At 48.6% G+C, this 237,868-nt stretch overlaps 7 protein-coding genes and 1 long non-coding RNA gene across 11 annotated transcripts; 6 read left to right on the forward strand and 2 right to left on the reverse strand.

Moving 5' to 3' along the window:
• Positions 1-3,467: 3,467 nt before the first annotated feature.
• On the forward strand, positions 3,468-6,481 carry LOC146021368 (uncharacterized). The gene is made up of 2 exons (XR_014450885.1): positions 3,468-4,105; positions 6,158-6,481. It is a non-coding gene; the product is annotated as an uncharacterized LOC146021368 (long non-coding RNA).
• Positions 6,482-10,442: 3,961 nt separating this feature from the next.
• Positions 10,443-36,069, reverse strand: LOC146019789 (up-regulator of cell proliferation-like). The gene is made up of 2 exons (XM_083152344.1): positions 35,766-36,069; positions 10,443-15,512 (listed from the first exon to the last, which is right to left on the reverse strand). The coding sequence occupies exon 2, from the start codon at positions 15,495-15,497 to the stop codon at positions 10,800-10,802; it is 4,698 nt and encodes a 1,565-aa protein (XP_083008470.1). The 5' UTR covers positions 15,498-15,512; positions 35,766-36,069; the 3' UTR covers positions 10,443-10,799.
• Positions 36,070-48,145: 12,076 nt separating this feature from the next.
• On the forward strand, positions 48,146-59,375 carry FUS (FUS RNA binding protein). Of its 3 annotated transcripts, none has more exons than XM_083152347.1 (15): positions 48,146-48,268; positions 50,567-50,591; positions 50,777-50,940; positions 51,743-51,893; positions 51,979-52,226; positions 52,327-52,501; positions 53,826-53,860; positions 54,940-54,978; positions 55,101-55,210; positions 55,481-55,610; positions 58,259-58,363; positions 58,533-58,665; positions 58,752-58,849; positions 58,929-59,079; positions 59,161-59,375. In XM_083152347.1, the coding sequence occupies exons 1-15, from the start codon at positions 48,256-48,258 to the stop codon at positions 59,198-59,200; spliced, it is 1,617 nt and encodes a 538-aa protein (XP_083008473.1). In that variant the 5' UTR covers positions 48,146-48,255; the 3' UTR covers positions 59,201-59,375. The 3 variants fall into 3 exon arrangements, with proteins under 3 accessions (XP_083008473.1, XP_083008475.1, XP_083008474.1); XM_083152349.1 differs by having other exon boundaries at positions 58,259-58,348; XM_083152348.1 differs by having other exon boundaries at positions 51,985-52,226.
• Positions 59,376-81,240: 21,865 nt separating this feature from the next.
• Positions 81,241-110,797, forward strand: LOC146019794 (prostasin-like). The gene is made up of 6 exons (XM_083152353.1): positions 81,241-81,902; positions 100,721-100,744; positions 101,784-101,928; positions 104,222-104,493; positions 107,817-107,983; positions 109,744-110,797. The coding sequence occupies exons 1-6, from the start codon at positions 81,863-81,865 to the stop codon at positions 110,071-110,073; spliced, it is 978 nt and encodes a 325-aa protein (XP_083008479.1). The 5' UTR covers positions 81,241-81,862; the 3' UTR covers positions 110,074-110,797.
• A 920-nt stretch (positions 110,798-111,717) lies between these two features.
• Positions 111,718-134,229, reverse strand: KAT8 (lysine acetyltransferase 8). The gene is made up of 11 exons (XM_083152352.1): positions 133,475-134,229; positions 122,353-122,605; positions 121,924-121,998; positions 121,651-121,826; positions 119,119-119,172; positions 118,870-119,034; positions 118,399-118,629; positions 118,216-118,309; positions 116,352-116,502; positions 116,097-116,251; positions 111,718-112,191 (listed from the first exon to the last, which is right to left on the reverse strand). Exons 2-11 carry the CDS (start codon positions 122,588-122,590, stop codon positions 112,127-112,129), a joined length of 1,404 nt encoding a protein of 467 aa, XP_083008478.1. The 5' UTR covers positions 122,591-122,605; positions 133,475-134,229; the 3' UTR covers positions 111,718-112,126.
• Positions 133,878-149,243, forward strand: LOC146019791 (nuclear factor 7, brain-like). The gene is made up of 9 exons (XM_083152350.1): positions 133,878-134,274; positions 139,404-139,478; positions 140,994-141,148; positions 144,975-145,436; positions 145,519-145,614; positions 145,752-145,985; positions 146,092-146,114; positions 146,200-146,330; positions 148,552-149,243. The coding sequence occupies exons 1-9, from the start codon at positions 133,935-133,937 to the stop codon at positions 149,088-149,090; spliced, it is 2,055 nt and encodes a 684-aa protein (XP_083008476.1). The 5' UTR covers positions 133,878-133,934; the 3' UTR covers positions 149,091-149,243.
• Positions 149,244-163,067: 13,824 nt separating this feature from the next.
• LOC146019792 (nuclear factor 7, brain-like) lies at positions 163,068-171,540 on the forward strand. Its single transcript, XM_083152351.1, has 9 exons — positions 163,068-163,388; positions 164,545-164,619; positions 166,768-166,916; positions 168,966-169,427; positions 169,518-169,613; positions 169,765-169,998; positions 170,113-170,135; positions 170,226-170,356; positions 170,771-171,540. Exons 1-9 carry the CDS (start codon positions 163,184-163,186, stop codon positions 171,307-171,309), a joined length of 1,914 nt encoding a protein of 637 aa, XP_083008477.1. The 5' UTR covers positions 163,068-163,183; the 3' UTR covers positions 171,310-171,540.
• Positions 171,541-180,652: 9,112 nt separating this feature from the next.
• On the forward strand, positions 180,653-195,906 carry BCKDK (branched chain keto acid dehydrogenase kinase). 2 transcript variants are annotated; one of them, XM_083152355.1, is made up of 14 exons: positions 180,653-180,810; positions 185,468-185,522; positions 185,831-185,869; positions 185,939-186,155; positions 186,584-186,652; positions 187,048-187,158; positions 187,282-187,329; positions 187,413-187,532; positions 189,271-189,369; positions 189,492-189,565; positions 191,654-191,782; positions 191,883-191,972; positions 193,551-193,712; positions 194,002-195,906. In XM_083152355.1, the coding sequence occupies exons 4-14, from the start codon at positions 185,964-185,966 to the stop codon at positions 194,144-194,146; spliced, it is 1,239 nt and encodes a 412-aa protein (XP_083008481.1). In that variant the 5' UTR covers positions 180,653-180,810; positions 185,468-185,522; positions 185,831-185,869; positions 185,939-185,963; the 3' UTR covers positions 194,147-195,906. The 2 variants fall into 2 exon arrangements, with proteins under 2 accessions (XP_083008481.1, XP_083008482.1); XM_083152356.1 differs by lacking the exon at positions 180,653-180,810 and adding an exon at positions 184,656-184,829.
• The last annotated feature ends 41,962 nt before the right edge of the window (positions 195,907-237,868 follow it).

Here is a 237,868-nt window from a genome sequence, read left to right on the forward strand (position 1 = left end):
GCACACCGAATGCACGCGAACAAAAAGGCAAGAAATATGCGGTGTCCATAAGAAAGTATTGCTTTGCGGACACCACTCGGTCATGCGCTAGGCAAACGGAACGCCTAATCAGGACGGACGCATCTCAACCAATGTCAGCTGAACACAATACAATCACCTAATTTACTCATTACTTGTTAATTACACGCTTCTCACTGCTTCAATTGGAACCATTGCAGCTTAAATGGACACATATATGCTGCACTTTTCACACACTTTTACACTGCAAATAATGAACACAACTTAATATTAATAATACAAATACACATGTCACTTCTACATGTATCAATTAAACCACACATTTGGGGGACAAAAATAACATTTATTCAATGAACTTATAAAATAAATTAGAAACGTCACAAAATAAAAGGTAGCATAGCAGGAATAAAAGTAAATAATATATAATAAATACATGAATTATAGACATACATAGCCACAGCAGAATCATTAGGAACACATCAGGTGGCTTCACAACAAGTATAGCACCAACACTTCAAGTACAGCACACAGTAATGCTAGCCGAAACAGGGCAACAGGGGAACCAAACATGACATTCGAAGCAAGGGCAAATGTGGGTACCCTCGGCACGGAATTGGACACAGGAAGCTGACACACACAGCTCAATGAAAGATTTGGGAACACATAATGGTGGAGATTAATGCGGACACAAGTTCATTTCCGGGCACGTTTGCCCCTGGCAGGCTCTTTGCCACGTGCAGCAGCTCTTCTGCCACGGCCACGGTCAGATGGTGACCCAGGTGGAGCACATGCTGGGGAGGGGGTGGATCGTCTTCCCCCTCTGGCAGCAGGGAGTGCTGATGGTGGGAATGCACCAGAAACGGCTGACAATAGGACCCTATTGCTGGCAACTAGCTTCACCATAAGCTCATTATGGTGGAGGAGGAGGAGGTCATTTTGCCGCAGGGCTTGATCAGCCAGCACCTGCAGGCTAGCTGCAATTGATTGCTGTGTGCCAGCCATAGCCTGCTGGGCCTCAGCAATAGCCTGCAGGCTCACAGCGATACTCTGCTGGCTGCTGACCAAACCCTGCAACACCTCCTCGGTCCTACGCACCCGCTCTGATGCCGACTCTCCCTGCTGCTGAATATTCCCAAGCACATGCCCCCATGTGGCCAATTCAGCCGCGGACATTGGCTGCTGCTGCTGCTGCATGGGCCTGCTACTGGGGCCAGGTGGCACAGACTCCTCAACCTCCTCAAGAGATTCTTGACCAAGCGGTGGGGATGCTGGTGAAAGAGAACATTACAATTACCACACATTCCATGCAAAATTAGAACCATCTACTTATGGCATGGCAAATATTTACCTTCAAGCAAAGAAGCCATTACTTCCGCTGGGGTCTCGCTGTCCATGGTGCTCACCCCCCGGACCTCCTCAACTGCAATGCAGCACTCGGCCATCTCTTCCAGGGGGGTGAGCTGCAGCTTTGATGGCATGGGGCCAGCCCCAGAGGTGTGGCTGTGTTCCCACCGCTGGGTCAATTTCTTCTTGAGGTTCGTTTTGAAGTCGTGCCACCTGCAATCAAAGTTTACATATTACTACATGTCACTCCTGCAGTTTGCTGTAGCACCCATTGCAATCTGCCACATAATACAACATGTGCCTCATGACACCAAGATTACATTATATTAAATGTTAACAGCAACCCTTAGAAGATACACTCACACTCACCCTACAATAACTATTAATTCAATGACATGGCAAACATGTCTGTGCCTCCAAGCAACTTGACCGCCCATTGACCAACTCCATCTAATATCTAATGTAAACATTACTGCTCTTGCACTGCTCAAATGTAACACACATGAACTTGCCTCTTCTTAACGTGCTCCGTCTCACGAACTTGTGGAGCCACCGCATTAATCTCCGCCGTTATGTCCTCCCAGATCTTCCATCTCCTTGTGTGTGTCAACTTGTCCTGTGGACACTCGATCCAATCCCGTGCCCGGGGCACCAGGATGGCAAGCTCCTGTGCTTCGAATGCCATGTTTCTGGTTGTTGGTTCCTCTGTTGCCCTATTTCGGCCACGACCACTGGCCCCGCCACTGCCACTGGCACCGCCACGGCCACCTGGCGCTGTACTTGAAGTGCTGGCCAGGCTACTCTGTTGGGAAGCCACCTGCTGTGTTCCCAATGATTTTGTTGAGGCTGAAGATGGGCCAGCTACCGATTGGGCCGATGTCGATGGCCCATCTGGCTGCTCTTCCCCCAATGGCTGGTCTGGGTTGAGGGGGACATAGGTGGTGTTGGACTCCATGCGGGCCAAGAGGTTCTGCACCACCTGTTCTTCCTCTGACTCTGAGCCAGCCATGTTTGCAACAACTTTTTGCCTTTCTAGCACAACTTTAAATACTATTTCTGTAATTGGCGTAAATCAGCTACAACCTGCGTTCCGTACGGCCGCGTTCCGTACGGCAGCGTCAACCGTGCGGCGCATAGGCCACGCCCCTTGCTGAGGAAAAATATTTTAAAAAAACCTGGCAAACTGAGTAAGTCTGATTTAGTAGGTAAATGCAGATTTGAACACCAATGACCAAATAAAACTGAGGTCACACATGAAATGTATATTTGAATGTACATCTGTACTGTGCACTTGTTTGGTATGTAGTACAACTGACAATACCCATTCCATATGTAAATCCAGTCCACCACTTAGGCACAAGTAATCAGTGCTAGCATCAAAATCACATGTGAAAGCTATCCAAATTCAGCCTTGATGCTAGCTTCTTTTCATTGCACCTCTCTAGTATGGCCCAGTAGAAGGTAAGTGTACACATGGCAGCATGGCCTAATATTGGGAAAAGGTCTGCCACTATTTGCTATGTTTCTGCTGCATAGCTTTCACTATAAAATAGCTGTTTAGTATGTTTAGTACCTTGTTGAGTTAGGTGTAAGTGGCTAGTGATGCAGACTATTTCACCTGTTGCTTATACCCATGTTTGGTGATTGTTATAGATTATATATAATGGGTTCCCATCTTATTTGACACTGTCTGTTTAGGATGGTCTGCTAAACTATGCAAAGGTACAGCAAGTGTGGGTGTGCGATGCATTGGGTTAGCCGTCTGTTCGGGCGCATACACGCTGTTAGTGTAAAAATGAACAATAAAGTTAATACCAAATATCACTCTGATCAACCAATGACAGCACATGATTGCGTGATTTGTGCCATTGCTAAGATGGCGGCCTATGGCAGAGCAGCACCCTTTTCAGCTGCGGAGCTGAGGACACTGGTCTCCGTTATGGAGACCAGGCTGGGGCGGGCGGGCCCATTCATCACCAACCGCCAGAAGCGGAATGCGTATGCGGTGGCCCGCCGGCGCATTTTCGCCCGCACACAGGTGCGGCGGACCATCGCTCAGCTGGAGCGGCGGTGGTCTGACCTGAGGCGTCGGCAGCCGGATTTGCTCCAGCAAATCAGGGGCAGTATTGCTAGATGTGAGTGTTTATACATTAAATGTCCATTTGTACCTGATTGCTTACATGACATTATTTAAGGCAATAAGGTCACCAGCTTGATCATGAGTTAAACATGGCATACAGTATATGTGTGCTACTTCCTGTTTGACACCCTGTAATGGCCATAAAATATGTTATTGGGGAGGATTAATGTTTGTGATGCTTGCAATGGGCCAAATGTCACAGCATACCTGCCATGTTACAGGCTGTGTTTTGTAAAGGCCACTAAAGAGCTGTTTGCCTGTACAAATATCTGTACTTATAACCTTTGCATTTATAGCTTGATAAGGCTTAATACAAATGACCACTAATTGGCACTTTTTTATTTTTCCCAAACACAGCACGTGATCGAGCAAGACAGGCCCGGGAGGAGGCAGAGGTGGGCCAGGAGGAGCTTGCCCAACCAAGGGCAGAGGAGGTGCTTCCTCAGGAAGGGATGGCGGAGGAGGTGCCACAGGAAGTAGAGGAGGAGGGGTGGGCTGTGGAGGCGCTGCCACCAGAGGAGGAGATGCCACCAGTGGAGGCCCCTGAGGATGAGGAAGAGGAGGAGGTTGAGGCCTGTGAGGTCGTCCAGGCGGCCGGAATTGGTATGTATACATAAGGATTAATTTATCCTTTTGTCAACTACTATTTGCTATGTAGCACTGGTGATTCAATTGTGTTTTTCAATACTATAAAGTGATAAAACAAAATGGGTACCAACAGACACACTTAGGGGTTAGATAGGGTGGGCAAACCATCCCTTTCATCCAGGACACATATTAATGACACAGGTTGTTGGGATGGCTTTCAGGTCGATTTTAAGTGCCACTGAACCTGTGTAGTTAATCAGTATCCTGGAAGAAAGGGATGACGTGCTCATGTAAGGGTTACATGTCCCTGCTGCAAGCGTACAATCTGCAGCCTCATATAGGGGAGTAAAGTTTACAGGTGATTACTTTAACAAAACTAGAATCAGTATGGCATAAATGGAGTATGGACAGGCGTGGATTAGACTGGAGTAACAAGTGGTCAGTGCCCCTGGGCCCTCCTGTAGCTAACCACCCCCTGCGGTCTGCATGTATGTTTGGCACCATAATTGTTTGTTGATTTTGTGTTTGTAATGATTTTGTGCATGGGAGTGGGTTAGTGCTGCAGCTTCACCTAACTGGCATTATGACAATGATTTCTGGAGCAGACCATCATCAGGCAAGCCATGCTTGATTGCACAAATGTACTGAGCATTCCTGAGAGTTGACTAAGTCACCTGCCACGCTCCATCATATAACAGACACTGAACTTTGTTTGCAGAATTTGGATTGGTAGCGCGTGACATGCTTCTCAGAGCTTAGTCATGGGTGGGTTTGGATTGAGAAGGAGCACTATGACTGTGAGGTGTTCTACAGAGTAAAGGGTAGAGGGGAAAAAACAGGCTTTCCATGTAGTATGTATGCATGTATGTATGTATAGCTGTATGTGTCATATATATAGTTATATAGGTGTCTATATATATATATATATATATATATATATATAACAAAGAAATTTTCCCAGTGCGCCCTATGAATAGGTGTCCACCACCAAACCAATAATGGAATACAATATTACTTCTGTAACAAAAAATATTTAATACAAATGGTTTAAAAGTTGTAATAAAACATCATTTTCATCTGTATATTCATTCCAGTCAGTAACAAAGAAACCCAACGCGTTTCGTCGACCCAGCGACTTCCTCAGGGGTTATTTAATCCAACAATGGCTCAGAGGTGTATATAGAGCCTTCAGGATTCTGACTTCAAATATGGCGGATGAGTCCTTATAAGGACTTATATCCTATATAATGTAGTGTGGATTTATCAATTTCCAGGTGGTGCCTTTTTATGCAAAAAAAAAGGATGAGGGGAAAGGATTCAAGATGAACCAAAATAGATCCACTGGTTCCTTACGTGACTTTAACACACCACCAAGCACTGGACCAAACTGCAGGTTTGGTCCAGTGCTTGGTGGTGTGTTAAAGTCACGTAAGGAACCAGTGGATCTATTTTGGTTCATCTTGAATCCTTTCCCCTCATCCTTTTTTTTTTGCATAAAAAGGCACCACCTGGAAATTGATAAATCCACACTACATTATATAGGATATAAGTCCTTATAAGGACTCATCCGCCATATTTGAAGTCAGAATCCTGAAGGCTCTATATACACCTCTGAGCCATTGTTGGATTAAATAACCCCTGAGGAAGTCGCTGGGTCGACGAAATGCGTTGGGTTTCTTTGTTACTGACTGGAATGAATATACAGATGAAAATGATGTTTTATTACAACTTTTAAACCATTTGTATTAAATATTTTTTGTTACAGAAGTAATATTGTATTCCATTATTGGTTTGGTGGTGGACACCTATTCATAGGGCGCACTGGGAAAATTTCTTTGTTCTATCTGTCCTTATCCCCTACTAACAGAGGGGACTTCCCTAGCTGCTGCCCATCCTTATCCATTAATCTACAGCGCATTGAAGGGGTACTTTTCTTGTTTATATATATATATATATATATATACACACACACACCTGTCACGGTGCAGGTTTAAAATTTAGGTATGACTATGTTAAATGTATGCATGAATATCATTATTAATTTTTCCATTTTTATTTGGTCCACAGATGAGCCAGCCCAAGCACAAGAGGGTCTCCGTGGGGCCCTCTTACGGATAAGAGGCCACTTGCGGCAGGTGCTTTTGGAAATCGACCAGCTAGTTGAGGGGGAGTTGTAATGTTTATTTATTTTTCAGTTTCTTAAAAAAAATGTATTGCAAATAAATTGTTAATTACAGTTCGAAGTTGTCTGTGTGTTTATTTAAAATGGGAAAGTATATGTGTAACTTGTTTAAAATCTTTTAAATAAGCAAAATGTAAATAGTGTATATAGATGTATGTTAGGGTCACATGCTGTAAGGGTTAATGTGTGTAATGAATGTACTAGGAATGTGGTTCAGTATATATTAGGATTTAAGGTGAGCTATTGTTCTATGGAGCCTCTCTTCCAGTGCAGGGAATCTTGTACATATTCATAGGGGAATTGCAGTAGACCTGGACAGCGTGATTGATTGCTATGCAAATAGTAGAAATTGAAGAATGGATTTTGTTTAGCAAAAAGTTACTTATTTCTGTTTATTTCTCGTTATTGCTGAATATTCTGTCTATTTCATTATTTGGTGCTTTTATTGTTGTAATATATATAGCGGTTTAGTGTTTTGCTTAAAATAAAGCAAATAACAAATGTACAAAATATTTATTTGTATGATGGAGGAGATAGGTCTGGGAAGGGGAGGAGTCAGGACTGGGAAGGGGAGGAGTCAGAACTGATGGGGGAGGGTCAAGATTAAACAGTAAACCCCCCCCTTCCCCCCTAGAAGAAAAGTTTAGATCCGCCAGTGCTACGGGCTCAAGATAGGTAAGTATCAGTATGTATGGGCTTTGGATGAATTAAAGTTTAATTTTCATTGTGTCAGTGTGTATTTATTTTACTATTTTTATTACTGTGGAACTACAAGTGCCAGCGGGCCCTTTAATGCCCCGCAGGCTGGGACTTGTGGTTCTCCAAGTCCCAGCTTGCGGGGGAGGCTTGCTGGGACTCATAGTTCCACAGTTTTAAACAATAGTTTTTCATCTATTTTTTTACACTTCAATCAGCCCGGTGGCCACCGCACAGGGCCACTGGGGACAGCAACAGGCTTTAGCCTGGTCAGGTAAGTCCTGGAGGGGAGGACCCCTTTATTGGGGGGGTCCCCACTCCCCCAGGGCCCCTGGTCAGGCTGACTGGTCAGTACTGTAAATGTTTTGGCTGCGGGACCTTATATCATAAGTGTCCCCCTGGCTGTGACATTACCCTGCTGGGTGCTTTGGCCTGGGGCTGGTTCTTAAAATACGGGGGACCCCTAGTCATTTTGTCCCCCGTATTTTGGGAACCAGCCCTGGACCTGGAGCTGGTTGTAAAAAATCAGGGAACCCCTATTTGTCGGGTTCCCATATTTTTTATTACCGGCCCCGGCTCTTTCAGCCTGGTGCTGGTTACAGCTGTGGGGGGGGACCCCACGCTGTTTTTTTATTCATTTATTTTTTTCTATTTTTTTGTTTACACTCTGCAGCCTGCACGGATCTGACTGATCCGTGCAGACTGCCGGAAAAATTTGTATTAGCGGCCGTAGATATGTGCCGCTAATACGAATCCCTACGACATCGGTGGGTTACAAAGCAGTCGTATATGACTGCTTTGTAAATTCCCCTCCGGAACACGACTTTGCATACGGCTGAAACAGCCGTATGCAGTTGTAGGAAGAATACTAATACGAATTTCTAGGGAATTCATATTAGTAAATTTCCCCCAAAATATCTATACACACACAGCATCTATACACACGGCATCTATATACACACATCTCCACACGGCATCTATACACACACGGCATCTATACACACAATCTATACACACACACACATCTATACAGACGGCATCTATACACACACGGCATCTATATACACACACGGCATCTCTACACACACGGCACCTATACACACACATCTATACACACACGGCATCTCTACACACATGGCATCTCTACACACATGGCATCTATACACACACGGCATCTCTACACACATGGCATCTCTACACACACGGCACCTATAGACACACATCTATACATATGGCATCTCTACACACACGGCATCTATACACACACGGCATCTATACACACGCTGCAATACTGCTTTGTAGCAAGAAAACTTGCAGCTGCCTTATGGCCGGAGGAGTTTCTCCATCAAGTCCTTGGATGGTCAGTCACAGACCTCGGGTGAGATTTAATAGGATGAGAGATTCAGAAAGTGAGAGATTTGGTAAGAAATCTCCAGTTTTTTTAAAGCGGCAATCATTTACACTGCAAAATCGAACTGGTTTTGTAGTGTAAATGATTGCCGCTTTAAAAAAACTATTAAATCTCACCCCTCGTATCTATATGATGTATAGATACAGAACTGGCCTATGCAGAATGATGCATTCAATTATTCAGAGTACAAAATCAATATTCTTAAAAAGCTTTCGCAACCAAAGACAGGTGCGATGGGGTGGGGGGCTGCTGATCTGACAATCATCCCCTTGGCTGCTCAGTCATGGATAAATCCCAGGCCTAAACCGCTACTCTCCCGGGAAAGTTTGGAGTTTACTGCTACTTTAAATCCTCGCAGCTTAAACCACCAAAAAGTTATGGTGGCACTCAGGTGCACTCCAAAAATTTTGAATTTCAGACATTGGACATTTAAAATATAAACAAGGTGTGCGTATATGGACACATACATTTTTGGTTTGGGGGTAAAAATTTTTAGGAACATTGTATTGTTAAAATCAACATTTTTTTATCATTAATAGTATTTATTGAGCAAAGTATCAATATAGGGGATACAGAAAAAAAACTAATCATTTATACATGATACAGATGGAAATCTAATCTTTAAGGCAATATTCATCCTATGGAGGTACAGTATTTCCAGGGGAATCACTTTTATTCAAACTAAGAGTGGGATGTGATAACGCACCAGTCAGCTCCTAACTGTCAAGTTACATACCAAGTTTGAAAAATGACCGTTATGAGCCGACTGCCTGGTGCATTATCACATTAGATTTAATCTTTTTCCTAGCTTAATACATCTGCAGAAGAGTGCCTTTGCTATCCGCGGTACATTCATGCTGGGAAAGCTACTTGAGGACAAGGGAGGAGGCCGAAGATCAATATGGAACATAGGCTGTCTCCATCTCAACGTGAAACGGAACCTTGAGAAAGGAGAGGAGCAGAGGCTGTTTCCAGCAGTGATTTACCACATAGCGATCTGCTCTGCTATAAAAAGAAATATACTAATATACACCTATGGGGAGACTGAGGCTAGGGAGAGCAGGTCCTTATACAGTAGTTCCAGCACTTTATTAAGAGAAAAAAAAAACATGGACACCATGACCTCCTACAGTTCCTCCTGATAAATTTAGACTGTGTTAACCTCATACTGGGTGGAATGTACTAAAGGGAAAATGCAGCTAAAAGACCATTTTAGAACTTTGGTTGCATTCACTGATTGCGTGGCCAGACCATGTTATCGGTAAGACTGACATGGATTTAGTGTGTTGCTAAATAAATGGAAGAATATGAAGTATGAACTGGAGAGGTCAGTGTAATCCCATCCAATCAGATTGTGCAACATCCAGATGTCATATCAATGAAATCCAGCTAGTAGGTTACGGAATGCCAGGTAGGGCACCATCTGTGACCGAGAAGAGTTTTTGAAGACCTATCTAGGTACTTGTGTATTATCACGGTGCCCATCGCATCGCAGACCATAAGGCATGCGATGGTATGCGATGCGATGTTCCACGATGTACCCCGATGTCATACAATGTTAATATTGTATGGCATTGTATATGGCATACAATGCCATACAATGCGATGCGATTATAAATTGTATAAGCACCCTAATGGGGGGCTTACAATGTTAAATGGATCCCCACGCCACCCCCCACTATCAACGTGAACCCGAAGCGTGGCGAACGCAGCGAGCGCGCGATGGGCGGCGGTACGCATCCTCCGACCTTTTCATACCCCCACTATCCACGTCCGCATGGAGTAGATTTTATATAGCCCGAAGCGTGGCGAGCGCAGCGCGCCCCGCGAGGGGACGTGGAATACATGTAAAGTAATAAGTGTCCCCTCGCGGGTCTCGCTGGGCTCGCCACGCTTCGGGAACGGTGGCTCGCTGCGCTCGCCACACTATATAAAATCAACTCCACGACGACGTGGATAGTGGGGGTATGAAAAGGTCGGAGGACGCGTACCGCCGCCCCTCGTGGGCTCGCTGCGCTCACCACGCTTCGGGTTCACGTTCATAGTGGGGGTGGCGTGGGGGTGTATTTAACATTGTAAGCACCCATTAGGGTGCTTAAAAGCACCCATTAGGGTGCTTATACAATTTAAAATCGTATAGGGGGCTTAAATCGCATCGGGTGTATGGCATTCGATGCGATGAAAAATCGTGCGACTTAATATCGGGGGCTCCGTGATAATACACAAGTACCCCTATCTAAATTGGGATAGGGAAAGTAAAGCCCATACAAAAAAATATACTTAATCCCATGTGGGTAGCAAGGAAATTAACATTAAGATCTTTAAGACTTGATAAATGAAATGTCTTAGCTCTCAGATCTCCTCAAAAAGTTTACATAAGTGTAGGTCAATCAGTATTTATATCTTCTGAAGTCCTGATACTACTTCATGTGGAACGATTCCCTAAGGCTTTCACGAGCCTGTTCTCTGGTGATTTTGTGCCAATCTTTTGGTAACTTTGCCGGATTGGCCTTGTATTCTCTTGCAAACTGATCATTAAACTCTTTGAAAATGAATTTCCAGTAATCGGAGGCGCTGATGCTGGTGTCCGGCTGAATCATCCAGTCTGGGTAAAATGTGCGATAATCTTTGTAGGGGTGAAATTTCCAATCTGTATCTGTGTTCCTGAATGAAGCTTCTGTGACAACATCTGTAGAACATAGTGAGGAACAAAGCACATTGGTGTCCACGTTTCTGTATCTGCCGAGACCCTGAGGGCGATGAACAGTAGCAAAGTGTTCTGTATGGTCGGCACACCCTGCCTCGCAGGGCACTTTACAGAATGGGCACTGCTTACCGCATCCGACCACCTTCTTAAACAATTCATCTTCTGGTTTCAGGGTCACTTCTGCAAGAACAGACGCAATGTCCGAATCTCCTATTTCTGACAGGATTTCATCTACAGTTTCAGAGAGGCAGGACTCAATGTCGGCAGAGAAGACGGTGACAGGTGAGGAATTATGGAAAATTATCACTTTTAATTCATCTTGTGAAATTACTAGATCCTTGTGCAACATCTCACAGAAGTTTTTTAGGAATCTTGACGTGTCTGTGCTTTCCAGTATCTGTGGATTCTGAAGGATTCCTCTTAGTTTCTTAATAATCGACAGCAGGATGTTGGTTTGTAAAGATTTAAGACCGTTGGATCTTTCATATTTCTCTTTAATAAGCTCCAAAATACATTTCTTGACAAAACGCTCATAGTTATTAATGTATTCTATATACTGATTGAACGAATGGTCATCCAACAATTTGCAGAGCACATACAACTGAAAGAAGGTACGACTCATATATTTCATGCTGTCTTCACTGCTCAGTATGTCATTCACTATCTCCTTTCCAAGGTGATTCTTCAGATACTCCAGAATTGCTGGCTTGAGGCACCGTTCGCAAAAGAGTTTTGCCCTGTTCATGCATTCATCCTTCTCCTGAAATTCACTTTTGAAAATAGAGCAATACTGATATTTTAAGGCTTCTAGACACAAGTAAGGGTCATGCATCTGGATAAAATGGTCATGCATCTTCTGAAACTTTGGGGCTGCTCCACCTAAAAGCAGAAGCTTCAGGTCCAACTCATACTCATCTGTGGTGTGAAGACGCATTACATCTTTCTGTCTTATTCTTTCATTGACCATATTTAGCAACTCTTGGCAAAATGTATCATGATAATTCTCCTCCTTTTTCACCTGTTGGTCTACGTAGCAAGAACTTTTATCTAGTAGAGTTTCAGCAATCTGCTTTGTCTTAAAGTTGTATTCCTCTTTGTAGAAATCTTTCACACCTGCTGCTTTATACCAGATTTGGTCTTGACATTTTCTGTACCATTGAAGATCAATATGCTCTTCTCGCACTGTAAAAGATACTTCTGCAAATTGAGAGATCTGCCTAATTCCAAGTAACCTCTGAGTTATAGCCCCTGACTTGTGGGTCATCTCTTTCCGCAGCTGCTGGAGCATTTGTTGGCCAATGTCTTGTCTTGTTATAGAGTGGACGTGAAAGCCTCTTACGGTGTCCTGCCACATGGCCTCAAATTCTGTTTCCAATGCTTCGTCATCAAGCTTGTGTGTTCTACTCTTGCATGAGTTAAGAAGCAAATTTACTTTTTCTTCTATTTTCAGAATAAAGTCATCCTTCAAGTTTTGTATTTCTCGCTTCATTTTCTGTGTACGAATGGCTTGATTACTCTTTCCTTTCCATTCCTCACTAAGCTCAGTCTTAAGATTTTTTATACTTTTGAAGAAATCGTCTTTGTATCTCTCTACCAGATGTGCATTTTCCAATTCGCATTCAAAATATGTGTTCAGTAAGTCCTGCATTTGTTTCCATTCTTTGTTGAGTATTTCTGACATAGAAAACATTATTGCTTCCAGAGTCAGTTTTTCTTCATGATCATTCTTGATTGAGGTTAAAGTCTCCATCATCCAGTTGTATATTTTTTTACGGAAGGTCCATTCCAGGTGAGAATATTTTACTGACACTTGGTCATAGGCATCAGCTACCAGGCTATTTCTAAAGCTGAATATAAATGTTTCATGCTTCACGGCATTCCATAAACTTTTAACCCACTCGAGGAAATCTGGTATATTCTGTGGCTTTTCCGGTTTCTTTTTCATGTACTCAAGTAAATATCTCTTCAGAGAAAGAATTCCTTCGCTGTACCCAGTGTTTATAGGAGACATGGGTGGGACTCCTTGCCAAAGGCCAGGAATGTACCATGTGTGGTCATTAAGATCATAATCCATGACATCGCTAAAGGACTCTATCCCCTCCAATTTCTCCATTTTTGCAGCAGCTTTTGTGATTTCATTCAGATTTTGGAGAAGTTTACTTCTGTCTCTTATACCCATGAAATGAGCAGACACATCGCTCACGTTCTGATGTACAAACTGACAGTTTAGTTTCTTTCCAATTTTTTTCATACGAAGAAATGCATGGATCACGATCTGTAAAATATCTTTCATTTCTGATGAGTTTTCCATGGATACGTTAATTATGGTGATGTCACTCAAACCGACCACTAGTGTGGCCAACTCATTGTCATGTTCATAATTGCCCTCCAGAGAAGCCAACTCTGGAGCTTTCAGCCCTTCTGTATCAATCACCAGAACAAAGTCACAGCCCAGCTCCTTCTGGAAGGTCTTCTCCACCTTAATGAGTGTCATGAAGGCTCCTCGTGTGCATCGTCCACTGGCCACCGGGAACTGTAGCCCAAACATGGTGTTCAGAAGGGTGGATTTCCCTGTACTCTGTACTCCAAGCACAGTTATTACTCTCATTCTACAGTGTCCTCCTGTCTTGGTGTCCAGCTCTGTCAGGACATCAGTTATCCACTGTATGGGGATGTTGGAGGCATCTCCATCAATCAGCTCCAATGGGAACCCATCCAGCAGAAAATCAGCTGCAATTGATGGAAGGTTACAGTATTTCCCTGACGGTTTTGTCTGACTGGGTGTGAGAACATTTGCCTCATGCATCTGCCCTAGTTCACGTAGGAAATGTTCAATACCAAGGGAACTATCTGACATCCTCTGATCTATTTGTTTTAATACAGTCACATTAGAGGAATATTTAATGTACTGAGTCTGTAACTCTTCTAAGTTTGATCGAGCAATGTCATCAAGAAATAGCTTCATCCACTTCAAGAAATAGAGTTTCTCTATATGACACAGATCAGTGAGTGCAGACAGAAATGTTTTCATGTCTCTTTGAAGACCTTCCTGACTCTGCTGCCGACGCAACTCCAAGATTTGTCTTTTCAGTTCTGACCTGTAAATTTCCCCATCGACGCCTCCTTGTTTCTTCATCCTACTAAGTTCTTTTTCATTGCTAGTAATTTTTTTCCAGATCTCCCCCTGTAAGGTCAGTGTTTCCTTCTTATACCACGCCACATCTGTTATTTTTTGGGTGATTTTTAGGGCAAGTCGCTTGGCCTTCTGGCACTCTTCCAAGTTCTCGTCTAAATGGATGCCAAGTTCATTAGCCACCATCTCAATTTGCACCAGTGTCACTGGTTTAGGAGAAATCTTAGAAACATTTTGCATTACATTTTGTATTTCCTTCACAATTTCAGCTTCATTCTTTCTTTGGTCTTTCACCAAGATATGGTTACTCTTCACGTTCAAAAATTTTGACAACATTTTTAATGACTCCTTTGTTTCTTTGCTGTCACGGTTAGCATTAGGTGGACAAATAATAAAATAGTAGTTTGAACTGTCTGGTACGGAACTTGCGAAGGAGCGGCACTGGTTCTCCTGGATGTTTTCAGCAAAAATAAAAACAGCTGAAGATACCCGTGTTAGAAAGCTAAACTGTATCTGGTTGGAATCCAGGTCTCCCCGTAGATTCATGACCGCAGTAGGCTCATGGAAAATATTAGATTGTTCACTCCCTCCAGGAAAGAACCAAGACATTTCCAGGAGACCTTCTGAGATGGTTCTTGAACGGTAACCACTCTCCATAGCCTGGTGCACAAAAAATTCATGGTGATTGTAAGTGGGGCTCAGGACTTTATTGAGTATTTTAGACTTTGATAAGCTGCAGTTGCCCAATCTCAAAAAGGAGAAGACAGGCATGGGAATATTCACCAAGCTTTCCTCTCTAAATCCTTTAGTACTTAGTAATGAAGGTGGCCTCCATTTCTTCACAATGTCCCTCATGGGCCAAAGCAAAAAAGTACACTGCCCACCACTGCCAGCAGGGAGCAGTAGAGGAACAGCAAATTGGCATGTAGACATTTTGGAAAAAATCACTTGTCGTAGAAAACTGTCTGAAGAATGCAGGACAGCACACAGAACATCTAGAGGGTGGACAGAACGTGAAGCAATGGTGGACAGTGCATCAAATGACTGGTAAAGATCATCTTCAGTGCTGAAGCCACATATGGCTTCTTTAGAGTCACAGAGAATTGTATTCCGGGCAGTTTCCTCAAGTGCAATCAGTTTTCTGAGGAAGTTCCATGGTAGTGAGGGCTGCAAGGGGGATCCATCCACATTCTCCTTTTTGATAGACAGGACATGTTCTAGCGTGAGCTTGCAACTGCTGTGCCCTGCCAACTGCAGCTCCGACAGTAGAGAATCCATTGGATTTCTTTTGGCCTAAAAAAAAAAATAGTATTAATAACAATAAGTCCCTTTTAACTTAATTGTTTCCTTACAGTTACAGTAAAAACAGCAGGTACGTATAAACAGACTACATAGGTGTGAAAGCTGAATCTGCTAAATAACAGGGGTCAACGAAAAGCCCCCAATACACAAATATGGAAAAATAGTTCAATGGTCTCCTGTGGACGGCTTTCTGAAAATGGGAACGCGGCACTAAGTAAATGTAAAAAAATGTATTGAAGCATATAACTAAATCTACAATTGGTTATGTGAATCAATTAACCAAATGAATATGGGTATATCAATTATTTATTAACCATTGCAAAATTGGAAGCAACAACAACCAAAACTGGGTAATAACAGAAAGACATAGAGGTAGGAGGGCCCTGATTATGGGGCAATAGGCATTGGTACACAAGGATAGGTGTTATCTATTGTACACTGGCCACGAGATTGCAGAGGCTCTAGGTGGGCTTTATAATAATAATAATATATTTATTGTCATCAAATGCCCACATAAAATATGAATAATTAATGAAAATACAAGTGTAAACAAAGCAGCATAGACAGGAACAAAAGGAAAAAGACAACATCAGAACACAGAACTCAGAACACAGAACTATACTTCATTACCACCAATACTCCCTCTAGTTATTTTAAGTGCGAATTGCCACTGGGAAGAAACTCTCCCTAAAATGTCTAGTTCTACTCAGAATTGAACGGGATCTCCTGTTTGATGGTAATAGGGAGAACAACTTTGCACTAGGATGCGTGGGTTCCCTCAAAATACTTTTCACTTTTGACAGGAGATGGTTTCCGTATACATACTGGATGCTTGGTAAAGCAACCCCAATTATTAGTTTGCTGTTGAAACAACTCTCTGAAGAGATTTACGCTCGGCGGCAGGGCACTTTCAATAATACAAGAGTAAAACTTCACCATTGTTCCCTTGCACATACCAGACTAACGTAATTTCCTCAAGAAAAACATACACTGATGAGCCTTCTTTATAACATTATCTGTGTGCATACTCCATGAAAGATCTTTTGACATATTTATGCCCAAAAATGTAAAAGACTCGACAACCTCAATTTGTTGTCCGTTAAGAACTAGCGGACAATACGTGACTTTAAATGACCACAATCATTTCCTTAGTTGTATCCACATTTAGGACCAGACAATTGTCTCTACTCCAAGACTCCAGTCTGGACACTTCCAACCTGTACTCGATTTCGTTGTTATCAGCAATAAGACCCACTGGGTGACATTCTATGCTATGCGCTAAATGCGCATGTTTAATTCGCACACCATATCGCCGCAAATCGCCTATTTTCAAATCGCATTTTTCAGCCTAAATGCGCATATTTAATGTGATGCGCATTGGAGGCTGAAAAGTGCGAATAGGGGCGATTTGCGGTGATGTGGTGCGCTGTTTTTAGTCCTGAAAATGTGCGATTTTCATGTGTGAAAATCGCACATTTGCAGGACAGCGCAAGGTGTAAAAAAAAGAACCGAGCGCGGGGTCCCCCGCCCGAGTGTAACCAGCCCCGGGCTCACTGAGCCGCTGCTGGTGACATAAAATCAGGGTCCCCGACAAATAGGGGTCCCCTTGATTTTATGAAACCAGCACCAGACTCAAGGTCCGGCGCTGGTTCCCAAAATACGGGGGACAAAGTGACTAGGGGTCCCCCGTATTTTAAGAACCAGCACCGGACACAACCAGCCAGCAGGGTAATGCCACAGCCAGGGGGAGACTTTTTATACAAGTCCCCCCGGCCAAAGCATTAACCCCCTGGCTGGTCAGCATGGGCAGGGGTCCTGGGGAAGTGGGGACCCCCCCAATGAAGGGGTCCCCCCCCTCCAGGACTTACCAGCCCATGCTGATAGTCCGGGGCTGTCCTCCATGCCCCTGGGCTGTGGGCATGGAGCTGATGCTTTGTGTAAAAAAAAGAATGTAAACTATTGTTTTACACTGGCGAACTATCAGTCCCAGCAAGCCTACCCCGCATGCTGGGACTTGGGGAACCACAAGTCCCAGCATGCGGGGCATTAAAGTGCCCGCTGGCACTTGTAGTTCTGCAGTGTAAAAAAATAGTGCACAAAATCACACTGACACCCTGTGAAATAAAACTTTAATACACACAAAACACACTGATACTTACCTACCTTGAGCCCGTAGGTCGGTCCCTGGATCCTGGATTCGTCCTCCGGGGCTCCAGGGCAGAAGAGTCCGGTTCCGGGGCCTTGGTCCTGGTTCCGGGGCTGGTCCTGGGGTTCCGGGGCTCCTGGCGTGAAGAATCCGGGGTCCGGGATCCGTGGTAGTCCAGAGGGGTACCTAAGGAGGAAAATCCTACTCACCTGCTCCCCGGCGGCGACCTCCGGTGACAGCGCTGCTCCCGAATGGTACCCGGCTTCAAGGAGTTGGTCCGGCGCTGAGATGTTTCCTCTTCGCCGTCTGTGAACAGAATGATTTCTCGGCCAATCAGGAGCCGAGAAAGTCGGCTCCTGATTGGCCAGAAATCATTCTGAATATAGACGCCGACGGAGTAACATCTCAGCGCATCCAGAGCATAAATGTTACTTCCTTGGCGTCTGTATTCAGAATGATTTCTGGCCAATCAGGAGCCGACTTTCTCGGCTCCTGATTGGCCGAGAAATCATTCTGTTCACAGACGGCGAAGAGGAAACATCTCAGCGCCGGACCAACTCCTTGAAGCTGGGTACCATTCGGGAGCAGCGCTGTCACCGGAGGTTGCCGCCGGGGAGCAGGTGAGTAGGATTTTCCTCCTTAGGTACCCCTCTGGACTACCACGGATCCCGGACCCCGGATTCTTCACGCCAGGAGCCCCGGAACCCCAGGACCAGCCCCGGAACCAGGACCAAGGCCCCGGAACCGGACTCTTCTGCCCTGGAGCCCCGGAGGACGAATCCAGGATCCAGGGACCGACCTACGGGCTCAAGGTAGGTAAGTATCAGTGTGTTTTGTGTGATGTAAGTTTTATTTCACAGGGTGTCAGTGTGATTTTGTGCACTATTTTTTACACTGCAGAACTACAAGTGCCAGCGGGCACTTTAATGCCCCGCATGCTGGGACTTGTGGTTCCCTAAGTCCCAGCATGCGGGGTAGGCTTGCTGGGACTGATAGTTCGCCAGTGTAAAACAATAGTTTACATTCTTTTTTTTACACAAAGCATCAGCTCCATGCCCACAGACCAGGGGCATGGAGGACAGCCCCGGACTATCAGCATGGGCTGGTAAGTCCTGGAGGGGGGGGACCCCTTCATTGGGGGGGTCCCCACTTCCCCAGGACCCCTGCCAATGCTGACCAGCCAGGGGGTTAATGCTTTGGCCGGGGGGACTTGTATAAAAAGTCTCCCCCCGGCTGTGGCATTACCCTGCTGGCTGGTTGTGTCCGGTGCTGGTTCTTAAAATACGGGGGACCCCTAGTCACTTTGTCCCCCGTATTTTGGGAACCAGCGCCGGACCTTGAGTCTGGTGCTGGTTTCATAAAATCAAGGGGACCCCTATTTGTCGGGGACCCTGATTTTATGTCACCAGCACCGGCTCAGTGAGCCCGGGGCTGGTTACACTCGGGCGGGGGACCCCGCGCTCGTTTTTTTTTTTATTTAACCATTTATTTTACTTTTTAAAGCAGAACCCTGCACAGAACATTGCGATCTGTGCAGGGTTCTGCCTAATTCGCCTAACAGACCTAGGTCTGAAATAAGTGCGATAATTAGTCACTTAAATAATGCGATGTGCAAATGCGCATAGCATTAAATAAGCGACTTGTATACTTTTCTGTGCGCAAACATCTGGATGCGATAAAAATGCGAATTAATCTCGCATTTTTATTCACCAGACCTTAACGCACAAAATATGCGATTTCAGCCCCTGTGCGCATCCCATTAAATCGGCGATTTAATGGGAAAATGCGATAGCGCCATTTTGTGGTCTAATTACCGCAAAATCGCGCTAATCGCAGAGCATAGAATGTCACCCAACATGACCAGATATTTGGTCTTTTATCCTAAAATCCTGTGGCCTATTTGACAATAAAATCAAGACTCCATCTACACATACGCTCGCTCAACCCAATGTTGGAAAGTTTACTAACAATGATGGAATTACCACGTTAAAGGCCGAACTATAGTCTACATATAAAATTCGAGCAAAAGAATCCTTTGATTTGAGGTTAATAAGAACTCGATGTAATAAAATGAGTGCTGCATCGTCTGTAGATCTATTTGCCTTATAGGCAAACTGAAAAAGGTCAAACCAGGTGGAATACATTTCTTAAAGCAATCTTTCAAATGCTTTCAAAATAAGGGTAATCAAAGCAATCGGGCGGTAGTCATTCTAGGTATATGCCCTACCTTTTGTTGGGACTGGGGTAAAAATGGTAGATTTAAAGCATTTGAGCGCACAACACATACTAAGGGACAAATTAAAAATAAAGGTAAAATTACAGCAAGCTGGGCTGCACACTCCTTTAATACTTTCCCTGGAATCCCGTCTCGGCCAGGTGCCTTCTCTAACTTATTCCTAGCAAAACACAGTCTAAAAGACTCCACTTCTAATTCTAGAGGCCCTAGGTTCTCTGAGTTTCCCACCGGGAGGGATTGTGACACAGATGGTCTGTCAAAGCGGTCATAGAAGTGTTTAAATTGTCCCTTATCGAGGAGTCACATTCATGATGGGAAGGGAATTTTTGTCCATTTTATAGTCGGTGACATTATGGATGCCTTTCCACAAACTTTTGTCATCATTTTCTTGGGAAAAATTGTTTTCTCATGTTACAGAATATGGGGGGGGGATGTTCTAACATCCGCACCCCAGCTCTGCCCCCTATCGCAGCCCATCGCATTCATAATTATCGCATATGCACTAACCTATGCGATAATTATGGCGAAGGACAGCTCTTGCGTTAAGAGCTGTCCTTTGCGATAGAGTCAGCGGGTCTCCCCTCCCTCCCTTACCTGGTGCTGCTGCGCCGGACTCTCCTCCTCCCTGCACCCGGAAGAGGATCAGTGCAGGGAGGAGGAGGACACAGGTCCGGGCAGCACAACTCTGTGCTGCCCGTATACAGGTGAGCGGGGAGGGGGGGGGGGGCGGTGGGGCATCGCCAGATTTTTCTGGTGATGCCCCCCGCCCTGGTAGCCCGGTGGGGGATGCTTAGTGCATCCCAAAATGCGGTAAAAACCCTGATAACGGGGTTTTTACAACATTTTTAGCTTAGAGAATCTCCCCCTATGCTTTTACAGCCCTAGCAATCCCTTTTTTTTATTTTAAACGAGCAGCCCTAAAGATGGTCACCCAGCAATGTTAGCCACAGTTCAGGAAGATGAAGAAAGAGATAAAATGTGGTTACGTGTGGACTGTATCAAGGGGATGCATTTAGATGGAATCTGATAAACTGCCTGAAGAGTTGAGTTTTCAGGAAAAACCTGAAGGATTGGAGAATAGAGAATAGAGTCTTATTGTGCATGGAAGGGTATTCCACAGAGTAACTGCAGCCTGAAGAAGGTTCTGCAATCCTGAACGGGAGCACTCTGGCCTTGCGTGTAAGTAAAAGTACTGGTAGGCCATCGAGGGACTGACAGAGTAGCTTTGCAGATGATGAGCGTCTAGGAAGATTAGCCTCGTAGCTGCATTCAGGATGGACTTGTATGGTGAGACTCTGTATTGGGGACAGTGGTGTAGCTAGGTGCCAAGGTGCCCGGAGCAAGGGCATGTTTCGACCCCCCCCATTTGTAGTAGGCGGGGTTCTTGCACAGCGAAAAGGGGGTGCGGCCTAACATTATACCACACACCGTAATGCCCATTGCTCATTTTAGCGAACTTTGCAATACCCATTACACATAAAGCCAAATGAAGTAATGCCAATTACACATAAGGCCACACATGGTGCCCATTACATACTATATAACAAACCGTAATGCCCATTACTTACTATATAACAAACCGTAATGCCAATTACACATTTGACACATAGGTAAGTGCCACTTACCTACATGCTCATTGCTAGGAACTTAATGCTCGATGCCAGGGGCTTAATGCTCGATTACAAGGGGGACTGAAATAGCTCGTTGCAAAGGGGGACTAAAATAGCTCATTGCCAAGGGGGACTAAAAAGCTTGTTGCCCAGTACGTATTACCAATTTTGATACTTATACGTTCTTTTTGACAGTCCTGTATAAACAAAGTCCTTTTGTATTGGTGACTGCTTGTGAAGTCGGGCTCGTTCTCCCGAGATCCCTTATTCAATGCTGTTGGGGATAACAGCCTTGAATAGGGCCCCACCGCCATTTCCCCAGTCGGGAATGGTGGCGGGAGATTGAATATCCCCCTTTATCTCTCTTCACATTATTTCCCCCCAAGGCTTAGTAAATAGACCCCTTAGACCAGTAACTTTATTGATACATTCATATTGATTGGATTTATTGGACTGCATAACTAATTGTATATTTTATCTACTAATTATATTATATTAATTTTTCTGTCTTCGTAAGGAACCAGCAAGTCCCAAAGTTGGTAAATGAAATGCACTTGAGATCACTATTCAATGACCGGCAGCTCCAAATATCCACATTAAAGGCACCTGGATTCATAGGTAATTGTGATCTGAGAAAACAAATAGGAGCGCTCCATAGTGCGTATATCAAAATAAAGAGTTTTTATCCACTGCGAGTGGTTTTTTTAAATATAATAAAAACTTTATTTTTATAAACACAAGGCCAAGTCGCCCTGTCATTGGCTACAGCAGAATAAAGTGAAGGTTCTGGAGTGGCCATCTCAGTCTCCTGACCTCAATATCATTGAGCCACTCTGGGGAGATCTCAAAAGTGCGGCTCATGCAACAGCCCAAGAGCTTACAGGAACTGGAGGCTTTTTGCCAAGAAGAATGGGCAGCTTTACCATCTGAGAAAATAAAGAGCCTCACCCACAACTACCACAAAAGACCTCAAGCTGTCATTGATGTTACAGAGGGTTCGTAAACTTTTGGTCAGGGTCATTCGGGTAGTTTCTGTTGTCATTATGATTTAAAAAGAGTAAACACAGTTGTTGGTCAATAACTGGCGTCACCCAACCACAGAAACGTTTGTGAGTTATCATTCATATTCTCTGACAAATGGCCAGAAAGTCACAGATTCTGCTAGGGTGTGTAAACGTATGGGCACATACATACATATATATATATATATATATATATATATATATATATATATATATAAAAAAAACAGAAAGTACCCAATACCGCGCCCTAATAGCCCAAAGCTGCACCCCTGAAGGTCCCCTGTTAGCTGGAACCCAGAACAGATAGAAATACAAAGAATCAGGGTGCGCTAAGGTAAATCATACAACTGGTAACGATTCAAAAGTACAAATATTTAATACAAACAGTGCCAAATAATGGCTAAAGCAGATATCCTACAAAGATACACTATGATATCATCATTAGTTTACAATCCGAGAAAAAGGGCCCAACGCGTTTCGTCACCAGCGTGACTTCATCAGGGGCGTTTTGATGTCTTGATTGAAAACAATGCAGAAAACACTTCTTGGAGCGATAAATGTTAGGGTATCCCCAACTAGCGGTATTTGTCAGAACGTCACAAATAAGAATAGTACAGATTCATATATATCGCAAAAACATTCAAAGAATATTGATGGAAATAGATATACAGTAGTAAATCTCCAGAAATTCTGTATCTCCACACCAAGTGAAGTGGTGTTAACATCAAGGGTCAACCAAACAAATAGTCCCAAATAGCCAAGGTGCTCACTCTAGTATATCCAAATGCTGAATATATATATATCTATATCTATTTAAAGACTGGCACTCGACCCGACTGTTCAGGGGTTACTTTGCATGGGAGCACAAATGTTTTGGTGTGTGCGCCCAGACAAAGACATAATAAAGTATAGATGAAAACCTCACCAGGATGTGACGTCACTAACGAAAATGGCGGGACCCGGCGCTGTCCCACTTCCTGCTGGGGGCTATTTAAACCAGGCCAGCATCACTCACTCAGTGTGCAACCACCACTGCTCCATGCTGGTTTGCATGCAGCACACTTATGGCTTTGTTGTTTTCCATGATACTCACCTGAAACGTAAGTTTACCCTTATATAATTTCTGCATCACTTTGAAGTACTTGAACATGTAGAGGCTCTGTTTGCTGTTTACATTGTTTTCTGTACTTAACTAGGCTCCTTGATAAAGGTCCATTGTTCACGGACCGAAACGTCGGAGTTTGGTGATGTTATCCTTTTGACCTGCTGGCTTATTTGAAAAATAAACTTTATTTATTTTTTACCAAAAACCTGACTGTTTTTGGATAAAGTGGCGAGTGCCTGTGTCTCTGTCTTAGAGAAACCACTTTCTATATATAGATATATATGTATAGAAGAAAGGGTTTTTGACTCTGAGTTGCGCTGGGTTGTGTGTGCAGCACCACCAAAATTCCTCCTGTTAGTGAGGAACGGTGTAGTAATCAGGGAAGTGGGGGGTGATTGGGGTGTGCTACCTAGTATAGAAACTGTACCTCCCAATAAAACATTACAATTTCAAAACAGAATACACATTTCTGAAATAGTGTTCTTGTATTTGAGGATGTTCCCAATGAATAAGCTCAGTCCATCTCTGGGTAAATAATGAAAGTTATGGTAGAACCTACCTTTGTTAACTTTCTTTCCTTGAAGTCCATGGGAACCACAGGGGACATCGGGGTTGTAGGTGGATCCAGGGGGTCCGAGGCACCAATCAGCGAAGCTTCTTAAGATTTCCCAGGATGCCCGGGCCCTCTCCCCTATAACCCCGCCTCCAGGCTCACACAGCTCAGTTTTGGTAACAAGCCGTAAGCAGGAAGCGGAGAAAAGAAGAGGACAGAGAGAACACATGTCCAAGTACACATACATACATACATATCACGGTACATGAACAAGACTATGGTCGTTAAAGGTCACAGTGCAGTATATCACACATAGGGAAACCTCAGGAACAAATTGAAGGGAGGGCGCCCTGTGGTTCCCATGGACTTCAAGGAAAGAAAGTTAACAAAGGTAGGTTCTACCATAACTTTCATTTTCCTTTTCAGGGTCCATGGGTCCCACAGGGGACATCGGGGATGTCACAAGCCGTATTTCAAGGGAGGGAATTTGCCTGAGGTGTCAGAAGTACCCGACGACCAAAGGAGGAATCCTGGGAGGCGAACGTGTCAAAAGCATAGAACTTAATGAAGGTATGAACAGATGACCACGTTGCAGTCTTGCACAGCTGTTCGGCCAAAGCACCTTGGCGTGTTGCCCATGATAGGTCAGCCGCTCTGGAATAGTGTGCTTTGGTGGAAGGAGGAAAAGGCAGATTATCCTGCCAATAAGCATCTTGAATAGCCATGCAGATCCAGCGAGCAATAGTCTGTTTGTTCGCTGGCCAACCCTTTTTGTGGAATTCATAAACCGCGAAAAGGGAATTAGATTTTCTGACCGTCTTAGTACGGTCAAAGTAGATGGTCAGAGCCCTGACCACATCCAATAAGCGTTCCTCTGCAGAGATATATTCCGTGTTAAATGCCGGAATCACCATCTCCTGATTGATGTGGAATCTGGAGACCAACTTTAGAAGGTGCGATGTTTTAGTCCACAACATCCCTATTGGGATGAAATATGAGGAGAGGAGCTTACATGAGAAAGCTGACATATCTTGCGGAAGCAATGACCAAGACGAATACTATCTTGTCTGTCAACCTTTTGAAATCCGCCGCTTGTAGCGGCTCGAAAGGAGGCTTGATTAAGGCCTGCAGTCCGAATGACAAATCCCACTGAGTTGTAGGGGGACCACATGGAGGTGAGAATGAATCACTCCCTGTAGGAGTGTACGTACCTCCGGCAAGAAGGTTAATTTCATCTGAACCCAGATGGATAAGGGTGAGACTTTGATTTTCAGAGACGGCAGTCTAAGTCCAATGTCCAGAACCTTTTGTAGGGATGCCAGAATTCTGGCCACCTTGAAAACCTTTGGAACAAACTTCCTAGCCGTACACCACATACAGTAGGTGTGCCATATTTGGTAATAAATTCTGAATGATACTGGCTTGCACGCCTGAATCATGCCTTTGGCTTATTTTGGAAGAAAAATTTTTACTTTACAGTAAAGTAGTTTCAAGCGCCACGCTATCAACGACAGGCGCTGACCAGGTCCTCGAGTATGAGACCACCCGAAAGGTTAAGAGGAAGGGTGGTTGGGAGGACATTTGTAGAAGGTCCACATACCAGTGCTGAGTGGTCCGGCTGGAGCTGTCAGGACGAGGTTCCCGCCTCCCTATTTGAATATCCTGATTACCCTGGGAATCATGGATTTTGGTGGGAAGACATACGGAAGATAATAATTCCTTGGACCTGCTAGGGCATCCATGAAGCTAGCTTGATGATCCCTGTACCCTGACCCGAATGTTGACACTTTTGTTGTGTCTGGACACCATTAAGTCCATTTCTGGTAGGTCCCATCGGTTTTTGAGGAGGGCGAATAACTCTGGATGGAGTGACCACTCCCCCCGATGGAAGTCGATTTAGGGATCTGTTTTCCAATTTAGAACTGCTGGGAAGATCGCAGACAGAGCCATAAGACACTGTTTCGCCCAGGCAGAGATCCTAGAGACTACTTGGAGAGCAGCAGTGCTGCGAGGGTATCCTTGGTCAAGTATGTACACCACAGCCGTGGCCTTGTCTACTCTGATCAGGACCGGGTTCTTCTGAAGAAAGTCCTGAGAGCGGATTATTAGGGCCTTGTAAGTTGCCCAAAGCTCCAACACGTTAATGAAGAGACGTGTTTTTGGATTGGCCCACATGCCCTGCAAGGCTCGGGAGTGAGCTAATGTCCCCCAGCCTTGAAGGGCGGCGATCGACCCTTCTTAGAACCAGAAGGGACGTTGACTTGTGGACCTGATATTGTCCATCCATTTTGCCAGAATGAGGTGTTGAGAGGGCAAAAATGAAACTGTGCCCACTCCACCATGTTCAAACATTGACATCATCAATTCCCAAGATTTTCATTGCGCCCAGTGGCTTTAGACTCTGGAAATCTGCAAAAAACACCCATATTTGGTGATGCAGAGAATTGTCCTTGTCCCTGAGAAGAGACATCCTACATGACTGAGTGTCCAGTGTAGCTCTCCAGATGCCACCTTTGTTGCGAGAGGAGCCAACCGAGATGTTGGAGTGTCCTGATTGTTATCTATAGGTGAGATAACAGCAATAATAGGGACTTGGCCACCAGTAGTAGGTCGTCTAAATATATAGAAAGACTCGGATACCCAGATGGTGAATGTTCAGCCATAAAAGCCATGAGTTTTGTGGCTAAGCCCAGTAGAATTAAAAATGGCTATTTTAAAAAGCAAACCTGAAATGTTTCTGGTATGCTGGCAGATTTGGGACATGCCAGTAAGCGTCCCGAATGCCCAGGGTGACTATTTATCCCCCGTTCCATGGGTAGGATTATTGCCCTTAAAGTTTCCATCCGAAACTTTGAACCCTGCTCCACCCTAAAGAGACTTCAGTTTTAGAAGTGGCCTGTAAGTTCCGTTTTAGAACCAGGACCAAAGACGAGTAGTAGCAGAGTCTTCTCTAGTGGTGAGGGATGACCCGAGACCGTGGCAGACCTTTTTATTTTAATAATTGTTCTGCTTAGTCTGTGTGAGGTAGACCCGTGCAAAGACCTTATCCCTGTGACACAACTTCCTTTACCCAGGCATGTATAGTCACTGGTGTTCCTACAGCACCTGGTGTTCCCATGTGGACTCCGATCCACTTAGTAACCAGGTCTAACACTGTTTTCCCGGATTGGACGAGATATGCCTTATCCAGTGTGGTATGGCTGCAGGTGAGGAAGACGAGAAGTCAGCCTCCCGCTTGGGGTTCCCCCTGTGGAGGGGCCGTTATGCAGGTGGTTGCCGGGATGGGCAGGAGCCTGTAGTGGCCCATGCTTGGGCTTGCCTTAATGGCATGATTGGTCCTAGAATAGGACTGATCTCGGGTTTTCCTTTTTGGGGTAAAGCCGTGGATAGACACGCAATATTGGCAGCTGTCAGAGAGGCCACAAACTTGTTAAGGCCTTTCCCCAAAATAATTTTTACCCTTAAAAAGGTAAAAGTTCCAAGGTCTACCAGGACTCCAGGTCCACTTTCCCTGTATTAGGCAAATGATACGGCTGGCATGAATGAAGCTGGTGGATGTCTGGGCAGCGACAGTGCCAGCCTGATATAGCTCCTATGTATATATATATATATATATATATATATGTATATACATATATAGATATAAATATCTATGTATATATGTATATAATGCTGCTTGTTTAATGTGAAGTACACATAACTTAGCATCCTCGGAGGAGTCTTCTAGGACCTGTATAAAGTGGCTTTAGCCATGTCAATAGAGGTCCTCCCCAGTGAATGGGGATATGGCCCTTAAGGAGTGCTTCAAACACCTTGGTAGGGTCTTTTAATATCAATCCTGAAGTGACCAACAGTATTGAAGGATACCTTAGAATAAACCAAGGGAGTAGGCGTGGTTCACAAACCTGACTAGCCCCTTAATCCCTCCTGATTACCATCAAGTGGTCTGAATGAGGGCAGTAGGGTTAGTTTCTGCTTTTATTAGAAACCATCTCTGGTTTTAGCAGTAGGTTCAGGCTTCACCAAGTCTGACATTAACACCTCACGGATTGCATGAGTGAGAGCTGCCGCATCAGTTGTCCCTGCTTCGAAGCAGGAGTGCTGTAGGCATAGCATCATCATATTGTCATTATGAATATTGATGACATTAACATTATTTTCCCCTTTTGTGATCTGTGTCAACCTGTGCTCCAGAAAGCAATTGTTAACAGAAACCTATTAGGTAGTGCAGCGTCAGGTAGCAGGTGTTGCCTAGCTACCGAAAACTGCTGCCAGATCCGCACAGAGGTAGACAGGGCCTCCCCCCAAGGTGGGGGAGGGGGGCTGGACTACAGAGGGGTCAAAGGCAATCCAATAGGTTGCCTAGTAACTGTTATTAGGCTGCCCAGGGAGGTTGAGGGAACCACTGTGGCAGAAGACTGGCCAGGGGGGGTAAAGTGAATAACATATAACCCGTCCTGGAAGACATCCTGTTAGACAGGCCTGCAGCACAGCTCTTGCAGGACAGGAGTTTTGTAAACTCTGTCTGGTTGTACCCCCGTTTGGATATAATGCAAACAATCCCAAAGTGGGGGGTTACAGTGCACAATAGGTATACACCACAGAGGGAACCTAGAGTGATATCACTGAGTGTATGTGACCCTAGAGGATTAAACCTCTGTCATCCTCTTCAGAAGATGAGAGAAATACAGTGGACAGTGCAGAAGTACTGACAGAAAGTGAAAGTAAAGGAACTAGCACATTGCAGTCACATACACAAGCATTTACATACAGCCATATTACAGCCTATAAATGCTATCACACCCTGTATCAACCGCTTGAACTCTAATGGAGTAAGGGGGATTTAGGGTGTCTGTGAAAGCAATCACTTAGTCAGTGAACGGTTTCACAGGGGAGACTGTGCCCTCTCTCTGGAAGACTACTGTGCCTGCGGAAATGGCGCTGGTCTGAGAGAAGGGGGGGCGGGCACAGGGTTAATGCAGCTAACTGAGCGGCTATCTCCGAGGAGAATGGCGCCAAAGCTGGGGGAGGGACTGCAGGCTACGCGCCAACTCCCCTTGCTGGTCTTCCCCCACCAGGTAAAAAGGAGCCTTGTAAAATGGATGTCCCCCACATCCTGGCCTGCGCTCCGGTCCCCGGTGGTCTAGTGGAGTCCCTGACTCGAGGGCCAGTGTCCACGCCAGCTGCTGCGGCTGTCTCCCACAGCGCGCAGCATGGCAGCGGTTTGTGCTCTCTAAGAGAGCCTTACCTTCTCCTGGACTCCGGCCACGCTGCCTGGAGGAGATCCCGCGGTGCTAGGCGCTGTCTCCCCTCCGCCGGGCTACCCCGCTTGACCGAGGTCGTGGGGGAATGTCGGCGCCGGCAGGAGTGATGCGGCTGCTCGCGCCGCCGTCAGATGATTGACGGCGGTGAGCAGCCTCAGCCGCAAAGCGGCTCAGCCGCTTAGGCGGCAGATTCAAAGTAAAAATAAGTAAAAATAAAAAAGAATATAGCAGCTTCTTATGGGATTACCTCAGTGAGGTAATCCCTGCTGATAAAAAGGTGCGTCTGCTTCCTGCAGGCACCAAACAAAAACTGAGCTGTGTGAGCCTGGAGGCGGGGTTATAGGGGAGAGGGCCCGGGCATCCTGGGAAATCTTAAGAAGCTTCGCTGATTGGTGCCTCGGACCCCCTGGATCCACCTACAACCCCGATGTCCCCTGTGGGACCCATGGACCCTGAAAAGGAAAGTTCTTTTATTGGTGAAGAAACCCGACGCGTTTCGTCTCTAAGACTTCATCAGGGGTAAGAACCAATGGGTGAGTGGATTTTGTGTGGCTGGTCCTATTTGAAGTTTCTGCTGATCACAGCTGATGCAAATAAAATAAATATCACCAAGTCCTTCTTGATGGGGCTCAATTAAATGGAAATTTCTGAGTTGAGAGTCTAGTGTAGGTTCTTACTAGGAACAATATCAGGACGCTCTCTCTGCAGTAACCTCCTCGCTCTGCATTCAAAATGAGAATATAAATATATATATATATATATATATATATATATAGATATATATGTGTGTGTGTGGTCTATGGTGCACAGTTAGCGCTTACACTCACTTCGTGTTATACCAATAAGGTGACTTTGTGGGAAGATTGTTGTTATTATAGGTGCTTGTGCATAGGAAATTGGTTGGTGTACAACGCCACCTTGTGGTTAAGTTAAAATGCACATAGTGATCACTATAAAATGATCACATAGTGAATTTCCTGCTATTTGCTGGTACGCAGAATATAAAATCATTAGAAGGATTGTTGTATTATCAATCGTTTGTATTTGAAAAAACATTGAAGGTGCAGAGGCGGCCATATATATATTACTTATAGGTTAGTTGGGTGCCCACTAAGCTATTTGCTTAGTTTTCCGCATCCGCTCGCGGGGCACGCTATGCTCGGCATGCTTCGGGCTCGGTGGCTCACTGCGCTAGCCACACTATATAAAATCAACTCCATGCCGACATGGATAGTGGGGGTATGAGCGTACTATAGTGGGTGCCATGAGGACTACCGGATTGGTGGTCACATGGTGGACCACTAATGGTCTAACGCGTCTAGTTAGATGCCTAAAAATAGTCGACAAGCTAAAGGTTGAATGGCCGCTGGCTGTTCCCCGATGCTGCCCCCTGCCAGTAGGACCGCCTCGCCGAAGTCTTGTTCTGCCCCGTCCAAACAAGCCTGAATCAGGCTGAAATGTGTTATAATTATTTTCTTTGCTAACTGCCGATTAATCGGAGCAATATCGATAACTAGCAAATGCTTCGAAAGCTAGATGTAGTTTCACTTGCTGCCAACAGATGGCAGTGTTTCGGTGACACACGGACACTAGACATATCTATAGGCATGGGTCTTCAAACTGTGGCCCTCCAGATGTTGTGAAACTACATGTCCCAGCATGCATTGCCACATTTTTCCTATAAGAGCATGCCAAAACTGTCAGGGCATGCTGGGACATGTAGTTCCACAACATCTGGAGGGCCACGGGTTGAAGACCCATGCTATAGAGGATGAGGCTGAAGCGAAAGAGAAAGACATACAATGTATTTATTTTCCAGCAGTTTGTTAACCTAGGTTTAAATTCCAATTTATTTCTGGTTCTTCTACCAACAATCCGACAGAGTGTTTACATTCTATAGTCTGAGGATTCTAAGGGGTTTAGCCAAAGGGAAGACTAGAAATGTAGTTTACCAGGAAGACTAGAAATGTAGTTTACCAGGAAGTCCTTCAAAATAAAATTCGCACGCACAGAAATACTTGAGATTCCGTAGCGAAGGGTGTGTGTTCCGCGAGCGTTTCACTAAAACATTCTAATTTTACTTTGGGCCTCATCCACAGGTGAGTGCTGAAAATTTCTACATATCACTCACCTAAACTGGCCTGACACTGCTGCACCATTGTTCCATAGCGCCCACACCAGGGACACAAAGGATATTAGGAAAAAAAGGGAATTTATTTGTAAATGAACAAAAATGTTGGTAAAATTTAACAGCAAAATGCTTAGTACAAAATATAATTAGATTGTTGTGCAGTAATCAGTAATAGAGATAATTATGTGTCACCATTGTGTCACCATTATCTGTGACGTTCCCGGTATTCCCATAGAGGTGACGGCGGATGCATATAATAATAGACAGCGTCATTTTTCAAAAGCAATCAACGATTATGACTTAGATGGTAACTCCATTGAAAATTACCCAATTTCAGTGGGTGAGGAAGGATTTTTCTCTCCTTCGTGAGGCTAAATAGTTTTTCCTAACTCCATTAATAAATCAATAATTCTAATAAACATTTGAACTGGATGACAAGTGCGGGAATCTGGCTCTCCCTATGCTGTAAATGGGACGAGGATAGGATGACCCAGGATAACCTACAGTGCACGGATGATAGGTCTAAGTGTCTAGGTCAATGTGTCAAGCTTTTGCCAATGTTGACTATTTGGTGTAAACTTATTGATTGACTACCTCTAGACTGTCGACCTTTTCATCCACACTGCCCCTTTTTCAGGGACTCATTCACACCGGCTATCCCGGATCAAATCGGCGGTGTGATGGGGGAAATAGATCACGCCAGTTTTCCCTGCCTGGGGTTTATTTCCAGCCACTCTTGGTCCAGGTTATAGGGACATGGAATGAAAGCTGTTAAGGAGCTGTTTAAGTGGCAAAACAGTAAATGCAGCATGGATGGTGTAATGGTTATCATTGCTCACAGCACTAAGGTCATGGGTTCGATTCCCACCATGGCCCTAACTGTGTGGAGTTTGTTTATTCTCCCCGTGCTTGCGTGGGTTTCCTTTGAGTATTCCGGTTTCCCCCCACAGTCCAAAAATATACTGGTAGGTTAATTGGCTCCCAACAAGATTACCCCTAAAATGTCTTTTTACATGTGGTAGGGAATATGGGGGGGGGGGGGGGTATTCACTCTGGAGAATTTTTAGCCAGGTGAAATGTCGTAAATTTTCGCCTGTTTTTGGGTGAATTCAATTCACCCTATTCCAACCGTGCTGATTTTTGGTGAAAATGGACTCAAAAATGGGTGAAAACACCCGTGATTGAATACTAATATCAAACAGAGAAATTTAGAACCACAAGTATAGTTAAAGCAGCTGTAAATGGGAGTGTGTAAAGCTCCCTGTATTGGTAAAAAGAAAAAAGGTAGAATACAGCGCTAGGATTGACTGAATAATATTTGTCCAATAAAATACATTTATTATACAGAGTAAAAAGAACAATTAACCATTGTCTACAGAGAATTCTCAAACATGAAATAAAAACAATCTGGATGGGTATTTGCTCCAATTGGGGGAATTATAGTAGCAGTTCCGTGCACCAATAAAGTTGAATAATTACCAAGTTATGGTCAGACGGTCTGTCTCCTATGTTTCCAAGATGGTTTTAGAAAAGTTCCGGAGAATTATCCAGCATTACGGATCCGGATTAACTCAGTGGAAGGCGAGATGTTGAGGGTGAGACGGTTTGATATATGGAATGAGGCTGTGGAATCCTTTGAATTTTTCCAGCTGGTCCGGGAAGTTGGATGGCAGGTAAAATAGGTAGCTGGAAACAAAGGATGGCTCTGGTGGCTCACTGGTGGCCCTAGTGATAGAATGATAGTCAGAACCTTTACATGTGGAAAAGTGTAGAATGGCATTATGTTTAATGGGCATCACAACGTATGGCATTGTGTTTTATGGGCATCACAACGTATGGCATTGTGTTTTATGGGCATCACAACGTATGGCATTGTGTTTTATGGGCATCACAACATATGGCATTGTGTTTTATGGGCATCACAACGTATGGCATTGTGTTTTATGGGCATTACTTTGTTGGCATGATGTGTAATGGCCATTACAGTGTGTGACATTATATTTAATTGGTATTACGGTGTGTGACATTATGTGTAATGGGCATTACTGTGTACATTTTTGGCTCGCCGACGGCGCGCAATGTCCCTATTTATACATCATTATCTATACTATACTATGGCTTAATCCATGTGGCATTATGGAAATTTTGTCTCATTCTTTTTGGCATCATGTGTAAGCGACAAGTATAATAGGGTCCACTATTTTGTTGCATAATGTGTAAAAGTGGTATATGGTGTGGTACACTACACTCAAGGACACGCCCCCTTTGGAATGCCCACGCCCCTTCGGCGCGCACACAACTCCATCCTTCACTTTTCACTCCACAGTGGGCCTGTGGATTTAAAATGTCAGGGCCTATGTCTAATCCCATTCCTTCCCCCTCTCTCTGCTCTCCTCCTCTCTATCTCGCTTCACTCTCTGAGAATGCACACTGGCACTACTAACACCGCTCACTCCCATCCCCCCTGTCATGGTGCCCCCCCTGTCATTTTCTCCTGGATCCGCCCCTGCTGCTGCGCAGACTCATCTCTGAACCACTGCAATGTGGGGCCACTGCCTATTTACTTGGGCAAGCTGTGAGTCTACGCCCGCTTCCCTGCCATCCACAGAACATGGATCCCCAGCTGGCTATGCAGATCTGCAGAGACAGCTAGACATGGATAACATGGCTACTTACAGCAAGGGCGGGCAATAAATTCTAATGCAAAATGTTTAAAGTTATGTCGACATGCTGAAAAGCTGTTGCCGGCTTTCTTGTGTTTACAGAGTCATCATCGACATCCATATTGCACCTGGGGCGGCTCCTCTCACCCTGTTACAGCATTGTGCGCTGGGATAATAATCTGATTTACTACTAATTTATTACCCGTTCTGGGTCATTTAGGCATTAACCATTGATGGTAATCAACCATCGATAGTTTGCCACTGATGATCATCGAAGGCAGATATTCAATGGTTCTCCGCCATCGATGTCAAAGTGCGGCCATGTTTTTTCTTTCTCCATTCTCTGGTGCATTTCTTATACACCACCCCCTCTTCCCTTGTTGGCATCCTGCCATAGGGCCTGATTCAGATGCGTGTGCAAACCAATGGTTTACGGATATCTCAGATGTTTTCTGCACTGCGCACGTCCTGCGTCATCAGATGCAGTGCTGACTAATCCTCTGCGGGTATTAAGTGGTGGGGTCGGGAAGTGTTTTGTGGGGGGCCAAGGGCAGTGATGGCATCTTCCAATGCAGATTTACCGAACCCTAGGCGTGAGCACCCCGGCCATCCTGCGTAAGCTGAGGCTGATTCAGGCGGCCGATGTTCACACAGCTGTGTTACGTCCGTTACTGAGTTAGATCCATAATCATTAATAATGCAAATCATCCCTGCATTCCATATAACCATTGAAGACCTTGACCATCGAGGCTGCATCATTTGACAGCTATTCCGATCTCTGGGAGTCAGTTGTGCAGTGTGGATATTTAAAGGATTGGCAAGTTGTAGCCATGTATGCGTTCGCACGATGCCATTCCTAGGCTGTTACATGTCCACCAAATCATCAGGGCCCATACGGCTGTAACATTTACCCCGAGGTGGTAGGACACATGGCGCAGGCTGTTACATTTACCCCGAGGCGGTAGGACACATGGCGCAGGCTGTTACATTTACCCCGAGGCGGTAGGACACATGGCGCAGGCTGTTACATTACCCCGAGGCGGTAGGACACATGGCGCAGGCTGTTACATTTACCCCGAGGCGGTAGGACACATGGCGCAGGCTGTTACATTTACCTCGAGGCGGTAGGACACATGGCGCAGGCTGTTACATTTACCCCGAGGCGGTAGGACACATGGCGCAGGCTGTTACATTACCCCGAGGCGGTAGGACACATGGCGCAGGCTGTTACATTTACCCCGAGGCAGTAGGACACATGGCGCAGGCTGTTACATTTACCCCGAGGCGGTAGGACACATGGCGCAGGCTGTTACATTACCCCGAGGCGGTAGGACACATGACGCAGGATGTTACATTTACCCCGAGGTGGCAGACACAGTCATATCCTGGAAACTGCTGAGACAGCTACAACTCAGACACTAGGGGAATATCAGGACACATCATACAATATTCCACAATGCCCCCCATTATCCTGTACCCCCCACAGGTCGGTGTCCCCATGTGGGGCTACGTACCTGAGGTCTCCAGCTCGCCGCTCATTCAGAAGGATCAGGGGAAATGTCGCTTCCTTCCCCAGACAAACGTCTCATAGAAATCACTGAGAATTTAACTTTCACTTTCATTTCTGTTTGGAGGAGTCGCTCCCCCTGCTGGCGGCTGCACATATCACACCCGGCATCTGTAGCAGGGGCTCTCACAGCTGGGAGGTTTTTACTAAGAATACGTTTTAGGGGCGAAGTTACAAATTGACTGAACAAAAATCTCATATTTATAAACAAATGTTGTGTCTTTGTCTCCTGATGGTGTATATTGGGCCTGATTCAGAGCTGATCACAAATGCTAAATCTTTCTCTAATAGACAAAACCATAGTGCGCTGCAGGTGGGGCAGATGTAAATGTGCAGAGAGAGTTAGATTTGGGTGGGGTGTGTTCAAACTGAAATCTTTATTGCAGTGTAAAAATAAAGCGGCCAGTATTTACCCTGCACAGAATCAAAATAACTCCCCCAAATGTAACTCTATCTGCACCTGTTACATCTGCCCCCCTGCAGTGCAGCATGGTTTTGTCCATTAGAGAACAAATTTGTCCTGCGATCAGGTCTGAATTAGGCCCATAGACACTGTATATAGACATTGCTGTGTCAGCGGTCATAATACCTAAATAAGCAGCAGGGTGGCAGAATCCAAAGGTTTGGTGGCGCTGTTGGCAGTGGGGAGGGGATGATGGTGTAAGAGAAGCACAGGAGGGAGGAGGGCCCTGCACGTGAGAGCGTACAGGTGATCCCTGTATACAGATGTATTTATAGTGACCCCTGGAACGGTCCATAACTGCTACAATCCTCCAATCTACCTATAAGAGTGGGCATGGAAGGGATACCCACAATGGCAGAGAACCTGGCAATGTATTTTTGTGTACCCACAGCAGTTAGTGATGTACGGGACGGTCTTGGCGGGGCCACATTCAGGTTTGTGGCATCCACTACCTTGCCAAAATGATGTACCGGCGATATTATTAAAGTAGTATAATGTTGAAACTATTAATAGTTTGTTACAGTATATAATGCTACCATCGATGTCTCAAGCTGTCATCGGCATCGATATCAACCATCGGCCATCCCTATTCATATACAGGTCGAGTATCCCGTATCCGAATATCCGTTATCCGAATTATTCCGAAATACGGACATTCCAGAAAGTGAAAAAAAAAAATTTTTTTGCTAAAAACTCACTAGGGACATTTGTAACAGCATCACTGGGGACATGATATGTAACTGGCACTATATATGTGCAAGACAATGATTGCTTGGCATTCAAATTCAGTGCTGAGATAGTACACACATTTTGTTTCACGTTTTTAAACCTTGTTTTTTGAACAATTAAAATATATTTGTGTGTATTTTATGTGGTAATAAAATATATTTGTGTGTATATTATGTGTTTATACAGCATAAATGCAAGATACTTCAAAATACATCATTGAAATATTAAAATATTCCGAAATACGGAATAATCCGTTATCCAAAATTCTCCTGGTCCCGAGCATTTTGGATACGGGATACTCAACCTGTAACAACTAAGTGACCTTCTCTTTCTCATCTGTTTGGAGGCAGAGCTCCCTCTGCTGGTGGCTTCACATATTACACCCTTGTACTGTTACCTATAGCAGTGGTTCTCAACCTTGGTCCACAAGTACCCCCAACAGTGCATGTTTTCCAGGTCTCAACACAGAATCAGAGGTGACATAATTAGCTCCACCTGTGGTCTTTAAAAATGTCAGTGAAAAATGAGAGCACCTGCCAGGTGACCTGGAAAACATGCACTGTTGGGGGTACTTGAGGACCAGGGTAGGGAACCACTGTGAATTAAGGCAATTTAGTGGAAGCCTTCATCCTCACTCAAAACTGGGGTTGCCAGGTTTGCTCGGTTTTTGGAATTGGCACAGTGTGGGCATGCCGTTATTTTGACAACATGTGCCACCTCCTTGCCCTCTAATTAACTAGGCCACAGGTTCTCAAAGTTGTTCCTCAGGACCCCACACAGTGCACGTTTTCCAGGTCTCCTCACAGAATCAATTGAAATAATCAGCTCCACCTGTGGATCTTTTACAATGTGTCAGTGAGTAATGAGTGCACCTGTTGGGTGACCGGGAAAATGTGAAATGTGTGGGGTCCTGAGGACCGAATTTGAGAAGCACTGCCCTAGACACTCTCTATATTCTGGGTGATCCATGGGCAGACTGGTACACTACCCCGAGGTGGCAGGATACATGGCGCCGGCTGTTACATTACCCCGAGGTGGCAGAACACATGGCGCAGGCTGGTGCATTACCCAGAGGTGGCAGGATACATGGCACAGGCTGGTACATTTACCCCGAGGTGGCAGGATACATGGCGCAGGCTGGCACATTTACCCCGAGGTGTCAGAACACATGGCGCTTGCTGTTACATTTTCCCCGAGGTGGCAGGACACATGGTGCAGGCTGTTACATTTTCCCCGAGGTGGTAGGACACATGGCGCAGGCTTGTACATTTACCCCGAGGTGGTAGGACACATGGCGCAGGCTGGTACATTTAACCCGAGGTGGCAGGATACATGGCGCAGGCTGTTACATTTTCCCCGAGGTGGTAGGACACATGGCGCAGGCTGTTACATTTAACCCGAGGTGGCGGGATACATGGCACAGGCTGGTACATTTACCCCGAGGTGGCAGGATACATGGCGCAGGCTGGCACATTTACCCCGAGGTGGCAGAACACATGGCGCAGGCTGGCACATTTTCCCCGAGGTGGCAGGACACATGGTGCAGGCTGTTACATTTTCCCCGAGGTGGTAGGACACATGGCGCAGGCTGGTACATTTACCCCGAGGTGGTAGGACACATGGCGCAGGCTGGTACATTTAACCCGAGGTGGCAGGATACATGGCGCAGGCTGTTACATTTTCCCCGAGGTGGTAGGACACATGGCGAGGTGGCAGGATACATGGCACAGGCTGGTACATTACCCCGAGGTGGCAGAATACATGACGCAGACTGGTACACTACCCCGAGGTGGCAGAATACATGGTGCAGGCTGTTACATTACCCCGAGGTGGCCGGATACATGGCGCAGGCTGGCACATTTACCCCGAGGTGGCAGAACACATGGCGCATGCTGTTACATTTACCCCGAGGTGGCAGGATACATGGCGCAGGCTGTTACATTTTCCCCGAGGTGGTAGGACACATGGCGCAGGCTGTTACATTTAACCCGAGGTGGCAGGATACATGGCGCAGGCTGTTACATTTAACCCGAGGTGGCAGGACACATGGCGCAGGCTGTTACATTTAACCCGAGGTGGCCGGATACATGGCGCAGGCTGTTACATTACCCCGAGGTGGCCGGATACATGTTGCAGGCTGGTACATTACCCCGAGGTGGCAGAACACATGGCGCAGACTGGTACACTACCCCGAGGTGGCAGAACACATGGCGCAGGCTGGTACATTTACCCCGAGGTGGCAGGATACATGGCGCAGACTGGTACACTACCCCGAGGTGGCAGAACACATGGCGCAGGCTGGTACATTTACCCCGAGGTGGCAGGACACATGGCGCAGGCTGTTACATTTAACCCGAGGTGGCAGGATACATGGCGCAGGCTGTTACATTACCCCGAGGTGGTAGGACACATGGCGCAGTCTGTTACATTTACCCCGAGGTGGCAGGATACATGGCGCAGGCTGTTACATTTACCACGAGGTGGCAGGATACATGGCGCAGGCTGTTACATTTACCCCGAGGTGGCAGGATACATGGCACAGGCTGGTACATTTACATACTGCTCCTGAGGAAGCTGGGAGGATAATCCCAGGGAAACGCGTTGAGCTACTTGGACATTCACTCCAATCATCACTACAAGGCCACCTATGGACCACGGACAACAGCTATCTATTTGTCCATTATAATCTCCAAACAATACTACATCCGGAAGAAATCATCTGAGGCAGCTAAGGACTCATCCCAGTCATCCAGGTATACCATCACCCTGTCAGAGGAATCCTAGTTCAATCTATGGACCCTGTGTTGGGACTTATTGGCCTCCTGAGAATCTGCTGCTATATTGGGAGACTATTGCATTGATGTCCAATTGGTAATATGCCTATATAGTACATATCTATGTAAGAGTTAATGAATGCCCATTCATTGTTAACTTGTGTTTTTATTTATATGGAATTCCATGAATTTAAAATGCAGCTATTTTTATTTTCATTATTAATAAATATATTGTAAAAGATACCGTTCTACCTAGGTTTTTTACAGCCTGCGCTGGTACATCTATATTGCTTCTGTTCCCACATCTTTGGGGCCTGGCAACCCCAGTACCAGCAGCAGATAGTAGCGCACCTATCAAACTTGTTACATTTCCGGGTCTACGTGCTAGACCCGGGAATTTGCCTGCAGTGAGAACGGGGTATAACTGTATTGTATTAGATGCAATTTATGACTTATGCTCTCAGTCACCCGCAATTGTTACTAATATCCTGGAGAGTCAGTACAGTTAGGAAGCGGTTTACTTACTGAACATCACTTTAATGGAGATTACCAGTAGGCGTAGAAATCTGTCACAAAGGAGAAACGTGATACCGCCGCCGCGGCTTCTGCGCTCGAAACAACTCATCAGCGGTTAGACCAGGGCTGGGCAACACCGGCCCTCCAGATGTTAATGAACTACACACCCCAGGATGCTTTGCATTAGTTTTTCTATGTGGCCATGCTGAAACTGATGCAAGGCATGCTGGGATGTGTAGTTCATCAACATCTGGAGGGCCGGTGTTGCCCAGCCCTGGGTTAGAGGAAACTGTGCCTAAGTCATTTCCACCCCTGTCTGTCTGCCCCCCCTCTTTAGAATGTAAGCTCTCACGAGCAGGGCCCTCTTACCTCATGTGCTTATCCTTTCTTACTTCAGTAGCAGGGCCGGTGCAAGGCACCGGAGCGCCCCAGGCGAGTCGGGGTGGGGGCGCCCCAGTGCCGGGGGGAGGGAGGGGGGGTGGTACCTGTGGAAAAAATGTGCGCCCCGGCGTCCCTGCAGTGCTGGGGCGGTCAGGGGTGTCCGTGCAGTAGGGGTACCTGCGGCGCCGTCATGTGTATAAAGCTGGCTGCGGCCGGTGGGGTCCCTGCAGTGAATAGAAAATAACTAGCGTTTCCTGCGCCGCCGCCGCGCATAGCGCTAGTTATTTTCTATTCACTGCAGGGACCCCGCCGGCCGCAGCCAGCTTTACACACATGACGGCGCCGCAGGTACCCCTACGGCACGGACACCCCTGACCGCCCCAGCACTGCAGGGACGCCGGGGCAGCAATTTTTTTACACAGTTCGCTGGGGGTGAGGGGCGAACTGCCGCCCTCCAGGTGCCGGCGGCGGCGCCCTAGGCAAATGCCTAGAGCTGCCTAGTGGTGGCGCCGGCCCTGTTCAGTAGTCTTCGACTGCACCATAGCTCGCTGTGTGCTGCCACCTGGTCACTGATGTTGCAGTAATCGGCTGATGTTCCTATAATCATTTACCCTGTACTTGTCCTGTATTGTCTGTAACTGTAAGTCACTGTTTTCCTGTTTGATTATGTGTACTCTGTAACTGGGCGCTGCGGAACCCTTGTGGCGCCATATAAATAAAGGATAATAATGATAACTTGCATGTGGATGCCCCAGGGGGTGCAATATGAGGTGCAGCCAGCAGAGGTCCTCTCACCAGCCAGGGATCTGCTGTTTAGTAAGAATATGGGTTGCCCAATATTGGGTTGACATGCACTGGGTCAACCATAGAAGGTGGACATGGCTTAAGTCGACACATGAAATAGGTCGACATGGCTAAGGTCGAAAGGTTGACACAAGCATTAGGACGAAAAGCCCCATGTGAAAAACCCCATGTAGACCTTTTGACTGTCAACCTAGCCATTGTCGAACTAATGCTTTTGTCGACGTTCTAACCCTGACGACCTTAGCCATGTCAACCTGTTTCATGTGTCGACCTTCAGTAGTGGACCCAATGTTGACCTTATATGTGTAGACCTAATGACAATATACCATTTAGTACATTGGTATGGGTCATAGGGCCAACAGTAAGAAGGTCGACAGTCAATAAGTCGGCCACTATAGGTCGACAGGCCATAGGCCGACACATAAAAAAGGTTGGAATATATTTGGAGACAGGGTAGGGATTGTCACGGTTGTGGTGCACCACAGAGAAATAACTGTTAGACTTTAAAATATACCTTTTATTAGGTTTATTTAAAACTGCGAAATATACAAACTAACATATAACATGAAACAGTGAGATACAGTGATGGTTAAACTTTACAGTCGGTTACAAACTTATGCTGAGTAAGGGTACACACTGCCTTAAAAGGGGGATGATTCTGGCAGCAGGACAGGAAAACACATATACCTGTCCCCCTATACTGCCGCAGAACCTCGCTATGAGCAAGTAAATACTCCAACAGCAGACTATTTATCAAGGAGGTTGGAATAGGTCAGGCTACCTGCATAAATACTCAACAGACGCTATACAACATATACCCGCGATAAATACTGTCCGTGTAACGGTGGAATAATAAGCAATCAATCAATCTTTATGATAGAGTGTGATGAGATAGTGCAATAAACATCTCTGTGACCAACGTGAGAGGGGACCCAATTGGGACATTATCCCCCCAAATAAAACCTCATATTACATCTACGGGGTAACCATCATTGGCTTACAAGTAGCAACCAGCAATACATCGAATGCATATATGCACAAAATGAATGTGCACTAATCCGCACACATTGAGAGAGCTGGACTTGCAATCCAATCCAGCCAACCAATTGGGATGTGTGGGATTAAATAAAACCATACATACTTGGGAGAATTGAGATTGGTGAAATCAATCCAATCTGGCTCCAAAAACGCACTTTAAGCCATACACACCAGGAGATTTGGACATTGATCCAACTTCAACTCACTATTCTCCACACCAAAGAATTTCTCCGATAAATCATTGATTGCTGCCATCCCTGGCACGGACATAGAGACACTATCGTAATTAATTAAAAAATCAGACACCCCAAGGCACTAACAACCATCACCCAGTTTATTTACCTAAATTCTTTAACCCGCTGATATCTGTTATAAAGGCTATATCAAGCCATCAGATACACGCAGGGCAGTACTAATAGGTGATATAAGGAGAGGTGATCCACACACAGGGAGGTATTGCATGTCAATACCGCACGTGCAGTTTTTAACCATCACTGTATCTCACTGTTTCATGTTATATGTTAGTTTGTATATTTCGCAGTTTTAAATAAACCTAATAAAAGGTATATTTTAAAGTCTAACAGTTATTTCTCTGTGGTGCACCACAACCGTGACAATCCCTACCCTGTCTCCAAATATATTCTGTCCAAATTATTGTCCGTGGTTGCACACCCCTGCACCCCTATTGTTATTCAACAATACTGCTACCTACAGGGGGCCTCTTTCAAATTATTCCATATCTCTGTGCCAAAGTCTTGTGCGATTGAACCCCCAAAAACCCTATCACATAAAAAATGTTGACATGCCATAGTCCCATTCCCCCTCCTCTCACCCAGGCAAACAACCAGTGCTGGCTCGTAGAGCAGCGTACCAGGCCCAGCAGCGGGCAGTCATCTGTACCCATTGTGACATCTGTTAGAGAAACAGGAGAGGAGCTATCAGTGGCGGAACTAGAAATGTTGCCGCCCCCATATTTTGGCAATTAGAAACAGGGCTGTTTCTTACCATTTTGGCTACCAGTGCGAACAGTAAATATGTGCCCCCCACCCCCCAAAAAAGGTTCAAAATATAGAATAAAAGTATTTGCACAAACCAATAGTGTGTCCATTCCAAAAATGGTGTGTGGCCTTGCTCAACACTGTAATGCTCATTACACTTTATGCCACATACCGTAATGCCCATTACACATTATTCCACACACCATAATGACTATTCATATTATGCGACACACACCGTAATGCCCCTCACACATTATGACACACACTGTAATGCTCCACCAGTGCCCCCTTCATTTCCCTTTACAATAAATGACCCCCCCCCCTTCCCCTGTCCGCACCCAAGTGTTACCCATCAGGGGGGAGACACCATGCCTGTACAACCTGCACTTACGGAGCTTCAGCTACAAGGCCTCCAGCAGCGCTCGGGCATTTGAAATTTCGCGACGACTCTTGAGCCAATCATCTCAGTCACATGGCCCCTGCACTATACCACTACACTAAATGCCACACTACATTCCTCAATATGCTACACAACATCCCCCTACACCCTGCACTATACCACTACACTACATTACACCCCACTTACTACTACACACTACATTTATTTCCCCCCCAATAATATTTAAACTTTTAAAACCGTCTCCCTCCATGGGCTTCCCCCCTTTCTCAACCCCCACATGCTCCAGCTGGGGGACAGCCGTTAGAACCCACTAGCTGCTGGCCTGCCTGACCTTTTATGAAACACTGTGGTGGTCCTGTGGGGTAGCACGGTCACTGACAGGTGCTGTGGGAGCCCTGCCTGTGTGCAGGCAACCACAGCAGACGGAAGAGCCGGAGGCGGGCCTGGGCAGCTGCAGGAGTGCTGGCGTTTCCTCAGTGTCTGGGAGGGAGGCAGGAAACAGGAAGTGGCCGCAGTCCAGCGCCAGGAGCCAGCCCCTCAGATGGCTGCTAGAAGCAGCATGTCCGTGTGTGAGCAGAAGTGGATGGCCCGGCGACGGAGCAGCGACACGGGCCGCACGGTCCGGCACTGATAGGATTGCGGGGGTGTGCGGCTGTGCACATTACAGTGTGCACGCCAATGCCCGTGGTGCACAGTCTGGAGGGAGAAGGCAGAGGGCAGCAGGTGCACAGCTACAGAGCCCGGTCTCTGCTGCATAAGCAGACGACAGTAGCTCCTACGCCTGCCACTTGCCGCAGCAGCATCCGGGACCCGGGGCCACGGCAGACCCCGCCGGCACTGACTCCCCCAAGCAGCCGCAGGGTCTGCCTCAGCGTAGCTACGCCACTGGGTGCTATTTGGGGGTGTAATAAATATTGGGGTGTTTCTGGACTCCACTGGGGGAGGGATGGGGATATGTGAGATATTCAGGGGATTATGGTAATGAGGTGTTTGTCTGCATAATAATAATTGTATTTATATAGCGCTCTTTCTCCAATAGGACTCAAGTCGCTTAACAGACAGAATGAATGTAATACAGTTCAGGAACAATAAAGGACAGAAAAGATTTTCATTAAACAATACTTAAGGGAATGAAGAAAATGCTTGAATAAACAGGAAAGTCTTGAGTCTGTTTTTGAAGCATTGTAGAGTGGTGGCCTCTTGAACTGTGCGGGGAAGTGAGTTCCATAAATTCGGAGCCGCGTGGCTAAAAGTTTGATCCGCAAATGAATTACGGGAGATCCTAGTTAATGCTAAAAGTCCTTCATGATGGTGGCTTGGGGTCTGTGGTCAGTATTAGTGGGGAATTATGGGAAATGTGGTTTGTCACAGCAGCTTAAAGGACTGGGGGCCAATAGATTAACAAGCATATTGAAACCAGCAGCTTCCACACAGGTGTAGTGATGTATAATCCTGTCTATGTGGTGTTGGCTCTGTTGTAGAGGTGCGCTCCGCTGCCGCACCTGTCTCCTTTGGGCAGCATCAGCCATGTAGGCTGTTTGGTCCCCTGCACTTGCCGTCCCCATGTGTAGTCGTTCCCAGCATCAGCGCGCCTTCTAGTCATGCTGCTTCTGGGGGGCCGAAGCATCACCTGATTTTCGGTAGCCTCCCAGCAAGGATGCTCTTAAATGTCCCTGTGCACATTTCTTCTGCGTGCAGCGTAAATACTGACTGCTTCTGCATGTAGCTCCTAAATGCTGGGCAGTGTTACAGAGCTGCCAGGCCAGCATTTGTGGGTGGTACCCGGATGTTTTCTGGGAGTGTCAGGGAAAACAAAGGCATGCCCAGGCATTTGAAGGGAAGGCATGTGACGTCAGCTCTGGCCCCGATCAGCCTGTTTCTATCTGTTGCTATGGGCAACACCCATCTTCAATAGAACTGCCATCTTATTAAATTGACCCCTCCTAGGGTGGGATGTATTAAAATACATCGCCGCCCTTCGCCGCCCGCCCTGTACTGTGGTGTGGGGGGGGTCTCCATCACCTTCTTGCCGCATCCTGCTCCCCTCACGCCGGGGACAGCTAAGCAGGCTGTCCCCGGCGCCTCCTCCTTCTTTCAGGAAGGTAAGCTGGAGGGAGGGGGAGAGGGGGGGTCGACAAGGCGGCGTGTTTGCGTCGGAGGCGGCGGGCGGCGAAAAGAAGATCATAGGCTTCTATAGGGTATCGCCACCCAAAGGTGGCGAAACCTTACAATGCGGTATCGGTGCTGCCGGGTTTTGATACATAGGAAAATGCGGTAAAACCAGGGTTTTACCGCATTTTCCGTTTAATACATCTCGCCCCTAGTCTTAGAAAGGTTTCTGGTGTCAGTATCAGTAGGAAGGGGAATCACAGATTGCAGCCACTTCCTGAGCCTATTCTGAGTACAATGACTGGGACAGCCCCACCCCTGGCAGCCATTGTTCCCCTGTAACATCACTATATGTGTGAGGCATATCCCCACCCTAACAGAAAGGACACTGGTTTACTGTAAACAAAGGGTGTGAACGCAGTCTGAGGGCTCTCGCAGCAATAACAGCTGTTACAGCACAGTTACCAGAGATCGTACCCAGATCACATTGCAAATACGATCATTGATAAACAGGCTCCTAAGGCTGCAATAATAAGCTGGGGTTCCAAGCTGCACTACTATTCACACCTGATCGCTGGGCTGCGTATCTTCGGAGTGTTTAGCAACCAGGTAAACGCTGCACGGCCAGAGGCAAACCCCATCCCTGTGCCCGAATGCGATCGCAGCCAGAGTAAGTCTAGGTTGACCCGAAGGCTGTGGGGAGATAACGTCAGCGTTCCTCCCTCCCAATGGCCAGGAGCCACCTACGTTTTCTAGGGTACTTCCAAAAATGCTGGCATTCCACCTGTCAATCAAGTTGTGAAAGGCCAACGGTGAAAATTAATCGCTAGCTTCCTTCCCACAATTGGCTCGCACATGCGCACTACGATCCGTGCATGTGCACGGTCATTCGATAATTGGCAGGGCTGCAAATTTTGCAAATGTTTCTGAATTGGGCCCCATATGGCATTAGAACAGGCTGCTGGGATAGGTAGAGCCCCCCCAGGGGTGGGGGGTTCTGTAGTATGTCCTGCACACTGCATCGCGGCGATACGTGGCGATGGCAGGATGTCTCTTAGAGCAGAGTAAGTAACAAGTTGCTACATCTCCCACCTGGTGCATAACCAAGCACCCCATAAGTAGCACGACAGATGCATCTATCCTGCAGCCTGTTTGGGTTCCCCATATGCCCATAGCACTGCGAGGCAGTGATCAGCACCATATAGGAAATATACCCAATGGTGGTCAGAGCTTACTAGGCAGTAACGTCTGTAAGAGAGTGATGGACACAGAGCAATGGGGTCAATTTACTAAAGCTTCTAAAAGGGAAGTGCCCATAGCAACCAGTCACCCTAGACAATGTCAACCCAATGGCGGACATAAACACACCAGCTGCTATATGTTGGGGGTGGTTATTATTATTATTGATACTTCCTCATCTTTGCGGCCACCGCTTACGCTACAGAATTTATGTAGCATACGGCGAGCCGCGAGGGTTATTTTCGGGGTCCACGCCACCATCCATTACCTTTAGTAAAGGTGTGGCGAGCAAAGCGAGCCACGGAGTCCAAAGCGTGGCAAGCGGAGCGAGCCCGTGAGGGGACAATGGCGATTCACGAAGCAGCTACCATAACTGGCATAAGTGGTGGTCGCAGAGATGAGGAAGTATATATTATATTATTATTATTATTATTATTATTATTATTATTATTATTATTATGATGATACTGGACAGTAGTTGGTTGGAACAATGACAAGATGGCTGCCCGGTAGTCATGGTACCCAGAACGAAGAGAACCCCCAGCCCGGACAGGAGGATTGTGCTGACAGAACATGAATGCAGGAAGCTGTGTGTAGTAGTAATAATATATAATAATGGGATATAAATATAATATAATATTTGCTATAGGGATATAATGTGCCATAGAAACCGTTATATAAGCCATGGACTGTACCATATGGTCACACCCCTACTATGCTTATATAATGATATAGGATGCTGGGACACCCGGCTATACCAGCCCCGGTAATAACACCCCCCACCCATATAGCGTGTGACCCGCCCAGCCCGGCTTAGTATCACCCCCTCCCCCCGCCCAGCGCTCCCGCTCCCCCCCTCGCCGCGGCCGGCAGGATGGTACGTCCTGAGTGCATATAGAAGGCTGCGGCGGCGCCGCCCCGGCCAGTGCATACTGCAGCGCGGACTGTGAGGTTGTCGGAGTCTGAGTCACTGAGATCGGGACAATATGGCAGCGAACGGTAAGAACTAGGGCGGTTTGTGCGGCTGTGCACGGTTGTTATCACCCCGGGCTCTCCTCTACGTACCGTGCCCGGGAATAGGGGGTTCCTTTGTCCTCTCTGCGCATTGCGGCACGGCGGCCATTTTGTGGTGCAGGGCGGCGCCATTTCGCGGGGTGGATGGTGGGGGCCCGGTGCGGGTGTTACCGGGCAGATATGGGGGACCCTGGGGTTATTGTTACCATGGGAACCTTTTATATAATCTAGCACAATCTCTCCCGGTACATCATACAATGTACCAGTCCCCGAGCCGGAGGGTTAGTACATGGTGGGGTGTATAATCTTCCCCGGGGCTACCCCTCTATGGGGTGTATAATCTTCCCCGGGCCTACCCCTCGTGGGGTGTATAATCCTCCCCGGGGCTACCTCTGGTGGGATGTATAATCCTCCCTGGGGGCTACCCCTTTATGGGGTGTATCATCCTCCCTGGGGGCTACCCTTCTGTGGGGTGTATAACCCTCCCTGGGGGCTACCCCTCTATGGGGTGTATAATCCTCCCTGGGGGCTACCCCTCTATGGGGTGTGTAATCCTCCCCCGGGGGGCTACCCCTCTATGGGGTGTGTAATCCTCCCCCGGGGGCTACCCCTCTATGGGGTGTGTAATCCTCCCTCCTACCCCTCTATGGGGTGTATCATCCTCCCCGGGGGCTACCCCTCTATGGGGTGTATCATCCTCCCCCGGGGGCTACCCCTCTATGGGGTGTGTAATCCTCCCTCCTACCCCTCTATGGGGTGTATCATCCTCCCCGGGGGCTACCCCTCTATGGGGTGTATCATCCTCCCCGGGGGCTACCCCTCTATGGGGTGTATCATCCTCCCCCGGGGGCTACCCCTCTATGGAGTGTGTAATCTTCCTCGGGGCTACCCCTTGTGGGGTGTGTAATCCTCCCCGGGGCTACCTCTGGTGGGATGTATAATCCTCCCCTCGTGTGGTGTATAATCTTCCCCGGGGCTACCCCTCGTGGGGTGTGTAATCCTCCCCGGGGCTACCTCTGGTGGGATGTATAATCCTCCCCTCGTGTGGTGTATAATCTTCCCCGGGGCTACCCCTCGTGGGGTGTTTAATCCTCCCTGGGGGCTACCCCTCGTGTGGTGTATAATCCTCCCTGGGGGCTACCCCTCGTGTGGTGTATAATCCTCCCTGGGGGCTACCCCTCTATGGGGTGTATCATCCTCCCCCGGGGGCTACCCCTCTATGGGGTGTATCATCCTCCCCCGGGGGCTACCCCTCTATGGGGTGTATCATCCTCCCCCGGGGGCTACCCCTCGTGTGGTGTATAACCCTCCCCTGGGGGCTACCCCTCTATGGGGTGTATCATCTTCCCCTGGGGGCTACCCCTCTATGGGGTGTATCATCCTCCCCCGGGGGCTACCCCTCGTGTGGTGTATAATCCTCCCTGGGGGCTACCCCTCGTGTGGTGTATAACCCTCCCCTGGGGTCTACCCCTCTATGGGGTGTATCATCTTCCCCCGGGGGCTACACCTCTATGGGGTGTATCATCTTCCCCCGGGGGCTACACCTCTATGGGGTGTATAATCCTCCCCCGGGGCTACCCCTTTATGGGGTGTATAATCCTACCCCTTTATGGGGTGTATAATCTTCCTCGGGGCTACCCCTCGTGGGGTGTGTAATCTTCCTTCCTGGGGTTACCCCTCATGTGGTATAGAATCCCCCTCCTGCCCATCCATCATGCACCAGCTGTATTGTGTACTATTGTTACCTGGGCTCTGTAGATGTTGCTGTAATGTTCAGTTCTGTGATCCTATATCTTGTGTGCAACGTGTATGGTGCTGCCAACAGAGGTAATACTACATGTGGTATATAATCCTCCCTCCTGCCCCAAATACTGTACACTTCCCAGGAGTAATGGCGTGTGCTATGTAATCCATCATGGGGTATATATGATCCGTCCCCTAATCCGGGGCTAATCTGTTATTTGGTGTATATAATCCCCCCACCTGGGTTGGTCGGGTAATGCATCATGGGATATATCATCCTCCTGACCAGGAGTAAGGCATCACTACATATACATAGTGCCTCCTACTCAGGGGTAAACCATTATATAACCCACCCCTCTACTCCTTAATGCAGATATCGGCCAGTGTGTACCCAGCTTAGAACTCAGTAATTGTATTCCACCCACTGACTGTGTACTTGGGGGTTTATACAGTGGCACTTGCAGGAACTGCCAATGCCGCTAATGGGTAATCACCTGCCCGCTGGTGGCTTCACAAACTGATGTGTCTTCTTTCTTGCAGATTACACACCACAAGCCAGCCAAGGGTAAGTACCATCTGTGTATATGGGGGGGGGGGGGGGGGGTGTGCGTGTCTGCCAGGGAAGGGATGTGAGTAGAAGTTGTGGTTCAGTATTGTGGGGGTGGTGTTAGTTCAGGGGATGTGTGTGCGGTAGTACTTTTTCCTATGTTCTCCATCTTACCCCTGCCCCTGTTGATTCTTTGCCTTCAGGTATGGGGCGTACCCTTCCCAGCCAGCACAGAGCTTTTCCCAGCAGGGCGGCCAGTCCTACGGCCAGCAGGGGGGCTACAGCGGATATGGCCAGTCTGCCGGCGGCTCCTCTTCCTACGGTCAGAGCGGAGGATACGGGTCATCCTATGGACAGGATCAGAGCTGTAAGTAGTGACGATGCAGAGTGCGGCCCCTTAAGCTGGGTACACATATATACAATCGTCGGGCCGTTCTTCCAATCTGGGGGCAAACGGCCGTTCGATTGTATAGGTGTGTACGCTGTCCCAATTGCTGCTGTGCGACCGATAAACGGCCAAAAACGCTCTTGGCCGTCCACGGTCGGTCGGTCGAAGGTTCTTTGCTGCTTAATATTTCATCCGACAGGACGGCTCCATATCGGAACAAAAGTGAAGTGTGTATGCACGTTCGATCGATATGCTTGACAGTTTGACAAAGCACGGTGGTATGCTGCATTATGAGAGACCCTGTAACCCTTTGCCTGCTGTTTTAACTAATGTGTTTTTAATGCCTCACTGCTCAACACTTTAGACGCATCACTTTAAGACATTAATCAATGTTGAAGTTTTAATAGAGTGGGCTGGAAGCTCTTTTCAGGGCACCATAACACACTATTAAAACTTCAACATTGATTAATGTCTTAAAGTGATGCGTCTAAAGTGTTGAGCAGTGAGGCATTAAAAACACATTAGTTAAAACAGCAGGCAAAGGGTTACAGGGTCTCTCATATACTTCTTCTTGCGATTGTTTGGACGGGAGTACATCGGACGTCGCAAGTAAAAATTGTACATATGTGTACGCGCAGATCGGTCGTATATTTTGGACGGCCGAACGTGTATTCGGTCGATCGAACGGTCGCAAGAAAAAGGAAATTGTACATATGTGTACCCAGCTTAACTGGCGCTGGTCTGTCTTAGTGCAGTTAGTGATGGTCTCTGTGTTCTACAGCTGGATACAGCTCCCAGTCAGCACCTCAGAGCTACGGCTCCAGCAACTACAGCAGTTCACAGGCCCCATACAGCGGAGGGCAGCAGTCATCCCAGTCATCTTATTCCAGCTACAGCCAGCAGCAGCCGCCAGCCAGCAGCAATACAGGAAGGTGGGTTCCAGTGACCACGGGCATAGTCACATTGTTCTGTCTCTGACAATTGGATGGTCTCCTAATTGGTCTCTTTGTTTGCCAGCTACAGCAGCAGCTCTCAGCCCTCATCCTACCAGTCAGAGCAGCAGGGCAGCGGCTACGGACAGCAGAGCAGTGGGGGCTATGGCAGCCAACAGAGCAGCTACGGAAGCCAGTCCAGCTACAGCGGGCAGCAGAGCCAAGGTGGTTATGGTGGTTCTCAGTCCAGTACCTACGGGCAGCAGTCCAGCTACAGTTCTCCTCAGGGGGGATATGGCCAGCAGCAGCCGTCCCAGTACAGCAGCGGAAGCGGTAGGTCACCGCGTGTCCGTGTTGTACTGCATGTTCTTGTCTTGTGTTCCCTTCGGTACAAGGACAGATAAATATTCTGGTGCCTTTGTCTTCCCCGCAGCTGGCAGCTACAATCAGGACTCCCCTTCCGTAGGTGGAGGCAGCAGCTATGGTGCCTCTGATCAGGGCAGCTACGGTGGGCCAGACAGTCGGGGCAGAGGACGTGGATCGTTCGGTGGCCGCGGAGGCTTTGACAGAGGCGGCAGAGGGACCCGTGGAGCGAGAGGCGGCATGGGGTAGGTATCTGACTTTGGTGTGTGTATGTGAGAGCGTGAGTGTGACCCGGAGGGATGGTACTGTATAATCCACAAGCCTCCCACTTACATTGGCTGCAATCTGACACCCCTATAAAGGAATGTGGTGTCATGTGACCAGATAGGGCGTCTGCATTAGGTGTTTAGTGTCCTAGAGGTTTGCAACAAAGGTTCTGTGTAAATCATAAGCACCCCGATCTGCGGGACCTATAGGCAGGATGTGTTACAGTAATACGTGTAATATAATATATCGGTCTGTAATGGTGTACAACACAAACCTTTCCAATCGGATGATAAAAATGGTTATTGAGTAATCAGAGGTGACAAGGTGACACATGCAATAATCCTGTGCAACACGAGTACAGAAATCAGATGTGTACAATACGTAGGTCTATATAATACGGTACTTAGTATATATGTAACTTATATTCTGATAAGAGGTTTAACCATTACAATGTTTCATATTACGGAGTTAATGTTCAAAGGTATAAGATGTTCTCAAAACCAAACTGGGCTAAGAGTTTGACCGTATCTGAATTAATAGTTGTATTAGGAACAAAATATCTTGGTTCTGATAATTCTCTGCCAATAAGTTACCACGAGAGGGTTCTGTCCTTCCACAAAGGCTAAGGTTGTTAGGTGTCTGTGTGACGATGTGTGTATACTGCGTTCTGTATTGTGTTGGGAGCGGGGGTTGGGGTAGGGAAAGCATGCAGGATGAGGTGAGTATGGAAGTAGGCTGCCGCAGGGATAGGAATACAACTGACAAATCATGTTTGCTGTGTTGCTCTGCTTTGTGTTAACAAACTCTGCATTTTATGTGCTACAGGTTTTCAAGGTGTCGTCAGCTTTCACTCTAGCTTTATCTGCACAATCTTAGACATAAGTTTAGCGTTATACAGACAGACTGATGTGCACTCATCTTAAGCAATGGTGCTTGGTTACACTGCTCACAAATACATGTAAACCTTTGGTACAGCAATGAAATCTCATAGAAAAAAAAATAATGGTATCTGCACTGCTGTGAGATAAGTGGTTAATCAGCCTCCAGGAGGCAAATCGCAAACTTGTATTAAGTGTCCTTTAACAATGCCGCAAAGTGGCAGAAAGTGAAACGGAGGCTCCTTAACAATGCCGCAAAGTGGCAGAAAGTGAAACGGAGGCTCCATATAGCATCGAGATGGCCAGTGTGGTAGTAGTAACAGTAACTTGCGCACCTAGGCACTGTGTGTATCACGGAATAGGATCTTCTGTAGTCTCGGAGTCTCAAAACAAAAGCTTCAATTTCTCCTAATTGTCTTCTCAGCGGTGGTGAGCGGGGATCATTCGGTAAATTCCTTGGTAAGTGAAGAGTTGCAAATCTCCAACACCAATTGTACTGTTCATTTTATTTGCGGCCATTCATACCCAGGATGGGGAGGGGGTCCTGTGTGGGCGTGAGGATGGCTACATTCCACTGTCGCTGCCCGTGCACTTTTATTTCTGTGTTCAGTCTTTGTTTTGGTCAAGTAAACACATTTTTTACAATGCAACCGCTGGTTTGGGTGAAGCTGCTGGGGACTCTGGTTTAATATTTGGGCAGAAGGAAATGGTATATGCATGTCGGTGGTAATCAAAGCTCAAACCGGTAATAAAAGAAAAAAAAGTCCTGACAAAAGGTGTAAGATAAAAGTAGTAATATCTGAAACTAATGAAAGGTTTATATGGTAAACAAAAGATGACATTAGGTGGTAATACTGTCACTGGGTAGTTAACTTCACAAAAACTGGTTCAAGATGAATTAAAAACAATGGTTCCGGAACTTCAATGATATCAGGTGTCATTCAAACCCCGATGTGGGTCTACTGTGTGAATATTTGGCTAGACAGTGCGTAATAGGCACCAAGTACGGTCATGGTATATTATTACAAATGTCGTAGTGTGCAGTAGGGTACAACACTTTTGGTATGGTTGCCTATATATTAAGGTTGGTTGACCGCTCCTGGAAATGGCTTAGTCTGGGCCTATAGGCAGGAACACAATTACCAATAAATTACTGAAACGTCTGTAAGTACTCAGTAGTGGAAACGTCTGTAGCCCAGGCTGTAAGTACTCAGTAGTGGAAACGTCTGTAGCCCAGGCTGTAAGTACTCAGTAGTGGAAACGTCTGTAGCCCAGGCTGTAAGTACTCAGTAGTGAAACGTCTGTTGCCCAGGCTGTAAATACCCAGTAGTGAAACGTCTGTTGCCCAGGTTGTAAATACTCAGTAGTGAAATGTCTGTTGCCCAGGCTGTAAGTACAGTAGTGAAACGTCTGTTGCCCAGGCTGTAAGCACTCAGTGTGAAAATGAACATAGGTGGTTGTGTATATATGGAGGGGTTGTGTGCGTTACTGTGTTTCCAATGTCACATGCCTGATATGGCTGTCTCTCCTCTTCCCAGGAGGACCACGTGAAGGCGGCCCACCCAGACATGACATGGGTAAGTGCGTGCTGGCTCCACCCTCTACCTGATGTGTTGCCGGTCACTAAGACCCTGTGTGGTGGCCCCAGTCTCTAAGACCTGTTGTGTTCCCGCTCACTAAGATGCTAATTCTATTCCAGCCGAACAGCAGGACAACTCTGACAACAACACAATCTTCGTCCAAGGCCTGGGTGAAAACGTCACAGTGGAGGCAGTCGCTGAATACTTCAAGCAGATTGGAATCATAAAGGTCAGTGTGCATGTTCTCCTGGCAATGTAACTTGTAGTCTGATCTAGTGAGTGAAGCGCCGTGTGTTGCACTTGACACTAACACATGGATCTCAACAATTTGATGCTGAAGTTATGTAATTGGCCTTTCCTGCTGTAGCGACTGCTTGTTCTGCCAGCGGGCACTGCCATCTAATATCCTGTATGATGCTATGAGGACTGGTAAAGCACCTGCTTCTCACTGGGCAGCCTGAGGTCTCAGCTGAATCTCACAATATATTTATTCCAACAGACTAACAAAAAGACCGGCCAGCCAATGATCAACCTGTACACGGACCGGGAGACTGGCAAGCTGAAGGGAGAAGCTACCGTTTCCTTCGATGACCCTCCATCAGCCAAGGCTGCTATTGATTGGTTTGATGGTGAGTACCTCTGCATAGGTGCAACCCTCTCTCCTCGTGTGCTTTTCTTAGAATAGATCTCTGCCACTGTTATATTTGCGTCGGTGTCCGCTGCTGCAACGGTCTTTTTTTATTTACCATGTACTTGTTCTACTTTGCACTTGTACTGTAAATCACAATCTTTCTAGTATTCTTTGCTCATTTGTGTTAGGCGCTGCGGAACCCTTGTGGCGCCATGTAAATAAACAATTATCTTTGCAATTATTTAGTGGCTAGGTGCAGCGGTCACTTAATGGCTAGGTGCAGCTGTCTATGCGGTCACTTAGTGGCTAGGTGCAGCAGTCTTGGGAGTAACTTAGCTAGGTGCAGCTGTCATCTGTGGGGTCACCTAGTGCCTAGGTGCAGCTGTCTGTGCATTCACTTAGTGGCTAGGTGCAGCTTTCTTTTTGGCAGTAACTTAGCTAGGTGCAGCTGTCATCTCTGCGGTCACTTGGTGCCCAGGTGCAGCTGTCTTCTGTGCGGTCACTTGGTGCCCAGGTGCAGCTGTCATCTGGGCGGTCACTTGGTGCCCAGGTGCAGCTGTCATCTGTGCGGTCACTTTGTGCCCAGGTGCAGCTGTCTTCTGGGAGGTCACTTGGTGCCCAGGTGCAGCTGTCTTCTGGGAGGTCACTTGGTGCCCAGGTGCAGCTGTCTTCTGGGAGGTCACTTGGTGCCCAGGTGCAGCTGTCTTCTGGGAGGTCACTTGGTGCCCAGGTGCAGCTGTCTTCTTGGCGGTCACTTGGTGCCCAGGTGCAGCTGTCTTCTGGGCGGTCACTTGGTGCCCAGGTGCAGCTGTCTTCTGGGAGGTCACTTTGTGCCTAGGTGCAGCTGTCTTCTGGGCGGTCACTTGGTGCCCAGGTGCAGCTGTCTTCTGGGAGGTCACTTTGTGCCTAGGTGCAGCTGTCTTCTGGGCGGTCACTTGGTGCCCAGGTGCAGCTGTCTTCTGGGAGGTCACTTTGTGCCTAGGTGCAGCTGTCTTCTGGGCGGTCACTTGGTGCCCAGGTGCAGCTGTCTTCTGGGCGGTCACTTGGTGCCCAGGTGCAGCTGTCTTCTGGGCGGTCACTTGGTGCCCAGGTGCAGCTGTCTTTGATGCCAGTGGTTTTCTATATCTCAGATTATATAGTATGCTGGAGTTTCTAACTTTAAAATAGGAAATATGCTTACCTGCTTTTCTTGTGGTCAGTTATGTGGTGACACTTATGTATACACTGATAAGATTGAAAGACCTACAGAGTGCGACTAGAAATAAGTTCCTTAAAACTATCACACAATATATATAGTATCACATGCCAATGATATGCCCATTTACACCGTGCATGTTTTGCAGGTCTCACAGTATTATTTATTATTTATTTACAGTGTCTTATACAGCGCAGCAGATTCCGTTACAGCGTCTTATACAGCGCAGCAGATTCCGTTACAGCGTCTTATATAGCGCGGCAGATTCCGTTAGTGTCTTATATAGCGCAGCAGATTCCGTTACAGCGTCTTATATAGCGCAGCAGATTCCGTTACAGTGTCTTATATAGCGCAGCAGATTCCGTTACAGTGTCTTATATAGCGCAGCAGATTCCGTTAGTGTCTTATATAGCGCAGCAGATTCCGTTGCGCTTTACAATAGTAGACAGTGATAAAACAAACTGGGTAACAGACAGACTTGGAGGTTAGAGGGCCCTACTGCAAGCTTACAATCTATAGGGACATAGAAGGAAAACACAAGGACAGGCACCAGTAATAACCTAGCAGTCCCACCAAGTTACAAGTCCAGAAGGAAAGCTATAGAATACATAAGTGCCTCAGAGGGTAATGTGTGCGGTATATATATATGATATGGTTGCCTGAAGAGGTGAGTTTTCATGAAACACATGAAGGTTTGGAGGCTAGTGGAGAGTATTACTGTGCATGGGCGGGCATTCCATAGGATAGTGAATGGGAGCTAGTGATCCGTTCAGAAGAGACACAGATCTTGTGCAGAGCGCAGTGGTCGAGATGGGAGATATTTTGTGATAAGTAGAGAGATATATGCTGGTGCAGTAAAATAATTAGCTCCACCTGTGGAACTTTTAAAACGTGTCAATGAGAATGCACCTAGCGGGTAACCTGGAAACGGTCCTGAAGACCGAGATTGAGAACCCCTGACGTAGAGTATAGTAGCAGATGAGCTAACTTCAGTCTGCTATGCATTTGATAGGCTGAATGTTCAGCCACCTGTGGTTCCTGATTAGTTCCCCATCATCAGTTCTATGCTTCTGTCACTGACAGCTTGATGAGCTGCACTGAGCACTGTAGCCTGAGCGATTGGCTGGCCCACACATACCCTTGCTGCAGTATTCATTGCATAGGTGCTTTCATTTTCTGTTCACTGCCTAGTTGTAACTACTTTCTGTGGTTGTTCAGTGCATTCATGGTTTTAAGGATATCCTTGGTTTAGCTCAGATGGTTAAATCTAATGACTAAGTCACCTCTGCTCAAAAATGGCTATCCTTAAAACTGTACTGCTATCTGAATTTTAAGAATAAACTATTATATTGATGCTTTTATGTTCTCTACAGTTTATTGCCTTATGTTTGGATGTTGAGTGTATAGATGCAGCTGTCAACTGTACCAATGCAAACGTGTTTCATTTTCAGGGAAAGAGTTCTCTGGTAACCCAATAAAGGTCTCCTTTGCGACACGGAGGGCAGACTTCACAAGCCGTGGCGGTGGTGCTAATGGCAGAGGTAGAGGACGGGGAGGTGGGTAATGGTTGGTAGTATGTTACGTGGGTGGTGGTAGTGGCAGAGGATAGAGGACAGGGAGGCGGGAGGGAACCTGGGTAGAGGATGGGGGAGGTGGTCTAGTGCTCGGTAAGGACCATGCTTTGGTGCTCTGTACACTTGCTTTATTGGTTTCTTTGTCTGAAAGGCCCTATGACGCGTGGTGGATTTGGTGGTGGCGGCCCAACCGGAGGAAACAATAGCCGCGGAGCTGGTGGTGGCGGCTACCCCAGTGGAGGTGGAGGACAGCAAAGAGCTGGAGACTGGAAATGTCCTAACCCGTAAGTCATAGTTGCTGGGGGCATTCTACATGTAGTAGGGCTTTCCCTTGCTTGGGCGTTCTCACAATCCCCGTTCCTTCCTGCAGGACTTGTGAGAACATGAATTTCTCATGGCGGAACGAGTGCAACCAGTGCAAGGCTCCAAAGCCTGATGGGCCTGGAGGGCCAGGTGGTGCCCACATGGGTGAGCAATCCTTTTAACCTCTTATAATGGAATAATCATTCTGTAGATGACTTTACTGAACCTTGCCGTAATCTCTCAGGTGGTGGTGGTTTTGGTGAAGAACGAAGGGGCGGAGGACGTGGTGGTTTTGACCGAGGCGGCTTCCGAGGAAGAGGTGGTGACAGAGGAGGGTTCCGGGGTGGACGAGGTGGTGACCGTGGTGGCTTTGGACCAGGCAAAATGGATTCCAGGTGGGTTGTAATCCTGAGGTAGAAATGTCTGACGCTGGTAGAGCCTGTTCTGTGTGTGACGCCATATTGTTTCTATTTCAGAGGTGACCACCGACAAGACAGACGCGAGCGGCCATATTAGCTGTTCTCATTATTTCTACTTTGTTTTTTTTTTGTTTGTTTTTTTAAAATATGAACTGTATCCTATGGATTCTTGCTGTTCTGAATTAATGTACTTTGTATTACCTCCGCAGTGCGCTGTGAATTTTACCTGTCTTTGTAAAGTCCTTGCTTATTAAACAATGACCTTGTGTGAACATTTCCTTACATTGTGTGATATGCAGCATGCTTGGGTTTTGGTGGGGGAGGGCGGTGGTGTAGAAGTTAATTTTAAGGCTTTTATAGAACGGAAACTGATGTCTCAAAATTCTGGCTGCTGTGATTTATGGTGGATATGATTGCTATGTCTCGTTTATCATCTCAGAAACCTGGCAGTGCATGTTTTCCTGGTGCTCTCACAGTCTAACCAGTGAGATTAGTACTGCCCGCTGTAAGCAGTGGAATATGCGAAACCTGTCATGTCGGTGTATTTGGAGTCTTGTAGTTGGGAACGCTTAGGCAGTCTATGAATAATCTAGTTTAATGTATAATCTGGGCTTTATGCACCAGTGAGGAGCACATTGGTCACAGAAGCCAAGCCGGCATTGTCCTTGCACAAAGGTGATTGTTACGGACGCGTGGTTGCCCTGACTGGAGGTGAACACTGCGTTAGTCATGTGTTATGTACGGATTTTGGCTGTTACATAATGATGTCGCAGCAGCAGCTGGGAACTGGTATGAAGTGGAACTGGTAAGGATCATTCTGCCAAACCAGTCTACCCTGTTACTATTGCTGCTTCACCAAACCCCTCCACTGGCTGATGTCAGCATGAGGCACACAGGGCCTCACAACACTGATAATAACTATGGAGGCTTTTCTTGGTTGGCTATTATAGAGGTGGGATATAGAACATGTTTTATGCATCTCCCATAGGTGAGGGGCAGTGACTGGAAGCTGCCTTGTGTAGATGTTGGCATCCCTCTCTATGGTCATATGTAACTACATCTGGGAACTGGCAGGTCATGTGGACGAGGGCTGGAAAGATCTGCAGTGCTGGTTGTCCTGGCTGTGTACTATGCACAAGCCGGTGTACGAGAGAAGACAATGCGATAATGACGTTTACAGCATTGATGAGATGTCTACATTATGCACCATGTGCAATTAGGCAAACCAAGGGATAAGTATGTACTCACAGCGGATGATTCTGCCACAGCACAACATTTAACAATCTGTGGCACAGTCTAACATTCACCCGCCTCCAATTATAATGTCCCTCAGCTTTGGTAAATAAGATTTTTCCCATTTGATGCTATAAGGTTTCTTTACTGTACTATTAATGTATGAGATGTGGGGAGGAATAAAGTTGCATTCCCCATGTAGTGCCAGGTACAGATCAGTGTGCTCAGTAGTAAATTACATATAATCCCTGGTAGTGCCAGTTACAGCTCGGGTTCCCAGTAGTCCTAGTTACGTAGTGTGCCAGTTACATATACACAGTAGTTCCGGTTACAGATTGGTTCCCTGTAGTCCTAGTTACGTAGTGTCCCAGGTTCCTAGTTAGTGTCCCAGGTAGTGGCAGTAACAGATCGGTTCCCTGTAGTGACAGTTAAATATCCCCAGTAGCGCTGGTTACAGATTGGTTCCCCAGTAGTCCTAGTTAAGTAGTGTCCCAGGTAGTGCCCACCAGTTACAGATTGGTTCCCCTGTAGTTTTTAGTTAAGTAGTCTCCCAGGTAGAGCCAGTTACATATCCCCAGACGTGCCATTTACAAAGTGTCCCAGGTAGCGCTGGTTATAAATCTGTTCCCCAGTAGTCCTAGTTACGTAGCACCAGTTACATATCCCCAGTAGTACCAGTAAGTGTGCCAGGTAGTTCCAGATTGGGTGCCCAGTATTGCTTTTAGCAAAAAAGATGTACATTCCGGAATCTATGGTTTTGGAATAATTTGTTATCTGGGTAATGCTGAATTAGGGATTAGTAAATAAAGTCAATATTGAATTAGTACTCCTTATGGTGCATCAAGCATTTAAATATTAATAGGCTATATTTACTCCTGGTTTCTTATTTCCACAGTAAGGACCAAACAATAAAATAAAGAAATAGTGTACACAGCCTGTCGGCCCAGTTGTCCGTCACAATATAGGCTATTTTACACGCTCCGGCCGGGCGGCAATATCCCGCACGGCCAGGAAGCTGTGCCACACACAGTAGTTCCAGTGGTGGGATCCGGCAGCCGGGCCATGGCTGTCCCATGTGAATGGACTCATTTGTGTCCATTATTAACTGCTGGCTGCTGCAAGGCTCCCTGGCCATGTGGGAATCTGCTGCCCGGCTGGAGCATGTGAAATAGCCCTATGGCCAGGTATTTCTCAGTGCAGGTAGCTGACGCCGGTCTTACAAGAAGTGCTGGCTAGTTGTTTGAAAGAAGTGCAATGTAATGAAATATTCAGGTGCCAATAAAGAACTTGTGCTGGTTACTTCACCTGCCTGGGCTGATGCTGATGTCAGCCAGTGTTATGGTATTTACACACAGTGCGATCTATTCTGACTATATTGTCAATATTGAGTGCAAGTTACTACAAATTGCACTGTTTGCCTGTATCACATTTGATATTGAGTTCAAAAGTAGATATTACTGATTACATGGCTGCGATAGGCCGCATGTGCGAGGTTATTCGGCAATAAAATCCTGTTACTTTTTTATTATTGCTGGCTTTATGCAAGGTGACAGGACGCCGGCATATAAGGGGTGTCTTTTTCTGGGAGTGTCTGAGAAACCTCAGGCATTGAGGGGAGGTCATGTGACGTTAGCTCTGCCCCTGATCAACCTGATCAGATCACAGCCGCTGAGTAAGTCCTGGGCTACGCACACACTGGGGAATCATTACATGGTGAGCAGTAATTTGCAGCCTTAAACAGGGCAGGATTTTATGCTGATCCAGATCACAGGGCTCTGCAATTAAGCAGCCCAGCAATCAGACCTGAATTACCCCCCTCAGACACCTACACTGAGGCGTTAGTGCAGCATAGTGACAATTGTATTTTTATTGTCTCTAGTTACAACTAGGAGAGCCAATCCTGGAATTCGGGATTGAAAAAGGCCCAATCCCGGGATTGGCATCCCTAATGCAAAAACCCGGCCGCCCGCATATTTACTTACAGGTGCGGCCGGGCGGATTTAGGGTGGGTGGGATGATGCAGCCTGGGCGGGTGATGGTACGGGGGTCAGCCTCGGGTGGGCGGTTTCGGAGGTGGCAGGAGGTCAGCGTGGAGTCACGCTGTGTCACGATGCGCAGAGCCGCACTGCCCGGGATGAGAGTAGACGGGCAGCGTCTGAGCACCAGCTCCGATGCTGCCTGGCATTAGACTGCGCATGAGCAGACTAATCCCGGGATTGAAATCCCTGCGTTTTAGGGGCCAAATCCCGGCATTGGCCACCCTAGATACAACAAATAACACAATGATGAGCACTGTACATTGTATTCCGCAACTTCTAGGTACACACATGTGATCCCCTACAATTATACTTTATGATGGTGCCCATTGCAGCATTGTGCAGTGTTGCACAGCGTCCGGCACACACAGTACTGTTATGTTGTGCTGTCCATCAGAGTAATATAACCAGTGTGCTGTGAGCGAGTCCTTCAGCTAATCCTCAGATACATATGATACCCCGGCAGTCACAATGCCAGCTGTTAACGACTGGCCCTGCCATCCCTACACGGAGCTCCCTCATTAGTTAGCAACACACCCACCTCCCCCCTTACCCTACGCTTCCCCGCCACTTACCCCCTGTTGCAGCTTATCCCCATTTTCAAGTGAGTAACCCCTCCTCCCCATAGCCTAACTGTACCCTTCCGCTCCCTGCAGTATCCCCCCCCCCCACCAGTGCTCAAATCTAACCCCCTCCCCGGTCTCACACTGCCCGCATACGCCCCAATCGGGATGCCAGCTATCGGTATTCTGGCACCTGCATCCTGGTTCTTTTTGAGGTTCCGGTCTTATGACAGCACTCTGCTGGCGTTGGTATACTGAACTCCAGCACCCAGGTCCACAGCATGATGGTCGACAGGCATTAGGTTGACACCATTAGGTCGACATGGGTCTACGTAAAAAAGGTCATTAGTTTAACAATGTCTAGGTCGACAGTCAAAAGGTCGACATAGGGTTTTTCACTGTTTTGTGAGCCGACATGTGCCGACAGGCGGTATTTCATGGCCTACCATCCACTAGGGCGTGGTGGGAGAATAAAATACTGTGCCTGATGCATCGCGTGCGCAGCGAGGGGATGCGGTGCACTTGTGTCCATGTCGATTGTTGACATTCAGGTAAAAAAAAATGAAAATCCCCATGTTGACCTTTTGACTGTCGACATAGACATTGTTGAACTAATGACCTTTTGACCTAGAACCATGTTGACATTTTCCCATGTCGAACTACTGACTGTCGATCATCATGCTGTAGACCAAATGATCCCATCCCGTTATTTCTGTGTATGGTGCTGTAGGGTAATACAAATGTGACGTGGGTACTTGTTTCCTAGAACGGCGCCCACCATTTTGATCTTAGGCATCGCAAGGAAAAAAAATTGTGTCGGTCGCATCGCATGCGGCTAAAAAATCGCATGCGATGCGACCGACGTGATTACCGCGATTTTACATAGGGAACAATGTTAAATGGCCCACAGACCACAAATAGCCACCCTGAAGTGTGAAATGGCCCCCCCAATTGTTAACGCCACCCCACGATCAACGTCAACCCGAAGCGTGGCGAGCCCGCGAGGGGCGGCGGTACGCATCCTCCGACCTTTTCATACCCCCACTATCCACTTCGGCGTGGAGTTGAGAATAGAAAGTGTGGCGAGCGGATGCGGATACCTTCACAGGTATACGCGTCCCCTCGCGGGCTTCACAGGTGTCCGCTCGCCACACTTTCTATTCTCGACTCCACGCCGATGTGGATAGTGGGGGTATGAAAAGGTCGGAGGACGCGTACCGCCGCCCCTCGCGGGCTCGCCACGCTTCGGGTTGACGTTGATCGTGGGGTGGCGTTAACAATTGGGGGGGCCATTTCACACTTCAGGGTGCCTATTTGGGGTCTGTGGGCCATTTAACATTGTTCCCTATGTATAATCGGTAATCGCGTCGGTCGCATCGCATGCCATTATAATGGCATGTGATGCCTGCGCCGTTCTAGGAAACAAGTACCTGACGTGTTCTATATTTGGTGAGTTAAACCAGATGTCTTTGAGGCCTCTCCTAAGTGTTTTCCTGTCCGTCCACTGGGAACACTAGGATTTGCATGCATCTCTTCACCTGTGCAAATGGCGAGATTTTGTATGCATTAGATTGGAACCTTGCCGGGGGGGGGGGGGGGGTATAGACAGGCTCACATAAGGTCCCCTGCATTAGCACAGTCATGACATAGGTTCCCCACTCGGCAGACATTTTGTGTTTGACCAGAATAATCCTCTCTCATATGGTTGGTGAGTGCAGCCATAAGGTGCATGCTGGGACATGTAGTTCAGGTGTAGTGCCACAGGTTGCCTGAGCAGGAGTTGGCACTGTTTGGGTATGTGCTGGTGAGGTGACACTCCGCTGTGCTCAGCCCTCAGGAATCCTCTCAGCATGGCACTCAGGTGTTGTGTAACCAGAAGGTGTGTCGGTTTCTGGGCTAAGAGATTCCAGCATGACTGCTGCAATTAAATGTACATCGTGTCATACATGGGAGAAACCTGACCGACGTGCATCAGCAGGAGGAGAGTTCTCAGGATGTGGCTGGCATTCTGGGTGTGATACAGGGTATAGGCAGAATCTGCTACTGCCTGCCAGTCACTCCCAACCCCCATCCTCAAGGCACACTGCACTGGTATACAGATCTGCAGATAACCTGATGGTGTAATGCAAGCATGTCCAAACTATGGCCCTCCAGCTGTTGTGAAACTACAAGTCCCATCATGCCATGCCACAGTTTTGCTATTAGGGAATGCTAACATGGTTACAAAGCATGCTGGGATATGTAGTTTCACAACAGCTGGAGGGCCATAGTTTGGACATGCCTGGTAATGGGTAGCTTTACTGCCTCTGAGGTCATGGGTTCCATTCCTACCATGGCCCTAACTGCAGAGTTTGTATATTCTCTCCGTACTTGCATGGGGTTTCCTCCGGGTACTCTGGTTTCATCCCACAATCCAAAAAATAGTAGTCCTAGAATGAATGTGTGTACATGTGGTAGGGAATATGAGTTATTGCAGTGACGACAGCTAATATACAGTAATATACGGCTGATATACCACAATGCACTTCCTGAGTTATTGGAGTGATGTACAGTAGTGCAGTGACCTACACATTATATACAGTAATGTGCTGCATGACTTATTGCAGTGCTGTACAGCTGATAAACATTGATGCAGTGACATACAGCTGATATACAATGAACTGCATGAGTTATTGGAGTAATGTACAGTAGTGCAGTGACGTAAGCCGAAATATAGTTATGCAGTGATGTACAGCTAATTTATACAGTGATGCAGGGACATACAATTTATATACAGTAATGTGCTGGTTTACAGTGACATACAATTTAAATACAGTGATATGCTGATATACAGTAATGCACTGCATAAGTTATTGGAGTGACAGTACAGTAGTGCAGTGACGTAAGCTGATATACAGTGATGCAGTGACATACAGTTGATATACAATGCACAGCAAGAGTTATTGGAGTGATGTACAGTTATGCAGTAATTTAAGATGATATACAGTGATCCAGTGCCATTCAGCATGTATAATTTTAGTGAAGTGCATCTGATATGCAGTGACGTACAGCTGATATACACTAAAGCAGTGGTGTACAGCTGATATACAATGATGAGCAGCTGATATACAGTTATTAAGCAGATGATATGCAGTGATGACGGCTGATATACAATGATGCAGTGTCTTGCAGCTGATATACAGTGATGAGCAGATCATATGCAGTGACGATAGCTGATATACGGTGATGCAGTGATGAGCAGCTGATATACAGTGATGCAGTGACGTACAGCTAATTTATACAGTGATGCAGGGACATACAATTTATATACAGTAATGTGCTGGTATAAAGTGATGCAGTGACATACAATTTATATACAGTGATATGCTGATATACAGTAATGCACTGCATAAGTTATCGGAGTGATGTACAGTAGTGCAGTGACGTAAGCTGATATACAGTTATGCAGTGACATACAGTTGATATACAATGCACAGCAAGAGTTATTGGAGTGATGTACAGTTATGCAGTAATTTAAGATGATAAACAGTGATCCAGTGCCATTCAGCATGTATAATTTTATTGATGTGCATCTGATATACAGTGATCCAGTGACATACAGCTGATACTGTATACACTAAAGCAGTGGTGTGCAGCTGATATGCAGTAATGTACAGCTGATATACAATGATGAGCAGCTGATATACAGTTATTAAGCAGATGATATGCAGTTATGACGGCTGATATAGTGATGCAGTGTCTTGCAGCTGATATACAGTGATGACAGCTGATATACGGTGATGCAGTGATGTACAGCTGATATACAATGATGCAGTGTCTTGCAGCTGATATACAGTGATGCAGTGATGTACAGCTGATATACAATGATGCAGTGTCTTGCAGCTGATATACAGTGATAACTACAATGATGCAGTGTCTTGCAGCTGATATACAGTGATGCAGTGACGTACAGCTGATATACAATGATGCAGTGTCTTGCAGCTGATATACAGTGATGAGCATATGATATGCAGTGATGACAGCTGATATACGGTGATGCAGTGATGAGCAGCTGATATACAGTGATGCAGTGACGTACAGCTAATATACAATGATGCAGTGTCTTGCAGCTGATATACAGTGATGCAGTGACGTACAGTTGATATACAATGATGCAGTGTCTTGCAGCTGACATACAGTGATGAAAGCTTATATATGGTGATGCAGTGTCTTACAGCTGATATACGGTGATGCAGTGACGTACAGCAGATATACGGTGATGCAGTGTCTTGCAGCTGATATACAGTGATGACAGATGATATACAGTGATGCAGTGTCGTGCAGCTGATATGCAGTGATGTACAGCTGATATACAATGATGCAATGTCTTGCAGCTGATATACAGTGATGACAGCTGATATACGGTAATGCAGTGATGAGCAGCTGATATACAGTGATGCAGTGACATACAGCTGTTATACAATGATGCAGTGTCTTGCAGCTGATATACAGTGATGCAGTGTCGTGCAGCTGATTATATACAGTGATGCAGTGACGTACTGTACATTATAGTACAGTGTTATGCTCAGTATGGAGCGGAGCAGGTGACCTGAGCTGGATTAGTATTATTATCAGATAATGACATCTGCCAGGTTGCTGTTTGCCAGTGCTGTGTGCACGCTGATACCCAGGATTATGTGTCACTTTGCTTTGTTACTTTGCCAAAGAACACAGAAGTAATTGTCCCAGGAGAAATCTACACTTCCATTCCCACCACTGCCCCACTTATTCCACCAGGGAAGCAGAGGGGTTATATGGGAAGACATGAGATCACCGGACTGCAGGGCTAGATGTGGGGATTATAGGGGTGATTCAGGTTGGCTCGCAAAAGTGAACTCCTTTAATGGTCAAAACCATGTGCACTGCAGGTGGGGCAGATGTAACAGCTGCAGAGAGAATTAGATTTGGGTGGGGTTTGTACTTCAAACTGATATCTATATTGCAGTGTAATAATAAAGCAGCCAGTATTTTCCCTGCACAGAAACAAAATAACGCAACTCACTCTGCACATGTTACATCTGCCCCACCTGCTGTGCAGCATGCTTTTGCCCAGATTATTTGCTTTTGCAAGCCAACCAGAAGAAGGCACTATATGCTGAAAGGAACGGCACCTGCGGTGGGCGAGATGGCATTACACAGGCAGCCGCGTTCCAATCAGCATCTACCTGTCACTTCTGTGGGGTCTACGTTTTGGAGAGCGATAAAGTACTTTCCAAGCAGCAGCCATGTTACAGACCATGGGGTCCATTTACTATTGCGTATTTGTTACGGGGGTTAGCTGTAAATATTAAGTATCCCCCAAATGTATGTAGGGTGGACCGCAGCAGGAATCTCCAATCCCTCTTGTCCCGCTCACGGCCGCCCGCATCCCCCATAGGTTAATATGGGGGATGCAATGCTGCCCGATGTATCAATATCAGACAGCATCGCATTGGGTCCTGGGGCTACCACCATTCTGAGATGTAGCCTGGCGGGGGTCAGCGCTGACCGCGCATGTGCAGAGCCCCCCTGGCACCCTCCTTTCGGAGCCCCTGTTCCTCCGTGTGCAGGGTTATACATTGGCACGAAAGGATCAATTGCAATGTGATCCTGGGCGGTAGATCCCAGGATTCCAGGTCCCCCTCACACAGACAATGACACCTATCACCCAGAGAATGTTGTGTGTTTATGTGGGTAGAAGGGGGAAATCTGACCCTTCCTCAATCCATTATCTCCGAGCTGCACTGACACCCAGCCCCCTAATCTCACGTGCAAATATTTACCTCAGACAATGGGAGGAAACTATGGCACAGTGGGCTGGTTACCCTGGGTTATGTCCGCAGAGCTGTGGGGCGTGTGCATAGCCCCATCATGGCCTATCTATTTATTAATAATTGGTAGATTACAGCTTTGACACAGAGAAATGTGTCCATGATAAATACAGCCCCAAGGACACCCAGCAAGTACAGTTGCGGCCATGCCACCACTACCAGCCTAATGGAAATTAGGCCGTGATGCAGGTGGCAGGGGCGGGTAGCTGATTTCACCGGATGTCAGCTGCCCGTCCTCTTCCCGTACAGGGAGGGCGCAAAGCTAATACCGTACCTCCCAACTTTCTTTTTTTTTACTTATTCTTTATTAAAGCTTTATAAATTTCATAACAATACAAAGACATATACACACAATAAAAACATAGGTGTGTCTTGGGCACGACTCAGACAGATTATACAGCCATTGGATAAAAGATAAAATTTCAAACATCCTGTTCAGCTAATGAGCTTATTGTGTCATATAATTCCTCCTAATATAAACATGAGCATATCGTGCAGCCTTGTATCGTTCCAGGGAGTACTTCAGTTGTGTGCGAAAAAGGGAAAGATAGAAAAAACGTGATAGGAAGAAAGAGAGGAAAACCTAGGACATATTGTCATTGCCAAGTCTAATTAGCCCCTTGATCCCATGTTCAAATTTTAACCATATTTGCTATGCAGCGTGGACAATTTAGTGTAAATAATTTATATTTTCTTAATATATAGTATCATCCCCCTGTGCTGCCCTTCACAGGGCTTTAGTGTTTACTATGGTGAAAATTAACGTTCAAAGTGACACTAATAGGAAAAGAGTACTTACTCAGATCATTGCTATCAAATAAATGTGTATATAGGCATTCTACTGGTTTGTGACTAAAAATTCAAGAGGCGTTTGTGAGAGAAAAAGAGAAAGAGAAAAAAGAAAAGAGAAAAAAAAAAAGGAAAAGAGAAAGAGAGAATTGAAAAGTGTGATCGAGCGAGAAAAGAGAAGAAAAAGTCCCCCTTAACCCCCCACTTTGTTACAAATTAATTAGTGAGTGCTTTTGACTTTACTATACGGTGAAGAATACCACCTATCCCAAATATTGTTAAATTTTCCTATTGCCTTCCTGGAGAGATACAAGTATTGCTCATGGCTAACAATGTTGTTAACCAATGCAGTCCACTCTCGAATTGATGGTCCCTTTTTCCCCATCCAACATCTCGCAATCGAAACCTTAGCGATCGCACATAAATTAGTCAAAAGTTGGCCAACCTCCTTTGGTGTATCGCTAGGCCACACCCCTAATATTGCAGACAAGGGGGACACCTTATAATCACTCAGGCCAATATCTGAAAGTACTTCCTCTACCCCTTTCCAAAATTTCTGAAGGTGCTCGCACGCCCAGATCAGGTGCCAAAAATCACACTTTGGTAAACGACATTTGGGGCAGTTATCCCCACCCGCCTGTGAGTATCTATTTATCCTATCCGGGGTTAAGTACATATAGTATACAATATTCAGTTGAACCTGATGAATTCTGGGCGAGTTTGTCGCCTTACACATAGTTTTAAGGGCTTTGCTCCATGTTTCCTCGTTTAACTCTGGAATATTCACTAACCACTTCTGCATGCGCCCCCTGTCGTCTTCGTTCTGAGTGTTGGTCATGAGAAATCTATAGCACTTTGATAAGAGCTTATTATTCCCCATTGTTTTAATGGCACACTTTAGTGGAGCTTCAACAACTGAAATGGGGGTATGGCGATTGTATTGTAGTGTGGCATTTCTCATTTGGAGGTACCTATAGAACATACCCTTAGAAAGATCATACTCAGACTGCAGCTGTGAGTACTGCTTAAGTTCTTGCCCGTCAAATACTTGCCCAATGGAATGTATACCATAGTGTCCCCAGGCTCTGCTACCCTGACTACCGTTCAGCTTACTATAAGACGGAATCGAAAATATATTTGTATCTGGATCTAGGCCTTCATACTCCATTTTTCTATGTACCCACTTCCATATATACCGTGCTTGTTTTATAAAAGGGGGAGCCTTTAAGGGACCGTCATGTCGTAGAAGAACCTGCAGCGGAGTGTGCCCTGGGCACATTCTACCAATGTACCCCTCAAGTTCTACATAGTACTCGTCCTCTTTCCACCAGGTAGAAAGCTGGGCCATTTGGGCCGCATAATAATAGATTTTGAAATTTGGTAATGATACACCCCCCCGGTCCTTCTTCCTACACAAAGTGGATAAATTGATACGCGGTGTTTTATTCCTCCAGATGAATGCGGAGATCGTTTGGTTGATTGTTAGGAAGCTTTTTTCCCTAATTAATATAGGGGAGTTAGTGAAAATGTATAAAAGTTTAGGTAGTATCACCATCTTTATCAAATTTGCACGGCCAATGAGTGTTAATGGGAGCCTTTGCCAGTTTTTACACCTACACCTGATCTCGTCAATAATGGGGTCTAGGTTATCTCTGACATAATCTGCAGGGCTCACCGTAACTGTTATGCCCAGGTATTTCAATTTTGCGACGCGAGTCACGCCCCAGCTATTACCCCAATTGTCGCCTTCATCCGTGAAAGATGTTAAAAGCTGCGACTTACTACAGTTAATAGTCAACCCTGAAAAAACCCCGAATTCCTTAATGTGATCAATGACTACAGGTAGGGAATTAAGAATATCTACCATACCGACCAGTAAATCATCCGCATAAAGCGAGACAATATTTTTATACACCGTCAGGTTTTGGCCACTCACTCCCAGAATTGACCGCAATTTACAGGCCAGCGGTTCTATAGCCAGTGCAAATATTAGAGGCGACAGGGGACACCCCTGACGAGTGCCCCTGAATAAGGGGAAAGGCTCCGACAAATAACCATTCGTGAGAACCCTTGCCCGCGGGGCCCTGTACAACAGAAAGACCCAATTGACAAATCTTTCACCAAATCCGAAGGCAATTAATACCTGTCTCAAAAACGGCCACTCAACCGAGTCAAATGCCTTATTGGCATCAAATGAGGCCACTGCTATTTTTTTATTATTTATTGCGGCCACCTGCAGAAACATAAATAATCTTCGGAGGTTGATACTGGTCGATTTACCACACATAAATCCCACCTGATCAGGGTGCACAATCTTCCCAATCACGCTATTCAACCTAGTCGCCAGAATTTTTGCGAAGATTTTGGCGTCTGTCGTGATTAGGGAGATTGGCCGGTAAGAATCAACCAGGCTCAGATCTTTCCCGCTTTTGGGAATGACCGTTATAATGGCCTCGGACATTGAGTCAGATAATCGACCCTCTAGTTCCATTCTGTCGTACATTTGCAGCAACCGCGGGGCAAGGGTTCCGGAATTTTTTTTGTAAAGCTCACAGGGGAGACCGTCCGCTCCTGGGGCCTTTCCAGTAGGGAGGGACCTAATAGCTGCCTCGACCTCGTTGATAGAAAAGGGCTCCTCCAGATTATTACTATCCTCCTCACTAAGAGTCGGAATACTAATATCCGCCAAATATGCTTTAATCTGGGTTTCTTCGGCGGTCAAATGGGAACTATATACCTGAGAAAAATGCTCACAGAAGGCCGCGGAGATATCTGCGGATGAGGTGGCCAGTTTGCCATCATTCAGGACTATCTTGGTAACTATGGTCGATGGTTTATCAAGTTTAGACAGGTATGCCATATATTTACTAGGTCTATCAACATTCATGTAAAACTTGTGTGAGTCTATCAGAATCTTGTGGGCCATCATTGTTTGGAGATGTGCCACCCATTCTTGTTGAGCTTTCAGCCATTCTCTTTTGGAGTTTTCTAAGTGGTCGCTAATATATTTCCCTTCCATCAGCTCTACCTGTACCTCCAGCCTAGCCGCCTTTTCCCGGAGTTTACCTTTAGCTTGAGAATTTTTTTTAATGTAAAGACCACGTAAAAAAGCCTTGAAAGAATCCCAGACTATAGAGGGGTAGGCAGTATCAATATTCCGCTCTAGAAACTCTTCCACCATTAATTTAAGTTCCTCCTCCGTCTCAATTAGAGAAAGTCATGTGGGGTGTAGGCTCCACAGCCTAATACTGGTTGGGTTAGATGTCTCAATCTGTATTTGGACCGGGGAGTGGTCCGAGATGCCGCGGGATAGATACTCCACCCGAGATACCCTCGGGGTTAAGTTTCTAGAGATGAAAATGTTATCTATTCTGGAAAAAGTATTATGCGGAGGTGAGTAGAAGGAGAATTGTTTTAAGCTAGGATACTTTTCCCGCCATACATCCACCCAATCAAACTCAGATATAAAACGAGACAGTACAGTTTCTTTATCGGGGCCAACGCCGCTAGTTGTAAATCTATCTCTACCTGTATTCATTACCGCGTTGAAATCGCCCAGACATACTACATAGTTATCTGGGCGTGCAGCGGTGAAGTTAACAGCAAGCCTCAAGATGTCTAACGTGAAAGGCGGAGGGACATATATGGCTAAAATGCAGTATCGCTTGGTCTCCAATAACCCATCCAGAAACACGTATCGACCCAGAGGATCTATTTCAGAGGCTACCAACTCGAACACAGTATTTTTTTTAAAAATGATAGACACACCACGGGCAGAAGAAGAAAAACATGAGTGGAAAACATTTCCCATCCAGGGTCGCCGCAGAGAAGCTACCCTGTCGCCGCTAATATGCGTTTCCTGGAGGCAGATGACATCCGCGGACGCGGATCGACATTGGTTGAGGACCAGGGACCTCTTAACTTTTTCCCCCATACCTCTAACGTTCCATGTCATGAAACTAACCATTAGCGTACTCTAGGAATAACAAACAGCTCATGTTTAACAGTGCTGCTAGCTGAAACCGGGCCCGTACCGCACAATATGTCTGTTGATACACTACAAATACACACCTACACACAACACTGAACAAATACCCCCCCGACCCCCCTCCCTGTATCACCTACCCCTTTAGGCATACTTCAAGCACTACCTCCCCCCACCTACTTCACCCCCCCCCTATATGGTCCACTGAGACCGATACTCTTTACCAAAGGAAGAAAAAAAAGATTATAATAGAGCCCTCACAAGACGTGTGTGACTCTCCAGCGCCATGGAGATTTAAAAAAAAAAAAAAAAACCTCATAAGAGAACCTTCCCAATACCCCTCCCACCGAGCCATATCAGCAAGAGTTGTTAAAGTTTTTAAACTAAAGTCACTGAGATGTCGCACAGAGATGGTTCATTATGTTCCGACTATAGATACATAGTTATTCCGATTACAGTTAGGCTTTAGCCAATTGTAGCTTAGACGGGTACGCTCGGTCCAACCAAGCAGCGGCTTCCTGTGCAGAAAAAAAGAATTTAATATCGTCCTCAGTAACCGCACGAAGCTTAGCAGGGTAGATCATTGAGTAACTGATTTTCAGATCCCGCAGTCGAGCTTTCACTTCTCGATATCGTGCTCTGTCTTTTTGGACCTCGTATGGCAGATCTGGAAAGGCCGAGACTTTTTTCCCATCATATTTCAGATCCCCCATGTCCCTGGCGAGCCGCAGGATTTTATCACGATCCTTCGAGAGCAATATTCTCGCTATCAGAGTGCGGGGGGGAGCGCCCGGTATTGGAGCTCTGTATGGAATTCGATGGGCACGCTCCACTGAAAACTGGGGGGACAGAGCCTCGTGACCAAGCGACTGCCTTAGCCAGTCTTCAACAAACTTTTCTGGCGAGTCACCCTCTGCCCTTTCATCAAGCCCGACAAACCGTATATTATTACGGCGTGAGCGCCCCTCGATATCAGAAAGTTTATTGCGCAGTTCCTGCATTCTCTCAGTCATGATTTTAATCTGTGCCTGCATAGGGGCTATATTATCCTCGACCCCAGAGATTCTGGTCTCGGCCTCTGGTGCGAATTTTCTGTACATCATCGCGGAGAAGCATAATATCTGACTGGACTTTGTTAATTTGACCCGACAGCCGAGTTTCTGATGCGTTAATTGCCTCTAAGACTTGGGCTAGCGTTATGTCTTGCTGTTGAGGGGGGCCACTACTCTTTGTGGGGGTAGAGTGGGGCGTACTATCACGCGACGGCGGTGAGCCTTGCGGCTGAGTGCGGGCATATTTCTCAAGCCGCGCAGCGGCTGTATTTTGGGTGGATTTACCCATTGCAACCCTATGGGGCAGAGTGTTACCAACAACAAAGAGGGATATTTGTGTATGTTTCAGATTCTGCCTCTTCCTTCCTGCCCTTTTGCAAAACACACGGATTATACACTTTGCTTTATGTGCATTCAAATCTTCACCACACACACTATTCTTCTTCACACCAGATTGTTCCAGCCCCCGCCCTGCATTAATGATCTCCCCACAATACACTAAATGGGGGCCATTCGGTGCCAAAAAAAATGGGCACAATGCAGACGCGGCAAACTTTGTTTAAAACAGTCAACAACTGTCAGCAACTCTTTATACAGTCCGTTTAGTGTGTGTGGACTTACCAAGCTCAGAGGGTATCAAACAGTCACTCATCGCTTTGCTCCAATGTCCCGCAAACAACCCACCGTGCCTGTATATGATCGGCTGTGTGGGGCTGGGCAGCTCCGTGCGGCTACAGAAATCAGGGTGCTCTTGGTCTCAAGCAGAGGCGGGTATTCAGCTGGGCAGCTCCCGGCAGATCGATGGGGCGCCAATTACGATGTCTGGCCGTGCGCCACGCCACCTCCACTCCACGTGCAACCACACAGGCCGGACGCCACGGACCTGTGCTCCCGTCGCTCTAGCGGCTCAGTCAGCCCGTCTACCTCCGCTGACACCGCTCACTCCCAATGCGTCACAACGCTGAGCCGGCACATGCTCAGACGGCGCCACAGGCACACGCCAGCCCAGTGTCAGGCGCAACCTTCTTCCGCCACTTCTTGGCACCCCGATTACTCGTCGGGTCAGTCCGCCAACTAAGTCACATCGGTGGGGGTTTTAGAGAGGTCTCACCGGCTGGAAAGCATAGACGCTGGAGAGCACAACCACCTCCCTCACGTGCACGCCGTCGTGGCTCCTCCTCCCAGACCGATTATACCTCCCAACTTTCTGAACGAGAGACAGCGTACAGCGTCTATTCTGTCAGATTGGGGGGGGGGACTCCCACCACGCCCCCCCCTGTAGCGGGACACTGCCGGCCACGGAAGGGACGTGGGAACTTCCCCAATAATCGGGATGTTCCCGCATTTAGCGGGACAGTTGGGAGTAGGGTGACCAACTCATCCCTTTAATCCGGGACACATATTAATTACCCTCCCCCCCCCCGGGCTGAGTACAATGTAAGGTACAGGCCCGCCCCTCAGGATTGCCCCGCACTGTAATCCTATGTGTCTGCCAAGTGTAATATAAAGTACAGGCCCGCTCCTCAGGATTGCCCCGCAATGTAATCCTATGTGTCTGCCGAGTGTAATATATGGTACAGGCCCGCTCCTCAGGATTGCCCCGCACTGTAATCCTATGTGTCTTCCGAGTGTAATATAAGGTACAGGCCCGCTCCTCAGGAACGCCCCGCACTGTAATCCTATGTGTCTGCCGAGTGTAATATAAGGTACAGGCCCGCTCCTCAGGATTGCCCCGCAATGTAATCCTATGTGTCTGCCGAGTGTAATATAAGGCACAGGCCCGCTCCTCAGGATTGCCCCGCAATGTAATCCTATGTGTCTGCCGAGTGTAATATAAGGTACAGGCCCGCTCCTCAGGATTGCCCCGCACTGTAATCCTATGTGTCTGCCGAGTGTAATATAAGGTACAGGCCCGCTCCTCAGGAATGCCCGCAATGTAATCCTATGTGTCTGCCGAGTGTAATATAAGGTACAGGCCCGCTCCTCAGGATTGCCCCGCACTGTAATCCTATGTATCTGCCGCACCCGTGTGTAATATAAGGTGCAGGCCCGCTCTTCAGGATTGCCCCGCACTGTAATCCTATGTATCTGCCGAGTGTAATATAAGGTGCAGGCCCGCTCCTCAGGATTGCCCCGCAATGTAATCCTATGTGTCTGCCGAGTGTAATATAAGGTACAGGCCCGCTCCTCAGGATTGCCCCGCACTGTAATCCTATGTGTCTGCCGAGTGTAATATAAGGTACAGGCCCGCTCCTCAGGATTGCCCCTCACTGTAATCCTATGTGTCTGCCGAGTGTAATATAAGGTACAGGCCCGCTCCTCAGGATTGCCCCGCACTGTAATCCTATGTGTCTGCCGAGTGTAATATAAGGTACAGGCCCGCTCCTCAGGATTGCCCCGCACTGTAATCCTATGTGTCTGCCGAGTGTAATATAAGGTTCAGGATTGCCCCGCACTGTAATCCTATGTGTCTGTAAAGTGTAATTTAAAGTACAGGCCCGCTCCTCAGGATTGCCCCGCACTGTAATCCTATGTGTCTGCCGAGTGTAATATAAGGTGCAGGCCCGCCCCTCAGGATTGCCCCACACTGTAATCCTATGTGTCTGCCAAGTGTAATATAAGGTGCAGGCCCGCCCCTCAGGATTGCCCCACACTGTAATCCTATGTGTCTGCCGAGTGTAATATAAGGTGCAGGCCCGCCCCTCAGGATTGCCCCACACTGTAATCCTATGTATCTGCCGAGTGTAATATAAGGTACAGGCCCGCTCCTCAGGATTGCCCCGCACTGTAATCCTATGTGTCTGCCTAGTGTAATATAAGGTACAGGCCCACTCCTCAGGATTGCCCCGCACTGTAATCCTATGTATCTGCCGAGTGTAATATAAGGTACAGGCCCGCTCCTCAGGATTGCCCCGCACTGTAATCATATGTGTCTGCCGAGTGTAATATAAGGTACAGGCCCGCTCCTCAGGATTACCCCGCACTGTAATCCTATGTGTCTGCCGAGTGTAATATAAGGTACAGGCCCGCTCCTCAGGATTGCCCCGCACTGTAATCCTATGTGTCTGCCGAGTGTAATATAAGGTACAGGCCCGCTCCTCAGGATTGCCCCGCACTGTAATCCTATGTGTCTGCCGAGTGTAATATAAGGTACAGGCCCTCTCCTCAGGATTGCCCCGCACTGTTATCCTATGTGTCTGCTGAGTGTAATATAAGGTACAGGCCCTCTCCTCAGGATTGCCCCGCACTGTAATCCTATGTGTCTGCTGAGTGTAATATAAGGTACAGGCCCGCTCCTCAGGATTGCCCCGCACTGTAATCCTATGTGTCTGCCGAGTGTAATATAAGGTACAGGCCCGCTCCTCAGGATTGCCCCGCACTGTAATCCTATGTGTCTGCCGAGTGTAATATAAGGTACAGGCCCGCTCCTCAGGATTGCCCCGCACTGTAATCCTATGTGTCTGCCGAGTGTAATATAAGGTACAGGCCCGCCCCTCAGGATTGCCCCGCACTGTAATCCTATGTATCTGCCGAGTGTAATATAAGGTACAGGCCCGCTCCTCAGGATTGCCCCGCACTGTAATCATATGTGTCTGCCGAGTGTAATATAAGGTACAGGCCCGCTCCTCAGGATTACCCCGCACTGTAATCCTATGTGTCTGCCGAGTGTAATATAAGGTACAGGCCCGCTCCTCAGGATTGCCCCGCACTGTAATCCTATGTGTCTGCCGAGTGTAATATAAGGTACAGGCCCGCTCCTCAGGATTGCCCCGCACTGTAATCCTATGTGTCTGCCGAGTGTAATATAAGGTACAGGCCCTCTCCTCAGGATTGCCCCGCACTGTAATCCTATGTGTCTGCCGAGTGTAATATAAGGTACAGGCCCGCCCCTCAGGATTGCCCCGCACTGTAATCCTATGTGTCTGCCGAGTGTAATATAAGGTACAGGCCCGCTCCTCAGGATTGCCCCGCACTGTAATCCTATGTGTCTGCTGAGCTCACTGCAACACCGGCAATAAATCAATGGGTAGTGAGTATGTCCGGCCAGGGCAATATCAGAGTCTCAGGCGGCAGCTGGCGGCAGATGACAGGATCCAGCGTGACGAGTCCTCTCAGTAGTCACCTGGCTCCAGTCCCATCCTACATGTAATAACGCTATGTACACACAGCTCCTGCTGAGGAAGCTGCTGGTATCTTCTATTTACCAATGTAGTGATAAATGCCCTGTAACGTAACTTTCCTATTAGGGGAAGAGAGGACGGGGGCTAGTTATCATTCTCCCCCATTGCAATGCGACTTGTGGGTCGTCATAGCAACACAGGTGCTTACAGGAAACTGCAGGCACAGGAAAGAAACATTGACAAGGCAAAGCCAATGACTTCCTGGCCCTTGTGGCCCCTTCTAGAAGATAAGAAAGTCAGATGCACTAAACATCAAAAAGTGCAGAGTGATAAACTACCAGCCAATCTGCTCCTAACTGCCATTGTGGTACCCCACTCCTGTAGTACCCCCTCATTATGGGCTTTCAGACCACAACTGCAGCCCATGCTGCTGAATTGACCCAGGTAAAGAACATATAGGGCTCAGACCACCTTGGTTGTCTAGCAACCGCAATCAAGAGAGAGAAGGGTTTGAAAGATGGCAGGTAGGAGCTGATTGGCTGGTTGTTTATCAATCTCCACTCTGTCACTTTGGGGGTTATTCTAGTTCACCATTTTACTGCGTAGAGTTATTTTGGACCACAGGAGCCCGCACATTGGATGCAGCAGTCGTCAAGCTCCTGTGATGTCACAGTGAGATCATACACACCTGAGTTTCTTTCTAGGCCACTAAGATATACAATAGTGATAACACCATCCAAATTCATCCCATCGTCTTTGCCCGGTGCCGGAACGAACACACAAAAGTCCTAATATGTCGTTCTCACCCCATAGTTCATAAACAGCCCCACGGAGTATATATCTCAGGCACAATTGCTATGTACAGACACAGCCCCTTACAGCTTTATTATATCTATAGATTGTGGAGTTTGTATATTCTCCCTGTACTTGCGTAGGTTTCCTCCGGGTACTCCGGTTTCCTCCTACAATCCAAAATATACTGGTAGGTCAATTGGCTTCCAACAAAAATTAACCCTAGAATGTTTGTGTGCTTGTACATGTGGTAGGGAATATAGATTGTAAGCTCCACTGGGGCAGGGACTGGTGTGATGTGTGTGTACATGTGGTAGGGAATATAGATTGTAAGCTCCACTGGGGCAGGGACTGATGTGATGTGTGTGTACATGTGGTAGGGAATATAGATTGTAAGCACCACTGGGGCAGGGACAGATGTGATGTGTGTGTACATGTGGTAGGGAATATAGAGTGTAAGCACCACTGAGGCAGGGACTGATGTGATGTGTGTGTACATGTGGTAGGGAATTTAGAATGTAAGCACCACTGGGGCAGTGACTGATGTGATGTGTGTGTACATGTGGTAGGGAATATAGAGTGTAAGCACCACTGGGGCAGGGACTGATGTGATGTGTGTGTACATGTGGTAGGGAATATAGAGTGTAAGCACCACTGAGGCAGGGACTGATGTGATGTGTGTGTACATGTGGTAGGGAATATAGAGTGTAAGCACCACTGGGGCAGGGACTGATGTGATGTGTGTGTGTGTGTACATGTGGTAGGGAATATAGATTGTAAGCTCCACTGGGGCAAGGACTGATGTGATGTGTGTGTACATGTGGTAGGGAATATAGAGTGTAAGCACCACTGGGGCAGGGACTGATGTGATGTGTGTGTACATGTGGTAGGGAATATAGAGTGTAAGCACCACTGAGGCAGGGACTGATGTGATGTGTGTGTACATGTGGTAGGGAATATAGAGTGTAAGCACCACTGGGGCAGGGACTGATGTGATGTGTGTGTACATGTGGTAGGGAATATAGATTGTAAGCTCCACTGGGGCAGGGACTGATGTGATGTGTGTGTACATGTGGTAGGGAATATAGATTGTAAGCTCCACTGGGGCAGGGACTGATGTGTTGTGTGTGTGTACATGTGGTAGGGAATATAGAGTGTAAGCACCACTGGGGCAGGGACTGATGTGATGTGTGTGTGTGTACATTTGGTAGAGAATATAGATTGTAAGCACCACTGGGGCAGGGACTGATGTGATGTGTGTGTACATTTGGTAGAGAATATAGATTGTAAGCACCACTGGGGCAGGGACTGATGTGATGTGTGTGTACATTTGGTAGAGAATATAGATTGTAAGCACCACTGGGGCAGGGACTGATGTGATGTGTGTGTACATTTGGTAGAGAATATAGATTGTAAGCACCACTGGGGCAGGGACTGATGTGATGTGTGTGTGTACATGTGGTAGGGAATATAGAGTGTAAGCACCACTGGGGCAGGGACTGATGTGATGTGTGTGTACATGTGGTAGGGAATATAGATTGTAAGCACCACTGGGGCAGGGACTGATGTGATGTGTGTGTACATGTGGTAGGGAATATAGATTGTAAGCTCCACTGGGGCAGGGACTGATGTGAATGTTCAAATATTCTCTGTGCAGCGCTGCAGTGTTTGTGTGCGCTATATAAGAAACTGTTAATATATAAATAATAAATACATATTTGGTTCCCCGGGCAGGTGTCCAAATGGCTTGGGATGTTCTCCTGTACCTGTGCTGCTGGGACGTCAATGGATTCCGCGCTGCAGCTGTGAGGTGACAACACAGCTAACAATCTGCACAGCGTGCGACTTCCACCACAACAACATTATTATTGTGTGTTATGCGGACAGTCAGGGCAGGAGAATGTGTTTGTGTGTGTGTGAGAATATACAGCCTGGCCGGTGACAATGGTGTGAAGTGAGGTGGTGTGGGAGGCAGTGGAAGAAACCTATGGGAGGAGGAGGAGACTTGTCAGGAACAGGTTAGGCTGGCCTCTCAGGTGAAACTCATTCTATGCACCTGCTAACATTCCTGTGCGGCCATCAGCACCAGTCACTCCGGATCCCAGATACTGAGCTCTCTCACCTCCTGGATGATTACACAGAGCACCCCTGGGCTAGCGCCTTACCTGATGTGAGACGTCTTACACCTACCTGGCCTGACCCCTTACCTGGATCTGTACACACGCACCTGCCGGCAGCCAGACACATACACCTGTCTCCACACCTGGATCCGTACAGCAGCCGCTATCAGCCTCCTGGGCCCTCGCAGAGAGGGGAGGGGGGACACCTCTATTTGGAGCATGGAAACATCCCTCCGACAAGTCTTGTTATTCCTGGGAGGTAAGTGACGGGACCCTCTGCAGTAACATGTATGTGACACGTATGTAATGTGGGATCTCATAGAGAGGATACTGTGTGGGCGCTGCCGAGCCTTATTTAGGACTTTCATCGTTTATTGCTCTTGGAGAGAGATAAAGTGGAGAGAGATGAAATACCCAGCTCTTAACTGTCATTTTTCCAACCCAGCCTGTAACATGGCAGATGGGAGCTGATTGGCTGCTGCTTTATCACCTTCCACTTTATCTCTCTCCAACGCTTAGTACATCAGTTTGAAATCTGACAGTTAGGAGCTGGTTGAATGGAATTTTATCTCTGTCCACGGTTTAGTACATCTGCCCCAATTTATGAGGTGTGACACATTATATAACACATGCCTCCCAACTGTCTTCATACAGGCAGGAAAGCCCCCATGCAGGAATGTTCTGCGGGCCAGGACTTCGGTCCCAATTCCAGGACGTTCCGGTGATATGTGCGGCCATCTATCAGTGGCAGGCGCATGTGGCATTAATGGGGGTTTGGGGGGAAATGGGCTGGGGTGGAAGAATGCTGTGGGGGTGGGGGGCACATGTTATAGACCCCTCTCCCTTTTGTGTGATACTGGTGTTTCTACTCCGTACTTCTGCCTTAGTCAGTGACTGTGCGTGGTATCTGCACTCCGATACCCCGATACTGCTGTGCTTACCCTGCATGGCGCTGCCTGCGCTTTGTGACGCCTTTATAGATTTACACCACCATCTTCTGCATGCCGCCGTGTCCTGATTGTGGTTCCTGCTCTGTACTTCTGTCAGTGACTGTGCGTGGTATCTACGCTCTGATACCCCGATACTGCTGTGCTTCCCCTGCATGGCGCTGACTGCGCTTTGTGACGCCTTTATAGATTTACACCACCATCTTCTGCATGCCGCCGTGTCCTGATTGTGGTTCCTGCTCTGTACTTCTGTCAGTGACTGTGGGTGGTATCTACGCTCCGATACCCCGATACTGCTGTGCTTACCCTGCATGTCGCTGACTGCGCTTTGTGACGCCTTTATAGATTTACACCACCATCTTCTGCATGCCGCCGTGTCCTGATTGGAGTTCCTGCTCTGTACTTCTGTCAGTGACTGTGGGTGGTATCTATGCTCTGATACCCCGATACTGCTGTGCTTACCCTGCATGGCGCTGACTGCGCTTTGTGACGCCTTTATAGATTTACACCACCATCTTCTGCATGCCGCCGTGTCCTGATTGTGGTTCCTGCTCTGTACTTCTGTCAGTGACTGTGGGTGGTATCTACGCTCCGATACCCCGATACTGCTGTGCTTCCCCTGCATGGCGCTGACTGCGCTTTGTGGCGCCTTTATAGATTTACACCTCCGTCTTCTGCATGCCGTGTCCTGATTGGTGTTCCTGCTCTGTACTTCTGTCAGTGACTGTGGGTTGTATCTACGCTCCGATACCCCATTACTGCTGTGCTTCCCCTGCATGGCGCTGCCTGCGCTTTGTGATGCCTTTATAGATTTACACCTCCGCCTTCTGCATGCCGTGTCCTGATTGGTGTTCCTGCTCTGTACTTCTGTCAGTGACTGTGGGTTGTATCTACGCTCCGATACCCCATTACTGCTGTGCTTCCCCTGCATGGCGCTGCCTGCGCTTTGTGATGCCTTTATAGATTTACACCTCCGTCTTCTGCATGCCGTGTCCTGATTGGGGTTCCTGGGGCCGGAGTTCCGTATCAAAGCCCCTTACAGTATGAGGAGAAGCCCCACAACATAGTCCGCTCCAATGGCAGAAGAGGGGGTATATGATCCTTCGGTCAACCACTGAGGTGACATTACTGGTCAATGCCTGAAATAGGTTGACATGCTTAAGGTAAATATGGATGGAAGGCCAACACAAGCATTAGGTCGACAGTCAAAAGGTCGAAATGGGTTATCACTTTTTTTCCATGTGCCGACATGAGGTATTTCAGGGCAAGGAGGAAGAACAGAATGGTGTGCCGAGCGTAGCGTCCACATTCGGAACAAAAAAACATATCAACCTTTTCACTGTCGACCTAATGCTTGTGTCAACCTTCCATTCATGTTGACCTTAAGTATGTCGACCTTGGGTTGGTTGACCCAGTGGCCCATACCCGAGGAGGGAGCGTTAGGATTGAGCTCCTTGTCCCAGAGGGTTTATAATGTAAAGACGTCTGATATAAGTATATACAGGAACATTGCCCCTGAGGCGGCTCCAGTATACCGTTTATTGGTGGTGGTTACATGGAGTTATTGCAGTGTTGCTGGGGTGAAACCAATACTCCCAGAACTTCCTTCCGCATGACAAGGAGACGAGAGTTTGGCCTATTGCACAACAGCAGTGATTGTGATACTTATTGTATGCACACTGCACAGGGCAGGGACTGTACATCCTGTGCCCTTCTATGTACTCCCCAGCGGCATCTGCAAGACTCCGTCCCAGCCCAGGCAGCAGCACTAGGGTTACATTCCTCAGCCATCCGCGCTGGGAGCAACCTGTGGTGATAACAACACCTCCACCCTCCAGTCACTTTTACTATAAGCCGCCTGAAATTGCGAAAACCGTTCCGCTGTAGCGATCTAGTGACGTTTCTTTTTGCAAGACCTCATTCATATAGCACGTCAAAATGCACAATGCTGACATTGGAGAAAGGTTGACACACCCAAAGGGTCGACATGATTTGCTCACTTTTTTTTGTCTTCATCTCATGCTGCATGGTGTACTGAGGCTGGATGTATGAGGTATATCACGCTGCATGGTGTACTGAGGCTGGGTGTATGAGGTATATCACGCTGCACTGTGTACTGAGGCTGGGTGTATGAGGTATATCACGCTGCACTGTGTACTGAGGCTGGATATATGAGGTATATCACGCTGCATGGTGTACTGAGGCTGGATGTATGAGGATATCACACTGCACGGTGTACTGAGGCTGGATGTATGAGGTATATCACGCTGCATGGTGTACTGAGGCTGGATGTATGAGGTATATCACGCTGCATGGTGTACTGAGGCTGGATGTATGAGGTATATCACGCTGCATGGTGTACTGAGGCTGGATGTATGAGGTATATCACGCTGCACGGTGTACTGAGGTTGGATGTATGAGGATATCACACTGCACGGTGTACTGAGGCTGGATGTATGAGGTATATCACGCTGCATGGTGTACTGAGGCTGGAGGTATGAGGTATATCACGCTGCATGGTGTACTGAGGCTGGATGTATGAGGTATATCACGCTGCATGGTGTACTGAGGCTGGATGTATGAGGTATATCACGCTGCATGGTGTACTGAGGCTGGATGTATGAGGTATATCACGCTGCATGGTGTACTGAGGCTGGATGTATGAGGTATATCACGCTGTATGGTGTACTGAGGCTGGATGTATGAGGTATCTCATGCTGCAGGGTGTACTGAGGCTGGATGTATGAGGCATATCACGCTGCATGGTGTACTGAGGCTGGATGTATGAGGTATATCACGCTGCATGGTGTACTGAGGCTGGATGTATGAGGTATATCACGCTGCATGGTGTACTGAGGCTGGATGTATGAGGTATATCACGCTGCATGGTGTACTGAGGCTGGATGTATGAGGTATATCACGCTGCATGGTGTACTGAGGCTGGATGTATGAGGTATATCACGATGCATGGTGTACTGAGGCTGGATGTATGAGGTATATCACGCTGCATGGTGTACTGAGGCTGGATGTATGAGGTATATCACGCTGTATGGTGTACTGAGGCTGGATGTATGAGCATACCCTCCCAACTGTACCGGATTTGCCGGTACAGTACCGTTTTTTAACGGTCTGTACCGGCAAATAAAACCTGTACCGAATGTACCGGTTTTTGTGCCCAAAGCCGACTCCCCCAGGCTGTCGGGTGCGCCAAGCACCCGACTCGCCCAGGCTTGCCAAGCACCCGTTCCCAAGGGTGCATTCATTGTGGGTACCGACTCCCGGACCAGCATGTGCGGCGTCATCGTCATGATGTCATGACGCACACAGGGGACACAGGACTCCGGCCGCGCGAAGTGCAGCAGAGATAGCTGCTTTAGGCTGAGGACTCCCGGACCAGCGTGTGGCCGCGGCGCGTCATAACATCATGACGCGTCGCGCACAGGGGACAGGACCCAGGACTTCCTGAGCAAAGAGAAAGCTGCTTCAATCAGCTATCACTGACTGCACACAGCGTGGAACACAGCGGCCGCGGGACCCTGGTCATCAGGTGCAGCCAGCGGCGGCCGGAGGCTGGGAGTTAATAGGTTAAACTTTTTTTTTTTAAATGAATCTCTTCTCATTCTAGTTACGTGCTGCAGCTCAGTCCTATGACATGTGATGGCTGCTGACATATTAAATAATGCATTTATTTTCAATCTTCTGCCTACAATATTATGAATAATCTGAAATGTAAAAAAAAAGATTATTCATAAGTTATTGTAGGCAGAACATTGAAAATAAATTCATTATTTAATATGCCAGCAGCCATCACATGTCATAGGACTGAGCTGCAGCACGTCACATTAAAGGAATTTAAGTGCTCCTAAAGTTAAGAGTATCCCCTTATTAAAAAAAAAAAAAAGCCCAGTACACATTTGGAACGGAGGCATGACCACACCCCCATTTACCCATGACCACGCCCCATTTACATGTGGCCACACCCCCTTTCTAAATGTGTACCGATTTCTGCCCTTCAGATGTTGGAGGGTATGTATGAGGTATCTCATGCTGCAGGGTGTACTGAGGCTGGATGTATGAGGTATATCACGCTGCATGGTGTACTGAGGCTGGATGTATGAGGTATATCACGATGCATGGTGTACTGAGGCTGGATGGATGAGGTATATCACGCTGCATGGTGTACTGAGGCTGGATGGATGAGGTATATCACGCTGCATGGTGTACTGAGGCTGGATGTATGAGTTATCTCATGCTGCACGGTGTACTGAGGCTGGATGTATGAGGTATATCACGCTGCATGGTGTACTGAGGCTGGATGTATGAGGTATATCACGCTGCATGGTGTACTGAGGCTGGATGTATGAGGTATATCACGCTGCATGCTGTACTGAGGCTGGAGGTTTGAGGTATATCACGCTGCATGGTGTACTGAGGCTGGATGTATGAGGTATATCACGCTGCATGGTGTACTGAGGCTGGAGGTATGAGGTATATCACGCTGCATGGTGTACTGAGGCTGGATGTATGAGGTATCTCACGCTGCATGGTGTACTGAGGCTGGATGTATGAGGTATATCACGCTGCACGGTGTACTGAGGCTGGATGTATGAGGTAAATCACGCTGCACGGTGTACTGAGGCTGGATGTATGAGATATATCACGCTGCACGGTGTACTGAGGCTGGATGTATGAGGTATATCACGCTGCACAGTGTACTGAGGCTGGATGTATGAGGTATATCACGCTGCACGGTGTACTGAGGCTGGATGTATGAGGTATATCACGCTGCACGGTGTACTGAGGCTGGATGTATGAGGTATATCACGCTGCACAGTGTACTGAGGCTGGATGTATGAGATATATCACGCTGCACGGTGTACTGAGGCTGGATGTATGAGGTATATCACGCTGCACAGTGTACTGAGGCTGGATGTATGAGGTATATCACGCTGCACGGTGTACTGAGGCTGGATGTATGAGGTATATCACGCTGCACGGTGTACTGAGGCTGGATGTATGAGGTATATCACGCTGCACGGTGTACTGAGGCTGGATGTATGAGGTATCTCACGCTGCATGGTGTACTGAGGCTGGAGGTATAAGGCGTCTCGCACTGCATGGTGTACTGAGGCTGGATGTATGAGGTATCTCACGCTGCATGGTGTACTGAGGCTGGAGGTATAAGGCGTCTCGCACTGCATGGTGTACAGAGGCTGGAGGTATGAGGTATATCACGCTGCATGGTGTACTGAGGCTGGAGGTATAAGGCGTCTCGCACTGCATGGTGTACAGAGGCTGGAGGTATGAGGTATATCACGCTGCATGGTGTACTGAGGCTGGAGGTATAAGGCATCTCGCGCTGCGCTCACAAACAGGTTACATTCGTGCTGTTAGCTGAACCCAGGACATTTTCTTAGTTAGCTGCGGGCAGTAACAGGAATGCTGTTAATGTAATGGAGGGTTAATCAGTGACTGTATATTCTGCCTGTGTGGGTACTGGATGACAGACGAATACATGTTCCTTGCAGGCTTCCCCTGTGATCAGCGATCCCTGCTGTGTTTAGCCTGTTAATGGTTACTATGGAGACTTGTGCTATTAAGGTCGATGGCTGGTTGCAGTATCACCATCGATGGCAACTGCACCGATGGCCATTCCTAGTGGGGTCACCATATATGACTGCAGATATATAGCAGAGCTATCTGCTGACTGCCTGTATGCTGGCATCACAGCTTGGCAGGGAAACTCAAAATGCCCGCCCCGCTGTGATGTGAGGACCGGCGGATTGATAAGTGGTGGGTCCACAGCCAAGTAAGCTGACCTAGTGCATAAGTGCTTGTCGGCCTATTGACTTAATCTAGATACTGCAGACCTATCAGCTGCTTCCCTAGTACCTATAGGACTGCAGTATTATGTCTGGGTAATGGTGACAGATAGGATTCACCTCTGAGATCCATATAGGGTGATATCGGGTTCCTTAGGGCTTTGCACATATGCGTTCCTCTCCTGTAAATGTCCATTACAAAACACTATGAGTAGTGTTCATTCTAGCACCCGCCATCTTTGAAAACCTGTCTGTTGTAGTGCTTCTAGCACAGTGTGGTCTGTATATCAGCACTGATATGCAAACCAGACCTCTTCTAGAAACACCACAGCAGACAGCGACACCCCAGGCCGGGAAGAGGAACTGCATGGGTTTTCAAAGATGGCGGGTGCTAGAATGAACACTATATGAGGGAGAGGTATCAAACCTTTTTGAGCAAGAAAAAGTACCGACCAATCAGCTTCTATCTGTCTTTTTACAGGGTATGTTTGAAAAGATTGCCAAGAGCTGATTGGTTGGTTGGTACTTTTAATCTATCTCCAAGCTACATCTTCTGTGTCTATTTATGGAGCTGTGGGAATCTCTTTATCATCGGTCATCCCTGTTGATAAAAGGGCTTTTCATCGCTTTGTGCTACTCAGGGAGCGGGATACCGCAGGGACGTCTCTGGTTTCTACCACGGTCTCCCGAATATCACATCAGTGACTCAACATCACTACTACAAATATCTAGAAACTTTGTAGGAAAGAATCGGAAGAAATAGGCCAGAGATGGGCAAACATGGTTTCATCCTCCATCAGGACGACTCCCCAGCGCACACAGCTCATTTTGTGATGCAGTTTTTGGCCGAGAAATGGATTGCGGTGCTAAACCACCCTCCATGCTCACCAGACCTATCGCCGTGTGTCTAGCCCCATACACACGGGGGAGATATATTGCTAGCAATACATTGCTGAGCAATATATTGCCCAGTGTCTCCTTTTCATCAGCGACCAGAGATGGTCGCTGATGAAAGGGATCCTCTGCCGGCGGTGCCACAGAGGTAATCAGCTGGTCGCAGGAGCAAGCTCCTGCGACCAGCGATTAGAATGGGGCTGAAAACGGGAGCACGCACCCGGCGATTTATCACCGGGGCACACTCCCAATCACTGGCAATATGGTCGCCTGCAACCATATTTCCAGCGATTTCAGCCCCTATCGCCCCCGTGTGTACACATCACCTGCTTTCGTTTCCCTAATCTTTGGGGACTTGTGCTGTATCACTGTGGTAAAGAAGAAAGAACAGAGCTACTGAGACAGGTTACGGATAACGAACCACAGCGCAGCTGTGACCAATGGAAACTAAGAATGTAGCGGTGGGTGGGTGTAGAGTGGGAACTGGTGTTGGTAAATTGCTGACTGGATGAGGCTGGAATGTCATCAGTTTTGTGTCTCTGCTCTGGCTGGAATGTTGTTGACATTGTGTATTTTGCTTATGGCAATAACCGTTTTTAAATGTTTGATTATAGGCAATACCGCTCCCTGCTAACAACAGGGACGTTATGCAAAGAAGCACGTAAGTCATTTTATAGGTATTCAGGCGATGTCATGTATTACTCTATATGTGGGGTTTTATTATGTTGTGGTGTTCCCATCAGCCAGCGCCATCTGAAGATGACATTTTCCCATAATCTATGGGCTACTGCATCTCATTTTACTGGAGAGGGATCGTCCAGATCCCTTCCCATTGGCCACCACTGACGCATGCACACTTGCAGGATCTAGGACTTTTGTCAGGACAGGGTATACTGGTGCTATGTCCCTGTGCCCCAACAATAAGTGCAAGTTGGGGCCTAATTCTCACCTCACAGCTGCATTAAAAATTAGGTAGATGAAGAAGATAAAGGTGGAGCCCTATAGATTATCAAAAATAGATCAATTGGGTATTAAATTAAATGAATACAAAGAAGGATATATTGTATAAAATTTAGCATCGATTAAAAAAATAATAATATTGACGCATATAAAATATTAATAACATGAAAATACAATGAATTGAAATATCTCCAATATGGATTTGGCTATTGAAGGACTAAGGAAAACATGGTATACTTCGACTCAGTCCCGCTTGTTCCTATGTTGCTGCCTTGACGGTGAATGCTGTACCCCAAATGATATGTCCAAAGATACAATAGACTGGACTTGGTGGGTGCCCATATACCTGACTGGGTTATAGCCTGTGATGCTGTTCCAGATCCTGGATTCTTCGGGAGAGGCTAATTCCAGGATCTGGAACAGCATCACAGGGTACAACCCAGTCAGGTATATGGGCACCCATCAATTCATTTGGGGTGCAGTCAATAGATCTATTTTTAATAATCTATAGCGCTCCACCTATATCTTCTTCTTTCTTGTATATTATTTGTTTGGGATTTGACCTCCTCTTGTGTGTGAGCAGCTGGCCCAGCACCCCACTCCACAGGCGCCCACTTCTTTACCTACGGGCAGGGCCGGGGGGAGCGCCCCGGTGTTCACCCGCTCCACCGCAGGGTTTATGCGGCTGCGTCGCTCCACGGGGGGATGGGGGGGTAGGGTGGTGTTGGTGGCAGGTGATGCGCTGCTCACCTCCATCCAGGGGGGGGACCTGCTCCCAGCTGCCACCCTCCAGTGGCCGGCGCCCCAGGCAAATGCCTAAATCTGCCCAGTGGTGGCGCCGGCTCTGCCTACGGGTAAAATAAAATATTACTTCTATTCTCGATGCTGAATACGCCTGATTATCACTGAGCAGATCCGTAGCTCACACAGTTCTGGCTTTCCTGGGGTGGGGCACACAGTATATCGCCTGCAGTAGAAGGAGTATGTTTACAGTTATTCTGCCAACTACACTAAATGCTTTATTATCAGGTTGGCATCGTGGTGCTGACGAGAGTGGTTTAAACAACTTTTTTGTTGACATGATGATTGCGTCCGTTTCATGTCTCAATGTCCCAGTAGCAGACCTGTCCTTATCTCGCACAGCCCACAGGTGAGGGAGGTGGTTACGTTACCAGACCCAAGGTCAATAGGCAAAGACAATAAGACTGCTGTTCTCACGGATAAAGAATGCGGACTCCTCATCGGAGATGGCAGAAAACATTTATTATAATCCACAGACGTTCTCTAGCATGTCCCCATGTCAAAGTATGACAAAGGTGGTGTTGTTTATTTAATCCCAATGGAGAGGACCCCGGATGTGTGGCATTTGGAATGCGATGCCTTCAGCCGCTCATCGTAAGCGTTTATTAACGCCATATGCATGAAGAATTTGGCAAAGGACAGCCCATATTACCGAAACCGTAATTGCTCCGGTATGTTTCCTTCTGCCGACATAAAATAGTTTATTCCTTTGTTTTAACAGTCCCAATTGGATTACTTTATTATTGGCCCCAAATCCTGGCCAGGCCTCAAGATCCACTCGTTCCTCTGTGTGTAGGTGACCATTGCTCTGTAATCCATAAACTTATTATTATTATTATTATTATTATTATTATTATTATTATTATTATTATTAAAAAAATATTATGTGGGGGTGAGTGATGATTTTCATCCCAGGGTTTGTGGGACCATGATGACTTGATTAGCATGGGATCATATCATGACACCCCGCTACCCTCTTCAGTAGGAAGTACAGATGTGTGCCAGACTATTTTTCCTTGTTTTGGTTCTAATTCTTTTGACTTTGTATTTTAAATTGTTCCTAGAGATTTATTAACCTCAATAGCATTCATTTACAGTTCATTTTGACCACCTCAAGTTGTTTGTTTAGGCCAAAGGCCGCAGCGAGCTGGCTGGATACTAAACAACACAGCGACACAAACACACAGCATTTTTTTAGAACATATTGGTGCAATATTGAATTTTACTGGAGCTCTTGCATTGACCAATGGACATGCACAGTTTAACAAACCAAGCACTTCAGTAACAGAGGCTTCCACTTTTGTGGCTGAAGTGCCTGGTTTGTTTGAGCCCCCACAATAAAATCCATACGGAGGTTGATGATGGGGGTGTTTTTAAATTGTAATCTTGTAGAATGTTTCATTTTCTTAAATAAGATACATAACATGGAGGGAGTGCCTAAATGGCTTACCTCCCTACCTCTGCTAACGTTGGCCTCACTAATGGAGCAGAGGCCATCACAAAAATTGCCAGGATTGGCTAAAAATAATCCCACACCCAGATTTTTTTGGTTTTATGACAATGGCTTTCTTATTCTATCGGGCAAGAAATGCAGCCAGAGGGGGCTGGCTTACATAAACAACATCCTCGGTGTCAGGTAGTACACACATCCTCCCATCCTGTTCCACTGCCACACACGCATCCTCAATTTCTATTGTATCTCTATGAGGACAGTTTGTGAGATGTCGGACTCACTTCGCCGCCCATCGCATACTTAATTATCGCATATGTTGTAACATATGCGATAATTAAGGCAAAGGACAGCTCTTGCGTTAAGTGCTGTCCTTTGCGGTGAGAGTTGCCGGGTCCCAGCAGGTCCCGGCGGCTCTCCCCTCCCTCCCACACCCGGCGCTGCTGCTGCTGCGCCGGGCTCTCCTCCTCCCTGCACCCGGAAGAGGATCAGTGCAGGGAGGAGGTCACAGGTCCGGGCAGCACTGCGCTGCCCGGACACAGGTGAGGGGGGAGGGGGGTCGGCGCGGGGCGGCGGAGGGTTGCGATAGAAGCCCATTGGCTTCTATGGGGCATCGCCAGATTTTTCTGGCGATGTAACCCGGCGGGGGATGCTTACAGCATCCCAAAATGCGGTAAAAACCCCGATAACGGGGTTTATACCGCATTTTTAGTTTAGAGAATCCCGCCCTCAATCTGTCTCCAAATCATGTTACATGCATCTAAAAAACATATCCAGAATACGACCCTATCTCTCACAAGACACTACCAAATCTCTTATCCATGCACTCATTATATCCCGCATTGATTATTGCAATAGTCTCCTAACTGGTCTTTCCAAGAACAGAATCTCCCCACTGCAATCAATTTTAAATGCTGCTGCTAGGCTGATCTTCCTAGCAAGACGCTCATCGTCTGCTGATCCACTCTGCCAGTCCCTCCATTGGTTGCCTGTATATTACCGTATTCAATATAAAACACTTCTGCTCGCATATAAAGCTATTACCCATACTGCACCAGCTTATATCTCTGCACTTATCACACAATATCTCCCATCTCGACCACTCCGCTCTACACAAGATCTGCGTCTCTCTTCTGCACTGATAACTAGCTCCCATTAACTATTACAGGACTTTCATCGGGCTGCTCCCACCCTGTGGAATGCCCTTCCACGCACAATAAGACTCTCCACTAGCCTCCAAACTTTCAAGTGTTCCCTGAAAACTCACCTCTTCAGGCAAGCCTATCATATTTATATACCACACGCATAACCCTCTGAGGCACTTATGTATTATATAGCTTCCCTTCTGGACTTGTAACTTGTTGGGACTGCTATGCTATTACAGGTGCCTGTCCTTGTGTTTCCCTCCTATATCCCTATAGATTGTAAGCTTGCAGCAGGGCCCTCCTACCTCCAAGTCTGTCTGTTGTTACCCAGTTTGTTTTATCACTGTCTACCATTGTAAAGCGCAACGGAATCTGCTGCTATATAAGAAACTTTAAATAAATAAATAAACGTATGTGAACAAAACACACTAGGATAAAACACAACAAACCGTACATACAATAGCTTTATAGTTGTTATTTTTCTATTTTGAACTCGCAGCCTGGTCCCATGGATTCCCAGGGCTTTGAACAAAGCACACTAGGGTAAAGCGCACCAAACAGTACAAATAATAGTGCAATATATTCTTCACTTCACATCACAGCATATGAAAGGGTTTTTATTTATGAATAATTAATACACTGGAGCACAGCCTACACAGATTGTGCAAACGTTTAACAATTAGGGGCGTAAGCAATCGGTTTAGGCTGAGGCTGACTATGCATTATTATTAATATTATTATTGTTTATTTATATGGCGCCATAAAGGGTCTGCAGCGCCTAACAATACATAAATGAGCAAAAACAGATAACGTATTAAAGTACAAGACAATATAGGACAAGTACATGGTAAATATGGATAGTTGCATCAGGGGACAGGACTCTGAAGCAATTATCAGGGTGGCAGAGGTTTATATATTCTAAGAAAGGCACATGAGGAGAGAGGGCCCTGCTCGTGAGAGCTTACATTCTAAAGGGATGGGGCAGACAGACAGGGGTGACGCAGAAGGGGTAGCAGTGAGCATAAATCAGGGTTGCCTACCCTCCCGGAATGGCCGGGAGTCTCCCGAAAATCGGGTCCCCCTCCCGGCCCCCAGGAAGGGTGGGCAGCCCTCCCGGATTCAGGGGGACCCCCCCTGTACCCCCGATCGCGGCATTTAAATGCCGCAATCCGCGAGTCTTAGAGGAGTGGGCGGAGCTAAAATGGCAAAATTGCGTCATTTTAGCCCTGCCCCCTCCACGAAGATCCATGAATTCAGCGGTTTATCATAATGGGGGGCGGGGCTTAGTGACGTCGCGCTTGAGCCCTGCCCCCCGAGCAGCTGCTGAAACTCTCCTCTCCGGGCTTCTCCCGGAGAGGAGAATATTAAAGTCGGCAACCCTGACATAAATAGACGGTTAGGATGAAAGATGGTTGGATTTTATGCTGGAGGGTGGGAAGATAATCAGTTCAGTCCTAGACATTGTAAATCTAAGAAAGCGCTGGGTCATCCAAGAGTAGATATCACAGAGACAGTTGGAGATATGAGTGAGGACAGAGGGAGAGAGACAGTGGCGTAAGTTCATCCCAGTTGCCCGGAGGCAAGGTAAGTACTGGTGCCCCCCCCCTCCCCCCCAAATAGCTCATTCAGCAAGGTGTCTGTCTCCAGTAGGGTCATGGGTCTAATACAGGGTGTGACACTTGCAAAAATGATGTTAGAAGGGTGAGTCAGCCACATTAGCAATATCAACTGCTTTCAATTAACTGATTCAAACTCAAAGGGAAGGAGAGGTGCCCCATTGGGAGCAGGAGCCCGGCGGCAGATGACTCCATTGCCTCCCAGAGTTCTGCCTCTGGAGAGCGATCAGGAGAGGAGAGGTAGATTTCAGTATTATCAGCATAGATGTGATAGTGGAAGTCAGGTGAGCACATAAGCTCACCCAGAGAGGACATGTAGAGATAGAGAAGAAGAGGGCCAAGAATACAATGTTGGGGGACACCTATTATCAATGGAAGAGCAGGAGAGGTGAGGTCATTAGAGGTACAGCTGGGCATTTCCAAAACTAACAGTGCAAATACAAGCATTAACAGTGATAGTAAAAGTTGTTTGCAGATGTAGAAATGGTGATATTACGACTGAATAACCAGATGAAGCAGCCAGGAGTAGTGTGTTGTGAATATGAAGTGAGCTCACTCAAAGCAGTCCTTTGGTTTTCTGATTTGCTGTTGTTTTCACTGATGAAGGATATAAACTCTATATTAAAGTAATGGATAATTTACTCCTATCTTGTTGTATAGAGGCTAAAGGCCCCCATACACTAGCCGATTTTGGTCAGATTTCTGCCAGATCAGTCGGATCTGGCAGAAATCGGACCAAAATCGGCTAGTTTGGATGTCCCCTCAGATCCGATGCGCGGTCCCGTGCGCATCGGATCTGCGTCGGGTGGTCGGACCTGCTGCACGTCCGACCACCCGACTTGGGACCTAGTGGGGCGGCGAGGCGGTAGAGGGAGCAGGGGGGGCTGGGGACACTGCGGGGGACACAGGCGGCATAGAGCCGCGCAGGGGGAGACGGCGGGAGCTGTCAGTATTGAATAAAAAAAAAAAAAAGCCCATACAATGCATGGGCGGCCTGTGATTGGCTGAGCGCTCTCTCAGCCAGTCAGCAATTGGCTGAGAGAGCGCTCAGCCAATCACAGGCAGCCCATTCATTGTATAGGCTTTTTTTTTCTACCATTGACAGCTCCCGCCGGCTCCCCCTGCCCGGCTCTATGCCGCCTGTGTCCCCCGCAGCGTCCCCAGCCCCCCCCGCTCCCTCTACCGCCTCGCCGCACAGACGCTGGGGGGACACAGACGTGTCACCCGCAGCTTCCCCAGCCCCCCTGCTCCCGCCTCGCCGCACAGACGCTGGGGGGACACAGACGTGTCACCCGCAGCGTCCCCAGCCCCCCTGCTCCCGCCTCGCCGCACAGACGCTGGGGGGACACAGACGTGTCCCCCGCAGCGTCCCCAGCCCCCCCTGCTCCCTCTACCGCCTCGCTGCACAGACGCTGGGGGGACACAGACGTGTCACCCGCAGCGTCCCCAGCCCCCCCTGCTCCCTCTACCGCCTCGCTGCACAGACGCTGGGGGGACACAGACGTGTCACCCGCAGCGTCCCCAGCAGCGGGGGACACAGAGTCCCCAGCCCCCCCCCCCCCCTGCTCCCCGGGTTTTTTTACATGTGATAAATCGAGACGATTTATCACATGTAAAAAATGGCACATCAAGTGCCAGTCTAATCAAGCTCCCCCGGGGAGCAGCCGGGGAAGCTCAGGGGGAAGTCGGGGGCGACTTGTCCTAAGGACAAGTCGCCCTAGTGTATGGGGGCCTTAAGCTTTACTGTGCAATTGTGGGCAACCTGGTAGCACGGTGGTTGGCATCGCTGCCTCACATCGCTGATGGGGGGAGGGGGAGGACTGTTTTAAGGCAGAGGCTAATGTGCATGCTGCATATTCCCCGTACAGCGCTGTGTAATGTGAATGACGCTATATAAACCAGCAATAAATGGGACTGTAAAACACTGTGCAAACATCATATCATATTATATTGCTTGTGCCTCTGTGCTGGATCACATCTCCTAGAGCAGATAATGGACCCAGAGTATAATAAACCAGCCATATTGCACTCACAATGTTTTATGTTTTTGTTATATGAAAGATAAGCTGAAGCTCTATAAATCGCTGCAAAGGATGTGTGTGCGCGTGCGTGTGTGTGTGTGTGTATGTATAATTTCCTTATTTCCTCCTCCCTTCTGCGGTGAAGTACCTCCAATGACCACTAGGGGCCACTCATCAGACCAAATAACTCCTTTACAGAAAGTGAAAACAAAATGATCTGTTACAAACTTGCTGGATATCGAGGGGGGGAAGGGTATGGTATAATCCTCCGACATCGTAATCCCGGAAGCCTGATAGGGGGGCGAGCGCAGTCAAGCCACTCGCCACGCTGCGGGCTATGTGCGCTCATCGCCTATTCTTTTCTCCCTCTATGGAGGTCATAGAGCCCCACGAGGGAAGTCGGGATTCAGACTGTCGGGATTCCAATGTTGGAGAGATGACCGTTAGAATCTAGACCATCTGTGCGTCATCCGGCAGCCATGGAGAGAGAAAGCTGTGATGACAGAAATCGGAGGTAGAAGCAGAAGGCTACGGATCGATGACATCTAGATCACGTGGTCAAACGCTAATGGTGGAACGTGTCTAGTTAGATGCCTAAAAATAGTCGGCAGCATCTAGATCCACAGTAACAAAAGATCAAGGCAAGCCAAGGGTCAACAGGAATGGTCGACAGTGACAAGATCGACACAAGTGTTTTTGGTGTCAACATATGTCGACATGGACACGGTATTAGTGTACTGCGTTGTCTCCCATTGCTCAGCACTATTCTATTCTCCCTCTATGTCCACTCGGATAGTAAAGTATGAACAAGTCGGTTAAAATCATGAAAAACTCGTGTTGATACTGTCAGTGTCGACCATTTTCACATTTACCTTTTTCTTGCGTCTATCGTCTGTTAATGGCGCTACCGAAGATTTTTAGGCATCTTACTAGACGCGTTCGACTATTAGTGGATGACCACGGGATTGTTAATGTAGACATCGCCAATCCAGTGACCGGATACGGGAACAGATCGGGACTAAGCCAGGGGCAAACGCAGGATTTTCAGAAGGGGGTTTCCAGAGGGGCGGAGCAAAGCACAGAGATGGACACTTAGGTGACCCAGTATATGCCGGGTCAGTCAAAGTATTATAGATAGACCAAATGTATATAAATAATAATAATTCTCTGGTGGGAGAACAGCTTGCTTGTCTGCAGATATCTCCAGTTCCCGGAAATAGATTTCTTAGATTTTAATGGAATTAAAAATGAGAGAATCCCACCTACCAAATGGTACTGGGGACTAGGGGATCAGAGTTCAGGAGGCAGAGCAATCTGCCAACGAGTATATAAAACTACATACCAGGTGTGTGGAGCTGGAGCAATAACCAGCTGCTGGAAGCATACCTCCCAACTTGTGTCCGGATGAAATAGGGACACTCGCGCTGCGAAGCCGCGCGAGCGTCCGAAAAGGGGGAGGGGCGTATGCAAATGAGGGCGTGGCTTATGCTAATTAGCCGCGACCTCATTTTCATACGAGAATAGACGCTGTGCGCATGCGCACAGCGTCTATTCTACTAGATTGGGGGGTCTCCCAACTGCCACCCCCCGCAGCGGGACAATGCCTGCCGCGGGTGGGACGTCGGGACAGGACCCGAAAATCGGGACTGTCCCGACGGAATCGTGACAGTTGGGAGGTATGTGGAAGGCCGATATCTCTGGTACTGGGAAAAGTAGAGACAAGCTTCTAGTGTCCATCAAAGGGGGGAGAGTCCCAGATTTTAGAATATACCCTCAGAAAAACTCAAAGTCAGACAGAACCTGAAATATCTGACTGGGAAGAGCAATTAACAGGCTTGGATGGGGACCACTGCTTTGAAGTCAGATATCTCCGGTTCCCAAGGGCCGATTTTTAAAATTCTTGTACCCATGGAAAGAGGGGACCCTCAGCTTTTAGCCCAGGGCCCTTAGACTCCTGGGGGGGGGGGTTCTGGGTACTCATAAACCCCCCCTGCGTGCACCACTGTAAGCTGGCGTTTTCACTGGCTGTTAGCTAGTAGTATACAATGTATGGTCATATTTACTGTACACTAAATAGTGTGGGGGTCTATGTACTAAGACCAGAGAGAGATAAAGTAGCAGCCAATCAGGTAACTGCCTTGTTGCAGGCTGTGTTTAAAAAAAATGTCAGGAGCTGGTTGGCTGCTATTTTATCTCTCTCCACTTTACCTCCACCCAAGGTTTAGTAAATAGACCCTATAATCTGTAATGTGGCAGTTAGGAGCTAGTCGGTTGGTATTTTTTATCTCCAAGACTTAGTACATCAGCCTCTCAGAGTGTCAGCGTGTGGTTACACACCATTACAGGAGCTTATCGGTACTTTACTTCTCTCCAAGGTTTGCCCCCTAGTGATGAGAGTCCAGTGGGTTTGCTGTTACAGGTTCAGCATGGGATAATCTCACAAGGACAACGGCAGCTGAATATCCGCAGAGGGTAGGAATGAGGGCACCACACCCTGATGGTGTGTGTGTGTGTGTGTGTGTGTGTGTGTGTGTGTGTGTGTGTAAAGCCCCGTACACACGGGGAGATATATTGCTCAGCAATATATTGCTAGCAATATATTGCTGAGCAATATATTGCTCAGTGTCTCCTTTTCATCAGCGACCAGAGATGGTCGCTGATGAAAGGGAACCTCTGCCGGGGGAGTAGCAGAGGTAATCAGTTGGTCGCAGAAGCAAGCTCCTGCGACCAGCGATTAGAATGGGGCTGAAAACGGGAGCGAGCACCCGGCAATTTATCGCCGGGGCACACTCCCATAACTGGCAATATGGTCGCCAGCGACCATATTTCCAGCGGTTTCAGCCCCTATCGCCCCCGTGTGTACACAGCTTTAGGTACCACACCCGGTAACCCAGTGATCAGCCATCTGGTGACTTGCAGCACTGCTGGATCACCAAAAAGTGTCAGTTGTGGCCATTTTGTCGGAGTTCTGTGCATGCATGGTAGAGTCTGGGCCATCTAGTGCTCAGATGCCACTTCACTGTGCACTAGAGCAGTGCTGGATGGCAGAGAGGAGGGGGCCGAACGGAGGAGGCTGCAAGTGCACACGGGCCACCTTCTCTGCCATAACCCCTTCCTATGGGCAGAGGCGTTCAGACAAGGGGGCGGGTACTTTTTACCAGGGCCCGGTGGCACTGCTGGCACCCCTTCCTATGGCGTATGCTGTATTAGATGGGCCCAGACAGAACACATTGCATGTCCGTGTAATATTAATTTGCCAGTTGGGACTCACTGCGCCCATCCTGAGGTGTCGGGGGACTCTGCAGAAGGGGCACCCCACATTAGCTTGTCATTAATAATAATAATAATAATATATAAGAAGCAGCCACTTCCAGATGTTATCCGCTGCTCTCATCCTGACGCCTTTCTGTTTCTCTTTCAGCGTTGCACATCGCATCCTGCCAAAGTAAGTCTATCTGTCTGTGTTCCGTTATATCATCCTGATTATCGTATCCTTATAATGATACTGTTCTTGTACCGATTGTTATGTCATGCAGGCATTATATACTGTTATTAGTGTTCATTCTAGCTCCCTGCATCTCTCTAAACCAGTGCAGTAACTCCTCCCTGCCTGGGGTGTCACTGTCTGCTGTGGTGCTTCTAGCACAGTGTGGACTGCATAGAAGCGCTGAAATACAGACAACACTGTGCTAGAAGCATCTCCGCAGAGAGAGATTACCCCCCCATCCCCAAGGCAGGGAACAGGGAAGAGGAACTGCACGGGTTGTGAAAGGTGCAGGGTGCTAGAGTGAGCACAGTTATTACAGCACTACAGCTTTAAATATTACATCTCTCTATAAAACACGCGATCTGAGATGTGATTGGCTGCAGCTGGTTACAGTGCCCAGTAATGTGTGTGTAAGGTGTAAGCATATTATTCAGCACTGTACACCATTGAGGGATTGGCTGAACAGACCGCAATATATGGAATATAGGAGTCCCTGCCCACGTGAGCTTACAATCTATGTTGGAAAGTAGTGTACGGAGGAGTAACTAATAAGGAGCTATTGTATTGTAACCTAAACTGAGGTAATTCTACCTAGACGTGATGTTCCGCCTTCCTGCCCTGGGTGTCGCTCTCTGCTGCTTCTAGCACGCTCTGGTCTGTATCTCCGCACAGTGTGCTAAAAGCACCAGAGCAGAGAGGGACACCACAGGAAGGCAGAACTGCGCGGGTTTTGACAGAGTTCCAGACTTAACCTTGTGTTTCATCAATAGGATGTCAATATATTGGTATCCCTTTAATGCCAGCAATAGAAGGCCCACCCCACTGATAAAATGATTCCACTGGTGTCAATGTCCAATTCCCACTGTCCCAAAACATTTGTCACAGGGATCCCACCCCACCCGGTTCTGTCCAGCTGGGTAATTTGGTTGGTGGGTATTATGTGAGTTCCACCCTTCTCTGCCCACACGTGTAATCACCAGTAACTTTGTTCCTGCAGAAGCTGACCGCATTGTTGGAGGACAAGATGCTGACATTACAAACTGGCCGTGGCAGGTCAGCCTGTGGTACAATTCGCAGCCTGCATGTGGCGCATCTCTGATCTCTACTGGGTGGGTCTTGACAGCGGCCCATTGTTTTCCAGAGTAAGTATGGTAGGACAACGCTATCTTCTACCCTCCACTTTTTTCCCATTACACTATAACAGGGGTGGCCAACCGGTCAGAGGTAAAGAGCCGAAAAATATCTGTAGTCAAGCTAAAGAGCCAACAACATGCGCGCGCCTTCCGACGCGCGTGCCAAAAAAGGGGCATGGTCTATTTGGACCCCTTGGGTGGGTGTGATACACATATGCCTCCAATAGTGCAGTGCCATATATACATATGCCTCCAATAGTGCCAGATACACATATGCTCCCACGGTGCCAGGTATGCCCCACGGTGCCACAAACTGCTATGCCCCCACAGTGCCAAAAAGCTGGTATGCCCCCACAGTGCCACAAACTGCTATGCCCCCACAGTGCCACAAACTGCTATGCCCCCACAGTGCCAAAAAAGCTGATATGCCCCCACAGTGCCAAAAAGCTGGTATGCCCCCACAGTGCCACAAACTGCTATGCCCCCACAGTGCCACAAACTGCTATGCCCCCACAGTGCCACAAACCTATGCCCCCACAGTGCCACAACTGCTATGCCCCCACAATGCCACAACTGCTATGCCCCCACAGTGCCACAATCTGCTATGCCCCCACAGTGCCACAATCTGCTATGCCCCCACAGTGCCACAACTGCTATGCCCCCACAGTGCCACAACTGCTATGCCCCCACAGTGCCACAACTGCTATGCCCCCACAATGCCACAACTGCTATGCCCCCACAGTGCCACAAACTGCTATGCCCCCCAGTGCCACAATCTGCTATGCCCCCCCCCAGTGCCACAAACTGCTATGCCCCCACAGTGCCACAACTGCTATGCCCCCACAGTGCCACAATCTTCTATTCCCCCACAGTGCCACACACTGCTATGCCCCCACAGTGCCACAAACTGCTATGCCCCCACAGTGCCACAAACCTATGCCCCCACATCGCTACAAACTGCTATGCCCCCACAGTGCCACAAACTGCTATGCCCCCACAGTGCCACAATCTGCTATGCCCCCCCAGTGCCACAATCTGCTATGCCCCCACAGTGCCACAATCTGCTATGCTCCCACAGTGCCACAATCTGCTATGCCCCCCCAGTGCCACAATCTGCTATGCCCCCACAGTGCCACAATCTGCTATGCTCCCACAGTGCCACAATCTGCTATGCCCCCCCAGTGCCACAATCTGCTATGCTCCCACAATGCCACAATCTGCTATGCCCCCACAGTGCCACAATCTGCTATGCCCCCACAGTGCTACAATCTGCTATGCCCCCACAGTGCTACAATCTGCTATGCCCCGACAGTGCTAATTTCCCAGCAGCAGCACTCACCGTTGTTGCTGCTGCTGCCGGGCGGGGAGAGGACAGTCTGGCGTCCCCCTGCAGTCCTGTCATGTCACCGAGGGGAGGAGAGCACAGCACACCGCGCGTCTCCTCCCCCCCCTCACTTCCCTGTGACTGGGCCGTCCACCAATCAAAGCTTGCGGGCCGGCTCCTGATTGGCTGCCGGCCTGCGAGCTCTGATTGGCAGGTGACCCAGTCACAAGGATGCACAATGAGGCGTAGGAGAGATAAGCGATGCGCGCTCTCCTCCCCTCAGAAGGAGAAGGGATTCGAGGAACCGGCAGCGGGTGATGGAGACGGTGGGCGGCGGGCAGCAGTGGGAGCAGGAGCCGCACTTTAACAGGGGGAGAGCCGCATGCGGCTCTAGAGCCACAGGTTGGCCACCCCTGCACTATAAGGTGGTGCGGCAGCCACTAGTCCTCCTCCTCCTTCTACCTCCTGCTCTTCCTCCTTTCTGGTCCACATTGGTTCGGGGTATCTCCAACACTCTCCAGGGCTCTCTCTTGTTCTGTGTCATCGGTCTCACCCTATTCACTTGTGTGTCCCCAAGTTACTGGGTCTATAAAGAGCATATGTTGAAGCCGCTTAAGCAGTCAGTAGTCCAGTTCCTGATTGTCGGGAAACTACACCTGGACAGAACCCGTTCTGCTCATGTGCGGAACGGGTCGTGCAATCGCAGAGCAGTATTATGAATGCCTCAACCTGATTGGCAGGCAGAGGCATTCATGCGGGAGGTATGTTCTACCTTGTGGTGACATGAATCATGGAGGGGGGGGGGGGGATATGTATTACGACTTGGAGAGATACCAGCTCCTGTCATTTGTCCAACGGCCTATAACATGGCAGTTAGGAGCTGATTGGCTTGTATTTTATCTCGTGCCAAGGTTTAGAACACCTGCCCCAAGGTTCTCTCTAATGCATTGACCTATTTTCTTTCTTTTTCTCCTCCAGCGGAAATGACATAAAAGACTATATTGTGGTTGCTGGAACAACTACCCTGAATAACCCTGGCTCCGGTGTCCAGTCTGTGGCCTTAGAGTCTTTTACCAAGAACCCTGCGTACACCCCTGACGCCTATTCCTGGGATATCGCCCTTGTCAAACTTGCGTCTCCCGTGACCTTAAGTGATACTGTACAGCCCATCAAACTTCCATCTGTCAACGTGCAGTTTCCAGCCGGGATGACGTGCTACATCACTGGATGGGGATATATACACCACTCGGGTAAGGAGTCCGCGCTAGCCCGGGTGGGCTTTGTGACCACCTGGATGAATGGTTCATTAAAGGACACAATAATAATAATAATCAACTGCCAGCTAATTACAGAGCGCTTGATACAAAAGAATAACAGACTAATAGAAAATAATGACTCCTATACAGTTCTGCCTCCCCGGCCTCGTGCTGGCTAATATCAGCCGATGCGGGTGGGGTGATGGCGCGTTGAGCCGTGTTATTGCCCGCCCCCCTTGCATCAGCTACTGATAGTCAGGCTGAGGAAGACCTTGATGCCGATCTTGAAGGTCATTTGGGGCCTGGCAGAGCAGGACCCCTGATGTTTTCTTAGTTCATCACCTGGTGGAGCTGCTGTCATGGCGGCTGCCCACCAGATGAAGAGCATAGAAGACAACATGGAAGTCCTAGGGGAGGTGGCGACCATCGCTTGAAGGCCATAGCTCCTCCAGGTGAAGAATGTAGAAAACACAGAGGCCCCTCTCTGCCGGGCCCCAAATGAGCGTTTTGGAGCGTTCCCCTTGAAAAATAGCCCAGCCACTATGCAAATGAAACTCAATAGGAAAAACTAGATGATTGCAATGATGGCTAATGCTGGCCACACATCAGACCAACTTTCCTCCAACCATCCAACTAGTTGGATGGAATAAAAACCTGGTACTGGATAGGAGCAAATGTAATTTGTAATTTAAGTCATTTGTTTCCCAAATCAGAAAATGGACAACTGTCACTCCGACATTGGGGCAGATGTATTAAGCCTTAACAAGAGATAAATGCAAGGGTGATAAGGAGAGATAAACCCCCAGCCAATCAGCTCTTTACTGACTTTTTTCAAACACAGCCTGTAACATGGCAGTTGGCAGGTGATTGGCTGGATGTTTATCTCTCCTTATCACACTTGGATTTATCTCTTGTTAAAGCTTAATACATCTGCCCCAATGTACTGTAGTTGGACCTATTTGAGTTAAACAGTTTCACTGAATGTTTTTGTCCATTCTCCTGAGTTTGTGAGCAAATTGCTTATTGGCATTTGCCCCCATACAGTACCAGATATTCAGTCCAACCAACCAACTAGTTGGATGGTTGGAGGAAAGTTGGTTTGATGTGTGGCCAGCATTACCAATAAACTGCATTTCTCTTGGCAAATAAATCTATTTCCTAACTTTGGAGTGGTGATTGATAGTTTGTGAGCCCTTCAGAATTTTCCATACTGCTGCTGAAACTTGGCCTAAGACTAACTAATACCCCTTTTAGACCAAAACGCCGGGTCGCACCCGGCTTTTTGGACCCTGGTTGAAGCCGGGTGTGACCCGGCGTTTAGGGGCATTTACACCGGACGGGCTTAAACGCCTGCACCCCCCTCCCGCCCCTTCCCGGCGCTTGAAGATGACAGCGCAATGTCATCTTCAAGCGCCGATCGACGCCGCCGTACCCGGAACGCTGCTGGGGGCAGCCCAGCACTAAGGTAAGCTGCTAGGCTACCCCCAGTCCCCACGTGCACCCCCCGCCATTGGACAGGAGGTGAATGGATGCCGCACACAGGCATCCGTTCACCTCCCTCCCCCGCCGCCGCTGCTGTGTGCAGAATATAGCAGACAGCAGCGCCGGCTGTCAGTGTCAGACTGACAATCCGTCCAACCTGCGGACGCTGCGGTCCGCAGGTTGGACGTTCCCCATTCATGTAAATGGGAGCCGGGTCATCCGACCCGGCGTTCCCATTTACACCGCCCTCTACCCAGGTCCTAGCCGTGTTCTACCCAGGTCAGGACCCGGGTAGAAGTCCCGTGTAAAGGGACACGGCGTTAGGGATTTAAACCGCCGAAGAACCGGGTCTGACCCGCCGCTGACCCGGATTTTTCGGCGGTGTAAAAGGGGTATAATAGTTGCAGGGTCACAAAGGAACCCAAGGTAACCTCTAAGCAACTGAAGGTCTTTCTCACATTAGATAATGTTAATGATAAAGTTTTGGATTGGCCAAGTCAAAGTTCTGAATGTAATGCAACTGAAATGTGGTGTAAGGACCTGAAGCGAGCAGGTCATGGGCGGAAATCTCCAACATAACCGAGCTGAAGCTGTTTTGTACGGAGGATTGGGGTAAAATTCCTCCAAGCCGATGCGGGGGATTAACCAACAATTACCGGATACTTCTAGATGCAGCCATTGCTGTGGAAGGGGGTCATACCACATACTGACAGAAAAGGGACACATGGGATATTGCATCATTTTCCTCAATAAATAAATGAGAACCTTAAATGCTATTCTTCATTTACTGGGACATGTTATGCTCTACATTTACGTATCTTTCCCATAGGCGCATATAATGAAACCGCTAAATAATACTAGCCAGACTGCTCAGTCATTTTATGAGTCGGGGAATAGAGTTCTGATGCTGAAGTAGTCTCTAGTATTATGCATTCAGTGGACAGACAATGTCTAGGTGGACCATTACCAGGTCGACATACCTAAGATTGACACTGCCAAAAGGTCATTACAGACTTTATGGTCAACATAGGCAAGGTCAACAGTCAAAAGGTCAACTTGCGTTTTTCATGAACTTTTGCAAAAAAAGGAGGTTTATCATACTATCCAAATGGGAATATAATAGTGCCTGATGCATTGCGAGGGGCGTGATACTTATATACGGCATCCAAGTCGACGTACGATTACTGGAACCCAAAAAATACTTTAAAACCTTAAGCTTGTGTCAACCTTTTGGCAGTGTCGATCTAAGATACGATGACCCTTTTTCGGTGTCTACCTAGTCACTGTCGGACATTAGTGGTTGACCTAGACATTGTCTCTATCATCTCTATACCGTAACTGTCTCTTGCTAGGTGGTCACGGTCCTACATACGTGTATATGTGATCCACAATAAGTTATCATCTAATGCTGGTCATCCAGAATTAACAGAAAAACTGTAGCTTCAGCTCTCCAGTAATTTTTTTTAGCACAACTATCTTCAGCACTTAGCAGTATTTATGTCTCCTTCTTTTGTATACTAGTAGCCAGATGTTAACATGGTATCCCACTATATGGATCTCTTTTTCCACAGACTAACCAACTCTCTGTCTTGTTTTAAACTAGCAGAATAAGGGCTAGATTCACTAATCTTTAAAAGTGATAAAATGGAGAGTGATAAACCACCAGCCAATTGGCTCCTACCTGCCATGTCACAGGCTGTGTTTGAAAAATGTCAGACAGGAGCTGATTGGCTGGTTGTTTATCACTCTCCATTTTATCACTGTTGAAGCTTAGTGCATGCTGGGGAGTTGTGCACTGTAATATGTAATTCTGCTGTTTTGTTGTGTCTCTGCAGTTCCTCTCGGAAGCCCAAAAACCTTGCAGGTGGGAAAGGTCTCCCTCATTAGCAGGAGGACCTGCAATTGTCTGTATAGCATCGACCCGGTGTCTAACACACTCTCGTCCATCCAGCAAGATATGATATGCGCGGGAAATACAGGCGGCACGGTGGATGCTTGTCAGGTACGTGTGGTCCTCAGGAATATACGGGTACACATATACTGACGGTAGGGCTGTACCCTGCTCTCCTCCCCACACACACCGCGGGTACACTTATACTGACGGGAGGCCTGTACCCTGCTCTCCTCCCCAACCACTCCCCCCGGTACACTTATACTGATGGGAGGCCTGTACCTCTCCTCCCCACACACACCCTGGGTACACATATACTGACGGGAGGCCTGTACCCTGCTCTCCTCCACACACACCACGGGTACACTTATACTGACGGGAGGCCTGTACCCTGTGCTCCTCCTCACAGACCGCGGGTACACTAATACTGACACTAGGCCTGTACCCTGCTCTCCTCCTCACACACCGCGGATACACTAATACTAACACTAAGCCTGTACCCTGCTCTCCTCCGCACACACCGCGGGTACACTAATACTGACACTAGGCCTGTACCCTGCTCTCCTCCCCACACACCGCGGGTACACTTATACTGACGGGGAGGCCTGTACCCTGCTCTCCTCCACACACACCACGGGTACACTTATACTGACGGGAGGCCTGTACCCTGTGCTCCTCCTCACAGACCGCGGGTACACTAATACTGACACTAGGCCTGTACCCTGCTCTCCTCCTCACACACCGCGGATACACTAATACTAACACTAAGCCTGTACCCTGCTCTCCTCCGCACACACCGCGGGTACACTAATACTGACACTAGGCCTGTACCCTGCTCTCCTCCCCACACACCGCGGGTACACTTATACTGACGGGGAGGCCTGTACCCTGCTCTCCTCCCCACACACACCGTGGGTACACTTATACTGATGGGAGGCCTGTACCTCTCCTCCCCACACACACCCTGGGTACACATATACTGACGGGAGGCCTGTACCTCTCCTCCCCACACACACCCTGGGTACACATATACTGACGGGAGGCCTGTACCTCTCCTCCCCACACACACCGCGGGTACACTTATACTGACGGGAGGCCTGTACCCTGCTCTCCTCCCCACACACCGCGGGTACACTTATACTGATGGGAGGCCTGTACCCTGCTCTCCTCCCCACACACCGCGGGTACACTTATACTGACGGGGAGGCCTGTACCCTGCTCTCCTCCTCACACACACCGTGGGTACAGTAATACTGACACTAGGCCTGTGCCCTGCTCTCCTCCCCACACACACCGTGGGTACAGTAATACTGACGGGGAGGCCTGTACCCTGCTCTCCTCCCCACACACACCGTGGGTACAGTAATACTGACACTAGTCCTGTACCTCGCCTCCCCACACACACCCTGGGTACACGTATACTGACACTAGTCCTGTGCCCTGCTCTCCTCCCCACACACACCGTGGGTACAGTAATACTGACACTAGTCCTGTACCTCTCCTCCCCACACACACCGCGGGTACACTTATACTGATGGGAGGCCTGTGCCCTGCTCTCCTCCCCACACACACCCTGGGTACACGTATACTGACACTAGTCCTGTGCCCTGCTCTCCTCCCCACACACACCGTGGGTACAGTAATACTGACACTAGTCCTGTACCCTGCGGGTACAGTTATACTGGCAGGAAGCCTGTACCCTGCTCTCATCCCCACACACACCGCGGCCTGTACCCAGCGGTCACCTATTATTATATAGGATATAATGATATATAAGGGTGTAAAGAGAAACCATATTCTATGTGTAATACGTGAAGGGCCTTTATGTCCTGTGTGTCTCCGGCTAACACCCTATTTCTGCTGTCTTCCAGGGTGATTCTGGCGGCCCCCTCTCTTGTTTTGTGAATAACGTCTGGTACCAGGCCGGACTTGTCAGTTGGGGTGACGAGTGTGGGGTACCTAACAAACCCGGAGTCTATATCTATATCCCTGCGTACAGCGATTGGATTGCGAGCTTCAACACTGGCGCTCAGATTGAGTATGTTGAGATCGGTACACCGCCAGTGCCGGATGGCGAGACTGGATGCACCGCAGATGATGGCACCATATACCCTTACCCTAATGGTGCCACTGTCATCTTGGTCACCTTTGCCACCCTTCCACTGTACTGGCTGACGGCTTATCTGCTGACCAATTTATAGGCCTCTCGCACTTTGTCCTGAAAACCAGGTCTTCCACCGTCAAGTCTATGATGTGATCCTGCTTTCTCCTTACTGCAATCACAATGCCCAACTCCAGTAATAGACTGAACTCTTATCCCGGCCCAACGTGTACAGGAGGTGATCACTCCACGTGCCAGAGCATAGACCCTACGGACACACTCCAGGGAGAGGAACGTGGTTCTCCGCCTACTGCATGTACATTACCGGGACAATCTGCCCAACCACTACAATGCCAGCCCCTGATCCAGGCTCACCCCTACTGCCCCAATCAGTAATAATAAATCCTCACAGTCCAGAATTACTGGTATTAATGATAAAAGCAATATGTGCCTTATACGATCGCTTGTTCCTCGGGAATGGATACACCAGATGCTAGTGGTGACATTTATACAGAAGCCATGGTAAGTGGTGTTCCTGCCCTTATTGGGATTAGAGGCTGACCTTCGTTTTTCCATAACGAGTCTGTCTAGGCAACGGAACCTTAGCCCAATTGGGCTATCAACCCTGCAATTGGAAGAAAGAGGCGGATTGCTGGAGAAAAGCGAGTGCCCTTGAGGTCAGCACAGGGGAGTTCTGGGGCCACGGTACAGACAACGATTAGTGCCACATGAATGTATATTTCCAACTATTGTAATTAAGCCAGAATGATAAATTAATGCCGTCCTTTCTGTTGAGAAAGAAATCATTAAACCCTTACTTATTACACCAGTGACTTCTCTTTAAAAAATAATAATCACTTTTAAACAGGATTTGATTAAATACACTAATATGCTGTAACTAGGGTGACCAACTCATCCCTTTAATCCGGGACACCTATTAATTACACAGGTTCTGTGGCTGGCTTTCACCTGGTTTTAAACTGCCACAGAACCTGTGTAATTAATATGTGTCCCGGATTACAGGGATGAGTTGTTAACCCTAGCTGTAACTGGTATTTCATGTACCAAGGGCACACTGCCATATCTATATTAGGACCCACAGCTGCCCAATCTGCTACCAGCGCCCAGGTCACCACAGCCGGCTATACAAATCTGGTTCATCCAAATTCTCCCACAGAATCAGACAGGCAATAATCAGTGCCAACGTTCGGTGTGTATCATTAGGTAATGAGAAGTTGGGAGATCAGGAAAACATGCCCTGTTAACCGTTCCTGACAAGCTAAAAGGACCACCGTCGGTGATTCTATGCCTCATACTGGTTATCTGCTCACTTCAGCTCTGACACCGGAACGCGCAGTGGCCGCTGTTTCCGTAAGGGTCCATCGTCGGTAGAGTGCGGTGTAGCTTTATAGTGGAATTACACACAAGACATCATCTATTAGAAACCCACATGTAAAAAAGTGTGGAAGTTACGGTAATAAATGGGGGTTATGAGAGGACTACACGAGGGAGGATACCGATTGGTTCAACGACTTGCCCAAGGAACGGACCGTCTGTTCAATATGGAAGAAGGGCGGGTAAAGTGATCCTGACAGTCAGAGCCACTGCGAGGCCGGTAGAGAAGAGATCTCTGACAACGTTACTACCTGTCCCCATCAGGAAGTAACAATAGAACAGCCTTCGCTAAGCAACTCGGTCACGGTTACCCATAACAACCGCCGTAAATAAAAAGGAGAATCTGTGCTCAGGTCAGGGATAACATTTATTACATGTATCAGGGGGAAGATATTCCACAGCTACCGGTATAGCATTAGCGTAACAGCCACCCCAATGTCGATACTCCACATGCCGGACCACTCCCAGTAACCCCCAACACAACCGGGCGGTGGTGGGAGACGGCGCTCTGTGGTCCTAACTCTGAAATCTTCTTTCATAAGAAAAACATTTTTTGTAAAAAAAAAAATAAGTCTTGTGAGCAAAAAAGTCTGTTACTCTCTATGGTACAGAATATTATTTCCAAACAAACTACGCGGGTTCTTCTCGTCTTCTCCGAGGGAGAATTTGGCTCCTGCTCTGGGCGAGCGGTGGGACGTCTGGCAGGTGTGTCCTCCATGCTTCATGGACCGTTTCTGGGCCTTCACCGAACCAGTGCCTCATTTTTTGGAGACTTTCATTAGCTTGTGTTTCGGGGGAGCCCATTTCAGGTTCAGGGAATCCACTGCAGAGGAGGGAAAACTGAGCGTTAGTATTATTGAGTGGGAAACCGCCACCACAGGCTCCCTGTGGCTACAGCGTTCATCCAGAACACAAGTGATAAGTGTCAGACACAGGAAAGCCTGTGTTCCAGGTCAGAGATTGCCGGTGCCGGACGCCAGCAGATAAAAAGCTTTAAAATAAAAAAATCTGCAATCATTTTACAAGAACCCGCACCTGTCAAACTCAGACCCTACCTATGCCCCCAGGTGACTCGCACAGATCTGCCGACTTCTAGCACCCATAGAATACACAGCAGGGGGAGCATTACCCCAGTACAGAACCTGCTTCTACTTGTGTGCACATTCATGTCAGTGGACGGGAGAAGGAAGGAAATCTCCAGCTGACGTCCCCATAAACAGACACGGTTGGTACTGGGCAATGACTGAGAATCTAAAAGCTTCTAGAATCAACGTTCGGTCTAAATTTATAAGTTTGCCATTAGTTTTCCACTCCGAATAGGTTATATTTTTAATTTAAGGATGAGAAAGGGGGAAAATAAATAAAATGTTAAGAACAGTCTGCTTGTAAATATAGAGTCCTCTGTTCTGCATTTTGGATCGTTAGATCTGGATTTCTAGTAAGTAGAAGCGCGGGAGCCTGGTACCACGATGAGTATACATTACTTGTGGTCATGGCAACAGCCACAGATCAGCTTGTACCTGGCTACGCTCCAGCCGCCGTGTGACTGCACGTCCCAGGTCTGCTCTAGGCCATGCTAAGACTGTGGCAGGGCATATTGGCAGGGATAGCCGCATATCAAATACCCCTGACCCAAATAACAGACTGTTGCTGTAACCCTCTTCCCCGGACCCCTCAGAGCTGCCACAGACTGACGGGACAGCAGGCTCAGAGGATTACAGTGACCGAGCTGCCACAGACTGACGGACAGCAGGCACAGGCGGTTACAGCGACAGAGCTGCCACAGACTGACGGACAGCAGGCGCAGAGGGTTACAGCGACAGAGCTGCCACAGACTGACGGGACAGCAGGTGCAGGAGGTTACAGCGACAGAGCTGCCACAGACTGACGGGACAGCAGGCTCAGAGGATTACAGCGACAAAGCTGCCACAGACTGACTGGGCAGCAGGCACAGGAGGTTACAGCGACAGAGCTGCCACAGACTGACTGGGCAGCAGGCACAGGAGGTTACAGCGACAGAGCTGCCACAGACTGACTGGACAGCAGGCGCAGAGGGTTACAGCGACAGAGCTGCCACAGACTGACGGGACAGCAGGCGCATAGGATTACAGCGACAGAGCTGCCACAGACTGACGGGACAGCAGGCTCAGAGGGTTGCAGTGACAGAGCTGCCACAGACTGATGGGACAGCAGGCACAGGGGGTTACAGCGACTGATCTGCCACAGACTGAGGGGACAGCAGGCGCAGGGGGTTACAGCGACAGAGCTGCCACAGACTGACTGCCAACAAGCACAGAGGATTACAGCAACAGAGCTGCCACAGACTGATGGGAGAGCAGGCACAGAGGATTACAGCAATAGAGCTGCCACAGACTGACGGGACAGCAGGCGCAGAGGGTTACAGCGACAGAGCTGCCACAGACTGACGGGACAGCAGGCGCAGAGGGTTGCAGTGACAGAGCTGCCACAGACTGACGGGACAGCAGGCGCAGGTTACAATGACAGAGCTGCCACAGACTGATGGGACAGCAGGCACAGGGGGTTACAGTGACAGAGCTGCCACAGACTGATGGGACAGCAGGCGCAGGTTACAATGACAGAGCTGCCACAGACTGACGGGACAGCAGGCACAGGGGGTTACAGCGACTGATCTGCCACAGACTGAGGGGACAGCAGGCGCAGGGGGTTACAGCGACAGAGCTGCCACAGACTGACGGCCAACAAGCACAGAGGATTACAGCAACAGAGCTGCCACAGACTGATGGGAGAGCAGGCACAGAGGATTACAGCAATAGAGCTGCCACAGAGTGACGGGATTGCAGAGGGTTACAGCGACAGAGCTGCCCCAGACTGACAGGACAGCAGGCGCAGAGGGTTGCAGTGACAGAGCTGCCACAGACTGACGGGACAGCAGGCGCAGAGGGTTACAGCGACAGAGCTGCCACAGACTGACGGGACAGCAGGCGCAGAGGGTTACAGCGACAGAGCTGCCACAGACTGAGGGGACAGCAGGCGCAGAGGGTTACAGCGACAGAGCTGCCACAGACTGATGGGACAGCAGGCGCAGAGGGTTACAGCGACAGAGCTGCCACAGACTGACGGGACAGCAGGCGCAGAGGGTTACAGCGACAGAGCTGCCACAGACTGAGGGGACAGCAGGCGCAGAGGGTTACAGCGACAGAGCTGCCACAGACTGATGGGACAGCAGGCGCAGGGGGTTACAGCGACAGAGCTGCCACAGACTGACGGCCAACAAGCACAGAGGATTACAGCAACAGAGCTGCCACAGACTGATGGGAGAGCAGGCACAGAGGATTACAGCAATAGAGCTGCCACAGAGTGACGGGATTGCAGAGGGTTACAGCGACAGAGCTGCCCCAGACTGACAGGACAGCAGGCGCAGAGGGTTGCAGTGACAGAGCTGCCACAGACTGACGGGACAGCAGGCGCAGAGGGTTACAGCAACAGAGCTGCCACAGACTGATGGGAGAGCAGGCACAGAGGATTACAGCAATAGAGCTGCCACAGAGTGACGGGATTGCAGAGGGTTACAGTGACAGAGCTGCCCCAGACTGACGGGACAGCAGGCGCATAGGATTACAGCAATAGAGCTGCCACAGAGTGACGGGATTGCAGAGGGTTACAGCGACAGAGCTGCCCCAGACTGACGGGACAGCAGGCGCAGGAGGTTACAGCGACAGAGCTGCCACAGACTGATGGGACAGCAGGCGCATAGGATTACAGCAATAGAGCTGCCACAGAGTGACGGGATTGCAGGCGCAGAGGGTTACAGCGACAGAGCTGCCACAGACTGAGGGGACAGCAGGCGCAGAGGGTTACAGCGACAGAGCTGCCACAGACTGATGGGACAGCAGGCGCAGAGGGTTACAGCGACAGAGCTGCCACAGACTGACGGGACAGCAGGCGCAGAGGGTTACAGCGACAGAGCTGCCACAGACTGAGGGGACAGCAGGCGCAGAGGGTTACAGCGACAGAGCTGCCACAGACTGATGGGACAGCAGGCGCAGGGGGTTACAGCGACAGAGCTGCCACAGACTGACGGCCAACAAGCACAGAGGATTACAGCAACAGAGCTGCCACAGACTGATGGGAGAGCAGGCACAGAGGATTACAGCAATAGAGCTGCCACAGAGTGACGGGATTGCAGAGGGTTACAGCGACAGAGCTGCCCCAGACTGACAGGACAGCAGGCGCAGAGGGTTGCAGTGACAGAGCTGCCACAGACTGACGGGACAGCAGGCGCAGAGGGTTACAGCAACAGAGCTGCCACAGACTGATGGGAGAGCAGGCACAGAGGATTACAGCAATAGAGCTGCCACAGAGTGACGGGATTGCAGAGGGTTACAGCGACAGAGCTGCCCCAGACTGACGGGACAGCAGGCGCAGGAGGTTACAGCAACAGAGCTGCCACAGACTGATGGGAGAGCAGGCACAGAGGATTACAGCAATAGAGCTGCCACAGAGTGACGGGATTGCAGAGGGTTACAGTGACAGAGCTGCCACAGACTGACAGGACAGCAGGCACAGGGGGTTACAGCGACAGAGCTGCCACAGACTGGCGGGACAGCAGGCGCACAGGGTTACAGCGACACGAGCTGCCACAGACTGACGGGACAGCAGATGCAGGGGGTTACAGCGACAGAGCCACCACAGAGTGTCGACAACAGGTGCAGGGGGTACATCCCTGTGTGCACTAGAAGTCCTGACCTGTAATGGGAGGCTTCTTGTACTGTGCGCTCTTGAGATGTTCCTCCACCAGTTTGGGGGTGACACAGATAACGTGCTGTCCCTTCCAGTATTTCACCATGTTCAGTGATTGCAGGGTCCCGATGATGTCATTCTGCGTTATACTGGTCATACGGCTGGAAGTAAAGGTGCAGGGATATTATGATTAGGAGGTTATGCCGTGGGCAACAGATAAGGAGAGGCTAGCAGCCAGTGGATAGTGACAGCACTCCTTACCTGAGGTCCTTGATGGAGAGTGTCCCTCTGAAATCCCGCAGGATCTCCAGCAGAACCCAGGACCAGTAGCTGCGGTAGCTGAGCTTGCCCAGGTCGGACAGTGGTTTCTCGGGGGAGCCCACAGTGTTCTCTAACTTAGACAGCTCATAACCTGTGTTGTGGGGACATTTACAGTTACTCAGTGACGCTAATTCTGCATCCAACGGGAACCACGATCCTGTCCATCAGCCACAATGTATCTCTGTACAATCTCATTGTTATCCGCTCCTGAATTGGTTTGTGGTGGCATAGCATATCACATGGGTAGCTAACCTGCGGCACTCCAACTGCTCTGGAACTATATGCCCCAGCATGCCCTGACATAACTGTAGCGTTATGTAACTAGGGGCAGATTTATTAAGCTTGGAGAAGAGATAAACTGGAGATAAAGCGGAGATAAGGTAAAAGGACATAAAGCACCAGCCAATCAGCTCCCAACTGTCTTTTTCAAACACAGCTGATTGGCTGGTGCTTTATCTCCTTTTACCTTTTCTCCGCTTTATCTCCAGTTTATCTCTTCTCCAAGCTTAATAAATCTGCCCCCATGTCTGCTGTTGATGCTCTGTACCGTTACATGCGATTCACCACAGAAGCACCTTACTCCAGGACACACTGGTATACAGATCTGGAATTGTACCGGATACAGTCTGTCCGCTGTAGCGGAGTGTAACCTCTCTGGATTATTACTGTGAATCATACAATAAAAGAGCATTCTGACCCTTATTTCTGATCGTGAGCATTTATTTTGCTATACTGTCGCTTCATGATATGAGTACTCTGCACCATAACCCCCCAGGAGATAGTACAAGTAGAAACGTGCAGGTTCCGTATTACTCTGTCCTCAAATCTGGATCTTATTGGTTATCCAAGACATGCAACAGCCAATAGCCTGATGTGAGAACGGAGTAAAACCGAACTTGCACATCTCTAAACTTTAAGAGGGTGCTTCTTCGCCTGTCTATACCCCAATGTAATCAAGTCCTCCAGCGTCCCCTATGGATGAAAGATAAATCTAAAGGTGCCCATTCGCTCCCTAAATGCTGCAGTCTTATTAATATGGAACCAAATAAATCTATGATCACTTCCTTATATCTCTGCATCCGCCCCAGGGGATCACACTGCCAAAAGAGATCCACGAGATGTGTTTGACAATATAGCAGCCGATCCTGTGAGCTTTGGATCAGACACTGCACAGTCCACAATTATTTTTAGACAGTGATTCTATCAGTTTCTTTAACATTTAGGAAGAATGCAAAGGTCTCGGATCCCCTTAACGCCCCTCAGATGTGAGGCCAGCGTTACTCCTAGTCCTTGTCTACTTTTAGGGTGTGATCTTATTAGCCCCGGTACCGCTCATCCCTTCTCCCCGATACCCCAATAAGCAGCAGCAGGGGCCCGAAATAACACAGGGCTCCCACGTGTGTTCAGCCAATAAGAATGCCCGCCAATTGGATATCATGATAATGACCATCTGTCATTAAAAGTGATATCTGACACTTTTTATCAGCAGAAAAGATATTGGAGCTAATATACATTTACAACATCAGCGACATCACCTACATTGGCCGCACAGTGGGGTGAATTTATGAAGCTTGGAGAAGTGTTATCTATCCCCATAAAGAACGTTATGAGCAAGGTGATAATGGTTCAGCCAATCAGCTACAATATGTAAATTGACAGGTAAGAGCTGATTGGCTGAACCATTATCACCTTGCTCATAACGTTCTTTATGGGGATAGATAACACTTCTCCAAGCTTCATAAATTCACCCCACTGTCCCTATAGCCACGTCTAACAGGCAGCCACAGAGAAGCCGGTCACTTACTGAAGGCGATGAGAAACTTCCCGTAGCCTCGTCTCTGGTACGGCGGGAGGGTTAAGATACAAGCCACGTTGTTTCCGTCTGGGGACTCCTTCTCCTGCGGTGACAGAGGTCATATATCACTCACAATCCAATGAAGTGGGGATGGGGGGATCCAGGATCATTTACAAACTATACTGTGGTTACCTTAGAGAAATACCCCACAATGTGAGCCCCTTGCCGGTCCACTTCTGTCAAGATGTAGAAGACAAACGGCTCGACATCGAAGTAGAGAGTCTTGTGGTCCAGGAAGAGCTTGGCCAGGAGACACAGGTTCTGGCAATAGATTTTGTGGTCCTTCCCGTCCACCTCGTACACGGATATGTTATTCTTTCGGTATATCTCCTTCCCTGGGGGCTGCCGCCACTGGCACAGTCCCTGGAGGAAGAGGCAGTCCATGTGTAGAAGAGTATAACCTTGTCCAAGCTTACCCAATATGTGGGGTGACCAGGTCCTAACCATTCATCAGCAGGAGACACAAATAACTCGCACTGAGGCACAGGATGCTGTGGACAGCGAGTACGATACATAGCACAGGATGCTGTGGACAGCGAGTACGATACATAGCACAGGATGCTGTGGACAGCGAGTACGATACATAGCAGGGCAGGTTCTTACCAGGTGGTAGCGATAGCTCTTCTCGAACTTCATGTACTTCAGGCAGTACTCGCACACCCACAGCTTCGGCTGCTTCCCATAATCCTCTGGGAAGGGAGAAAAGTACCATGCATCAATCTCGTAGTTCCCAATGTGGATCTTGTCCACATATTTCACTTTGGTGATCTGGGTTTTATAATGAAGGAAGAAGAAAAATAGTCAGTACATAATAAGCGTATGAATGCAGCAGTCACAATGAGAGACACGCACCGCTTCGTGTTCCTTCTCCAGCGCGGCAGTAGTGGGGTCCATCTCTGCGTAGGTCTGTGGATGAGAGAGTGGAGAAGTCAGTTAGGGAGTCTTACCCACCTTTCCAGGGGGCTGGGAGGGTAGGTAAGTATGGGATTAAAGGTCTGGACACCGGTGCAGGATACGTACAGCTCAGGATTATAGGTCTATAGACACCGGCAAAGGCCACGTACAGCTCAGGATTATAGGTCTATAGACACCGGCACAGGCCAAGTACAGCTCAGGATTATAGGTGTACAGACACCGGCACAGGCCACGGACAGCTCAGGATTATAGGTGTACAGACACCGGCACAGGCCACGGACAGCTCAGGATTATAGGTGTACAGACACCGGCGCATGCCACGTACAGCTCAGGATTATAGGTGTACAGACACCGGCACAGGCCACGTACAGCTCAGGATTATAGGTGTACAGACACCGGCACAGGCCACGGACAGCTCAGGATTATAGGTGTACAGACACCGGCGCAGGCCACGTACAGCTCAGGATTATAGGTGTACAGACACCGGAGCAGGCCACGTACAGCTCAGGATTATAGGTGTACAGACACCGGCACAGGCCACGTACAGCTCAGGATTATAGGTGTACAGACACCGGCGCAGGCCACGTACAGCTCAGGATTATAGGTGTACAGACACCGGCGCAGGCCACGTACAGCTCAGGATTATAGGTGTACAGACACCGGCGCAGGCCACGTACAGCTCAGGATTATAGGTGTACAGACACCGGCACAGGCCACGGACAGCTCAGGATTATAGGTGTACAGACACCGGCGCATGCCACGTACAGCTCAGTATTATAGGTGTACAGACACCGGAGCAGGCCACGTACAGCTCAGTATTATAGGTGTACAGACACCGGCACAGGCCACGTACAGCTCAGGATTATAGGTGTACAGACACCGGCACAGGCCACGTACAGCTCAGAATTATAGTTGTACAGACACCGGCACAGGCCACGTACAGCTCAGTATTATAGGTGTACAGACACCGGCGCAGGCCACGTACAGCTCAGGATTATAGGTGTACAGACACCGGAGCAGGCCACGTACAGCTCAGTATTATAGGTGTACAGACACCGGCACAGGCCACGTACAGCTCAGGATTATAGGTGTACAGACACCGGCACAGGCCACGGACAGCTCAGGATTATAGGTGTACAGACACCGGCACAGGCCACGTACAGCTCCGGATTATAGGTCTACAGACACAGGCCACGTACAGCTCAGGATTATAGGTCTATAGACACCGGCACAGGCCACGTACAGCTCAGGATTATAGGTGTACAGACACCGGTGCAGGCCACGTACAGCTCAGGATTATAGGTGTACAGGCACCGGCGCAGGCCACGTACAGCTCAGGATTATAGGTGTACAGACACCGGAGCAGGCCACATACAGCTCAGGATTATAGGTGTACAGTCACCGGCACAGGCCACGTACAGCTCAGGATTATAGGTCTATAGACACCGGCACAGGCCACGTACAGCTCAGGATTATAGGTGTACAGACACCGGCGCAGGCCACATACAGCTCAGGATTATAGGTGTACAGACACCGGCGCAGGCCACATACAGCTCAGGATTATAGGTGTACAGGCACCGGCGCAGGCCACGTACAGCTCAGGATTATAGGTGTACAGACACCGGAGCAGGCCACATACAGCTCAGGATTATAGGTGTACAGTCACCGGCACAGGCCACGTACAGCTCAGGATTATAGGTCTATAGACACCGGCACAGGCCACGTACAGCTCAGGATTATAGGTGTACAGACACCGGCGCAGGCCACGTACAGCTCAGGATTATAGGTGTACAGACACCGGCGCAGGCCACGTACAGCTCAGGATTATAGGTGTACAGACACCGCCACAGGCCACGTACAGCTCAGTATTATAGGTGTACAGACACCGGCACAGGCCACGTACAGCTCAGGATTATAGGTGTACAGACACCGGCGCAGGCCACGTACAGCTCAGGATTATAGGTGTACAGACACCGGCGCAGGCCACGTACAGCTCAGGATTATAGGTGTACAGACACCGGAGCAGGCCACATACAGCTCAGGATTATAGGTGTACAGTCACCGGCACAGGCCACGTACAGCTCAGGATTATAGGTCTATAGACACCGGCACAGGCCACGTACAGCTCAGGATTATAGGTGTACAGACACCGGCGCAGGCCACGTACAGCTCAGGATTATAGGTGTACAGACACCGGCGCAGGCCACGTACAGCTCAGGATTATAGGTGTACAGACACCGCCACAGGCCACGTACAGCTCAGTATTATAGGTGTACAGACACCGGCACAGGCCACGTACAGCTCAGGATTATAGGTGTACAGTTACCGGCACAGGCCACATACAGCTCAGTATTATAGGTGTATAGACACCGGTCCAGAGTACATACAGTTTGGGATTATAGGTCTATAGACCCCGGTGCAGGTTACATGAGAATAGTAGCTATGTAGTCTATAGAGGGTTGTAGGTACCTTCTGTACATGGTTAATCTCATCGTGTTTCCTCTTCTGGTTCCTGGTGATTTTCCTCTCTGGCTGCTCGGACAGCTCATTCAGGTACTGGTCTGTGTTTTTCTGGACCGCATCCTTTGCCGTCTTAGTCAGTGCCAGGCGGTTTTTGTCCACCCACTCATCCAGGCGGCGGTTGACTAGGCAGGTGAGACAGAAGGGGGGGGGGGGTAAGGAGTGTGGTACAAGATATAGGAGACGCGCGGCAATCAGCACCTCAGGATATTATGTACTTACAGCCCACGTAATGCACGTAGAATTCCTCTCGTCCCTCCTGCTCGTTCAGCCGTGACTGGATCACCTCTGCGGAATCTGGGGGAGGGAGAGAGAGATGAGACACAGGTCCATTGCTGGCCTCCAACACAACAACATGTGTCCAAATCTATTAATATGGCTGCAGCCAATGTAAGCTGAGGACAACAGGACTGAGAGCTCCGTCTTACACCTGCTGATCCGTTAAGGGCAGTAGGAGATACATAGCGGGAATAGTGACAGGTGACCGGACATTAATATATAGATCTGTATAGTGTTATAGGGGTTTGGATGGAAGAATAGTCAGAACAAGGTTGGAGAGCGCAGAAGAAGCAGAGAAAGAATGAGAGGAAGGAACAAGACCCCTCAAGTACACATGCTCATGGTATACAGATGACTGTGTGTAGCTCTTACGCCAAGTGTTGTCTGCTCTCCGACACAGGTACGTCTCCCCAATCTCCACCGTCACCTCAGCATCTCTCCCCCCTCTTGAGGACGGGCAGGTTTCTCCTCCCGAAACAACCTCGTCATCATCCTCCTCTTTGATGCTTCCTTGCTCCAGACCATCATCTTGGGAGGGGAGAGAGTCCTGTTGGTCCTCCCCGACCTCCAGAGTGTCCGATCTGTGCTCCTCGGGGACAGAATCGTCCATGGCCTCCACCAGGACCTGAGCGAAGAGGAGAAGAAAACATAAAGGTATGAGACACCCTGGCGTTGCACCCACCCATAAGAAGTACAGACACCGGACTGTGGGGATACAGATGTGAACGTGGATTCAACTTCTTAGCGTCATCAGTTCTTGAGAGACAGGACTACCACCCTCACCCTAATACCTTCTTATAAGTGTGGAACTCTACGCTCCCCACCCCGCATCCTAACCCTCCCCGGTATACTTGCGTTCAGCATCCCAAAGGCCCGGATTCCAGTGCCGGCATCCTGACTGATACTGATTCGGTAGAGTGAACATCGGCCTCCTGCAGGTCAGTCTGTCATTTAGAATACGGGCACAATGACCTGCAGGTGTAGGTGGGTGGTGGAGCACTGCTATAAATGTGGGGGAAGCAGCACAGACTGTACAGAGGACGCATGATGGGGAGAGGATACTGGGGAGTAAAGGTGCCCATACACTGGTGCGATTCCGACAGATCGATATATTGTATGAAAAGATGCCAAAATCGGATGCGTTTGACACCATATCTGATGTATAGGATCCAGAGATGTTACGCGCAAGCACATAAGATATATCATAATCTGACCCATTAGCAGAACATTGCGGGTGCTTTTAACACTTGTGATGTATCGCATCCCATCAGGACCTATAGTCTGCAGCGGGGAAGTATCGGACAGGAGAGGCGCTCTCCCTGCTCTGCATCCCCTAACCCTCACCTCCCCGCATCCTAACCCTCACCCCCCCGCATCCTAACCCTCCCCGCATCCTAACCCTCACATCCCCTCCCCGCATCCTAACCCTCACCTCCCCGCATCCTAACCCTCACCTCCCCGCATCCTAACCCTCACCTCCCCGCATCCTAACCCTCACCTCCCCGCATCCTAACCCTCACCTCCCCTCCCCGCATCCTAACCCTCACCTCCCCGCATCCTAACCCTCCCCGCATCCTAACCTTCCCCTCCCCGCATCCTAACCCTCACATCCCCTCCCCGCATCCTAACCCTCACCTCCCCGCATCCTAACCCTCCCCTCCCCGCATCCTAACCCTCCCCTCCCCGCATCCTAACCTTCACCTCCCCGCATCCTAACCCTCCCCGCATCCTAACCTTCCCCTCCCCGCATCCTAACCCTCCCCTCCCCGCATCCTAACCCTCACCCCCCCGCATCCTAACCCTCACCCCCCCGCATTCTAACCCTCCCCGCATCCTAACCCTCACCTCCCCTCCCCGCATCCTAACCCTCACCTCCCCTCCCCGCATCCTAACCCTCCCCTCCCCGCATCCTAACCCTCCCCGCATCCTAACCCTCCCCGCATCCTAACCTTCACCTCCCCGCATTCTAACCCTCCCCTCCCCGCATCCTAACCCTCCCCGCCCCGCATCCTAACCCTCCCCGCATCCTAACCCTCCCCTCCCCGCATCCTAACCCTCACCTCCCCTCCCCGCATCCTAACCCTCCCCTCCCCGCATCCTAACCTTCACCTCCCCGCATCCTAACCCTCCCCGCATCCTAACCCTCCCCTCCCCGCATCCTAACCCTCCCCGCCCCGCATCCTAACCCTCCCCGCATCCTAACCCTCCCCTCCAGACAAGATAGACCTGTGTATGGCACCTTTATGTACAGACATCCGAGGTGCACGGAACAGGATCTATCGGGAACGACTTCACCATTAGCATCTTACAGCAAAGGCCGAGGTGCGGGTACTGACCCGCCATTACATTTACCAGCTATATCTGACACAGACACCGTAATGATTACCCATGTAATACGCTCTGAGGCATCAGAGATACACACGTAACACACAAGACAAACATGGACCAGGTCCAAAGCTGACAAACAGAACCAGACTTCTAATTAGGAGCACAGAGAACACATACAGGTTATAAAAGTCTAATTACTCCAGCGGGAAGGTAAACACGTCTGATTGTTACATAGCGTATACAACACACAGACACACACTACCACCACAAGTAAACATCACACGGTGTGAAGGCTCATTGTGGGCACTAAATAAATACATCTAATCCAGTTAGGCTGGATGTGACAGGGATGGAGCACAATACATATTAATGCAGGTGAGATCACAGGTGCAGATTGTGGGTCTACATCAGCCCAGAGCCGGCGGGAGGAGCGCCAAGCCAGGGAGGTGCGCCCCTCCCCAGCTCCTGTTTTCAATTTATTTATTATTTAAACGGCAGGAGAGCAAGGAGTGGCGCCTCAGGGGTGCAGAGTCCCTGTCCAGGTACAGACCGAGACCCTGCGCCTGTCCAAAAATGGCCGCTGCTTCAGGGGAGACAGGTGCTAGAGGTCCATCTGCATCTCTAGTGTCTGTCAAGGCACCCATTGCTACCCGGAAGTGCTGATTCCGGAAGCAGTGGGGCGATGTACACCTGTAACACCCCCCCGGCAACAGAGGCTCCACCTGGCTAAGGTGTTCCAAGTGCAGCGAGGTATCGAGACAAAATCTATCCTCACTCATATCTCCAACTGTTTCTCTGCTGTCTACTCTTGGATGACCCAGCACTTTTTTAGACTTAAAATATTAAAGACTAAGCTGACCTCTTCCCACCCTCCTGCATAAAACCTGACAATCTCTCAACCTAACCTGTCTAAGCTCACTTCTTCACCTTCTCTATCACCCCAGTCTGTCTAACCCTCCCCTTTAGAATGTAAGCTCTCACGAGCAGGGCCCTCTCTCCTTATGTGCCTTTCTTAGAATATATAAACCTTTGCCACCCTGATAATTGCTTCAGTGTCCTGTCCCCTGGTGCAACTATCCATATTAACCATGTACTTGTCCGAAACTGTCTTGTACTGTAATTTGTTATGTGTTTTTGATTATAACTATGCTCTGTAAAGCGCTGCGGAATCTGTGTGCGCTATATAAGAAACTGTTAATAAATAAATAAATAAATAAAAGCATATGATGGTACATGTTACAAATAATTGAGGGTCCATGTAGACAGTCCAATCAGCATGCAACATATGATGGGGTTACAAACCGCAGACATAAAAATCGCTAATGTGTTTAGTTTAAAACCTGCCCCCTGGTCCGTTATTCACATAGTGGGATTACAGGGATATCTGTGATAACGGGAAACGGTCATTGGGTCTACAGCAACTAGGTCAACAAGCATTGAGTCGACATGGGTCTAGGTCGACATGGGCAAGGTTGACAGTCAAAAGTTCAACATGGGGTTTTCACTGTTTTTTTGTGCCGACAGGCGGTATTTCATGCCCTGCCACCCACTAGGCATTGTGAGCGATGCGAGGGGTTGCGGTGCACTTCAAACTGTGTCCATGTCGACATTCGAGTAAAAAACTGTGAAAAACCCCATGTCGACCTAATGTCCTGCCGACCTAGTTGCTGTAGACCAGTGGTTCCCAACCTGGGGTACTAGTACCCCTGGGGGTACTCTGCAGACCAGTTGGGGGTACTTGAAAATAATATTGGTAATGGCGGACGATGAAAAGGTCTTTTGATGGCTGAAGACCCATTGCCATGGAGACAAACCATGTTGTGTCATATGTAGAGACAGGATTATATGCATTCGCATATTTTGCCCATTCTCACTTGTTATTGCATATTTTACCTAAAATCTAGTGATGGTCCATATTTTAGGACCCACCACCTTTCCACCCACGAATCACAGCACTGATTTGCCCTCCTGCTGGCCAGGTAGTGGTAGAGTGTGCAGGCCGGGCCAATATGTGCGCAGTGTGGGGGACACTGCTCTAGGCTGCCAATCTATTTTAATAAAAGTCAGTCGGGGCGGGTTATGCCACAAAGCTCCTGAACCTATGCCTGCCCCTGGCCTGGGACTTTGCGCCAAGAGAGACGTCTGCAGCAGAGGAGGTGGGCGGAAGGACTGTGACATCACGCGGCGCAGAGGAAACTCCGGGTCACAGTGAGCATGCAGCACAGGGAGAAAGCCTTCCACTGCGCCGCTTTCACATGCTATGCTGACATTTGATCCATCGGCGCTGGAGATGAGGGTCTGTGTAGTTGATGACAGAAGAGCTTTGGACGCTGCAGTCTGCTGTAGCAGCCTGGAAGAAAAAAAATCTTGTGTACAGCACTAAACATCTGCAGGTGCTGTGGGCCTATTTTTGAGGATTATTTGCAACTAATAGGATGCTGATTTTTAAATAAATAAGTTAAAAATGACTTTTTATTATTATTTAATGTAGCATATTTTAACACTTTTCATGCATATTTTAAGTATTTTTCATGCATATTTGCATACATATTTCAAGCTTTTTATATTGCATATAATCCTGTCTCTAGTCATATGCCTGACCAGCAATCCACTGGGAGCTTTCCATGCTGCTCTCAGACATCAGCAGTTATCTGCCCAGCACTGACAAAGGTGGAGGAAGCAGCGGCATTAATCCTACTTGTGTTAGCAGGAATCCTGGATAATACACAACCAGTGTCTAGACACAGAAGGGCATGATTCCTTGCTGTATACTACTCCTCCGCTCCTCCTTAATATAAGGACATGCATAAGGATCCGCATACTGCTAAGTACTGTCCATATTTCAAAATGAGAGGAGGGGGTACTTATCAATGAAAAGCCTAATCAAGGGGTACAGGAGAGAAAAAAGGTTGGGAACCACTGCTGTAGACTGAACAACCTAGTTATACAGAAGTAGAATGAGCCCTGATTACATGACTTTGGGCTCCACCTGGAGGCAGACTGAAATATTACAGCTATGCCACAAAAGTATACACATTAAGGGGCTAATTCAGTAAACCGCTCAATTGTGCGCCCTATGCAGCGACTTCACAAACTGTGATCACAGTCTGAGTGATGGCAGAGGGTGGCGACGTGGCATTGGGTGGGCACGCTCAGTGCAGGAGTGTCCAGATAGTTTTTCCCGGGGTGATAAATGGTCACATGCAGCCGCTGCCAGCCAAAACATGGCAGCACTGTGCCTGCCTTTGTACATAGGCTGCACAAGCAAGAGACTGCCATAGATATGCCATGTGTTCACATCTGCCATCGCGGGGAGGGGCTCGGCATGGCGGCCTGGCCCTGTACCAGGCGGTCCCCAGCGTGCGGGCGAAAGCAGCTGCAGTTTGGCTTTGTTATTCGCCCAGGCGCTCTTAAATACGAGTCAACCTAGACCTTATTTGGGGTGGATCAATCATTCGACCATGAAACGATCTCCCCCGTACACTCGTATGCGAATGGATTTGTGAGCGTACACGTCCATTCACGTGCAAATGCAGCCGCTGAATGTACGCTGCTGACCGAGCCAACATGAATCACCACCATGGATAGCTAGAATGGTCTCTCTCTTTACCACTGCCTATCTATCGGGGCAAATAGTCAGAAGACTATAGCAGAATGTGCAGCCCAGCACACAGGGGGTTATTCTGGTTCACTCTGTTAAAACAGAAATTAACGCATCAATAATCATATGCTTTTATGACATGTTTTCTTAAATAATGTTATTATTGCTGCGGGTGGCGTTAGCTTGTTGCACAAGGTACTAGCCACGGCGTATGAGGCCTACCCTTTGCGCTAAGCAGCAGGTGTTTGTCAGAAGCGGAAACCATTTTGTCAACTATGACTTGCATAATCGCATTATAAAGTGGCTGAAGATAGAGAACAGTGCTGGAAGAATGATTTCTTATAGAGAAAAGTTTTTGGTTTTATAAGCTTAAGAATGTGATGTTGACAATACAGAGAGCGAGGACAGCCAGCTAGTCTCCACAAACTTGTTGTCAACATTATGAGAACAGGGCCACATATGTGTAGACCCCAAGGCCACTGAATCTTTCCCTAGTAACAAGGAAGTTGGGTGTTGGGTTGATTATGACATCATGATTGAAAGCAGAGCTTGCCAATTAGACTCAATGCTTATGGAGTAATTAATTAATGTGATTAAGGTTTAAATATCAGAGTAAAGCCCTGTACACCCACTTCGATTTGCTTTAGATTCGATGTTAGATTTGATTTTCTATTAGATCTGGCATTAGATCTTTCCATTCGATTTGGCATTAGAGCTGTACTTTAGCATTAGATATCGAATTCGATATACATTCATGGAACATTGTGCACATTCGATCTACTAGATCGAATTCGATATTTCCTTGGCTGCACAGTAGATTTTTCTGTTCGATTTTGTGAAAACGGGGAGCGCGCATCGAATCGAATGTAGATCGATATTGACACAAAAACCATTCGATTTAGTTTAGAATTCGATATTGCTTCTATAAGCAAAATCAAATCGAAAAAAACAAACAAAAAAAAAAAAACGATGCATGTGTACAGGGCTTTAGATTCGATGTTAGATTAGATTTTCTATTAGATTTGGCAATAGATCTTCCCATATAATTTGGCATTAGATCTGTACTTTTGCATTCGATTCGATATCACAGTGTAGGCACAATGTACTCATTCGATTTACTGGATCGAATTCGAGATTTCCTTGGCTGCGCAGTTGTTTTTTCTTTGATTTTGAGAAAATAGGAGCGCGCATCGAATCGGAAGTGTCCTAACAACCATTTGATTTGAAAACTAAAAAAAAAAAAAAAAAAAAAAAATCGAAGTGTGTGTACACAGCTTTAGAGAAGGAAGGATGAGGCAGCTGAGGAAGAACAAGCAAGCACTGGGGGCTGGAGGTAACTATGAAATGAGGTTTAATGGCTGACCACTGTCCTTGAAAGGTTTCCATTTTGATTTGATCTAGAATTACTGTTTATGTGTTAGCTAATCAATTTTATGTTTCTTGTGTTAGTCTACTGTGAAAGTCGAGTTGCATACACGCCATTTTAGGATAGTATGGCCGCCATTTTGGTTCGCAGAGTTGCGCTAATAAAGTTTCCATACCCGAGTCTGTGTGACAAAGTGGACCAGAAGAGTAGCCATACTATTACACATAAATTCATAAGAACATACTGACACTAAATAAAATATAGTTAAAGGTTTAGAACGCCACACATAGTTTAGTTAGCATTGCATACATCTGTCTGTATAGTGTTTAGTACCGTTCCGTTCCTTATGCGCAGTATTCCGGTCATTGCGAATATTTCGCAATATACACGGCCCGATAGTTATGGACATTTTCCATAATCCCAGGACCGTTTCTGTTGAAAAAGGTATAACAAAGGAATCCAGATGTAACTGGTTTCGACTGTTATTTACAACCCCTGACGACGAAACCAACAAACAAAGAACTCCAAAAGTTCACTCCCCTGCACCCATTCAAACCAGGTGCATCATGTTACCCCCCAATCACAGAGAACCTGACATACGACCCCCGACCAATAGGAATGGCCTTTGACCTCCCCCTTCTGACCCTATAAGATAGGTGACCCAGGGCGGCCTTGGTCACTTCGGCACATCTTCCTTTCCCTGACCTTCGACCGGGCTATAGTTCAACCCTGAACGATAGCGAGCTCTGACCGGACTGCGCTGCGCATATTTGATGAGGAGACGGTAAACGGTTGCATTCACGGTATTTATTCTTATTGTATTGTTGGCTGATTGTATCCTGTATCTGTTTTCTTCCCCTAGTAGAGCCTGATTAATATATTGTATTGTTAGTCTATCGTATTACCTGTTATACCTGTATTTTCTATTCCTGTAACCCCCTGTTGTCCGTTAGGGACTTAAATACATCCTTTTACGGAGTTCCTATCTCCATACTTCTATACTGTGGTTGTGTCTGTTATTCGCACTTAGCGATAAGGTATATTACGGACACTGTCCTTAAAGGTATATTTCGCAGATTAGAGTCTGAGTACTGCGAAAGGATCTCTTAATATAGTACTGGTTCTATGGTGTGCAATACACAATAAAGGTACGCTACGCTGCGCTACGTTTTGTTCGCACGTAACTAGGTATAAAGGGTACGCTGGTTACGGACATAATACGTAACCTGCGCTTTTCACTTATTGCTTCTTTGGTCATATTTAATCGCCATTAACACTACATTTGCAAAAACCTGTAATGAAGCTAATTTACAAGTAAAGCTTTGTCATAAATTTTTTTACAAGTTTGTGTTGGCGTGTGATCATTTCAGCGTTTGTCACTATATTTAAGGTTTATAAAGTAAATTTCCATAACTACGTGTTGTCAACTCGCAAAGGCACAATCACTTATGGACAAAACCATGTGCACTGCAGGTGGGGCTGATGTAACATGTGCAGAGAGATTTAGGATTTGGGTATTTTATGGTTTGTGTGCAGGGTAAATAACGGCTGCTTTATTTTTACACTGCAATATAGATTTCAGTTTGAAGTACACCCCACCCAAATCTATTTCTGCATATGTTACATCAGCCCCCCCCCCCCCCTGCAGCGCAGCATGGTTCTGTCCATAAGAGAGTGATTGTGCCTTTGCGAGTGAACCAGAATAACCCCCATGTTCCACTGCAAGCAGGGCCCATGCATCCGGCTCACACCTATTCTTATACGGACTTCTACAAATGTGTAACTGCACATACAGTATACGCATCAGGTTATACAGACTGGCATCCTTCAGCCACCAGAGTGCACACTGCAGCCCCCTAGTGTGTGCACATGAATACGCTCCAGCAGTATATTCACTTGTCTATGATCGGACCATTCTACCAATCCCGGCTCAGGTGCATTCATCCACTCCCGCATCTCTCCTGTCACACAGCAGCGGCTGATTCCGGTTACTGGGGACGACGGGCCAAAGAGACACCAGGCAGACTGAGAGTAGACACACAGATGCCATTAACTCCTGTCCCCAGCCTATGACAGGCTCAGTCTATGTGGCGCTGTACACAGCAACATACCAGCAACACGCCTACAGCACTACTAGAACACGCAACGTCCCCATTAATCTTTTAGCTGACCGCTTGTAACCTCCCGAACAGCATCCAGGAACGCCCCTTATATCTCCGATACCGTGCGTCCATATGTGCAAAAAGCTGCAACTGCCCCGTGGTAGTGTCTCCTGTACAGTCCGGGACTCAGTCGCACATGACATACACGTGTCCTATCACATCACTAAGCACAGTGTCCTGGTGCGTCCTAGTCCCATTGCGCTGACCAGAATGTATTCTCTGCTAAATATAAAGCAGGCCCTCACATCAGGCCCTGTCACAGCGCAGCGTATTCCCTGCCACGTGGACACACATGCACCTAATCTTCACGCTAGGTGCTGCACCCTGCCCATTTACCAGCACCCTGTCCATGCCGTGGTCACATGCATATATTCCCTGCGCATGGCATTTATCCACACTAGGTGAAGAACCTGGGGGAGGTCCAAGACCCACGTAGGTGCTGGACACGTCCCCATCAGTGACACCAGTGGGCACGCTCCCCCATTCTGAGTGCATGCAGCACACATGCTGCCCTCCCAACCCACCCCATCGGGATCACTATACACCAATAGGATTCATTTATTGTCAGAAGTCAAGAAACCTATGGGCTTCTATCGCCGCCCGCCGGGAGGTCATCCGGCTGCAGGGAAGGGGGGGGGGGAAGGAGACGCAGGGGGACACTGCCAGCCGCCGGGATGTGATGGAGACCCCCGCACACCACATTACAGGTATCGCGGGGGATCTCCGTCACCGCAACCCGATGCTAGCCGCATATGTTAGTACATATGCGGTAGCATCGCGGCGGCTGGCAGGCGAAGGGCGGCGATGTATATTAATACATCCCGCCCACAGTTTTCATTGAGTAAGAGTGTAACATTCACTTAATAAATGAATGGAGGAAACGCTGTCACAAGCTCGATGAGAATACAGTGATGTTCACACCCCCCCCCCCCCTATGCGGGGCACATGGGGGGGGGGGGTTGCTGTTCTGCAACCTACTGTACATACGTCAATATTACATCATTTAGCAAGTGGGGGTGGCTCTGGTGCAGAACATGGAACCCCTGCGTTATTAGTGTCACTATCCACTTGTACACAGGGTTGCCGACTTTATCAGTCTACTCTCTGGGAGAAGCCCGGAGAGGTGACTTCCAGCTACAGTTCGGGGAGGGGTGTCATTAAGCCCCCGGATGTTTAAAAACCCAAATTCCCGGATCTCCGTGGAGGGGGCAGGGCTAAAATGAGGCAATTATGGAGATTTTAGCTCTGCCCCCTCCTCTGAGACCCACGGATTGCTGCATTTAAATGCCGAGGTCAGGGGGAAGACCCCAAAATCCGGGGGTGGCGTGGGGGTCCCCCAGAATCCGGGAGGGTTGCCCACCTTTCCGGGGGGGCCAGGAGGAGGAACCGATTTTCGGGATCCTCACGGCCATTCCGGGAGGGTAGACAACCATGCATGTACAAGTACTGGGAGTATGGAAACAAGAAGGAGGAACGACTCTCTTTTTTGTTGGGGCACTCTTTAGTTTAGTGATTACCCCAACGAGTGCCCCAACAAAAAAGAGAGTCGTTCCTCCTTCTTGTTTCCATATATTTTTACTCTCTAGGGTGCACCTCCACATCTGTGATCTGTGAGGGAACCTCCTGTTCTCACAATTAAAATTGACTGTGGATTTTGACAAATTTCTTCCTATATTTATCCATTACGATACCAACCTGTGCACTGGTCCATCTTCCCCTTCCCCTTTTCCTTAAATGTCAAGTACTGGGAGTAGTAAGCCCACAACAGTACTTTTTAATGATGGTAAACCAGTGTTCCCCATTTCCTGACCTTAAACCAAAATAGGGGCCACTGCATCTCCTGCTGTCTGCAGCAGGCACCTCAGGGGCGTGCCTAGTGCGCAGAGACATACCACGCCCCCTACACGCCCCCACCCCCGCAGGCGGGAAAAGGACACACACAGAGCGTGAGCGCGGCCGTTAGGGCCCGAGCGCGGGTATCTGACCCCGTACAGCACCTGCGGGGACGCCCGTAACCAGCACCTCGTGGTACAGTACCTGACAAATCACATGACCGGTCCTTCTAACGACACACCCCTCCGGATAGCGTCACCAAGCGGGAGAATCGATTTCCGGTGCCTCCTCAGCCGCTGCCAGAGAACCGGACGGGCCTCCCCGCACCTCGCGTAGATTAACACCCGCCGCCCTGTCACCCGGAGTTACGCTGCGATCCCCACAAATAAAATAAAAAAGCCGGAAACGCACTACGGTCAGCACTCGGTCACGTGAGGGAGGCGGCCATCTTGCATGTGCCTGGCGCTCGGTGCGGTCCCGCGGCTTTGTGCGCAGAGAAGGTGGCGCGTGCGCGGTATGGCTGTGCTGGTGGGGGACACATGCGCAGTGTGGACGTGTTTGGGGGACGGCGCATGCGCAGTAGGCGGCAGCCGAGAGGCGCATGCGCGGCGGGTAGTGGCGGGCTGGCGGCGCGTGCGCAGTGTGTGGCGGCTACTGGAGACGCATGCGCAGTGCGACTGCAGAGGAGATATTAGGGGCAGCGCTCAGTCCTCCGTCCGCCATCTTGTTACGTCTCTCAGTCAGACGCGCACGGATCCCACACTTTCCCGCTCCCGGTAGAACGTTTCCCACCGCAGACATGGCCGCCGTAGCCCAATCCACCGAGGCCGAGAAGCTGGAGACCCCGACTGGGGAGGAGGAGAACAACCCGGAGGAGCCGATGGAAGAGGAGGAGGATGAGAACGACGAGGAAGGAGGCGAGGATGATGCGGAGGATGTGGAGGAGGAGGTGGTCGTGCAGGTCGGCGCCACCTACTCGTGCCGGCGGGCGGACGGATCCTTCCGTGAGTGCCCCCTATATACCTTATATTCCCCCTCCTGCTATATATATCTGTATCTTACACACGCTATATACCCCTCCTTCTCTATAATATATATATATATTATCTTATACACGCTATATACCCCAGGCTCCGTCTGTGAGTGCCCCCTATATACCTTATATATCCCCTCCTGCTATATATATCTGTATCTTATACACGCTATATACCCCAGGCTCCGTCTGTGAGTGCCCCCTACAGTATATACCTTATATTCCCCCTCCTGCTATATATATCTGTATCTTACACACGCTATATACCCCTCCTTCTCTATAATATATATATATTATCTTATACACGCTATATACCCCAGGCTCCGTCTTTGAGTGCCCCCTATATACCTTATATATCCCCTCCTACTATATATATATGTATCTATCTTATGCACTGTATATACCCCTCCTATATATATCCCAGGCTCCGTCTTTGAGTGCCCCTTATATACCCCCTCCTGCTATATATATCTGTATCTTATACACTGTATATACGCCTCCTGCTGTGTGTGTATATATATATATATATATATATATATATATATATATATATATATATATATTCTCTTATACCCCAGGCTCCTTCCCTGAGTGCCCCTATATACCTTATATACCCCCTCCTACTATATATATCTGTATCTTATACACTGTATATACGCCTCCTGCTGTGTGTATATATATATATATATATATATATTCTCTTATACCCCAGGCTCCTTCCCTGAGTGCCCCTATATACCTTATATACCCCATCCTACTATATATATATATATATTATATACACTCTATATACCCCAGGATCCTTCCATGAGGGCCCCCTATATACCTAATATACCCCCTCCTACCATATATATATATCTATATCTTATACACTGTTTATACCCCTCCTATATATATATTATATATATATATATGTGTATATATATATATTCTCTTATACATGCTATATATCCCAGGCTCCTTCCGTGAGTGCCCCCTATATACCTTATATACCCCCTCCTGCTATATACATCTATATCTTATAACTGTTTATACCCCTCCTGCTATATATATATATATATAATCTCTTATACACGCTATATACCCCAGGCTCCTTCCGTGAGTGCCCTTATATCCTGTGTATTTACACCTCCTGCTATATATATATGTTCCTTATACACTGTTGATACCCCAGGCTCCTTCCGTGAGTGCCCCTATATACCTTATATCCTGTGTATTTACACCTCCTGCTATATATATATGTTCCTTATGGATCCGATACGATTTGCCGGCGGTCGGAATCCCGACACTGGAATCCCGACAAGGGGGGGGACATGGATCGCCCCCCCCTTGCGGGCTCGCTGCGCTCGCCACGCAGCGGGCCCGGTGCCTCGCTACGCTCGGCACGCTATTTTATTCTCCCTCTATGGGTGTCGTGGACACCCACAGAGGGAGAAAGTTTCGGGATGTCGACGGTCGGGATTCCAGTGTCGGGATTCCGACCGCCGGCAAATTAACTGCATCCCCTTACACACTGTTGATACCCCAGGGCCCCTTATATAATGTGTATATACCCCTCTGTATGTATATATATATATATATATATATATATATAGATCTATATAGATATTCTTGTTGCACACTGAATATAACCCTATTTACCTCTCTCTCTCTCTCTCTCTCTATATATATATATATATATATATATATATATATATATATATAATTTACCCCTCCTGCTATATAGATATATTTATAGATATAGAGCTCTCTCTAAACAAATATATATATGCGCATCCCTTGTACGGATGATGTAATGGTTAGCATTAATGCCTCACAGTGCTGAGGTCATGGGTTTGATTCCCACCATGTCCCTAACTGTGGAGTTTGTATGTTCTTCCCATGCATGCGTAGGTTTCCTCCGGGTACTTCGATTTCCTCCCACATCCAAAAAATATACCGGTAGGCTAATTGTCTCAACAAATACAGCCCCCGTCAGGTACACAGTGCTCACTGTGGACCCCCAAACGTTGTATAATAAATTTATCATGTTTTGGAAAAACCCTCAAGTGCCGCGCATTGGAGGGACAAGACTATCTCCATACCTCCTATATATCTTATTCCTGCATGGGCATGCAGGTCATTTAAATCTACCAACGGAGTGCCAGTTCTACATCTGCTTTATATATTTATATATGCCAGGCTCCTTCCATGAGTGCACCCTATATATACCATATGTACTGTGTGTGTGTGTATATATATATCCCTCATACACTGTATGTACCCCTCCTTATGTGTGTGTATCTAGTGTTCCCGCTAGGCTGTTTTACCGTGGCGCTGCGCCCTGCCCGATTTTTTAAAGGGCAATATGTGCCCTGCCCCTCTAGCAGCACCCCGCTAAAACAGCCTGGTGTCTGCCCTGAAACACTGCACAGGGAAGCCCAGCGCCGCTGTAGACGGCGATGCCCGGCGTTTACCCGTCAGCACAGTAACTTTGGCTGGGCCCGCCCCCTTTGGTGATGGCGGTGACCGGGCCTGCCCCCTTTAATGCCATCGCAGCCCGGGCACGCCCCTTTTTGTGGCATCGTTGGCCCAGGACCGCCCACAGCTGTGCTGTCTGCGGGCCCGGTTCGGCGCCTTGCCTGCACAAAAACCCAGCATGAACACTATATAGCTATACAGTATAAATAGAACAATAGAATGTGACGGCAGATAAGAACCATTTGGCCCATCTAGTCTGCCCCCTTTTTTGTTATCCTTCAGGTGATCTCAACCCTTTTTGATCCTTATTTCTTTGTAAGGATATTCATATGCCTATCACAAGCATGTTTAAATTGTTCTACTGTCTTAAGGAGCCCATACACGGTCCGTTGTGTATGACTCCGTTCTGTACTATGCGATGTGCGCTCCTGCGCATTACATAGTACGGTACAAAAAGTATGTGCTGCACATACTTTTTGTACTAGCTATACATCGGATCGCAGTGCATGCACACTGCATGCACTAGGCATCCAATGTGTGCTGTTTAAGCACACAACTGAATCCGATTAACGGACCGTGTATGGGGAGCAATAGCCTCTACCACCTCTGATGGGAGGCTATTCCACTTATCCACTACCCTTTCTGTGAAGTAATTCTAACTTTTCCCTGAACCTGCCTCCCTCCAGTGTCAGTGCATGTCCTCGTGTTCTATTACTACTTTTCCTTTGAAGAAAATTTCCCTCCTGTACTATGTTAAACCCTTGATATATTTGAAGATTTCTATCATGTCCCCCCTTTCCCTTCTCTGCTCCAAACTATACACGTTAAGATCTTTTAGTCTATCCTGGTAAGTTTTGTGATGTAGGCCATGCACCATTTTAGTTGCCCTTCTTTGTACACTCTCTAATGTATTTATATCTTTCTGAAAATATGGTCTCCAGAACTGGACACAGTGTTCCAGACGAGGCCGTACCAATGACCTATAAAGTGGCATTATTACGTCTTTTTTTTTTCTGCTACTGATTCCTCTCCCTATGCAACCAAGCCTCTGGCTAGCCTTCCTCATTGCTTTGCTACATTGCTTTCCTGCCTTGAAGTCACTTGAAATAGTGACTCCTAGATCTCTTTCCTCCTCAGTTTCCATTTTAGTACTGTATATGTTAACACCTTGATACTATATTGAGCCTTTGGGTTTTTGAGTCCCAAGTACATAATTTTGCATTTTTTAGCATTAAACTGTGGTTGCCATGCTCTTGGCCAATTCTCAAGTTTAGATCATCAGTCATTTGATTTACCCCTACTGGTGTGTCTACTGTTGCATATCTTTGTGTCATCTGCAAAAAGGCATACTTTCCCTTCAATACCATTTGCAATGTCACTAACAAAGATATTAAAGAGCACTGGTCCAAGTACAGATTCCTGGGGTACTCCACTGGTAACATGTCCCTCCATAGAATTCACTCCATTTACTACAACTGTCTGTTTCCTATCCTGCAACCAGGTCCTTATCCATTTAATTGTGTTATAATCCAATCCCACACCTTCAAGTTTATTTAGCAGCCTGTGATGTGGGACAGTGTCAAATGCCTTACTAAAGTCTAAATATGCCACATCTACCAACCCCCCCTTTCATCTAGTATTTTGGTCACGGAGTCAAAAAAGTCAATAAGACTTGATCTCCCCGCAGTAAAACCATGCTGTTTTGGATCCTGTAAATTGTTTAATTTAAGATATTCCACTATTTTTTTAATAGTGTTTCCATTCATTTCCCTACTACTGATGTAAGGCTCACTGATCTGTAGTTACTTGCTTCTTCTTTGCTTCCACTTTTGTGCAGTGGAGCTACTTTTGCTCTTCAGTCCTCTGGAACTGCACCTCTATCTAGTGACTGGTTGAATAAATCTGTTAATGGCGCTACAAACACATCTTTTAGTATCCTTGGATGCATTCCGTCTGGCCCCATTGATTTATCCATTTTGTCTTGAAAGTTCTGTTAGGACTTTCTAGCTAGTAAATGTACTTCCATCTACCTTATTTTTATGACTATACTTGCAACTTAACTGTGGTCCCTTCCCCTCTTCTATAGTGAATACGGAGCAAAAGTAATTATTTAGATCTGCAATTGCCTTGTCTCCCTCCACCAAATTCTCAGTGTTATGTATATACATGTAATCTCCTCAAACAATATATGGTTGGAATCGTATCCCCTTGAGCCGCTCGGGACCTTCTAGGGCAGCTGAATTGGTTTGGATGCCAACAGCTCCATGGTGACGCCTTAGGGACTGCACCTGTGTTCTCAGTCACTTGAGCGGTGTCACGAAAGTACCTTGTATGATTGCGACGCGTGTGTTGTCCACTGGTCGCTAAATTGCAGGAGCATCAGCATTACATATGTGAATTAGGCCCAAAACTGTAACCACCTGTGTTTGGGATCATTTGAATAAACTGCAGTGTTTGCATTATGTAGGATTCTTTGCTTTTGTAATGACTTTTATGAAGTCTGCTGTGGTGCTAAACCCGAGAGCGTTTTGTTGCACCTGGTGGGATAGCTCGTGATGGAGGTTATGTAGTGGTATATAATTTGCTCAGTACTGTACGACTAGTGTTTTGGCTCAGCGTATTCCTCTGTTCTCCCTGCAGATGACGCAGAGATCGTGAAAACCAGGATGAATAAGCAGGCGGGCCGGGAGGAGTTCTACGTGCATTACGCCGGATGTAAGTGATACCGACCGTTGGTGGTTCTGTGCTATCTACTCTAGTAGATTGTCTGGTTGCAGTGTTCTGCACTGCTGGGATCGGTATGACGGATCTACTAGTGTCTGACCCAAGATATGAGCAGCAGGAAGGGTTTAGTGCGGTGGCAATTGGCACATACGGGCCTCTGTTTACAGGTCAGATGATCAAGTACACCGCATCTAAACATGGCTTTGTGAGTCCCAATCAGGGCCTGTGTGCTCGGGTTTTCATCGCTTTGTCCTTAAATGTCTTCATTGTAACACCAAGCAGGTTGCTCTGTGCTTCTAAAGCCATCACAGAATGGCCTTGAACTAGCCCATGCAAAGTCCACCGGCTGTAAAGGTCAGTGATTGGCCAGCGTTGGTTTGGCTGCATGACCCTTATGGCAGGCGTGACCTTTGTGAGTCTTTGATTGTTCTCATGTAACAGGAGAATCCATTCATTCACCCTCTAAACATCTGCTGCTTCTTTAACAGGAAACAATGGAGGCCTTGGGCAACCTTATATACTGTATCGGGTCAGTAGGACTCGGGCTGAGTGATGCATTTGTCCAGCTGTGATGTCTGTGAAATATATACTGGTCCGGTTCATCCATGTGGAGGGACATGGTTATCTGTTTAGTTGTGGAAGTTTCCCTATTGGTTGCTTTAGTATTTGTTGGGACACAAGCGCCAATGGGTGATCCTATGTTCCAGCCCAGGTTATGGATATGTCTCCTACATATGGTAGGTTACCATCATGCACTTTGCTTCACACCCATATGGGGCTGGGAGGTAAAATGCATGATGTGGCAATGTAGGGAGCAGATTACCAAACACATTGCATCTTCTTGCGTTGTCCCCTCAGGCTTGTACAGGTAAAGAATTTCCATGTTACTTTTTACATGCAGAATGTTACATTGTTTAATAAGCCTTTCACAGCATTAAGCGTAGGGCATTATTCAATTGTTTCATCGTGTCCCATCTCCCGTCTAAAGTGATGGGAGGTCACGACGCGATACTCAATTGATTTTTTTCTGCGGGAATCCTGATCGTTTGGTTTGTTTCTGACAAAATAGTTTTATTTTAGCTCGCTGCCCCTGGCTAGCGAGAGGAAATGTTGGTGAGCCCGTCAGCAGAATACTGCTGGTGGGTGTGCACGGGGACTTTCACAAATAATTGAATGCCGCCCTTAGTGATGCAATCCCTAAATGTGGCAAGTAATGTTATGCACATGGCTATCGTGCGGTCTTCTGCTCAGTGCCTGTTCTCAGCTTTCCTCCATACAACTGCTGAGGGCGCTGTGAACTCCCCACTGACTTAGTAATTGGCTTGTTAGGACACGTTACAGGTGGAAACGGTAGGTGTCTTTTCTGTGTACGAATTTGTCCTGTTTTCTCCTCCATACTGGAACCTGTTGGTAAGTCGGCGCTCGGGTGTGAGCCAAACTCCTCACTTTCCTCCCCATCTGTATTTGTTATAAAAATGTCTGCTGTAAGCTCGCTTTTTCCTGCAGTGAATCGCCGCCAAAACGAATGGGTTGACAAAACGCGCTTGGTGTTGACCAAACCGGTGAAGGACGGTGACGAGGCCAACGGCACAGACCAGGAGATGACCGATGAGAAACCAGATCAGAAACAGGAAAGCGAGGAGTCCGAACCTGGAGCGAAGGTAACACGAGGTTCAGTCCTGTCAGTCTACTGCGCCAGCCCTCGCCGCCTAAACCGGAGGTTTGCCATAAACCCTTGTCCCTCTCTCTTCTGGCTATGGAAATAGTCACTGCTCCGTGTTTCTGGGCCATGCTCACTTTTTGTTATGGAGGATGCCGCTAAAAGTCATTCTCATTTAATCTTCATCCAATCCTCATTCCCATTGGCTGGCCAATGGCGTTGGCCAGATTACCTATGTGAAGTAGAACTGAGATCTGCTCCATGTAGGAAGCACTGGGCTATAGATGTGCGATAAGGTGCTGCCGGCTCTGCGGATTACGGCTCTGCGCTGGTACCGAATGTACTATACAGATACTATGAACGTTTCTGGGCAGGTGTTTCTTTTTAATAGGCGGTTTTTAATTGTTTTCTGTTTTGCCATTTTTTTAATCTGTGTTTTTCTTTACACTTTTTTATTGCGTGCGTTTTGCGTTTTTATTGCCTTTAAGCTATGAAGACTTCATTTGTGCTATTTTTTTTTTTTTTTTTCTGCAAGTCACTAAATGCTGCAAATTCTTATTTTTCCTATTCTTTGCGGTATTTAGCGGGCGGCACAAGCGGTAACTATAGGCCACAGGTCTAGTAATGACCTCTAAGGATACGCAGCCTTCTCCTAGATAAGCTGCTCTCCTGTGAGTTCATATTGTCAGGCACCACGCTCGCTCCCTCCCCGAGGGGGATGTGTAACACGAAGGCCTTTGTATGCAGGTGTTCTTTGCAGTGTACATGTTGCACCTGTGGTGCCTAGATGACTGTTAATAATATAGCACTTTTCTCCCAATATGACTCAATGCTTTACACTTGCCTTTACAGCACACAAAATAAGCTTAACAGTCTTGGGTATTTTTGAGGGAATCAGCGGTGGGGTCCTCTTGTTCTGCGAGTGGAAGATCGCCACATAGTCGGAGCTACATGGGGTTGCTCTGTGTTCAAGCCTTCAACCCTTTGCGTGCCGAGGGAATTTATCAAAATAGGTGTGAAAATTGCCAAGCAGATGTTTGTATTCCTCATAATGACCTGTAATGTTACCTTTATATAAGAAATAAGATCTTTTTAAACATTTTATTGTGAACCACACTGCCCTTTTTAGCGGATATTTTGCACATCTCAGATGCTGGCACTCAAAGGGTTAAGGCAGCACCCAAACTGATTTTTGCTTAGAAGGGTTTTGTCCTGGGCACAGAGCTATTTTATTGCTCTGCGTTCAGGTCGGACCGGTTTACTGTGATCTGGGAGGTTTTGCAGAGTATGCAGCACACGCTGGAGTGTACAGAGACTTCCAGGGTTGTGAGCACCTTTCACATTCTGACTTTATGGTCACACTTTGAAAATAAGCAGAAAACACACCGACCTTTCTATGAATATAGGCAAGGACTCCTCTGTGTCCTACGCCTCTGTAGTGGGGACACGGCCAGGCTCTTAAGGCCCAAAAACACTGGGCAATTTTGAGCTGAAAGCTCTGTTCTGCAGTTTGAGCGGCTTTCAGCTGAAAAGCCCCCCAGCGTGCACAGCTCGGTGGTGAGCTCTGCTGCACGCTCCCGCACCCTCTGCTGGAATTACCAGCAGATAAACTATAGGGGTAGACTGCTTTCCATAGTGTCCTGCTATGGAAAGCCGTCCACCCCTGGAAAAATCGCTTATGCGGGTGAAAATCACTCGGTGTGTGTGTATACACGAATTACAGACCAGCGATTTTCTCAATCAATGTCCATACACACTGGGAAATATTGCCCCGTATGTATGTCCACAGTGGTTACACAGAAGGAAATGGCAAATATCTGTAACTTCTTATCGCTCACCAGCTATAGGCTGTTACTGGGGAGACCAACAGGAGATTTCCTTCCTGTAGGCACTAACTGTTTCTTTCTATCAATAATGAGGGGGGGGGGTTGAGGTCCATTAGTCCATTGGGTAAGTTTCATGTAGTGCTAAGTTGTAGTGCTCTTGCATCTGGCATTGTAGTATTCAGGCAGTCTGCTGTCATTGGGGTGATACAGACGCGATACAATGGGGCAGATATACTAAGCATGGGGGAGGTCCCAGCCAAGCCGTTCCTAACTGTTAGACTTGTTACAATATGAGTAGCTGATTGGCTGCTACTTTATCACTCTCCAATGCTTAATACATCTTCCCCCCCCCCAATGTTCTGCAGCATCTCTGCCAACGAACCATGGGGACATGTCCCTCGCCACCTCTGCCTTGCCTATGGTTGCTGCATTCCCGATGAAGCGTAAATTGACTGTACTTCATCTCCATGCATGCCAATACATAGTGCCCAGGAATGGGGATTCTGCTTTCAGTACATGTAGTGTCATTCCTTCGTGTGACCCGGCAGCTGATGGTCTGGGACATCTGGCTTGTCCGCAGGATCTAGGAGAGTGCAGGAGATCCTGCTAGATGCTCCTAGATCCTGCCGACTCAGAGATGCAGCGTGATAGGTGGACACCTGGAGATCACTGGCTCATATACATTGCATCGTGGCTGCACATGTGAGCTCAGTTTAGAACTTTATCTTGTACTTGACGCTAATGTCCAGTCTTGTTGCAGCTCTCCACTGATTCTGGTCAGGAAACCTAGTCTCATTGTACCCCTTTTATACCAGCCCTGCAGACCTGAGTTTTTTCACAGGAGCACGCAATATCCTGGGCCGGCAGGTGGTGTAAAAGATCTGACCCGGGTCATCAGCCCGCCAAGCTCAGCCTGGATTGCTGTGCATTATAAACTGGTATCTCGGGTTAATTGGACCCTTTCACTGCAATGGAAAAACTGGTGCTGGGAGATGCTCTCAGCGCTGCCTCCGGTGGCTTAATGCCGCGCCGGGAAAGCCAGGTGGCACCTAGCTTGGAGTGGAGTCCAAAATTCTGGGTGTGACCCCTGCTTGCTGGTATTAAAAAAAAAAAAAAAAAAAACACAGGGGCAGATTCAAACGAAGCCTCTGGAGACAAGTTGCTGCAGCCTCCAAACCTAAAACAGCACCAGGCAGATTCTGTGCACGGCCTGTAGAGCTGGGAATAGAATCTGCCAGTGGTAATGGGCGGGTATTATGCAACGCAAGCTGCCGGCAGCTAATTGAATCTTCCCAATATTAGGGCAGAGGTTTGCTATTGTTATGACTTGTGTTCCAATGTGGTCATTACACCCTGCGACATGACCTTGTATTGTCTGGTGTCGCCTGTTCCCGGCACACAATGCTTTCCCTGAGGTTGCTCCGACCTTCCCTCTCGGGATGGTGTAGATCTGTTGTTAATAATAAAGAAAGTTCTTTGTCTTGTTTTTCCCACCCAGGTTTCCTGTGAATATTGTACTTCTATGTCTTACCTAAGTAATATCTGGTGACCTTTCAGGCACCTCCTTCTATATGATGTGTCCACATTCTGCCATAGAAATGACTGGTCATATTGCCATGCTCCTGTGCTGTATTGTCACCTAGTCCTATATGTAACGTGTGGCAGACTATAGATCTCTCATACAGATACGCATCTCTTCTCTGATGCACACGTTTATTAAGACTGATGTAGGAGCGCCCCCAGTGGCCATGTCACAGCATTGCGGCTTAAGCCTTGGTTTTGGAACAATGCAGTTACTCTAACGCATCAATTCTGTTTTCTAGCCTGAAATGGCCGCCTTTTATTTATTTTTTCCCATTAGCAACTAACTTCATTTTTTTTGTGTATTTGCATACAAAACAATCTAATCTGTCCCCGTCTAGTGAGATCATTGTGGATGTGCCCTATACATTTAATTTCCTTACCATCTACCTCCCTTCACAACTTTCTCTCTTCCTCTAGAAAGCCAAGGTGGAAGTAGAAAGTGAACCAGCCAGCAATTCGGTGATGGCCTCTGGGGATTTTGCGGAGGAACTGACTTGCCTCCTGTGCAGTGAGCTCTTCAAGGATCCAGTCATGGTTGAATGCGGCCACAACTTCTGCCGCATCTGCATCGACAAGGCCTGGGAAGGTCAAGATTCCTTCAAATGCCCAGACTGCAAGGATGTCATAACTGATAAGAAGCACACCACCAACCGTGCCCTAGCTAACCTGGTGAAGAAGACTGTTGGCACCCCCAGTGCTGTTACACCAGCAAAGCCCACTGAGAAGGTCAAGCCTGCCGAGAACTGTCCTGAGCACGATGAGAGGCTGAAGCTGTACTGTAAGGACGATGGGACTCTGAGCTGTGTCATCTGCCGGGACTCTCTGAAACACGCAAGTCACAATTTCCTGCCTATCATGGACGCAGTGGATGTGTACAGGGTAAGTTGTTGGGTAACTAAAGCGTTTCAAAAGGATTTTTATCTGATCTTTACTTACCGTGTGAACATTACCTCCCCTCCAGACTGAGCTGTCTGCCATAGTGGCTCCACTAGAAGAAGCCTTGAAGGTGACCGAGCAGTTGACCAATCAACAGAGTGAGAAGGTTGAACAGCACAGAGTGAGTGATCATATTGAGGTGTACAAGCAGTGACATGTACACCCCCACTTCTGTCTGTCCGTATGAAACCAGTTGGATCTGCATTGAAGGATCTTACATATGTTTTGTCTAATTCTCTGCCCTCTCTGTTCCCTCAGACGAACGTGTCGGAATACAAGCAGCACATTGTGTCGGAGTTTGAGAAGCTGCACACTTTCCTGAAGCAACGCGAGGAGAAACTTCTGGATCAGCTCAATGAGCAGGGGGACAGCCTGCTGAAAGAAATGGAGTCCAACATGGTCAAGATGCAGGAGAACAGGGACAGCATTAAGCAGACCATATCTGTGGCCAACGACCGGGTGAACGATAAGGACTCCATCTCGTTCCTCACTGTAAGTGACGCTACCTGCCAGGTTACACCGTGACCATTACACCGCCTATGTTACCTGTAGCTTGGTTCAGTGGATGCCAAATAACCTTTCTATTTTATTCCTGCAGGACATCAAATCCTTCATTGAGAAGTAAGTTCCCCATATACTTCTATTATCTAGTATAAATGAGGTGTCTGTTACCTGTTATGCAATGTTCCATCTCATGTCCTCCTAGATGCCAGGAGCAGCAGAAAGATGCAATTTCCTCCGGGAACACCCTTCTGTCCAAGGATCTTTGCCAAGGAACGTTCAAGGGGCCCATACAGTACTCGGTGTGGAAGCAGATGAAGTCTTTTGTTGTTCCATGTGAGTATTGTGCTGTGTAGGTGTTCATATAGCGGACCAATAGCCTCATGCCCCCTCTGAAATCTGTGAGCATCCGAAGAATCAGTAAGTGATTCCATGATGCAGTAACACAAATGATGCACCAGGATCCTGAGCTGCACATGCAGGCTTCATCTTCAATAGCTGTAGTATATCAGGACTAGTTATCCTTATGGTTGATCACTGAAATGTGTACGAACCCCATGTGAATCGGATGGCTCTCCAGCTCAGCTTCCTCCAGTAGCACCAAGCTGTTGCTGAAGGGCCTAGTACTACACCCTTTCCCCGGTGCCCATACACTAGGGAGATTTACTTGCCATTTAGTAACGGGGGATGTGCGGATATACACTGCATTGTACAGTGTGTACAGGCGTGCAATAGATCTGTACGTTGGCTATGCTGATGTGTATACCTAGATCAATAAAACCTCAGGTGCAAAATTACCACTTCCAGCATTAATAGCAAAGGAGCAGGGGTGGAAGTTTCAGCATCAATGGATAACCCCTTCCACAGAAGATCCTTAGTAATCTCCAAAGTTCAAATGGCATTTTAGTAACAAGGTGAAGGGATTACATCACTATACGCACAAGACATTTACCTGATACTGGCCAGTCCCTGTAAATGCCACAGAATACCTTGGCAGCAGTGCCACATGGAGAAGGAGAGATTTATAATGTGCCACTGTAGAACTAGTATGAAGGAAGCAACAGAAAATAGATGGCACACACAGCAGAGGGGTGCACTGGGAGGGGAGTACAGCAGAGCGGTGCACTGGGAGGGGAGTACAGCAGAGCGGTGCACTGGGAGGGGAGTACAGCAGAGGGGTGCACTGGGAGGGGAGTACAGCAGAGGGGTGCACTGGGAGGGGAGTACAGCAGAGGGGTGCACTGGGAGGGGAGTACAGCAGAGCGGTGCTTTCTGGAATAACTGATCTCCACAATGGCACAGGGCTTGTATTCATGTAATGGGTGTGTGAAGTCGGGCTTCGATGCAATGTCTCCTGTATCCTATTGGCCATGTTGGTATGGCTATGGTGTCAGTGACATGGCTGCACTCCAGCCCCACTTGCTACAATGTCCCTTTGAACCTTTTGGTCGCGCTCAGTTTAATGATCCCATTGGCTAGGAGGGGTGTGATTATTAGTCCCCTCTACTTCACCCTGTTGGGGATGAACAGGGCAGCAAACTCTGATACAAAGAGGGGACATTTACTAAGATGGGAGTTCTGTTTCACATTGGATGTTGCGATGGGCAACCAATCAAAAGCAACTTATTTAACACCTTCTATAACAGTGATGGCTAACCTTCACACTCCAGCTGTTGAACTACACATCTCAGCATTCCCTGCATCAGTTTTGCATTGCCAAATAGAACTGTAGCAGGGCATTCTGGGATGTGTAGTTTAACAGCTGGGGTGTCCAGGTTAGCCATCACTGTTCTAGAAGATAATAGGGTACATGTGTATTATCACAGCACGCATCGCAGACCATAAGGCATGCGATGGTATGCGTTGCGATGTCCCGCGATGTCATACAATGTTAAAATTGTATATGGCATACAATGCGATTATAAATTGTATAAGCTTATGTTAAATGCACCCCCAGTATGAACGTGAACCCAAAGCGTGGCGAGCCCGCGTGTGGGGCAGCGGTACTCGTCCTCCGACCTTTTCATACCCCCACTATCCACGTTGGCGTGGAGTTGATTTTATATAGTGTGGCGAGCCACCGAGCCCGAAGCGCAGTGAGCCCCGTGAGGGGACGCACATTACTTCACAGGTATACGCGTCTCCTCGCTGCGCTCGCCACACTATATTAAATCAACTCCACGCCGACGTGGATAGTGGGGGTATGAAAAGGTCAGAGGACACGTACCGCAGTGCTCGCCACGCTTCAGGTTCATGTTCATACTGGGGGGTGCATTAGGGTGCTTATACAATTTAAAATCGGGTGTATGGCATGCGATGCTATAAAAAATCGTGCGACTTAATATCGGGGGCGCCGTGATAATACACAAGTACCGATAATAGATAGTATCTGATTGATTGCCCGTAGCAACGTCTCATCTGAAATAGAATTTAGGGGGAAATTTACTAAGATGAGAGTTCTGTCAGCCCTAAGAATAACCCCTTTATTGTGTCAGTACTACCCATTACGGGGTTACGGTTTATTCCCTTGTGTATTAACATGTGATTTCTTCCTCAGATCTGTCTCCGATGCTGTTGGACCCCAGCACAGCGCACCCCAACTTGATACTGTCCGATGGGCTGACAAGTGTTAAATATGTGGACACCAAACTCCCCCTCCCTGACAATCCCAAGCGCTTCAGCCAGTGCATCCTTGTGCTGGGATCTGAGGGTTTCAGTTCAGGCCGCCATTACTGGGAGGTCGACGTGGCAGATAAAACCGCTTGGGATGTTGGCATGGCCAGCGAGTCCAGCAACCGTAAGGGAAAGATCAAGCTGAACCCCAAGAACGGGTACTGGGCCATTTGGCTGAGGAATGGTAATGCGTACAAGGCCCTGGAGTCTCCTTCCAAGACCCTTGTCCTAAATGCCAAACCTAAGAAGATCGGTGTCTACGTGGATTACGAAGGCGGTCAGATATCTTTCTACAATGGGGATGACATGACCGCCATCTACACATTCAATGCCACCTTCACAGAGAAGCTGTACCCCTACCTGTCTCCGTTCCTGCACGATTCCGGCCGTAATGCAGAGGCCCTCCGTCTGGTGCAGAATTGAGCTTGTGCTGCGTGACTGGAAACTCGTTGGGGTTCTGCTCTTAATTGCACCCCGCCTAATGTGATGCTCTGACATAGTGTAAATGTTGCTTTTAGTGTCCTCGTGCATTTCTAGCTTTAATGTTCTGTTTTGAAAATAAAATCTGATTAATGAGCTGGTGTTCTGTGAGTTTAAATAAACCGGAGGGCATTGGGAAAGTCGTGGGGTCCTCCAGCTCAGAGCGATACCTCGGTCTCACGAGACTACACACAATAGGTTGACTGTCAGGAACTACGTCGGCAAGGTTAGAATTCTGCTTAATGCAGCAAGTTCACATTGTACTATTAGGAGATTTACTCAAGAGTATTAGGTTTGCTGGTGGGTCACATTACAATAAGACGGCAGTCAAGACGGACACCCTGATACAGAGGATGCAGGCAGGGGATCTCTGTTAGTAAACATTACCCTCCCAACACTAGCTGCTTGCAGCCTAACCCTCCCACGCCCTCATAAGTTTCTAAACCTAACTTCCCCCGGTCTAAAGCTGGGTACACACTAGTACAGGGATGGCTAACCTTGACACTCCAGCTGTTCAACTACACATTCCAGCATGCCCTGCATCAGTTGTACTATTTGGGCATGCTATAACTCATGCAGGGCATGCTGGGACTTGTAGTTCCACAACATCTGGAGTGTCAAGGTTAGCCATCACTGCAGTAGTGGATATATCTACATACGAATCGGGCAGCGTGTTCTCCATGCACTTTGCCCGATCTGTTTGGACTGGCATCACACGTGTCCGCCCACTGAGCTATCATCACCGGTGGTTCACCCGTACACAGCATGATGCTCTGATATGTCTTTATATATATCTGGAATCGGCTGTTTTGCACAGTCCATGCCAAATATCTAAACGACTCCGTTCACATATATCGATAGTGCATACTGGCCAATGGTGCATCAATATATCGTCCATTGTTTACACTGTTACTCCTAGTACCTAACCCCCCCCCCGCCCCAGCATACTTATGTTTGTGATGTCTGTGATAGGGATCCCCATCCATTTGGTGTGTTTCTGGCAGTCAGGATTCTGGTGGTTGCATCCTGACCACTGGGATTATAACTGCATCCTTTTTGAATCACGGCACCCCACAGTATCAGAATATTTCCTTTTCGGGGTCCATGGGTCCCACAGGGGACATCGGGGTTGTAGGTGGATCCAGGGGGTCCGAGGCACCAATCAGCGAAGCTTTCAAAGATTTCCCAGGATGCCCGGGCCCTCTCCCCTACAGCCCCGCCTCCAGGCTCATCTAATCAGTTTTTGTTTGGTGCCTGCAGGAAGCAGACGCACCTTTCTATCAGCGGGGGTTACCTCACTGAGGTAACCCCAGAAAGCTATTAATTTTTTATTCATTTTTACTCTTTATTTTTTAATCTGCCGCTTCGCGGCTGAGGCTGCTCACCGCCGTCAATCACTGACGGCGGAGCGAGCGGCCGCATCACCCTCCCGGCGCCGGCTCCATCCTATGACATCTGTCACGGAGGACCTCGATGGGGAAGACCGCGATGCCTAGCACCGCCGACGGTCTCCCCCGGGCAGCGTGGCAGGAATCGAGGGCAGGTAAGGCTCCACCTGGAGCGCAAACCACTGCCGTACCGCGCTAGCGTGGGAGACGCACGCGGTAGCTGGCGTGGGTACAGGCTTCGGCCCGGGACCCCACTAGACCACCGGGGAATAGCGCAGACCGGGGAGAGGGGACCCTATTATTGGCTACATTATCCCCGGTGGGGGAAGTCCAGCAAGGGGAGGCGGTGTCAGGTCTGCAGCCCCTCCCCCGGCTTTGGCGCCAATCTCACTAGAGATCTGCTGTCCCATTAGCTGTGACTTTTGTGCCCGGCCCCCTCTCTCGGACAGGCGCCATTTCTGCAGCAGCACTTCCAGAGAGCGGGCACACTTCTCCCCTGTGAAATCGCCTACAGGTTTAGTAGCTGCTTTCACAGCCACCCTTATTCCCACTTTTTGACACAGGGTGAAGTAGTATTTTTCTGACTAGTGTGTATGTGACTTGTGCTAGATTTTTTTCACTTCTTCTGTCCAGTGATCTGTCCCTTCATCTCTAATATTGAGGCAATACCTCATTGGTCACAACACTCAGTGATATCACTCTAGGTTTTCCTTAGTGAATTATCCTCCACTGTCAGCTCTCCTTGTCAGTGTGTTTTACACCATGTCTAAAAGAGGGCGTCAGCAGACAGAATCTCCTCAGCTCTTGTCCTGCAAGGGCTGTGCTGCAGGCCTGTCTGATATGGATGTTGTTCAGGATGGCCTGTGTGTGTCAACTGCATGTCCACTGCCACAGTACAACAACCCCCATGGGCAGCCTTCCAACAATTGCTGGGTACTCTTGTGGATCGCTTGCCCGCCTCTATTGCTCCCCCTGTAGTCCAGCCCCCTCCACCTTGGGTAGATGCCCTGTCGACCACAGTGCAGACCTTGCAACAGACTACGGTGGCTATGCAAAAGCTGCTGCCCCAGACCGTACAGCCCAGTAGATCCCTGCTAACTCCGTTGCTGGCAGATACACGGGATGATACTGACGATGGGGGGGATGATGTCGATAATACAGGTGATGACATCAATTTGGATGATGATCAGGATGACCCCATGGATACTCCTGCCGCTCATGCAGAGACTCCTGACGTGGCAGCCCTGATACATGCAATTAAAGAGGTTTTATTATATGACCCTGAGGAGCCTGAACCTGTTGCAAAGACAAAAGATGTCTTTAAAAAGCAAAAGGTCCTTAAGGCCCAGTTCCCACATTCTGATTACCTAACATAAATTAGAACAAATCAGTGGGAGGAGTTAGGCAAGAAGGCCAGCATTCCACGGAGGGTTTTAAATAAATACCCCCTCCCACCAGAGGATTGCAAACCATGGGAAATACCACCCTCAGTGGACCCCCATGTTACAAGACTGGTAAAACCATCGGTGCTACCTGTTTCATCTGGGTCCAATCTTGGGGACCAAACTGACAGGTGCCTGGAACAGGCCCTTAAAGCCACGTTTTCCTACACTGGCGCAATTCAAAGGCCTACTATAGCGGCTACTTGGGCGGCTAAAGCTATCCTCCCGTGGGTTCAGACCTTGGAGGAGGAGCTTACACAGGACGCATCGGAGGATGCTAAACTGTGTATCCTCCATATTAAGCAAGCAGCTTCCTATATAATGGACGCCATGTCGGATGCTGGCACACTAGCGGCTAAGGCTTCAGCTAGTTCTGTGCTAGCACGCTGCATCATCTGGCTCCGGCCTTGGAAAGTGGACTTAGAGTCAAAAAAGACCCTGGAGTTACTACCCTTTAAAGGTGAATCACTCTTTGGGGAGGAACTTAATAAAATAGTAGCCTCTCTGGCTGCAGCTAAAACTGCATGTCTCCCAACAGTCCTTCCTCAAAAGTCTAGACCTGCCTTTCGGTCCTTTCGCCCACAGGGCAAGGCCAGAGGTCAACCTTTTACAAATCCTTCCCCCTCACGTAAACCTGGTAAGGCAAAACCAAAGCAGGCTTGGGCTGCTAGACAGGCCCCTGACAAGCCTTCCGCATGACGGGACGGGCTTCCTGCAGGGAGAGCCCCAGGTGGGAGGCAGACTTCTCCTATTCTCCCAACGGTGGCTGTCCACAACAAAGGACGCCTGGGTGAGGGAAGTGGTGTCTCGGGGCTACTCCATATCCTTCAAAAGGACACCACCCAAAAAGTTCTTTTGCACAGGCCTTCCACGCAACCCTGTAAAAGCAGACCACCTGCAAAGGATTTTGCAGTCCCTATTACGGTCTCAGGTTATTGTCCCCGTACCTGCCCACCAGAAGGGACAGGGTTTTTACTCAACACTCTTTCTGGTCCCAAAACAGGACATTCAGACCCATTCTGAACTTAAAGGCGCTAAACAAGTCAGTCAGAGTGTCCAAGTTCAGAATGGAAACGTTGAGGTCAATAATCCTGGCACTGGAGGCTGGGGATTACATGGTATCCCTGGACATCCGGGATGCATACCTACATGTCCCCATCTTCCAGGCACACCACAACAGTATCTGAGATTTGCGATCCTAAACAGGCACTTTCAATTCAGGGCTCTGCCTTTTGGACTGGCTACTGCCCCAAGGATCTTTACGAAGATCATGGCGGTTATGGCCTCCCTCTTACACCAGAAAATACACAAAAAAGTAGTAGCGCTAAATCAAAGTAAAAGCAATATAACATTTAATATATAAAGTGCACAGACAATTTGTTATACAACCACCTCTGTTTTTTCCCTCTTACACCAGCAGGGCATTCGGGTATTCCCTTACTTAGACGACCTCTTGCTGGTGGCCAAATCACCGGAAATCCTTCTGTTGCACCTGCAGACAACGATTGCAACTTTACAGGACCACGGGTGGCTCCTAAACTGGGAAAAGTCCACCCTGCTTCCATTGCAACGCATGCTGCATCTGGGAGCTCTCCTAGACACCAGGACACTCTTTCTTCCAGCGGACAAAAGTGCTGCCTTACACCAGCACATTCGCAAATTCCTCTCCAGTCCTAAGGTTACAGTTCATTGGGCGATGAAAATCCTAGGTCGGATGGCATCCACTTTCGACATGGTCGAGTGGGCCCAGTTCCACTCTCGCCCTCTTCAGAGTCTCATATTGAAGAGGTGGGACGGCCTGACCCATCATATCAGGACTACCTCCTTCCAACTGAAACGGGAGGTCCGGGAATCCCTCCAGTGGTGGCTACAATCACGGCACCTCTCAACAGGCTGACCATTCTGGTTCGCCGAATGGCTGGTCCTCACAACCGACGCCAGCTTGCGAGGCTGGGGAGCGGTAGTAGGATCCCAGTCCTTGCAAGGCGTATGGACAGTGCAGGAGTCCAGGCTGTCCATCAACGTCCTGGAATTGAGGGCAGCGTACAACGCTCTGCTCGGAGCAGGGGAACTGCTCCACGGCAAACCAGTACAGATCCGGTCCGACAACGCCACGACGGTGGCGTACATAAACCGCCAAGGGGGCACCCGCAGCGTGGCGGCCCTACAGGAAGTTTCCAGAATTCTTTTGTGGGCGGAACAAAATCTTCTGGCACTCTCAGCTGTCTTTATCCCGGGTGTCCTGAACTGGGAAGCAGACTTCCTGAGCCGTCAGGACATTCATCCGGGGGAGTGGTCTCTCCACCCGGAAGTCTTTGCCACTCTGACAGACAGCTGGGGCGTGCCGGACGTGGATCTCATGGCGTCCAGGCACAACCGCAAAGTGGAAAGGTTCGGATCCAGGACAAGGGATCCTCTAGCCGACTTCACAGACGTTCTGACAGTTCCATGGAGATTTCATCTCCCGTACGTATTTCCCCCAATCAACATGATCCCAAGGATCATCAGGAAATTCAAAGTGGAACGCGGGAATCTGATATTGATAGCCCTGTTTTGGCCACGCAGGCCTTGGTTTGTGGACTTGCTACAAATGTCACACCTACCACACATTCCGTTGCCATCTCCGAAGGATCTGCTGTCCCAGGGTCCCTGCCTACACCCGGACCCTCAGCGTCTGTCTTTGACGGCGTGGCGCTTGAAACTACCTTGCTGAAGCAGAAAGGTTTTTCCTCCAGAGTGGCTAGGACTTATGATTCAGGCACGTAAATCGTCGTCGTCCAGAATCTACTACCGGATTTGGCACACGTTCTTTTCTTGGTGTACTTCCAGAAAGTACAATCCCAAAGTCTTTAAAGTAGCCAGGATTTTGGCCTTTCTGCAGAAAGGCCTAGATATGGGACTGAGGCTGGCATCATTAAAAGTCCAAGTTTCAGCCCTGTCGGTCTGGTTCCAAAGAAAAATTGCGCTTCTACCAGATGTCCGCACTTTCTTTCAAGGAGTACTACATGTACAGCCACCATATACTCCTCCTACCATGCCTTGGGACCTTACGCTAGTATTACAGGCATTGACCAAGCCACCTTTTGAACCCTTACAATCAGTGGATCTTAAGTGGCTTACTGTAAAAACGGTCTTCCTCCTGGCAATTTCATCTGCTAGGAGAGTCTCTGATCTCTCGGCCCTGTCCTGGAAACCTCCCTTCCTTATCTTCCATGCGGATAGGGCGGTCCTGAGAACCAAACCGTCACACCTCCCTAAAGTTGTTTCCAGGTTCCACCTGAATCAGGAAATAGTGGTACCAGCCTTTACATCAGAAAATTTGTCCCAGCGGGAACACCTTCTAGATGTGGTCAGGGCTCTGACTATATATATGGAACGTACCAGAACAGTCAGGAAATCTGACTCTCTTTTTGTACTGTACGGGTTTCACAAAAAGGGCTGGCCGGCCACAAAGCAGACCATTGCCCGCTGGATTCGTATGGCCATCCATCAAGCGTATCAGCATGCAAAGTTACCTATCCCTGTGTCAATCAAAGCACATTCTACCAGGGCGGTTGGTCCGTCTTGGGCGGCAAGCAGAGGAGCTTCTGCCGAACAACTGTGCAAGGCTGCAACGTGGTCATCTGTCCATACTTTCACTAGATTTTATGCTTTTGACACGTTCGCATCCCAGGATGCTTCCTTTGGTCGTCGGGTTCTTCTGGCACCTCAGGCAAATTCCCTCCCTTGAATATACGGCTTGTGACATCCCCGATGTCCCCTGTGGGACCCATGGACCCTGAAAAGGAAAAGGAGAGTTATGGTAGACCTACCTTTGTTAACTCCCTTTCCTTGAAGTCCATGGAAACCACAGGGCGCCCTCCCTTTAATTTGCTACTGAGGTATCCCTAGAAGTGGTATTATCATTCCGTGACCTGCAATGACCATATTTTGCTCATGTTCACTCTTATGTATGTATGAGTCTATGGGCATGTGTGCCTCCTGTCCTTCTCTTTTCTCCGCTTCCTGCTTACGGCTTGTTACTAAAAACTGACTAGATGAGCCTGGAAGCGGGGCTGTAGGGGAGAGGGCCCGGGCATCCTGGGAAATCTTTGAAAGCTTCGCTGATTGGTGCCACGGACCCCCTGGATCCACCTACAACCCCGATGTCCCCTGTGGTTCCCATGGACTTCAAGGAAAGGGAGTTAACAAAGGTAGGTCTACCATAACTCTCCTTTTTTCTCGGCACCCCTAGGCCAGAAGTTTGTTACTGAGAATTTTAGAAAAAAATATATAATTTTATCAGGTGTGATTACATTTTCTCCTTAGGTCCAGGTATGTGGTGACCATAAATTATTTGATTTGTTCTGGACCACCAACCTGAGGCGCACAGTTTGAGAATCACTGCGCTATCCTGTTCCGCGTCTGCAGTAGAACCCGGTTAGATCCCTGATTTTCTCCCCAGTCATCGAGGCTGAAGCTACAGATGGTTATTCTCCGCTCTATGGGAACCTTGTCTCCAAGGTTATCTCTGCCTGTCTTATACAGGGTTTCCACTGAGATAGCAGCATCCCCTGGATTCCCCTGGTCAGCATTCCCCATCGACCTTTTGCCTGTCGACCTAATGACCCTGTCGACTAAATGCAGGTCGACCTAGTGGTGTAGACCTAAATGCTGTAGACAATATGACTGTATCCCGTTGGGAGGAGGTGGAGGCTTTGGATGGATGAAACCTAGAAGACAAGTATTCTCAATGTCCGGATCGGATTAGTAAGCTAATATGTGTGCTTTGCTATCCCTCATCTCCCCACCACCATCCCTCTGTTCTTTCACATGAATAGTCTGCAGCTCCGCTCTCTTGGCTGGGATCCAGGTGGTTTAGTTCACTATAAGGATATACAGTTACAGGGTGGTTGGATTGGGTGGAGGGACATGAAGTGGGCAGTTAGGTGCAGCACTGTGAGGCAGGAAGGCTTTATAGTTACCTGGGTACTTTGGTAATACACCTGGGAGGGACTGATTTGGGTATAATTACGTCTAGGTGTCTGTCTGCAGATGTAAGTGAGCTATATGCCCATCTACCTGTCGCACAACTTGTTTGGTCCTCCCTAGGAGGAACTGGCAGGTTTGGTCAGGGCCAGCTATGCATGCAACAAGTTGAAAGGTCAGGAATTTGGTCAGTTTATGGGTGGCAGCAGTGTTGTCTCCCTCGTTGGGATTCCTGGATGGAGTAGCCGCACAGGCTGTGCAGTACATAGGCCTGGTTTGGTCCTCCCTAGGAGGAACTGGCAGGTTGGGTCAGGGCCAGCTATGCATGCAGCAAGTTGGAAGGTCAGGAATTTGGTCAGTTTATGGGTGGCAGCAGTGTTGTCTCCCTCGTTGGGATACCTGGATGGAGTAGCCGCACAGGCTGTGCAGTACATAGGCCTGGTTTGGTCCTCCCTAGGAGGAACTGGCAGGTTGGGTCAGGGCCAGCTATGCATGCAGCAAGTCGGAAGGTCAGGTTATAGGTGGCCTGGGTGGCAGCAGTGTTGTCTCCCTCATTGGGATCCCTGGATGGAGGAGCCACACAGACTGTGGAGTACGTAGGCCTGGTTTGGGGACAGTCTCCTAGCTGGCATCAGTCTGCACATGCTGGAAGTTGTGGAAGTCTGTTTATTGGCCCATTACAGGTATATTATATATAAGGGAAGGGCCTAATGTACGGCTGGTGGAGCCTAGATCCCAAGTGAGGCCTAGCTTTGGTTCGATGGGAGAAAAAAGTATAATTTTTTTTGTTTGTTGGGGCACTCTTATTTTGGAAAAATTAAGTTTTTAGCTCCATAACCTACAGCATATATCCAGTGTAGTAGTAGTATAGTCTCAGGTCAGAGGGCCTTTCTAGGCAAGAAACTAGTGGAACTAGGTCCCTGGATGGTGAATTTATTAATGGTCAATTATAATGACACACATAAACGTAGAGACAAAAACATGACCGTACACTTATAAATGTAATCACGTGGTGGGTGATGGTCATATTGTATTACACATCCCCCAGTGCAGAAGATTAGCCTAATGGATCAACAAATGAATACAATGTTAGGTTGTTGAATGAGGGCTATCTGCAAGCATACACGTTAAATGTCCCCTGACCATATGTAGCAGCAACGTATAGACTATGGGCAGTATTCAATGAGAAAAATTCGCTGTGATTTCTGGAGAGTTTGTGCTTTTCACGCGGTGGAGAGAGGTTTTTTTTCTCCAAAGGCGAGCCACCCTATTCAATGTGAAATATTCTCCGTCTTTCTAAGTGATTCTCGCCGTCTCTCTCCGTGTAGAAATTCTCCATCTTTTGATGGAGAGCAGGAATGTGAACTTTTAAACTAAAAGGGTGTTTTTTTTAATTTTGGTGTAAAAAAATCAGTTTTTTTTTTCTGTGAAGGGCCATGTTATTTTTATTCATGTGCCTATAGCACATGAATATATATTTAATTTTTAAAAAAATATTTTTTTACATTTTTTTTTTACACAGTGCAGCCAGCAGGGGGCCGGAGCGCTCGAGCCGCTCATTAGATATTCATATATTCACTGCACCCGAAGCACGTTCGGGTACAGTGAATACTGGGTCCCCCGCTGGCTATAGGGGGGGCAGCCTGTGCTGCCTGGGTCCAGGGGAGCCCTGCTCCCCACCCCATATCCCCTGCAGCAGCCAAGAGAGACTTTAATCTCTCTTGGCTGCTACGTCCCCCGGCTCCCTGACAGCTCCCTGCCGCGGGCGCTCGTCCGCTGCAGGGGGTAAGACTCGCCGCGAGTGGCGGCGAGTCTTAAAAACGTTGAATAGTGGGAGCAGGAGTGGCAGCGAGCCCTCCGGAACACGGAGAGTGCACGGCGAGCAAAAAAAAATGCTCGCCGTGCACGGAGAATATTTTCATTGAATACTGCCCTATATGTATCACTAGATCAGTCTCTGAAATAGATTAGACTGTAGCTACTAACATTATGTAAGCGGGGAGGAAAGTACACATGAAAGGTAAATAATATACAGCTGATGGAATATGTCCACAGATAACAAACAATGGATGTATCAAATCTGATATTACATTTGTGTAATCCCACAGATCATATATCAGACACTGAGTGTTGCACCGTGCCTAGTAGCAATTCCTGTGTAAAGAATCATTTCTGAAACACTATACTCTTCCACTACAGGCATCTAACTCTGCAGCAATCCAGCAAGGTATACTTTCAGGGCCTTTAACTGACTATACTTTTTACAATTTCACCGCTCACCCTTCACCTATGCATACGTTTGTACGTGATGGGCAGCAGCGCACCCAGGTTTGACCGGTGACTGTTTCCATATTTCCACTGTCTTACTCTCCTTCCCAGCTGAGCACTCTCATTCCAGTCATATTAGGGGCTCACTCTGCGCTGGAATCATCTATTCAGGGTGACCCCAGTATGATCAGGAAAGCAGATAATCCTTTCTACTTATATCCATGATGTCTAAGCAATATTAGACGCGCTCACCCACCATACCTCCAAGCCCATCACTTTATATTTTTTTTTTTGGGGGGGGGGGGGGGGGTGTCGGGGGTCATTGGGATTCTATTTCAGCCTGTTTCTAGTGCCAAATCTGGAAGGCTCGGCCCGACCCATCCTCAGCTTAATGAAACCTGAACCTGTTTTTGCAACCGGTCAAGTTCATAAAGGAATATCTGCAGTCTGTTATAGCGGGTTTAGAGCAGGGCATGTTCCTGGTATCTCTTATCATGCGTACCTGCGTTTCACGGTACTCAACCAACATTGGTAATTCCGGGCCTTACCATTCAGCCTCTCCTCCGCCCCCGTGTCTCCACCATGGGCATGGCAGTGATGATGGAGGTGCTTCGGACTCAAGGTGTGATGGTTATTTCTTATCTCGATGACCTCCTGTTTAAGGCCCACTCATGGTAGTCCTTGATGGCCAATATCAGCCTGACTCGAGAAAACTCGTAGAGCATGGGTGGATTCTGAATTTCACAAAATCTCAACTCCAGCCCTCACAGTGACTGCAGTTTCTAGGGATGATTCTGTACAAGGTCCAGATCCTGGTGTTCTTGCCAGAGGACAAAATCCGGTCTCTTCAGAGTTTGATCCACCTTGTCCTTCACAGGCAAGTGTCAGTGCACCTGTGCACCAGACTTTTGGGAAATATGTGGTGTGGACAATTGGAAGGCTAACTCCTAAGTCGGCGAGCGGAGAATGTTGTCTCCATTCTCAGGTATTCCAACACTTAGTGCACCGTTGGGGTCACCCTTAAGTGGACCTGATGGCGTCTCGGCACAATTTCCAGTTGCCCCTGTACTTTGCTCGGACATGAGATCCAGTGGCAGTGGGGGGTGGACACCCTATCAGCCCCCTTGCCTTAACAATTTGTCTACCTCTTTCCCTCCTTCCCATTGCTGCCCTGTGTGCTCCAACGCTTACAGAGGGAGGAAGTCACGGTTCTCCTAAATGCTCCGGACTGGCCCCGCCGTTCTTGGTACACCAATCTGACGTCTCTGTTTATAGACGAGTCTTCAAGATGACCTTCTCAGCCAAGGATCTTTTGTCTTTCCAGAATTAAGGCGTCTGACCAGGCGGAGCTTTGTAACAGTCTCTTTTTCCTGCCAAAGATCATCTCTGCTTTCCATATTAACCAGCTGATTGTGGTGCCCGCGTTTTTAGATGACGCTTCTGATGCCAGGTCCCTGAACGTAGTCAGTGCTCTTCGCATTTATGTTGCTCGGACGGCATCCGTCAGAAAGTTTGTTCGCTGTGGCTGCACGCACCCAGCACATGCACAACAAACATGGACTTGAATAAGGTCCAATATGTCTACAGCTGCAAATGGTTGGCATGGTCAGAAGATTGACACAAGGTTGACATTAGTTTTTTGGGGATATCTAAAAACAGATTATTTAATTTGGTTAAAAAAACACAATGTTATTTATTTCATGCTATAATAAATGCAGCATAAAATCTCATAACATATAAGAGACACACTTACAGTTAGCGCTGTAATGTGCATTTAATGTCCACTCAGCTAGTCCCTAATTCCACTGCACCGTATTCCCGGGTGGACATTTTTTCAACTGAACGGTAGAACCCGGGAAAGCAGGGACGCGTGCAGGGACCTGCGGGCGAGCATTGTCTGTGTAATGGTCACCCTGCCTGCTTTGAAAATCCTGGGTAAGAGCTGTTTCCACTGCTCGTTACCCAGAAAGGACCTGCTAAAACCTGGAGTTTTAACTTGTCACCATTTCCACTGAAAAAAATCCCAGGTAGGTACATGTTCGTGTGCAAAAACAAGGCATTTTTATGTCAGTGAAAAGGGATATTAGATAGCTAATGTCTGGGATTTGCCTGGGGTAATTCAGCGGCATTTTCTGCTGCACACAGTTCCGATCCCTAGATTTACAAGCTGCACAGCGGCTGTCCTTCCCAGGTCGGCTATTATGCAGCCATGCCTGACAGGCACTGGTTATGTCTCCCACCTGACCAGCTGTGGAACCGCTCTTCCTATATGCATACCTCCCAACATGACCCTCTCCTAGAGGCACACAATGCTCTATTCTTCTACTTCCCTGGTCATTTCTGATTGCCATCACCTGTGTTGAACAGGTTATGGGGCCCATTTATCAAGTTTCGCATTTACAATGCGGTCTGGTTGGATGTTACTGCCCAGGAGTGATTCCATCAGAGGTATGTATCATAAATCAGGGCGTGCAGGGACAGGGCTCGAAAAAGAATGGGAAGCCGTGCTGTCCGATACATTGGGCAGCTTTGCATCCCCTAGAGAAACCTATGGGGGAGGCAGCTGGCAGCAGTGAAGGGAGGATCACAGCAGGTGCAGTACCCCTTTGATACATTGGGGCAGAGGTGCCGATTTATGTTTTTGCTGGTGGGTGCTCAAGTCTGTTGAAAGGCTCAACAAGTAAATACAGTGGCCCGGCATTGGGACTCTGGAGTTACAGGCAGGTGGGTGCTCATTAATTCCTGTGGGTGCTCGGGCCCTTGAGCACCCACAGAATCGGCGCCTATACATTGGGGTCTACCAGTTTTCAGGGATTTAGCTGCAAATATTCATTGATAAATGTGCCCCATAGTGATAAGATGTTGTACCGCAGGTGATGGCAATCGTACATTAAAAGGGGAGGCTAGGAACAGAGCATTGTGTCCCTCCTGGAGAGGGTCATGTTGACTATTTAGGGCAGATGTACTAAACCTTGGAGAGACAAAGTGGCCCATTTATCATGATCGCATTTACAATGCGATCTGGGCGGAATATTACCGCCCAGGATCGCATTATAAAATGCAATATTAAGGGCGCAGGGACAGGGCTCCGATAGGAGCCCGTCCCTGCGAAGCCCTAACCCGGAAGGTCAGCGCATGCACGGTTATGCGCTGACCCCCGCCGACCCCTCTTACCGCACTGCCCTGCTCGGGCAGTGCGAAGTGTAGCCGTAGGCTACAATGGGCTATCGCCACATTACCATAGAGATAGCCCAGGGGTGCGATGCCTGGCTGCCCGATGTTGATACATCGGGCAGCTTCGCATCCCCCATAGAAACCTATGGGGGATGCGTCCGGCGGCACTGCAGGGATCAGAGATTCCAGCTGCAGTTCCCCTTTAATACATTGTGGGGATACTAAATATTTGCGGTGAACCGTTTTTGGGGATTTAACCGCAAATATTGCTTGATAAATGCGGCCCAAAGTACCAATCAGCTCCTGCGATATTAGAGGCTGGGTTTATAAAAAGCTGTCAGGCACTTTGTCTCTCTGTAAGGGTTAGTACATAGATAGACCCTTACGTGTAGCACCAGTCACTCGGCATTATTATATTAGCCTGCGGGTAGCACAATGCAGCGAGACTCGTGGTCCCCAGTAAAATGGCCGCTTCCCGCTCACACCGCGCTCAGCTCGAGGCATCCTGTCACACACAATGCGGGCTTCCGGTCCCGCCCCACGGCTTTGTGTGCCGGGAATGAGCGCGCATGCGCGGAGCGGGCGGCATTGGGAGGTGCGCAGGCGTGGTGGGCGACAGCGCGGTGTGCGCATGCGCAGTGTGCGGCTTTGGTCTTTTGGCGCATGCGCAGTCCCCACCCTACAGGAGGGGATAAAGGGGGCCTCGCGCTGTTCTCCTGCCGCCATCTTGTTACGTCTCTCAGTCAGACGGACACGGACCCTGCTCTCCCGGTAGAACACTGCCCGCACCGCAGACATGGCCGCCGTAGCTCAATCCACCGAGGCCGAGAAGCTGGACACCACGGCCGGGGATGAGGAGAACAACCCGGAGGAGCCGATGGAGGACGAGGAGGATGAGAACGACGAGGACGGAGGCGAGGATGATGCGGAGGATGTGGAGGAGGAGGTGATCGTGCAGGTCGGCGCCACCTACTCGTGCCGGCGGGCGGACGGATCCTTCCGTGAGTGCCCCCTATATACCTTATATACCCCCTCCTGCTATATATATCTGTATCTTATACACTGTTTATACCCCTCCTGCTATATATATCCCAGGCTCCGTCTGTGAGTGCTCCCTATATACCATATCTATATATATCTATATCCGCCCCCCCCCCCCCCCCCCTCAGGCTCCGTCGACTGTTTGCCCCCTTTATATACCTTAAATACTGTGTAATATACCACTCTAGATAGATCTATCTCTTATACACTGTATATACCCCCGACTCCATTTTTTGGTGCTCCTTGTATACCTAATATGCTGTGTGTATATATGTCCCTCCAGATAGAACTTATACACTAAATATACCCCTCCTGCTGTGTATTATACCCGTGTGGCCCATATGGTGTGTGTATCTCTATATTACTCCCTCATATACCATATATCTCCCTCATACTGCGTAGCCTCCTGTATATCGCCTATGTCTCTGAAACACCTGCCATCTGCTGGCATTGAGTAAAACTACATCTTTCTCACACGTGCAGAGGTAGCAGACTGGCTTTTGAAGCATTTACTTCAAGCTGGCTTACTAACACCATATATCTCCCTCATACTGTATATAAACACCTGTAACCCCTATATTGTGTGTACACATACTGCTTCCTCTGTGCATGTATAGTGTATATGTATCCCTACTTATATGGTAAATATATTTCTACTCTAAAGTGCAATGTAATTAGCTGCGCTATGTTAAGCAACATAATAAATCTGCTACCCTATATATATATATATATATATATATATATATATATATATATATATATATATATATATATATATTCTCCTACTGTCTATATGCCTACATCCTTTTTTACTGTATGTACACCTATAGTTATACAGCTACTTCCCCACATACTATCTATATGTACTATAGTGTTTACATCTGGATAGATATATAGATATATTGGCTTTTGTGTGTATACTCCTACTGTGCGCCCCCCCCCCCCCCCCCCCTCCCCTAGTGTAGTACATTCCATTAGCTCTTCTCTCCGCAGGACTGGACGTCTCGCTGAATGCCAGAACATGTGGCACTTTTCTTTTGTATATAGTTCCCACGGCACCCCCTCTGGGTGAAAATATGTTAATTTCCAGCATCTAACACTATTCTCTCTCTGCAGATGACGCAGAGATTGTGAAAACCAGGATGAATAAACAAGCAGGCAGGGAGGAGTTCTACGTGCATTACGCCGGATGTAAGTATTCCCTCCACCCTCAGCCTTGTGGGGACCGTTATTTCATTTCAATGTGCTGTCCTGAAACAGCACACTGCTGCATTGCGCCTCTAAGAGGTGCTTGTGGGGTAAGCCGCAGTGCCAGCGCTACCCTAACAGACTGATGTGCAGCAGAGCGCTTGGCAGCACTTCGCCAGTATTTGAATGCCCCCATAGACCATCTATCTGACGCTACTTTTTTCGATTTCCTTGCGCAAATCTTACAACTGCGGTTGTATCCTTGAAACCGGTGGCATTCTAATTATTATTTTATATATATGTATATATGTATATGTATATATATGTATATGTGTATGTATGTATTGGACATTTTTTTTTACTATAAATGTTGGCGTTGGCATATTTCATACAGCTCCTTCTCCTGCCGGAACCTGGTGTGATGCAAGTCTGCTCACATTGAGGGTTCTTTCTGGGTGACAAAATGGCTCCATTTTGAGTACACCTGTATGTAGTACAGGCAAGATGAGCAAAGGGGGATCCTGCCCAAGTTGGCATGTGAGGTTATGATGGAACCTCGCTGCTGATTGAGTGACCCTTTAAATGGTCTCACGCTGTACCTGTATTTTCTTTTTTTTTTTTTATCTGTATTTCATGAAATTCCCCTGCATGAAAGCTAGATGAAAAGCTTTGAATAAATCTGTAGGAACTGTCCCCCCACTTCTGCGGTGCTGCTAACCTTGTTATGCAGACTATTCCCCAGAGTACATGCCACGGAGGTGAACTTCCAAGATGTCTTTGAAGCAGAAGAGTGCGTTTCGCTTTTCCATACACAATACAGGTGTATCGCTGCATGACCTGTACTGCAGGGGTTATATATTTACCAATCTCTAGAAGCACAATCAACCATTATTGTGTTTTAGGGTGGGCTAATGGATGCACTTTTTTGACCACATCTGGTTCCTTAAGGAAACTTTAAATTGAATTGCATCTAGTTTTGTTTCCTTTGCTTTTATACCGATGGTGCACATAGTGATAGACCGGCTGTTCATTCCTATCTTTGAGTGACTATTTAACCATTTCACCATCTGGTATACATTTGCCCACCTGCTTCTGTGACTGTACCATGCTGGCAAGTTGTCAACCACTAGGAAGTGAGTGGGTACACACTCGGCACTTCAGAGGCCCTGGGTTTGTGCTGAGTGGCCTGTAAAACAGTGTAAACATGTACTCATCAGCCGCTACGTGGGTCTCGGGATCCCCAGCTGGGCAGGCATTTGAATATGCCTGCTCAGATGGCCCCCCTCAGCAAGTGGGGACCACCTGTACACACAGCCAGATCGCCCACAATGTCATCAGTTGTGCTGCACAGATGTAGCGGAATCTCTGTAAACTAAGTCGTACATACTTATCAGAGTATACACCTTGTGACAGGCTTATGAAGTATCGCCTGTTTGCATGAATGGCTGATATATCTGCCAGTGTGCACCCAGCTTAAGGCTTGGATGGTAATCCCCCTTCCTCCAGAGTCTCACATTCTTACCCAGACTTCTTGTTGCCCTCTACTGTTTTAGAGTAACATTTAAAAGCTGAAGACTTGGCTTCCCTCCCCCCTGTGTCGCTGCCTGCAGCTCTGGCTGTGCAGTGTATTCCTAAGACTGAAAGTGTTAATCTCCTGGCAGATCGGAGCAGGTAACAGCTTGTTCTGTTCCATAATTATAGCAGGTAACAACTACCTTGCTGTCACATGCTGTGTCTCAGGAGAATTGCCCAAAATGAGAATAAATGTTACTGTGTCCAAGTGTGCTGAAATCCCCACCTTACAGTACAGCAAGCTCCGTATCTGGTCAGGTACTCTGCATTCAGGATACTTCCTGATTATGATTTTTTTTTTTTGGGGGGGGGGGGGGGGGGGGGGGTTGAAGACATTTGTTATTGATTTGCTCTTTTTTTTTTTCTTAACGCCTTTTTTCGGTTGGCCCTTATCCATTTAAAAACTATAATTTGCTTTGTGTAATCACTAACGTAACCGATTTAGTTATGGGTCATTCTGTACGTCAGTCTGAGGAGTCTACGATGGTAAGTGAGAGCTCACGTTTGAGCTGAATGACTTCTCTTCCCAGTCTTGTGTTACTATGAAACTTTATGCTGTAAGCTCACTTGTTTCCACAGTGAATCGCCGCCAAAACGAGTGGGTTGACAAAACACGATTGGTGGTGCCCAAACCAGAGAAGGAAGTAAATGGTACAGACCAGGAGATGACAGAAGATGCGAAAACACCTCAGAAACGGAAAAACGAGGAGGCCGAGCCTGAACCAAAGGTAACGCGAGGTTCAATCCTGTCAGTCTGCCAGCACCCGTCGTGCCGTCTGTACCTGAGGGACTAGTGTCGCCTTGCTGGCAGCTCTGGCTTTAGAAGTCAGTAGGTTCTATGGTCTCTGCTGGCTTCTATTTTCGGGCGTTTATATACTGAACTTGGAGGCTTTCTGTGCTCTACCAATGGTCTCTTGTGGTAGTCCTTGCTTTGTATATAAAATGTTTGTGTTGGATGTGATTATTGTTTACTATAGAAATAGTTAAACCCATCTTCCATGCAGGGAGTTACTTTGAGTCACTTTTTCCTCCATCCCTGCAGTATTGTAGTCTGACATTTTGTGTTGCGGTCTGGTGACTGGTATATTATTTTTGTGCTTTCTTTGCCTATAGTCATGTACCCATAAATAGGGTTCTGGAAGCATTCACTTGGATCTAAAATCCTATAAAGCCTCAGGAAATGCCAGGGACTGGGAGGCAGTCTTCGCAGTGGGCCATTTTCGCTGCTTACCCAGTTCCATGTGTTCTGTATCGCCTACAAGGTCTTTTTTCCATAACAGAAGATTTTTTTACTTGATCATCAATGCTTTGCAGCTTCACCAAATCCTGCAATTAGCATGCATGTACCATTCAGTTGGTCCAGTCTTGTTCCAATCTAACCCCACCTAAAATATTCAACTATAACTGTAGGAGAGAGGACTTGCTTGTGAATGACGTTGGCTATATATGTAGAATTATTGCAAGCCTTATGCTTAGTCGTTCCTCCACCATTGACTGGACCCTACATCGCTCTCGGATTGCTTGTAATGTTCGGAGCATGTCCGCTGCTATTTTGCTTTTACCGCACTATTAATCATGCAAATCTCTGGATCCGGATGTCTGATCCCTCGCTGGAAACCATTCTTGGTTTACTTCGGTAGCGTTTGCGTCATATTGCGGGCAGACCTCTAGAAACGAGATGCTTCTGACCGTTGCAGTCTCACTTTCTCATACTGTATTCAGCGTGTGACTCTTTTCCTCTGTAGAGTACACATGCAAAGTGCCCCATCTCTTGTAGTTACAGTGCATGTTGGGTATAACATTTATAACATGCATTAAAATAAAGCTCTGCACTACTTTCCGTAACTAGTTAACGCCTGATCATTCTATTGATGGAGCGATTGTTCTGGAACTAAAGCTTTGTGTCGTGGAACTCTCACCGGTTCTTGGATTCCCCCCCACACACACCAAAAGGTTTCCCCTAAATAAGTTGAGTACAGTTCGTGGGCTCTTGCAGCACTTAAAAGAGCTATGTAGTAATCGGCACGTCCGCCTGGAACGCTTCTTCAGCCCTGCACAAATTGAGCTTTCATTTCATTCAGCTTTAAAATGTGACACCATTACCATCATAGCTGCTGTCCATCCATTCTCTAAAGTCAAACATCCGTAAAATCCCTCTACCGCTGGGCGTCGCAGTATCTTGATTTAGGAACCCAAGAGACTTATTTTTAGGGTTCTTCCCAGTTGCTGTGGTTCCCTCCATCACTTAGTGCATTTGGAATGCATAGGAAATATTTTTAGAACGGTGACTGTTTTTTGGAAATAGTTTGAGTAGGGCTGATCATGGATAACAACCTGCTCTGTTGTAAGCGTAACAGTTAAATGAATTGTTTAATGGTGACCTGGAACCTTGGCTACACAAGCTTGAAATGTACTACTGCTAAATCGGGTTTTTTATTTTTCTTGTCTCTTATCCAACATGGTTTTGAGATTGGCCAAACATTTTGCATGTAAAGTGGGCTTTGTGTGGGAAGATTGCATTTTCACGTGACAGTAACTCCGCCTGTACTGTTATCTATGGATGCTTCATCTACTGAACGCTGCTAAGGTTTGATGAATAATACAATTTTTGGTCTCATGGGAATTAACTACCCACTTTGTTAAATACATTTTCATTCAAATCTGCATTCCTTCTATAACCTATTCACTTGTATTGACCTAAATGCACAGTATTTTCTCATTGCCTAGATAGGACACTTACTCTCCACCCCCCCCCTCCTATGTTTCTTTTCTTTTAGAAAGCCAAGTTGGAAGTAGAAAGTGAACCGGCCAGTAATTCGGTGATGGCCTCAGGGGATTTTGCAGAGGAACTGACTTGCCTCCTGTGCAATGAGCTCTTCAAGGATCCAGTCATGGTTGAATGCGGCCACAACTTCTGCCGCATCTGCATCGACAAGGCCTGGGAAGGTCAAGATTCCTTCAAATGCCCAGACTGCAAGGATGTCATAACTGATAAGAAGCACACCACCAACCGTGCCCTAGCTAACCTGGTGAAGAAGACTGTTGGCACCCCCGCAGTTGTGACACCGGCAAAGCCAGTTGAGAAGGTCAAGCCTGCCGAGAACTGTCCTGAGCACGATGAGAGGCTGAAGCTGTACTGCAAGGATGATGGGACTCTGAGCTGTGTCATCTGCCGGGACTCTCTGAAACACGCAAGTCACAATTTCCTGCCCATCATGGATGCGGTAGAGGTGTACAGGGTAAGTTGCTGGGTAACCAAAGCTTCAAACTGCTTCTCATCCTTAAATGTTTACTTACCTTGTGAATATTGCTTCCCTTCTCCCCTCTAGACTGAGCTGTCAGCCATAGTGGCTCCACTAGAAGAAGCTTTGAAGGTGACCGAGCAGTTGACCAATCAACAGAGTGAGAAGGTTGAACAGCACAGAGTGAGTGTTATACTGAGAAGTGGGGGGTGTATAAGTCACCAATAAATGTCTGTCCATATGAAGACAGTTGGATCCACATTTAGAATTCTATTGCTGAAACTTTAGGTTTTTTTTTTTTTGGTTTAATTCTCTGCCCTTTCTGTACCCTCAGACGAACGTGTCTGAATACAAGCAGCACATTGTGTCGGAGTTTGAGAAGCTGCACACTTTCCTGAAGCAACGCGAGGAGAAACTTCTGGATCAGCTTAATGAGCAGGGGGACAGCCTGCTGAAAGAAATGGAGTCCAACATGGTCAAGATGCAGGAGAACAGGGACAGCATTAAGCAGACCATATCTGTGGCCAACGACCGGGTGAACGATAAGGACTCCATCTCGTTCCTCACTGTAAGTGACGCTACCTGCCAGGTTACACCGTGACCATTACTCCTCCCATGTTACCTGTAGCTTGGTTCAGTGGATGCCAAATAACCTTTCTATATATTTTTTTTTTTCCTGCAGGACATCAAATCCTTCATTGAGAAGTAAGTTCCCCATATACCTCTATCTAGTAACGAGTCTGAGATTCAGGTCTGTTACAAGTTATGTCTTAAACATCTCTCCTGTTCTTCCAGGTGCCAGGAGCAGCAGAAAGAGGCAATTTCCTCTGGGAACACCCTTCTATCCAAGGATCTTTGCCAAGGGACATTCAAGGGGCCCATACAGTACTCGGTGTGGAAGCAGATGAAGTCTTTCATTGTTCCATGTAAGTTGTACTGTTGTTGATCAGAAAACAATGCTTTGAAATGCTACATATTTTATCGGTAAAGAGCATGGTGCTGTTGTCAGGGTTCACCACCCTGACATGATCTTAATAAATTATAAAACCTTCTGTTTTGCTAGCCATGTCATTCCAAACTAGGACGTTGGTTCTCTGTGAAAGGTCATCACTGCTGTGATAGTAGTTTGCTTTTCTGGACTTATGGCTTCTACCTTAGGCTCAAAGGATCTAAAAAAATCGACAGCACCCGGTGTACCTCTACTTGCCTAAACAACCCAATGGATAATTGTATTTTTTTTCAACCTTAATTACTATGTTACTTCTACATGCACACAACTTCATTTTCAGTGTTCACTTTTGAAAGTACATATTTGACCGTTTAGCAATTCTATTCCTCAGATCTGTCTCCGATGCTGTTGGACCCCAGCACAGCGCACCCAAACTTGATACTGTCTGATGGGCTTTCTAGTGTTAAATATGGGGATGCCAAACTCCCCCTCCCTGACAATCCCAAGCGCTTCAGCCAGTGCATCCTTGTGCTGGGATCTGAGGGTTTCAGTTCAGGCCGCCATTACTGGGAGGTAGATGTGGCAGATAAAACCGCTTGGGATGTCGGCATGGCCAGCGAGTCCAGCAACCGTAAGGGAAAGATCAAGCTGAACCCCAAGAACGGGTACTGGGCAATTTGGCTGAGGAATGGTAATGCGTACAAGGCCCTGGAGTCTCCTTCCAAGACCCTTGTCCTAAATGGCAAACCTAAGAAGATCGGTGTCTACGTGGATTACGAAGGCGGTCAGATATCTTTCTACAATGCGGATGACATGACCGCCATCTACACATTCAATGCCACCTTCACAGAGAAGCTGTACCCCTACCTGTCTCCGTTCCTGCACGATTCCGGCCGTAATGCAGAGGCCCTCCGTCTTGTACATAATTGATCTAGTTTGTTACATTGGGGTAGGAGAGGAGCAATTCACATTCCGTCAAGCTACTTAGATTTTTGTGTTTAGCATCTGTTATTTACTGCCGTGAGCTATTTGTGTTGCCGCCCATGTAGTGTATTTTGTTCATTACGGTTTCCCCGAGTTATGTGAAGGTCGTCCTCCAGCACTGACCGATGTGTATCTAGTTTTTTTAATTTCTTGAATAAAATGTAACTGTTAAAAGTTTGTGGTTGTGGACTTCATATATGGCTTGGTTTAGTAACTTTAATAAAGTAACAAATATTATATATGAAATGATCTGCTCTGTGCAAAGATTGTCTTAGGAGAGGTTTTGAAAACCTTACACTAAGGTTCCCATTGAAATGACATTCCACTTCTGATGTCTTTAACTGGGACTGTTTCACCCAGGAAGTTTCGGGTGTTGGTTCTAGGCCTGACTTCACCCAGGAAGATTCAGAATTGTAAAAAGCATAAAGGTTACAGGTATTTCTCCTGAGGCTGGTGCCCAGGTTGCCACAATGGGCCTGCTAACCTGCTTTTATAGAACAGCAGATGGGCAGATACACTGGTAACTAAGGAGAAAATGAGCACATATTCACCTGGGGGTGTTGAGAAGGCACTGAGCTGATACAGCCAATGTTAGGCTGCTGGTAAGGGGAGGGTTAGTGGAGTAGGGGCGGAGTATACTTACCCAACGGCTGTCTGGATTGTACCAAACTGCTTGCTGCTACTTGTCTTCTACCCACTGGCATGGTAAGCGTTTGGATCATGTATCCAACTCGCACCAATCTGAGGCTGTGACTTGTACCCTGAACTGATGACTTGGCAGAACCAAGTAATTCCCTCTGGTCTAGACAGTGGTTCATTCTACAGCAAAAGAATGATCCAAAAAACCTTTTCAGGCTGCTGTCTAAACCTACTTTTAAAGATAAGAACGGTATGATTGTAAGCCTTTCATGGCCAGCAGTCTTAAGATAAATTTAATCACGCTGGGTTGGGAGGAATTGGACAAGGGTGAAAACAAAGCAGCCTTTAGTGCGTAACAAATCTCTGGAAACTTCCAGTACAGTATTCTATGGTAGAGAATGTTACAGCTGCAAAAGGTCACTACTTTCAGTCAGATTTAGGAGGTAAATGGGTGCACAAATCATTCCTGAAGAAAATGCAGGTGTGATACTGGTGTTCTCTGTAAAAGGAGATATCCATAGCCAGTATGTCTAAGTATATTTGAACATGTGGTTGCTCATGAGGAGAAAATGGAAAGTGCTTTCAGAACTGCAAACATGTTGAATCCAGGTGTTGCCATAGCTTGAGGGGTTAGGACTATCGGTGTTACCATGCAAGAATGCATATCGATGAGAAGGTAAGGAGGGAATATGTATGGTTATTATATAGACTGGTTCTGTGTAAAGCTGCTTTGGATGTTATTGCTACTTCAGCACCATTACTGGATAGTGAACGGGAAGGGAGAGATGGGGTGTTGCAGAGAAAGGATGACAAACTGGGTAACAGGAAGAAGCAGTGGGTAACAGTGAAAGGGATAGTGTGACATAGGGAGGAGGATAAGCAGTGAGTGACCAGGAAAATGGGTGAGGGGGAGAGGCAGCGGGTGAGATAATCACTGTTAATACCCCCTCCTCCCCATTCACTTGTTCCCAATATAAGCAGTACTGTACCTGGAGCAGTTGGTCCTGGCAGCAGTGTCTCTGCAATCAGACACGTAAGCAGCGGGTTACATCAGGAGCACGTGTAGCAGTCCCTGTCATCAGATAAGTGGGAAGCAGGCCCCACAGTGGGTTACTGTTAGATATAAGAGGTAGCAGCCAGCAGAGCGGTGCACAACTCACTCAGCTACCGATGTATCAAAGCAGGGCCGCTGTGTAGCTATTTATATAGTCTAGGCGGCTCCCGAGCCAATCGGGAGCTACCACTGCAGCTCAGTGCTCAAGTTTTAAATAGCTGCACTGCAGACCTGCTATGACACAGCAGCAGCCGGGTGAGTTGTGCTCTGCCTGCTGCTGCGCTGGTTGTTCTATCTAACAGTATCCACCGTGGGGCCCGCTACTGCATTAATTCAAGCCACCACTCTGCCCGGGGAGTTCAGCTTCCTGACATATCTGGTCGCCATGGCAACCTAGCGCCTTGGTTTTTGTCAAGCCCTGAACTAAAAGTGCTAGCCATTGGCAGCTGATGCAGTTTTATATTGTTTGAAGGAACGTTTTCATGAGCAAAATAACGCCTCAAAAAGAACAAAAAATATAACCGTTTATGCTGCTTTCCCACTGCAGACCCGTTTTTAAGTTACAGGTAATCTTAAATGGTATTTAGCATTCCCACTGCAGCAGATTACAGTTTTAAATGCCATTTAAGTACCATTCCCATTGCAGGTAAAACGTTTTAGCTCTTCAAAACATTTTTACAGCACAAATGCTGGCCTGTGCCAGCAATGTATATATTACTGGCTGATAAATAATCATTGGTGTGCAGTGGTACCAATAATATATACATTGCTGGTCTGTGCCAGCAATGTATATATTATTGTCTTTGCTTAAAAAGAAACCATTGGTGGCCAGTGTACACTCCGTTCAGCAGGTGGGGAGGGGCGGAGCGCCCAGCATGTGTGGCCGGGCGGGGGAGCAGGACGGCCGGGCGGTGAGTGACAGCGGGACGGCGCCGGTGAGCAGCGGTGAGTATATGATGTGGGGAGGGAGCAGACAGCTGGACTGAAAGCTGCGGATCTTTCAGCCCGGCTGCTGTATACACATTCAGCGAGGATGGCTCAAATATGAGCCATCCTCGCTGCATCTGCTGGTAAAACCGTTTAAGATGCATTCCCATTGCCTCTTAAATGGTAGATTACCGTTTAAAACACTGCTTTGAAAACGGGTTGAAATACCGTTTAACTTTAAACGGTATTTCAACTCTGGCGCTATCCCACTGCAGCCGTAAACTGTATTTTGCCCTCAAAAATCGGCAATATACCATTTTAAGGCTGCAGTGGGAAAGGGGCATCAGATTGATGTTACCCTGTTGACGTTTTGCTTGTTTACTATATGGTGTTGCACTGTGTGCTGCAGTGATTTTCAACTTGCTGCACACCATCTGACCCCCGCAGGAGAAAAAAAAACACTCCTTGCCCCATATGAAGAAAAAAATCAAAGCGGTCCCCCCAGGTTTTAGAAATAAATATATTGGTCTCAACATAAAAAAACTAAAACAATCGTCTCCATAGGCCCCCAGATGAACAGTACACTCTGCCAGGCTCATTTGCGTGGAGAGCACAGGAGAAACCTTATGAAACCTCTACCTTGTTTTCAGGATATAGTGCCCCAGTGGATACAGTTAAAAATGCCCTCGTGGGCACACCATACTGCACTTATTCCCTCTCCTCACCTAGCTCCCGTGACTCCTCTCACTCCAATTCATGTCCTATGCAGTTTCTTCAGTAATGAGCCCTTGAACCGGGACAACAACAACTGCCGCCAACCAATGCTGATATGCGGATGATGAGGAGGAGGGGCCAGATCTGGACCCACTGGCATCAGAGATGGGTGGTCTCATGCCCAGGATACATAGGCAGGACTGGAGCAGGAAGAGACCAGTGAATAACAGTTGAGTGGTGGTTATAAACTGGTGTGGACATCGGTAGCTCTGGTGGTCCATCTGAGAACAGTTCAAGGCACACTAGTGTACCACGACAGTGGTTGAAAAGCGCTGGTCTTCTGTATTAACGGGAGGTTCGTATTGCCAATGTCATCACCTGTGCTGAGGTCCATCGCATCAAACTTCTATCAGATTTAGTGTGGTCTGTCACATTAAAATAGCCGCTGTACTGATGTTTATCACATCAATATTCTATCACCTGTGCTGAGGCCCATCGCATCAAAGCCCTATCAGATGTAGTGTGGTCTATCACATCAAAGCCCTATCAGCTGTAGTGATGTCTCACATGATAAAGTCCTGAGCTGAGGTCGATCACATCTATCCTCCGCTTTGGTGAGGTTGAGCAGGTGGCTACTATACAGTGCTGCACCATTTTCTTTTACATAGTTCCATTAGTGTTCCATTTTAGTGGCAAGTATACAATAAATGTGCCCGTATATACAGCGGACTTCGGCATTCTGCTGGCTTATACACAAGTAGAGGCCATGTGTTTATTGGCTTACAAAAGTGACACAGAAAAAAATGAATACACAGTGATGTGCTGTCTTTCGAAGATGTAATCTCCCAATCCTGAAGTTCACCCACATGCTAATCAGTCTCAGAGTTTTAGAAAAAGAAGTAGATCTATCTTTATTAATAAAAGAAATACACTGATTTCTTATTGGCGACTTTCTTTATTAAAAAATTGTTCACATAAAGTTTTGATTTAGATAGCCCGGTATCCTGGACTTCCAGCAAGAACTTGCTTTTATGTGAATCCCTGTGTTCACCAAAAGGTATTTTTATGTCTTCACTGACTCAACTTCTGATACCAGGTTTCCCACTTCACTTAACGCCGCTGCCATTGCGCTCAGTCCTGATTGTGGATGCCCATCAATGGCTGAAATGTCAATGGTGCCGCTGCAGTAGGAGCTGAGCAAGTTCTCGTGAGTTCTTCTCCGGGAACTGTGAAACTTCCTAGAAAATGAGACAGAATCTGGTTGCAGTGAGCAACATCAGCACTTTTTATGTATGGAAGCCTCAGTAAATGTCTATTCACCTAGTCAGGAAAAGATTCTCGGAAAAAAGTATGAGGAGGGGGCACTATGATCGGGATGGGGTGGACAGTGGTGCCAGGGTGCACGCAGAAATTGAGTGTGGCTGCACAACAAAGGGTGTAGCTTCACAAGATTGTGGAGCAGGTATACAATGATAGGGAGAGGCAGTGGGTAATGGGGAGAGAGGATGACAAGCAGGGGGTCACTGAGAAGCTGGTGTCGGACAAAGGGCCTTATTTTGGTTCATTCTTTCTGACAAAATCCTTCTTAGATGGACAAAACCATGTGCACTGCAGGGGGGGCAGATGTAACATGTGCAGAGAGAATTAGATTTGGGTGAGTAATTTTGTTTCTGTGCAGGGAAAATACTGGCTGCTTTATTTTTACACTGCAATATAGATCTCACTTTGAAGTAAAACCCCACCCAAATCTAATTCTCTCTGCACATGTTACATCTGCCCCACCCGCAGTGCACATGGTTTTGTCCATCTAAGAAGGATTTTGTCAGAAAGAATGAACCAAAATAAGGCCCAAAGTGAGTAATAGGGAGAGGAAGAGAGTGACCAAGAGTGTGAGGATGATGTGGAGAGACAGTGGGTTAATGGAAGAGGCAGTGTGAGAGGCAGAGGGTATCTGGTCTCTATGGGGGTTATTCTAGTCCATTCTTTCTGACAAAATCCTTCTTAGATGGACAAAACCATGTGCACTGCAGGTGGGGCAGATGTAACTTGTGCAGAGAGAATTAGATTTGGGTGGGGTTTTTCTTCAAAGTGAGATCTATATTGAAGTGTAAAATCATGCAGTCAGTATTTTCCCTGCACAGAAACAAAATAACTCACCCAAATCTAATTCTCTCTGCACATGTTACATCTGCCCCCCTGCAGTGCACATGGTTTTGTCCATCTTAGAAGGATTTTGTCAGAAAGAATGAACTAGAATAAACCCCTATATGAGGCAGTACACAGGGCAAATTGGGCTGAATGGGTTCTCTAAGACATGAAGGGAAAGTAGATGTGGGAGAGACAGGCTAAAAAAAAAAAGCATAGGGGTTTAACAAGAGCTGAGAAAAAAGGGGAAGGAGAATGGGGAGAAAAAAGGAGGAAAAGATTTTCACACCGGCACAGTCGGTGACATCTATGCCCAGCAGTAGAGGTAGAGACAGGGAGTGGGACTGTCTGGGACAGCTGGATGGCTCCTGGATTATGCGGGCCCTTCATTGTACTCTTCAAATATGAACAACTAAAAATTACAGGCATGTGCCCCACCCACTAAATCCGTCACTGCACCTACCCACATTTTGGAGTGCCATTCACTTTTGCTGCAGCATAAACATTGAGCCTGGTGAACTGCTGGTGATTCCTGGCTTTAGTGCTGCATGAGCGCTGGCATGTTGGTTTGATCTGCGAACCCTGGTTTCTCCCAATCACAGAGGGGCTAACTTTAACTTGACGATAGGCACCAATGACTGATAAGAACACCCTATTTAAGCCCCTCATTTGCATCTGCTTATTGCCAGTCTAACTATCTGCTGTGTGGTGCATTTTACATGGTGCCCACTCTAGTTCTAAGCTCGCCAGTTCCTGCTCACTGCTTCAGGTTCTCCTGCAATCTCCACAATGCTAATCATCTCCAGCTTGATAGAGGACAGGCCTCTATAGTTCAGACCGGAGACATTGAATAAAGATTCTCCATTCTCAAATGAATCTTTTCTTTGTAACAAGCCTTGTTGCAACTACTGGTTTTGGGATGGAATGAGTGTGGGATTGGGCAAAGTGGGCATGAATGTGCCTGCAGAAAGTGGGCATGGAGCCGCAACAAGAGTACAATTACAGCATGGTGTGAGCGTATAAACCCCAATTAAGACAAACATGGCCCTAAAATATGTCTCATACACAGCCTCCCAAAGGGGTGCCTGATCTACGCTAGCTCTGACACAGGTGTAGGTAAAATTTGTAGCGCTCCACCACAGAAACTAGATGGCGCTGCATATGCATTGATGTCATTGGTCCCTTATTAAACCCCAGCTCCGGTGTCCTAGCCAGTATTCCAGACCCGTTTGTGTCTTCTTTTTGCCTTGCTGATTGGGTACTACAAAGGTCCAGCTTGTTACACCAAGGACCGAATCTGAGGGACCTGACTTGCAGAATTTGCCAGCAGAGACCAAACCTCCTTTGGGGGTCCATGGTTAATAATAGGAGTTCTGTTAGGCTAGAACCTCTTTTCTGCCAGCACAATTCAATCCTATATGGCATGGGTCTTCAAACTGTGGCCCTCCAGATGTTGTGAAACTACAAATCCCAGCATGCCTTGCCACAAAACTTGATTATTTGATGCTGTCGTGTTGGTGCTCCCTGAAGTGAACCAATATGGTCAGGGGCGGATTTGCCCACTGGTAAACCGGGCCGTTTCCCGGTGGGCCGGCACATTTTGGATCAGAAGAGGCCGCCCACCCTCCCTACCTGGGCCGCGGCCCGCTGAGCTGCTATTTTCGTGCTGGGCCGCGGCCGCAGCACTATGCCCTAATTCAAGATGGCCGCGGCCAGCCTCAGCTGCTCCCAACGTTAAAATGGCCGCAGGAGGGCTGGTGCGCATGCGCGAGCGCACACAGCTGCACCCGCGGCCTGGAGCAAGTATGACAGCGCTGCCTGCCCACGTGATGCTCCCCAGCAGCAGCAGCAGCAGCGCGCAGGAATGTTTTGTGCGCTGGGCTGGGGAGTGGAGACTCGGAGCCGGATCTGACAGGCAGCACCAGAAAAAGCCTGACTGAGGGGCAGCCACAGGTGGCAGGTAAAGTGCCATAAATAATAAGCGTGGTGAGTGGTGTCCGCCCCCCCCCCCCCCGCTGCCGCGTGCACCCACCTGCCCCCCCCCCTCAAAAGACCATTGTAATGTATGTGAAAGCTCAGTAATTATAAAGCCCATTGGAAACATCACAGCCTCACTGAGCTCTAGAGATGACTGCATACAGGCCAGCCTAAGAAGCTAACTAGCTAACCAATCAAATGTACGTTTTGCTAATGCATCCACTCCCCTTACTGCCACTTTCTCTGCTATTTCTTTGCATGGTCAGATACATTTGTATATTACATTGTACTGTAGTTCTCTTTGCAAAACAGAATTAATTTGCCATGTAATTGGAATAGTTCTGCATAAGTTAAGACTTTATAATGGTGGCTCAAATCACTAGTTGTCAATACGCTGTCAATAAATTGTAGCTCTAATCCCATATATTAGTTTCTTGCCAAACACCCGTACTGCTAGATAGTTTATGCCAACAGTGCGTGTATGGGCTCCTTTAGTCCTGTATTCTTTAGGAGAATATACTTTGTCCAAGAAACTGAGACACAATATATTCATATGCCGTATGGCAATGGAAATGTAGCTGAACTGTCCGCATTCAGAGTCATCACGTTGACAGTTGGGAGACCCCCTGTCACCCCCCCCCCCCCCCTGTCTCTATCTCCCCAGCCCCACAGGCTGCAGAATAGACCCTGTACGCATGCGCCTATTCTGCAGCCTGCCACTAGCCATGCCCCCACAGCGGCAAAAAATTGGGCGTGGCCTCGTCAAAATAGGCCACACCCCATATTAACAGACCCCGCCCCCAAAAAATCGGACACGCCTTCGGCGCGCAGGTGCGACCCCCTCCCCTGTTAGGGCTGCTTCAAGAGAATTTCCCGGGCTGGTTTTAATTCCCAATCCGCCCCTGAATATGGTGGTATTAATCTAGGTGAAATAACATATCAAGCTATGCGCAGGTGGGGGCGACACCATCGGCTACCCAGACTTGCCTCTGCAGCCCATCGATACACCTCTGTCGATGGGGTGTCTATCAGAAGATAGAGACCCGCCCACAGCACTCCCACAAACTGGAGACCATTGCCCCTCTCCACCCACAAAAAGTTGCTATATAGCACCTGACGTCATTAGTACATTGCAACTGGTTCTGAATCAGAACCTGTATGCAATGGGAATTTAATAGTGCAACATCGGAAGCATTGATGTTTCCAATGGCTGACCCTGAAGTGTTTCCTCACCATCGCTGGCTTTATTTCCGATGTTGCACTATGTATTGGGGTGACAGGACGTTATTGCCCCCATCAGTTTATTTCCCGTGTATTTAAAAGCACACATTTCTCAGCATGTCATACCTGGGACTCAAACTCACAACCTCACACACTGCAGTCAGACACTTTACCTGTGGAGCATTTGCTCCTTTGTAGTAAGCCTGGTAGTTCTAATGACATGACGGTGGCTGTAATGGTCATGTAATGTGTGGCTGCAAATTATATGGGCATCACTCCTATCAGGTGCAAAGCAGGCGCGTAGTATGGATAAGCCCACAAAAGACACCTCAACCCCTCATGGCAGTGCAATCTTATCCAGGTCTTGCAGACTTATGTACTCAGTCCTATGACGCTGTTTATGTATAATATAGCCACACTTATCTGCACTGAGGGGCAACTAAAAGGCCTTAGCCCTAATAATATTAATATATTTCTCTACTATACTATTGGGTAATCACAGTCGTCCTCTAGAGGTCATTTTCTAGATACAGGTCTCCGACAAAATGGCCGCCGCTCCCTGCCCAGCCGGCGTCAGTATGTATTAATCTTTCTAACTCCAATTCCCAAGATGCCTTGCAGCGCCTCCGCCCCCCTGCGTGCAGGATTCTGAGCGCAGGGAATCCCGGGACTTGTAGTCTGCGTATGAGCGCTGCCATCTGTGACCGTGTCCGTGCTCCCTGGACTGGGGCCTGATGCTGCTGGAGAGCAGGAGTGGACCCGAGCAGCTGGTGAGTGTTCCTGCCTGCTCACTGTGCGGCTTCTATGGGCTGGCAGCATGTATGCGCCTGCTGCTGCTGTGTACATGGGTCTATAGGGGGCCTGCTGCTGCTGTGTACATGTGTCTATAGGGTGCCTACTGCTGCGGTGTACATGTGTCCTATAGGGGGCCTGCTGCCGTGTACATGTGTCCTATAGGGGGCCTGCTGCTGCTGTGTACATTTGTCCTATAGGGGGCCTGCTACTGCTGTGTCTATAGGGGGCCTTCTGCTGCTGTGTACAGGTGTCCTATAGGGGGCCTGCTACTGCTGTGTCTATAGGGGGCCTTCTGCTGCTGTGTACAGGTGTCCTATAGGGGGCCTTCTGCTGCTGTGTACATGTGTCCTATAGGGGGCCTTCTGCTGCTGTGTACATGTGTCCTGTAGGGGGCCTTCTGCTGCTGTGTACATGTGTCCTGTAGGGGGCCTTCTGCTGCTGTGTACATGTGTCCTGTAGGGGGCCTTCTGCTGCTGTGTACATGTGTCCTGTAGGGGGCCTTCTGCTGCTGTGTACATGTGTCCTGTAGGGGGCCTTCTGCTGCTGTGTACATGTGTCCTGTAGGGGGCCTTCTGCTGCTGTGTACATGTGTCCTGTAGGGGGCCTTCTGCTGCTGTGTACATGTGTCCTGTAGGGGGCCTTCTGCTGCTGTGTACATGTGTCTATAGGGGGCCTTCTGCTGCTGTGTACATGTGTCTATAGGGGACCTTCTGTGTACATGTGTCTATAGGGGACCTTCTGTGTACATGTGTCTATAGGGGACCTTCTCCTTCTGTGTACATGTGTCTATAGGGGGGCTGCTGCTGCTGTGTACACAGGTCTATATGGGGCTGCTGCTACTGCTGTGTACACGGGTCTATAGGGGGCCTTCTGCTACTGCTGTGTACATTTTGTCTATAGGGGGCCGCCTGCTGCTGCTGTGTACATGTGTCTATGGGGGACCTTCTGTGTACATGTGTCTATAGGGGGCCTTCTGCGTACATGTGTCTATAGGGGGCTGCTGCTACTGCTGTGTACACGGGTCTATATGGGGCTGCTGCTACTGCTGTGTACATGGGTCTATAGGGGGCCTTCTGCTACTGCTGTGTACATGTGTCCTATAGGGGGCCTACTGCTGCGGTGTACATGTGTCCTATAGGGGGCCTACTGCTGCGGTGTACATGTGTCCTATAGGGGGGGGCCTACTGCTGCGGTGTACATGTGTCCTATAGGGGGGGGGGCCTACTGCTGCGGTGTACATGTGTCCTATAGGGGGGGGGCCTACTGCTGCGGTGTACATGTGTCCTATAGGGGGGGGGGCTATTGCTGCGGTGTACATGTGTCCTATAGGGGGGGCCTACTGCTGCTGCTGTGTACATGTGTCCTATAGGGGGGGCCTACTGCTGCTGCTGTGTACATGTGTCCTATAGGGGGCCTTCTGCTACTGCTGTGTACATGTGTCCTATAGGGGGCCTTCTGCTACTGCTGTGTACATGTGTCTGTAGGGGGGGCCTGCTGTGTCCATGTCTCTGTAGGGGGCTGCTGCTGTGTCCCTGTGTCTATAGGGGGGACTGCTGCTGTGTCTATAGGGGGGACTGCTGCTGCGTCTCTGTGCCTATAGGGGGGCTGCTGCTGCGTCTCTGTGCCTATAGGGGGGCTGCTGCTGCGTCTCTGTGCCTATAGGGGGGCTGCTGCTGCGTCCCTGTGTCTATAGGGGGGCTGCTGCTGCGTCCCTGTGTCTAAAGGGGGGCTGCTGCTGCGTCCCTGTGTCTATAGGGGGGCTGCTGCAGTGTCTATAGGGGGGACTGCTGCTGCGTCTCTGTGTCTATAGGGGGGACTGCTGCTGTGTCCCTGTGTCTATAGGGGGGCTGCTGCTGTGTCTATAGGGGGGACTGCTGCTGTGTCTCTGTGTCTATGGGGGACTGCTGCTGCGTCTCTGTGTCTATAGGGGGGACTGCTGCTGCGTCCCTGTGTCTATAGGGGGGACTGCTGCTGCGTCCCTGTGTCTATAGGGGGGGACTGCTGCTGCGTCCCTGTGTCTATAGGGGGGGACTGCTGCTGCGTCCCTGTGTCTATAGGGGGGGACTGCTGCTGCGTCCCTGTGTCTATAGGGGGGACTGCTGCTGCGTCCCTGTGCCCTGTAGGGGGGACTGCTGCTGCGTCCCTGTGCCCTGTAGGGGGGACTGCTGCTGCGTCCCTGTGCCCTGTAGGGTGGGCCTGCTGCGTCCCTGTGCCCTGTAGGGTGGGCCTGCTGCTGCTGCTGCGTCCCTGTGCCCTGTAGGGTGGGCCTGCTGCTGCTGCTGCGTCCCTGTGCCCTGTAGGGTGGGCCTGCTGCTGCTGCGTCCCTGTGCCCTGTAGGGTGGGCCTGCTGCTGCGTCCCTGTGCCCTGTAGGGTGGGCCTGCTGCTGCTGCGTCCCTGTGCCCTGTAGGGTGGGCCTGCTGCTGCTGTGTCCATGTGCCCTGTAGGGTGGGCCTGCTGCTGCTGCGTCCATGTGCCCTGTAGGGGGGGGCCTGCTGTGTACATGGCTGTCTATAGGGAGTCTGCGGTGGCTGCTGTGTACATGGGGTCTATAGGGGGCATGATGCAGCAATGTACACGGATCTACAGGGGGGCTGCTGTGTGCATGGAGGTCTATAGGGGGTCTGTGGCTGCTGCTGTGTTCATTGGTGCTATAGGGGGCCTGCTGCGTCCATGGGGGGTCCGATGCAGCGGTGTACATGGATCTATAGGGGGCCTGCTATTGCTGTGTGCATGGGGGGTCTATAGGGGGTCTGTGACTGCTGCTGTGTTCATGGGGTCTATAGGGGGCCTGCAGCTGCTGCTGTGTGCATGTGTCCTATAGGGCGCCTGCTGTGTACATGTGTCCTATAGGGGGCCTGTGGCTGCTGTGTACATGTGTCCTATAGGGGGGCTAGTGTTCCCGCTAGGCTGTTTTAATAGGGTGCCACACCCTGCCTTTTTTTAAATTTTTTTAAAGGGCAAAATGCTTTGGTGATGTGGCGGGCCGTCCCCTGCCCCCTTTGGTGATGTGGCGGGCCGTCCCCTGCCCCCTATGGTGATGTGGCGGGCCGTCCCCTGCCCCCTTTGGTGATGTGGCGGGCCGTCCCCTGCCCCCTTTGGTGATGTGGTGGGCCGCGGCTGTGTACATGTGTCCTATAGGGGGCCCGCGGCTGCTGCTGTGTACATGTGTCCTATAGGGGGCCTGCGGCTGTGTACATGTGTCCTATAGGGGGCCCGCGGCTGTGTACATGTGTCCTATAGGGGGCTCGCGGCTGTGTACATGTGTCCTATAGGGGGCCCGCGGCTGTGTACATGTGTCCTATAGGGGGCCCGCGGCTGTGTACATATGTCCTATAGGGGGCCCGCGGCTGTGTACATGTGTCCTATAGGGGGCCTGCTGTGTGCAGACATCTCTCTGTTATGTATAGGGGACTTGCTATGTGTATATGTGCCGGCACCCTTGCTGAGATGTGCAGTTCCACATGTGCCGTATATTGCTGCCTCTGCAGAGCCGAATCCCCCATATATGTATTCTTGCATGCATGTTGCAGAAAGCCTGTGAGACTACAGGTCACAGCACAAAAGGCTGCCGGGCATGCTGGCACTTGCAGTTCTACCCTATCCACCAGCCTGCTCTGTTTGGTGTACTAGTCGACTTGTTTTAGTTCCTAGAAGGTAATTGGGATGAGTCCTAACACGTGTGTTGTCATAGCGTCTGCCTTTGTATGTTGCAATGCAGGCTCTGATCCCGTGTTCCACCTCCCGCCCCTCTGCTGCCTCAGGGATTACACAGGGACGGTATGTTCCAGACGCCAGAAGTGGGTGAAGCTACTGCGTTGTCCCAGCCCCTTCCTACTTCTGCACAGGTCGCCGCCACCATGCCTGCTGTCTGTGTGTTAGCAGGCAGGTGACATGGCCATGTGCTGTGTTGTGTTACACATGGGTAGCTCTCTCTCACAGGTGAGCCGGAGATACCTGTAGCCCACCCTCCTGTGGGATTATAGCAGCCGTGCGGTGAGTGCTTTGTATTCCCCCGTTCTCTCTGCGTCTGAGCTGGAGCGAGCGCCGACATTCCCTGCCAGCTCACAAACTGGTTAGATCAGTCTCCTGACAGTGTTCCATAACCTTGATCTGGAAGCAGAGATCTGGCAGCAATGACCCAGGCCCTGGGGAGCAGGTTCGGTCTCCGACATTATGGCCGCCCACTTCCTGTGCAAGCTGTGGGTAGAGTGCACCCTTTTCTCCCTACCATATAGTACTGGCTCCTATGTGCCTATGCGCCAAGCTGTTCCGCAGCATCTTACGAAGTTCCCATGCTCCCTGGTTGGATGTTATAATGTGCTATCCGTGAGCTGCGCAGAGCAGCCGGTGGCCATGACTAAACGGAGGTACTCTCTGAGGTGAGGGTGACCATCTATGCCAAGTAGAGAACCCGTTTAACTCTCTCTCTTGCTGATGAAGTTTACTGGAACGTGTCCATCCCATCCCTGCTTTATTGCCCCTGATAACGCTGCCACTCTACCCTCTAACTGCTGCCTCCATTTTGCAGAAGCCAAATGTGCCCACCCTCCCTGGTTCTCCAGCTGGTCTTGTCACAGGACCCCCTCCCTAATGCTGACCTAATGACCTTGTATCTCTCTTCTTCCTTGCAGATGGTTAATGGTCCGCTGTCCTCTCTTCCTGTGACCTAAACTGGCGCTGAGTAATGTGAGTGAGGGGGCCGCTAGGCGGTGTGGGGGAGGATGGGGATGTTTACACTCCTCTCCTGGGTAACCTTGTAGCTCAGATTGTGTGCCTGACATATAGACATTTCAACATAGAAACATGAAAAACTTGTGTGCAAAGTGTCTGAACAGCTAAATATTACATTTACAATGTATATTTAATAAAATGACCCTTCAGATATGCCTATTATTGTTGGAGACCATGATGCATGAATTTTAATTTTGCTTTGTACTTGTTGCCCTCTTCGTCTGACCTCTGACCTCTCTCTGCTGTTCCCGCTGGCTGTGAAGTCACTGCGCTGATCTCTGTCAGCAGGAAGCTCGGTCCAGGTGAGTTTTATTCCTGCCAATCCTGTGCCCCAAACTATTCCTGCAGCTCTGACCCCGCCTCTTCCACAGGAACCCCCCTCTCCCTTCGCGGGAGATGCTGCGGAAAACGATGTTGGAGCTTGCGGCTCAAGGGGCCCTGAATCCCCCTCTTCGCCTGTTTTCTATGTTACTGAAATCCCGCTTCGCCTCTACCACAAACCGCCACCATGTGGTCCTCTCCAGGGAGAAGTCCAATAGCGTCACCTCCTTCTACAACCAGGTCAACATCGACAAGGCGGCAGAGAAGGTATGTTGATGCTCTACCCGTACTTCCCACATGGCTTACTCTGTATGTATTGCACCCAAGCAACGCGCACAGCAAACGCTAAATCCGCCCCAGTAAGTGTATACTGGGCATTGTCCTTGTTCTCCAGAAAACTTTTTGCATTAAAACGGGAACCGACACACAAACTGCTCTTCCACACGGTTTATGTTCTTAAGTACTGAATACTAAATTACTACAATATATTCTGTAGTGTCCTTTTGCTGCTTGCTGATGTATTCTACCAGTTGGCCACTAGGTGGCACTGTCCCGTTGAAGCAGGACTTGTTTGTATTACTGCAGAGCAAGTGAGATGGCTTCTCCTACTGAAATGAGTGTCTGTATTCCCAGAACCGGGCTGCCGCACGGATAATGCAATGTAATATCACCCGTTTCTTGTTCTTTATGTTTAGGCTTCTGTACGTCTCACCCCCACCACTATGTTGTATTCCGGACGGTCTCAGGATGGCAGCCACATTCTGGTAAGAGACTGGTCGTCCTGTGTCTTATTTCTCGCCACTTCCCCCCGATACCCCCAACCCTTCTTGAGACGCTCCACCATCACCCCAAGTTTATCTGTCTCCGATTGGTCAGTCATTGCAGTTGTAGATTACCTTCCCCCTATTATCCTGGAGTACCTCAGAGGGGGCATGAAGTACAACCGGTAATAACCTCCAGGGCCTTTGCCTTCTGCTTAACCCACAACTTGGAACATTGCCTTCAGTGGAGTTTTGCACAAGCGGTGGAAGCAGGGACTGGTAGATTATAAAGGGGTGGTTTCCCCCTCCCCCGCTAATGGATAAATAACCTGTTCTCGTTCATATCGAACTCCTTCCTCAGAATAGATGAATGTCAAATTGTATGTGTGTTGTTGCAGAAAAGTGCCCGTTACCTGCACAAGGAGCTGCCCGTCCGGATCGCTCATCGGGTCAAAGGCTTCCGCAGTCTACCGTTCATCATCGGCTGTAACCCAACCATACTGCATGTGGTAAGTCCCGTCCCCCCCGGCCTGCGCTCTGGCCTGACTGTGCTCAGCGGTGGCCCCGCCTTCCCCTGTGTGCGTGGGGCTAAGGGTCGTTGTCTGACGCCTCTCTCTGCCCATCTCTTGCAGCACGAGCTCTACATACGCGCCTTCCAGAAACTAAGTGAGTTCCCACCGGTGAGTTGTGTCCCGATGCTGGGTCAGGGGTAGCTATGTGCTTAGTGCCTCCATTGCTGATCTCCCCCCTTCCTCCTGCCCAGATCACAGACCACGAGATAGAGAGCCAGTACTGCAAGCTGCTCCGCCAGCTGCTCGATGACCACAAGGACGTAGTGACCCAGCTGGCCGAGGGGCTGAAGGAATGCCGGAAGCACATTCAGGTTCCTCTGAGGCCTTAGTACATGGCTGGGGGGCATGGAAGTCAGTGGGCCTGATCTGCGTATTACACAGGGGAGGACGGCCGGGGGAGGTCCCATGATCTGCGTATTACACAGGGGAGGACGGCCGGGGGAGGTGCCTGATCTGCGTATTACACAGGGGAGGACGGCCGGGGGAGGTGCCTGATCTGCGTATTACACAGGGGAGGACGGCCGGGGGAGGTGCCTGATCTGCGTATTACACAGGGGAGGACGGCCGGGGGAGGTGCCTGATCTGCGTATTACACAGGGGAGGACGGCCGGGGGAGGTGCCTGATCTGCGTATTACACAGGGGAGGACGGCCGGGGGAGGTGCCTGATCTGCGTATTACACAGGGGAGGACGGCCGGGGGAGGTGCCTGATCTGCGTATTACACAGGGGAGGACGGCCGGGGGAGGTGCCTGATCTGCGTATTACACAGGGGAGGACGGCCGGGGGAGGTGCCTGATCTGCGTATTACACAGGGGAGGACGGCCGGGGGAGGTGCCTGATCTGCGTATTACACAGGGGAGGACGGCCGGGGGAGGTGCCTGATCTGCGTATTACACAGGGGAGGACGGCCGGGGGAGGGGCCTGATCTGCGCATTACACAAGGGGAGGACGGCCGGGGGAGGTCCCTGAACTGCATATTACACAGGGGAGGACGGCCGGGGAGGGTGCCTGATCTGCGTATTACACAGGGGAGGGTGACTGGGGGAGGTGCCTGATCTGCGTATTACACAGGGCAGGACGGCCGGGGGAGGGGCCTGATCTGCGTATTACACAGGGGAGGACGGCTGGAGGAGGTGCCTGATCTGCGTATTACACAGGGGAGGACGGCTGGAGGAGGTGCCTGATCTGCGTATTACACAGGGGAGGACAGCCGGGGGAGGTGCCTGATCTGCGTATTACACAGGGGAGGACGGTCGGGGGAGGTGCCTGATCTGCGTATTACACAGGGGAGGACAGCCGGGGGAGGTGCCTGATCTGCGTATTACACAGAGGACGGCCGGGGGAGGTGCCTGATCTGCGTATTACTCAGGGGAGGACGGCCGGGGGAGGTGCCTGATCTGCTTATTACACAGGGGAGGACGGCCGGGGGAGGAGCCTGATCTGCCGTTACACAGGGGAGGACGGCCGGGGGACTTGCCTGATCTGCGTATTACAGGGGGAGGACGGTCGGGGGAGGTCCCACGATCTGCGTATTACCGGGGGAAGACGGTCGGGGGAGGTGCCTGATCTGCGTATTACAGGGGGAGGACGGGCGGGGGAGGTCTCATGATCTGCGTATTATACAGGGGAGGGCAGCTGGGGAGGTTCCCTTATTTGCATATTACACAGTAAGGCCGATTTCACACGCTCCGGCTCCTGCCGGATGGTGAAGTCCCGCACTGCCAGGGAGCTGTGCCGCACAAAGTAGTTTATCATGGAGGGGATGGCCACAGCCCGGCAGCCGTCCCTTCCAGTGGCGGGATCCGGCTGCAGCCGGGCCGTGGCCGTCCCGTGTGAATGGACACAATAGTGTTCATTCACAACTAATGTGTGCGGCACGGCTCCCTGGCCGTGCGGGATTTCACCGTCCGGCAGGAGCCGGAGTGTGTGAAACCGGCCTAAGGGGTTTGGGGAAGGTTGATGAAGATGAAACCTAAGGGGTGTGGCAGTGCAGGTAAGTGGGCAGGGCAGTAGGGAATCTCACATAACTGTATACTCCCTACTCGTCAGGATGAGAAGCTGATCCGGAGCTTCCTGGATAAGACACTGACATCGCGCCTGGGCATACGAATGCTGGCGACACACCACATATTGCTGCACGAGGAGAAGGTGAGTGCCTGCTCCCCCCCGCCACCGTGTACATGTCGCCCCCTCTCCCCCGAGTATGTCCCCTCACCTGTGCCACATTCTGCTCCTCGTATACAGAGTCTGGTGTGTTTCTCTTTCTGCAGCCGGATTTTGTCGGCATTATCTGCACCCGTCTGTCGCCCAAGAAGATAATAGAGGTGTGGGTGGACTTTGCCAGGTGACGCCCAGTTTTGTTTTATTAAATGTTTAATTTTATTATACGTGTTTTCTTCACCGACAAAAACTTTATAACGTTCTAATCTACATAACTATAATTGAATCATATGTTTGTATGTATGTGTATACAGTTTGTGTGTGTGTGTATGTATGTATGTATGTGTATACAGTGTGTGTGTGTGTGTGTATGTATGTATGTATGTGTATACAGTGTGTGTGTGTGTATACAGTATGTGTGTGTGTGTGTGTGTGTGTGTGTGTGTGTGTGTGTGTGTGAATGTTCCATGATAACTCTTAAACACTTTAACGATTTGTCTTCACACTTTGCACACTACCGTATCATCTTAAGGGACAATCTAAGTTGAAAGATGGGTTTAATCGGATGAGCCCTTAAGGGGCCGTTATAAGGGTCCACGCCATTTCTGATGTTTTCATTCGTTGTGATATGTCATTGAAAATCTTATGACTTTTTGAATACAACCAGGGCCACAGTAAGAGCCGCCGGGCCCTGGTAAAAAAAGGGGTGTGGTCAACAGGAGGGCGTGGCCAACGGAAGGGGCATGGCCACACCCCTGTAAAAAAAAATTGCAGATGGTGCGTGCTGTCTGCAGGTTGCCGTGCCGGGTCTATACTCCCACTGCCCTGTCCATGCAGCTGGGGAGGGGGGAGCGGGACCCTCCAATAGGCTCAGGTAAAAATTACCCACATCCGTAATCTAGTAACTAGATTACGGATGCGGGCACTCCGTTACTAGATTACGGATGCGGGTACTCCGTTACTAGATTACGGATGCGGGTACTCCGTTACTAGATTGCGGGTACTCCGTTACTAGATTACGGATGCGGGTACTCCGTTACTAGATTACGGATGCGGGTACTCCGTTACTAGATTACGGATGCGGGTACTCCGTTACTAGATTACGGATGCGGGTACTCCGTTACTAGATTACGGATGCGGGTACTCCGTTACTAGATTACGGATGCGGGTACTTTTTACCTGAGCCTGTTGGAGGGTTCCGCTCCCCCCTCCCCCGCTGCAGAGACAGGACAGTGGGAGTAGAGAACCAGCACAGCAACCTGTATGTCGGCAGACAGCACGCACCACCTGCAATTTTTTTTTACAGGGGAGTGGCCATGCCTCTTCCATTTGCCACGCCCCTCCAGTTGACCACACTTTTTTTTTACCAGGGCCCGGCGGCTAGATTACAGTACCCGTTATCGACACTGGCTTGTTTCCTGTCGGTGGTTATTGCCCCAGGACCCCTTTAGCAAGCCTGGTCCTGCGTATCTGCCACAGTGGGAGACCGCCGGTACCCTGCCATTCTATGATGTTTGCAGAGCATGTGTGAGTGAGCAGTGTTGTCATTCCTCTGCAGAACTCTGCAAGGCGCTCACTACAAGGGGTTAATGCAGCCCCGATGGGGGAGGGTGGGAGCAGAGATACCTTTTGGCACAGAGTCAGGCGGTTATTTATGGCCTGAGGCCAGTCCGCCAGCCTCTATGTATAACATTCCTCAGATGGATGCTGGGTGTCTGCCTGTAGTCTGAGGCCTGCGTCTGGTACACACATGGTGAGGTCACATGTGGCCAGGGGGCCCCTCCCATCTCTGGTAAATATACTGTATATGGGGTTGCCCCAGCTCCTATTTTCTGTAAGTGAAACCACAAACTTCAGATAAGTAGAAATCCTATATAATAAAGGACAAACGTTGCTCCTCACCTCTATGGGGTGAATTCAAGTGTTTTGTGCTCTGCCGGCCACTGGGTGGCGCCCGACAGAGTAATTTGAGTGTTGCTCCCTCCCTTTGCGCTGATATTACTGTTGTGTTCCATCAGTTTGACGGGGCGGTAACTAGTATAATTATGGGTGTGGGTCATGGGGATAGAGGGTGTCTAGGTTGACATTGACAAAAGGTAGACATGGTTTTTAGGGTTTTTTGTGTCAATGTCGACATGGATCCCCCCTTTGTGTAGCAGGGACTCTTCCCCATGTGACAATCGGGATAGTCCGAGCCGCGGGTCTTACTATTCATGTTCCCGGGTTCTGTCGGCTGCTGGAGTCACTGTATAATCTGCTTCTCTCCTTCCAGGCGTCTCTGTGAGATAAAGTACGGGAACGCCCCTCGCGTGCGGATTAACGGCCATGTGGCGGCACGCTTCCCATTTATCCCGATGCCACTGGATTATATTCTCCCCGAGCTGCTAAAGAACTCCATGCGGTACGTCTGTCTTGCGCTGAAGGCGGAGTTTGCTCCTTACTGTGGCGAAAAAATGTGTTGATTATTATTTTATTTTTTTCTCCCCCTCCCATTCTATTAGGGCCACCATGGAGAGCCACGTCGATAGTCCTTACAACGTCCCAGACATTTCCGTCACCATTGCAAATAACGATATTGATTTAATAATCCGGTAAGACAGAAGCTCCCATGTTACCCAGGGACTGGTACTTTCATTAGCACTGGGGGTTGTGTAGGATCCACTTGTAGCATAGTTGTATAATTCTACATGGAACACTGGGCATAATAAACGTCTGTTCATGGTTCAGATGTGTCATTATACTTCTAGCCTCCAAGCGGCATGTGGTGCCTTGTACATCTAGCCTCCATGCGGCGTGCTGTGCCTTGTGCATCTAGCCTCCGCGCGGCGTGCTGTGCCTTGTGCATCTAGCCTCCAAGCGGCGTGCAGTACCTTGTGCATCTAGCCTCCAAGCGGCGTGCAGTACCTTGTGCATCTAGCCTCCAAGCGGCGTAAGGTGCCTTGTGCATCTAGCCTCCGCGCTGCGTGTGGTGCCTTGTGCATCTAGCCTCCGCGCGGCATGTGGTGCCTTGTGCATCTAGCCTCCGCGCGGCGTGCTGTGCCTTGTGCATCTAGCCTCCGCGCGGCGTGTGGTGCTTTGTGCATCTAGCCTCCGCGCGGCGTGCGGTGCCTTGTGCATCTAGCCTCCATGCGCCGTGCGGTGCCTTGTGCATCTAGCCTCCGCGCGGCATGTGGTGCCTTGTGCATCTAGCCTCCGCGCGGCGTGCTGTGCCTTGTGCATCTAGCCTCCGCGCGGCGTGTGGTGCTTTGTGCATCTAGCCTCCATGCGCCGTGCGGTGCCTTGTGCATCTAGCCTCTGCGCGGCGTGCTGTGCCTTGTGCATCTAGCCTCCAAGCGGCGTGCGGTGCTTTGTGCATCTAGCCTCCAAGCGGCGTGCGGTGCTTTGTGCATCTAGCCTCCAAGCGGCGTGCGGTGCTTTGTGCATCTAGCCTCCAAGCGGCGTGCCGTGCCTTGTGCATCTAGCCTCCGCGCGGCGTGTGGTGCTTTGTGCATCTAGCGTCCGCGCGGAGTGCGGTGCCTTTTACATCTAGCCTCCATGCGGCGTGCGGTGCCTTGTGCATCTAGCCTCCGCGCGGTGCTTTGTGCATCTAGCCTCCATGCAGCGTGTGGTGCCTTGTACATCTAGCCTCCGCGCGGAGTGCGGTGCCTTGTACATCTAGTCTCCACTTGGGGTAAGGTGCTTTGTACATCTTGCCTCCACGCAGCGTGCGCTGCCTTTTGCATCTAGCCTCCATGCGGCGTGCTGTGCCTGGTGCATCTAGCCTCCACGTGGCATGAAACTTCAGGAGGGTGAAAAATCCTTCCCAACCCTGGGAATACCAATGTGAATTCCCCTACTATTTAGATTTTATAAAAAGGCTTCCAGTCCATTTTACCAGTGAACTGATGCATTTACCACCATGCGGTAAGGAAACTCCCCTGCTTTACCCCCCTTACTGCAGAGAACCCCTCCACCTCTGAGCTCGTGGTGAAGTCACCTTTCTTCTTTCTGCCTCATGACTGTTGCCTAATTTCCAGTCTTCGTATGAATAAGTTGCTGTTGACCTTGAAGCTACTGTAGTCCTGTGTATTGGTTCGCTTTGAAGCTGCTTCTCTCCCTATTGCGCTAGGGTGTACAAGTAACCCCTTGGCTAAATAGCCTCCAGATCTCACTCATTGTGTTCACTGCAGGATCTCTGACCGAGGTGGTGGCATTCCCCACGACTGCCTGGAGAAAGTGATGGACTACCACTTCACCACCGTGGAGAGGAACACTCAGGATTCCAACATCAACCCAGTTTTTGGAAATATGATGGACATGGTCAACAGCAGCCCAACTGAAACCATGCATGGGTGAGGAGATGTCCTAGTCGTGCTAGTAGCGTAGGATGTATGTGTAACCCAGCCCTAGACACTCAAGGTTTGGGATTCCTCTAGAAGAGGTGATCCGGCCCTAGTATCCAGAGCAATAAGGTCTGTGTGTAATCTGTTTCTAGGAATATGAGTGTATGCCTCAGGCCTCCTAGCTCACAGGAACGCAGATCCCTGGTCTATATGGGATCTATCCTTGTTAACAGAAGACCCGACCAGGGGAAAAATGTATTATTTACAAGTAAACATACATAGAATTCTTCTCTTTCAGCTTCGGCTTTGGTCTTCCCACTTCCCGAGCTTACGCAGAGTACCTGGGCGGCTCGCTCTCCATACAATCCCTTCAGGGTATCGGGACAGACGTCTACTTTCGAGTTAAACACATCGATGGGAAAGAGGAGAGCTTCCGTATATAAGGTTAACATACAGCACAGATCAGAATTTTCCATGGCTTCTTGCCTCAGAAGATTGGGTTGATTACATAGAACAGTCTACTGGCGGGCACACTTCCATCATCAATCGTCTTCGGGATGGCTTTACGTGTGATGTTCTTCAACGAGGCCCCTGTCCTTGAGTCTGCTCACTGCAGCTGCTCTGGAACAGCTTTTCCCAAATCTGGTTCTCCAAGAATCGCTAACTGCATCTGTTCTAGGTCTTCTCTCTCTAGCCATGGAAATAATAATAATTAGTATCAACTATGGATCTCTTAAGGTGTCAGTCCGTCTGCTTTCTCCAGCTCGGAGCTGTAGAACAATGCCATTAGCAGTCCTGAAGTTCCAGATACGAGTCAGCGCTCTAGAAAAGCCAAAGCTGAACTCCATTTTCGTTTAATTTAGTTTCTGTCGGAGATGAACTCCCGTTAATACAGACACGTCGAAGCTTAATGCTAAACTGTGAGCGGGAACTCTGCAAGACAACTGAACAAGTGGCTTGTATGTGGCTATCAAGTTGTTTTATGGGATTCTGATTTATGAGATTAAAGGCTCTGGTTGAGTCTTAATAATGAGATTTTACAAAAACAAAGGGGACCAGAGACTTTTCGCACATGGGATTATTGGATTGGATCGATTGCCAGTATTCGCTTCTAGGGCAACTGCTACCAGATGTCTTGGAGTTTCCTAGTACTTGGACTGAATGTCCATGAGCCGGGAGAGTTTTTATCTGAGGAGACCTCATCATGTGGTGTCTTATGGATGCTGTTCGCAGGAACTTCATATTATTTTGCTGTTCCAGACTTATCTGCCTGTAGAACCAAAAAGGAGAGACGGACAATCTCTCTGGTCTACCTGGAGGCAGTGCACCTCCCACAATTGTCCTAATTGGTGGTAGAATGACATAGCACTTAGTTTCTTTTTTAAGCCAGTCTAGATTTTTTTTTGTTTTTGTTTCAGTTCTTGAAAGACTTTCAGCGCTGGACATCCCTTCTGGCTGGCACCTTGTATGCACAGGAGACTCCGCCTTCACTGTAATGCCACCTCTAGTCTGTGGTTGAACATGGCCTCCTTTTAATGTACTGATCGTGGAGCGAAGGTTTCATTGTTCATAGTTCAATGTTGCTGGTTTTATGATTTGCAGTATAAAGTGGCATCAAGTCTATGTTAATTATAGTCAACGTATCCTCTTTGTGTAGTATACAGTGTTTCAGTGTTTCACACCCTGTTGTGCACTTAATACAGACACAAAAGGCAGGATAAGTCCTAAATATTATCGCCTATTGGTAGTGATGCAAATTTTGTTACCCTGGATGTGAGATTAATACAAGATGTGAATCCCACTTCTAACACCAATTGCCATCTGCTGGGTATCTCAGGAACGTTCTCTTTGCCCTGGGGGGGGGGGGGGTGTATTGTTCCACACTATAGTTGCAGCGTTCGTTGTGACTACACGAGAAGCTTGGAGATCCTTTGAGAAACAGGAATCAAAGCCTACGTTCCTACGTTCTGTGTGCTGTGCGTTACCGGGGTTTGGCTTGCTGTGACTTTTTTTTTTCTCACTAGAGACTGGCACTTTTTATGTGTACATGTGATAACCATGAAATGTTCCTAGCAAAACCTTGTGGCTACATTAAAGCTTTTCAATTCGTCCTGATCACACTACACCCGGCTGTTCTGCAATGGTCCCTTAAGCCTCCAACGTGACCTATTTATACTGAAATAAAGTGCTCTGTTTCTAATTGCCCAATTACCTTCCTATTCCTGTTACCTGGTCTGAGGTAGTAAGTAGAGTAAGTGTTATTTATATAGCGCACTTTCTCCAATACAAGATATAGGTAATATAGCAATACACAAGTCACACAGACATAAAACCTTGGGTGCACAGTAACCATAATGCATGAATTTTGGACAATAACCTCCACAGGTTGTGTATTCCACCTGGTGAGGCAGCCATCTTGGGCACACTGCATGGATTACCCTGGCTGTGGAATAGGTTACTGTTAGAGTGAGTTACAGAAAATGGGGTGATTGCAGCATAAAGTAGGATTCGGACATGTATTATTTTTATCTTATCCACAAGTGTACCAGGTGAGGCAGCCATGTTGGGTGCACTATGAATGTTACACTGACACTTGCGTAGTAGCACACAGGTTCTCAAAGTTGGTCCCAGGACCCCCAACAGTGCATGTTTTGCAGGTTTCCTCACAGAATCATGTTAAATAATTAGCTCCACCTGTGACCTGAGTGGGGTTCTGGGGACCGAGTGTGAGAACCACTTTAGTTACATGATAGATCCTGCCCCCATAGGAACTGTCCGCGGCAACCACCGGGCTCACTGAGTAATTAGTGGAGGTGGGAAAGTGCCCGTGCCAGGTCCCGCGCCTACTTTCGTGTCTTCAGAAGAAGGGTTTGCAGTGACCACAGGTGGAAATGTACGGAGTCACCAGATAGCGGGTTGGAATTAATCAATCGGTATTCTCAGATTTTCTTTTCCTTGGCCATATCCGCCTGGGGCATGATTGAGAGACATGCGAGGACCGAATCGCGAGTGGTGGTGGTACAGCAGGGTGGAAAGTGTGGCTAGCATAATACTTCCGGCGTGGAGGCAGCTCCAGCACCATGAGTCCAGGTGGACACCGAGAAATAAAGCTTGGGGAGACCACGTCATTCGTCATTACACTTTTCTTTATTTTCCCAAATGGCTTTTTACCTATGACTTCTGTTTTTTTCAACCCGGGATACAATGGTTTTACATTAGTATAGGGATCAGGACGGCGGCAACCAGGCAAAGGTGCCCGTTGTAGTTGGTTACATACCCAAGCTTGTAGCGCAGAGAAACTGCAAGCTGCCTCAGTGACCTCCTGGCAGAGGTAAGAGAGCAAATCCTATTGCCTTGGACTATAACAGAGCGCATTCTGTAAAAGACCACTAGGTGGCAGCAGGACACTTACCACAGATTGCTCATAGCAACCAATCCGCTTCTGGCCACCATTCATATAGCATATCCTAGAAAATGATAGACTGTGCGTGATGGGTTGCTATGGGTAACTCCTCCTATTGTCATAGGTAGCATTATGCATCACTTGGAGAGAATGGTTAGGTAAGGATCTCGCCTCCCTCTGACATATCTGGTTAGCCATGCTGAGAGAGTTGCTGAGATGGAAGATTTGAATTCGTGTCCCTTGGGCACCTCCAGTAGGGATCAGGGGAGTATCAGGGAGGTCTCTGAGTACACCAGAGACACCAAGATGAAATAGGCTAGAATCGGGGGCCCTGTATATGTAGACTAGTCACCTGCTGGGCTTCAGGCCAGGTCCCGACCAGGTTGGGAATAGCATACCCTCCAACATGGCCCATTCCATTAGGTACAAAATGCTCTGTTCCTGGACTTCCCTGACAGTGGCAGTTGCAGAGGTGGAGCTGCAGCACCGTCCAATATTCAAAAAGGGAAGACACACCTAATGCCACTCCAAACATTGCTGTCCTGGACACACTGGCAGTTGATGTGACCCCCCTCTTTGAATTTTGGACTGTGCTAGAGTCCAACCTCTGTAACTGCCACTGGCAGGGAAGTCCAGGAACAGAGTATTTTGTACCTAATGGAATGGGTCATGTTGTAGGGTATGGAAGAGTAGGGCTGGGGTTCAGGACACCTACCAGATTCTATGTATAATGTATAACCGCTGCTACAGAGTAATCTCCACGGTGTCCGGAGGAACGGTTAGGATCAGTACACTGCGGCACGTCTGCTTCCTACTTGGCAGAGAGGTAAAGACAACCCCAACCCCAGACACAATGAACAGACCAGTAATATATAGGAACTCGCAGTTTATTTAGACTGGAAAACTTAATTCCAAGAACTGGTCGGCTCGCCTCCACTTCTGCTTATTTACGGATCCTTTCTATGACCTAGACCTGATCGAACGTCTCAGTGTTATTTACCTGGTTTTAGTACAAGACTTAGCATCAGCAGTCATCATAGTATTCACATTCACATCATAAGTACAACAGTTCTAGGTTAGGAGATATGGGTGCATGTTTGGTCACCCCCTGATATACAAGCTATGACACACTGGAATTCTGCTGTAATGGAGATGCCCAGGTACTAGCCAGAGATAGGGCCATCTTAGGGCTTACTGGGCAGATGCCCTAGGGCCCCACAATTCTAGGGGTCTTCGAGCAGGGGTTTGCCGGGGTCACTGTGTGAGGCTACTAGAGACTGCTGCCCGGCTGCTTTGGTTGTGAATTACACAGAATCAGAGCTGCCGGGATACATTCTCTACCGGCTGCGGCCAGTTACCGGCTGTAAGCTGCTGATTGCTGGGTGGCTGACAGCAGGTGGAGAGACACCGTAGGAAGATATCATTTATTTTACTTAAGTAGGGGCCACATTGCATTGCCTAGGGCCCACAATGCCTTTAAGACCGTCTTGCCCAGACCACAAGTGACCTACTGTAACATCGAATGCATTCGCTCGTCTGCATGTTGTGTGGTCTTATGGTACTAAACTTCAGTCCACAACAAAGCCTCATTTATTTATAGACCATGACCCACAAGTGTCGCCCAAATACACAAAGCTGCCAGTGACCTCCAGCTGGGTGATCTTCATATATATAAGAGATGGGTGTAATACAGAGAATTGCCAGAAGGTGTCACCATAGAGCTACACCAGATGCAGGATGATGTCACTTCTGTTACCTGCATGCTACTGAATGAGCGTTACACCTTACAGGAGGGAACAGATAAGTCATTTGTTATCCCTAATATAGCTGGTAACATATAGTGTTATGAAATAATCCATGTTCCGGCATTATAGCGCACTGAATGAAGACAGGAAATGTTCTGCTTATGCCTGCCTTGCATTGTGGGTAACAGAAGCGGTTCTCTCCTTATAAGGTGACATCCTTTTGTGGACATGCGTTTGAGGGGCACCTGCTCTGCTGATTGTTTGCTGCTATTGAGGAGTGCCGACAGCCTGCTCCGTGCGTCTGCAAGGTCTGGTTCATTTCGTCGATGTGAAAATGGTTGACACATTAAAAGGTTGCCATAAGGTTTTTTTGTTTTGTTGTTGTTATTTTTTTTAGTTTTTGTGATGTCATTTTTTATTTCGTAGTATGTGGACCCCCACCTAGTGTTCCACCTCCCCTCGCAATGCTTGCCATGTTTCAGCCAAGGCGGCCCATTCCCAATTGGAGTCCAGATAAATGATAAATTATTAAAAAGTTTTAAAAAATATGTGAAAATCATGTCCCTCATTATGTCAACCTTTTGAACATGTCAACCTAACGCATGTTGACCAATAGTGTTTGACGTATTACCGGTTGTCTATTATGAAACCTATAGGTTGTGCTTGGACTCACGTCCTGTATTATGGGGGTGGCACCCCCGAACCCCCGCTAGCTGGCATGCGCCCTCCCTGACCAGGAAAGTGTTCCTCGCGTGTGGCTGTAATTCCCAGAGTCACGCGCACACTGAGTGTCTCGTCTATATTTAGCTGCGGTTTGGGCGCTGGGACTGGGCCTACAGCCAATCAGGAAGCAGATTAATCCACCTTTGTTTTGGAGGGAAACCATCAAAGGGAGAGAATAACACGGGAGGTATGTGCGTAATGCCGGGGATACCAGGAACTGGCGGATGTGCCGCAATCACAACACCTGCCGCTCACGCGGGAAATGTATCTGGGTCAATTCAGAGGCGCGATAATGTCCTAGATGATTTTATTAGGTATCTTGGCTGAGGACCATTTCCTCAGCTATGACCCCTGGGCCGGCCTCTGCACTGGCTCGTGTTCTGCCCCGCTATGGTCTGCCTCTGCACTGGCTCGTGTTCTGCCCCGCTATGGTCTGCCTCTGCCCCGCTATGGTCTGCCTCTGCACTGGCTCGTGTTCTGCCCCGCTATGGTCTGCCTCTGCCCCGCTATGGTCTGCCTCTGCACTGCCTCGTATTCTGCCCCGCTACGGTCTGCCTCTGCACTGGCTCGTGTTCTGCCCCGCTATGGTCTGCCCCGCTATGGTCTGCCTCTGCCCCGCTATGGTCTGCCTCTGCCCCGCTATGGTCTGCCTCTGCACTGGCTCGTGTTCTGCCCCGCTATGGTCTGCCTCTGCCCCGCTATGGTCTGCCTCTGCCCCGCTATGGTCTGCCTCTGCACTGGCTCGTGTTCTGCCCCGCTATGGTCTGCCTCTGCCCTGCTATGGTCTGCCTCTGCCCCGCTATGGTCTGCCTCTGCACTGGCTCGTGTTCTGCCCCGCTACGGTCTGCCTCTGCACTGGCTCGTGTTCTGCACCGCTATGGTCTGCCTCTGCACTGGCTCGTGTTCTGCACCGCTATGGTCTGCCTCTGCCCCGCTATGGTCTGCCTCTGCCCCGCTATGGTCTGCCTCTGCCCCGCTATGGTCTGCCTCTGCCCCGCTATGGTCTGCCTCTGCCCCGCTATGGTCTGCCTCTGCCCCGCTATGGTCTGCCTCTGCCCCGCTATGGTCTGCCTCTGCCCCGCTATGGTCTGCCTCTGCCCCGCTATGGTCTTCCCCGCTATGGTCTGCCTCTGCCCCGGCTATGGTCTGCCTCTGCCCCGCTATGATCTGCCTCTGCCCCACTATGGTCAGCCTCTGCCCCGCTATGATCTGCCTCTGCCCCGCTATGGTCTGCCCCGTTATGGTCTGCCTCTGCCCCGCTATGGTCTGCCTCTGCCCCGGCTATGGTCTGCCTCTGCCCCGGCTATGGTCTGCCTCTGCCCCGCTATGGTCTGCCTCTGCCCCGGCTATGGTCTGCCTCTGCCCCGGCTATGGTCTGCCTCTGCCCCGGCTATGGTCTGCCTCTGCCCCGGCTATGGTCTGCCTCTGCCCCGGCTATGGTCTGCCTCTGCCCCGGCTATGGTCTGCCTCTGCCCCGCTATGATCTGCCTCTGCCCCGCTATGATCTGCCTCTGCCCCGCTATGGCCTGCCTCTGCCCCGCTATGGCCTGCCCCACTATGGTCTGCCTCTGCCCCGCTATGGTCTGCCCCGCTATGGTCTGCCTCTGCCCCGCTATGATCTGCCTCTGCCCCACTATGGTCAGCCTCTGCCCCGCTATGGTCTGCCTCTGCCCCGCTATGGTCCGCCTCTGCCCCGCTATGGTCCGCCTCTGCCCCGCTATGGTCTGCCCCGCAATGGTCTGCCTCTGCCCCGCTATGGTCTGCCTCTGCCCCGCTATGGTCTGCCTCTGCCCCGCTATGGTCTGCCTCTGCCCCGCTATGGCAATTACCAGTAAAGCTGTTGCTGCACCTTTTTCTACAACGCTATAGTTAGAGCACCGACTGACTGACCTATACTGTAGGTGTTTCATTTTTCTCGCCTCTATTACCCCGTTCAAGCATTTCAATGGGGTAATTTGCTTTTCAGCATGGGTCTTTTTGTAGTGTGAACAGGACCACCCACGCCAATATTCCCGGGTCTTCAACCCTGCTTTATTCCCGGGTTGCCTTGTTCACACTAACAATAGACCCGTGTTGAAAGGCAAATTAACGGTCGTACGGTGTATTATAGGCGATAAAACGCTGAGCGTTCTCATGGTAATGAGACCATCGAATGATGGGGGCGGATCCCAGCAGGCTGCAAATGGATTTTACTGTGTAACATCCATTTACATTCCCTGCGTGCGAATTTACCTTGCGAATGGGTGATGTCCAGGCACCATTCGCAAGGTGAGGTTTGGTGGACTCGCAAGGCTGCGAAATCGCATTTCGTGAATAACCTCCACCCGATATAGAGCGGGTTGGATACAGTGTGGGATATAGAGCGGGTTGGATACAGTGTGGGATATAGAGTGGGTTGGATACAGTGTGTCACACCAGGGGGCTGAGTCGACGAGACTGAGACCTCTGGTGGGGACCTGGACCGGTACCTGAACCGGGGAGGTTGGAGAGGACCCTTGCGCATGGACTGCGCGACAGTGCACCCTGGAGCCAATGAGTAGTCAGAGGTAAAATACAACTGAGTTTATTTGGCAGATGGTTGTAGTATAACAGACAGTAAAGTATGCAGGAATAATGACACAGTTCATGCAGATTGCAATACTTTACAGATGTGGTGATAAATGGTATCGATGGTGGAACATCGGATCCGGAATATCGGATGTGAAGACTGTGGGTCCGGAATGACGGACGTGGAGACTGTGGGTCCGGGATGACGGACGGAAGGCTTGGAAGCTGGAGATCCAGAATATCGGATTACAGGCGATGATGGAACATCGATGGTTGGTGATGCTGGAGCATCGAAGGACCAGAGTCCCGGAGCTAGGCTTGGTCGCTGGGCTGTAGAGGCAGAATCACAGGCGATGGAATAACCTGGACTTCACAGGAGATGGAACAACCTGGAACACACTGCAGCATGGGAGACAACACCAGCAGAGAATACACTTACACTGGAGACAACTGAAGCACTAGCAAAGGTTCTGAGAGCTTCCAGCATACTTATACCCACTGAGTGGCCAGGATTGGCCGGGCAGGTATGACTGGGAGATCAGAACCTTCAGGATTGGACAGTACAGACATGTGACTGGGAAGAACATGGCAGCCCCCATGTCTGCTATGGCGGGGAAAGTGTGTTTGTGCACACCATGCTGGATACTGGGAGCAATGGCGGCGGACGGATGGATTGCCGTGCACTGAGTACTGTCACTGGGGACAAGGAGAGCGGTGCGCCGCGCAGCCGCGGACTCAGCAGCGCTGAGCAGACTGGAGGATGGCAGCGGTGATGGCGCACGGCAGACAGAACGCCGGCAGGGATGACGTCTGGACCGCAAGCTGAACCTGCGGAGGCACTTAGCCGGTAAGAAAGTCTGTCTGACAGCTCGGATCGTGACACCACCCCCCCCTTTAAGGGTGGCCCCAGGACACCTTTTAGGCTTGCGGGGAAACTTGGTGTGGAACGCCCGGATGAGTCTGGGAGCATGGACATCGATGGCATTGGTCCATGATCGTTCTTCGGGGCCGTAGCCCTTCCAATCGATCAAATACTGCAGACGACCATATCGGATGCGAGAGTCCAAGATTTTACTGACCTCATATTCTGTTCCACGCTGGGTGCAAACCTTAGGAGCCTTGGGGAGCTTGGAATGAAAGCGATTCAGAACCAGCGGCTTGAGCAGCGAAATGTGAAATGTAGCTGGCACTTTCAAATAGGGCGGCAACTTGAGCTTGTAAGCTACAGGATTGACGACTCGCTCAACTGGAAATGGACCAATATATCGGGGAGCGAACTTCATTGATGGCACTCTCAATCGAAGATTCTTGGTTGACAACCAGACACGATCTCCTGGACGGAGGGCTGGCACAGCTCTGCGTTTCCTGTCGGCAAATTTTTTGTACCTGCTTGAAGCCTTCAGAAGTGAAGAACGAATGAGCTTCCAGGATTTGATGAATTGCCGGATGGTCGTGTCGACCGCTGGAACAGAGGACACAGGTTGCAGAGTGAAGTCAGGAACTCGAGGATGAAACCCATAGTTGGCAAGGAATGGAGTGACATTTGATGAAGAATGATATTGGTTATTATGGCAGAACTCTGCCCATGGAAGAAGTTGAGCCCAGTCATCTTGGGAAGAAGAGACATATGTGCGGAGAAATGCTTCAAGGTCCTGATTCACCCTCTCCGTTTGGCCATTTGTTTGAGGGTGGTAGGCTGTGGAAAACTTTAGCTTGATTTGAAGCAGGGAGCACAGGCTTCGCCAGAATTTGGCTACGAATTGGACTCCTCTATCAGAGATGATTTCAAGAGGCAGTCCATGAAGCTTGAATATCTCTTTGATGAAGAGCTGGGACAGCTTGGAAGCTGACGGAAGGCCGGTGAGGGGAACGAAGTGAGCCATCTTGGTGAACCGGTCAACAATCACCCAGATGGTGGTGAACTTGTCAGACTCTGGAAGATCAGTTACAAAGTCCATAGAAATATGCGTCCAAGGACGATGTGGCACTGACAGTGGCATCAATTGCCCAGGAGGAGACTGACGACTGGTCTTGTGCTGAGCACATTTAGCACAAGAGGATACAAAGTCCTGTACATCCTGTTTGAGGGACGGCCACCAGTAAGACCTGGTGATAAACTCGTAAGTTTTCTGAATGCCTGCATGGCCAGCGAATTTTGAAGAATGCGCCCAACAAAGCAACTTCTTTCTTAGAGCTGGCTTTACAAATCTTTTCCCTGTAGGGGGCGTGAGATTAGAAACTCCCGTTGCGGAGAAGGCCACTGGATCAATAATGAAGTGTTGATGTGTGGACTTAAGACTCACTATCTTGCTCCCATGAGCGGGAAAGGGCATCAGCTTTTCGGTTTTGTGTCCCTGGACAGAATGACAGCTTAAAACGAAACCTGGAAAAGAAAAGTGTCCATCTGGCTTGACGGGGATTTAAACATTGAGCAGACTTGAGATACAGAAGATTCTTGTGGTCTGTGATAATTGTGATCTCATGGACGGCGCCCTCTAGAAGATATCTCCATTCTTCTAATGCCAACTTGATGGCGAGAAGCTCTTGGTCACCGATGGCATAGTTACGCTCTGCAGGCAGGAACTTACGGGAGTAGAACCCACAGGGATGAAGACGTCCATCGGGCGCTTTCTGCGAGAGGACTGCCCCAACACCCACGGAGGAGGCATCAACCTCGAGAATAAAGGGCAAGGTGGTATCAGGTTGTCTTAAAACAGGAGCTGAAGTGAACCTCTGCTTCAACAGATGGAAGGCTTCGATGGCTTCCGCCGGCCACTTTGCTGGATTAGACCCCTTTTTCGTTAAGGCAGTGATGGGAGCCACAATAGAAGAGAAGTTACGAATGAATTTTCTGTAATAATTGGCAAAACCCAGGAAACGTTGAATACCTTTCAGCGAAGAGGGAATTGGCCAATCTTGGATGGCCTGCAGTTTTCCTGGGTCCATTTGAAGACCAGAACCGGAGACAATGTACCCTAGGAAGGGTATAGACTTCACCTCGAAGACACACTTCTCCAGTTTACAGTAGAGATGATTTGCTCGCAGCCGGGACAGAACCTCTTTGACCCAATAACGATGTTCTGTGATGTTATTGGCGTAGATTAAAATGTCATCGAGATATACAACTACATGACGATACAGAATGTCCCGAAAAATCTCATTGACATAGTGCTGGAATACGGCTGGGGCATTGCTGAGCCCGAAGGGCATGACGAGGTACTCATAGTGGCCGTCTCTGGTATTAAACGCCGTCTTCCACTCGTCGCCCTCTCGTATGCGGATGAGATTATATGCACCCCTCAGGTCGAGTTTTGTGAAGATGGTTGCACCGCTGACACGGTCAAACAGCTCGGTGATGAGGGGCAATGGATATCGGTTTTTTACAGTGATATCATTGAGGCCGCGATAATCAATGCAGGGACGTAGGCCTCCATCCTTCTTCTTTACGAAGAAGAATCCTGCGCCAGCAGGAGAAGTCGAAGGACGGATGAATCCCTTTGCCAGATTTTCCTTGATGTAATTGGTCATGGCTTGAGTCTCTGGAAGAGAAAGAGGATAGGTTCTACCTCTGGGTGGTTCTTTGCCTGGGATAAGGTCGATAGGGCAATCCCACGGTCTGTGGGGAGGTAGGACATCAGCGCCAGACTTGCTGAATACATCTGAGTACTCTTGGTAGGGAAGAGGCGGAAGGTCTGCTGCATCGGCTGAAGAATGACGAGCTGGGAGTACCTTTTGGAGACAGGTACCGGAGCAGGAAGGATCCCAGGAAAGGATTTCAGATGTTTTCCAATCAAGACGAGGATTGTGAAGACGGAGCCAGGGTAAACCCAGAACCAGAGCGTGAGTGGCTCGGGGTAAAACCAGGAAGGACAAAAGTTCAGTGTGCAGGACTCCCACTTTCACTGTAAGTGGCAAAGTTCTGCGGGAGACTGTCGCATCAGGAATCCTACTGCCATCCACAGCAGTAAGGAAGACAGTCTTGGAAAGACTTTCAGTGGGCAACCCCCACTTGCGGACCAGTTCTGCAGTAACGAAGTTGCCAGCGGCACCGGAATCAAGAAGTGCGGAGACAGTCTTGAAATGCTGACCAACTTGTAGGGAAACTGGAAGGACGCAATTAGTTGCTGATGGAGAGGACTTAATTACTAGCCTACCCTCCTAGCCTACCCTCTCCTTGACGGGCTAGGAGGAGGAGTTTTCCTGACGCTTTGGGCATGCAGAAATTTGATGTGCAGGATCGGCACAATACAGGCAGAGCTGTGCCAACCGACGACGTCGACGTTCTCCTGGAGACAAACGGAAGCGGTTTATCTCCATTGGTTCTTCTTTGGAATGGACCGCAGGAGCAGTGGGTAAAGAAGGCGGAGGAGTTGGCACTTTAACTGGAGCGCTCTTGTGACGTTCTATAGCCCTTTCTCGGAAGCGTAGGTCTACTTTAATGCATAATGATATAAGGTCACTTAGACCTGAGGGTAAGTCTCTGGTAGCGAGTTCATCCTTGATACGGTCGGATAGACCATGCCAGAAAGCTGCGTATAAGGCCCCATCACACCAGGAGAGTTCAGACGCCAGAATCTGGAACTGGACCAGATATTGCCCGACGGAGCGGGATCCCTGTCTGAGACGGAGGAGTTCAGTGGAGGCAGATGCTGATCGCCCAGGCTCATCGAAGATACGCCGGAATGTTGACACGAAGTCCTTGTAGTTGGACAGGATGGCATCGGATCTTTCCCATAAGGGAGACGCCCATTCTAACGCTGCTCCACACAGGAGGGAGATGATGTAGGCGATCTTGACCCTTTCAGTAGGGAAATTGCTGGGTTGCAGCTCAAAGTGAATCTCACACTGATTTAGAAAACCTCGGCAGGTCTTGGGGTTCCCATCATACTTGGTGGGGACAGACAGATGAAGGCGAGGTGCAGCAGCCATTACAGGAGGATGAAAGGGACTTGGAAGTTCTCTGACAGGCTCAGGGCCACTGAGAGTGGTCTGTAGCTTATCCAGCCGGGTAGACAGGTCTTGCAGACAATGAATCACTTGGCTCTGCGCAGCCTCTTGCTGATCCAAGCGAACAGGGCTGGATGATGATGCTTGGCTTGCGGCTGGATCCATTTGGCTAGTGCTTACTGTCACACCAGGGGGCTGAGTCGACGAGACGGAGACCTCTGGTGGGGACCTGGACCGGTACCTGAACCGGGGAGGTTGGAGAGGACCCTTGCGCATGGACTGCGCGACAGTGCACCCTGGAGCCAATGAGTAGTCAGAGGTAAAATACAACCGAGTTTATTTGGCAGATGGTTGTAGTATAACAGACAGTAAAGTATGCAGGAATAATGACACAGTTCATGCAGATTGCAATACTTTACAGATGTGGTGATAAATGGTATCGATGGTGGAACATCGGATCCGGAATATCGGATGTGAAGACTGTGGGTCCGGAAAGACGGACGTGGAGACTGTGGGTCCGGGATGACGGACGGAAGGCTTGGAAGCTGGAGATCCGGAATATCGGATTACAGGCGATGATGGAACATCGATGGTTGGTGATGCTGGAGCATCGAAGGACCAGAGTCCCGGAGCTAGGCTTGGTCGCTGGGCTGTAGAGGCAGGATCACAGGCGATGGAATAACCTGGACTTCACAGGAGATGGAACAACCTGGAACAGCATGGGAGACAACACCAGCAGAGAATACACTTGCACGGAGACAAGGACAGCTGACCATACACTGGAGACAACTGAAGCACTAGCAAAGGTTCTGAGAGCTCCCAGCATACTTATACCCACTGAGTGGCCAGGATTGGCCGGGCAGGTATGACTGGGAGATCAGAACCTTCAGGATTGGACAGTACAGACATGTGACTGGGAAGAACATGGCAGCCCCCATGTCTGCTATGGCGGGAAAGTGTGTTTGTGCACACCATGCTGGATACTGGGAGCAATGGCGGCGGACGGATGGATTGCCGTGCACTGAGTACTGTCACTGGGGACAAGGAGAGCGGTGCGCCGCGCAGCCGCGGACTCAGCAGCGCTGAGCAGACTGGAGGATGGCAGCGGTGATGGCGCACGGCAGACAGAACGCCGGCAGGGATGACGTCTGGACCGCAAGCTGAACCTGCGGAGGCACTTAGCCGGTAAGAAAGTCTGTCTGACAGCTCGGATCGTGACACAGTGCAGGATATAGAGCAGGTTGGATACAGTGTGAGATATAGAGCGGGTTGGATACAGTGCAGGATATAGAGCAGGTTGGATACAGTGTGGGATATAGAGCGGGTTGGATACAGTGTGGGATATAGGGCCTTATTCAGATCTGATCTCAGTACAAATTTGTTCTCAAAATGGGCAAAACCATGCTGCACGGCAGGTGGGGCAGATGTAACACGTGCAGAGAGTTACATTTGGGTGGGGTGTGTTGAAACTGAAATCTTAATTGCAGTGTAAATATAATGCCGCCACTATTTACCCTTCACAGAAACAAAATAACTCACACAAATCTAACTCTCTCTATACATGTTACATCTTCCCCACCTGCAGTGCACATGGTTTTGCCCATTTTGAGAACAAATTTGTACTGCAATCAGATTTGAATAAGGGCCACAGTGTCGGTCGTATTCAGTGCGAGATATATTGCGGGTTGGATACCGTGTGGGATATAGAGCAGGTTGAATACAGTGCAGGATATAGAGCAGGTTGGATACGGTGCGGTATATAGAGCAGGTTGGATACGGTGCAGGATATAGAGCAGGTTGGATACAGTGCAGGATATAGAGCAGGTTGGATACAGTGCGGGATATAGAGCAGGTTGGATACAGTGCGGGATATAGAGCAGGTTGGATACAGTGCGGGATATAGAGCAGGTTGGATACAGTGCGGGATATAGAGCAGTTCGGATACAGTGCGGGATATAGAGCTGTTTGGATACAGTGCGGGATATAGAGCAGGTTGGATACAGTGTGGGATATAAAGCAGTTCAGAAACAGTGCAGGATATAGAGTTGGTTCGATACAGTGCGGGATATAGAGCAGGTTGGATACAGTGCGGGATATAGAGCAGGTTGGATACAGTGCGGGATATAGAGCAGGTTGGATACAGTGCGGGATATAGAGCAGGTTGGATACAGTGCGGGATATAGAGCAGGTTGGATACAGTGCAGGATATAGAGCAGGTTGGATACAGTGCGGTATATAGAGCAGGTTGGATACAGTGCGGTATATAGAGCAGGTTGGATACAGTGCGGGATATAGAGCAGGTTGGATACAGTGCGGGATATAGAGCAGGTTGGATACAGTGCGGGATATAGAGAAGGTTGGATACAGTGTGGGATATAAAGCAGGTTGGATACAGTGCGGGATATAGAGCAGTTCGGATACAGTGCGGGATATAGAGCAGTTCGGATACAGTGCGGGATATAGAGCAGTTCGGATACAGTGCGGGATATAGAGCAGGTTGGATACAGTGCGGGATATAGAGCAGTTCGGATACGGTGCGGGATATAGAGCAGGTTGGATACAGTGCTGGATATAGAGCAGGTTGGATACAGTGCTGGATATAGAGCTGGTTGGATACAGTGCTGGATATAGAGCTGGTTGGATACAGTGCTGGATATAGAGCTGGTTGGATACAGTGCAGGATATAGAGCTGGTTGGATACAGTGCAGGATATAGAGCTGGTTGTATACAGTGCAGGATATAGAGTTGGTTGGATACAGTGCGGGATATAGAGCAGTTTGTATACAGTGCGGGATATAGAGCAGGTTGGATATAGAGCAGGTTGGATACAGTGCGGGATATAGAGCAGGTTGGATACAGTGCGGGATATAGAGCTGGTTGGATACAGTGCGGGATAAAGAGCAGTTCGGATACAGTGCGGGATATAGAGCAGGATGGATACAGTGCGGGATATAGAGCAGGTTGGATGCAAAGCGGGATATAGAGCAGGTTAGATACAGTGCGGGATAAAGAGCAGGTTATATACAGTGCGGGATATAGAGCAGTTCGGATACAGTGCGGGATATAGAGCAGTTCAGAAACAGTTTGGGATATAGAACAGGTTGAATACAGTGTGAGATATAAAGCAGTTCAGATACAGTGCGGGATATAGAGTTGGTTGGATACAGTGGGATATAGAGCAGGTTGGATTCAGTGCGGGCTATAGAGCAGTTCGGATACGGTGCAGGATATAGAGCAGTTCGGATACGGTCCGGGATATAGAGCAAGTTGGATACAGTGCTGGATATAGAGCTGGTTGGATACAGTGCAGGATATAGAGCTGGTTGGATACAGTGCGGGATATAGAGTTGGTTGGATACAGTGCGGGATATAGAGCAGGTCGGATACAGTGCGGGATATAGAGCAGTTCAGAAACAGTTCGGGATATAGAGCAGGTTGGATACAGTGTGGGATATAAAGCAGTTCAGATACAGTGCGGGATATAGAGCAGGTTGGATACAGTGCGGGATATAGAGCAGGTTGGATACAGTGCGGGATATAGAGCTGGTTGGATACAGTGCGGGATAAAGAGCAGTTCGGATACAGTGCGGGATATAGAGCAGGATGGATACAGTGCGGGATATAGAGCAGGTTGGATGCAAAGCGGGATATAGAGCAGGTTAGATACAGTGCGGGATAAAGAGCAGGTTATATACAGTGCGGGATATAGAGCAGTTCGGATACAGTGCGGGATATAGAGCAGTTCAGAAACAGTTTGGGATATAGAACAGGTTGAATACAGTGTGAGATATAAAGCAGTTCAGATACAGTGCGGGATATAGAACAGGTTGAATACAGTGTGGGATATAAAGCAGTTCAGAAACAGTGCAGGATATAGAGTTGGTTCGATACAGTGCGGGATATAGAGCAGGTTGGATACAGTGCGGGATATAGAGCAGGTTGGATACAGTGCGGGATATAGAGCAGGTTGGATACAGTGCGGGATATAGAGCAGGTTGGATACAGTGCGGGATATAGAGCAGGTTGGATACAGTGCAGGATATAGAGCAGGTTGGATACAGTGCGGTATATAGAGCAGGTTGGATACAGTGCGGTATATAGAGCAGGTTGGATACAGTGCGGGATATAGAGCAGGTTGGATACAGTGCGGGATATAGAGCAGGTTGGATACAGTGCGGGATATAGAGAAGGTTGGATACAGTGTGGGATATAAAGCAGGTTGGATACAGTGCGGGATATAGAGCAGTTCGGATACAGTGCGGGATATAGAGCAGTTCGGATACAGTGCGGGATATAGAGCAGGTTGGATACAGTGCGGGATATAGAGCAGTTCGGATACGGTGCGGGATATAGAGCAGGTTGGATACAGTGCTGGATATAGAGCAGGTTGGATACAGTGCTGGATATAGAGCTGGTTGGATACAGTGCTGGATATAGAGCTGGTTGGATACAGTGCTGGATATAGAGCTGGTTGGATACAGTGCAGGATATAGAGCTGGTTGGATACAGTGCAGGATATAGAGCTGGTTGTATACAGTGCAGGATATAGAGTTGGTTGGATACAGTGCGGGATATAGAGCAGTTTGTATACAGTGCGGGATATAGAGCAGGTTGGATATAGAGCAGGTTGGATACAGTGCGGGATATAGAGCAGGTTGGATACAGTGCGGGATATAGAGCTGGTTGGATACAGTGCGGGATAAAGAGCAGTTCGGATACAGTGCGGGATATAGAGCAGGATGGATACAGTGCGGGATATAGAGCAGGTTGGATGCAAAGCGGGATATAGAGCAGGTTAGATACAGTGCGGGATAAAGAGCAGGTTATATACAGTGCGGGATATAGAGCAGTTCGGATACAGTGCGGGATATAGAGCAGTTCAGAAACAGTTTGGGATATAGAACAGGTTGAATACAGTGTGAGATATAAAGCAGTTCAGATACAGTGCGGGATATAGAGTTGGTTGGATACAGTGGGATATAGAGCAGGTTGGATTCAGTGCGGGCTATAGAGCAGTTCGGATACGGTGCAGGATATAGAGCAGTTCGGATACGGTCCGGGATATAGAGCAAGTTGGATACAGTGCTGGATATAGAGCTGGTTGGATACAGTGCAGGATATAGAGCTGGTTGGATACAGTGCGGGATATAGAGTTGGTTGGATACAGTGCGGGATATAGAGCAGGTCGGATACAGTGCGGGATATAGAGCAGTTCAGAAACAGTTCGGGATATAGAGCAGGTTGGATACAGTGTGGGATATAAAGCAGTTCAGATACAGTGCGGGATATAGAGCAGGTTGGATACAGTGCGGGATATAGAGCAGGTTGGATACAGTGCGGGATATAGAGCTGGTTGGATACAGTGCGGGATAAAGAGCAGTTCGGATACAGTGCGGGATATAGAGCAGGATGGATACAGTGCGGGATATAGAGCAGGTTGGATGCAAAGCGGGATATAGAGCAGGTTAGATACAGTGCGGGATAAAGAGCAGGTTATATACAGTGCGGGATATAGAGCAGTTCGGATACAGTGCGGGATATAGAGCAGTTCAGAAACAGTTTGGGATATAGAACAGGTTGAATACAGTGTGAGATATAAAGCAGTTCAGATACAGTGCGGGATATAGAGCAGGTTGGATTCAGTGCGGGCTATAGAGCAGTTCGGATACGGTGCAGGATATAGAGCAGTTCGGATACGGTCCGGGATATAGAGCAAGTTGGATACAGTGCTGGATATAGAGCTGGTTGGATACAGTGCAGGATATAGAGCTGGTTGGATACAGTGCGGGATATAGAGTTGGTTGGATACAGTGCGGGATATAGAGCAGGTCGGATACAGTGCGGGATATAGAGCAGTTCAGAAACAGTTCGGGATATAGAGCAGGTTGGATACAGTGTGGGATATAAAGCAGTTCAGATACAGTGCGGGATATAGAGCAGGTTGGATACAGTGCGGGATATAGAGCAGGTTGGATACAGTGCGGGATATAGAGCAGGTTGGATACAGTGCGGGATATAGAGCAGTTCAGAAATAGTGCGGGATATTTAGTAGGTTGGATACAGTGCAGGATATAGAGCTGGTTGGATACAGTGCGGGATATAGAGCAGGTTGGATTCAGTGCGGGCTATAGAGCAGTTCGGATACAGTGCAGGATATAGAGCAGTTCGGATACGGTCCGGGATATAAAGCAAGTTGGATACAGTGCTGGATATAGAGCTGGTTGGATACAGTGCAGGATATAGAGCTGGTTGGGTACAGTGCGGGATATAGAGTTGGTTGGATACAGTGCGGGATATAGAGCAGGTCGGATACAGTGCGCGATATAGAGCAGTTCAGAAACAGTTTGGGATATAGAGCAGGTCGGATACAGTGCGGGATATAAAGCAGTTCAGATACAGTGCGGGATATAGAGCAGGTTGGATACAGTGCGGGATATAGAGCAGGTTGGATACAGTGCGGGATATAGAGCAGTTCGGAAATAGTTCGGGATATTTAGTAGGTTGGATACAGTGCAGGATATAGAGCTGGTTGGATACAGTGCTGGATATAGAGCAGGTTGGATATAGTGCGGGATATAGAGCGGGTTGGATACAGTGCAGGATATAGAGCGGGTTGGATACAGTGCGGGATATAGAGCAGGTTGGATACAGTGCGGGATATAGAGCGGGTTGGATACAGTGCGGGATATAGAGCAGGTTGGATACAGTGCGGGATATAGAGCGGGTTGGATACAGTGCGGGATATAGAGCTGGTTGGATTCAGTGCGGGATATAGAGCGGGTTGGATACAGTGCGGGATATAGAGCAGGAAGAAATGTGTTTTTTTACCAGTGTGGACATCAGATATAATCTCCATCTCTGCCAGAGGATCTATTGGTCCCCAACTTTGCGGACAATATCTAAGTTTGGACCCAGCATTGCACAAACCATCCACTTTGGGATACCTTCACTCAGGATTGCAGACGATTCCACCACTCAACTCCGACGCACAAGATTGTATTTTTGGAGGGACGCCACCTCCTTAAAGGCCCGGCATCATTGTTAGTTAAGGACTCACAAATTGGTTCCCAAATCCCTTTATGCAAAAAGGGCGGATTACAATTAAATCCTGGTATCCACATCTTCCATACATACAAATATCCTCATATTGAAGTGCTTTTAGTGACATTTGGTATCCTCTTTTTTTGCCGGGATATAGAGCAGGTGCGATACAGTGCGGGATATAGAGCGGTTTGGATATAGTTTGGGTCGGATAAAGGGCCTTATTTTGGTTCATTCTTTCTGACAAAATCCTTCTTAGATGGGCAAAACCATGTGCACTGCAGGTGGGGCAGATGTAACATGTGCAGAGAGAATTAGATTTGGTGGGGTTTTACTTCAAAGTGAGATCTACAGTATATTGCAGTGTAAAAATAAAGCAGTCAGTATTTTCCCTGCACAGAAACAAAATTACTCACCCAAATCTAATTCTCTCTGCACATGTTACATCTGCCCCCCCTGCAGTGCACATGGTTTTGCCCATCTAAGAAGGATTTAGTCAGAAAGAGTGAACTAGAATAAGGCCCAAAGTGCGGGATATAGAGCAGTTCAGATACAGTGCCGGATATAGAGCAGGTTGGATACCGTGGGATTTTCGAAATATCCTGCCCACCCGCCACTGCATCTGCCTGTTCCCAGCCGGTGCCACACCTCAGCACCAGCCTCTCCCCACAGCAGCCGGGGATCAGCAGGAGGCAGAGCAGGGAGAGGGCCTGTCCTGCCTGTCATCTCCCCACTCTGCAGACTAGGTGGGTGCCAGCTGTGCGCCCACAGTGCAGATGCACCATTGGCACACACCTAGTATCACCCTACTACAGACCCTCCAACATGACCCCTTCTATCAGGTCCGCAATGCTCTCCTCCTGGCCCACTGAATTTGTGGCTACAGTCACCTGGGTTGAGTCAATAAATTAATGAGAAGGGTGATGGTTACTGTATTATAGTCAGTTATATCAGCAGTGGTCTAATGGCCTGATACGCTCGGCGTTCCCCTGGGCGTGACCCCTCACTGCCACCCCCCCTTAGTTGCAAACCGGGTTGTGAACTAGCAGTTCACCGTGCCTGCTCGCACCCAGGGTCTGCACATGTGCAGACGCTAAACATCGGTCCCCCGGGAAAACCGATCCAACCAGAATAACCCCTTGTGTGTGGAGCTCACTGCTGGAGGACAATAGCAGAATTAAGAGATGGATGAGGATCTTACAATGGATATAATGCAGCTCACACAAATGGTTGGGATCCACAATTATGATGAACAAAATAAGGGTGACTTAGGGAAGGAACCTTCTCCCCCACTTCTAGGGTTACATCGGCAAATCCTTCTGGGAGGTTTGTTTCAGTGTATCTGAAGTTTTCAAACAGTTCTTCTTGATGGACTTGTCTGATAGCGACAACACTAACGGTGTAAGTATGTTACAGACGTCAGGTCAGGATCTCACAAATGTTATTCATGCATCCAGCTGATTACTCAGAATTCCTCATTCTCCAAATCGTTAAATAGCAGTATATAAAGTGATCTATCACTCACCACCATGGATCTCATGCTATCTGTAGAACCAGGAGACATTTATGGGAAAACAGCACACCTCGTAGCTTCTTCACCACGTTCCCAATGTGTTTCATAAACTAATCCTCACAGAGTAAACATTCAGCCTTCACCTCTCTCCCCTCATCTGTCTTACATCCACATCTGTCACTCTCTTCACTGAGTCATATCAGATTAAACCCATCTCTCTCCACCACTCCCCACCTATCCATCACTTCACCATCTCATATACCCAACATATCTATACACTTATCACTGAGATAACTCACATTAAACCCCAAATCCCCACCTCTTCCTCTCTGAGCTACCTCACATTACATGCAACATATCTCTCCACCATTCCCACTTCATCGTCACTGAGACAACTCAAACCCACATTATCTTTTTCCCTGATTGAGCAAACTCATGTTACAACAAACATCTCTTTCTCACTGTGCCAACTCACACTAAACCCAAAAATCTCTTTCCGCCTAAACTTCTCAGTTGCTGAGCTGTATCATACCCAGCATAACATCTCTGCCTGTCCATCACTGAGCCAACTCACATTAAACCTAATATCTCTCTACATCTCCATCACTGACCATTGTCAAGCTCTCATCAGTGACCCATCATATATCCAATCCAACATATATCTCCATTACTTCATCACTGAGCCCTCTTATATCCAACCCAACATCTGTCTACAGCATCTACATTCCTGAGCCATATCATATCTAACCCAATATCTGTCTACAGCATCTTCATCACTAAGCATCTCATATCCAACCCAACATCTGTCTACAACATCTCCATCACTGAACCATGTCATATCTAACCCAATATCTGTCTACAACATCTCAATCACTGAGCCATGTCATATCTAACCCAATATCTGTCTACAACATCTCCATCACTGAGCCATCTCATATCCAACCCACCATCTGTCTACAACATCTCCATCACTGAGCCATCTCAAATCCAACCCAACATCTGTCTACAGCATCTACATTCCTGAGCCATATCATATCTAACCCAATATCTGTCTACAGCATCTCCATCACTAAGCATCTCATATCCAACCCAACATCTGTCTACAACATCTCCATCTCATATCCAACCCACCATCTGTCTACAACATCTCCATCACTGAACTATGTCATATCTAACCCAATATCTGTCTACAACATCTCCATCATGTCATATCTAACCCAATATCTGTCTACAACATCTCCATAACTGAGCCATCTCATGTCCAACCCAACATCTGTCTACAACATCTCCATCACTGAGCCATCTCATATCCAACCCAACATCTGTCTACAACATCTCCATCACTGAGCCATGTCATATCCAACCCAACATCTGTCTACAGCATCTACATCACTGAGCCATGTCATATCCAACCCAACATATGTCTACAACATCTCTATCACTAAGCCATCTCATATCCAACCCAACATCTGTCTACAACATCTCCATCACTGAGCCATGTCATATCCAACCCAACATCTGTCTACAACATGTCCATCACTGAGTCATCTCATATCCAACCCACCATCTGTCTACAACATCTCCATCACTGAGCCATCTTACAGTATATCCAACCCAATATCTGTTTGCAACCTCTTCATCACTGAGCCATGTCATATCCAACCCAACATCTGTCTACAACATCTCCATCACTGAGCCATGTCATATCCAACTCAATATCTGTCTATAACATCTCCATCACTGAGCCATCTCATATCCAACCCCATATCTGTCTACAACATCTCCATCACTGAGCCATGTCATATCCAACTCAATATCTGTCTACAACATTTTTATCACTGAGTCATATTGTATCTAACCCAACATCTGTCTACAACATCCCCATCACTGAGCCATCTCATATTCAACCCAACATCTATCTATAACATCTTCCATCACTGAGCCATCTTATATCCAACCCAACCTATCTCTGCAACCTCTTCATCACTGAGCCATGTCATATCCTACCCAACATCTGTCTACAACATCTCCATCACTGAGCCATCTCATGTCCATCCCAACATCTGTCTACAACATCTCCATCACTGAGCCATCTCATATCCAACCCAACATCTGTCTATAACATCTCCATCACTGAGCCATGTCATATCCAACCCAACATCTGTCTACAGCATCTCCATCACTGAGCCATGTCATATCTAACCCAATATCTGTCTACAACATCTACATCACTGAGCCATGTCATATCCAACCCAACATCTGTCTACAACATCTCTATCACTAAGCCATCTTATATCCAACCCAACATCTGTCTACAACATCTCCATCACTGAGCCATATCATATCCAACCCAACATCTGTCTACAACATGTCCATCACTGAGTCATCTCATATCCAACTCAATATCTGTCTACAGCATCTCCATCACTGAGCCATCTTACAGTATATCCAAACCAATATCTGTCTGCAACCTCTTCATCACTGAGCCATGTCATATCCAACCCAACATCTGTCTACAACATCTACATCACTGAGCCATGTCATATCCAACTCAATATCTGTCTATAACATCTCCATCACTGAGCCATCTCATATCCAACCCAATATCTGTCTACAACATCTCCATCACTGAGCCATGTCATATCCAACTCAATATCTGTCTACAACATTTTTATCACTGAGCCATATTGTATCTAACCCAACATCTGTCTACAACATCCCCATCACTGAGCCATGTCATATCCAACCCACCATCTGTCTACAACATCTCCATCACTGAGCCATGTCATATCCAACCCAACATCTGTCTACAACATCTCCATCACTGAGCCATCTTACAGTATATCCAACCCACCATCTGTCTACAACATCTTCATCACTGAGCCATGTCATATCCAACCCAACATCTGTCTACAACATCTCTATCACTGAGCCATCTTACAGTATATCCAACCCACCATCTGTCTACAACATCTTCATCACTGAGCCATCTTATATCCAACCCAATATCTGTCTACAACATCTCCATCACTGAGCCATCTCATATCCAACTCAATATCTGTCTACAACATTTTTATTACTGAGCCATATTGTATCTAACCCAACATCTGTCTACAACATCTCCATCACTGAGCCATCTCATATATAACTCAACATCTGTCTACAACATCTCCATCACTGAGCCATCTTATACCCAGCCCAACATCTGTCTACAACATCTCCATCACTGAGCCATCTCATATACAACCCACCATCTGTCTACAACATCTCCATCACTGAACCATGTCATATCTAACCCAATATCTGTCTACAACATCTCCATCACTGAGCCACCTCATATCCAACCCAACATCTGTCTACAACATCTCCATCACTGAGCCATCTTATACCCAGCCCAACATCAGTCTACAACATCTCCATCACTGAGCCATCTTATATCCAACCCAACATCTGTCTACAACATCTCCATCACTGAGCCATCTCATATCCAACCCACCATCTGTCTACAACATCTCCATCACTGAGCCATCTTATACCCAGCCCAACATCAGTCTACAACATCTCCATCACTGAGCCATCTCATATACAACCCAATATCTGTCTACAACATCTCCATCACTGAGCCATCTCATATACAACCCACCATCTGTCTACAACATCTCCATCACTGAACCATGTCATATCTAACCCAATATCTGTCTACAACATCTCCATCACTGAGCCATCTCATATCCAACCCACCATCTGTCTACAACATCTCCATCACTGAGCCATCTTATACCCAGCCCAACATCCGTCTACAACATCTCCATCACTGAGCCATCTCATATACAACCCAATATCTGTCTACAACATCTCCATCACTGAGCCATCTCATATACAACCCGACTTATCTCTGCAACCTCTCCATCACTGAGCCATCTCATATATAACCCAATATCTGTCTACAACATTTTCATCACTGAACTGAGACCTATTACATAACACAACATTTCCCAATAACCAGCACCGGGCTCTTGTACTGGTCCTGGTTCCAAAAATATAGGGACAAAAAGAGTAGGAGTTCCCCATAATATGGAACCAGCACAGGGTTCCAATAGCCAGCGGTATAATGCCACAGCCGGGGGTCAGTTTTTAGGCAAGATCTCACGGCTAAAGCATTATAGCCCTGGCTGGCGTCACTGGGGGAGTGGGGATTCCACCAATAAACAGGTTCTCCCAAGGCTTCCCCTGTCCAGAGCTGTTGCCCGGGGCTATCCCCGGCACTCCTGAATAGTGGGTGCCAGGTTGATAAAGAATAATAACATTGGGTTGTTGTAGAACTATAAGTCGCAGCAAGCCTCCACCACATGCTGGAACTTGGAAGCCTGCTGGGACTTGTAGTTCCACAGCATGATCAATGCAAAAAACCACATGCTGTAAAAAAAGTTACATTTTATTAACATACATGCCTACACCCGAGAATAAATTACGTTACTGTGACTCCCCCCAGCCTATCAGGGCAGAGCTCTAGGGGTGCTCCTCATCTGATAGGCTGTGTGCTGACACAGATTTCCCTGTTAGCAACTTTACATAGGAATCTATAGGCCAGATGTATCAAGCTTAAAAAAAGTTATAAAATGGAGAATGAGAAACCACCAGCCAATCAGCTCCCAAATGCCATTTTACAGGCTGGGTTTGAAAAATGACAGGTAGGAGCTGTCTGGAGATTGGCTGTTTGTTTATCATTCTCCATTTTTTGAAGCTTGATACATCCGGCCCTGTGGGTGGTTCCCATTACAGGAATCAGTGTTATTCAAATTTGGCTCAGTGGAAATGGTCCCCCAGCGTGACGTGGGCAACTTTCGTTATCGGGCATGACCTAGTGGAACCGTGTTCCAAATCACACAATGGATACTGTTCTCGCTGATCCATGCTGATAGTCTCGGATTTACATTCCTTTATCACATTCCAGCACCTCCCAGCTGTGACCGTCACTGGGGAGATTTCCCGTCATCACACAATAGGAATCCTGGGGATGTCCCACACTGCAGAAAACTCTCTTCCTGTAATCTCCGTTCATCCTCCATTCATACGTCACCCAGGATCCGGACTTTAGGTCGACCACAATTGGTCCACACGCATCACATCGACATGGTCACTCGAGCAACATGATAATGGTCGATATATGGTTCTCAGTTTTTCATTTTTTTTTTCATACTTTAGCACCCACGCGGACTCTGACTGAGAATGGTACAGTGTGCCAAGAGACAGGGCCGGCGCCACCACTAGGCAGCTTTAGGCATTTGCCCGGGGCACCGGCCACTGGAGGGTTGCAGTTTGGAGGAAACCCCCCCCCCCCTGTGAAGTGATGCGACGGCCCGCTCCGCATCAACAGCCAACCCCCCCCGCATAGAGAGGTATCATGGCCAATTAATGGATGTGGTCCACTATTGGGGATCCAGGTGCTACAAGATAAAAACGGACACCCCAAAAACGCAAACGAAACCTCATATCGACCCAATGAACCAAACATATTTCACCCATATTTCCCAGTGATCTTTCTCCCTCTATCTCCCAGACCTTCCCGTTATCTCTCCATCTGTAGAACCCAGACATCCTGATAGTAGAACGTGGACAGTCCAAGCGCATCCCTCCGTCCAGCACCCGTGGTGTTACATATATCCTTCTTGCAATTCACAGGTCACCCAAGAACTCAGGTTGCTATTTATTTATTTATTAACAGTTTCTTATGTAGCGCACACATATTCCGCAGCGCTGTACAGAGAATACATGAACATTCACATCAGTCCCTGCACCAGTGGAGCTTACAATCTGTATTCCCTACCACATATGTACACACACACACATTCTAGGGTTCATTTGTTGGGAGCCAATTGACCTACCAGTATATTTTTGGATTGAGGGAGGAAACCGGAGTACCCAGAGGAAACCCACGCAAACACCGGGAGAATATACAAACTCCGCAGTTAGTTCCTGACTTCCTTATAAAACCAGGGGGATAACACCTGTTGCTTCAAGACCTAAAAATAATCATCAGACTCAGTGGTACATTCTCTGGAATTTCCCTTGTGCCCCCTGGAATCTATGTTCCATGTGCTGCTGATTTTTTATAGGGCTGTGCACAGAATTTCACGCTATTTTCCCTCGTGGGGATGTCCCACACTGCAGAAAACTCTCTTCCTGTAATCTCCGTTCATCCTCCATTCATACGTCACCCAGGATCCGGACTTTAGGTCGACCACAATTGGTCCACACGCATCACATCGACATGGTCACTCGAGCAACATGATAATGGTCGATATATGGTTCTCAGTTTTTCATTTTTTTTTTCATACTTTAGCACCCACGCGGACTCTGACTGAGAATGGTACAGTGTGCCAAGAGACAGGGCCGGCGCCACCACTAGGCAGCTTTAGGCATTTGCCCGGGGCACCGGCCACTGGAGGGTTGCAGTTTGGAGGAAACCCCCCCCCCCCTGTGAAGTGATGCGACGGCCCGCTCCGCATCAACAGCCAACCCCCCCCGCATAGAGAGGTATCATGGCCAATTAATGGATGTGGTCCACTATTGGGGATCCAGGTGCTACAAGATAAAAACGGACACCCCAAAAACGCAAACGAAACCTCATATCGACCCAATGAACCAAACATATTTCACCCATATTTCCCAGTGATCTTTCTCCCTCTATCTCCCAGACCTTCCCGTTATCTCTCCATCTGTAGAACCCAGACATCCTGATAGTAGAACGTGGACAGTCCAAGCGCATCCCTCCGTCCAGCACCCGTGGTGTTACATATATCCTTCTTGCAATTCACAGGTCACCCAAGAACTCAGGTTGCTATTTATTTATTTATTAACAGTTTCTTATGTAGCGCACACATATTCCGCAGCGCTGTACAGAGAATACATGAACATTCACATCAGTCCCTGCACCAGTGGAGCTTACAATCTGTATTCCCTACCACATATGTACACACACACACATTCTAGGGTTCATTTGTTGGGAGCCAATTGACCTACCAGTATATTTTTGGATTGAGGGAGGAAACCGGAGTACCCAGAGGAAACCCACGCAAACACCGGGAGAATATACAAACTCCGCAGTTAGTTCCTGACTTCGTTATAAAACCAGGGGGATAACACCTGTTGCTTCAAGACCTAAAAATAATCATCAGACTCAGTGGTACATTCTCTGGAATTTCCCTTGTGCCCCCTGGAATCTATGTTCCATGTGCTGCTGATTTTTTATAGGGCTGTGCACAGAATTTCACGCTATTTTCCCTCGTGGGGGTCCACGACCCCCATAGAGGGAGAATATAATAGCCGGGCCCGCAGCGTGGCGAGCACAGAGACATGTCTTGAAAAAGGCTCTTAGAGAGGTTGACACCGGGGACCTCTTGCATCTTTGACCTGGACGCCTTAACCTTTCACTTTGTCCGGACCTTTACCATCTACTATTTTTCTGTGACTGTGTTGTAGTTTTCACGTTGCCTCCTGGGCCACCAGGTCCATTTTGCATTTTTTTATTTTTCCCATTTTTCCCATGTTTTTACCCATTTTGTGTATATGAATTCACATTGTATGCATTCATAGTACAACTATGGACTTTTTGTCAAATTAAAGTTTTTTGCTTAGTTTACAAATCATTCTCCTTGTTTTTTGGGCTCCAACAAATCCACATTGAGAGACCCAAGTTTTTTTGCAAACACAAAGGTTTTTTGGATACTAAAAAGAAACCTTGATGCATCTGGCTCCATTCCAAAACACTGTGAGTATATGGTGTATATATGGTTACACGTGGGCATATGGTTACACAGTGCTACTAATGTCAGCAACTGGTGTGGGCATATGGTTACACAGTGCTACTAATGTCAGCAACTGGTGTGGGCATATGGTTACACAGTGCTACTAATGTCGGCAACTGGTGTGGGCATATGGTTACACAGTGCTACTAATGTCAGCAACTGGTGTGGGCATATGGTTACACAGTGCTACTAATGTCGGCAACTTGTGTGGGCATATGGTTACACAGTGCTATTAATGTCAGCAACTGGTGTGGGCATATGGTTACACAGTGCTACTAATGTCGGCAACTGGTGTGGGCATATGGTTACACAGTGCTACTAATGTCGGCAACTTGTGTGGGCATATGGTTACACAGTGCTACTAATGTCGGCAACTGGTGTGGGCATATGGTTACACAGTGCTACTAATGTCGGCAACTGGTGTGGGCATATGGTTACACAGTGCTACTAATGTCAGCAACTGGTGTGGGCATATGGTTACACAGTGCACAACGTATAAGCAGAGCAACTACTTTTGGCAACTGGTGTGGGCGTTATGAATAAGCAGCCCTTCAAATGTGGGCATATCCAGGAGTACTCGGGGCATTATGTGTAGCATAATGTGTGTCAATGTCATATGGGCATTATGATGCATGGCATATTTTGTAAGGGGAATTATGGTGTGTGGCATAATTTGTAATGGGCATTATGGTGTGCTGCATATTATGTAAGGGGCATCATGATGTGTGGCATAATGTATAATTTGCATTACTGTGTGTGGCATAATGTGTTATGGGGATTGCGGTGTAATTGGTATTTTTATGTGACGACGCCCCTTCCCCATGGAGCCACGCTCCTACATTTTTGCGCGCTCCTAAGGGGTGAACTCTCCCTGTTTTTTAACTCATGGCACCAAAATGGCTAGTTACAGCTGTGTAAGGTGAATAATATTGTGCTACTTTGTGGTGTAATTTGGAGTGGGAGTATTATTGTGTGGCCATTCTCTCTTGTGAGATCACACGTTTTTCTTTTGGTGTGCGCTGTCCCTTTGTAAAGCTTGGGTGGGCGCAAATTTATAGTTTGCAGGAGGGCGCCAAACCCCCTAGCACCGGCCCTGTCCGCAGCCTTACTCTTACCACCAGGCTTTCCTACCCTCCCGCAATTGCCGGGAGGCTCCCGAAAATCGTGTCCCCCCCCTAGCGCCCCCGGGAAGTTGGGCTATCCTCCAGCATTTTCCAGGTAGCCCCCGCACCCCCCTTCAATGCTGCATAAAATTACCGTTTTTTGCGTGTCCCTGGCAAGGGGCGGGGCTAAAATAAGGCAAATCGCATAATTTTGCGTCATTTTAGCCCCTCCCAATTCGCGGACCCACAAATTACGTCGTTTGACTGCCATGGGGGTGGGGCTTGATGACGTCTGCCCGTCCTGTCCCCCTGACATGCTGCTGTAGGGCTTCTCCCAGAGAGGACAAAAAAAGTCACCAAGTATGCCTTACCACCCACTCCTGCAGCCTAACTCTTACCACCCCTCCCTGCAGCCTAACCCTTACCAACTCCTCCTCAGCCTAACCCTTACCACCTCCTACGCAGCCTAACTTTTACCACCCCCTCTCGCAGACTAACCCTTACCACCCCATCCACAGCCTAACCCTTACCACCTCCTCCGCAGCCTAACCCTTACCACCCCCTCCCGCAGTCTAACCCTTACCAACTCCTCCCACAGCCTAACCCTTACCACCTCCTCCCGAAGTCTAACCCTTACCACCTCCTCCTGCAGTCTAACCCTTACCATCTTCTTCTGCAGCCTAACCGGTTTTACCCTCTCCTTACCCTCTTAACCCTTTCCTGCAGCCTAACCCTTACCACCCCCACCCACAGCCTAATCATTACCACCTCCTTTGCAGCCTAACCCTTACCACTCCCTCCCTGCAGCCTAACCCTTACCACCCCCTCCTTGCAGCCTAACCCTTACCACCTCCTCCTCAGCATAACCCTTACCACCTCCTCAGCCTAACCCTTACCACCCCCTCGCTGCAGCCTAACCCTTACCACCCCCTCCCTGCAGCCTAACCCTTACCACCCCCTCCCTGCAGCCTAACCCTTTCCACCTCCTCCCACAGCCTAACACTTACCACCTCCTCCCGCAGCCTAACCCTTACCACCCCCTGCCAAACCCTTACCACCTCCCTGAGCAGCCAAACCCTTACCACCTTCTCCTGCAACCTAACCTTTATTACCCTCTCCCGCAGCTTAACCTTTACCATTCCCTGCAGCCTACCCCTTACCACCCCCTTCAGCCTAACCCTTACCACCCCCTACAGCCTAACCCTAATCCCAGTAGTTAGCTTTGGGATCCTGAGCTATCGGATGTTAATTACATACAGTACATCCCCTAGAATTTGACAACAGATAAGAACCACTTGGCTCATCTAGTCTCCCCCTTTTCTAACCTAATGGTAATAGGTATAATGCCAGAATTAGGCCATGGCTTGGGGCGTGGTGGGGCCAACGGGTTGATGTTTTGGGTATTATTATTTTAACTCTTATGTGAGAAATTTTAGAATTGAAGCTGTATTTATTTCCTTCACTGTTATGGCTCCTATTAATGCCATACTTACATGTGCACTGTCACTTCTCTCTAGTGTGATGCCCGGGGACAGCTGGGACAGTGGGGTCCCCAGAATACTGGATGTTAGGAACCCACCTGATGAGAGGACCTGGCTCAGGTAGAAGGGGCCACAATGGTGCTAAGAATCTCAATGTTACTGTACGCTAATATTATAATAGTTTGTGATAATATATATAATAATATAATAGATTGTGACAGAATGCTTAGTACATTCGCCTGCTGATCCTGCCTCCCTATAATCCCAAACCCATCCCCAGGAATTATCCTCTCAGCAGAAGCATTTAGCATTCCTGATGCATTATAGGGAAATCGTCATTTAAATCATTATAAAGAGAGAAACGGCAATTAGCGGCGTGGTATTGTCTGGAGGATTACATCAGTGGCTGACACATGTGGTGCCTCACGTGTGGATGAAGCAAGAGGACGCGGGGACCTGGTGAAAGTTATTAGGGTGACAGCCACATGTCAGGGCAAGGGGAGGATGGGAGGGTGTGACAGCTGTGTAGGTGTGGACTGTCTCATACATACATGTATACTTATATATCTGTACCGACAGGCGAATAAATCTCTGACACTCAGGTACAGGGATACTCTGAGTCTGTCAGACTCATCGCCATGAACTGTCTGATAGTCGCAGCTACGCTCTGCACTGCAGGTAAGTGTCAGCTTCTGGGGCAACAATACATTTGTAGCACTAGATGCAGTCCTATAACTACAGCAGGACCCCTATATTCTGAGATGACGTTATTTCCTATATACCAAGGGCTGATGGTGCTTCCTCTTTGTCATCTATGTTCTGGTCTAATGCAGTGACCAGCGTTCTTCACAGTGCCTGAATAACCAGTGCTCCTCACAGTGCCGGCTGTGGTCTTCATGTGCCGGAATAACCAGTGCTCCTCACGGTGCCGGCTGTGGTCTTCATGTGCCGGAATAACCAGTGCTCCTCACAGTGCCGGCTCTGGTCTTCATGTGCCTAAATAACCAGTGATCCTCACAGTGCCGGCTGTGGTCTTCATGTGCCGGAATAACCAGTGATCCTCACAGTGCTGGCTGTGGTCTTCATGTGCTGGAATAACCAGTGCTCCTCACAGTACCGGCTCTGGTCTTCATGTGCCAGAATAACCAGTGCTCCTCACAGTACCGGCTCTGGTCTTCATGTGCCAGAATAACCAGTGCTCCTCACAGTGCCAGTTCTGGTCTTCATGTGCTGGAATAACCAGTGCTCCTCACAGTGCCGGCTCTGGTCTTCATGCGCTGGAATAATCAGTGCTCCTCACAGTGCCGGCTGCGGTCTTCATCTGCTGGAATAACCAGTGCTCCTCGCGGAGCCGGCTGCGGTCTTCATGTGCCGGAATAACCAGTGATCCTCACAGTGCCGGCTGTGGTCTTCATGTGCCGGAATAACCAGTGATCCTCACAATGCCGGCTCTGGTCTTCATGTGCTGGAATAACCAGCGCTCCTCACGGTGCCGGCTGTGGTCTACATGTGCTGGAATAACCAGCGCTCCTCACAGTGCCGGCTCTGGTCCCCATGTACCAGAATATCTGGCGCTTCCCACATTACCAGCTCTGGTCTTCATGTGCTGGAATAACCAGCGCTCCTCACAGTGCCGGCTGTGGTCTTCATGTGCCAGAATAACCAGAGCTCCTCACAATTCTAGGTCTGGTCTTCATGTACCAGAATAACCAGCACTCCTCACAGTGCCGGCTCTAGTCTTCATGTGCCGGAATAACCAGCGCTCTTCACAATGCGAGCTCTGGTCTTCGTGTACCGAAATAACGGGTGCTCCTCATGTGCCGGAAGACCATCGCTTCTTACAGTGCCCTCTCTGGTCTTCATGTGCCAAAATAACTAGCGCTCCTCACAGTTCTAGGTCTGGTCCTTATGTACTGGAATATACAGTGCTCCTCACAGTGCCAGCTGTGTTCTTCATGTGCCAGAATAACTAACGCTCCTCACATTTCTAGGTCTGGTCTTCATGTGGTGGAAAAACCAGCGCTCCTCAAAGTGCCAGGTCTGGTCTTCCTTTACCAGAATAACCAGCGCTCCTCACAGTGCCTCTGTGGTCTCTATGTACCAGAATAGTGCTCCTCACAGCACCAGCTCAGGTCGTCATGTAACAGTATAACCAGTGCTCCTCACTTTGATTTTTATGTACCGGAATAACTAGCGCTCTTCACAGTGCCAGCTCTGGCCCTTATGTACTAGCATAACCAGCGGTCCTCACATTGCCGGCTCTGATCTCTATGCACCATAATAACTAGCGCTCCTCACAGTATCAGCTCAGGTCTTCATGTAACAGAATAACCGGCGCTCCTCACAGTACCAGCTCAGGTCTTCATGTACCAGAATAACCAGTGCATCTCACAGTGCTAGCTCTGGTCTTTATATACCAAAATTACCAGCGCTCCTCACAGTACAGGTTCTGGTCTTCATGTACCATAATAACCGGCACTCCTCACAGTGCTAGCTCTGGTCTTCATGTGCCAGAATAATTGGCGCTCCTCGCAGTGCCAGCTCTGGTCTTTCGCGGCAATTGTCCCCATAATGCTGATGCCCGGTTCTGTGTATGTGACGCAGTGCCTTAAATTATTTTCTGCAGGAACTGAGTTCGGACTTGTTCCGCTGCCGTAACAGGTTAATGTACACACCTATGATGAGGATATAATGACTGACAGCTGATACCTCTCCCGTACGGCAATATTCCACATAGCTATTTACATTGGTGATCTCGCCAAAGTACGTACTGTACAATATATATAACCTGATCCATCTTCATACAGTGCACGTACTGCTGCTAAGCCTCCTAATTCCTCTCTGTTTACACTGCACGCTCTGCAAATGTTATTGTATAAGTCACTGGTTATTATACTGTTTTATTACCTCTTGTAGAACATATGTCTACCGTGTGAATTACTTCTATAATGGTGCTTTTCATTAGGATCTGTGTTGCGAGGAATGGGGGCCACAGACTGAAAGCTATATACAAGGAGCAGCAGGGTCCCCAGCAGCACAGAGTATATCAGGAGATGAGTGATGTGTCAATGAGGACAGGGCTGCATGTGACAGGGGCAGTGACATGATGTGAGGAGGGGAATGGAGGCAGCAGTAAGCCACAGACTAGACACTGTTGACCTAATGAGGTCCCTGCTCATTAGATATGTACAGGGCGGGACCAGCTCAGCACTTATTGCTGCCTGGGTCGCCTGTCAGCTCAGCCAGCGGCGCCTGTAATCCATTGCTCTGGCTCTTCTTTGGGGGGGGGGGGGGGGCGGGGCGGAATATTTTTTGGCAGGGAGGATAAAAATTTCTAGCTACGCCACTGTGATCTGTGTATTGGAGCCGGGACTCACTGGGGAACCTGGGGCTCAGGATTGCAGACACATAACAGCGGAGATATAACGGTGTCTATATTATATGTATGAGGGGCCCAATTCAGAGCTGCTTGCTACGCTGTTTTTTGTAACCTAGAGAGCAGCTTAACGCTGCACCCCTGTGCAGGGCACGGGTAAACCTCTGCTCGCATGGGGCCACACAGCGGAGAAATTATTCAATGTTTACTTAACATCAAAGTATATCTCCTACTGTGCCCGGTGCTTGCGGCTGCCGCGTCACCCAGGAGTCACTCGGGGATACACGTATGGACGCGACTTCACCCCAGACAGGCAAGGGTACGCCTGAATTCACTGGGACCAGCCCAGCATTTCTGCTTTTGGGGGCACATCCATGAAATGCCAGGGGTCCACCCTAGAACGCCCCCTTCCGGCCACCTGGCATACGGCAGGCGAAGGCTACCCTTCGCAAGGTCCGTACGTAAGGGAACACTGAGCACGGGCACAGAGAGTACCGTGCGCATGCGCAGCCTATCGATGTTCGGATGCACAGAGAGTACCGTGCGCATGTGCAGCCTATCGATGTTCGGATGCCCAGAGAGTACCGTGCGCATGCGCAGCCTATCGATGTCCGGATGCACAGAGAGTACCGTGCGCATGCGCAGCCTATCGATGTTCGGATGCACAGAGAGTACCGTGCGCATGTGCAGCCTATCGATGTTCGGATGCCCAGAGAGTACCGTGCGCATGCGCAGCCTATCGATGTTCGGATGCCCAGAGAGTACCGTGCGCATGCGCAGCCTATCGATGTTCGGATGCCCAGAGAGTACCGTGCGCATGCGCAGCCTATCGATGTTCAGATGCACAGAGAGTACCGTGCGCATGCGCAGCCTATCGATGTTCGGATGCACAGAGAGTACCGTGCGCATGTGCAGCCTATCGATGTTCGGATGCCCAGAGAGTACCGTGCGCATGCGCAGCCTATCGATGTTCGGATGCACAGAGAGTACCGTGCGCATGCGCAGCCTATCGATGTTCAGATGCACAAAGAGTACCGTGCGCATGCGCAGCCTATCGATGTTCGGATGCACAGGGCGGGATGTATTAATATACATCTTCGCCTTGCAGCCGCCGCGATGCTGCTGCATATGTACTAACATATGCGGCTAGCATCGGGTTGCGGTGACAGAGACCCCCGCGATACCTGTAATGTGGTATGCGGGGGTCTCCGTCACCTCCCGGCGGCTGCCAGCGCCCCCCTGCGTCTCCTCCTCCCCGCTGAAGCTGGCTGTCCTCCCGGCTGTGACACCTGCAGGGGGAGGAGGAGATCAGGAGAATGGGAGGGGGGGGGGGCGATACCCTGCCATGCGAAAACGGGGCGGACGGGTAAAGGTAAATAGGAAAATGCGGTAAAACCCCCGTTTTACCACATTTTCCTTTTAGTACATCCCGCCCACAGAGAGTACCGTTCGAATCCGCAGCCCCCTGAACGGATGTGAATTGGGTGGGCCCATGGTATCAATATTATACCCACACACACACACGAATAAGTGTTATTGCCCAGATAGTGATCCTGGGGGGTAACAGCACTTCATGTCCCAAGGTCGGACAATGTGGTAACACTCCAAATTACTAAGATTAACCCCCTCAGATACTGCAGCCTAAATCTCTGTTTCCCACTCAGTCATTTATTAAATTGCATTATCTTTATATAATTATTACCTGAGTTATTATGAGTTAGTGATTTGGGGCCGATTCAGCTTCAGTTGTGTGCAAAAATCACTTCTGCTCGCAGTGGTCTTTGCCTGTCCCAGAGCGTCCCCCAAGATTTGCTATGTTAGATACTGAATGAGCCCCTTGATACAGCAGGCTGCGCTCTATATTTCTTGTGGGAATAACCCCTTAGAGCAGAACCCAGAGCAGGAGCTGAACAGTGCTGTGCCATCAGCTGCATACTGTACATCCTCAGACACTTGCTCTGCTGTCACCCTGCTATGATTTATGTAGATAATTACTACGTTGTGCAATTAGTAGCGCTCATTAATGCGGGAGGAGATAAATAATCTATCAGCGAGATTAATCACTTCCATAAAAAGGTTATTACCATGTGAACAGGTATCATCACTGGTAGGTGCTGCCATGACCCCTGTCTGATGTTACACGTGTGCTGTCACTGGTGAGCCCTGTAGCACTGTGCGGTCACTGGTGAGCCCTGTAGCACTGTGCGGTCACTGGTGAGCCCTGTAGCACTGTGTGGTCACTGGTGAGCCCAACAGCACTGTGCAATCACTGCTGAGCCCTGTAGCACTGTGCGGTCACTGGTGAGCCCTGTAGCACTGTGCGGTCACTGCTGAGTCCTGTAGCACTGTGCAGTCACTGGTGAGTCCTGTAGCACTGTGCGGTCACTGGTGAGCCCTGTAGCACTGTGTGGTCACTGGTGAGCCCAACAGCACTGTGCAATCACTGCTGAGCCCTGTAGCACTGTGCGGTCACTGGTGAGCCCTGTAGCACTGTGCGGTCACTGCTGAGTCCTGTAGCACTGTGCGGTCATTGGTGAGCCCTGTAGCACTGTGCGGTCACTGCTGAGCCCTGTAGCACTGTGCGGTCATTGGTGAGCCCTGTAGCACTGTGCGGTCACTGCTGAGTCCTGTAGCACTGTGCAGTCACTGGTGAGTCCTGTAGCACTGTGCGGTCACTGGTGAGCCCTGTAGCACTGTGTGGTCACTGCTGTGCCCTGTAGCACTGTGCGGTCACTGGTGAGCCCAACAGCACTGTGCGGTGACTGGTGAGCCCAACAGCCCTGTGCGGTCACTGCTGAGCCCTGTAGCACTGTGCGGTCACTGCTGAGCCCTGTAGCACTGTGCGGTCACTGCTGAGTCCTGCAGCACTGTGCGTTCACTGGTGAGCCCTGTAGCTCTGTGCGGTCACTGCTGAGTCCTGTAGCACTGTGCGGTCACTGGTGAGCCCTGTAGCACTGTGCGGTCACTGCTGAGTCCTGTAGCACTGTGCGGTCACTGCTGAGTCCTGTAGCACTGTGTGGTCACTGGTGAGCCCTGTAGCACTGTGCGGTCACTGCTGAGCCCTGTAGCACTGTGCTGTCACTGGTGAGCCCTGTAGCACTGTGCGGTGACTGCTGAGGACTGTAGCACTGTGCGGTCACTGCTGAGCCCTGTAGCACTCTGCGGCCACTGCTGAGTCCTGTAGCACTGTGCGGTCACTGCTGAGTCCTGTAGCACTGTGTGGTCACTGCTGAGCCCTGTAGCACTGTGCGGTCACTGGTGAGCACTGTAGCACGTGCGGTCACTGCTGAGTCCTGTAGCACTGTGTGGTCACTGGTGAGCCCAACAGCACTGTGCAGTCACTGGTGAGCCCTGTAGCACTGTGTGGTCACTGGTGAGCCCTGTAGCACTGTGTGGTCACTGGTGAGCCCTGTAGCACTGTGCGGTCACTGCTGAGCCCTGTAGCACTGTGCGGTCAATGTTGAGCCCTGTAGCACTGTGCGGCCACTGCTGAGACCTGTAGCACTGTGCGGTCACTGCTGAGTCCTGTAGCACTGTGTGGTCACTGCTGAGCCCTGTAGCACTGTGCGGTCACTGTTGAGCCCTGTAGCACTGTGCGGTCACTGCTGAGTCCTGTAGCAGTGTGTGGTCACTGGTGAGCCCAACAGCCCTGTGCGGTCACTGGTTATCCCAACAGCACTGTGCAGTCACTGGTGATCCCAATAGCACTGTGTAGTCACTGGTGAGCCCAATAGCACTGTGTAGTCACTGGTGAGCCTAACAGCACTGTGCAGTCACTGGTGAGCCCAACAGCACTGTGTGGTCACTGGGGAGCATTATGGCATTGTTTGGTCACCGGTGAGCCTTGTAGCACTGTGCGGTCACTGGTGAGCCAAATAGTACTGTGCTGTCACTGATGAGCCCTGTAGCACTGTGCAGTCACTGGTGAGCCCTGTAGCATTGTGCAGTCACTAATGGTGAGCCCTGTAGCACTGTGTATTAACTGGTGAGCCCTGTAGCACTACGTGGTCACTGGTGAGCCCTGTAGCACTGTGCGGTCATTGGTGAGCCCTATAGTACAGCTTGGTCACTGGTGAGCTCTGTAGCACTGTGCTGTCACTGAGGAGCCCTGTAGTACTGCACAGTCACTGGTGAGTCCTGAAGCACTGTGCTGTTGCTGGTTAGCCCTGTAGCACTGTGCTGTTGCTGGTGAGCCCTGTAGCACTGTGTGGTCACTGGTGAGCCCTATAGCACTGCACAGTCACTGGTGAGTCGTTTAGCACTGTGCGGTCACTGGGGAGCCCTGTAGCACTGTGTGGTCACTTGTGAGCCCTGTAGCACTGCACAGTTGCTGGTGAGCAGTGTAGCACTGTGCTGTTACTGATGAGCCTAACAGCACTGTGCAGTCATTGGTGAGCCCAATAGCACTGTGCGGTCACTGGTGAGCCTAACAGCACTGTGTGGTTACTGATGAGCCCTGTAGCACTGTGTGGTCACTGGTGAGCCCTGTAGCATTGTGCGTTCAATGGTGTGCCCTGTAAGCACTGTGCAGTTGCTGGTGAGCCCTGTAGTACTGCACAGTCACTGGTGAGCTCTGTAGCACTGTGCTGTTGCTGGTGAGCCCTGTAGCACTGTGCTGTTGCTGGTGAGCCCTGTAGTACTGCAGTCACTGGTGAGCTCTGTAGCACTGTGCGATCACTGGTGAGTCGTGTAGCACTGTGCGGTCACTGGTGAGCCTTGTAGCACTGTGTGGACACTGGTGAGCCCTGTAGCACTGTGTGGACACTGGTGAGCCCAACAGCACTGTGCAGTCACTGGTGAGCCCTGTAGCACTGTGTGGTCACTGGTGAGCCCTGTAGCACTGTGTGGTCACTGGTGAGCCCTGTAGCACTGTGCGGTCACTGGTGAGCCCTGTAGCACTGTGCGGTCACTGCTGAGCCCTGTAGCACTGTGCGGTCAATGTTGAGCCCTGTAGCACTGTGTGGCCACTGCTGAGACCTGTAGCACTGTGCGGTCACTGCTGAGTCCTGTAGTACTGTGCGGTCACTGCTGAGCCCTGTAGCACTGTGCGGTCACTGTTGAGCCCTGTAGCACTGTGCGGTCACTGCTGAGTCCTGTAGCATTGTGTGGTCACTGGTGAGCCCAACAGCCCTGTGCGGTCACTGGTTATCCCAACAGCACTGTGCAGTCACTAGTGATCCCAATAGCACTGTGTAGTCACTGGTGAGCCCAATAGCACTGTGTAGTCACTGGTGAGCCTAACAGCACTGTGCAGTCACTGGTGAGCCCAACAGCACTGTGTGGTCACTGGGGAGCATTATGGCACTGTTTGGTCACCGGTGAGCCTTGTAGCACTGCGTGGTCACCGGTGAGCCCTGTAGCACTGTGCGGTCACTGGTGAGCCAAATAGTACTGTGCTGTCACTGATGAGCCCTGTAGCACTGTGCAGTCACTGGTGAGCCCTGTAGCATTGTGCAGTCACTAATGGTGAGCCCTGTAGCACTGTGTAGTCACTGGTGAGCCCTGTAGCACTACGTGGTCACTGGTGAGCCCTGTAGCACTGTGCGGTCATTGGTGAGCCCTATAGTACAGTTTGGTCACTGGTGAGCTCTGTAGCACTGTGCGGTCACTGGTGAGCCCTATAGCACTGTGTGGTCACTAGTGAGCCCTGTAGCATGTGTGGGCACTGGTGAGTCCTATAGCACTGTGCTGTCACTGGTGAGGCCTGTAGCACTGTCTGGTCACTGGTGAGCAGTGTACCACTGTGTGGTCACTGGTGAGCCATGTAGCACTGCACGGTCGCTTGTGAGCCCTGTAGTACTGTGCTGTCACTGAGGAGCCCTGTAGTACTGTGCTGTCACTGAGGAGCCCTGTAGTACTGCACAGTCACTGGTGAGCCCTGTAGTACTGCACAGTCACTGGTGAGCCCTGTAGCACTGTGCTGTTGCTGGTTAGCCCTGTAGCACTGTGCTGTTGCTGGTTAGCCCTGTAGCACTGTGTTGTTGCTGGTGAGCCCTGTAGCACTGTGTGGTCACTGGTGAGCCCTATAGCACTGCACAGTCAGTGGTGAGCTGTTTAGCACTGTGCGGTCACTGGGGAGCCCTGTAGCACTGTGTGGTCACTTGTGAGCCCTGTAGCACTGCACAGTTGCTGGTGAGCAGTGTAGCACTGTGCTGTCACTGATGAGCCTAACAGCACTGTGCAGTCACTGGTGAGCCCAATAGCACTGTGCGGTCACTGGTGAGCCTAACAGCACTGTGCAGTCACTGGTGAGTCCTGTAGCACTGTGTGGTCACTGATGAGCCCTGTAGCACTGTGTGGTCACTGGTGAGCCCTGTAGCATTGTGCGTTCAATGGTGTGCCCTGTAAGCACTGTGCAGTTGCTGGTGAGCCCTGTAGTACTGCACAGTCACTGGTGAGCTCTGTAGCACTGTGCTGTTGCTGGTGAGCCCTGTAGCACTGGGCTGTTGCTAGTGAGCCCTGAAGTACTGCACAGTCACTGGTGAGCTCTGTAGCACTGAGCGATCACTGGTGAGTCGTGTAGCACTGTGCGGTCACTGGTGAGCCCTGTAGCACTGTGCGCTCACTGGTGAGCCCTGTAGCACTGTGCGCTCACTGGTGAGCCCTGTAGCACTGTGCGCTCACTGGTGAGCCCTGTAAGCACTCACTGTGAGTCCTGAAGCACTCTACAATCACTGGTGAGCCTTATCTGTATGTTTCTACATAATTCACCACCTTAATACAGCATTTGGGGGTGCGACAGTTTAATACAAGCTATTGTACTGAATTGATACCGGCATGACCTTCCAGCATTGCTTGGAGAATGGCGGCTTTAGGCCCCCCCCCCCCACCACCACTCATCTCTGGGCCCTTAGAACCTGCAGCGCCGTTACTTAAAATTACATTCGCTCCCTATCATCATCCGGCTGCATATACCAACTTGCAAAAACAAATACCATCTGCCAGATCTAATTATTCTTTGTACCCAAACTCTGTAAGCGGAGGGAGGGGCTGGGGGGTTTCCCAGCAAAACATATGTAAATATTAGAATACAATACAAGTTGGTGGGGTCCCATCACCATTGTGCAACGTGTATACGGAGCCATAGACAGGGCACATAACCACTCCCACTATGAGCCTAGCCAATCCCTCTACATCATACTTGCCTACCTGACCCTCTCTATGCGGGAGACAATGCTCTGCTCCTGGACTTCTTTGGTAATGTATGATTGCCAGCACCTGTGGTGAAACACCTTTCCCTAGCTCCCCACAGGTGATGGCAATCATACATTACCAGGGAAGTCCAGGAACAGAGCATTTTCTCCCGCATGGAGAGGGTCAGGTAGGCAAGTATGCTATACATACCTCCCAGCATGACCCTCTCCAGGAGGACTCAGCACTCTGTTTCTGGACTTCCCTCTTAATTTATGTCTGCCATCACCTGTTTTAAACAGGTTAATGGCTAAGATAGGTGTTTCCACACAGGTGCTGGCAATCAGGTCCCTCCTGATGACGATGTTGGGAGGTATGATATATCACGTTATTAATTTATGTTGAATATAAGACACCTCATTATGAAGAATATGTGCACTGTGCACCCTAATTCCCCAGGCCTCCTCCATATCAGACATCAGGGTGTGGGTCATGCAGAATATAATTACAGCCACACCATAAGTCACAGCTGCCAAAGATGGCTCAGTGATACAGTGCCTCTTATGTGGTGACATTATTAGTGAGTCACCCGGACCGGATCTCTGTACACTGAGGAATCGGGATCCACTGACAGCTCTGTGACTGTGCATTACATGTGTGCATACCTCCCAACATGACCCCCTCCAGGAGAGACAGAATGCTCTGGTCCTGGACTTGCTTGTTAATGTGGAATTAATATCACCTGTGTTGAAGCATCTTTCTTATCAATTTACCTGTTCAAAACAGGTGAAGGTAATCATACATTAACATGGAAGTCCAGGAACAGAGCAATGTGTCCCTCCTGGGGAGGGTCATGTTGGGATACTATCCCTTATACTGGGACACTCATGGATTACACAGGTTCTCTGGCTGTAGGACTCTCACCTGGAATTACAGGCGAGCACAGGGAATTCTAAGATCCCGCAAAATGGGTGGTCTGGCCGCTTAATGACTTGATTTGTGGTGATTTGTTTCATGAAGCTCCCAGCCCTTGGTGCACATTGATTGCCCCACACCTCCCACCTCAGCCACCCCATTGTCCTGTACCTAGGGTGACCAACTCATCCCTTTAATCCGGGACACATATTAATTATACAGGTTCTGTGTCTGACTTTCACCTGGTTTTAAACTGCCACACCTCAAGACTTCATTTCACCTGGTTTTAAACAACCACAGAACCTGTGTAATTAATATGTGTCCTGAATTAAAGGGATGAGTTGGTCACCCTACAAGTACCTCCCACCTCATCCACCCCATTGCCCTACCCCTCCCACCTCATCCACCCCATTACCCTGCACCTCCCACCTC

This window comes from Crinia signifera, chromosome 7 (genome assembly GCF_055691185.1).
Source record: "Crinia signifera chromosome 7, ASM5569118v1, whole genome shotgun sequence".
Taxonomy (NCBI): Eukaryota; Metazoa; Chordata; class Amphibia; order Anura; family Myobatrachidae; genus Crinia; species Crinia signifera.

Bases quoted from the DNA above. Each gene is read 5' to 3' on its own strand.
- LOC146019789 (XM_083152344.1), bottom strand. From the start codon at position 15,497: ATGGATTCTCTACTGTCGGAGCTGCAGTTGGCAGGGCACAGCAGTTGC.
- FUS (XM_083152347.1), top strand. The intron at 55,611-58,258 runs GTGAGTACCTCT...TTTCATTTTCAG, and splicing joins TGCTATTGATTGGTTTGATG to GGAAAGAGTTCTCTGGTAAC. The intron at 59,080-59,160 runs GTGGGTTGTAAT...TTTCTATTTCAG, and splicing joins CCAGGCAAAATGGATTCCAG to AGGTGACCACCGACAAGACA.
- LOC146019794 (XM_083152353.1), top strand. From the start codon at position 81,863: ATGGAAACATCCCTCCGACAAGTCTTGTTATTCCTGGGAG. The intron at 101,929-104,221 runs GTAAGTATGGTA...TTTCTCCTCCAG, and splicing joins GCGGCCCATTGTTTTCCAGA to CGGAAATGACATAAAAGACT. The intron at 107,984-109,743 runs GTACGTGTGGTC...GCTGTCTTCCAG, and splicing joins GCACGGTGGATGCTTGTCAG to GGTGATTCTGGCGGCCCCCT.
- KAT8 (XM_083152352.1), bottom strand. From the start codon at position 122,590: ATGGACGATTCTGTCCCCGAGGAGCACAGATCGGACACTCTGGAGGTC. The intron at 121,827-121,923 runs GTAAGTACATAA...TCACCTGCCTAG, and splicing joins CTACGTGCATTACGTGGGCT to TCAACCGCCGCCTGGATGAG. The intron at 116,252-116,351 runs GTAAGGAGTGCT...CTTTACTTCCAG, and splicing joins CTCTCCATCAAGGACCTCAG to CCGTATGACCAGTATAACGC.
- LOC146019791 (XM_083152350.1), top strand. From the start codon at position 133,935: ATGCGCAGTGCGACTGCAGAGGAGATATTAGGGGCAGCGCTCAGTCCT. The intron at 145,437-145,518 runs GTAAGTTGTTGG...CCTCCCCTCCAG, and splicing joins ACGCAGTGGATGTGTACAGG to ACTGAGCTGTCTGCCATAGT. The intron at 145,615-145,751 runs GTGAGTGATCAT...CTGTTCCCTCAG, and splicing joins AGAAGGTTGAACAGCACAGA to ACGAACGTGTCGGAATACAA.
- LOC146019792 (XM_083152351.1), top strand. From the start codon at position 163,184: ATGGCCGCCGTAGCTCAATCCACCGAGGCCGAGAAGCTGGACACCACG. The intron at 166,917-168,965 runs GTAACGCGAGGT...CTTTTCTTTTAG, and splicing joins AGGCCGAGCCTGAACCAAAG to AAAGCCAAGTTGGAAGTAGA. The intron at 169,428-169,517 runs GTAAGTTGCTGG...TCTCCCCTCTAG, and splicing joins ATGCGGTAGAGGTGTACAGG to ACTGAGCTGTCAGCCATAGT.
- BCKDK (XM_083152355.1), top strand. From the start codon at position 185,964: ATGCTGCGGAAAACGATGTTGGAGCTTGCGGCTCAAGGGGCCCTGAAT. The intron at 186,156-186,583 runs GTATGTTGATGC...CTTTATGTTTAG, and splicing joins TCGACAAGGCGGCAGAGAAG to GCTTCTGTACGTCTCACCCC. The intron at 191,783-191,882 runs GTACGTCTGTCT...CCATTCTATTAG, and splicing joins CTGCTAAAGAACTCCATGCG to GGCCACCATGGAGAGCCACG.